The following is a 288,358-nucleotide window of genomic DNA, read 5'->3' as shown; positions in this document are numbered from 1 at the left end:
TCTGCCAAACCAATTCATGTGTTTTCGGATTGGTGTACCTTCTACAGAGCTTCCCTTGATACAGGAACATTTTGCCTCTCTCTTTCCAGAGTTGATACGTCTCTTCTGGGGCATCCTCATCGGGATATGCACTTTGCTCAGTTAACAGTTCCTTCACCAACTTCACAGCCGGATTGCTATCTTGGGTGTCAGCCCATCTATGGTGTGCTAACGGATTAAAATTCACCTCTTGTTGTTTCTGATAGGTACTTGACTGATGATGTTTTGCCTTGGGATGATGGAAGGCTGGTAGTTCAATTTCTTCAAGCTCCCCCGTTTCTTCTTCTACATCTCTCAAGTGTGGCATCCGGGATAGGGCATCGGCATTTCCATTCTTGTGACCTGCTCGATACTTGATCTTGAAGTTGTAATTAGATAACCGGGCTATCCATCGCTGTTCTAACGCACCTAATTTGGCTGTGTCCAGGTGGGTCAACGGATTGTTGTCAGTATAGACAATAAATTCTGCAGCGGCCAGATAGTGTTTGAAACGCTCCGTCACAGCCCAAACTACTGCCAGTAGTTCCAATTTGAAGGAGCTATAATTTTCTGGATTTCTTTCAGTAGGCCGGAGCTTTCTACTTGCAAAGGCGATGACTTTCTCCCGACCTTCTTACTTTTGTAACAGCACCGCTCCTAGTCCCACATTACTGGCATCGGTGTAGAGGATGAAAGGTTGATGGTAATCTGGGTATGCCAGAACCTCTTCCCCGGTTAGTGCCTTCTTTAGTTGTTCAAAGGAGTCTTCCCTTTCGTCGTTCCACTGGAAAGGAGGGTTTCGGTTTGAAGGTTTCTTCGTCTGCCCTACCAAGGCGTCTTGCAAGGGTGCTGCCAACTTGGTAAATCCTTTTATAAATCTGCGATAGTAACCCACCAATCCCAGGAATTGCCTCACTTCTTTTGCGCTGGTAGGTCTCGGCCAATCCCTTATGGCGGTTATTTTCTCGGGATCCGGTGCTACTCCCTCCGAACTCACGATGTGTCCCAGGTACTGTACCTTTGGCTTGAGAAGGTGACATTTGGATGGCTTGATTTTCATGCCATACCTGGATAAGGCTTCGAACACTTCTGCCAAGTCTTTTAAGTGTTGTTCGTAAGTCTTTGAGTAGACGATCACATCATCTAGGTACAGGAGGACGGTCTCGAAGTTCTTGTGTCCGAGGCAGCATTCCATCAGCCGCTGGAAGGTACCGGATGCATTGCAGAGTCCGAACGGCATGCGATTAAATTCACTTAGACCCATTGGTGTGGTGAATGCCGTCTTTTCCTTATCTCTCTCAGCCACAGGGACTTGCCAATACCCGCTTGTTAAGTCTAAGGTGGAAAAATAATTAGCAGATTTCAAAGCAGTCAAGGACTCTTCTATCCTAGGCAAGGGGTAGCATCTTTATGGGTGATGTTATTAATCTGCCGGTAGTCTACGCACATTCTCATAGTTCCATCTTTTTTTTGACAATCACTAGAGGGGCCGCCCAGGGGCTACAGCTGTCTCTTATTACCCCGGCCTGTTTCATTTCCCTCAGAATATCTTTTGCACATTGATAGTGAGCGGGCGGTATGGGTCTATATCTTTCTTTTATTGGGGGATGGTCACCTGTGGGGATTGTGTGTTCTACCCCTTCTATCTGTCCGAAGTCCAATGGGTGTTTACTGAAGACTTGTTCATATTCCGTCACTAGCCTATACACCCCTTGTTTTTGATGGGTAGGTGTTGAATTTATGCCCACGTGTAACTGTTGGCACCAATCCTCCATTTCTCCATCTGAGCCATTGCCTTCCACCTGACAGGTTGGTTCTAAGGGCTCAATGGTTGTGATGGCATTGTTGTCAACAGTATATAGCTTTGCCATTGTAGCATACCTTGGCAAAGTGACCTCTTCCTCTCCACAGTTCAAAAGTCGTACCGGCACTCATCCCCGGTGTACCTCGACTATCCCTCGTGCTGTGAGTATAGTGGGCCTGCTGTCGGTGTACACTGGTTCTATTAAGGCTTGATAATCTCGTCCCTTAGTACCAATGGCTGGTCTACACCATACCAGCATTTCTGTTTTTGGTGGGATTACAATAGACGTTGGATCACTTACCCTCACACTGCCGATTTCTCCACCTGCAACTTCTACCTGTTGCCTTAACATCAATACTTTTATTTCCCTCCGGAGAACTCTTTGCTGGCAGGATTGGGCAGTTTCAGCAATTTGCTGTAAGACAGAAATGACTTCGGAAAAGCAGTTCTCTAACACATTCATTCCTATCAATACAGTTGGTTCACAGTTCCGCCGGTCAACATCAACAACAATTATACCCTGTTTCTTCAATTCTACTTTACCAATCTTTATGGTCATCTCCCTGAATCCTAGTTTCGGTACCAACTTACCATTACTGGCCCATATATCTAGTTCAACATCAGAGGGCCCTTTATCAATATCTGCATCAGCCCAGTACCTCTTATAAAGGATATACGGTATAGATGAAATCTGGGAACCTGTGTCCAGCAAAGCATTGAGGGGCATTCCGTCCAGCACGATAGGGATAATGGGTCGTCCTCCGATGTACCTGTCGTGCCAGGGTGTTGGGCCTTGAAAGTTCATTCCTGCGAAGCGGCCCGCATTCCCAGGGGATTCCCATTTAAATTACAATCTCGTGCAAAGTGGCCTGGCTGCTGGCAACGGGGGCAAATGGGCTGTCCATCCGGTTGGTAGCGGTCGCGGGGTCGTCCTCTCCATGTCGGGTATCTCCGGGGTCTCATCCATGGAACATCTTCTCTACGGTTTGCCAACTCCATCTTGGGTCCTCTCATCTCCTGCATGGTTTTAGCCATTGAAGCAACAACATCAGTTAAAGAGTCAAGCTTTTGTTGAAGAGCCTCATTAGTACTGGGCCCCAGGGGCTTAGCAATGGCCCCGGACATAGGTGATGACACTGGTACTCCATGTTGTTGAGGAGCCTCTGCCATGAGTTGCGCAGGCTCCTGATCCCGAGGTGCTTCTGCCAGCTGGAGACGTATAACGCTCTCCTTTAATTGGGCAAATGTCAATTTAGGGTTCTTAAAAACAAGCATGCTCACATGCCCCCGGTGAGAAGGGGTGTAGAGTCCCTCAATAAATTGATCTCTTAGAAGTTTATCCGCTCCGGTGTTAAAAATGGGTTCAGCCAGTGTAAGTGATTTAAGGGCTTCCTGCAGGTTTAAGGCAAAGTCTCTCACGCACTCATTAACTTTTTGTTTGCAATTAAAGAATCGTACTTTAGCTTTGCTGCTGGCAGTGGTTTCAAATGTAGCTTTTAATCCAGCAAATATGCGTTCAACAGTGCCTTTTAGATCAGCTGCCCATGCTGTGACTTCTCGCTTAGCATGGCCACTTAACTGCATCATCAGGAGACTAACACGCTGAACTTCACCCACGGGGAACATGTCAAAATGGGCCAGCATCTTTTCTCTGAAATCGTCAAGGGTATTAGGCTCACCTTCATACATTGGAAGCCATGGGCCACCCGGGGTATATGGCATCAGCACCGACATGATGGGCGCCACTCCTTGCACCGCTGCGCTACCGGACTCTCTATCGACACTCTGTCTTTCAGCTGCATTAGCGTCGCCGGGTGCTGCGGCGTCTCCGTGCTGCGACATACTGTGCCCCCTTAGTTAATCCGGACCCTTCCGGTCCTCCGCTTCCGTCGGGATAGTGTAGATTCGTTCCGCTGTGCAGCAGGATCGATTTTCCCCTTGCTCTGATGTCAGAGCGCTCAGCTTGGTGCCGCCCACAATGACACCCACCCACCGCGCTCTGTAATGGCGGATTCTGAAGTTTTTCAGTTAGACTGGGGCTCAGGTGATGGCGTAGCTCAATTAACAGTCTCGTGCCTAACGGTTATGAAGTGATTACCTCAGGGGATGGCGGCCATCTTTACTCCATTATAACCAATGGGGAAAAGTCACTTTCAATAGTTTTAAATGGGAAATGGAATTTTCTTTAATAAAGTCAATTTTCAATATTGTTCATCCAAGTTTTCACAATTTTGGACTCCAATCATGGCACACAATACCCGGTATACGGGCTGGCTGAATCCTGTTCGTGACGCCAATTGTGACGCCCAGGAGACCGGGATACCCAGCACCGGACCAATGGAGTCTGTCTCTTGAGGGGGATGTCACGGGTGGCTTGACCCGGTGCTGTGGCCTCAGGCAATGCACAGTGTAAGGGGTATCGTGAGGGAACAGGCACTTACTTGATCAGCAGCAGGTTCTCCCAGCGGTGACGATCCCGATCCTGGATAGATGGCTATTGTCCAAATGAAAGACTGAGGCACTGAAACGTTTAACCAGTTTACTTTAACATAAAAGGATTTACAACCAGTCCTGTCACCGGAGTCTGTATGGGAACTCTGAGTTACTTTGACCCTGCCGGGGTCTTCGCCTCTTATTGTGCGCAATTTCTGTGTGGCCCTGCTGCTGTATGTGAACTGGCTACCGGCCCAATCTGTCCCCTCCGGGTCCTGGTTCGACGGGCAACCCGAGTCCTTTTATCGGTTTACCCCCTCTGGGAGTACCGCTGAACTCTGTATCTGTTGCTGCGTCCGGCCCTAGTGAAGCTGATATCACCTCACGTTTTTCCGGTTGCTGTATTATATATAATGAATACAGCCACGGATCCGGTATCCGTCTTTGCACCTGTTCTGGGTAGTGATTAATGCTACCCGGTTCTCACAATGTCCTTTTTCTCTATCCCTCTTCTCCTCAGGCCGGTGATTTAGGCCTGGTAACAGTCACAGGGCTGTTAGATATTCAACTGTATGACCTCTCACTTTCAGCTCCTTGGCCCAACTGCCATTTCTTCTCTCAGACCAGAATGGATCAAGGGGAGTCTCTGGAGCTCCCCCTTCTGGCCGGAGGTGGTAGTGCAGTCTTGCTATTTTAGTATTTGTATTTACTGTCAGTAACTATTTTTGTGGCAAATACCCCTAGGGGTGCCACATGTGTATGTGTGTATGTCCGGGATTGGCATCTGCACCGTCGCAGCTACAGCCACAAAATTTTGCAGAGCCACACGTCTGGACCCCGAGAGCGTGATAGGCTATGTTGTGAGGCAAAATTTTAACTCCGCGCATTCCAATTCACCAAACAATTTTGCCCCTATCTACATAATGGGGAAAAAGTGAAAGGAAAAGTGTAGGAGGTAAATTGACAGCTGCCAGATGTGAACAAGGGGGACTTAAAAAGTGAGAGCGATGGCGCCAAAGAGTATATACCGTACAGTTGCTAAGGTGGGGCCCTGACATGGGATACTCACCACACACGGGGATATGAACACACACACAAAATGCGCCACACACTACCACGTGCTTGAACACATATTCCACCCTCAGCACACATTTCACCACACATACACCAACCTTGCCACATAAAAGTCGCAACACAAAAGTCGCCTCTCAAAACTCGCCACGCGCAAAACTCGCCACATGCAAAACTAGGCTCACGCAAAACTCGCCACCCGTGCAAAACTCACCTCATGGAAAACTCGCCACACACAAAACTTGCACACGTGGAAAAATTGCCACATGCACAAAAGTTGCAACACATGCAAAAGTTGCCTCACACAAAACTTGCACATACTCAAAACGCACCACACATAAAACTCGCCACGCGCAAAACTCGCCATGCGCAAATGCACACAACTTGCTACACTAACCTGTCACATGCAACTCGACACACAAAAAGTTGCTACATACATGTCGCCACACAAAACTCATCTCACAAAAGTCGCTACATGCATGTCGCCACATGCAACTCAACACACACAACTTGACACATGAAACTCGCCCTAAAACACACACAAGTCTGGTATTATCCTTCAAAAATAAAAATCTGATTAATAATAATAATCTTTATTTTTATATAGCGCTAACATATTCCGCAGCGCTTTACAGTTTGGCACACATTATCATCACTGTCCCTGATGGGGCTCACAATCTAGAATCCCTATCAGTATGTCTTTGGAATGTGGGAGGAAACCGGAGTGCCCGGAGGAAACCCACGCAAACACGGAGAGAACATACAAACTCTTTGCAGATGTTGTCCTGGGTGGGATTAGAACCCAGGACCCCAGCGCTGCAAGGCTGCTGTGCTAACCACTGCGCCACCGTGCTACCCAATAAGCAGACAAACTACAAGAGCAACAAATGTACCATATAGGAAATTCGGCAGCTGTCAGTCACATGACCTGTCTATTATGTGTATGTGTGAGCTAATATATACTGCCAGGGGGGAGGGCTTCCTCTTGGCTGGGGATTTATCAGGCTGCCAATTTAGCTTACAAATACTGAGGTAAAAATACTGACCAAATAACGTGTGAACGCGGTCTAATAAAGGAGGAGATGACATACAGATATATACTATATACAGGGGAGATAACACACAGGTATATACTATATACAGGAGGAAATGACTTACAGGTATATACTATATACACGAGGAGATGACACACACATATATACTATATACAGGGGAGATGACATACAGGTATATACTATATACAGGAAGACATGACACACAGGTATATACTATATACAGGAAGAGATGACATACAGGTATATACTATATACAGGAGGAGATGACACACTGGTATATACTATATACAGGGGAGATGACATACAGGTACATACTATATACAGGGGAGATGACATACGGGTACATACTATATACAGGGGAGATGACACACAGGAAGATACTATATACAGGGGGAGATGACACACTGGTATATACTATATACAGGGGAGATGACATACAGGTACATACTATATACAGGGGAGATGACACACAGGTATATACTATATACAGGGGAGATGACACACAGGTTTATACTATATACAGGAGAGATGACACACAGGTATATACTATATACAGGAGGAGATGACACACAGGTATATACTATATACAGGAGGAGATGACACACAGGTATATACTATATACAGGGGAGATGACACACACATATATATTATATACAGGGGAGATGACACAGGTATATACTATATACAGGAGGAGATGACATACAGGTATATACTATATACAGGAGGAGATGACACACACATATATACTCTATACAGGGGAGATGACACAGGTATATACTATATACAGGAGGAGATGACACACAGGTATATACTATATACAGGAGGAGATGACATACAGGTACATACTATATACAAGAGGAGATGACACACAGATATATACTATATACAGGAGGAGATGAAACACAGGTATATACAATATACAAGGGAGATAACACACATATATACTATATACAGGAGGAGATGACACACAGATATATACTATATACAGGAGGAGATGACACACAGGTATATACTATATACAGGAGATGACATACAGGTACATACTATATACAGGAGGAGATAACACACAGGTGTATACTATATACAGGAGCAGATGACACACAGGTATATACTATATACAGGAGGAGATGACTTACAGGTATATACTATATACAGGAGGAGATGACACACGTATATACTATATACAGGAGGAGATGACATACAGGAATATACTATATAAAAGAGGAGATGACACATAGGTATATAGTGGAGGAGATGACATACAGCAGGTGTATACTATATACAGGGGAGATGACATACAGGTATATACTGTATACAGGAGATGACATACAGGTATATACTATATATAGGAGGAGATGACATACAGGTATATAGTATATACAAAAGAGATGACATACAGGTATATACTATATACAGAAGGAGATGACACATATGTATATACAATATACAGGAGGAGATGACATACAGCAGGTATATACTATTTACAGGGGAGATGACATACAGGTATATACTATATACAGGAGATGACACACATCTGTATATTATATATCAGGGAGACGACAAACATGTATATACTGAGGGGAAAATGAGAGGTGTGAGGTGAAAATGAGGGGCGTGAGGTGAAAATGAAAAGGTGTGAGTGCAAAATGAGAGGAGTGAGGGAAAATAGTGGAGTGATCGGAAAATGACAGATGTGAGGTCGAAATGACAAGTGTTAGGGGGGAATGAGAGAAGTGAGGGGCAAAATAAGAGGAGTGAGGGGGAAAATGAGAGGCGTGATGGGAAAATAAGAGAAGTGAGGTGCTATAACTAACCACAGATATTTACTATGCCCAGGCAACGCCGGGCTCTTCAGCTAGTTGTAAATATATTTGGATTTTATATTTATAGGAATCCATCTTCTCTTGATCATGGGCCCTATTCTATGGGGCACATATTCCATTTGGAAGCATGCTACATTTAGTGGTAGTATCATTATTACTTTCTATCCAACCATGAATCCAATTGAAAAACAGTTTTGTTCCTGAAAAGTGGTCCCCTTTTCCCATGTGAATGGCCTCTCATGTGGGACTATTGCACTGTCATTATAGACAAGAGCTTACTGTAACTGAGAAGCGGGAACATTTCTTATATGAGTATATTGTCCATAATTAATAATAACAATATTGTTAGGGACATTGAAGGGAATCTGTCAGAAGGATCACCCCTCCTAAGCCATCTATATGGGCATGCAAGTCCTAGAAAGCTTACGTGATGCGGTGACGCATGTGGCAGCTAGGGAGCACTGTGTGTGCTCCTTGGGATGTGCATGGAAGCATTTCTGTTTTTATATTGGTGGTGAAACAGTGATTGGCAGAATTGTGAGTGGCCGATATGTGTCGCAGAGGGAGTCTGTTGTGAATTCTGCTCTTGGGTTCCCTCCAGTGGTGGTAGGTGGGAATGCAGTTGTCTCTGAGTCACAGTCCTGGCCAGGTGTATCTGCTAATTGCTGTTCTGACTGGGATACTTAAGTGTGCAGGATTCATTAGCCCTTGCCAGTTAGCAATGTTTCTTTGGAAGTATTGGATCTCTGCCTGGCCTCACCTGTTTAGCTGCCAGTTCAGCAAAGATAAGTGTCTATTTAATTTTCTGAAGCACACTTGCTGTGTGCTTATTTTCAGTGCTGATCTTTTGTTTCTATTTGTCCAGCTTAGACTGTGTCAGTTGTTTTTCTCAGTCTGGTTGGATTCTCTGGAGTTGCAGTTATACTCTCCACATCTTTAGTTAGGTGGTGGAGTTTTGTATTTTCTGCTGTGGATATTTTTGTAGTATTTTTATGCTGACCGCTTAGTATCCTGTCCTGTCCTTTTCTATTTAGCTAGAAGTGGCCTCCTTTGCTAAGCCTGTTTTCTGCCTGCGTGTGTCTTTTCCTCTCCAACTCACAGTCATTATTTGTGGGGGGCTGCCTATCCTTTGGGGGTCTACTCTGAGGCAAGATAGTTTTCCTATTTCCATCTTTAGGGGTATTTAGTTCTCCGGCTGTGTCGAGGTGTCTAGGTTTTGTTAGGCACACCCCACGGCTACTTCTAGTTGCGGTGTTAAGATCAGGGTTTGCGGTCCGTATAGTTACCACCTACTCCAGAGAAAGTTTTCATGCTGCTCCAAGGCCACCTAATCATAACAGTACAACTGGCCAACAGTGAGTTAAATGCATCTCAGAAGAAGGGAGGAAAGGTCTTGAGCCATTTTTTTTTGTTCAGTCTGTTTTGTCTTCTCCTCCCTCTTTATCTCTGGGTGGCTGAAGAGCCTTGTTCTAGCATGAATGTTCAGGAATTAGCTTCTCGTGTAGACCAGCTTGCTGCTAGGGTACAGGATATTTCTGATTATATTGTTCAGACTCCTGCTTTAGAACCGAAGATTCCTACTCCTGATTTGTTTTTTGGTGACAGGTCCAAATTTTTGAGTTTTAAAAACAACTGTAAACTGTTTTTTGCATTGAAACCTTGATCCTCCGGTGATTCCATTCAACAAGTTAAAATCATCATCTCCCTGCTGCGTGGTGATCCACAGGTTGGGCATTTTCCCTGGAATCTGGGGATCCTGCTTTGCTTAATGTAGACTCCTTCTTTCAGGCATTAGGATTACTGTATGATGAACCTAATTCAGTGGATCAAGCTGAGAAGACCTTGTTGGCCCTGTCTCAGGGGCAAGAGGCGGCTGAATTGTATTGTCAGAAATTCAGAAAATGGTCTGTGTTGACTACATGGAATGATGATGCTTTGGCGGCAATTTTCAGAAAGGGTCTTTCTGAGTCTGTTAAAGATGTTATGGTGGGGTTTCCCACACCCTCCAATCTGAGTGATTCTATGTCTCTGGCCATTCAGATTGACCGGCGCTTGCGGGAGCGCAGAACTGTGCGTGCTATGGCGTTATCCTCAGAGTAAATTCCTGAGCCTATGCAGTGTGATAGGATTCTGTCTAAAACAGAACGACAAGGTTTCAGACGTCTCAATAGGTTGTGTTATTATTGTGGCGATGCTTCCCATGTCATTTCTGTCTGCCCTAAGTGGACAAAGAGGATCGCCAGTTCATTTACCATCAGTACTGTACAACCTAAATTTCTGTTATCTGTGTCCTTGATCTGTTCATTGTCATCATTTTCTGTCATGGCGTTTGTGGATTCAGGCGCTGCCTTGAACTTAATGGATTTTGACTTTGCTAGGCGTTGTGGTTTTCCCTTGCAGCCTTTGCAGAACCCTATTCCTTTAAGGGGCATTGATGCTACACCCTTGACTAAAAATAAGCCCCAGTTTTGGACACAGGTGACCATGCGCATGGCGCCCGCCCATCAGGAAGATTGTCGATTTCTGGTGTTGCATAATTTGCATGATGCTATCGTGCTGGGTTTTCCCTGGTTACAGGCACATAATCCTGTTTTGGATTGGAAGTCCATGTCTGTGACTAGTTGGGGTTGTCAGGGGGTTCATAATGATGTTCCTCTGATGTCTATCGCACCTTCTTTTTCTTCTGAAATTCCAGAGTTTTTGTCTGATTTTCAGGATGTATTCGATGAGCCCAAGTCCAGTTTCCTTCCACTGCACAGGGACTGCGATTGTGCTATTGACTTGATTCCAGGCTGTAAGTTTCCTAAGGGCCGACTTTTCAACCTGTCTGTACCTGAACATGCCGCCATGCGGAGCTATATTAAGGAGTCTTTGGAGAAAGGGCATATTCGGCAATCTTCTTCACCGTTGGGAGCGGGGTTCTTTTTTGTTGCTAAAAAAGATGGTTCCTTAAGACCCTGTATTGATTATCGCCTCTTGAATAAGATCACGGTCAAGTTTCAATATCCTTTACCTTTGCTTTCCGATTTGTTTGCTAGGATTAAGGGAGCTAGTTGGTTACTAAGATTGACCTTCGGGGGGCATATAATTTTGTTCGTATTAAACAGGGTGATGAATGGAAAACTGCGTTTAACACGCCCGAAGGCCATTTTGAATACCTTGTGATGCCATTCGGACTCTCTAATGCTCCATCTGTTTTTCAGTCCTTCATGCATGATATCTTCTGGGATTATCTTGATAATTTCCTGATTGTATATTTGGACGATATTTTGATTTTTTCCGATGATTGGGAGTCTCATGTGCAGCAGGTCAGGATGGTATTTCAGATCCTTTGTGACAATGCCTTGTTTGTGAAAGGGTCTAAGTGTCTTTTTGGGGTGCAGAAGGTTTCCTTTTTGGGCTTTATTTTTTGTCCCTCGTCTATAGAGATGGATCCGGTTAAGGTTCAGGCCATTCATGATTGGATTCAGCCCACATCCGTGAAGAGCCTTCAGAAATTTTTGGGTTTTGCTAATTTTTATCGCCGTTTCATTGCTAATTTTTCCAGTGTGGTTAAACCCTTGACTGATTTGAAGAAGAAGGGCGCTGATGTAACGACTTGGTCCCCTGCGGCTGTCTCTGCCTTTCAGGAACTTAAACGTCGTTTTACTTCTGCTCCAGTGTTGCGTCAACCGGATGTTTCTCTTCCGTTTCAGGTTGAGGTTGACGCTTCTGAGATTGGAGCAGGGGCTGTTTTGTCTCAGAGGGATCCTGTTGGTTCCTTAATGAAACCGTGTGCCTTCTTTTCCCGTAAGTTTTCGCCTGCTGAACTCAATTATGATGTCGGCAATCGGGAGTTGTTGGCTATGAAGTGGGCGTTTGAGGAGTGGTGACATTGGCTTGAGGGAGCTAAGCACCGTATTGTGGTCTTGACCGATCATAAGAATCTGATTTACCTCGAGTCTGCCAAACGGTTGAATCCTAGACAGGCTCGATGGTCCTTGTTTTTTTCTCGTTTTGATTTCGTGGTCTCGTACCTTCCGGGTTCTAAGAATATTAAGGCTGATGCCCTCTCTAGGAGTTTTTTGCCTGATTCTCCTGAGGTCTTAGAGCTGGTCGGTATTCTGAAAGAGGGGGTAGTCCTTTCTGCCATTTCCCCTGATTTACGACGGGTTCTTCAGGAATTTCAGGCTGACAAACCTGACCGCTGTCCTGTGGGGAAACTGTTTGTTCCTGACATATGGACTAGTAGAGTGATTTCTGAGGTTCACTGTTCCGTGTTGGCTGTTCATCCTGGCATTTTTGGTACCAGACATTTGGTTGGTAGGTCCTTTTGGTGGCCTTCATTGTCGCGTGATGTGCGTTCTTTTGTGCAGTCCTGTGGGACTTGTGCGCGGGCCAAGCCTTGTTGCTCCCATGCTAGTGGGTTGCTTTTGCCATTGCCGGTCCCTGAGAGGCCCTGGACGCATATTTCTATGGATTTTATTTCCGATCTTCCTGTTTCCCAGAGGATGTCGGTTATCTGGGTTGTTTGTGACCAATTCTCTAAGATGGTTCATTTGGTGCCTTTGCCTAAATTGCCTTCTTCTTCTGATTTGGTTCCGTTGTTTTTTCAGCATGTGGTCCGTTTGCATGGTATTCCGGAGAATATTGTGTCCGACAGAGGTTCCCAGTTTGTTTCTAGGTTTTGGCGGGCCTTTTGTGCCAAGCTGGGCATTGATTTGTCTTTTTCTTCTGCATTTCATCCTCAGACAAACGGCCAGACCGAGCGAACTAATCAGACTTTGGAGACTTATTTGAGATGCTTTGTGTCTGCTGATCAGGATGATTGGGTGGCTTTTTTGCCATTGGCCGAGTTTGCCCTTAATAATCGGGCTAGTTCGGCTACTTTGGTTTCGCCTTTCTTTTGTAATTTTGGTTTTCATCCTCGTTTTTCTTCTGGGCAGGTTGAGCCTTCTGACTGTCCTGGTGTGGATTCTGTGGTTGACAGGTTGCAGCAGATTTGGGCTCATGTGGTGGACAGTTTGGTGTTGTCTCAAGAGGAGGCTCAGCGTTTTGCTAACTGTCGTTGGTGTGTTGGTTCCCGGCTTCTGGTTGGGGATCTGGTCTGGTTGTCTTCCCATCACGTTCCTATGAAGGTTTCTTCTCCTAAGTTTAAGCCTCGGTTTATTGGTCCTTATAGGATTTCTGAGATTATTAATCCGGTGTCTTTTTGACTGGCGCTTCCGGCCTCTTTTGCTATCCATAATGTCTTCCATAGATCTTTGTTGCGGAAATATTTGGAGCCCGTTGTTCCCTCTGTTGATCCTCCGGCCCCTGTGTTGGTTGATGGGGAGTTGGAATATGTTGTTGAGAAGATTTTGGATTCCCGTTTTTCGAGGCGGAAGCTTCAGTACCTTGTCAAATGGAAGGGTTATGGCCAGGAGGATAATTCTTGGGTTTTTGCCTCTGATGTCCATGCTGCTGATTTGGTCCGTACCTTTCATCTGGCTCATCCTGATTGTCCTGGAGATCCTGGTGAGGGTTCGGTGACCCCTCCTCAAGGGGGGGGGGTACTGTTGTGAATTCTGCTTTTGGGTTCCCTCCAGTGGTGGTAGGTGGGAATGCAGTTGTCTGAGTCACAGTCCTGGCCAGGTGTATCTGCTAATTGCTGTTCTGACTGGGATATTTAAGTGTGCAGGATTCATTAGCCCTTGCCAGTTAGCAATGTTTCTTTGGAAGTATTGGATCTCTGCCTGGCCTCACCTGCTTAGCTGCCAGTTCAGCAAAGATAAGTGTCTATTTAATTTTCTGAAGCACACTTGCTGTGTGCTTATTTTCAGTGCTGATCTTTTGTTTCTATTTGTCCAGCTTAGACTGTGTCAGTTGTTTTTCTCAGTCTGGTTGGATTCTCTGGAGTTGCAGTTATACTCTCCACATCTTTAGTTAGGTGGTGGAGTTTTGTATTTTCTGCTGTGGATATTTTTGTAGTATTTTTATGCTGACCGCTTAGTATCCTGTCCTGTCCTTTTCTATTTAGCTAGAAGTGGCCTCCTTTGCTAAGCCTGTTTTCTGCCTGCGTGTGTCTTTTCCTCTCCAACTCACAGTCATTATTTGTGGGGGGCTGCCTATCCTTTGGGGGTCTACTTTGAGGCAAGATAGTTTTCCTATTTCCATCTTTAGGGGTATTTAGTTCTCCGGCTGTGTCGAGGTGTCTAGGTTTTGTTAGGCACACCCCACAGCTACTTCTAGTTGCGGTGTTAAGATCAGGGTTTGCGGTCCGTATAGTTACCACCTACTCCAGAGAAAGTTTTCATGCTGCTCCAAGGCCACCTGATCATAACAGGAGTCTGCGTGGTAAGTCTGATGCATTGTTGTTGTTCTGGACCTGTAGTCCCTCAAGAGTGTGTATATTTATGGAGTAGTTGTAAGGGAGACTTACTAGGCTAGTTATGTGAGATGAGTGGGACAAACTAGCCACACATCCACACTCCCACCCAGGGGAGTGGTTAAGGGTATATAATGTGACCAGGGTGTGGGTCACATGTTACTGTGTGGTTCCAGTGTTTGGACCTGAGTGGTGAGGGTCCTGGAAGTATGTGTTGGATTTCCTGGGAGTAGGAGTCCTGAAGAGCACATGCTGATGTGTTGGTTTTCATGGGAGTAGGAGTCCTGAAGAGCACATGGTGGGGCTCTGGACTTGCTGGTGGCCTGGGGTGTTGGACTGACATCCTGAATAGCACCTGGACAGGTCATATGCCTGGGGTGTTGGACAAGGTCCTGAATAGCACTTGGACAGGTCACATGTGCGGTTCATGTGTTGGAAGTCCTGGGAGTAGGAGTCCTGAAGAGCACATGCTGGTGAGTTGGGAGGTTCTGGGAGTAGGACCGGATCCCTGAATAGCGCACAGTGACTGTGGTTCTGGATGGTCTGTGTTGGGGAAGCTACCGTCCTTCGGTGGGTCTGGACTGACTAAGATATGCCGCCCAGGCAAGTTGGTGATCCCTGTGAGGCAGCTTTCCCGGAGGAGTGGACTGACAAGGAGTCAGCAGGTGCTCCAGTCAGGTACCTATACAGACTGTTGGTGCTTGTGATGTTGTATGAACTGTGTGGTCTCCCACGGTGACTGAACGGAATGAGGTTCGGCGTGTTTAGAGACGGCTACCCAGTGCCATATGTGCTGTATGTGACTTGGGACATTGATGAAATGTATGGCGTACGGACATCCATGGTAACTGGGCGAAGTGAGAGGTCGATTGCATAGCACCACCCGCAGCTCACAGCAAGGGAGACCTCATCTGTCCTTCTGAAACAGATCGTTTAAGCGAATCTCCAATTGCGCTATAGTGAAGCTCTGTGCCGATCATCTTTCTGTTTCTTGGTATAACGAAGTTGTTCATTCACTGTATTCTAAAGATCAGAGCACGAGTTTCGCAGCAAGCATCATCGTTCCAATATGGAAATAAACATGGAGAGTGCTACAGATCTAACTGAGGTTCGAGAGGCTCCAAGTGCATTATTAGCAGGCAGAGAGGGAGTGGTCGAGTTTTTTACAGAGTGTAACTACAAGGATGAACTAGAATTAATCAGCACTAAAACACTGGAATCCAAGATATACTCTTTGGCAGAAAGAGAAATTCGTTTATATTGGACAATAAAATCTTTAAAATCATATACTGAATGTAATCGAGTCCCACGAGGACTCAGAGTCTATAAAGACATCTCACAATTCAAAGATGACCCCACATTCTTAAAAGCTTGGGAAGAAATTCATCTAGAGTGCTCACAAAAATTACTGTTGCTGGTGGTGAAACAAAATGAAAAGGACTATGATTTGATATGCGAACAATTGAAAAAATCGAAACAGGAATTATCCTCCCGTATTAGTAAGGAAAATTTTAAAAACTTTGAAAAAAAAATTGGATAAAAAGCTAACTGTGATTCAAATGGAAACCAAAGAAAAGAAAAAAGAAAAATTCCTCCGGGATAAGAGGGACTTCGAAATGGGGCAGATTTTCTCATGGAATAGAAATGGTACTAAAAAACTGTTCAATAAAAATCGCTCCAGAAAATTCACCACAAAAAAATCGAAAATAGTGAAAGATGGCTGGATCACTGACTCTGATTCCAGTACAGCTGAGGACTTTAATGAAGAGTTACCATCTACCTCAAAGCCCACCCTGAATCCTATCATCCCTTTAGAAAGAAAAAAATCAGACGGGGAGGGAGAAAAAAGCGCGGTAAAAAAACGCAAACAAGTTTCGTGGAGACGATGAATGAACAAAGCGCCACAAAGGACAACGAAGAAGCCCTACAAATTATAAATCTAACTAAAAAATCACTGACAATACATCAGGAGAAAGTACTGTCAAGAGGCTTGAACTTCTGCCTTCCAGAATCCTTCGATTTTTGCGACTTCAAAGTGGACTTATTTAAAAGCATAAGAAAGTTACATTTATATAAATACTTTTGCAAAAACAGCTTCGAGAGAGCTTCTATGTCGGTCACCACAGACAGTCCTGCAGAGATTAGTTCCCTAGGTTTCATGGCTTATTCTACCATGGATCCGAGGGAAGTAGAAATGACACATTTATTAATGAATTTAAGTGGGAACGGTCAGGATTCAGATGAAGGAGCCCCAATACCCCCGACTAGTACAGAATTTGATCCATTCAAGGGAGGAGTTAGATCAAAATGGATGCCGCCAATCTCACCAGGGAATACAATAGATCTATTCCAAGACCTGGTAATCAAAGATATAGAGGCAATATTATACAAAAAACCACTAAAAAATTTAACAACACAGGAAGAAAAAGCCCTAAAAGAGATACAAATGTGGAATGATACCATCATTAGGAGGGCGGATAAAGGCGGAAACATTGTTCTATTAGAAAGATCTTATTATATAGAAGAAGCACTATCCCAACTAGATGACACAGAAACCTATATTAAATTAGACGGCAACCCCACAAATAGATTCAAAGAAAAATTGAGGAGCCTATTAAGAAAATATGTGGAAAAGGGGACTTTAACAAGAGGGAGAGCGGAAAAATTAATGCCAGAGCTTCCTAAATTCGCACAGTGGTACAGCATCCCCAAAATTCACAAAAATGCGGAAAAACCACCAGGATGCCCAATAATCTCGGGCAAAGAATCACTGACCGAACCTTTATCACAGTTTTTAGATTGGTTACTAAAACCTCTGCTGTTAAAAATTCCCTCTTTTGTAAAGGATTCAGGAGATTTTCTCCTGGCCCTTAAAGACTTCCAATGGCAACCTACATTTGCTCTGGCATCAATAGATATTGTAAACCTTTACACTAGAATCCCACAACAAAAAGGCTTGGAGGCAGTCCATCACATTCTAATGAATACAAATAAAGACGCCAATTTTATTTCTTTTGTGCTGGATAGTCTGGAGTTCGTTTTATCACACAATGCTTTCAAGTTCATGGAGAGATGGTATCTGCAAAAAGTTGGTACCGCGATGGGTACTCCGGTGGCGTGCGTCTTCGCAAATCTGTTTCTAGCAGCCTTTGAGGAGAGGTACGTCACCGGACCCCAGAACCCATACCTTCGGCACATACGGCTTTTTTTAAGATTTGCCGACGATATTTTTATGGTGTGGGATGGCGAAGAAATTAAATTTAACGAATTCGTTACTTTCCTGAACAATAATAATAAAGAAAACATGAAATTTACTTCAGTATTCAATAAAAAAGAATTGGAATTCCTAGATGTAAAAATAGAAATTGTAAATGAAAATATAGTAACGAAAGTCCACAGAAAAAGCACAGCGACGAACATAGTAACATAGTAACATAGTAACATAGTTAGTAAGGCCGAAAAAAGACATTTGTCCATCCAGTTTAGCCTATATTCCATCATAATAAATACCCAGATCTATGTCCTTCTACAGAACCTAATAATTGTATGATACAATATTGTTCTGCTCCAGGAAGACATCCAGGCCTCTCTTGAACCCCTCGACTGAGTTCGCCATCACCACCTCCTCAGGCAAGCAATTCCAGATTCTCACTGCCCTAACAGTAAAGAATCCTCTTCTATGTTGGTGGAAAAACCTTCTCTCCTCCAGACGCAAAGAATGCCCCCTTGTGCCCGTCACCTTCCTTGGTATAAACAGATCCTCAGCGAGATATTTGTATTGTCCCCTTATATACTTATACATGGTTATTAGATCGCCCCTCAGTCGTCTTTTTTCTAGACTAAATAATCCTAATTTCGCTAATCTATCTGGGTATTGTAGTTCTCCCATCCCCTTTATTAATTTTGTTGCCCTCCTTTGTACTCTCTCTAGTTCCATTATATCCTTCCTGAGCACCGGTGCCCAAAACTGGATACAGTACTCCATGTGCGGTCTAACTAGGGATTTGTACAGAGGCAGTATAATGCTCTCATCATGTGTATCCAGACCTCTTTTAATGCACCCCATGATCCTGTTTGCCTTGGCAGCTGCTGCCTGGCACTGGCTGCTCCAGGTAAGTTTATCATTAACTAGGATCCCCAAGTCCTTCTCCCTGTCAGATTTACCCAGTGGTTTCCCGTTCAGTGTGTAATGGTGATATTGATTCCCTCTTCCCATGTGTATAACCTTACAGTTATCATTGTTAAACCTCATCTGCCACCTTTCAGCCCAAGTTTCCAACTTATCCAGATCCATCTGTAGCAGAATACTATCTTCTCTTGTATTAACTGCTTTACATAGTTTTGTATCATCTGCAAATATCGATATTTTACTGTGTAAACCTTCTACCAGATCATTAATGAATATGTTGAAGAGAACAGGTCCCAATACTGACCCCTGCGGTACCCCACTGGTCACAGCGACCCAGTTAGAGACTATACCATTTATAACCACCCTCTGCTTTCTATCACTAAGCCAGTTACTAACCCATTTACACACATTTTCCCCCAGACCAAGCATTCTCATTTTGTGTACCAACCTCTTGTGCGGCACGGTATCAAACGCTTTGGAAAAATCGAGATATACCACGTCCAATGACTCACCGTGGTCCAGTCTATAGCTTACCTCTTCATAAAAACTGATTAGATTGGTTTGACAGGAGCGATTTCTCATAAACCCATGCTGATATGGAGTTAAACAGTTATTCTCATTGAGATAATCCAGAATAACATCCCTCAGAAACCCTTCAAATATTTTACCAACAATAGAGGTTAGACTTACTGGCCCATAATTTCCAGGTTCACTTTTAGAGCCCTTTTTGAATATTGGCACCACATTTGCTATGCGCCAGTCCTGCGGAACAGACCCTGTCGCTATAGAGTCACTAAAAATAAGAAATAATGGTTTATCTATTACATTACTTAGTTCTCTTAGTACTCGTGGGTGTATGCCATCCGGACCCGGAGATTTATCTATTTTAATCTTATTTAGCCGGTTTCGCACCTCTTCTTGGGTTAGATTGGTGACCCTTAATATAGGGTTTTCATTGTTTCTTGGGATTTCACCTAGCATTTCATTTTCCACCGTGAATACCGTGGAGAAGAAGGTGTTTAATATGTTAGCTTTTTCCTCGTCATCTACAACCATTCTTTCCTCACTATTTTTTAAGGGGCCTACATTTTCAGTTTTTATTCTTTTACTATTGATATAGTTGAAGAACAGTTTGGGATTAGTTTTACTCTCCTTAGCAATGTGCTTCTCTGTTTCCTTTTTGGCAGCTTTAATTAGTTTTTTAGATAAAGTATTTTTCTCCCTATAGTTTTTTAGAGCTTCAATGGTGCCATCCTGCTTTAGTAGTGCAAATGCTTTCTTTTTACTGTTAATTGCCTGTCTTACTTCTTTGTTTAGCCACATTGGGTTTTTCCTATTTCTAGTCCTTTTATTCCCACAAGGTATAAACCGCTTACACTGCCTATTTAGGATGTTCTTAAACATTTCCCATTTATTATCTGTATTCTCATTTCTGAGGATATTGTCCCAGTCTACCAGATTAAGGGCATCTCTAAGCTGTTCAAACTTTGCCTTCCTAAAGTTCAATGTTTTTGTGACTCCCTGACAAGTCCCCCTAGTGAAAGACAGGTGAAACTGCACAATATTGTGGTCGCTATTTCCTAAATGCCCAACCACCTGCAGATTTGTTATTCTGTCAGGTCTATTAGATAGTATTAGGTCTAAAAGTGCTGCTCCTCTGGTTGGATTCTGCACCAATTGTGAAAGATAATTTTTCTTGGTTATTAGCAAGAAACAACATTTTACATTTTAAAAGTGACCACCCGAATCACACGAAGCGCAGTATTCCATATAGTCAAATGGTGAGAATACGTAAAATCAACAATAATGAGGAAAATTATAAAACTCAGGTAGAAGAATTAAAAACACGCCTTTCAAACAGAGGATATCCAACAGATATTCTCCAACAAGCAGAAATTAGAGCAGCCAAATTATCTCAAGTTCAGCTGTTAGAAAAGGGCAAAAAAAGAAAAAACAATGGAAAAAAAAAAGATGCAAACGAATATCAAAATAAAAATCGCAGATTCACATTTACATTTAAACATAGCCCTTTAGATAGAGATATACAAACAGCAATACGAAAAAATTGGCATGTGCTGCAGAAAGACGTGGACTTTAGAAATCTCCCGGATACATGTCCTCTATTCTCATATAAAAGATCAATTAATATAGGAGACCTTGTTGTAAAAAATAAAGTATCACCACCAACAAATAATTGGTTAGCAAAAACCATACCGCAGGGTAACCACAGATGCGGCAATTGTAGCATATGCCATCTGCATAAAATTGAGAACCCCTTGCAAATAGGTATAATTGAGCATTTTGTGAAAGATTTCATAACCTGCAAGAGTAAATTTCTGGTTTATGTAATTTTCTGTCCGTGTCAACGGTTTTATATAGGTAAGACTATTAGACCTCTAACAGTCCGAATACGAGAGCATTATAACTCAATGCAGACAGGAAAGGGACGCGTGCGTTTTGTAGAACATATGGCAGAGACACATAATAGTGATCCAGATCAATTGCGGTTTGCAGGTTTGGAAATAGTTAAATGTTCACAAAACGGCGGTAATAATGACCGCCTACTGCTGCAGCGTGAAGCGAAATGGATCCTACAAACAAACGCACAGGGCCCAGGGGGTCTTAACGACAAACTTGACATGGCGGTGTTCTTATAATACATTTGTAAATGTTAATTTTGTAATATACTTGTAAATGTTCATTCTGTAATAAGAGATCTCATTGTTTTTAACTCGCACAATTGTAATTAATAGAATCAGGTGAGTCAAAAAAAAAACAAAAAAAAAAAAAAACCTTAAAAAGGAAACGACATCACCTGTTTTTAGCATGGACCTGTAGAAGCGCCGTAGCGCGAAACAGCTGTCGTCCGGTCTCTCCTCACTCCCGCTCCCTCACAGATCACTGCGTATGCCAGTTCATACTATGCATAGTATGTTTTGCTGAATAAAGAGCACACTTGGAAGAAGCGCAAGGGTGAGTGCTGCATCATTTTTCTTCTCATTATATGATATTATATTATATATTTCTTTATACAGGCTGTTTGGTAGGGGTGTTGTGCTTTGTTACATGTTTTTAATTGATTTTATATTCTGTATCTGTCTTTGCTATTTTAATAAAAATTTATACTATTTTCTGGGTATCATGTAGCAGGTGTGCACATTTATATGCATTGGCTTTCTTTTTCTTGGTCTCATTTGCTTTTGCCCATGCTTAGTGTAGCACCCTGTCTTATAATATATTCTTACTATTAGTATAGTGGTGCACCCGCTACCACTTTTGAGAAACCCCTTCACAACAGCCAACCAAGTAAACAACACTCTCCAGGGGGTAGGCGTATCAATATCCAAATCTACCATAAAGAGAAGACTGCATGAAAGTAAATACAGAAGGTTCACTGCACGGTGCAAGCCACTCATAAGCATCAAGAATAAAAAGGCTAGACTGGACTTTGCTAAAAAAAAATCTAAAAAAGCCAGCACAGTTCTGGAATAACATTCTTTGGACAGATGAAACCAAGATCAACCTCTACCAGAATGATGGAAAGAGAAAAGTATGGCGAAGTCTTGGTACTGCTCATGATCCAAAGCATACCACGTCATCTGTAAAACACGGCAGAGGCAGTGCGATGGCTTGGGCATGCACGGCTGCCAGTGGCACTGGGTCACTAGTGTTTATTGATGTGACACAGGACAGAAGCAGCCAAACTAATTTTGAGGTATTCAGAGACATACTGTGTGCTCAGATCCAGCCAAATGCAGCAAAACTGATTGGTCGTCGTTTCAGACTACAGATGGACAATTACCCAAAACATAAAGCCAGAGCAACCCAGGAGTTTATTAAAGCAAAGAAGTGGAATATTCTTGAATGGCCAAGTCAGTCACCTGATTTCAACCCAATTGTACATGCATTTCACTTGTTAAAGACTAAACCTCAGACAGAAAGGCCACAAACAAACAGCAACTGAAAACCACCACAGTGAAGGCCTGGCAGAGCATCAAAAAGGAGGAAACACAGTGTCTGGTGATGTCCATGACTTCAAGACTTCACGCAGTCTGTTGTGAATTCTGTGGCTGAATTCACTCCTGTGGTCACAAGTGGTACTGCAGCTTCTGAGCTTCCTCCCTCAGGTGTTCTGGTGAGCTCGTTAACTGCTTCATTACTTAACTCCGCCTGATGCTGCTATCCTTGCTCCTTGTCAATGTTTCAGTGTTGGATCTGAGCTTCTCCTGATTGTTCCTGTGACCTGCTGCTCTGTATAGCTAAGTGCTTTTTGCTTTTTTGTTGCTTTTTTTCTGTCCAGCTTGTCTTTTGTTTTGCTGGAAGCTCTGAGACGCAAAGGGTGTACCGCCGTGCCGTTAGTTCGGCACGGTGGTTTTTTTTTGCCCCTTTGCGTGGTTTTGCTTTAGGGTTTTTTGTAGACTGCAAAGTTCGCTTTACTGTCCTCGCTCTGTCCTAGAATATCGGGCCCCACTTTGCTGAATCTATTTCATCCCTACGTTTTGTCTTTTCATCTTACTCACAGTCATTATATGTGGGGGGCTGCCTTTTCCTTTGGGGAATTTCTCTGGGGCAAGTCAGGCCTATTTTTCTATCTTCAGGCTAGCTAGTTTCTTAGGCTGTGCCGAGTTGCCTAGGTAGTTGTTAGGCGCAATCCACAGCCGCTTTTAGTTGTGTTTAGGATAGGATCAGGTGTGCAGTCTACAGAGTTTCCACGTCTCAGAGCTCGTTCTTGTATTTTTGGGTATTTGTCAGATCACTGTGTGCGCTCTGATCGCTAAGCACACTGTGTTTCTGGATTGCCTTCATAACACCTGTCATTAGCAAACATAACAGTACAAGGAGCCAAACTAATGATTCTCAATAGAGGGAAAGAAAAAGTTCTGACATCATTTTTTTTTTTTTTTTCTGCTCTGTGTTCACTTTTTTTTTTTCCCCTAGACATTTGGGTGATTTTGGACACAGGTGTGGACATGGATATTCAGGGTCTGTGCTCTTCAATGGATAATCTCGTTATAAATGTACAAAAAATTCAAGATACTATTGATCAGAAATCTATGTTAGAACCAAGAATTCCTATTCCTGATTTGTTTTTTGGAGATAGAACTAAGTTTCTAAGTTTCAAAAATAATTGCAAGCTATTTCTGGCCTTGAAACCTCATTCTTCTGGTAATCCTATTCAACAGGTTTTGATTATTATTTCTTTTTTGCGCGGCGACCATCAAGACTGGGCATTTTCTTTTGCGACAGGAGACCCTGCATTGAGTAGTGTTGATGCGTTTTTCCTGGCGCTCGGATTGCTGTACGATGAGCCTAATTCAGTGGATCAGGCTGAGAAAAATTTGCTGGCTTTGTGCCAGGGTCAGGATGATATAGAAGTATATTGTCAGAAATTTAGGAAATGGTCAGTACTCACTCAGTGGAATGAATCTGCGCTGGCAGCTTTGTTCAGAAAGGGTCTCTCTGAGGCTCTTAAGGATGTCATGGTGGGATTTCCTATGCCTGCTGGTTTGAATGAGTCTTTGTCTTTGGCCATTCAGATCGGTCGACGCTTGCGCGAGCGTAAATCTGTGCACCATTTGGCGGTACTGCCTGAGGTTAAACCTGAGCCTATGCAGTGCGATAGGACTATGACTAGAGTTGAACGGCAGGAATACAGACGTCTGAATGGTCTGTGTTTCTACTGTGGTGATTCCACTCATGCTATTTCTGATTGTCCTAAGCGCACTAAGCGGTCCGCTAGGTCTGCCGTCATTGGTACTGTACAGTCCAAATTCCTTCTGTCCATTACCTTGATATGCTCTTTGTCGTCGTTTTCTGTCATGGCGTTTGTGGATTCAGGCGCTGCCTTGAATCTGATGGATTTGGATTATGCTAAACGTTGTGGGTTTTTCTTGGAGCCTTTGCGGTGTCCTATTCCATTGAGAGGAATTGATGCTACACCTTTGGCCAAGAATAAACCTCAATACTGGGCCCAGCTGACCATGTGCATGGCTCCTGCACATCAGGAAGTTATTCGCTTTCTGGTGTTGCATAATCTGCATGATGTGGTCGTGTTGGGGTTGCCATGGCTACAAACCCATAATCCAGTATTGGATTGGAATTCCATGTCGGTATCCAGCTGGGGTTGTCAGGGGGTACATGGTGATGTTCCATTTTTGTCGATTTCGTCATCCACCCCTTCTGAGGTCCCAGAGTTCTTGTCTGATTATCAGGATGTATTTGAAGAGCCCAAGTCCGATGCTCTACCTCCGCATAGGGATTGTGATTGTGCTATCAATTTGATTCCTGGTAGTAAATTCCCTAAAGGTCGATTATTTAATTTATCCGTGCCCGAACACGCCGCTATGCGCAGTTATGTGAAGGAATCCCTGGAGAAGGGACATATTCGCCCATCGTCATCACCACTGGGAGCAGGGTTCTTCTTTGTAGCCAAGAAGGATGGTTCGCTGAGACCGTGTATTGATTACCGCCTTCTTAATAAGATCACTGTTAAATTTCAGTATCCCTTGCCATTGTTATCTGACTTGTTTGCTCGGATTAAGGGGGCTAGTTGGTTCACTAAGATAGATCTTCGTGGTGCGTATAATCTGGTGAGAATCAGGCAAGGAGATGAATGGAAAACTGCATTCAATACGCCCGAGGGTCATTTTGAGTATCTAGTGATGCCGTTCGGACTTGCCAATGCTCCATCTGTGTTTCAGTCTTTTATGCATGACATCTTCCGTGAGTATCTGGATAAATTCCTGATTGTTTACTTGGATGACATTTTGATCTTCTCAGATGATTGGGAGTCTCATGTGAAGCAGGTCAGAATGGTTTTTCAGGTCCTGCGTGCTAACTCTTTGTTTGTGAAGGGATCAAAGTGTCTCTTCGGTGTGCAGAAAGTTTCATTTTTGGGGTTCATCTTTACCCCTTCTACTATCGAGATGGATCCAGTTAAGGTCCAAGCCATCCAGGATTGGATTCAGCCGACATCTCTGAAAAGTCTGCAAAAGTTCCTGGGCTTTGCTAATTTTTATCGTCGCTTCATCTGTAATTTTTCTAGCATTGCCAAACCATTGACCGATTTGACCAAGAAGGGTGCTGATTTGGTTAATTGGTCTTCTGCTGCTGTGGAAGCTTTTCAGGAGTTGAAGCGTCGTTTTTGTTTTGCCCCTGTGTTGTCAGCCAGATGTTTCTCTTCCGTTCCAGGTCGAGGTTGATGCTTCTGAGATTGGAGCAGGGGCGGTTTTGTCACAGAGAGGTTCTGATTGCTCAGTGATGAAACCATGTGCTTTCTTTTCCAGGAAGTTTTCGCCCGCTGAGCGTAATTATGATGTGGGCAATCGAGAGTTGCTGGCCATGAAGTGGGCATTCGAGGAGTGGCGTCATTGGCTTGAAGGAGCTAAGCATCGCGTGGTGGTATTGACTGATCATAAGAACTTGACTTATCTCGAGTCTGCCAAGCGCTTGAATCCTAGACAGGCCCGTTGGTCGTTATTTTTTGCCCGCTTCGACTTTGTGATTTCGTACCTTCCGGGCTCTAAAAATGTGAAGGCGGATGCTCTGTCTAGGAGTTTTGTGCCCGACTCTCCGGGTTTATCTGAGCCAGCGGGTATCCTCAAGGAAGGAGTCATTGTGTCTGCCATCTCCCCTGATTTGCGGCGGGTGTTGCAAAAATTTCAGGCGAATAAACCTGATCGTTGTCCAGCAGAGAAACTGTTCGTCCCTGATAGGTGGACTAATAAACTTATCTCTGAACTTCATTGTTCGGTGTTGGCTGGTCATCCTGGAATCTTTGGTACCAGAGAGTTAGTGGCTAGATCCTTCTGGTGGCCATCTCTGTCATGGGATGTACGTACTTTTGTGCAGTCCTGTGGGATTTGTGCTAGGGCTAAGCCCTGCTGTTCTCGTGCCAGTGGGTTGCTTTTGCCCTTGCCGGTCCCAAAGAGGCCTTGGACACATATTTCGATGGATTTCATTTCTGACCTTCCCGTTTCTCAAAAGATGTCAGTCATTTGGGTGGTCTGTGATCGCTTTTCTAAAATGGTCCATCTGGTGCCCTTGGCTAAATTGCCTTCCTCCTCTGATTTGGTACCTTTGTTCTTTCAGCATGTGGTTCGGTTGCATGGCATTCCTGAGAATATTGTTTCTGACAGAGGTTCCCAGTTTGTTTCAAGGTTTTGGCGAGCCTTTTGTGGTAGGATGGGCATTGACCTATCCTTTTCCTCGGCTTTCCATCCTCAGACTAATGGCCAGACCGAACGAACCAATCAGACCTTGGAAACATATCTGAGATGTTTTGTTTCTGCAGACCAGGATGATTGGGTGTCCTTTTTGCCGTTGGCTGAGTTCGCCCTTAATAATCGGGCCAGCTCGGCTACCTTGGTTTCTCCATTTTTTTTGCAATTCTGGGTTCCATCCTCGTTTCTCTTCAGGACAGGTTGAGTCTTCGGACTGTCCTGGTGTGGATTCTGTGGTGGATAGGTTGCAGCAGATCTGGACTCAGGTAGTGGACAATTTGATCTTGTCCCAGGAGAAAGCTCAACTTTTCGCTAATCGCAGACGCCGTGTGGGTCCCCGACTTCGTGTTGGGGATCTGGTTTGGTTATCTTCTCGTCATATTCCTATGAAGGTTTCCTCTCCTAAATTTAAACCTCGTTTTATTGGTCCGTATAGGATTTCTGAGGTTCTCAATCCTGTGTCTTTTCGTTTGACCCTCCCAGACTCCTTTTCCATACATAATGTATTCCATAGGTCGTTGTTGCGGAGATACGTGGCACCTATGGTTCCATCTGTTGAGCCTCCTGCCCCGGTTTTGGTGGAGGGGGAATTGGAGTATATTGTGGAGAAGATTTTGGATTCTCGTGTTTCTAGACGGAAACTCCAGTATCTGGTTAAATGGAAGGGTTATGGTCAGGAAGATAATTCCTGGGTTTTTGCCTCTGATGTTCATGCTTCCGATCTTGTTCGTGCCTTTCATGCGGCTCATCCTGGTCGGCCTGGGGGCTCTGGTGAGGGTTCGGTGACCCCTCCTCAAGGGGGGGGTACTGTTGTGAATTCTGTGGCTGAATTCACTCCTGTGGTCACAAGTGGTACTGCAGCTTCTGAGCTTCCTCCCTCAGGTGTTCTGGTGAGCTCGTTAACTGCTTCATTACTTAACTCCGCCTGATGCTGCTATCCTTGCTCCTTGTCAATGTTTCAGTGTTGGATCTGAGCTTCTCCTGATTGTTCCTGTGACCTGCTGCTCTGTATAGCTAAGTGCTTTTTGCTTTTTTGTTGCTTTTTTTCTGTCCAGCTTGTCTTTTGTTTTGCTGGAAGCTCTGAGACGCAAAGGGTGTACCGCCGTGCCGTTAGTTCGGCACGGTGGTTTTTTTTTGCCCCTTTGCGTGGTTTTGCTTTAGGGTTTTTTGTAGACTGCAAAGTTCGCTTTACTGTCCTCGCTCTGTCCTAGAATATCGGGCCCCACTTTGCTGAATCTATTTCATCCCTACGTTTTGTCTTTTCATCTTACTCACAGTCATTATATGTGGGGGGCTGCCTTTTCCTTTGGGGAATTTCTCTGGGGCAAGTCAGGCCTATTTTTCTATCTTCAGGCTAGCTAGTTTCTTAGGCTGTGCCGAGTTGCCTAGGTAGTTGTTAGGCGCAATCCACAGCCGCTTTTAGTTGTGTTTAGGATAGGATCAGGTGTGCAGTCTACAGAGTTTCCACGTCTCAGAGCTCGTTCTTGTATTTTTGGGTATTTGTCAGATCACTGTGTGCGCTCTGATCGCTAAGCACACTGTGTTTCTGGATTGCCTTCATAACACCTGTCATTAGCAAACATAACAGCAGTCATTGCCAACAAAGGGTTTTCAACCAAGTACTAAAAATGAACATTTTATTTAAAATTATTGAATCTGTTAAATTACTTTTGGTCCCTTTAAAAACAGGGTGGCACATGTTAAGAGGCTGAAACTCCTAAACCCTTAATCCAATTCTAATGTGGATACCCTCAAATGAAAGCTTAAAGTCTGAACTTCAACTGCATCTGAATTGTTTTGTTTAAAATTCATTGTGGTAATGTCTATAACCAAAATTAGAAAAAAATGTTATCTCTATCCAAATATATATGGACCTAACTGTATCCACTCAGTCAATGAAACATGGGTATTCTATTTGGTTTTGTGATTTCCAGTGCAAACGTGTGTTCTGTCCCCACATGAGGCGAATGGAGGTGTAGTTGACTAATAAGGGTTGTGAGAGAAAGAATTGTACCTTCAGTATTTTCCTCGATACGAGGCAGACAGGACCAATACTGCTCAGCGTCCGAAGAGATGATGTACACCAGGGATTGTGCAGTCCAGACTTGTTTATTTAGAAATCTGGACATACAGCGTATAACTGGTAATACAGTACTTTCTCCAGAAATGCAGGTGTAGACAAGGTACAGTAAGATGTAGCACCAAGTATGACTGCAAGTGTGAGCATCAAAAGGTCAAAAGACTGATGCCTTCCTACGCCCGTTTAAAGCGTGTCCTCTCACAACAGCATGAAACTGAAAATGAAATGGCTGCCAGAGGAAGAGAAGACTTGACCCCTGAACCAAAAGTGAAATACATGCCCATAAGAATAAATGAATAACAAGCTGCCAGACGGAAAAAGGCCATTGGGTGGCAGCAGAGTAAACTATAACAACATAATAAAATATAACAACATACATGGAACAGCACACTCCCCGTCTGAAATTCCATAAGGGATTTCACTATATTAATATCCTTGAGATAAAGTCCAACAACCTAGAAAATGAAACCAAACATGCATGCAATGCAATAACAAAAACTTTAAACAAGATAAGACATTAATTTAAGTCAGTTCCTGAGATAATCCAAAGGAAAACTCATCTTCGGATCAGAGAAGCCGCACTAGGCCAAGCTATCTTCGACCCAACTGTAATCCAATGGACAAATACTAGTGCAGTGTTCTGTTCATAGTTTATCCTACCGGAATGTCCTCAGTATAGAGTGGCTTTTGGCAGATGTGCCAACCATGACAGTCTTTGTCTCCATGTGAATTGTGATAAGATCTCGCAATGTCGACTAACCTTGCGATAGTCTTGAGGAGTTTCATCAAATTGGAGAAGCGTTTGAAGCGTTGGCAACCGAGGGTGGAGGTTGGTTTAGCGTTCGTGGCCAGAGCACTGACCTCAGAGCGGACTTCTGGATCATCGTCCGGATCCTGGATGCTGAAGACTTCCTGGAAACATTCACTTCCCTTCTGTTCCAGCAGAAACTTTGGACCTGAAAGCCAAGAAGAGTTAGCAAAGGAATTTATAGACATAGGTCTAGTGGCATGGTCGACTGGATTAAATTCAGATGGGATATAGTGCCACTGTTCAGGTTTGGTAGACCTTCTTATTCTCTCAATGCGGTTACAGACGTACACGTAGAAGCGCCTTGTTTGGTTGTAGATGTAACCTAAGACAACTTTACTGTCACTGTAGTATTGTACATCATCTATATGAGTGTCCAGCTCATGCTGAATAAAGTCTGCAAGTTCTACTGCAAGCACAGTCCCACAGAGTTGAAGCCTGGGAATAGTAATGTGGTCAGGCTTGGGAGCCAACTTAGCCTTGCCGAAAACAAACTCAAGATGATCTTGATTGTCGGATCCCGTTACCTTCAGGTAGGCAACAGCTGCAATGGCCTCCGTGAATGCATCCGAGAACACATGGTGTTCCGTCCTAGTGGTAGCAGCAAGTGAGATTCCAGCGTAGCATCTCGGTATGTGGATTTCATCCAAAGCACACAAAGACTGCTTCCAGGTTTCCCATTTTGGTTCCTTATCAGGAGGTAGAGGGGCATACCAGTCCTTGACGGTTTCGGAAAGCTGTCTCAGAAGAGATTTACCTTGTATGGTAATTGGTGGTACAAATCTCAGTGGGTCATATAGGCTATTTACCACTGACAGGACACCACGTTTAGTGAACGGTTTGTCTGCACAGTTGATTTGGAAACCGAAGGTGTCGGCTGACAGGTTCCACCCCAGGCCTAAGTGTTGTGAATTCCGCTCTTGGGCTCCCTCCGGTGGTTGTAAGTGGCACTTTTGTGAGTTCTGCTCTTGGGCTCCCTCCGGTGGTTTTAAGTGGAATGGCTGCTCCTTGGATTTAGCAGTCAGCAGCTGCTTCCACTGATTGTCTATTCTGCTCGGCTATTTAGCCTGGCTCTTTCCTTCAGCTTGTGCCACTTGTCAATGGTTCCTGGTAGGATTCACATCTCTTTGGATTTCCCTGTTATCCTGACCAGTTCAGCAAAGCTAAGTCCTTGCTTGCTCTTTTCTGTCCACAGGTTGTGGACTTATCCGTTCTGTGCTTTCTATGTTTGTCCAGCTTGTCAGTATGAATTCATTCTGTGTAGCTGGAAGCTCTGGGAAGCAGATTTACCCTCCACACCTTTAGTCAGGTGTGGAGATTTTTGTAAACTCTGTGTGGATTTTTTGTAGTGTTTTATACTGACCGCACAGTATTCCATCCTGTCCTATCTCTATCTAGCTAGACTGGCCTCCTGTGCTCATCCTGGTTTCATTCTGTGTATGTCTTTTCCCTCTCCACTCACAGTCATTACTTGTGGGGGGCTATCTATCCTTTGGGGATTTTCTCTGAGGCAAGATAGTTTTCCTGTTTCTATCTTTAGGGGTAGTTAGTTCTCAGGCTGTGACGAGGTGCCTAGGGAGTGTCAGGAGCATCCCACGGCTACTTCTAGTGATATGTTGAGCTTAGGGACTGCGGTCAGTACAGGTACCACTTCCTTCAGAGCTCGTCCCATGTTGCTCCTAAACCACCAGATCATAACACCTAAGCTTCTCTGCACAGGCAGACGGTCTGATCCTAGGTCTTTGTCCTTGAATCCAGGTGCATGGTCACTTGACTCAAAGGCTCTCATGACAGCCAGGCTGTTTGAAGCAATTTTGTGCAGTCTAAGCTTTGCTCGGTACAGCGTATGTTGGGTCCTTTTAAGTAGGTCAATTGCCACTTCTTCTGTGGGTAGAGATTTAAGTCCATCATCTACGTAGAAGTCTTTCTCTACAAAGTCTCTGGCATCTGTTCCATACTCGGACTCTCCTTCTAGTGCGGTTCTCCGCAGGCCATATGTTGCCACTGAGGGTGAAGGACTGTTCCCGAATACGTGCACCCGCATGCGATACTCCACCATCTCTTTGCTGGGGTCATTGCCCTTGTACCACAGGAACCTGAGGAAATTCCTGTGGTCCTCTCGGACTATGAAACAGTGGAACATCTGTTCAATGTCAGCGGTGATGGCAATGGGCTCTTTCCTGATCCTCATCAACACTCCTACTGTTTGTCAGATTAGGACCTGTGAGGAGGACATCGTTGAGAGATACGCCTTGATGTTTGGCGCTTGAATCAAAGACAACTCTAATTTGTTTAGGTTTCTTCGGGTGATATACTCCAAATGAGGGTAGGTACCAGCACTCCTCGTTTTCCCTTAAGGGAGGTGCTGGCTCCGCATGGTTGTTATGGAATATTTTGCCCATAAAGGTGACGATGTGTTCTTTCATCTCCGGTTTATTGCTTAGTGTGCGCTGGAGAGAGTTGAATCTGGACAAGGCTTGTTCACGATTGTTCGGGAGCCTTACCCTGGTAGCCCGGAAGGGTAGGGAAAAAACCCAATGATTAGTCTCGTCCTTAAGGAACTCATTATCCATTATCCTGATGAATTCCTTGTCTTCCATAGACGGGGCTACTTTGTTGTCATCCTTAGTTGTACGAAACACCAATCTTCCCAAGTCGTCTGCATAGGGAGAAGGGATAACATCAGGCTGCTGTACAGGATCTGGAAGCTTTTCCTTCACCTCATAGTGATGAGGACATGGTTTGCAGAAAGTTGTGCGCCCGTCTCGGCGTATGTAGGTCTTAAAGGAATGGACTCCTGTTTGGTCCAAGCATACATTTCCTATGAGTACCCACCCCAAGTCAAGTCTCTGGGCGTAGGGGGCATAGTCTGGACCATTACACTGTTGGCGGACCTTATGTATCCTCAAATTGTCTCTGCCGAGCAGAAGTAGGATTTCAGCATCTGTGTTCAAAGGTGGGATAACGCTGGCTAGGTGCCTTAAGTGTGGTTGGTGGAAAGCAGCTTCCGGGGTAGGGATCTCAACCCTTTGGTCTGGTATTTGATCGCATTCGATTAGCGTAGGTAGGGGTATTTCTACGTCTCCATTGACAGGAGAAGCAATGAAACCTTGTGCTCTTCTTCCGCTAGTCTCTATGCGCCCCGAGCAAGTATTCAGAGTGTAGGGCATTGCTGGTCCCTTGATTCTAAAGGCTTCAAAGAACTTAGGTCCAGCTAGGGATCGATTGCTCTGATCGTCAATGATGGCATACATTTTTACTGCCTTCTATGGTTGCCCTTCTGGATAGACTCTGATTAGGCATATCCTGGCACAGCATTTAGCACTTTGATTCTCCCCACATACCTCTGAACATAAGCAGGAAACAGCTGTGGTGGACTTGGCGTGATTCTGTGGCTCCCTGCCGTGGCTTGTAGTGGGACTAGAGGTAACTGCGACTGCTGGATCACTGGTGGCTGAGACTGGGTGCAAGGCTGATGGGTGTCTGTCACTGTGACACTCTTCACACTTAATGGCAGATTTACAGTCCTTGGCCATGTGTTCTGATGAAGCGCAGCACTTGAAACATACCCCAAGTTCGCTGAGGATTTTCTTGCGCTCCTGCATGGTTTTCGACCTGAAGCCTCTACATTTGTTCAGTGAGTGTGGTCTTTTGTGAATAGGACACTCACGATTGAAAGACTTATCCCTCGATGGAAGTGTTCTGCTTATCGGCAGGTACTGCAGGTACTGCAGGTGATGGCAGGTTAGTCTTTCTGACGCTTACACTGTTCCTCGCGTCTATGTGCGACGCTTTCATACCTTGATGAAGGTGTTGCTGGAGCTGCAGTGTTAGACTCCAGGAAGTCGAGGCTAGGGTCGTTGGCTTGTTCGTCAATGAACTTGCAGAACTGAATGAATGGAGGAAAGGTGACGTCATGTGACCTTTTATACCTGGAGATGCACACTGCCCACTTCTCTTGCAGACTATGTGGCAGCTTTGAGATGATTGGGTTCATCCCATGGGCAGTGTCCAGGTAGCACAGTCCAGACAGACCAGGGTCTCTTTTAGCAAGTTCCAGCTCCATAAGCAGATCACTTAAGTCCAGAAGTTTGTGGGCTTCCTTAAGGTTGATCCATGGAACGTTCTGCAGTCTCTTGAATAGGGACTTTTCTATGGCTTCAGCGCTGCCGTAGGTTCTTTCGAGTCTCTGCCAGGCCGCAGCGAGACCTGCTTCAGCTTGCCCCACATAGACGGTCCTAAGACTCTTGATACGGTTTGTGGATTCAAGACCCAACCATTTTACCATGAGGTTGAACTCCTGCTCCGCGGATAGGTTGAGATCAGCAATGGTGGCCTTGAAGGTTGCTTTCCAGGCTCTGTAGTTCTCCGCACGGTCGTCGAATTTTGAGAGGCTAGTGCTGATTAGCTCCCTGCTCACCATGAACCTGGCAAACTCGGACATGTCTGATCCTTCACTCCTTGTTACCATAGTAGCTTGTGGTGCCCCTTCGGTGTATAAGCTGTGTGGCGTGGAAGGGTGAATTGTTCCCGGGTAGAATGATGTTACTGCAGGGTTGAGCTGTGGTTTAACCTCTGGAGATTCTGATGACTGCTGCTTGAACTGTGGAGGCAGGCTGGAGTGTGCCTTGCGGTCGTCTTGCGGTGATGACTGCTCCAGAGGGGGTACATCACGGCATTGGTCTTGGGTCTCCGTAGGGGCTGTGGGTTATACTGGCACCATAGGTTGGACTGACTTGGACGTTTCTGCAATGTTGGGTTGAACGTCGCTGGAGAAGGTGTGCGCTGCAGGTATCTGTTTCTGCACATAGTCTCTGGTACAAACAGCTGGGTCGTCTTCTTCCTGTGGTTGCTGGCAAATTGGGTCGAGGTTTTGCTTTAATGCTTGCTCGAGTATTTTTACTTCAGCTAGTGCGATTTCTTCCTCCATCTCTGTTTGAAGAATCTTTGCTTGAGCCTCTCTTTCTGCTTTCCTGGCTTCTGCTTTTGCCTCTGCTTCTGCTTTTGCCTCTGCTTCAAGAATCTTTGCTCGGGCCTCTGCTTTCTTTTCTGTGTATGAACGTCTTAGTTTGGATCGTTCTGCGTTTAAACGGGCCTCTAGAATTCTGTCGCTGAGGGCTGAAGTTCTTGAGCAGGATGATTTGTATGACCGAACAGTGTTTAGATGAGGCTGACCTGTGCGATCTAGTTTTTTGCAGATGGGCGATACGAAGCTCCGCTTTATCTTTGGCATCTTGCACAGCGGCGTCCCTTTCTCTGTCTGTGGAAACTGCCTTGCTTAACTCTGATAGGGCTTCGTCGATTTTAAAGTCTTTTAGGAAGGCGGCGTACTTTGCGGACAGTCTCTTGTATCTGCCGTGGGCCGCGTCTAGCTGTCTTATAGTGTCCTGTAAACTCACTACATCATCTTTGTGGCGTTGGATGCTTGACATGAGGGAGGCAACTCGTTCCCATAGGTCATCCAGGTTGTCATTGATCTCATCCCTTGTGGAATGGTAATTCTCGAGGACCTTTAGTGTTGGCTAGATGGAGCGTACTGGTCGTGCATCTGGGTCTGCTGCGGAAGCAGTCACTGCTTCCCGGTCTTCATAATGGACCGTATCGGGTTGTATTTTCTCTGTTTCAGCATTGGGGAACTGCGTAAGGTCCTTTTCAGCCATTTTGATTAAAGGTGCTCTGTCTCTTTAAGAAACTGAACTTTTGAATTGGGGGCTGGAAATCTGTCATGATTCCAATGGCAGGGAATCACAAAAGGACAAGCACCAATGAGCTCTAGGGTGATGGAACCTGAGCTGACCGCGACCCTAAACCTGAACACACAAATAACAATAGCCGGGGAACGTGCCTATGTTGATCCTAGACGTCTCGCACCAGCCGAAGATCTAACTTCCCCTATTAGAAGAAACACAGACCTCTCTTGCCTCCAGAGAAATACCCCACAGAAATAGCAGCCCCCCACATATAATGACGGTGAAATGAGAGGAAGGCACATACACAGTATGAAATCAGATTCAGCAAAATCAGGCCCGCTAAAACTAGATAGCAGAGGATACAAACGTAAACTGCGCGGTCAGCAAAAAACCCTTCAAAAAACCATCCTGTAATTACTTGAACTCATGTTCCAACTCATGGAACATGAGGAGCAATTACAGCCCGCTAGAGCAACCAGCAGCAAAGAAACAATTATATGCAAGCTGGACAAGACAAAAATAAATCAAAACGTGGAACAAGAAAATCAAAAACTTAGCTTGTCCTGAAGATTACTGAAGCCAGAAGCTGAGGTAACAAAACACTCTGATAACCTTGATAGCCGGCGGGGAAATGACAAGAAAGCCCGGTTAAATAGGAAACTCCCAAATCCTAATAGAACAGGTGGACACCAGAGACAGCAGAACACAAATCACCCAGTACCATCAGTAACCACCAGAGGGAGCCCAAAAACAGAACTCACAACAGTACCCCCCCCTTGAGGAGGGGTCACCGAACCCTCACGAGAACCACCAGGGCGACCAGGATGAGCCCTATGAAAAGCGCGGACCAAATCATCAGCATGAACATCAGAGGCAACCACCCAAGAATTATCCTCCTGACCATAACCCTTCCACTTGACCAAATATTGGAGTTTCCGTCTGGAAACACGAGAATCCAAGATCTTCTCCACAACATACTCCAATTCTCCCTCCACCAGCACCGGAGCAGGAGGCTCAGGCGAAGGAACAACAGGTACCTCATACCTCCGCAACAACGACCGATGGAACACATTATGAATAGCAAACGATGCCGGGAGATCCAAACGAAACGACACAGGGTTAAGAATTTCCAAGATCCTATAAGGACCGATGAACCGAGGCTTGAACTTAGGAGAAGAGACCTTCATAGGAACAAAACGAGAAGACAACCACACCAAGTCCCCAACACGAAGTCGAGGACCCACGCGGCGACGGCGATTAGCAAACTGCTGAGCCTTCTCCTGGGACAACTTCAAATTGTCCACCACATGACTCCAAATCTGATGCAACCTATCCACCACCATGTCCACTCCAGGACAATCAGAAGGCTCCACCTGACCAGAGGAAAAACGAGGATGAAACCCCGAATTACAAAAGAAAGGAGAAACCAAGGTAGCAGAACTAGCCCGATTATTAAGGGCAAACTCGGCCAGCGGCAAAAAGGTAACCCAGTCATCCTGATCAGCAGAAACAAAACACCTCAAATAAGTTTCCAAGGTCTGATTAGTTCGCTCCGTCTGGCCATTCGTCTGAGGGTGGAATGCAGACGAAAAGGACAAATCAATGCCCATCTTAGCACAGAACGTCCGCCAAAATCTAGACACAAACTGGGATCCCCTGTCAGAAACGATGTTCTCCGGAATCCCATGCAAACGAACCACGTTCTGGAAAAACAGAGGGCCCAACTCAGAGGAGGAAGGCAACTTAGGCAAGGGTACAAGATGAACCATTTTAGAAAAGCGGTCACACACAACCCAGATGACGGACATTTTTTGAGAGACAGGGAGATCCGAAATAAAGTCCATGGAAATGTGCGTCCAAGGTCTCTTCGGGATAGGCAAAGGTGACAACAATCCACTGGCTCGAGAACAGCAAGGCTTAGCCCGAGCACAAACCTCACAAGACTGCACAAAAGAACGCACATCCCTAGACAAGGAAGGCCACCAAAAAGACCTGGCCACCAAGTCTCTAGTACCAAATATTCCAGGATGACCTGCCAACGCAGAAGAATGGACCTCAGAGATGACTCTACTGGTCCAGCTATCCGGAACAAACAGTCTCTCAGGCGGACAACGATCAGGTTTACCCGCCTGAAACTCCTGCAAAGCACGTCGCAAGTCTGGGAAGACGGCCGACAAAATCACCCCATCCCTAAGGATATCAGTGGGCTCAGAATTTCCAGGGGAGTCAGGCACAAAACTCCTAGAAAGAGCATCCGCCTTCACATTCTTTGAACCTGGCAGGTATGAAACCACAAAATTGAAACGAGAGAAAAACAGTGACCAACGAGCCTGTCTAGGTTTCAGACGCCTGGCAGACTCAAGGTAAATCAGATTTTTGTGATCAGTCAAGACCACCACACGATGTCTAGCACCCTCCAGCCAATGACGCCACTCCTCAAATGCCCACTTCATGGCCAAAAGTTCCCGATTACCCACATCATAATTCCGCTCAGCGGGCGAAAATTTTCTAGAAAAGAACGCACATGGCTTCATCACCGAGCAATCGGAGCTTCTCTGTGACAAAACCGCCCCCGCTCCAATCTCGGAAGCATCAACCTCAACTTGGAAAGGAAGCGAAACATCAGGCTGACGCAACACAGGAGCAGAAGAAAACCGGCGTTTAAGTTCCTGAAAGGCCTCCACAGCCGCAGGAGACCAATCAGCAACATCAGCACCCTTCTTAGTCAAATCCGTCAAAGGCTTAACAACACTAGAAAAATTAGTTATAAAACGACGATAGAAATTAGCAAAGCCCAAGAACTTCTGCAGACTCTTAAGAGATGCAGGCTGCGTCCAGTCACAAATAGCCCGAACCTTGACGGGATCCATCTCAATAGTAGAAGGGGAAAAAATATACCCCAAGAAAGAAATCTTCTGGACTCCAAAGAGACACTTTGAGCCCTTTACAAACAAGGAATTAGCCCGCAGGACCTGAAACACCTTCCTGACCTGCTGAACATGAGACTCCCAGTCATCAGAAAAAAACAAAATATCATCCAAATACACAATCATAAATTTATCCAGATATTCACGGAAAATATCGTGCATAAAGGACTGGAAGACTGAAGGAGCATTAGAAAGTCCGAAAGGCATTACCAAATACTCAAAATGGCCCTCAGGCGTATTAAATGCGGTTTTCCACTCATCACCTTGCTTTATTCGTATAAGATTATACGCACCCCGGAGATCAATCTTAGTGAACCATTTAGCCCCCCTAATGCAAGCAAACAAATCAGTCAACAAAGGCAAAGGATACTGATATTTTACGGTAATCTTATTCAAAAGACGATAATCTATACAAGGTCTCAAGGACCCATCTTTCTTGGCCACGAAAAAAAAACCTGCTCCCAAAGGGGACGAAGATGGACGGATATGTCCCTTTTCCAAGGACTCCTTAACATAATCCCGCATAGCAGTATGCTCTGGCACTGACAGATTGAACAAATGACCTTTAGGAAATTTACTACCAGGAATTAAATCTATAGCACAATCGCAATCCCTGTGAGGAGGAAGCGAACTGAGCTTAGGCTCCTCAAAAACATCCCGATAATCCGACAAAAATACAGGAACCTCAGAAGGAGTAGATGAAGCGATAGAAATCGGAGGTGCATCATCATGAACCCCCTGACATCCCCAGCTTAACACAGACATTGTTTTCCAGTCAAGGACTGGATTATGAGTTTGTAACCATGGCAGACCAAGTACTAGAACATCATGTAAATTATACAACACCAGGAAGCGAATCACCTCCTGATGAACGGGAGTCATACGCATGGTCACTTGTGTCCAGTACTGAGGTTTATTCATAGCTAAAGGTGTAGAGTCAATTCCCTTCAAAGGAATAGGGACTTCCAGAGGCTCAAGACTAAACCCACATCGCTTGGCAAATGACCAATCCATAAGACTCAGGGCAGCACCTGAATCTACATAGGCATCGACGGAAATGGATGATAATGAGCAAATCAGAGTCACAGACAGAATGAACTTAGACTGTAACGTACTAATGGCAACAGACTTATCAACCTTTTTTGTGCGTTTAGAGCATGCTGATATAACATGAGCTGAATCACCACAATAAAAGCACAACCCATTTTTCCGCCTATAGTTTTGCCGTTCACTTCTAGACTGAACTCTATCACATTGCATTGTCTCAAGTGCCTGTTCAGAAGACACCGCCAAATGGTGCACAGGTTTGCGCTCCCGTAAACGCCGATCAATCTGAATAGCCATAGTCATAGACTCATTCAGACCCGTAGGCGCAGGGAACCCCACCATAACATCTTTAATGGCCTCAGAAAGGCCATCTCTGAACTTTGCAGCCAGGGCGCACTCATTCCACTGAGTAAGCACTGACCATTTCCGAAATTTTTGACAATATATTTCTGCTTCATCTTGCCCCTGAGAGAGAGCTAATAAAGCTTTTTCAGCCTGAATCTCTTGGTTAGGTTCCTCATAGAGCAAACCCAATGCCAGAAAAAACGCATCCACATTAAGCAACGCAGGATCCCCTGGTGCCAATGCAAATGCCCAATTTTGAGGGTCACCCCGCAGGAAAGATATAATAATCTTAACCTGCTGAGCAGGGTCTCCAGAAGAGCGAGATTTCAAAGAAAGGAACAGCTTGCAATTGTTCCTAAAATTCAGAAAACTAGATCTATCTCCAGCCAAGAACTCTGGAATAGGAATTCTAGGTTCAGACATAGGAGCATGTACAACAAAATCTTGTATATTTTGAACCTTTGCAGCAAGATTATTCAAGCTGGAAGCTAAACTCTGGACGTCCATGATAAACAGCTAAGGTCAGAGCCATTCAAGGATTAAGAGGAGGAAAAAAAAAAAAAAAAAATCAGCCAGGCTGCAATTAGGGCTAGGCAGCAAAAAAAAAAAAAAACTTCCTCAGACTACTTTTCCTCCTACTTCAGCCCAAACATTTTGGGCCGGCTATACTGTCATGATTCCAATGGCAGGGAATCACAAAAGGACAAGCACCAACGAGCTCTAGGGTGATGGAACCTGAGCTGACCGCGACCCTAAACCTGAACACACAAATAACAATAGCCGGGGAACGTGCCTACGTTGATCCTAGACGTCTCGCACCAGCCGAAGATCTAACTTCCCCTATTAGAAGAAACACAGACCTCTCTTGCCTCCAGAGAAATACCCCACAGAAATAGCAGCCCCCCACATATAATGACGGTGAAATGAGAGGAAGGCACATACACAGTATGAAATCAGATTCAGCAAAATCAGGCCCGCTAAAACTAGATAGCAGAGGATACAAACGTAAACTGCGCGGTCAGCAAAAAACCCTTCAAAAAACCATCCTGTAATTACTTGAACTCATGTTCCAACTCATGGAACATGAGGAGCAATTACAGCCCGCTAGAGCAACCAGCAGCAAAGAAACAATTATATGCAAGCTGGACAAGACAAAAATAAATCAAAACGTGGAACAAGAAAATCAAAAACTTAGCTTGTCCTGAAGATTACTGAAGCCAGAAGCTGAGGTAACAAAACACTCTGATAACCTTGATAGCCGGCGGGGAAATGACAAGAAAGCCCGGTTAAATAGGAAACTCCCAAATCCTAATAGAACAGGTGGACACCAGAGACAGCAGAACACAAATCACCCAGTACCATCAGTAACCACCAGAGGGAGCCCAAAAACAGAACTCACAACAGAAATCACAGTGCAGCTTAGTTGCGACCCCCTGATAAGATTCCCAAGGTTTTTTTTGAGAATTGTGGGGTTCTGCAGTCCCACAATTTGCAGCAATGTGGTATAATACACAGAGAGTCTCTATGCACAATGCGGTCTGAGGTAATGCTGCAGGAGATTTCTTAGCAGAGCAGGGCTACAGTATGTGAGCAGGCAGAGCGTGTGCAGAGGCGTAGCTAGAGCTTTTGCCGCCCGGGGCTGTTCCTGAGTTTGGCGCCCCCCCCCCCCCCTCGGCTCAATACACACAAAGGTTACCAAAAATAGTTTTCCTGTTCTGTAGAACTTAAACTGGGCCTAATGGTGTCACCCCCACATGCCAAACCTGTGACTTTTAATTAATTAATATCAGAGAGAACAAATGACCACCATACACAACACAATCCACTATACCAAGACCAATAATATCACATACAGGAAGAAACACCACCACACCATGACCAGACCATATAGTGACTGAATAATACTATATACAAGGGACAAATACCGCCACACCATGACCAGATCACATATTACCACCACTTGGTGACCAAATAGCACATACAAGGGACAAATACCACAACACCATTTCCAGACCACATATTACCACCACATAGTGACTGAATACTACAATACTGATCAGTAATAAAAAAAACAAAAAACAAACAAACACAATACTATCACTATAAGTGCCAGTATTCACAGGAGATCTGTACTTAGTATGCAGTGTCTGTGTAGAGGTAATACAAAGATCACTGGTGGTATTATACACAGGAGCTCTGTATATAATGTATAGGTAATACAGTGATCACTGGTGACATTGTACACAGGACCGCTGTGTATAGTGTCAGTGTATAGGTAACACTGACTCACCAGTGACGTCTCTAGGTGAAGTCCTTCATCTTTCATCCAGCACAGACCGCCATCATTTCTTCCAGCCAGGACTCGTTTCTGCAGGAAATAACACAGTTATCTCGAGCTCCGCTTGCAGAACACATTACTTAATTTTTAACAACTTCTACATTACACCACATGAAGAAGGCGACATAGTATCACTCTACACAGTAACAGGACCGCCCCCCATTTAAAACAGTATACTAAAAAAATAAAATAAATACATCACTGCAGTAATAATATCCCTTAATTAGCCCCTATGGTAATAATATTCCCCACCCTGGCCCCGTTTATCTCATTCCTGGCTCCAGCCATATGTTCTCCCATCCTGCCCTCATGAGTATCCATTCTACCCCATATGATCTCCCCATCCTGCCCCATCAGTCTCCATCGTATCCATCCTGCCCCATGATCCAATCCTGCCCCATGTCTTTCATTCTGCCCCGTGTCTCCAATCATGCCCCGTATCTACATTCTGCCCATGCCTCAAGTCCTGCCCCCAGTGTGTCCAGCAATCTGCCCCAGTGTGTCCAGCATATTACCCCTAGTGTATCCAGCATATTACCCCCAGTGTGTCCAGCAACCTGCCGCAGTATGTCCAGCATATTGCCCCAGTGTCCAGCAATCTGCCCCAGTGTCCAGCATTGCCCCAGTGTGTCCAGCAATCTGCCCCAGGGTCTACAGCATTGCCCCAGTGTGTCCAGCATTGCCCCAGTGTGTCCAGCATTGCCCCCAGTGTGTCCAGCATTGCCCCCAGTGTGTCCAGCATTGCCCCCAGTGTGTCCAGCATTGCCCCCAGTGTGTCCAGCAGTGCCCCAGTGTCCAGAAATCTGCCCCAGGGTCTCCAGCCTTGCCCCAGTGTGTCCAGAAATCTGCCCCAGTGTGTCCAGATATCTGCCCCAGTGTGTCCAGAAATCTGCCCCAGTGTGTCCAGAAAACTGCCCCAGTGTGTCCAGAAAACTGCCCCAGGGTCTCTAGCATTGCCCCAGTGTGTCCAGCATTGCCCCCAGACAGACAGAGTCAGACATAAAGAAAAAAAAAGTGAAATCCTCACCTCTCCTGTTCCCAGCGCAGGTCCAGTGCACTAAGCGTCTCTCCGGCTCTGCAACGCTTAGGACAGAGGCTGAGCGCGCAGTGATGACGTCATCGCACCCTCTGCCCCGAGACGTCGCAGAGTCAGAGGGCGCTGAAGACGCTGCAGCTACCGCGCAGCCGCAGAAACCAGGAGAGGTGAGTATTAGCGCTGGCACCGGCGGGGAAGTGCCGCATTGTGCCGCCCGGGGCGGCCCGCGCCCCCCGCACCCCCCTTCCTACGCCACTGGGTATGATATATAATTATACCGATGCCCCTCCTGCTGCACGCTGTTGATTTGATCTGTGACTCAGTACTTGATTTTGGTCTGTGCTTGGATTACATGCTATGAACTCTTTGACAGGTATGAGAAGGCCTTGGCTGACTGCCACTTGGCGAGGGCTCAGCTCAGAAACAAGTGTTATAGATTACAAGCAGCACAGCCCCGCGTATACGGCAGAAGGCGCAGAGCCCAGTGTATACGGCAGAAGGTGCAGAGCCCAGTGTATACGGCAGAAGGTGCAGAGCCCAGTGTATACGGCAGAAGGTGCAGAGCCCAGTGTATACGGGAGAAGGTGCAGAGCCCAGTGTATACGGCAGAAGGTGCAGAGCCCAGTGTATACGGCAGAAGGCGCAGAGCCCAGTGTATACGGCAGATGGCGCAGAGCCCAGTGTATACGGCAGAAGGTGCAGAGCCCAGTGTATACGGCAGAAGGTGCAGAGCCCAGTGTATACGGCAGAAGGTGCAGAGCCCAGTGTATACGGTAGAAGGTGCAGAGCCCAGTGTATACGGCAGAAGGGGCAGAGCCCAGTGTATACGGCAGAAGGCGCAGAGCCCAGTGTATACGGCAGAAGGCGCAGAGCCCAGTGTATACGGCAGACGGCGCAGAGCCCAGTGTATACGGCAGAAGGTGCAGAGCCCAGTGTATATGGCAGAAGGTGCAGAGCCCAGTGTATACGGCAGAAGGTGCAGAGCCCATTGTATACGGCAGAAGGTGCAGAGCCCAGTGTATACGGCAGAAGGTGCAGAGCCCAGTGTATACGGCAGAAGGTGCAGAGCCCAGTGTATACGGCAGAAGGTGCAGAGCCCAGTGTATACGGCAGAAGGTGCAGAGCCCAGTGTATACGGCAGAAGGTGCAGAGCCCAGTGTATACGGCAGAAGGTGCAGAGCCCAGTGTATACGACTGACGGCGCAGAGCGAGGTTCCCCTATAACAAACACCTAGCCGATCTTCTTACCAGAACATTCTCATGTACACTGATACATCGGTACATATTGCACACTACATAACCCTCCTCGTACAGCACAGCACAGTAAAGTACATAGCACAGCGAGCACACTGAGCACACACAGCACAGCCTACAGTGTGACTCCTCCCACACACGTGACTGATCACAGGTATGAGTCAGGAAACGTCCTTTGGCTCAGTCCATCCTGACGGGGGGGAGGGTGTTACAGTGTCCTGGAGATGTGTGCGTGCACTGTGTTGCATGCACGCTGCGGCCACCCCCACAAGTCTTTCCACCACACTCCGCCCCTTTTCATCTGCAACTTCTCATTAATGCAGAAACGAGCACTAGTGGTGATGGAGTCAGAGCGTCACAGCTTTGGACTACGATACGCGGCGCCCCCCGCATTGTGCCGCCCGGGGCGGCCCGTCCCCCCCGCCCCACCCTTCCTACGCCACTGAGCGTGTGCACATGGATAGGGATATAAGGATGATTCTGGGGCCAGGCTTCAAGGCAGTCTTTCGAATGTTCTGCCCCCACATGAGGTGAATGGAGGTGTAGTTGATTAATAAGGGTTGTGAGGGGAAGAATCGTACCTTCAGTATTATCCTCAAAATGAGGCAGACAGGACCAATGCTGCTCAGCGTTCGAAGAGATGATGCACACCAGGGATTGTGCAGTCCAGACTTGTTTATCCAGAAATGCAGGTTTAGACAAGGTACAGTAAGATATGTATGCACACATGGATTTTTCCTCTCTGAACCCTGTTCACACAGGTTATATACAGATGATCAGGTTTTTAATACATCAGATAGGGATTGCATACATTAGTTAGGACTGCTCTGATAAGGGTATACCGTGAAGATTGGTAGAGCAGCTTAGTATACATTTTTTGCAAAAAACGTATCAACCAAATACCCTGTTTTTTACATCTTTTACTAGCACTTGCGGATTACTGCAACATTTTTTCAAACTGAGTGTTTTTGGTTTTACTATTCTCTTTTGTGTCTTCAGGTTTCTTGGTGGTGTGTGAACATGATCATACAGACTTGTTCACTGTGCAAGTAGCCCATGTGTTCCTGTTTCCATAATTGTTCTCTTGTGTCTACAAGACTGGGGAGTTCCACCACTCCTCTTGGGCTATCTGCACAAAAGCTGTTCTACCCTGTATGCACACATGGATTTTTCCTCTCTGAACCCTGTTCACACAGGTTATATACAGATGATCAGGTTTTTAATACATCAGATAGGGATTGCATACATTAGTTAGGACTGCTCTCATAAGGGTATACCGTGAAGATTGGTAGAGCAGCTTAGTATACATTTTTTGCAAAAAACGTATCAACCAAATACCCTGTTTTTTACATCTTTTACTAGCACTTGCGGATTACTGCAACATTTTTTCAAACTGAGTGTTTTTGGTTTTACTATTCTCTTTTGTGTCTTCAGGTTTCTTGGTGGTGTGTGAACATGATCATACAGACTTGTTCACTGTGCAAGTAGCCCATGTGTTCCTGTTTCCATAATTGTTCTCTTGTGTCTACAAGACTGGGGAGTTCCACCACTCCTCTTGGGCTATCTGCACAAAAGCTGTTCTACCCTGTATGCACACATGGATTTTTCCTCTCTGAACCCTGTTCACACAGGTTATATACAGATGATCAGGTTTTTAATACATCAGATAGGGATTGCATACATTAGTTAGGACTGCTCTGATAAGGGTATACCGTGAAGATTGGTAGAGCAGCTTAGTATACATTTTTTGCAAAAAACGTATCAACCAAATACCCTGTTTTTTACATCTTTTACTAGCACTTGCGGATTACTGCAACATTTTTTCAAACTGAGTGTTTTTGGTTTTACTATTCTCTTTTGTGTCTTCAGGTTTCTTGGTGGTGTGTGAACATGATCATACAGACTTGTTCACTGTGCAAGTAGCCCATGTGTTCCTGTTTCCATAATTGTTCTCTTGTGTCTACAAGACTGGGGAGTTCCACCACTCCTCTTGGGCTATCTGCACAAAAGCTGTTCTACCCTGTATGCACACATGGATGTTTCCTCTCTGAACCCTGTTCACACAGGTTATATACAGATGATCAGGTTTTTAATACATCAGATAGGGATTGCATACATTAGTTAGGACTGCTCTGATAAGGGTATACCGTGAAGATTGGTAGAGCAGCTTAGTATACATTTTTTGCAAAAAACGTATCAACCAAATACCCTGTTTTTTACATCTTTTACTAGCACTTGCGGATTACTGCAACATTTTTTCAAACTGAGTGTTTTTGGTTTTACTATTCTCTTTTGTGTCTTCAGGTTTCTTGGTGGTGTGTGAACATGATCATACAGACTTGTTCACTGTGCAAGTAGCCCATGTGTTCCTGTTTCCATAATTGTTCTCTTGTGTCTACAAGACTGGGGAGTTCCACCACTCCTCTTGGGCTATCTGCACAAAAGCTGTTCTACCCTGTATGCACACATGGATTTTTCCTCTCTGAACCCTGTTCACACAGGTTATATACAGATGATCAGGTTTTTAATACATCAGATAGGGATTGCATACATTAGTTAGGACTGCTCTGATAAGGGTATACCGTGAAGATTGGTAGAGCAGCTTAGTATACATTTTTTGCAAAAAACGTATCAACCAAATACCCTGTTTTTTACATCTTTTACTAGCACTTGCGGATTACTGCAACATTTTTTCAAACTGAGTGTTTTTGGTTTTACTATTCTCTTTTGTGTCTTCAGGTTTCTTGGTGGTGTGTGAACATGATCATACAGACTTGTTCACTGTGCAAGTAGCCCATGTGTTCCTGTTTCCATAAGGTACAGTAAGATGTAGCACCAAGTATGACTGCAAGTGTGAGCAACAAAAGGTCGAAGCACTGATGCCTTCCTGAGCCCGGTTCAAGCGTGTCCTCTCACAACAGCATGAAACTGAAAATGAAATGGCTGCCAGAAAAAGAGAAGACTTGATCCCTTAACCGAAAGTGAAAGACATGCCCATAAGAATAAATGAACAAGCTGCCATACGGAAAAAGGCCATTGGGTGGCAGCAGGGTAAACTATAACAACATACATGGAACAGCACAATGTGTCTGAAACTCACTGGGACTTTCACACAAACCTCTTCAAAGCCAAATTCAAATGATGTTTGACTCTGATATCTGACATTCTTCACATATCAGAATAAAAATCACAAAGACTTTCAGCCACCCTGAGTATTTGCATGGTTAACCTTCGTCAGGCTGCATAATTTTACAACGTTAACATGCTGCAGAGGTACAATTGTACCTTCATATATATTTTATTGAAATTTGGCCAATATATTCTGGACCAAAACTGCAGAGATGTCACGAAATTTCAGCCCTCTACGGCTTTTCAAAAAAAAAAGTTATTGCAATTTTAAAACGGAATAGTTACAATTGTATCTACTCAGCCGGACGAAGGTTAAGGTAATAAGCCAAGAAAAACTAGCACTCAGCATCACTTGAGCTTATGGCAAAATGGTAAAGCTCCTATCTCATTGAGTGGAGCTTCTGAATTTGAAATCCAGGAGAAGAAAAATTAAACTTTGCTTTTTAGAATCATACTGACTAGCACACAAACTCCAGTGATGTATGAGTTTGATATCTAACCACCTCCACACATCAGTATAAGAATCACAATGACTTTTAGACACACTGAGTATTTTCATGATTAATCTCAAATGCCAAGAAAAACTAAGCACTAGCATCAGTAGACCCTATGATTGAATGGTTAAAGCTTCAGCCTCACAGTGTGGAGTTTATGGGTTTAATTTCCAGGAGCAGAAGAATAAATTTTTTATTTGTTAAATTATGCTGGCTTGCACACAAACTATAGTGATGTTTTAGGCCGGTGTCACACTTGGCGTAAGACAATACGGAACGTATTATACGTCCGTACTACGCTGAAAAGTCCCCAAAAAAGTGGTCCGTAGCTCCTCCGTAGGCAGGGTGTGTCAGCGTATTTTGCGCATGGCATCCTCCGTATGTAATCCGTATGGCATCCGTACTGCGTGTTTTTCTCGCAGGCTTGCAAAACCAACACACGGCTATACAAGGGATCCATGTGTTAAAATTTTTTTTTTGTATATATATACTGTCTATATATATATGTGTCATTAGACACATATATGTATATATATTATTACTTCATACAGCGCTAGATAGCTTTAAAGCCGGTAATTCATTTACCAGCTTTTGCTATCTCCTTCCTAAACCCGACATGATATGAGACATGGTTTACATACAGTAAACCATCTCATATCACCTTTTTTTGGCATATTCCACACTACTAATGTTAGTACTGTGTATATGCAAAATTTGGCCGTTCTATCTACTAAATTAAAGGGTTAAATGACGGAAAAAATTGGCGTGGGCTCCCGCGCAATTTTCTCCGCCAGAGTAGTAAAGCCAGTGACTGAGGGCAGATATTAATAGCTGGGAGAGGGTCCACGGTTATTGCCCCCGGCCCCCCCCCCCCCACCCGGCTAAAAACATCTTCCCCCAGCCACCCCAGAAAAGGCACATCTGGAAGATGCGCCTATTCTGGCACTTGGCCACTCTCTTCCCATTTCCGTGTAGCGGTGGGATATGGGGTAATGAAGGGTTAATGCCACCTTGCTATTGTAAGGTGACATTAAGACAAATTAATAATGGAGAGGCGTCAATTATGACACCTATCCATTATTAATCTAATACTAGTAAAGGGTTAAAAAACCACACACATTATTAAAAATTATTTTAATGAAAAATCACAAAGGTTGTTGTAATAATTTATTCTACGCTCAATCCACTCACTGAAGACCCTCGATCTGTAACAAAGTCAAAATAATAAACCAACAATATCCTTACCTTCCGAAGATCTGTAATGTCCAACGATGTAAATCCATCTGAAGGGGTTAAAATATTTTGCAGCCACGAGCTTTGCTAATGCAACGTTGTTCATTGGCTGCAAAACCCCGGGTAATGAAGGTAAAGTAGGTCAATGACCTATATTTACCTTCATTTGCGGTGAGGCGCCCTCTGCTGGTTGTTCCTAGATCGTGGGAACTTTCCTAGAAAGCTCCCAGGCTCGAGTTCATAAGAGGCGCCCTCTGCTGGTTGTCCTCATATGAACTCGAGCCTGGGAGCTTTCTAGGAATGTTCCCACGATCTAGGAACAACCAGCAGAGGGCGCCTCACCACAAATTAAGGTAAATATAGGTCATTGACCTACTTTACCTTCATTCCCCGGGGTTTTGCAGCCACGAACAACGTTGCATTAGCAAAGCTCGTGGCTGCAAAATATTTTAACCCCTTCAGATGGATTTAGATCGTTGGACATTACAGATCTTCGGAAGGTAAGGATATTGTTGGTTTATTATTTCGACTTTGTTACAGATCGAGGGTCTTCAGTGAGTGGATTGAGCGTAGAATAAATTATTACAACAACCTTTGTGATTTTTTCATTAAAATAATTTTTAATAATGTGTGTGTTTTTTTAACCCTTTACTAGTATTGGATTAATAATGGATAGGTGTCATAATTGACGCCTCTCCATTATTAATTTGGCTTAATGTCACCTTACAATAGCAAGTTGGCATTAACCCTTCCTTACCCCATATCCCACCGCTACACGGGAATGGGAAGAGAGTGGCCAAGTGCCAGAATAGGCACATCTTCCAGATGTGCCTTTTCTGGGGTGGCTGGGGGCAGGTGTTTTTAGCCAGGGGGGGGGCCAATAACCGTGGACCCTCTCCAGGCTATTAATATCTGCCCTCAGTCACTGGCTTTACTACTCTGGCGGAGAAAATTGCGCGGGAGCCCACGCCAATTTTTTCCGTCATTTAACCCTTTAATTTAGTAGATAGAACGGCCAAATTTTGCATATACACAGTACTAACATTAGTAGTGTGGAATATGCAAAAAAAAAGGTGATATGAGATGGTTTACTGTATGTAAACCATGTCTCATATCATGTCGGGTTTAGGAAGGAGATAGCAAAAGCCGGTAATTGAATTACCGGCTTTAAAGCTATCTAGCGCTGTATGAAGTAATAATATATATACATATATGTGTCTCACTGACATATATATATATATATATATATATATAAAGAAAATGGAACAGCACAATGCTCACCAATGGTGGGTGCCTAGCCCCCTGGATAAAAATGGTCCAAACATTAATCCAACATGTATACCAAATAGCAAAAAGAAGGCAGCACTCCAAAAGTTTCAGATGAAAAAGAGGTGAAGTTTTAATCGACCCACATCACTGCGCTACGTTTCGGCTCACTGAGCCTTTTTCAAGCAATGGGTGTTAACAATGACTGTGCTTTTATAGAAACAATTTCAATAAATTTGCATATTACAATTGCCATCAATAAATATATAAACAAACAGTTGTACAGTGTTCTTATAACGTGCATATAGTATCTCTTTAGTGCAATATCTGTGTCTATTAAGGTGCTTTGTGCTATGTTTTTTATGAAATATTACACTTCCCCGTTATCTCCTCTGTTTCACAGACTATCTCATTAGCATATATTTATATTAATATTCATAGTGATCACACTTTATGACCCTCACCTTGCCGCTATCTGATGACTCCACATGGAGGACTCTGTATCGGCCGTTATCGGCGTTCATATAACTCCATTGCGCATGTCTACAAATCCAATTACTATGTCACACAATGTCGGCCAATAGGAGTTCCAATATGCTTTCATTTTACTAGCGCATGCGCACTAGCGTTATGTCCGCGCCGCGGCGCCATCTTGGTAGTGGCAGAACATTCCGTTATATCTATATGCGCCACTATTACGATCAGTCACCAGCGCTCATTTTACTATTATGTGGACCACTGATCTAATCTTGTATCAGCGCTCTAGACGAGCGGCTTTGTACGTTATATCAAATGAGTAGTACTAAGTGCATTTAGGCTGTATGTCTAAAGAACGGATAATATTCCTTAATTGGATACAAAATGGCTATGAGGATATGTAAATCACTCAGACATAACGGATGAAAGCCTTATTCAGGCTATCTCCCTTAGTCTATGTTGTTCCAAGAAGACGTACAGCCTCTCCAGGCCATAACATCGTACTTTAGAACTAACAAAAAAGTGAACATCTACTGTACCATATATCCAAATATCAGACAACAGCTATTGATATTTCATTTGCAGACATTTTTATTATGAATAAGGAACTTTTACCATAAGTCGACATTCGTGACAAGCAAAAATAGGCAGAGCATTTTATAAGAAATTAAATTTCATTATCCAAAAAGAACAGAGAAAAAAATTAAATGATTAATTTGATGCCTCCATATGGGTACTTCATCAAGCGGCTGGTGAGGAAATATAGAAACCCACCGGTCATACGGATATCTATGAAACAACAAAAAAATATTAAAATCATAATAAAATCAATGCACTCTTGAGAGTACAACCAGGAGCCTATATACATCCAATTCAGAATTACATCATAGGAGATTATCACATACTTGACTGGATTTGAAATTCTACATTAAGTCCTTTTGGTTTTAAAGTGTTCAACTCGTAAATCCATCTCAATTCTAATTTTTTTAGAAGGCGGTCACTGCTGTACTTTACGGCTGGCCGGCGCTCACCAGTCAGTGCGGGAAGCTGAAGGCGAGGGACATGACCAGACACCGGGAAGGTAAGTATGTAGTGTTTTTTTTTTTACATTTACACTGGTAACCAGGGTAAATATCGGGTTACTAAAAGCGCGGCCCTGCGCTTAATAACCCGATGTTTACCCTGGTTACCAGTGAAGACATCGCTGAATCGGCGTCACACACGCCGATTCAGCGATGTCAGCGGGAGATCCAGCGACGAAATAAAGTTTCAAACGATCTGCTACGACGTACGATTCTCAGCGGGGTCCATGATCGCAGTAGCGTGTCAGACACAGCAAGATCGTAAGGATATCGCTGGAACGTCACGGATCGTGCCGTCCTAGCGATCAAAGTGCCACTGTGTAACGGTACCCTTAGAGAAAAAAGCCTGGGAAGCTGCCAAACAAACTGGATGCAGTTTGGAGAAACCAAAGGTATAAACAAAAAAACAAAGTGTATAGGGGTGTTGCTTATTACAATACAGCACAGATTATCTAAAAAAAATCATTTAGATTTCGAGGGGTGGATAACCCCTTTAAGTGTGAATTCCACTGTTACCAGCTGTATAAGATTCTGAAGTAACAGTGTTCTGTCAATTGTAAACATTTGAAGGGGTCTTTCCAATCTAACTGTCCCGAATCCTAATTTCAGAAACAGTCCTGAATCGATAAAGTTGGCTAGAGACATGCAGCCAATGAAAGCTAACACTGATAACAACTGGTTCTGAAAAAGTAGTTCCACTTCTAGCAGTACTTTATCTGAGGACTTAAAAGGTATCTGGAAGTCTAGGAGACTCCCCTCGACAATCCCCCAAACTTAGGAGTTTCCCAACAATTTGCTTCCTTTGAAGGCGTATCGGGCAATACTCAGCGCGACCATAGTAGAGGCAAAGTCTGAGACTGCGCTGACATTTCCTATCAATGACGCGAGAACTGGCAGCTAAAACTTCCATTGGTTCAGGCTCAGGTAAGTGGATAGATTCGGGTGGAATGACCAAAACACACTTTGCAGTATATTTGATTAAGTGCCCATGCGGACTGTTGTATGTGGGTGAAACTACCCAACCAGTTAAATCTAGAATATCCAAACACAAATCGACCATCCGGTGTAAGAAGCTCCTGCTCCCCATACCGTCACATTTCATTGAAAAAGGCCACAATTTGTCTCAATTAAAATTTCAAATAATTGAACAAGTCACACCACCCCGGCGTGGCGGAGACCGCATCTCTATGCTCAAACGTAGAGAGGCATACTGGATTCACGAGCTTAACACTCTGAGCCCTAAAGGCCTTAATAGGGACTATGAGCTGATGTCCTTCATTTGAAACATTTATTTTTAGGATATGAGTCCAGTGGGTATATCACTCGCATGACTATTTCTTCATATTTCTTCACATCTCCCTCTACCATGTACAGGCTGTACTTAAAAATAGCCCGGTTATAGGGTCACCATTGCGCCATAGGAGTATATTTCGAATACCACGTCTGTCATTTTTTATTGTCATTTATATGTCATTACTGTTTTATAATTTTCAGTTCATTTTGACCTGGAGACCTATTAGGACTTATATGTGATGTCCGATTGCCAGGTTTCTATATGTAATATGTGCATTTCCTGTACCCCGTTATTTACATCATACAGTGGCACTATATCATTATCATATATCATTATCATTTACGCCTATGCTTATTTTGTGCCACATAATGTGTTCCTTATCCTGGTGTTATACAGAAACTGCATTGTTAGTGGATGATCACACTAATTTACTGTTTCCTCTTACAGAATCGTCTGCTCTGACTTCACTTCTCCGCAACCTGTGACACTCTCCAGCCACCAGTTTGTTTCGCTCACAGCAATTCACTGCTCTCTGTCCTGGAACTCACCTCCATCTTCCTCTTCAGCATCCGTGGAACGCACATTACGCCGCCTGTTATGAAAGGTAATTCAGTACCACAATGGACATAGAGGTCAGCGCACATACAGTGACCTGGCAATAACCCAAAAAACAAGAACGAGCTCTGAGACATGGGAACTCTGTTGATCGCAATCCCTAATCTTCTCCAACCACACTAAAGGCAGCCGTGGATTGCGCCTAACGCTCCCTATGCAACTCGGCACGGCCTGAGAAACTAGCTAGCCTGAAGATAGAAAATAAGCCTACCTTGCCTCAGAAAAATACCCCAAAGGAAAAGGCAGCCCCCACATATAATGACTGTGAGTTAAGATGAAAAGACAAACGTAGAGATGAAATAGATTTAGCAAAGTGAGGCCCAACTTTCTGAACAGAGCGAGGATAGGAAAGGTAACTTTGCGGTCAACACAAAACCCTACAAAAACCACGCAAAGGGGGCAAAAAGACCCTCCGTACCGAACTAACGGCACGGAGGTACACCCTCTGCGTCCCAGAGCTTCCAGCAAGCAGAAAAAAACAAATTGACAAGCTGGACAGAAAAAAACAGCAAACAAATAGCAAAGAGTAACTTAGCTATGCAGAGCAGCAGGCCACAGGAACGATCCAGGAGGAAACAGGTCCAATACTAGAACATTGCCAGGATCAAAGCACTAGGTGGAGTTAAATAGAGCAGCACCTAACGACTTCACCACATCACCTGAGGAAGGAAACTCAGAAGCCGCAGTACCACTTTCCTCCACCAACGGAAGCTCACAGAGAGAACCAGCCGAAGTACCACTTGTGACCACAGGAGGGAGCTCTGCCACAGAATTCACAACAGTACCCCCCCCTTGAGGAGGGGTCACCGAACCCTCACCAGAGCTCCCAGGACGACCAGGATGAGCCATATGAAAGGCACGAACAAGATCGGGAGCATGGACATCAGAGGCAAAGACCCAGGAATTATCTTCCTGAGCATAACCCTTCCACTTAACCAGATACTGGAGTTTCCGCCTTGAAACACGAGAATCCAAAATCTTCTTCACAATATACTCCAACTCCCCCTCCACCAAAACCGGGGCAGGAGGATCAACAGATGGAACCATAGGTGCCACGTATCTCCGCAACAATGACCTATGGAATACGTTATGTATGGAAAAAGAATCTGGAAGGGTCAGACGAAAAGACACAGGATTAAGAACCTCAGAAATCCTATACAGACCAATAAAACGAGGTTTAAACTTAGGAGAGGAAAAGTTCATAGGAATATGACGAGAAGATAACCAAGCCAAGTCCCCAACCCGAAGTCGGGGACCCACACAGCGTCTGCGATTAGTGAAACGTTGAGCCTTCTCCTGGGACAAATTCAAATTGTCCACTACATGAGTCCAAATCTGCTGCAACCTGTCCACCACAGTATCCACACCAGGACAGTTCGAAGACTCAACCTGCCCTGAAGAGAAATGAGGATGGAACCCAGAGTTGCAGAAAAACGGTGAAACCAAGGTAGCCGAGCTGGCCCGATTATTAAGGGCGAACTCAGCCAAAGGCAAAAAGGACACCCAGTCATCCTGATCAGCAGAAACAAAGCATCTCAGATATGTTTCCAAGGTCTGATTGGTTCGTTCGGTCTGGCCATTAGTCTGAGGATGGAAAGCCGAGGAAAAAGACAAGTCAATGCCCATCCTACCACAAAAGGCTCGCCAAAACCTCGAAACAAACTGGGAACCTCTGTCAGAAACGATATTCTCTGGAATGCCATGTAAACGAACCACATGCTGGAAAAACAATGGCACCAAATCAGAGGAGGAAGGCAATTTAGACAAGGGTACCAAATGGACCATCTTAGAGAAGCGATCACAGACCACCCAAATGACTGACATCTTTTGAGAGACGGGAAGATCTGAAATAAAATCCATAGAGATATGTGTCCAAGGCCTCTTCAGGACCGGCAAGGGCAAAAGCAACCCACTGGAACGAGAACAGCAGGGCTTAGCCCGAGCACAAATCCCACAGGACTGCACAAAAGTACGCACATCCCGCGACAGAGATGGCCACCAAAAGGATCTAGCCACTAACTCTCTGGTACCAAAGATTCCAGGATGACCAGCCAACACCGAACAATGAACCTCAGAGATAACTTTATTCGTCCACCTATCAGGGACAAACAGTTTCTCAGCTGGGCAACGATCAGGTTTATTAGCCTGAAATTTTTGCAGCACCCGCCGCAAATCAGGGGAGATGGCAGACACAATTACTCCCTCTTTGAGGATACCCGCCGGCTCAGATACACCCGGAGAGTCGGGCACAAAACTCCTAGACAGAGCATGCGCCTTCACATTTTTAGAGCCCGGAAGGTATGAAATCACAAAGTCAAAACGGGCAAAAAACAACGACCAACGAGCTTGTCTAGGATTCAACCGCTTGGCGGACTCGAGATAAGTCAAGTTCTTATGATCAGTCAAGACCACCACGCGATGCTTAGCTCCTTCAAGCCAATGACGCCACTCCTCGAATGCCCACTTCATGGCCAGCAACTCTCGATTGCCCACATCATAATTTCGCTCAGCAGGCGAAAACTTCCTGGAAAAGAAGGCGCATGGTTTCATCACCGAGCAATCAGAACTTCTCTGCGACAAAACAGCCCCTGCTCCAATCTCAGAAGCATCAACCTCGACCTGGAACGGAAGCGAAACATCTGGTTGACACAACACAGGGGCAGAAGAAAAACGACGCTTCAACTCTTGAAAAGCTTCCACCGCAGCAGAAGACCAATTGACCACATCAGCACCTTTCTTGGTCAAATCGGTCAATGGTTTAGCAATACTAGAAAAATTGCAGATGAAGCGACGATAAAAATTAGCAAAGCCCAGGAACTTTTGCAGACTTTTCAGAGATGTCGGCTGAGTCCAATTATGGATGGCTTGGACCTTAACAGGGTCCATCTCGATAGTAGAAGGGGAAAAGATGAACCCCAAAAATGAAACCTTCTGAACACCAAAGAGACACTTTGATCCCTTCACAAACAAAGAATTAGCACGCAGGACCTGAAACACCGTTCTGACCTGCTTCACATGAGACTCCCAATCATCCGAGAAGATCAAAATGTCATCTAAGTACACAATCAGGAATTTATCCAGGTACTCTCGGAAGATGTCATGCATAAAGGACTGAAACACTGATGGAGCATTGGCAAGTCCGAACGGCATTACTAGATACTCAAAATGGCCCTCGGGCGCATTAAATGCAGTTTTCCACTCATCGCCTCGCTTAATACGCACAAGATTATACGCACCACGAAGATCTATCTTGGTGAACCAACTAGCCCCCTTAATCCGAGCAAACAAATCAGATAACAATGGCAAGGGGTACTGAAATGTAACCGTGATCTTATTTAGAAGGCGATAATCTATACAAGGTCTCAGTGAACCATCCTTCTTGGCTACAAAAAAGAACCCTGCTCCTAATGGCGACGATGACGGGCGAATATGCCCCTTCTCTAAAGACTCCTTCACATAACTCAGCATAGCGGCATGCTCAGGCACAGATAAATTAAACAGTCGACCTTTTGGGAATTTACTACCAGGAATCAAATCGATAGCACAATCACAATCCCTATGCGGAGGTAGGGTATCAGACTTGGGCTCATCAAATAAATCCCGGTAATCAGACAAGAACTCAGGAACCTCAGAAGGGGTGGATGACGAAATAGTCAGAAATGGGACATCACCATGTACCCCCTGACAACCCCAGCTGGACACAGACATGGATTTCCAATCTAATACTGGATTATGGACTTGTAGCCATGGCAACCCCAACACGACCACATCATGCAGATTATGCAACACCAGAAAGCGAATAACCTCCTGATGTGCAGGAGCCATGCACATGGTCAGCTGGGTCCAGTACTGAGGCTTATTCTTGGCCAAAGGCGTAGCATCAATTCCTCTCAATGGAATAGGACACTGCAAGGGCTCCAAGAAAAACCCACAACGCCTAGCATACTCCAAGTCCATCAAATTCAGAGCAGCGCCTGAGTCCACAAATGCCATGACAGTATATGATGACAAAGAGCAGATCAAGGTAACAGACAGAAGAAATTTTGACTGTACCGTACCAATGGTGGCAGACCTAGCGAACCGCTTAGTGCGCTTAGGACAATCAGAGATAGCATGAGTGGAATCACCACAGTAGAAACACAGCCCATTCAGACGTCTGTGTTCTTGCCGTTCAGCTCTGGTCAAAGTCCTATCGCACTGCATAGGCTCAGGTTTAAGCTCAGGTAATACCGCCAAATGGTGCACAGATTTACGCTCGCGCAAGCGTCGACCGATCTGAATGGCCAAAGACATAGACTCATTCAGACCAGCAGGCATAGGAAATCCCACCATGACATCCTTAAGGGCTTCAGAGAGACCTTTTCTGAAAATAGCTGCGAGCGCACCTTCATTCCACTGAGTGAGTACGGACCACTTTCTAAATTTCTGACAATATACCTCTATTTCATCCTGACCCTGACACAGAGCCAGCAAATTCTTCTCTGCCTGATCCACAGAATTAGGCTCATCGTACAGCAATCCGAGCGCCAGGAAAAATGCATCGATATTACTTAATGCAGGATCTCCTGATGCAAGGGAAAATGCCCAGTCCTGAGGGTCGCCACGCAAAAAATAAATAACGATCCTAACTTGTTGAACTGGGTCACCAGAGGAGCGAGGTTTCAAAGCCAGAAATAGTTTACAATTATTTTTGAAACTAAGAAATTTAGTTCTATCTCCACAAAAAAAATTAGGAATAGGAATTCTCGGTTCTAACATAGAATTCTGAACCACAAAGTCTTGAATACTTTGTACTCTTGCCGTGAGCTGATCCACACATGAAGACAGACCTTTAATGTCCATTGCTACACCTGTGTCCTGAACCACCCAAATGTCTAGGGGAAAAAAAAGGCAAAACACAGTGCAAAGAAAAAAAAATGGTCTCAGAACTTCTTTTTTCCCTCTATTGAGAATCATTAGTACTTTCGGCCTCCAGTACTGTTATGAAAGTTCATTCAGTACCACAATGGACATAGAGGTCAGCGCACATACAGTGACCTGGCAATAACCCAAAAAACAAGAACGAGCTCTGAGACGTGGGAACTCTGTTGACCGCAATCCCTAATCCTCTCCAACCACACTAAAGGCAGCCGTGGATTGCGCCTAACGCTCCCTATGCAACTCGGCACGGCCTGAGAAACTAGCTAGCCTGAAGATAGAAAATAAGCCTACCTTGCCTCAGAGAAATACCCCAAAGGAAAAGGCAGCCCCCACATATAATGACTGTGAGTTAAGATGAAAAGACAAACGTAGAGATGAAATAGATTTAGCAAAGTGAGGCCCAACTTTCTGAACAGAGCGAGGATAGGAAAGGTAACTTTGCGGTCAACACAAAACCCTACAAAAACCACGCAAAGGGGGCAAAAAGACCCTCCGTACCGAACTAACGGCACGGAGATACACCCTCTGCGTCCCAGAGCTTCCAGCAAGCAGAAAAAAACAAATTGACAAGCTGGACAGAAAAAAACAGCAAACAAATAGCAAAGAGTAACTTAGCTATGCAGAGCAGCAGGCCACAGGAACGATCCAGGAGGAAACAGGTCCAATACTAGAACATTGACTGGAGGCCAGGATCAAAGCACTAGGTGGAGTTAAATAGAGCAGCACCTAACGACTTCACCACATCACCTGAGGAAGGAAACTCAGAAGCCGCAGTACCACTTTCCTCCACCAACGGAAGCTCACAGAGAGAACCAGCCGAAGTACCACTTGTGACCACAGGAGGGAGCTCTGCCACAGAATTCACAACAGCCGCCCCTAGCAGTCATCTGACACTCGCGTCATCACCGCCCCGCCCCTTCCGGTTTCACATGCCGGCATTGCAGCGCGCACACTGTGCCCCGTCTGTCCTATATATAGAGGATCACTACTCCCTCACCTTACTTGCGGTGGATACCACGTACACTCAGACTCCTTCCTTGCGAGATGGTAAGTCCATCATGCTGCATGCTCTTTCACTGGCGGTCGGCACTTGCTGTTCCCAGGCCAGCCCCATAATCTGTTATCCATTGTATTTCCCTCCACAGACGGCCTTTGCTGCCTTACACTTGCTCATAATTCCAGGTTTATTATATGGGTAGGTACCCCCTTATCCAGTTTACAAGCACGACATAGCGGCATCACTACCGTATATGTCATACCATACTTCTCTCACCTCTCTCACTTTAGATGCAAATTAAGTAACTACCTTTGGGGCTCCATCAAGCATACTACTGTGTCTAGGTATGTTCTCATCCATACACCTCTCCATCCCCCTATATACTTCTTATCTTCACAATCACCATAGTGGTCCTTTAGACCCCCCTCCCAAGTGATATGCAATCATTTCCAAAGGTCCATTTATGTAGATGTATATCTTGCTGCGCGTTTTATGAGCATACATGTTTGGTTGTACTCCACGGTTGTCCTATTATTTCTATTAATGACCTTGCTGCTCTGCGTGATGTACCGTATTTTTCCGACTATAAGACGCACTTTTCCCCAAAAAAATTGTGAGGAAAATGGGGGGTGCGACAGAGGTGCGGGGATGATGTGGCGCGGTGATCGGTATGGTGTGAGCAGGGTCCTGTCCACATTTGAGGTGAATCCGTGGCCCGGTATTGAAGGAGAGCAGCAGAGCTGGGTGAGTGTTGTGAATTCTGTGGCTGAATTCACTCCTGTGGTCACAAGTGGTACTGCAGCTTCTGGGCTTCCTCCCTCAGGTGTTCTGGTGAGCTCGTTGGCTGCCTTGTTATTTAACTCCACCTGATTCTGTCTTCCTTGCTCCTTGTCAATGTTCCAGTGTTGGATCTGAGCTTCTGGATCTTTCCTGTGGCCTGCTGCTCTGCTTAGATAAGTGCTTCTTTGCTTTTGTTGCTGTTTTTTCTGTCCAGCTTATCTATTCGTTTTTGCTGGAAGCTCTGAGACGCAAAGGGTGTACCGCCGTGCCGTTAGTTCGGCACGGTGGGTCTTTTTGCCCCCTTTGCGTGGTTTTTTGTTTTAGGGTTTTTTGTAGACTGCAAAGTTCTCTTTGCTATCCTCGCTCTATCTAGAATATCGGGCCTCACTTTGCTGAATCTATTTCATCCCTACGTTTTGTCTTTTCATCTTGCTAACAGTCATTATATGTGGGGGGCTGCCTTTTCCTTTGGGGTATTTCTCTGAGGCAAGTCAGGCTTGTATTTCTATCTTCAGGCTAGTCAGTTCCTCAGGCTGTGCCGAGTTGCATAGGTAGTGTCAGGCGCAATCCACAGCTGCCTTTAGTTGTGTTTAGGATAGGTTCAGGTATTGCGGTCTACAGAGATTCCACGTCTCAGAGCTCGTTCTATTGTTTTTGGGTTATTGTCAGATCACTGTATGTGCTCTGATTACTGGCACACTGTGTTACTGGATTGCCTTCATAACAGGTGAGTTACGGTTTTCCCGGAGGTGGCGGCCATCTTCCGTTTTTTGCCCATAATGACGGATTGCGACGGAGGACAAAAGACGGAAGTGTGAAAGTAGCCTTAGTTGCAAATTGTATGCGGAGTAACAAATTCTTTCTTACAAGGATTACAGAACAAATCTTACAAACCTTAACCCCTGGTTTAGGATCAAAGAGGTGCAAAAGAGGAACAATGAAATGGGAAATGTCAGAAATTCAAAGCAAATAGATAAGCTGAACATCGCAATTCTTAACCATTCTGCAGTCCGGGGAGGAGGTGGCGGACATTTCTTAAATGATGCTTGTATAATGTGGTTAGGATTGCAATGTAGCTCTGGAAGAATATCAAGAAAGGATGACACATTCTTAAAGGGAATCAGTCAGCAGAATTTCAACTCCCAAACTGTATGCAATCACGGCTGAAAGTGTTGGCACCCATGTAATTGTGCCAGAAAATGAAGTATTTGTCACAGAAAATTATTACAATTATATGTTTTAATATGCACATGTTTATTTCCTTTGTGTGTTTTCGAGCAACACAAAAACACAGAGAGAAAAAAAAGCAAATTGGAGATAATTTCAAACAAAACTACTAAAAAGGGCAGAACAAAATTATTGGCACCTTTCCAAAAATTGTGGGTAAACAACTTTGTTTCAAGCATGTGATTGTCTTTCAAATTCACCTGTGGCAAGTAACAGGTGTGGGTTATATGAAAATCTGAAGGAGGAACCAAGGACGCACATTCAGTTGAAATAGCTACTGGCGTTGACAGGCACCCCTGTCGCATGGGCCTGGACATGGTCGCACCCTCTGTGACTGTGATTGCATAATTCATGGAACAAAATCTGTCACTTTTAAAGGATCACCATTCTAATAGACCAAGAGAAAAACAACTCAATAATCCTGAGCTATGATTCTATGATTTTAGTAAAAGGAGCATATCGTTTCAAGATTTAAAGATAGCAGCAAAAATATTTAAATTGTCAGCGAGGAGGTATGATTCCTTTATAGTAATAACTCCTAAAATGGAACGGACTATCCAGACACAAATCATCAATTCTGTGTAATATCTGAACACTATGACATTTTAAAAGGAACCTGTTCCCCCCCCCCCCCCAAAACTGCGAGGCAGTTGAGTCAGGGGGAGAAAACATACCTCCCTGACTCAATAGAGGTATGGCGGGAAATTTATAAAACTCATTATTTCAGTGTTCCTAGGGATAATAAACATAAGAGCCACCTTCACAGAATGCAGCCTTAGTGCTGCTGAAGGTGGCTCTTTTGCTTTAATAGGCCCTGGGGGGGGGGGGGGGGGGGGGGAGGAGTGGGTGACAGGTTCCCCTTAAGTTGTGATCATATGCACATGAATATGAATACCATCGGCTATGGATAGCCATAAAATACCAGGCAAGATTATACAAATAAAATATATGCTTTTATTACGTACTAATAGCAACAGGAATACTGAATTAAAAACATGCGCATGACATACTACATATTAAACATATATATTTGGAAGATAACATGAATAAAATCAATGAAGAAGGTGGGCCAGAAAAATTATATAAAAATGATATATATTCAGGCCAGAGTAGCAATATGGACACTTACAAAGAACCTCCCACAAGAAAAAAATATTAATAATAATTATAAGGATCACATAGTGTAAAAAAAAACAATGTTATTAATGAATAGGAGAGAAAAAATGCTACAAATGTGAATACGGTGCAATAGTGTCACACTGAGAGGAAAAAGGAAAAAAGGTCTCCATGTAGGAACAAAGTGCATGGTGATATAATAACAAAAATATGGAAATAGGAGGTCTATACCTTTGAGGTCCACCAGGTCACTATGGCAGGCACACCCCAATTCTGTACCGTTTAGATGGAGACACACTGAATTTATTAAAATGTCTCAGGTTGCTTCCATTTGTTTGGAATGCAGTCTAAAGAATGGAATCAACCTTGCTACCCCCCAAAAAAATTCACATCTGTGCTGGCAGGTAAGTCATAGTGAACACTAGAGAAAATTAAAATATCAATTTGTATTTGAATACAACAAGTTAAACAAACAAACTAAATACAAAAATAACAGAGGTGCCTCAAATGGGAGGGACCGACTGACAAATCAGACCATATTATTATTATTATTTATATAGCACCATTAATTCCATGGTGCTGTACATGAGAAAGGGGTTACATACAGAGTTATAGATATCATTTACAGTAAACAAATTTACATTGACAGACTGGTACAGGGGAGAGGACCCTGTCCTTGCGGACTTGCATTCTACGGGATAATGGGGAAGACACAGAAGGTCGGAGATGCAGCAGCTCTGGTTGTGGTGAGGCGGCAGCTTGGGTGGTGGTGAGACAGCAGAATGGTTATTGCAGGCTGTAGGCTTTCCTGAAGAGATGGGTTTTCAGGTTTGGTCTGAAAAAATCCAAGGGTGGTGGAAAATTGGACGTGTTGAGGCGTGGAATTCCAGAGGATGGGGATATTCGGGAGAAATTTTGGAGGAGGTTATGTGAGGAACGAATAAGTATGGTGGAGAATAGGAGGTCTTGGGAGGATCGAAGATTGCGTGAGGGAAGATAATGGGAGATTAGTTCAGAGATATAGGGAGGGGACAGGTTGTGGATGGCTTTGTAGATCAGTGTTAGTAGTTTGAACTTGATTCGTTGGGGAATTGGGAGCCAGTGGAGGGATTTGCAGAGGGGAGAAGCAGGGGAATAGCGAGGAGAGAGGTGGATTAGGTGGGCAGCAGAGATAAGGACAGACTGGAGTGGTGCAAGAGAGTTAGCGGGGAGACCACAGAGGAGGGTGTTGCAGTAGTCAAGGCAGAAGATGATGAGGGCATGTACAAGAGTTTTAGTAGATTGAGGGATGAGGAAGTGATGGATTCTGGCAATATTTTTGAGTTGGAGGCAACAGGAGGTGGCAAGAGTTTGGACGTGCGGTTTGAAGGACAGGGCAGAGTCGAAAGTTACTCAGAGGCAGTGGATTGCAGGTGCGGGAGAGAGCGTGATACTGTTTACCATAATAGATAGATCGGGTAGGGGAGATACGCGAGATAGAGGAAAGATGATGAGTTCGGTTTTGTCCACATTGAGTTTGAGGAAGCGAGAGGTGAAGAAGGAGGATATGGCTGATAGGCACTCCGGGATTCTGGACAGCAGGGAGGTGACATCTGGGCCAAGAGTGTCGTCCACATACAGGTGATACTGGAAGCCATAGGACTTTATGAGTTGTCCTAGGCCAAGGGTGTAGGTGGAAAAAAGTAGGAACACCAACAGAGAGAGGGTGGGATGAGGAAGTAGTGTGGGCATGGGAAACGCTAAATGTGCGGTCGGAAAGGTATGAGCCAATCGAGAACAGGGCAAGGCCTTTGATGCCAAGGAAAGAAAGAATCTGTAGCAGTAGGCAGTGGGTCGACTGTGTCGAAGGCAGAGGACAGGTCGAGAAGGAGGAGGATGGAGAACTGTGTGTTGGCTTTGGCTGTAAGTCATTTGTAATTTTGGTCAGGGCAGTTTCGGTGGAGTGGTGGGGGCGGAAACCAGATTGGAGGTTGTAAAGGAGAAAGTTAGATGAGAGGTGGGAGGAAAGTTGAGCATGGACATGCTGCTCAAGGAGTTTTGAAGCAAACAGAAGCAATGATATGGGGAGATAGCTGGGCATAGCAGTTCGGTCAAGGTTTGTTTTTTTGAGGATGGGTGTGATGGTGGCATGTTTGAAGCCAGAGGGGAAGATACCAGAAGATAGCGATAGGTTGAAGAGATGGGTTAGGGCTGGAATGAGCATGTTAGTGAGGTTGGGGAGCAGGTGGGAAGGGATGGAGTCAAGTATACAGGTGGTGAGGTGTGATTTGGAAATTTTGGAAAGGAGGAGTGTAAGCTCTCCTTCAGTGATGTTGGAGAGGGAGGTTATTAGGGAAGGGCAGAGGTCTGGTATACAGAGCGGTTGAGGTGGTGGAACAGTAAAGGTTTGCCTTGTTTGGTCGATCTTATTTTTGCAGTAGGTGGCAAAATCCTTGGAAGAGATGAGGGGAGTTGGAGATGGCAGTGGTGGGCGGAGGAGAGTGTTGAATGTGCTGAACAGTTGTTTTGGGTTGTAGGATAATGAAGATACAAGGTTTGTGAAATAAGACCAGCCCATAATTTTAAGCACAATAATAGCTCAAATGTGGTATATGGAGAAGTATATATATTCAACATCAATTCACAGTCATGTTCTCACAATAAATAACATGGCAGACAAAGTGTCTGCCTCCAAAGGGAAGTGGGTAATACAATTACCGTAATCTATCCCACTATAATGTCCATATTGGGGCAGAAACCATAGAACAGGGGTCCCCAACTCCAGTCCTCAAGGCCCACCAACAGGTCATGTTTTCAGGATTTCCTTAGTTTTGCCCAGGCGATAATTGCATCACCTGCTTAATACAAAGGAAATCCCTCTACCCTAATTCCTGTTTCGAACACCTTCAGGGGGTGTGAATGGAATGAATGAAAGAATGGAGTATGATTGTGTGACATTGTCTTCTCAGGTACTATTTTATTTTCTCTTTTAAAAGTGTATCCTAATGGTTCTGTACCCTGAAAAATAAGTTTCATTTACTTTACTTTCAAATTTTACCAACTGAGAGAATTGCTTTTTTTATGCAAAAGTTGCCACTAAGCATAACGAGTGGAAAAAAAACTGGCACCTTTCCATCCACTATGAAGAAAATAAGAATGCATCATTCTCAGTTACTGCATATGACCTGAAATTTTTAGCGTTAACCTAAAAGCCAGTTAAATCGTTCTGTAATGGCAAAAAAACAACCAATTTATTGTTTCCTACTGTTAAAACCCATTCTTTAGCATATTATATATCAGTGCCCTTCCTAATTGTCATCATGACATGCATTTCTGGATTTGTCTAAAAGGTTTGAACCCTTTATAGAGTATCACTGTCCATTAGCAGTTATTATTAGACACAGTCTCACTGTACATGCACAGGCGGCATAACCTCTTCTTGCTGGCTTGCTACTGGCATACTGAATACACTCATCAATTATTCAGTTCTTGTCCTTGATTGCACTGATCTGTGAAACTAAATTAAAGAAAGGTTAGAGAAAAGATCAGTGCGCTACAAGAGGTTGCAGTGCAGTCACAGTTTAGACCCAAGGTCTTGCAAGCTATACGTCTCCATGGCACATAAGAATAATGTGACCATAAATAAGGTTGCCAGAGCTTCAATAACAGGCTATGTTCAATGTATAATGATGTACTCTTACTTGATGAATATGTAATATGGTTTTGTGTCTGGGAGGTGGTTTTCTCCTTTCAATATATATCCCTTGGTGGTGGAGTGGATTTCCCACTCAGGGATGGTCCAAAAGATCACGTTTTAGAATTTCCTTAGGATTCTTTCACACTCCGTTTTGGCACCCGTCCTGTTAGGGCTTGCATCCGAAACCCCCACAAAACGGGATTCAGGTGTATGCGCAAACAGGGCCATAGACTATAATGGTGCCTAGAGATTGAACGTGTGCTCTGTGAGTGAGGGGAGGCAACTATTACTGCAATGGAGGTGCCGATGGCTACACTCGTCACTGCCATGCACATCTATGGAGTTCATATGTCTCCATGCACAACCTAGGGAGAACACACAGCGACCCCTACCTGGGACATCGGTCACTGTTTCACCATTGTGATTACAGCTACACCTGAAACTGCCATACTCCCTCAAGGCCTCACTACGCCTCCGTGCGCATTCTGGGGCGCACAAACAGCGCCCACTAGCTGTAACAGGGGTCACTGCCTCACACCATATAAATGGCCCACCCTGTATATTAATGAAGGGTGCAGGTCTGTATTCAGATCTGTAGTGTAGAAGAAAGGGAAAAAGTGGGGAATGTGCTCTGGAAGTGTTATACTATATTGTTAGCACCACGCCAGAGATCTGCTCTGACACCTGTGCTACGGTCGGTACTTCCTTTCCCCATGCTCTACAATCTTCCATCAGAACTTCCAGCCGGGCCTCTAGCCATGTCCTTAGAGCACGCTCGAGCTCCCGCCCTCTTAAAGGGCCAGCATGTATACTTGCTATTTCCTCCCCATAGATTTCACAAGCCATTATGCTATTCACATTTCATGTATCGCACATTTCCTTGCTTTAGTACAGTTGAGTGCAGCCTTTGATCTATTTGCTATGCAAGTCTTTTTTGGTTATGCACCAGTTCAGACTAAATTGCTGTTCAGTCAGTTTAACTATACTCACTGCATTATCTGTACACTTGTACAACCCCTGGCAAAATTTATGTAATCACCGTCCTTGGAGGATGTTCATTCAGTTGTTTAATTTTGTAATAAAGCAGATCACAGATATGGCACAAAACTAAAGTAATTTCAAATGGCAACTTTCTGGCTTTAAGAAACACTAAAAGAAATCAAGAACTAAACATGTGGTAGTCAGTAATGGTTACTTTTTTTAACCAAGCATAGGGGAAAAATTATGGAGTCACTCAATTCTGAGGAAAAAAATATGGAATGACCTTGTAAAATTTCATTCCAAAAATTAACACCTGCATCAAATTAGATCTGTTCGTGCATCTAAAAAGGAGTGATCACACCTTGGAGAGCTGTTGCACCAAGTGGACTGACATGAATCATGGTTCCAACATGAGAGATGTCAATTGAAACAAAGGAGGGGATTATTAAACTATTAAAAGAGGGTAAATCATCATGCAATGTTGCAAAAGATGTTGGTTGTTCACAGTCAGGTGTGTCTAACATCTGCACAACTGAATGAACATCCTCCAAGGCCGGTGATGACATAATTTTAGCCAGAGGTTGTACATAGCTCCTGTATATGTCACCGGTAATCACTGTATTACCTGTAGACTGACACTCTATATGGAGCTTCTGTGTTTGTGGTATTATGTATAAGTTTATGTAGTATTATTCGGACGCTATGTGGTGGCAAATTTTGATCTGGTCATGGTGTGGCGGTATTTGTTCTTTCTATATAGAATTATTCAGCTACTATGTGGTGGTAATATATTATCTGGTCATGTTCCGGCAGTATTGTTCCGGCAGTATTTGATCTTGTATGTGGTATTATTCGGTCACTATGTGGTGGTAATGTGTGGTCCGGCAATGGTGTGACAGTATTTGTCCATTGCATGTGGTATTATTGGTCATTTTAAAAAAATTGTATGTGACACATTCCCGTAACCCCTTCCCGACCTGTGACGCCATGTAGGCGTCATGAAAGTCGGTGCCAATCCAACCTGTGACGCCTATATGTATGTGGTGTCATGGAGGGATCGCGTCCCTGCAGATCGGGTGAAAGGATTAACTTCAATTTCACCCGATCTGCAGGGACAGGGGGAGTGGTACTTCAGCCCAGGGGGGGGGGGGGGTGGCTTCACCCCCCCGTGGTTACGATCACTCTGATTGGCTGTTGAAAGTGAAACTGCCAATCAGAGCGATTTGTAATATTTCACCTATGAAAACTGGTGAAATATTACAATCTAGCCATGGCCGATGCTGCAATATCATCGGCCATGGCTGGAAACCCTGATCTGCCCCCCCCACACCGCCACCGATCTCCCCAGTCGTCCTGTCCGCTCCCCCCATTCTCCGATCCCACCCCCCGTGCTCCGATCCCCCCCGTGCTCCGATCTCCCCCCCTCTCATACTTAACGAGCCTCCCGGTGTCCGTCCGTCTTCTCCATGGGCGCCACCGTCTTCCAAAATGGCGGGCGCATGCGCAGTGCGCCCGCCGAATCTGCCGTCTGGCAGATTCGTTCCAGGTATATTTTGATCACTGTGATAAAACCTATCACGGTGATAAAAAAAATAAATAGTAAATGACCCCCGACCCCCCCCTTTATCACCCCCATAGGTAGGGACAATAATAAAATAAAGAAAATATATATATATATATTTTCCACTAGGGTTAGGGTTAGAACTGGGGTTAGGGTTTAGGGTTAGGGCTAGAATTAGGCTATGTGCACACGGTGCGGATTTGGCCGCGGATCCGCAGCGGATTGGCCGCTGTGGATTCGTAGCAGTTTTCCATCAGGTTTACAGTACCATGTAAACCTATGGAAAACCAAATCCACTGTGCCCATGGTGCGGAAAAAATTGCGCGGAAATGCTGCATTGTATTTTCCACAGCATGTCAATTCTTTGTGCGGATTCCGCAGCATTTTACACCTGTCCCTCAATAGGAATCCACAGGTGAAATCCGCACAAAAAAACACTGGAAATCCGCTGTAAATCCACATGTAAAACGCAGTGCCTTTAACCTGCGGATTTTTCAAAAACCGTGCTGAAAAATCTCACACTAATCCGCAACGTGGGCACAAAGCCTTAGGGTTAGGGTTGGAATTAGAGTTAGGGTTGGAATTAGGGCTAGGGTTGGAAATAGGGTTAAGATTAGGCTTGTGGTTAGGGTTATGGTTAGGGGTGTGTTGGGGGTAAAGTTGTGGTTAGGGTTGGGATTAGGGTTAGGAATAGGGTTGGGATTGGGGTTATGGGTGTGTTGGGGTTACGGGTGGTGTTGGGGTTAGCATTGTGGTTAGGGGTGTGTTGGGGTTAGGGTTGTGATTAGGGTTATGGCTACAGTTGGGATTAGGGTTAGGGGTGTGTTGAGGTTAGAATTGACAGGTTTCCACTGTTTAGGCACATCAGGGGTCTCCAAATGCAACATGGCGCCACCATTGATTCCAGCCACTCTTGCGTTCAAAAAGTCAAATGGTGCTCCCTCCCTTCCGAGCCCTGACGTGCGTGCAAACAGTGGTTTACCCCCACATATGGGGTACCAGCGTACTCAGGACAAAATGGGCAACAACTATTGGGGTCCAATTTCTCCTGTTACCCTTGCGAAAATAAAAAATTGCTTGCTAAAACATAAATTTTGAGGAAAGAAAAATTATTTTTTATTTTCACGGCTCTGCGTTATAAGCTTCTGTGAAGAACTTGGGAGTTCAAAGTGCTCACCACACATCTAGATAAGTTCCTTGGGGGTCTAGTTTCCAAAATGGGGTCACATGTGAGGGAGCTCCAATGTTTAGGTACACAGGGGCTCTCCAAACGCGACATGGTGTCCGCTAACGATTGGAGCTAATTTTTCATTCAAAAAGTCAAATGGCGCTCCTTCCCTTCCGAGCCCTGCCGTGTGCCCAAACAGTGGTTTACCCCCACATGTGAGGTATCAGTGCACTCAGGAGAAATTGCCCAATAAATTTTAGGATCCATTTTATCCTGTTGCCCATGTGGACATGAACAAACTGAGGCTAAATGAAATTTTTTGTGAAAAAAAGTACTTTGTCATTTTTTCGGATCAATTTGTGAAGCACCTGGGGGTTCAAATGGCTCACTATGCATCTAGGTAAGTTCCTTGTGGGGTCTAGTTTCGAAAATGGGGTCACATGTCGGGGAGCTCCAATGTTTAGGCATACAGGGGCTCTCCAAACGCGACATGGTGTCCGCTAAAGATTGGAACCAATTTTTCATTTTAAAAGTCAAATGGCGCTCCTTCCCTTCCGAGCCATGTCATGTGCGCCCAGACAGTGGTTCCCCCCCTCATATGAGGCATCGGCGTACTTAGGACAAATTGTACAATTATGTTTGGGTTCCAATTTCTCTTTTTACCCTTGGGAAAATAAAAAAATTGTTGCTAAAATATCATTTTTGTGACTAAAAAGGTAAATGTTCATTTTTTCCTTCCATGTTGCTTCTGCTGCTGTGAAGTACCTGAAGGGTTAATAAACTTCTTGAATGTGGTTTTGAGTACCTTGAGGGGTGCAGTTTTTAGAATGGTGTCACTTTTGGGTATTTTCAGCCATACAGATCCCTCAAACTGACTTCAAATGTGAGGTGGTCCTTAAAAAAAATGGTTTTGTAAATTTCGTTGTAAAAATGAGAAATCGCTGGTCAAATTTTAACCCTTATAACTTCCTAGCAAAAAAAAATTTTGTTTCCAAAATTGTGCTGATGTAAAGTAGACATGTGGGAAATGTTATTTATTAACTATTTTGTGTCACATAACTCTCTGGTTTAACAGAATAAAAATTCAAAATTTGAAAATTGCTAAATTTTCAAAATTTTAGCCAAATTTCCATTTTTTCACAAATAAACGCAAAAATTATTGACCTAAATTTATCACTAGCATGAAGCCCAATATGTCATGAAAAAACAGTCTCAGAACTGTTAGGATCCGTTGAAGCGTTCCCGAGTTATTACCTCATAAAGGGACACTGGTCAGAATTGCAAAATACGGCCAGGTCATTAGGGTCAAAATAGGCTGGGTCATGAAGGGGTTAAAGGAAATAAATAATATATACCTAAAAAGAGTATTGGATATTTTAAGACATTTTTAATAAGTTAGAATAAGGCCTGGCCAAAAAAGTCTACCTGGTCGTGGTGGCAGCTTAAAAAAATCTTTTGGATAAAACAAAAGCTGCTGGCTATGTATGTGATCTGTTGTTCTATGGGAACTGTTAAAGGGAACCTGTCACCCCCATAATCGAAGGTGAGCTAAGCCCACCAGCATCAGGGGCTTATCTACAGCCTTCTGTAATGCTGTAGATAAGCCCCCCCCCCCAATGTATCCTGAAAGATGATAAAAAGAGGTTAGATTATATTCACCCAGGGGCGCTTCCGGTCCGGTTCTGGTCCGATGGGTGTCTCAGTCCGGTACGTGGCCTCCCATCTTCTTACGATGACGTCCTCTTCTTGTATTCACGCTGCGACTCCGGTGTACTTTGTCTGCCCTGTTGAGGGCAGAGCAAAGTACTGCAGTGCGCTGGCGCCGGGGCTCTCTGACCTTTCCTGTTGCCTGCGCACTGCAGTACTTTGCTCTGTCCTCAACAGGGCAGACAAAGTACGCCTGTGCCGGAGCCGCAGCGTGAATACAAGAAGAGGACGTCATCGTAAGAAGATGGGAGGCCCCAGATCGGACCGCAACGCCCATCGGACCAGAACCGGACCGGGACCGCAATGAATGTTGCCAAGTGAAAATTGCAAACTGCCGTTTAGTGACCAGTACATTGTAGTGACCAGTATGTTATGCCCAGCTCAAGCTTGTGGGGACATGTACCCATAAAATAGGCTGGTTCTCATCGCTTCAGAAATGCCAAACATGTGGAAGCTATATGTGGCTTAGGCACTGTGGAGCTCAGAAGAGAGGACATATGGATTTGGGAGCGCAGAATTTGCTTTTTATTCGGACTCCCATGACAGCTCCACAAGAGAAGGGGGATCTGTACTTCAGGAACAGGAATGTTATGAACAGGTAATTCAGAACCACAATGGACCTTGAAGTTCAGAGCACACAAAGTGACCTGACAATTACCAAAAACATAGGACGAGCTCTGAGACGTGGGAACTCTGCTGACCGCAATCCCTAATCCTATCCAACCACACTAGAGGTAGCCGTGGAGCGCTCCTGACCAGACCTATGCGCCTCGAGCACAGCCTGAGAAACTAGCTAGCCCTAAGAAAGAAAAATAAGCCTAGCTTGCCTCAGAGAAATACCCCAAAGGAAAAGGCAGCCCCCCACATATAATGACTGTGAGTTGAGATGAAAATACAAACGCAGAGATGAAATAGATTTAGCAAAGTGAGGCCCAACTTACTGAACAGACCGAAGATAGGAAAGATTGCTTTGCGGTCAACACAAAACCCTACAAACAACCACGCAGAGGGGGCAAAAAGACCCTCCGCACCGACTAACGGTACGGAGGTGCTCCCTCTGCGTCCCAGAGCTTCCAGCAAGCAAGAAAAACCAATATAGCAAGCTGGACAGAAAAAATAGCAAACAAAAATAACACAAGCAAAACTTAGCTTATGCAGGAAGACAGGCCACAGGAACGATCCAGGAGAAAGCAAGACCAATACTAGAACATTGACTGGAGGCCAGGATCAAAGCACTAGGTGGAGTTAAATAGAGCAGCACCTAACGACTTAACCTCATCACCTGAGGAAGGAAACTCAGAAGCCGCAGTACCACTCTCATCCACCAAAGGAAGCTCATAGAACCAGCCGAAGTACCACCCACGACCACAGGAGGGAGCTTGGCCACAGAATTCACAACAGTACCCCCCCTTGAGGAGGGGTCACCGAACCCTCACCAGAGCCCCCAGGCCAACCAGGATGAGCCACATGAAAGGCACGAACCAGATCGGCAGCATGGACATCAGAGGCAAAGACCCAGGAATTATCTTCCTGACCATAACCTTTCCACTTAACCAGATACTGGAGTTTCCGTCTCGAAACACGAGAATCCAAAATCTTCTCCACTATATACTCCAACTCCCCTTCAACCAAAACCGGAGCAGGAGGATCAATAGATGGAACCACAGGTGCCACGTATCTCCGCAACAATGACCTATGGAACACGTTATGGATGGAAAAAGAAGCTGGAAGAGTCAAACGAAAAGACACAGGATTAAGAACCTCAGAAATCCTATATGGACCAATGAAACGAGGCTTAAACTTAGGAGAGGAAACCTTCATAGGAATATAACGAGATGACAACCAAACCAAATCCCCAACACGAAGTCGGGGACCCACACAGCGCCTGCGGATAGCGAAACGTTGAGCCTTCTCCTGGGACAGTGTCAAATTGTCCACTACATGAGTCCAAATCTGCTGCAACCTATCCACCACAGTATCCACACCAGGACGGTCCGAAGACTCAACCTGCCTTGAAGAGAAACGTGGGTGGAACCCAGAATTGCAGAAAAACGGCGAAACCAAAGTAGCCGAGCTGGCCCGATTATTAAGGGCGAACTCAGCCAAAGGCAAAAAGGACACCCAATCATCCTGATCAGCAGAAACAAAACATCTCAGATATGTTTCCAAGGTCTGATTGGTTCGTTCAGTCTGGCCATTTGTCTGAGGATGGAAAGCCGAGGAAAAAGACAAATCAATGCCCATCCTAGCACAAAAGGCTCGCCAAAACCTCGAAACAAACTGGGAACCTCTGTCAGAAACGATGTTCTCTGGAATGCCATGTAAACGAACCACATGCTGGAAAAACAATGGCACCAAATCAGAGGAGGAAGGCAACTTAGACAAGGGCACCAAATGGACCATCTTAGAGAAGCGATCACAAACCACCCAAATGACCGACATTCTTTGAGAGACGGGGAGATCCGAAATAAAATCCATAGAGATATGTGTCCAAGGCCTCTTCGGGACCGGCAAGGGCAAAAGCAACCCACTGGCACGAGAACAGCAGGGCTTAGCCCGAGCACAAATCCCACAGGACTGCACGAAAGAACGCACATCCCGCGACAGAGACGGCCACCAAAAGGATCTAGCCACCAAATCTCTGGTACCAAAGATTCCAGGATGACCAGCCAACACCGAACAATGAACCTCAGAGATAACTTTATTCGTCCACCTATCAGGGACAAACAGTTTCTCCGCTGGGCAACGATCAGGTTTATTAGCCTGAAATTTTTGCAGCACCCGCCGCAAATCAGGGGAGATGGCAGACAAAATTACCCCCTCTTTGAGAACACCCGCTGGCTCAGGCAAACCCGGAGAATCGGGCACAAAACTCCTAGACAGGGCATCCGCCTTCACATTTTTAGAGCCCGTAAGGTACGAAACCACAAAGTCAAAACGGGAGAAAAACAGCGACCAACGACCCTGTCTAGGATTCAACCGTTTGGCAGACTCGAGATAAGTCAAGTTCTTGTGATCAGTCAAGACCACCACGCGATGCTTAGCTCCTTCAAGCCAATGACGCCACTCCTCGAATGCCCACTTCATGGGCAGCAACTCTCGATTGCCAACATCATAATTTTGCTCAGCAGGCGAAAATTTCCTGGAAAAGAAGGCGCATGGTTTCATCACCGAGCAATCAGAACTTCTCTGCGACAAAACAGCCCCTGCTCCAATTTCAGAAGCATCAACCTCGACCTGGAACGGAATCAAAACATCTGGTTGGCACAACACAGGGGCAGAAGAAAAACGACGCTTCAACTCCTGAAAAGCTTCCACAGCAGCAGAAGACCAATTGACCACATCAGCACCCTTCTTGGTTAAATCAGTCAACGGTTTAGCAATACTAGAAAAATTATTGATGAAGCGACGATAAAAATTAGCAAAGCCCAGGAACTTCTGCAGACTCTTCAGAGATGTTGGCTGAGTCCAATCATAAACGGCCTGAACTTTAACAGGGTCCATCTCGATAGTAGAAGGAGAAAAAATGAACCCCAAAAATGAAACCTTCTGAACACCAAAGAGACACTTTGACCCCTTCACAAACAAAGAATTAGCACGCAAGACCTGGAACACCATTCTGACCTGCTTCACATGAGACTCCCAATCATCCGAGAAGACCAAAATATCATCCAAGTATACAATCAGGAATTTATCCAGGTACTCTCGGAAGATGTCATGCATAAAGGACTGAAACACTGATGGAGCATTAGAAAGCCCGAATGGCATAACCAGGTACTCAAAATGGCCTTCGGGCGTATTAAATGCTGTTTTCCATTCATCGCCCTGTTTAATACGCACAAGATTATATGCACCACGAAGATCTATCTTGGTGAACCAACTAGCCCCCTTAATCCGAGCAAACAAATCAGACAGCAGCGGCAAGGGGTACTGAAATTTGACCGTAATTTTATTTAGAAGGCGGTAATCAATACAAGGTCTCAGCGAACCATCCTTCTTGGCCACAAAAAAAGAACCCCGCTCCCAATGGCGACGATGACGGGCGAATATGACCCTTCTCCAAAGACTCCTTCACGTAACTCCGCATAGTGGCGTGCTCAGGTACAGATAAATTAAACAGTCGACCCTTAGGAAACTTACTACCAGGAATCAAATCGATAGCACAATCACAATCCCTATGCGGAGGTAGGGCATTGGACTTGGGCTCATCGACCCCAACCCCAGCTGGACACAGACATTGATTTCCAATCTAATACTGGGTTATGGACTTGTAGCCATGGCAACCCCAACACGACCACATCATGCAGATTATGCAACACCAGAAAGCGAATATCCTCCTGGTGCGCAGGAGCCATGCACATGGTCAGCTGGGTTCAATACTGAGGCTTATTCTTGGCCAAAGGCGTAGCATCAATTCCTCTCAATGGAATAGGACACTGCAAGGGCTCCAAGACAAACCCACAGCGCCTAGCAAACTCCAAGTCCATCAAATTCAGGGCAGCGCCTGAATCCACAAATGCCATGACAGAATAGGAAGACAAAGAGCAGATCAAAGTAACGGACAAAAGAAATTTCGACTGTACCGTACCAATGGTGGCAGACCTAGCGAACCGCTTAGTGCGCTTAGGACAATCGGAGATAGCATGAGTGGAATCACCACAGTAGAAACACAGCCCATTCTGACGTCTGTGTTCTTGCCTTTCAGCTCTGGTCAAAGTCCTATCGCACTGCATAGGCTCAGGTTTATGCTCAGATAATACAGCCAAATGGTGCACAGATTTACGCTCACGCAAGCGTCGACCGATCTGAATGGCCAAAGACATAGACTCATTCAGACCATAAGGCATAGGAAATCCCACCATGACATCCTTAAGGGCATCAGAGAGACCCTTTCTGAAAATAGCTGCCAGCGCACATTCATTCCATTGAGTGAGCATGGACCACTTTCTAAACTTCTGACAATAAATCTCTATCTCATCCTGACCCTGACACAGAGCCAGCAAATTTTTCTCTGCCTGATCCACTGAATTAGGTTCATCGTACAGCAATCCGAGCGCCAGAAAAAAACGCATCAATATTACATAATGCAGGATCTCCTGGCGCAAGGGAAAATGCCCAGTCTTGAGGGTCGCCACGTAATAAAGAAATAATGATCTTAACTTGTTGAACTGGGTCACCAGAGGAGCGGGGTTTCAAAGCCAGAAATAGTTTACAATTATTTTTAAAATTCAAAAACTTAGCTCTATCTCCAGAAAATAACTCAGGAATAGGAATTTTAGGTTCTAACATAGGATTCTGGACCACTAAATCTTGAATATTCTGTACATTTATAGCGAGATTATCCATCAAAGAGCACAGACCCTGAATGTCCATGTCCACACCTGTGTTCTGAACCACCCTGATGTAAAGGGGAAAAGAAAGACAGAACACAGTGCAAAGAAAAAAAAATGGTCTCAGAACTTCTCTTTTCCCTCTATTGAGAAGCATTAGTACTTTGGGCCTCCAGTACTGTTATGAACAGGTAATTCAGAACCACAATGGACCTTGAAGTTCAGAGCACACAAAGTGACCTGACAATTACCAAAAACATAGGACGAGCTCTGAGACGTGGGAACTCTGCTGACCGCAATCCCTAATCCTATCCAACCACACTAGAGGTAGCCGTGGAGCGCTCCTGACCAGACCTATGCGCCTCGAGCACAGCCTGAGAAACTAGCTAGCCCTAAAAAAGAAAAATAAGCCTAGCTTGCCTCAGAGAAATACCCCAAAGGAAAAGGCAGCCCCCCCACATATAATGACTGTGAGTTGAGATGAAAATACAAACGCAGAGATGAAATAGATTTAGCAAAGTGAGGCCCAACTTACTGAACAGACCGAAGATAGGAAAGATTGCTTTGCGGTCAACACAAAACCCTACAAACAACCACGCAGAGGGGGCAAAAAGACCCTCCGCACCGACTAACGGTACGGAGGTGCTCCCTCTGCGTCCCAGAGCTTCCAGCAAGCAAGAAAAACCAATATAGCAAGCTGGACAGAAAAAATAGCAAACAAAAATAACACAAGCAAAACTTAGCTTATGCAGGAAGACAGGCCACAGGAACGATCCAGGAGAAAGCAAGACCAATACTAGAACATTGACTGGAGGCCAGGATCAAAGCACCAGGTAGAGTTAAATAGAGCAGCACCTAACGACTTAACCTCATCACCTGAGGAAGCAAACTCAGAAGCCGCAGTACCACTCTCATCCACCAAAGGAAGCTCATAGACAGAACCAGCAGAAGTACCACTCACGACCACAGGAGGGAGCTTGGCCACAGAATTCACAACACAGGAAACCTACAGATACAACAGGGTGGCACCTCTCCCACTTATGAGTTGGTTTCCTGTTCCTGATGGGATTGGTTCCTACACATGCCTACAGGACGTCAGATCCCAGGCCCAACCGGTCAACACAGGTAGCCGGGGGTGGGGGGTGGGGGGGTGGGGGGTCTCCTACCTCAACCGGTATGGGGGTCCTGGAAGCACCATGGTGGTCCTTGATGGACAGAACGGCAGTGAGTGAGCAGCAGTGAGAGAGGTCCACAGGATCGCCATCGCCGGAAGTAGTTGGTGCCAGGGTGAGTATGCTCCCTAGGTCCCAGAGGCTCCTGCGGTATGGAGGTAGGCTCCAGCTGCATGTTCCGGGTCAGACGGGTGATGTTGGGGGGTGGAGCCGGCAGGTGCTTCCGGGTCACCGCTACCAGCATCCTTTCTGCGCATGTGCGGGATCTTCTGATGCTGGGAAAATGGCAGCCGCCATCGGTGGAGACCGGAGCCCTGATTTTGGGTCTCAGGTTGCTGAGACCTCGGCACCTGTGGGGGATGCAGGGGAGGAGCACCACTTCACCTGCTGGTCCGGATACGGGGGGGGGGGGGGGGAGTATATATGGCCGGCATACAGGAAGGATCATGCTTCTGGCCCTTTTGTCACAATGGAAGGTGAGCAGCAGCAGCTACCACAACAGGAGGAGGCTGCTAGCCAGCATGCTGCACAGAAGCCAGTTGAGTGACCGATCCAGCCGCAGGAGTTCTTCCAGACGGGAGTTGGTAGCAGCTGCTGAGAAATAGCCCCCCGGTACCTATTTCTTCAGACACGGGTAAGTGATCTTCATGAATATTCACTCAGCGATGCAGCCTTCCCTTTATGTTTTTAATTTTATGGGGAAGAAATGTACGAGTAAGGCAAAGCACACAGAATGCGCCCTCTGTGCATGCCTCCTACCAGCTCTTGTCCCCAAACATTATGCCACCCCTGTATCCAGCAGATGGTGAGGTCTCAGGAAGGGAGGGGGGGAGCAGCGCTAGCCTCTAGGTAGTCTATATTGCCCCTTACTATCCACCTCAGGTGGCAGAAGAGACTCCTAATTTCACCAAGAGTTTGAAGGACATCATCAGGACAGAAGTGAGGGAGTCCATAAAATCCCTGACTCAAGGAGAAAGTTTTGGGTGGATGGATCTTCCGGAATCAGATTCATTGGCTGGTCGGAAGGAAATTGAGGATTCCTCTAATTCTTCCCCCTCAGCTTCTTCATCAGAGGAAGACTCGGGTCGCTTCTGCCTGCCCCTAGACTGTGTGGACAAACTTGTAAAGGCGGTTAGGGGAACAGTACTGGGGATAGTAGAGCCCAGGCCAGAACTGTCCTTGCAGGACGTCATGTTCAAGGGATTGGATCAAAGGAAATGTAAATCCTTTCCCTTGAGTGAAAAAATTCAGGGACTGATTCTCCGTGAGTGTAAGAGGCCAGAAAAAAGGGGCTCCTTACCTCTGGCCTCAAGCGGAGATACTCCTTTGATAACCCGACCGTTAACACTTGGGATAAAGGTTAGATGCAGCGGTATCCAAAGCACCAAAGAAATCTTCCCTATCCTTTGAAGACATAGAGACCCTGAAAGATCCCCTAGACAGAAAGGCGGATGTCTTCCTTAAAGGAACTTGGGAGATGGCATCCAGATCCCTTAGACCAGCAGTTGCATCTACTTGCACGGCTAGATCAATGATGGTCTGGTTGGACCAGCTCGAGACTCAGCTAAAGGAGGGTACGCCTCGGAAGTTGATTCTGAGGGCCCTTCCAATAATTCAGGAGGCTGCGGCATTCCTATCAGATGCCTCAGTGGACTGTCAGGATGGTGGCAAGAGCAGCGGGTCTTTCCAATGTGGCCCACAGAGCTCTGTGGTTAAAATGCTGGCCAGGAGATATCCAGACAGGATCTAAGATCTGTGCGATTCCATGTGAAGGGGAATACCTTTTTGGCCCAATGTTGAACGAACTGCTGGATAAAGCGGGAGACGAGAGGAAGAGAATCCCCAACTTATCCTTTTCTTACCGACGTCCCTTCAGTAGGAGAGTTTGGTCAAGGAAGACCCACAAGGAACGTTCCAGATGGGATGACAGGAAGAAGTGAGGTACAGGCTTCATGTTCAGACGTTCTTCTCGGGAACGCAAAAAACATCCCAATGACTAGCGGTCCCCGTAGGGGGAAGATTGTCGGCCTTCTATCCAGCCTGCTCGCGAATTACCAACAGCGTCTGGGTTCAGGGCATGATCTCAAACTTGAATTCCGCTCTATTCCAGGGGATAAATTCAAGTTAACTTCCTTCCAATTTTCCCATCTAGAGCAGTCTCCCGGGAGGCAGAAGTAGTTAAATTGTGTCATAAAGGGGTCCTGGTGGAGGTTTCAGAATCCGAGAAGGGTAGAGGTGTTTACTCCCCTCTGTTTTTGGTCTGGAAACTGGATAACTCTTACAGGACCATCATCAATCTCAGGTCCCTCAATAAATTTCTGATCACTCGCCCCTTGAAAATGGAAACAATTAGCTCAGCAATAAAAATTTTATTTCAAAACTGTTTCATGGCGGTATTAGATTTAAAGGATGCATATTATCATGTGCCTATTCACACAAACTATCAGCATTTCCTGAGAGTGGCAGTATCCATAAGTGGCTCAGTCCATCATTTTTAGTTTGTAGTCCACCCCTTTGGCCTGTCGGTTGCTCCACAAGTCTTCTCGAAATTAATTGCAGAGGTCATGGCCCACCTTCGGGAGTCAGACATCTTAATTGTCCCCTATTTAGATGACTTCTTAATCATAGGCAGTTCGGCTGATCATTGCCTTTCACAAGTAACAAGATCTAGGTCCACTCTGGAACAATTAGGTTGGCTAAAACTCAGAAAAATGACGTTTACAACCCGTAAAGGTTCAACTATTCCTCGTTCTCGTGTTAGATTCGGGAAGTCAAGAATGTCACCTACAACCAGACAAAATTATTCGCCTTCATCACCAGGTTTTGCGGGCAGTAAATTGCCTTCTATGACCCTTAGGCAAGCCATGTCCCTGTTAGGTTCCCTAATATGTTGTATCCTTGCTGTCAAGTGGGCTCAGTTGCACACAAGAACCCTTCAAAGAAATATTTAACTTAATGAAAGAACCCTGGGGGTTCCCTGCAGGGCAGAGTAGCACTGAATCCATCAACCATGAGTTCCCTAAAATGGTGGCTTAACAGGGATAATGTGGCCTCAGGGGTTCCCTGGGAAAAATCGCATATCACGTATAATAACCACAGATGCCAGTCCTTCGGAGTGGGGGGCCCATATGAGGGATATTGTGGTCCAGGGTCAATGGGAGTCCCAGGTAGAAAGCTCATCTAACCTGAAAGAACTATCAGTGGTAAAACTGTCGGTTAAGAAACTCCATGTGTACCTACATGGTCACCATGTCAGAATTCTCTTGGACAACCAGGTGGCCTACATCAACTATCAAGGTGGGACCCGATCCGAGGCTCTGATGGAAGTAACAAAACACCTTTTCCAGATAGTGGAAAGACATTTACTATCTTTAACAGCGCTACACATAAGATGAAAAGACAATGCCAAGGCAGACTTTCTAAACCACAACATACTAAGGCACGGAGAAAGGTCTCTAAATGGAGCCACCTTCAACCATTGTCCACATGTGGGGTCTGATGGAGAAACAAAAAAGTAAGTCCGTTCTGTTCTCTAAATTCGGAGGAAAACCTATTATAGTGGACGCCTTCCTCAGGAAGTGGGACTTCTACCTGGCCTTCGTATTCCCTCCACTATCCCTGTTGCCTCTGGTAGTGAGAAATATTAGAGAAGACAGGGCAAGGATTATACTAATTGCGGTCTTTTGGCCCAAAAGGGCTTGGTTCTCGTGGCTAAGGACTATGTCGATCTGCGATCCCTGGATACTTCCAGATCTCCTTTCCCAGGGCCCAGTCAACCATCCACAAGTAGCAGGACTCCACTTGACGGTGTGGAGTTTGAAAGGGTTGCTAGGGAATCCCCACATGTACTTATGCTGGCTAACAGATGTAAATCATTCAGCTGCGGCAAGAAAAACTAAATCTTCGAGCAATAAAAAATACTCTGAGGACCCCCGAGCATGCTCAAGAAATCTCAAGTAACGAGTATATTCACTCATCACTATTCCTAGCCACTTCTCACTTTAAAATCGAAGAGGGGTACCTATAGGAGAGATTCTAGAATTTCTTCAGAAGGGTCTAGAATTAGGTCTTGCCACTAGTACCCTTAAAGTGCAAGTTTCGGCCCTTGGCGCCTTATTTAGCTGCGATATCGCAAGCAATTACTGGGTCTCCAGATTCGTTTAACCCCTTAGTGACGGAGCCAAATTTTTAAAATCTGACCAGTGTCACTTTATGTGTTAATAACTCTTGAATGCTTTAACAAATCCCAGTGATTTTGAGATTGTTTTTTGTGACACATACTTTATGATAATGGTTAATTTAGGTCGATATGTTTTGTGTTTATTTATAAAAAAATCAGAAATTTGAGAAAAATTAAAAAAAATTAGCAATTTTCAAACTTTGAATGATTATCCCTTTAATCCAGATAGTCATACCACAGCAAGACATTAATGAATAACATTTCCCACATGTCGGCTTTATATCAGCACCATTTATAAAATGTTCTTTTATTTTGTTTGTATTTTATGAGGTTTAAAAATGTAACATTAATTTTTCATTTTTTCAAGGAAATGTATAAACTGCAGTCAGGTAGTTTATTAACCCTTCAGGTGATTTTCAGGAATTAATGCAAAGTGGCATGACAAATGAAAATGTGCATTTTACCACCTAAATGCCTCTAACTTCTGAACAGGTTACAACAGCTGTCAGACTCTAAGGCCACTATTTGGTCATGAATTGCCATAGCAAACACCAGGACCACAAAATCATGATCTGAGGGCCCAATTGGGATAAAGACGAAGCCCCGGCACTCTGTTAACCATTTATATGATGTAGTCACTATTGACTGCAGCAGCTATAGGGTTAAACAGATTTGGACTGTGCAAACATTGATCGTGGCTGATGCAGCAAGTTGTCAGCTACAGCAGGGGTCCCCAACTCCAGTCCTCAAGGCCCACCAGCAGGTCATGTTTTCAGGATTTCCTTTGCATTGCACAGGTGATGCAATTATTACCTGGGCAAGACTAAGGAAATCCTGAAAACATGACATGTTGGTGGGCCTTGAGGACTGGAGTTGGGGACCCCTGTTGTGAATTCTGTGGCCAAGCTCCCTCCTGTGGTCGTGGGTGGTACTTCGGCTGGTTCTATGAGCTTCCTTTGGTGGATGAGAGTGGTACTGCGGCTTCTGAGTTTCCTTCCTCAGGTGATGAGGTTAAGTCGTTAGGTGCTGCTCTATTTAACTCCACCTAGTGCTTTGATCCTGGCCTCCAGTCAATGTTCCAGTATTGGTCTTGCTTTCTCCTGGATCGTTCCTGTGGCCTGTCTATCCTGCATAAGCTAAGTTTTGCTTGTGTTATTTTTGTTTGCTATTTTTTCTGTCCAGCTTGCTATATTGGTTTTTCTTGCTTGCTGGAAGCTCTGGGACGCAGAGGGAGCACCTCCGTACCGTTAGTCGGTGCGGAGGGTCTTTTTGCCCCCTCTGCGTGGTTGTTTGTAGGGTTTTGTGTTGACCGCAAAGCAATCTTTCCTATCTTCGGTCTGTTCAGTAAGTTGGGCCTCACTTTGCTAAATCTATTTCATCTCTGCGTTTGTATTTTCATCTCAACTCACAGTCATTATATGTGGGGGGCTGCCTTTTCCTTTGGGGTATTTCTCTGAGGCAAGGTAGGCTTATTTTTCTTTCTTAGGGCTAGCTAGTTTCTCAGGCTGTGCTCGAGGCGCATAGGACTGGTCAGGAGTGCTCCACGGCTACCTCTAGTGTGGTTGGATAGGATTAGGGATTGCGGTTAGCAGAGTTCCCACGTCACAGAGCTCGTCCTATGTTTTTGGTAATTGTCAGGTCACTTTGTGTGCTCTGAACTACAAGGTCCATTGTGATTCTGAATCACCTCTTCATAACAGTACTGGAGGCCCAAAGTACTAATGCTTCTCAATAGAGGGAAAAGAGAAGTTCTGAGACCATTTTTTTTCTTTGCACTGTGTTCTGTCTTTCTTTTCCCCTTTACATCAGGGTGGTTCAGAACACAGGTGTGGACATGGACATTCAGGGTCTGTTCTCTTTGATGGATAATCTCGCTATAAATGTACAGAACATTCAAGATTTAGTGGTTCAGAATCCTAGGTTAGAACCTAAAATTCCTATTCCTGAGTTATTTTCTGGAGATAGAGCTAAGTTTTTGAATTTTAAAAATAATTGTAAACTATTTCTGGCTTTGAAACCCCGCTCCTCTGGTGACCCAGTTCAACAAGTTAAGATCATTATTTCTTTATTACGTGGCGACCCTCAAGACTGGGCATTTTCCCTTGCGCCAGGAGATCCTGCATTATGTAATATTGATGCGTTTTTTCTGGCGCTCGGATTGCTGTACGATGAACCTAATTCAGTGGATCTGGCAGAGAAAAAATTGCTGGCTCTGTGACAGGGTCAGGATGAGATAGAGATTTATTGTCAGAAGTTCAGAAAGTGGTCCGTACTCACTCAATGGAATGAATGTGCGCTGGCAGCTATTTTCAGAAAGGGTCTCTCTGAAGCCCTTAAGGATGTCATGGTGGGATTTCCTATGCCTGCTGGTCTGAATGAGTCTATGTCTTTGGCCATTCAGATCGGTCGACGATTGCGTGAGCGTAAATCTGTGCACCATTTGGCGGTATTATCTGAGCATAAACCTGAGCTTATGCAGTGCGATAGGACTTTGACCAGAGCTGAAAGGCAGGAACACAGACATCAGAATGGGCTGTGTTTCTACTGTGGTGATTCCACTCATGCTATCTCCGATTGTCCTAAGCGCACTAAGCGGTTCGCTAGGTCTGCCACCATTGGTACGGTACAGTCGAAATTTCTTTTGTCCGTTACTTTGATCTGCTCTTTGTCTTCCTATTCGGTCATGGCATTTGTGGATTCAGGCGCTGCCCTGAATTTGATGGACTTGGAGTATGCTAGGCGCTGTGGGTTTGTCTTGGAGCCCTTGCAGTGTCCTATTCCATTGAGAGGAATTGATGCTACGCCTTTGGCCAAGAATAAGCCTCAGTATTGGACCCAGCTGACCATGTGCATGGCTCCTGTGCACCAGGAGGATATTCACTTTCTGGTGTTGCATAATCTGCATGATGTGGTCGTGTTGGGGTTGCCATGGCTACAAGTCCATAACCCAGTATTAGATTGGAAATCAATGTCTGTGTCCAGCTGGGGTTGTCAGGGGGTACATGGTGATGTTCCATTTCTGTCTATCTCATCATCCACCCCTTCTGAGGTCCCAGAGTTCTTGTCTGATTACCGGGATGTATTCGATAAGCCCAAGTCCAATGCCCTACCTCCGCATAGGGATTGTGATTGTGCTATCGATTTGATTCCTGGTAGTAAGTTTCCAAAGGGTAGACTGTTTAATTTATCTGTACCTGAGCACGCCGCTATGCGGAGTTACGTAAAGGAATCCTTGGAGAAGGGTCATATTCGCCCGTCATCGTCACCATTGGGAGCAGGGTTCTTTTTTGTGGCCAAGAAGGATGGTTCGCTGAGACCTTGTATTGATTACCGCCTTCTAAATAAAATTACGGTCAAATTTCAGTACCCCTTGACGCTGCTGTCTGATTTGTTTGCTCGGATTAAGGGGGCTAGTTGGTTCACCAAGATAGATCTTCGTGGTGCATATAATCTTGTGCGTATTAAACGGGGCGATGAATGGAAAACAGCATTTAATACGCCCGAAGGCCATTTTGAGTACCTGGTTATGCCATTCGGGCTTTCTAATGCTCCATCAGTGTTTTAGTCCTTTATGCATGACATCTTCCGAGAGTACCTGGATAAATTCCTGATTGTATACTTGGATGATATTTTGGTCTTCTCGGATGATTGGGAGTCTCATGTGAAGCAGGTCAGAATGGTGTTCCAGGTCCTGCGTGCGAATTCTTTGTTTGTGAAGGGGTCAAAGTGTCTCTTTGGTGTTCAGAAGGTTTCATTTTTGGGGTTCATTTTTTCTCCTTCTACTATCGAGATGGACCCTGTTAAAGTTCAGGCCATTTATGATTGGACTCAGCCAACATCTCTGAAGAGTCTGCAGAAGTTCCTGGGCTTTGCTAATTTTTATCGTCGCTTCATCAATAATTTTTCTAGTATTGCTAAACCGTTGACTGATTTAACCAAGAAGGGTGCTGATGTGGTCAATTGGTCTTCTGCTGCTGTGGAAGCTTTTCAGGAGTTGAAGCGTCGTTTTTCTTCTGCCCCTGTGTTGTGCCAACCACATGTTTCGCTTCCGTTCCAGGTCGAGGTTGATGCTTCTGAGATTGGAGCAGGGGCTGTTTTGTCGCAGAGAAGTTCTGATTGCTCGGTGATGAAACCATGCGCCTTCTTTTCCAGGAAATTTTCGCCTGCTGACCGAAATTATGATGTTCAGGCAGTACAAGAGATGTGGTGCACTCCGCATGGAAAAAAGGTGCAGGCTGAACACAAAGTCACAGTGTCTATAGAAAAAACAGCCGCACACTCAAGACTTGCAGGTTTTTACGTGAAAGTTGTATTTTTTATTATTAGTACAGGCATCACCAAATGCTTATTAGTGTTCAGAGAAAATGACGGATACTTTAAGTTACGGTTAACGTTTCGACCAAGGCTGGTCTTTGTCAAAACCACACTTCTAATGGAGGGTAAAAAAGGTGCAGAAGCAGTCTGGAGTAGGCGAAGTCTGCAAGGGTCCTGTAGCACTGAGTCCGTCACACTGGTGATTTTTGTTCTTCTGTTTATTCTGTTTTCTTGTTTTTTTGTTTGTTGATGTATCATACACCGCATGTATTCTCTGATGTATGTACAGATGTAGCCATGTATGTACTCACTATTTATTTTCTTTACAACACTGTAGTAACTGACGAAGGCCAGACTAGGCCGAAACGTTTTACGTACTACAAAATAAAAATCACAAGTTTGACTTAAAGTTGAGTGCCGGGTTCTTTTTATCTATATGCACACGGTTTGGGAACCTACCCGAGCACCTGAGTAGCAGTGCCCACGTCTTTTCACTCACTATATTATTCCCTTACGTGGAGGCACGCACACTTGGTCATGTCCACCAATACCTTCTCCTACAATCCAGAGGAGACCACTAGTATCCTATCCCACTCTATATATCCCTGTGACTTCTTGAAAACCGTACCCCGTGAGACGAGGGGACGAGATCTGGAACGGGAAGTAAGACATCATATTAACGTTGAACTTCACTGCGCAACATTATCCGAGTACCTGCGGGTACAACGCATCCCGAGAGGCTTAAGGGTTCCACTACGTCCCACACTCTTCCGGGATTCCCCGGAATACTGCACTAAATTTGAACAGATTCTCAATAAGTGCTCCCTAGACCTAATCACCCTCACTATAGAACACCTACAAAAAGAGATTACGGCCAGCTCAGAACGGGTCAAAGCTATTGAGATCCAGCTCTCATCCACAGGTACCCCAGAGGAGCTGAACCTACTGAAATCCGAAATTAAGACGAAAACTGAACAACACCGCAGAGACATTGAGAACAGGAAACGACTGAAATTCGCCCGGGACACCGAGGACTACGAGGCAAAGAGGGTATACAGATGGCAGGACAACTATTCCTCCTCTCGCCCCAGCGCAAGAACTGGACATCGTTCTTCCACGGACTACTCCACCTCGGGTTCGGAGCAAGACAGGAGTTCCTCCATTCCCAGCACATCCCATTTTTTAGGTCAACGCACCCAACGAGGCCGGAAAAGAGGACGCGGCGGAGCCAGAGATTTCGGCAGAGACACGGAGCTTACACGAATGACAAGATCTCAGGTACTGAATCTCTAATCGTGAACATTTCCTCCAGAACTCTGGGCGCATCAGACTGTAGTGTCCTTCAAAAAGGTCTTTCTTTTTGCCCCACCTATCGCTACCGGACCTTTGACCTGGACATGGACCTACAAAGGTTCTTTAGATCCCTAAGGCTTAAAGTGTATTTCTCTGATCCACAGAACCAAGTAGTAAATACCGTACGAGCCCCTACAGCACCTCAACTTCTTACAGCAGAAAGTTTAGGCTTACGTACTAAGAGCACATTTAGACCCCCACGGGGCTCTCACGCCCTTGAGACGTTTATACAATTCATTCAAAATTCTTTCCAGTCACTCCGGGGGGAAGTTGAAATGGGTCGCCTTTACTATCCTCCTAATTTAACGTTAAGTGAACGTCAATCACTACAATCACTCCAGTCTGACTCCAGCCTAATAATTAAACCAGCAGACAAAGGGGGTGCCATAGTGATCATGGACAAAAGTGATTACTTACGGGAAATTAGGAGACAGTTAGATAACACCACCGTGTACCAAAAACTGGATTCCAACCCCACCCAAGCCATTAGAAACAGAATTTCACGTATACTACAGAAATACACAGAATTAGGGGTCTTAGACCTTAAAACCTGCAACTACCTCACCAACGACCACCCGGTGACCCCGGTCTTTTACACACTCCCTAAGATTCACAAAAACGTGGAGCATCCCCCGGGACGACCAATAGTGGCAGCCACTAATTCTATACTGTCCCCTATAGCAATCTTTCTAGAAAAAATACTTACCCCCCATATCCAATCCACTAGATCATTTCTGTTGGACACAGGGTCCTTTCTGGGTACAATACGGGACCTAGGTAGTATACCGGTTGATGCGATACTGGCATCACTGGATGTTAAGGATCTATACACTTCCATCCCACATGCGGATGGCATTAATTCGATCAAGAAATTACTATCCACCACAGGGACCCACAAACAACAAATTGACTTAGTTGTGGATTTACTCACATTGGTTCTTGACTCTAATCATTTTCTGTTCCAGGACCAATACTACCTACAGATACGGGGGACCGCGATGGGCTCCAACGTAGCGCCCCCGTACGCTAACTGCTATATGGCAGATTTCGAAGAGACCATCATCTATTCCGACTCTCGCTTCCAGGATAATGTCCTACTCTGGAAGCGTTACATAGATGATATTTTTTGCGTATGGGGGGGCTCGTTGGAGTCCTTCCGGTCTTTTGTGGATTTCCTTAATACCGCATGGCCTGGTATCTCCTTCACAATGGCGCATGACCAACACAGAATGAATTTTCTGGACACTGTGGTCATTAAAGATAACACTGGCAAGTTGAGCACCGATATCCACATAAAGAACACCGACCGAAATAGCCTGCTGCATTTTGAAAGTCTACACCCCAGAGCCATCAAAAAAGCGATCCCTAGATCTCAAATTCAGCGGGTAACACGTATAGTCACGGATAACGAACTACGGACACTACGAGTGTCTGAGATGGAAGCCAAGTTTCTGGCACGCGGCTACCCCCACTCGGTCCTCCAAGAATCCCGGACACCTAGCCTTAATAGCAGACCAAAGTCCCATAAGCGTATACCATTTGTTCACTCTTTCCATCCGTTTTCGTATATTCTCCACAGTAACATTCGCAAACACTGGCATCTACTTACAACTGCCCACCCAAACATCCCGGAGTTTAGAGAACCCTTTCTCCCATGTTTTAGGAGACCCCGCAACCTAAGGGACACACTCGTAAGAGCTGATGTAGGTCCAGACAAAAAAGCACCCATCCAACGGTTCCTCCAGAACCCACGTCTCGGGACCTTCCCTTGTCTCCACTGCACCCAATGCAGCAATGTACTTAAGGGTAGCTCATTCCACCATCCACGATCTGGTAGATCGTTTCCCATTAAGAACTACTTCAATTGTGATTCATCATATGTGGTCTACCTCATTAAATGCCCCTGTGGCATGCTGTATGTTGGCGAGACAACCCGACCTATCCGGGAACGCATCTCTAAGCATAAATCCACGATCAGATGCGGCAACACACTCTTACCCATCCCACACCATTTTATATCGCAAGGTCATAACATTTCTCAACTTTTGTTTCAGGTAATAGAGCAGGTCTCAGCACCCAGACGGGGGGGAGACAGATTAGCCTCCCTAAAACACAGGGAGGCTTTCTGGATTCATACCCTCGATACCCTGCACCCTAAAGGTCTCAACAGGGATTATGACCTTGTCTCCTTCACCTAATTGACATGTGCCAATCTTAGAATTTATCTACGGGTCTCATCATTATGGGCTCCTACAACTTAGCACTCCGAGATGCTGATTATACACATTATGATCTAGTTACTAAATGTCTACTTGTACACATTATGATCTAGTTACTAAATGTCTACTTTTCATATTTATGTTCCAAGCAGATCTATGTCTCTAACATATTTATTTATCTTCCTAGAGTCGCCTTTATTGAATCACCAGGACTCTTCCACCTCTCCACGGGGTCACAAGTGGATATGTTATGAATAACCACCACCTTCACCTTCCCAGCGCTACTATCACTGTTTCCGTACCATCTGAGGCTGTCTATCGGCTCCATCTCACAGTGCACACTTGGCTTTTGTCCCGCCTCCCTACTAGAGAGCCACAGGATTGGCTGGTTTTCCTCTGTCAATCACGGGGAAACATACGCGGTCACTTCCGGTACATCACATCCGGTAGGACCAGCGCGCACATAAGGAACGCCGCACTGGCGTTTCCTCACTCGGGCATGCTCATCCGACAGCGGTGGACACCGCGTCCTGACCCATCTCCTATCCAGGTAACTCGCTCCCCACTACTACCGCTTGCAGGGACTCTGCCTCCTCCCAGCATGGCATACCACCGGGCGATTCAGCCTGCAGCCTCGTGCTCAGTATCCTGACATTCACCCTTGTTCCCTCCACAGCCTGCAGTATCGCCTGCAGTCGCGGCTCTGCCCAGGGACTTACATTGTTCAAGGTATTAGCACCGACAGGGACCGCACATAACACTGTCACTGTCCCACTTCAGCATATAGATGGTAGCTCCTATTATGGGCTTATTCTCCCTTTCTCCCTCCCCAGGGATCTCCCTGGAGCTCATTACGCTCATAGAAGCACTCCTCCATTTATCCAGACACCTCTCAATACGGTACGCATAGTAGCACCATGTTTCTCACATTTTTTCACCACTAGGGAGGGCCGGGATATACTAGTTGATTCCTCTTATGGTGGATTTCTAAGATTATCATACCAGGACCATAGGATACTCTGTATATACTTCTGTTTTTTGTTCTTCTGTTTATTCTGTTTTCTTGTTTTTTTGTTTGTTGATGTATCATACACCGCATGTATTCTCTGATGTATGTACAGATGTAGCCATGTATGTACTCACTATTTATTTTCTTTACAACACTGTAGTAACTGACGAAGGCCAGACTAGGCCGAAACGTTTTACGTACTACAAAATAAAAATCACAAGTTTGACTTAAAGTTGAGTGCCGGGTTCTTTTTATCTATATGAACGAACCAATCAGACCTTGGAAACATATCTGAGATGTTTTGTTTCTGCTGATCAGGATGATTGGGTGTCCTTTTTGCCTTTGGCTGAGTTCGCCCTTAATAATTGGGCCAGCTCAGCTACTTTGGTTTCGCCGTTTTTCTGCAATTCTGGTTTCCATCCTCGTTTCTCTTCAGGGCAGTTTGAGTCTTCAGACTGTCCTGGTGTGGATACTGTGGTGGATAGGTTGCAGCAGATTTGGACTCATGTGGTGGACAATTTGACTTTGTCCCAGGAGAAGGCTCAACGTTTCGCTAACTGCAGGCGCTGTGTGGGTCCCCGACTTCGTGTTGGGGATTTGGTTTGGTTGTCATCTCGTTATATTCCTATGAAGGTTTCCTCTCCTAAGTTTAAGCCTCGTTTCATTGGTCCGTATAGGATTTCTGAGGTTCTTAATCCTGTGTCTTTTCGTTTGACTCTTCCAGCTTTTTTCCATCCATAACGTGTTCCATAGGTCATTGTTGCGGAGATACGTGGCACCTGTGGTTCCATCTGTTGATCCTCCTGCTCCGGTTTTGGTTGAAGGGGAGTTGGAGTATATAGTGGAGAAGATTTTGGATTCTCGTGTTTCGAGACGGAAACTCCAGTATCTGGTTAAGTGGAAAGGTTATGGTCAGGAAGATAATTCCTGGGTCTTTGCCTCTGATGTCCATGCTGCCGATCTGGTTCGTGCCTTTCATGTGGCTCATCCTGGTCGGCCTGGGGGCTCTGGTGAGGGTTCGGTGACCCCTCCTCAAGGGGGGGGGGGTACTGTTGTGAATTCTGTGGCCAAGCTCCCTCCTGTGGTCGTGGGTGGTACTTCGGCTGGTTCTATGAGCTTCCTTTGGTGGATGAGAGTGGTACTGCGGCTTCTGAGTTTCCTTCCTCAGGTGATGAGGTTAAGTCGTTAGGTGCTGCTCTATTTAACTCCACCTAGTGCTTTGATCCTGGCCTCCAGTCAATGTTCCAGTATTGGTCTTGCTTTCTCCTGGATCGTTCCTGTGGCCTGTCTATCCTGCATAAGCTAAGTTTTGCTTGTGTTATTTTTGTTTGCTATTTTTTCTGTCCAGCTTGCTATATTGGTTTTTCTTGCTTGCTGGAAGCTCTGGGATGCAGAGGGAGCACCTCCGTACCGTTAGTCGGTGCGGAGGGTCTTTTTGCCCCCTCTGCGTGGTTGTTTGTAGGGTTTTGTGTTGACCGCAAAGCAATCTTTCCTATCTTCGGTCTGTTCAGTAAGTTGGGCCTCACTTTGCTAAATCTATTTCATCTCTGCGTTTGTATTTTCATCTCAACTCACAGTCATTATATGTGGGGGGCTGCCTTTTCCTTTGGGGTATTTATCTGAGGCAAGGTAGGCTTATTTTTCTTTCTTAGGGCTAGCTAGTTTCTCAGGCTGTGCTCGAGGCGCATAGGACTGGTCAGGAGCGCTCCACGGCTACCTCTAGTGTGGTTGGATAGGATTAGGGATTGCGGTCAGCAGAGTTCCCACGTCACAGAGCTCGTCCTATGTTTTTGGTAATTGTCAGGTCACTTTGTGTGCTCTGAACTACAAGGTCCATTGTGATTCTGAATCACCTGTTCATAACAGACCCCTGAGCTACAGTGTACAGCCGACAGCTGCTGGATTGTCACCTGTATGGGGAGGCTATTCTGTTATATCTCAGGTCAGTTAAAAGACATATTGGCTGTCATTAAGGGGTTAAGCAACTGGTAGATCTAGGCCCATACACAGGGTAAGGTGTGTACAATGGGACTTGAACTTAATCCTTACGGCTATCCATCACACATCCTCCATCTCATAGTCCCAAGCTGGGTGGCGCTGAGCAGGAAGTTCCTGGACACAATGCGGATGCCGCTGCCACTCTATAGGACACCACAAAAACTGCAGCTCTGAAATCTGTTGCCCCTCTCACACATGCCAAAGCTCACAAAATCAATAGACAGCCCTGGCACACCAGCGTGACCAAAGAACTGAGACGTTCTTCCAGGGTTGTTGAGCGGAGATGGAAAAGATCCCACTCTAACGAGGACTTAATCGCATTCAAACAGTCCCTCACTACTTTCAAGGCCACACTTGCCACAGCTAAACAAACCTATTTCTCATCTCTCACATCCTCCCTCTCACAACCCTAAACAACACCTTCTCCTCCATCCCCCAGCACCTCCTCCCTATCCACTCATCTCAGCTGAAGACTTTCCCTCATTTTTGAAGCAGAAGATTAATCACATCAGAGACAGTTTTGGTCGACAACCTCCAGAGCCCTTCCTCCTAACCGCCCAGCCCTCCACCCCCAAAACCCACTTCTCCACCATTACAGAAGATCAACTCTCCACTCTACTCTCAAGATCACATCTCATCACCTGTGCACTTGACCCAATCTCATCCCAAACCTCACCAGTCTTCATCCCAACCCTAATCCATCTATTCAACCTATCACTAACAACTGGTGTTTTCCCCTCAAGCTTTAGGCTGGGTTCACATTGCGTTAATGGCAATGCGCTGACGGCATCCGTTACATAGCGGCACTAACGCTATGTAACGGATGCGTTAGTGCACCCATTAACTGCCATTATGTAGCGCATCGCTAACGCATGTCATAATCGGCATGTGTTAGCGATGTGCCGTCATTCTGTGACGGACCCTCGGACGCAGTCTGCAGCGTATTTGGGTCAGTCACCGCTAGCACAGATAGAGCATCTGCGCTAGCGCGATCGCATAAACGCGATCTTTTTCAGCACTTGCGTTAACAGACTGCACTAACGCAATGTGAACCTAGCCTTAAACATGCCTCAATCACACTTATCCTCAAAAAGCCCTCCCTTGACCCATCCTCTGCATCTAGCTATCGCCTCATATCACTTCTCTCCTATGTCTCAAAACTACTCCCTCCCTCTTCGACCGCTTACAATCTGGCTTCTGGCCACACCACTCCACTGAAACTGCCCTAAGGTCACCAATGACCCATTAACCGCCAAGCGACACTACTCTGTCCTCCTCCTCCTGGACCTGTCCTCTGCCTTTGACACAGTAGACCATTCCCTATTACTACAGACCCGCTAATCTCTTGGCATCACAGACTTGGCCCTATCTTAGATCGCGTCATACCTAACAGACCGTATATTCAGCTTCTCCCACTTGCACACCACCTCCTCACCACGCCCCCTATCTGTGGGAGTCCCGCAAGGTTCAGTCTTAGGGCCCCTGCTCTTCTCCATCTACACCTTTGGCCTGGGACAGCTCATATAACCTCATGGCTTTCAGTATCACCTTTATGCTGATGACACACAGATCTACATCTTTGGACCAGATATCACTACCCTACTAACTAGAATCCCACAATGTCTGTCCGCTATTTCATCCTTCTTCTCTGCTAGATTTCTTAAACTTAATATGGATAAAACGGAACACCATCTTTTCCCCCATCTCACGTGACTCACCCCAACAGACCTATCCATTAAACAGCAGCCCTCTCTCCCCAGTCCCAGAGGCTTGCTGCCTCGGGGTTATCCTCGACACGGATCTCTCTTTCAAACTACATATACATGCCCTTTACACTTCCTGGCGACTTCAACTCAAAAATATTTCACTGATCCGTACATTCCTCAACAAAGAATCTGCAAAAATCGTAGTACATGCCCACATCTCCCACCTTGACTACTGCAACCTCCTACTCTGTGGCTTCCCCTCTAACACTCTCGCACCCCTCCAATCTATTCTAAACTCTGCTGCCTGACTAATCCACCTGTCCCCGGCTCTGTGAATTCCTGCACTGGCTCCCTATTACCCAAAGACTCCAGTTTAAAACCCTAACCATGACATACAAAGCCATCCACAACCTGTCTCCACCATACATCTGTGACCTCATCTCCCAGTAATTACCTGCAGGCCACCTCCGATCCTCACAAGATCTCCTTCTCTACTCCCCTCTGATCTCCTCTTCCCACAATCGCATACAAGATGTCTCCCGCACATCCCCCCCTACTCTGGAACTCTCTACCACAACATATTAGACTCTCGCCTACAATCGAAACCTTCAAAAAGAACCTGAAGACTCACCTCTTCCGACAAGCCTACAACCTGCAGTAACCACCGCTCGACCAACTCTACCCTCGCCTATTGTATCCTCACCCAACCCTTGTAAATTGTGAGCCCTCGTGGGCAGGATCCTCTCTCCTCCTGTACCATTGTGACTTGTATTGTACAGGTTTTTATTATGTATACCCCTCCGCACATGTAAAGCGCCATGGAATAAATAACGCTATAATAATAATGTGCTGTTATGTAACCTGGCTCTGTGTGCGGCCACTGATGATGCAATTTTCTACGCCAGTAATAATACGGCATGGCATTAATAGCGGAGGGGGTGATTCATTTCGGTCATGTCTGGGGGGCAGACAATGGCTGGGAGCTTATGCTAGATTTCTCCCACCCAATCAGTGTCTGCTGAGGTGTTGTGAACTGGGAAAACTGTTGCTCATAGCATGCAATCACAGCTCAGCTTCTTTTAAACAGTTCTGGTGAAATTAAAGATGCTTAGTGATTGGGTGGGGCTATGTGGAGCGGGCGTCGCTATATATATTTATATTAGTACAGACCAAAAGTTTGGACACCTTCTCATTTAAAGATTTTTCTGTATTTTCATGACTATGTACATTCACACTGAAGGCATCAAAACTATGAATTAACACATGTGGAATTATATACTTAAAAGTGTGAAACAACTGAATATATCTTATATTCTAGGTTCTTTAAAGTAGCCACCTTTTGCTTTGATGACTGCTTTGCACACTCTTGGCATTCTCTTGATGAGCTTCAAGAGGTAGTCACCGGAAATGGTCTTCCAACAATCTTGAAGGAGTTACCAGAGATGCTTAGCACTTGTTGGCCCTTTTGCCTTCACTCTGCGGCGGACATTTCCACAGCATTTCTGCAACATGGGCACATAGCCTAAGGGTATGTGTCCACGTTCAGGATTGCATCAGGATTTGGTCAGGATTTTCCATCAGTTTTTGTAAGCCAAAACCAGGAGTGGGTGATAAATACAGAAGTGGTGCATATGTTTCTATTATACTTTTCTGCTAATTGTTCCACTCCTGGTTTTGGCTTACAAAAACTGATGGAAAATCCTGACCAAATCCTGATGCAATCCTGAACGTGGACACATACCCTTAAAGGGACACTGGCACCTGAATTTGGAGGGAACAATCTTCAGCCATGGAGGCGGGGTTTTGGGGTTTTTGATTCACCCTTTCCTTACCCGCTGGCTGCAAAATTGGATTGAAGTTCATTCTCTGTCCTCCATAGTACACACCTGCGCAAGGCATTTTTACACCATTTTTTTTTGTTTAGGGACCACATCTCATTTGAAGTCATTTTGAGGGGTCTATATGATAGAAAATAACGAAGTGTGACACCATTCTAAAAACTGCACCCCTCAAGGTGCTCAAAACCACATTCAAGAAGTTTATTAACCCTTCAGGTGTTTCACAGGTATTTTTGGAATGTTTAAATAAAAATGAACATTTAACTTTTTTTTCACAAAAAATTTACTTCAGCTCCAATTTGTTTTATTTTACCAAGGGTAACAGGAGAAAATGGACCCCAAAAGTTGTACAATTTGTCCTGAGTACACCGATACCCCATATATGGGGGTAAACCACTGTTTGGGGCGCATGGCAGAGCTCGGAAGGGAAGGAGCGCCACTTGACTTTTCAATGCAAAATTTACTGAAATTGAGATGGGACGCCATGTTGTGTTTAGAGAGCCACTGATGTGCCCTAAACATTGAAACCCCCCCACAAGTGACAATTTTGGAAAGTAGACCCCCTAAGGAACTTATGTGTGGTGAGCACTTTGACCCACCTAGGGCTTCACAGAAGTATATAACGCAGAGCCGAAAAAAAAAAAAAATCATTTTTTCACAAAAATGATTTTTGCCCCCAATTTTTTATTTTCCCAAGGGTAACAGTTGAAATTGGACCCTAAAAGTTGTTGTCCAATTTGTCCCGAGTACGTTGATACCCGATATGTGGGGGGGGAACCACCGTTTGAGCGCATGGCAGAGCTCGGAAGGGAAGGATCATCATTTGGAATGCAGACAAATGGATTGGTCTGCAGGTGTCACATTGCGTTTGCAGAGCCCCTAATGTACCTAAACAGTAGAAACCCCCCACAAGTGACACCATTTTGGAAAATAGACCCCCTAAGGAACTCATCTAGATGTGTTGTGAGAGCTTTGAACCCCCAAGTGTTTCACTACAGTTTATAATGCAGAGCCGTGAAAATAAAAAAAATCTTTTTTTTTTTCCACAAAAATTATTTCTTAGCCCCCAGTTTTGTATTTTCCCAAGGGTAACAGGAGAAATTGGACCCAAAAAGTTGTCCAATTTGTATTGAGTATGCTGATAGCCCATATGTTGGGTAAACCCCTGTTTGTGTGCACGGGAGAGCTCGGAAGGGAAGGAGCACTGTTTTACATTTTCAACGCAGAATTAGCTGGAATTGAGATCGGACGCCATGTCGCGTTTGGAGAGCCCCTGATGTGCCTAAACAGTGTTAACCCCCCAATTATAACTGAAACCCTAATCCAAACACACCCCTAACCCTAATCCCAACGGTAACCCTAACAACATTTCTAACCCTGACACACCCCTAACCTTATTCCCAACGGTAAATGTAGCCCCAACCCTAACTTAAGCCCCAACCCTAACTGAAGCCTTAACCCTAGCCCCAACCCTAACCGGAAAATGGAAATAAATACATTTTTTTAAAATTTTTTAAATTTTTCCTTAACTAAAGGGGTGATGAAGGGGGGTTTGATTTACTATTTATAGCGGGTTTTTTATGATTGGCAGCCGTCACACACTGAAAGATGCTTTTTATTGCAAAAAATATTTTTTGTGTTACCACATTTTGAGAGCAATACATTTTTCCATATTTGGGTCCACAGAGTAATGTGATGTCTTGTTTTTTTGCGGGACGAGTTGACGTTATTGGTAACATTTTCGGGCACGTGACATTTTTTGATCGCTTTTTATTCCGATTTTTGTGAGGCAGAATGACCAAAAACCAGCTATTCATGAATTTCTTTTGGGGGAGGCGTTTATACCGTTCCGCGGTAAAATTGATAAAGCAGTTTTATTCTTCGGGTCAGTACGATACCTCATTTATATCATTTTTTATGTTTTGGCACTTTTAGGCCATGTTCACACTTTGCGGCGTCTCTCTGCGGGTTCTCCAGCAGCGGATTTGATAAATCTGCAGGACAAAACCGCTGCGGTTCTCCCTGCAGATTTATCGCGGTTTGTTCCGCGGTTTCCGCTGCGGGTTTCCGCCTATACTATTGATGCTGCATATGCAGCATCAATAGTAATGTTAAAAATAATAAAAATTAGTTATACTCACCCTCTGATGTCCGGATCTCCTCGGCGCTGCACCCGGCGGTCCGGTTCCAAAGATGCTATGCGAGAAGGACCCTTCGTGACAACACGGTCATGTGACTACGACGTCACCGCAGGTCCTGTTCGCACAGCAACTCTGACCGGACGGCCGCGTGCAGCGCTGAGAGGTGAGTATAACATGATTTTTTATTTTTATTTTTTTTACCCCAAATATGGTTCCCAGGGCCTGGAGGAGAGTCTCCTCTCCTCCACCCCGGGTAGGAACCGCACATTAGCCGCTTACTTCCCGCAACGTGGGCACAGCCCCATGCGGGAAGTAAGCGGTTCAATGCATTCCTATGGGTGCAGAATCGCAGCGATTCTGCACAAAGAAATGACATGCTGCGGGTTTTAAACCGCTGCGTTTCTGCGCGGTTTTTCCCGCAGCATGTGCACAGCGGTTTGCGGTTTCCATAGGGTTTACATGTAAATGGAAACGCTATGGAAACTGCTGCGGACCCGCAGCATCAAAATCGCGGCGGTTCCGCGGTAAAAACGGCAAAGTGTGAACCCAGCCTTATACGATAAAAACTTTTATAGAAAAAATTATTTTTGCATCGCTTTATTCTGAGGACTATACCTTTATTTTTTCGCTGATAATGCTGTATGGCGGCTCTTTTTTTGGCGGGTCAAGATGACGTTTTCAGCGGTACCATGGTTATTTATATCAGTCTTTTTGATTGCGTGTTATTCCACTTTTTGTTTGGCGGTATGAGAATAAAGCGTTTTTTGCCTGTTTTTTTTTTTTCGGTGTTCACTGAAGGGGTTAACATTGCCCCGGGGGGGGGGGGGGGGCATCATGTTATAGTGTAAGATCGCTGATCTGACACTTTGCTGTGCATGTTTGATCGCGGTGTGCCGGGGGTTAATGTGCCGGGGGCGGTCCGTGACGGCTCCTGGCAGATAGTGCCGGATGTCAGCTGCGGTAGTCAGCTGACACCTGGCCGCGATCGGCCGCGCTCTCCCCGTGAGCGCGGCCGATTGCGTATGACGTACTATCCCGTCGGTTGTCATACGGGCCCACTCCACCTCGACTGGATAGTACGTCATATGTCAGAAAGGGGTTAATAAAAGAACCTATACATATTTGTTATCTGCAAACTCAAATGACATGGAGAATCAAATGGCATGCCAGTTTTGGCATTTTGTGAACATGGCATAAAAAAATCCCCAAACAATTGTGGAATTGCACTTTTTTTTTTGCACATTTCACCACACTTAGATTTTTTCCCCCCCATTTTCCAGTACACTATATGGTAAAATCAAAAGCACAACTTGTCTCAACAAATAACCCCTCACATGACCTCATTCATGGAAAAACAACAAAAAGTTAATGGATCTCGGAAGAAGTGGAGCAAAAAATGAAATCTCAAAAACTTAAAAATCTCTAGGTTGTGAAGCAGTTTAAATTGCCAACCAGCCCATGTGTGCTTTTAGTCTTCTAAATATACAATGTGCATACATCTCATTAATAGTGGAATTTTCTTACAGGAATTTCTGCTGTTGTGAATGCTATATAATTGCTAAAAGCAATTGAATAACCAAGAAGCTTTAATATTTGAAAACTTTATTTTTTTTTTCAAATGAGCACCAACACATTGAAAATGACAGAAATAATGCACTTTCCTCTAATACTGAAAAACTATGTACATTTACACAAAACATGAAGACAAAACAATTACATTTATACAAACAAAAAATATATGACCTGAAACTCATAAAAAGCCAAAAATAAGAATGAGACATTTTGTAAACACAAAAGCAATACACACAGGTATTTAACTCTTATTTCTTGTAAGATAGAATATGGATTTCTCATTACTTCACAACTGAATTACATTTGTAAGGAAGTTTTACAGGGAAGATAGATTCCACATTGATTTGCTACATGCAATGCAGAGCCTCACAAATCCCCTTCATAGACTTTAGAAACCACACAATGCTTAAAGAAACGCATTCATTTTAACTTTCGTTGCTTCCTCAAATGTCCATTCATAGCAAACTTTACAATCTTCTTGATTATATTACAGAGGAGCAGTACAGATCTGAGAAAAGAGAATATATAGCAGAAAATGGACACATTGGAAATATTAATCCATTGACGGACATTTTTGGTTTCCAAGGCATCCTTTTGTGCCCGACATTAGAAAAGCCAAATAACATCCACCACTCTTGGTGCTATATAATGCTGGGTTTACATGCAGGATGGATTGAGTCATACAAAAGTTTAGTTGAAGTGGGAAAACATGGTTCCAATTTTTAAATCATATTTGTCTCCCTTGCCAAATCTTGTGTACAAATGAAGCATGACTTTCATAGCAGTCAACACAGGCGTATAAATGTCCATTCCCCAGCCACAAGAAAGGTGGTGATCAATTTGCTGAGAATTTGTATGATTCAAGACTACCCTATTGCAAGTAGATCTTTTCCCAGAGATAGAGGAAAAAAAATATTTTTTTTTATATATTATTCTGCTTCTCGTTTTAATGTAAATTACTCAGACTCCTTGAGTCTGCAGTCTTAAGGCCCCTTCACATTAAGCGACGCTGCAGCGATACCGACAACGATCCGGATCGCTGCAGCATCGCTGTTTGGTCGCTGGAGAGCTGTCACACAGACCGCTCTCCAGCGACCAACGATGCCGGTAACCAGGGTAAACATCGGGTAACTAAGTGCAGGGCCGCGCTTAGTAACCCGATGTTTACCCTGGTTACCATCCTAAAAGTAAAAAAAAAAAACCAAACACTACATACTTACCTTCCGCTGTCTGTCCCCGGCGCGGTGCTCTGCACTCCTCCTGTACTGGCTGTGAGCACAGCGGCCGGAAAGCAGAGCGGTGACGTCACCGCTCTGCTTTCCGGCTGACCGACGCTCACAGCCAGTACAGGAGGAGAGCAGAGCACAGCGCTGGAGGACAGACTGCTGTAGGTAAGTATGTAGTGTTTGTTTTTTTTACTTTTAGGATGGTAACCAGGGTAAACATCAGGTTACTAAGCGCGGCCCTGCGCTTAGTTACCCGATGTTTACCCTGGTTACCAGTGAAGACATCGCTGGATCGGTGTCACACACGCCGATCCAGCGATGTCAGCAGGAGTCCAGCGACGAAATAAAGTTCTGGACTTTATTCAGCGACCAACGATCTCCCAGCAGGGGCCTGATCATTGGTCGCTGTCACACATAACGATTTCATTAACGATATCGTTGCTACGTCACAAAAAGCAACGATATCGTTAACAATATCGTTATGTGTGAAGGTACCTTTAATGACAGCCTGCAACAGATCTGTAAATTGACTGCTGTCCTGCACATCTATGTCTGAATGCTCCCCTAACCAAAAGGTATTGCCTGAAATTATAACATTAGGAAACGGTTTCTGCAATTTACAAATATAGATTACATTTTTTTTACCCAACCAGATTATGTAAGCTCGTTTGTAGCCTTATGACTTTCAGAAAGGAAATTTCTCTCAATTCAGAGACATACACTTAAGCTTTGTCGAGTTAGAACAAGTGTGCAAGATAATTTATCCTACAAATATATGATCTATCCATAATTTACTACAATTTGGGTTGCAAGTTACACCTGTTGTGTGTAATATGTAGTCTTAGCAGCATTACATGGTAACACAGAAAATAAAGATCTGATCTCCTCTAAAGCTCAGTAAATTGACACAAATTTAACTTTGGTTAAGACACCCACAATTAGCAAAGAAAAAGTGGAAAAAAAAGTGGGCAAAAGAACTTCATAAAAAGAATGATGGAAAGAAAAAAAAAAACAATCATAATAACCAAGCAAAAATTTATTAGTAGTTCAGGAAGTCCAATCTGAGATACGAGGGAAAAGTCAAGGTCCTCATTTATTTTTTTAGAAATATTGGTTCTCGTTTCAGGCCTTGGAACCTTTGCGCGATATTACAACTGAAACTTATCTGAACACACTTTGTCCTACTGGTCCAATAAGTAATTGAAAGAAACCTGACAAAACATGAATTACAAATCAACGGCTCATTTACAACCAGCACCTAATCTACATACATCAGTCTACCCTCGTGACATTGTACCGTCTTTGGAAAAAGTTTGTACAGGTAACAAAAAAATGAATAAGGGATCTGTTTACTAAAAAGTGATGAGAAAAGGTTTTCAATCCAGCAAAGAAAATTAAAATCCATTTTTGTTTTAGCTTTTAATTCGCTTTGCTGTATTGGGGAAAAAAACAAAAAAAACACCCTTTTTCTCAAATATTTGTGAACAACGCTGCTCGATACTTCACAAGCCTGATCCATAATCAATGGACTGGATTGCCCAGGGACCAGATTGCACATGTAAGAAAGTTTGTGGATACAGCTCATTTCATCTCATATATGATCTGTCTACTTAGTCTAACATGCCATATGGGGAGTGGACATTTCATTGGTGCAACCTATGCAGCCGCGCAGTGGCCCCAATTGGTCAGGGGGCCCATTTCTACCTCCAAAGCCGGTGTAATTGTGCATTATTAAGAGCTCTTCGGCTGCAAAGGGTCCATATATTGTTCTTGCCCATGGGCCCTCTTTTCTGCATGTCTGCCATATGTAGGAGTCTGGGTTCCACCATGGCACTGTATCAGAAAATTTCCTTTTATATTGGTTACTTAGTTAAGAGATAGTAAGTAAAACATATCTAAGGTTCAGTTCACACAATGCACCTATGGTGCATTTTTGAAATCCGCAGCAAGTCAATTTGCACTTGCTTGTATGCTGGGTCAAGTGTGTGCGTGTATTTTCACTTGCATTATTTTCACGTATAATGTTTTTACTGCATTTCTGCTGCACATGGCTGTATTACATAAAGTTGTCAAAACCAAATACCAATAAGTATCACAAAACAAAAAACAGCTAAATTTAAAACATTAAATACAAAAAAGTAGATTATAAACTGCAGCATCAAAAACTTGATAACGCTTGTACAGAAAATAAACACAATGAAAATTAAAAAAAAGATTACAAGTAATCTAATTTATCCAGAAGTTGCAGAAATGCTGCAGAACATCTGCAATATCAAAAACTCACAATATACTCATGGTGGAAAGTAGCCTAAAACGCCCAAAGGAACAGGTAAAGAAAAAAAATGACCTTATTTAATGGTGTATGGTGATTTTTTTATGTGATTTTCCTCATTGTACATCTTCTGCAAAACGCTCACATTCTTGAGTTTCCTCTGCCCTTCTGCTACTGATTGACGGTTTTTGCTCTATACTAAGCATGCGGAGGGAGCCGACAACTCATGAACATTGAGGACTATAAAATGCGTGTACATAATTGAAAGGACTATAGAGCTCCGCTCAAAGCAGAAAGTGTGATTTTATGAAAACTACACCAATAAAATCCTACAAACTAAATGAATCAGGGTCAGTGTTATTCTATGTGTTACCCCCAGATTGGGCAGCCTAAACCTGGTGACAGATTTGCTTTAAAATGACACGGAATACCATAATAGAATGTGAAATAAACATAGAGATACTGTAATAGTACAAGAATGTAATAGTACTATAGAAGGAGGAGACTTGTAATCGTACTCTGGCAATCTCCGTATACTGCCTCAAATTTAGCTTCAGCCAAGATCTTTATTCAATCAGACCAGCTAGGTTGCAGCCTCATAGCAAAAGTGTAACCTGGATGCCAAAAAAAGTCAGCTGATTTTCAATCTCAGAAAGACCTTTATACATTTTTACAGTCAACATATAATTAAGTATTTTTATCCTTCCTGCTTTAATTATTGTGAACAACGAAGTTCCATATGTGCAGACGCATCCTACATTTTATACTGGGCATTATATTGTCATACTACTCAGAAGAAAAAAAAAGAAAGAAAGAAAACCACCACAAGTTTGTTAAGCAACTGGGGCAATTTAAGTGGGTAAATAAAAAAAAATGGAATGCATTTTGCCTACTAAATAGAATGATATCCTTACATGCATTGTCATTTACCATGAGACTGGAAGTGGGGCTAGTTATTGTACCCACTTGTTTAACAACTATTGGGCATCATGCTGATGTCCTGTTTCTATTTGACTGGTATAGTGAAACACTTCAGATCCCTTGTTTCTCTTCATACAGCATTCAGGATTTATGGCCAATATATTTGGGGGTCAGTACGTATGCATCATATGCAACTCTCTAGAAGTTGGCTTCAGGCAATTATTTATTGTTGAATGCAATAGGTATGTAACGGACTGGAGCTCTGCATCAGAATAAATTCTCTAAAGAAAATTACGGAAAAGGGTCAGTCCAATTAAATTTAAAAAAAAAGAGCTCAATTTCAAGTTTCTCCTACAGAGTTTCTAGGTTTGTCTGATCTATGTAATATGAAGGACTTGATACACAGTACTAATTACAAATAACCCTTCCTGGTCTCAATGTAACTATTAAACTGTCAAAACAATTTAAGTCAACTACTTTATAAAAATCCCTGAACTACACCGTATATGCGGGTCTTTGCATTATATTGATACGGCATAAAATTGAAGATATTGACATTTGCTCCTTTTGGAGTGCAGTGTGAAGTTGTTTTTTTAGTGCAGACGGGCATTTCTTTACAGCCGTCGGGGGTTTTGAGGGCTATATACACTGCCAATCATGACAGTCAGACTACTACAGGTCCTTCTCAAAAAATTAGCATATAGTGTTAAATTTCATTATTTACCATAATGTAATGATTACAATTAAACTTTCATATATTATAGATTCATTATCCACCAACTGAAATTTGTCAGGTCTTTTATTGTTTTAATACTGATGATTTTGGCATACAACTCCTGATAACCCAAAAAACCTGTCTCAATAAATTAGCATATCAAGAAAAGGTTCTCTAAACGACCTATTACCCTAATCTTCTGAATCAACTAATTAACTCTAAACACATGCAAAAGATACCTGAGGCTTTTATAAACTCCCTGCCTGGTTCATTACTCAAAACCCCCATCATGGGTAAGACTAGCGACCTGACAGATGTCAAGAAGGCCATCATTGACACCCTCAAGCAAGAGGGTAAGACCCAGAAAGAAATTTCTCAACAAATAGGCTGTTCCCAGAGTGCTGTATCAAGGCACCTCAATGGTAAGTCTGTTGGAAGGAAACAATGTGGCAGAAAACGCTGTACAACGAGAAGAGGAGACCGGACCCTGAGGAAGATTGTGGAGAAGGACCGATTCCAGACCTTGGGGAACCTGAGGAAGCAGTGGACTGAGTCTGGTGTGGAAACATCCAGAGCCACCGTGCACAGGCGTGTGCAGGAAATGGGCTACAGGTGCCGCATTCCCCAGGTAAAGCCACTTTTGAGCTACAGAGAAGCAGCACTGGACTGTTGCTAAGTGGTCCCAAGTACTTTTTTCTGATGAAAGCAAATTTTGCATGTCATTCGGAAATCAAGGTGCCAGAGTCTGGAGGAAGACTGGGGAGAAGGAAATGCCAAAATGCCTGAAGTCCAGTGTCAAGTACCCACAGTCAGTGATGGTGTGGGGTGCCATGTCAGCTGCTGGTGTTGGTCCACTGTGTTTCATCAAGGGCAGGGTCAATGCAGCTAGCTATCAGGAGATTTTGGAGCACTTCATGCTTCCATCGGCTGAAATGCTTTATGGAGATGAAGATTTCATTTTTCAGCACGACCTGGCACCTGCTCACAGTGCCAAAACCACTGGTAAATGGTTTACTGACCATGGTATTACTGTGCTCAATTGGCCTGCCAACTCTCCTGACCTGAACCCCATAGAGAATCTGTGGGATATTGTGAAGAGAAAGTTGAGAGACGCAAGACCCAACACTCTGGATGAGCTTAAGGCCGCTATTGAAGCATCCTGGGCCTCCATAACATCTCAGCAGTGTCACAGGCTGATTGCCTCCATGCCACGCCGCATTGAAGCAGTCATTTCTGCCAAAGGATTCCCGACCAAGTATTGAGTGCATAACTGAACATTATTATTTGATGGTTTTTTTGTTTGTTATTAAAAAACACTTTGATTGGATGGGTGAAATATGCTAATTTATTGAGACAGGTTTTTTGGGTTATCAGGAGTTGTATGCCAAAATCATCAGTATTAAAACAATAAAAGACCTGACAAATTTCAGTTGGTGGATAATGAATCTATAATATATGAAAGTTTAATTGTAATCATTACATTATGGTAAATAATGAAATTTAACACTATATGCTAATTTTTTGAGAAGGACCTGTAGAATGCTTGATCAACTGTTGAACTGTGATCGGCAGTGTCTGGGGGGTAGTGAGAGCACATACCCCCCAGAGAGGACTCTGAGGAAACAGCTAGTTGCACTACAAGCAAAGATTTCACATACTGCACTCCAAAAGATACAATGTGAATATCTCTAATGGAGCAATACAGCACATGACGAAAAAAAAAAAAAAAATAGACAAAAGCTCAGGAATTTTTACATTTTTTTTTTTTTTTATAGCAAACGACAGGTCCTCTTTAAAACAAGCCCTCCCATGAACTTTTTGGCGCTAAACCTGTGTATGTGTGTTAGTGTGCTAATATACTCTCCCACTGCAGTCTTCTCCTGCATTCAGTGCTGCTCTGTTCATTTTCTAAGTGAACTCACTCATGTCTATCTGGCTCGCTCTGACCTCTGTGTGCAAGACAGAAATCTATTTTACAAAGTTAGGGTACCGTCACACTATAACATTTCGATCGCTACGACGGTACGATTCGTGACGTTCCAGCGATATCATTACGATATCACTGTGTCTGACACGCAGCAGCGATCAGGGATCCTGCTGAGAATCGTACGTCGTAGCAGATCGTTTAGAACTTTCTTTCATCGCTGGATCTCCCGCTGTCATCGCTAGATCGGTGTGTGTGACACCGATCTAGCGATGCGATCCAGCGATGCGTTCGCTTGTAACCAGGGTAAACATCGGGTAACTAAGCGCAGGACCGCGCTTAGTAACCCGATGTTTACCCTGGTTACAAGCGTAAAACTAAAAAAAAAAAAAAACAGCACATACTTACATTCTGGTGTCCGTCAGGTCCCTTGCCGTCTGCTTCCCGCACTGTGACTGCTGGCCGTAAAGTGAAAGCAGAGCACAGCGGCTGTGCTTTCACTTTCACTTTACGGCCGGCAGTCACAGTGCGGGAAGCAGACGGCAAGGGACCTGACGGACACCAGAATGTAAGTATGTGCTGTTTGTTTTTTTTTAGTTTTACGCTTGTAACCAGGGTAAACATCGGGTTACTAAGCGCGGTCCTGCGCTTAGTTACCCGATGTTTACCCTGGTTACCCAGGGACCTCGGCATCGTTGGTCGCTGGAGAGCTGTCTGTGTGACAGCTCCCCAGCGACCACACTACGATTTACCTACGATCACGGCCAGGTCATATCGCTGGTCGTGATCGTAGATAAATCGTATAGTGTGACGGTACCATAAGTCTATGGAGCTTCGAGCTTTTGGGGGGGAAAGAGAGGGGGGGGAAAAAAAAAAAAAAAGGCAAATGCTTAAGGGTTAGGCGAGTATAAACACTGACTGTACACTAAATACACATGCACGTGATTAGGAAGAAAATTTCTTATTAAAAAGGGAGGGCTTTTGTAAAGGCATTCAGACTAATGAGCCAGTGACAGACAAACATATTGCTGTCTTGGCAGGTTTACTGCATGGGTGTCTGGTTCAGTGTTGACTCCATATTAGCTGACTTAGATGAGTGCCAGCCTGTGGTACTGTGCATATATTTCTGGCTCTTCAAAGAAGGTTCAGAAAAGAAGATTTTATACTCCCTATAAAAAAGCCCATTTATACAAACTGATAATCGGCTGAATCAGTGTTTGCAAAAATGCTTGTTTCGTACAACTGTCCCATGTAAACAAGGATAAAAAACTTTAAATAAAAAGTAAAAGGTAGCCAGCACATGTATGCAAACAAGAAATGTTTAATGACAACATGCAAATGGAAATAGGGACACAAAGACTGTGTGGACAATCATGATCGCCCATGTAAAAGACCCATAAAAACTAGAAATCAGCCCATGTAATATAACCCAAGTTCCAGCACAGTGTGGCAAGGTAAGCATTTCTTCTAATGTGACCCGGACCCATAGTTACACAGCTGAGATTTGCCGACAAAGGCGTTAGACCACTCCTCAGTAAATACAACGGGATAATCTTCCCATCGTCTACTGCCTAGCAACCAACAATGTCAATTTCACCAACATCAGTGTCATGTTTGAATTTTGCTTGCATCCAAAACCGCTTTAAACACAGTGGCAGGAAAGGAAAAAAATGTTCTTGACGAGAACCTGTCACTGATAAATACAGACATCAGTAGAGTACCTGAGTGTGATACTATCGGCTACAATTTAATTAAACAGTCACTCTGTCCGAAAAGAGGGCTGAAAATAAAAACACTACCTGGTTCTGCAGTCAAAAGAGCTCTGTCGCTGTGTAGTATCATGTGGCAGAAGAAAATCATATACATGTTCATCATCTTTAACAAACGATTAGCCACACTCAGCGCACATAGAGCAGTCAGATTTGCATTAACATCCACGTAATCAATAGGAAATTAATTCCAGCTCACTATTGGGCAATAATTGGTGGGCCATACTAGAAATCAATATAGCACAAATTATATATATATATATATATATATATATATATATCTCCACAAGATACAGGTAGCATTTAAATAAAATGTAAATCTAATAGTATATTAAAGGTAGTTAATTACACACAAGGTGGCGACAAACATGAGGAGATAAGTATTTGTGCTTATATAAGAATGTGTGTCATTTTAAATAACTACTAGTGATGAGTGAGTATACGCGTTGCTCAGCTTTTCCCAAGCACGCTCGGGTGGTCTCAGAGTATTTGTAAGTGCTCGGAGATTAAGTCTTTGTTTTTGTTGACGCAGCTGCATGATTTACGGCTGCTACCCAGCCTGAGTACATGTGGGGGTTGCCTGGTTGCTAGGGAATCCCCACATGTAATCAAGCTGTCCATCAGCTGTAAATCATGCAAACACTAAATCTCCAAGCAGTCACAAATACTCGGACACCACCCGAGCGTGCTCAGGAAAACCCGAGCAACGAGTATACTTGCTCATCACTAGTAAACTACATATGGGACCAATTAACAGTGCAAATAAGTGGATCAACAACAAAAATTATATATTAGTATTTCACATCATAAGCACCATAATAATTACATTATGTATATATACACACAGACTAGCAGAATAATTGTAAAATGCAATTATATAGTATCCATATATTTAAGCAGTGAAACTTGCTGGATTAGTAAAGCGATACTGAATAAAGGCTAACCTCTGAATGGCGCCAGGTCTTGACACGCGTTTCGGCATCTACCTTTGTCAGGGGAAAAAGGCAGACGTCGAAACGCGCTTGTATATATACTCATAATCAATTATTTTAGTGCATGGTGCGTATGTTGTGTAAAAAAACAAACAAAAAAAAACAACTATATATATATATATATATATATATATATATATATATATATATATATATATATATATATATATATATATATATATATATTAAATATAATATATACACACTGTTAATTGTTCTCATTTAGTTATTTAAAATGAATTGTGCATATATATATATATATATATATATATATATATATATATATATATATATATATATATATATATATATATATATATATACACTCCTACTGTTTGTCACCACCTTCAGTGACTTCATGTAATTACCTTAATACCATAAAGATTTAAATTTTATTGAAATTATACTTCTACCTTCTGTGATTATACTTTATGTGAAATGGTGCTATATGTCCTTCGTCTTACAGATTTGTCTTCGGACGGGATCCATACACAGCTATGCTGCGGGCAATCAGCTCATCACTGCAGCGTACACAGATACAAAGTGAACTCCTCGGTTAATCTCTGTAAATTAACATTGTCATTATGGCATATATTGTGACATGCAATCAGAATGCGAGCCAAACATCCCATATGTTCCAAAAACAGCCAGTCCAACTTCAGCAAACAATGGCGATCCTGCATCAGTGTGTGCCAGCTACGGCTAGGGTAAATATGGAGAACTTCTAGTGTATTGCTTGGACTTCTCAAATTTTTGGCAATAAACTATGCATGATCTAGAACTTTGGCAGTGATACTACAGATGGCATCCTAAAGTTTTGACAGAGTCAAAATAATAGACTAAAATCTATCACATGATGGTCCTGCTGGGATTAGGATTTTATGATGGAAGTAAACCTTAAGATGCAAAACTGCATAACAAAGCAAAAAACATTGGGTGTAACTGTATAATTACGGCCTTTGCTTTGCTGGCAAATATAACCCCCTAAGGACACCCTTTACCAAAGCTCATGAAGGTTGGATGCTGCTGAGAATTACTGTAGCTTCTAGAAACTATCCCTGCAACAAACAATTTTAATCATCTCAAGTATGCAGAAAAAACAAAACTTTTTAGATATAATTCCCTGTAAAGAGTATGTACATTTTTTTAAGCCATGTGATAAGTGCTTAAACACCTTGCAGATTGGTGTGGTCTCAGGACCCATATCCCCACCAATCACTCAAAACACTGATGTGTGCTGCCCATGAAGCAGTAGAGCTCTGTTTCTGCATAGGCTCAACAGAAGATCTATGAGCCTCTATTCCAGTGTGTTTTGAGTGATTAGTGGGATTCTCAGGGCATAGATCCCTATCGATCTTGCAGGGCATTTCAGTGCTCATCACATAGTTTAAAACAAATAACATGTACTTGCCCTTTAACTATATGGGTTGCACCAAAAGTCTAAGTAGTGAGAATGATAAAAACTGCTTAACTACTTAACCATTATTTATTGCTTAATTTGCATCAGGCCGTGTTAAAATGCACAATACCAATCCCCAATTTACCAAGACATTCAAACCACAAACACCACACCATATAATTCATGATGGGCAATGGCAGGTTCATCACTGTATATGAATGTTAAGAATTAATGGGTGGGAGATTTTTATGTGAAATGTGGTATATGAGGATTTGGATGGGCATTATTACAATTGCTTGGGAAGTCCATGTAGAGAAAGTGATAGGACAGTTATTGGTATTGGAAAAGAAAGTGCCAATGTGACATTACATTAAAGCTTATGATGTATACAACAGTGAAGTGTGTACATTCTACACAAGTATCTGCATGAAGGTATACAGATGTGACAATTCTGCTACAGCACTTTCCTAATACAAAGTCTATTTATGATACATGTCTAGTGCGATAACAGAATAAAAATATACCGTATATGCTTTGGTTTACCTTCTCATCTTAATCTCCACTGAAAAAGTGCATCTAACAAATAAAAAAGAGGGGATTTGTACCAAAAGAATTAACATTTATAGCCATAAAGTTTCAGGTAGACTGGAGAGAACATTCCTAAAGGCATGTGTATGTATGCAAGTCAGGGAGAATGCTGGCAGGAAAACCATATGGAGGGTTCAAAATGACCTCTGTGAGCAAACAATAAGGGAGGGGATCAATGATGTGTCTTCCTACAATACTCAGATACAGTTTCTATTCTGGTCTTGACGATCCTTCTCCGATTGTTAAATTAAAGTATAACAATGCAATGTATATGCCCAGTGGTTACAAGGCATCCTTAAGAACAAAAATTAACTTTTTCAGCCTAAAGAAAAAAGTGAAATCATTTCAAATGGGGGGCAGCTACGAAGTAAAAATATAATCCTAAAACATAAGGACAGAGAAGGATTCCCAATATTCCAATGACACATTTGGGCTCTAGATGGAAATGGGACATACAGGCTGTCGCTCCTCCTCTTTGTTGTCTTCACAGCAGAAGAGAATTTTTTTTTCAGTTTGTAAGGAACAATTGGTGGCAGTATGATGCGTTACCAAGCTATTCCCTGTTTCTGGTCAACACTTTCATGAGGCAGTGTTAGCACAGATGAAAACATTATCAGCAATTTCAAGTGCTGTACATAGGCTGTGATGTACAAAATTCATAGTGCAAAGAACAATGGGGAATCAGAGTGTAATAGATATATACCATTTGCTTGGTCAGTTAATTTTAAGTATTCAGGCCAAATAAACAGTCATCATAACGCATCGATATAGTAGATCAATTGATCAAATAAGGTTGCACCCACTGCCTGCTATAACAGGATAGCCACCAATTCTGTTTCATTCAGAACTCATCTGTTTTTGGGCCTTTTTGGTTTTGTTCAAGGTTTAAGCTACCAACATATTTTGCCTACAATAACCCTACACATTCTCTGAAAGAAACCAGTGAGGTATTTTCCTCTAGTCGGATCCAGGTTTTAGACCTTTAAACGCAGGACATTTTCATCTCCATCATATGTCCCTCCCTCTATTCATGAGTTACACCTCCTTCCTGCTCTACAACATGACCCCCGGTGTGCCACTTTTTGTACATCATGTTGCACACAGCTTTAAATCAACTCTAAGAGTAAAAGAAGTGACTGGGCTATGAGGCTCCTGATGCTTTCATTAGCCAACTCTACAAAAGAGCATGAGGCCGAGGGCAACTCACAAAGGGGATACAAAGCAAAGAGACAGAGTGTCAGAAATTTAGAGGCCATTCACCGAGAATGATGGATTAAGGGTGAGAGGATGCTCCATGCGGCACAGCCTCAGAATCATATGAAACCAAGCACTCAGTTACTCGCTCATTCTAAGGATAACATGGGCAGCTGGATGGTCTTCAGATTTATCACCATCTCTTCAATCCCAGCCATTATCCTTGATCATGTGAGCTAATTCAATGATGTATTTTCCTTCTTTATACTTCTGGCTGCTTTCAAAAGCATGTTCCTACAAAAGAAAGATAAAAGTGGAGTTAATGACCTGTATTGTAGAGCCTGCACTGTTCCATTTCATTTCCCCCCCCCCTCACACTTCTATAAAAAAGCCAAAATAATTTGTCACCAGGTTTTTGCCACTAAATATGAGAGCAACATAGCGTAGAAACAGAGACTTTGAGTCCAGAGATAGGTCACTTGCTGGGCTGCTTTCTGTAGTTTGTGAAAAAATTACTAATAAAGTACACTAGTGCCCATGGAGATAGTTGGAAGAGTTTTCTAAAAGCGGCTTGGTAGAGCTACGGGTCTTGTGTGATGCCCCTAAGCGAGAAGAGCTTAAACTAGGAGAAATATACTGTCAGGTTGACATAATTGCTCTCTTTTTTCTTCAATATAAGTGAAAGAACATACACAAATGAGAAGATAAATAATTCACTTCTATACGTGGTTAAAAAATATTGTAATTGTACAATGTAAATGTACTTGCTGCACATTCAGATAGCCAAAATGGTACACAGAAGTATTTGAACAATAGTTCTTCCGCATCCGCCCGCGTGGTTACCAGGATCGTTACCGGCCCGAGTGCCCTGGTTCAACACACAGCACTGGAGTCCCTAGCCTCACACTCCGAAACACCACTTCAAGACAGGACTGGGCAGTATAAAGCTGTGTGCTCCGGAACGTGTACAGTGGAATCGGCACCTTGCATCCTATTGCAAAGGACTTACTGTGGGAGCAAGTCAATCAGCCCTACTGTATGCACGCAATAACTATTGTTCACATACTGCCATATACAGTGTTAACTACATTTACATGGTCCAATTTCACAATTTTAAACCACATAAAAAGGGAGCTATTTATCTACTCATTTTTGTACAGTCATATGAAAAAGTTTGGTCACCCCTATTAATCTTAAGCTTAATGCTTTATAAAAATTGTTTTTCTTGCAACAGCTATTTCAGTTTCATATATCTAATAACTGTTGGACACAGTAATGTTTCTGCCTTGAAATGAGGTTTATTGTACTAACAGAAAACGTGCAATCTGCATTCAAACAAAATTTGACAGGTGCATAAGTATTTTTTTGTTTTAAATACTCCTACCTACTTTTTACTGACTTACTAAAGCACTTTTTTTGGTTTTCTAACCTCATTGAGCTTTGAACTTCATAGCCAGGTGTATGCAATCATGAGAAAAGCTACTTAAAGTGGCCACTTGCAAGTTGTTCTCCTGTTTGAATCTCCTCTGAAGATTGGCATCATGGGCTCCTCAAAACAACTGTCTAATGATCTGAAAACAAAGATTATTCAACATAGTTGTTCAGGGGAAGGATACAAAAAGCTGTCTCAGAGATTTAACCTGTCAATTTCCACTTTGAGGAACATAGTAAGGAAATGGAAGAACACAGGTACAGTTCTTGTTAAGGCCAGAAGTACACACTTAGATAGGAGAAAAAAGGATCATCCCCGCGCTGCCGCAAGAAGAATTTCAAAAATTGTAGAGGTTTTCAACGTGGTTTATTCTACGCGTTTCAGGGTTCAGGTGACCCCTTCATCAGGACATACCACAAATATTGTCAATATTTGTGGTATGTCCTGATGAAGGGGTCACCTGAACCCTGAAACGCGTAGAATAAACCACGTTGAAAACCTCTACAATTTTTGAAATTCTTCTTGCGGCAGCGCGGGGATGATCCTTTTTTCTCCTATCTAAGTGTGTGCTTCAATCAGGTCCTGCACTGACCTGTGGATCTGCAGCAGCCGCCATTAATATATGTCCTTCCTTTAATCTCACCAGGTGAGTAGTTTTCTTGGTGGGCAACTTTGTGTAACGTTTGATAAGACCCTATTTGCGCTTTTGTGTCTCCCTCTTTTTACTAAGGCCAGAAGTGGCAGGCCAAGAAAAACATCAGAAAGGCAGAGAAGAAGAATGGTGAGATCAGTCAAGGACAATCCTCAGACCACCTCCAGAGAGCTGCAGCTTCAACTTGCTGCAGATGGTGTCACTGTGCATCGGTCAACTATACAACGCATTTTGCACAAGGAGAAGCTGTATGGGAGAGTGATGCGAAAGAAGCAGTTTCTGCAAGCACGCCACAAACAGAGTCGGCTGAGGTATGCAAAAGCACATTTGGAGAAGCCAATTTCTTTTTGGAAGAAGGTCCTGTGGACTGATGAAACCAAGATTGAGTTGTTTGGTCATACAAAAAGGCGTTCTGCATGGCGGCGAAAAAACACAGCATTCCAAGAAAAACACTTGCCACCCACAGTAAAATTTGGTGGAGGTTCCATCATGCTTTGGGGCTGTGTGGCCAATGCCGGCACCGGGAATCTTGTTAAAGTTGAGGGACGCATGGATTCCTCTCAGTATCAGCAGATTCTTGACAATAATGTTCATGAATCAGTGACAAAGTTGAAGTTACGCAGGGGATGGATCTTCCAGCAAGACAATGATCCAAAACACCGCTCCAAATCTACTCAGGCATTCATGCAGAGGAACAATTACACTGTTCTGGAATGGCCATCCCAATCCCCAGACCTGAATATCATTGAACATCTGTGGGATCATTTGAAGAGGGCTGTCCATGCTCGGCGACCATCAAACTTAACTGAACTGGAATTGTTTTGTAAAGAGGAATGGTCAAAAATACCTTCATCCAGGAACTCATTAAAAGCTATAGGAAGCGACTAGAGGCTGTTATTTTTGCAAAAGGAGGATCTACTAAATATTAATGTCACTTTTCTGGTGGGGTGCCCATACTTATGCACCTGTGAAATTTTGTTTGAATGCAGATTGCACATTTTCTGTTAGTACAATAAATCTCATTTCAAGGCAGAAACATTACTGTGTCCAACAGTTATTAGATATATGAAACTGAAATAGCTGTTGCAAAAAAAACAATTTTTATAAAACATTAAGCTTAAGATTAATAGGGGTGCTCAAACTTTTTCATATAACTATGTTCCTTCACTAATTGTGCTCCGCTTTCCTCAATCAGCACAGCGGCATCATATACAAATCAGTGTTTTATCAGCAAGAAGATCAATTGAGGACTAGTACATGTGTCTCAATGTAGTTCTCCATATTCATGAGCTCCATATAACACCACCACTGTGCACATGTAGAAAGCTGCCAATCCACGATGGGGGCAGGGTTATACAGAGCTCATGAACCTGGAGGACTACATGACAGCTGGTGTACTGGTCACCAGTGACATTCGGTTGATAAAACTGCAATTTTATTAAAACTGCAGCAAATAGCCCAGGATACGACATCGCTGGAATCCGCATCTGTCAATACCACATGCTGATCTCCGATGGGATCGAAAATGGTCGTGACAGATTTCCTGTAATAGTGGGGTAACTGAGCCAGACATTTGTGGACTGCACTGATCAGACCGGTTTCATTGCATACAAATTCCTATAGAAAAACAACAAGCGCTAACAACTCATAACTAGCCCAGAAAGATACAGATAGTACAGAAGGTTTCAGTGCTGTGATGGGGATGAAGTGACTGATTTAACGGAATATTTTCGGTCTTCATATAGAGCAATGTTTGACTATAAAAACAGATTTAAAGGAATCTGGAATGCCAATCAGACAACAAAATGACCATTCAATTCTATCTTTTTAATTTATCATTTTAGAACAGTCCCAGCACACTTCACAAGACGACAAGTTCACCTTCATTCAGCTAATTAAGCCAAATGCAGTAGCCAGTCTTTGTTCATCTTTGTAAGTAGACAGCCAAAATTTACCACACGCCTAGACATCGCCTTGAATTAAACATCTGACATTTTGACAGACTAGTGAGGGTACATAGATAGCTATGGTCATTTGGCGGTTGTAGCAAATGAAAATTGTGTACATACTGTATATATTCTGTACCCAACTGTAGCACAATTCCTATATATTACACCACACCAACAGGCAGATCCTGAGAATTAACCCCGTATAAGGAGAACTTTTGTTTATTACTTTATAATTGGCTCAAGATGGTCAATGCAACAGATTAAAGCATTTGTCTACCACAGAGAGGGATCAACTTTCATCACTTGAAGGCCAATTAGGGATTCAAGAATATATTTTGGAATCAGTAGTGCAGAATGCGCATGATTAACAAATAATAAAATGTCCAGATCTTCTTGAAATTACACCTACAAAATATGTGGTGTGTGTGTGATGCTGCAGATTAATTCTGCTCAATTGGGACTATTAGGACTGAAAGGAGAGAAAAATAAAAGGGGGGGGGGGGCATTTATCAGATCTAAAAAATACAAAAAAGGAGCAATACAAATATTAGGCAAGGTACTGCAAACATGCGTAAAAATTTTAGGCTCATCACTTCTGTCTCACTGCAGAGTTCTCATTCAAAAATGATCAAATCAATAAAATTCAATACATTGCCAAGAAAGAAAAAAAAAAAAAAAGTCCTCCCACTGCTACCAAGGTTAAAGCTCAGAAGCCAAATGTGAAATTCTATTATCTCTAGAGAGTCATATGTAACTGGTGTACTGATAAAAACAATCTTCCAGGGAAGCTAAATATAGTGCAAGCATCCAGTATGCCCTACATGAATCAGTGCAAACAGGCCCTGCCTTTATCAGCAATAACAGACAGTTGCCACAGTGCAGGAAAAAGCTGGCAAAACACTTGGCCATGGCAAGTTCTTCAGCTCCGATTAGTATAGTACATATTTCCGGCTACCAAAGTATAGTCACACGGAGGAAGAGGACATGAATTCAGGATAAGGATTGTGTGACCGATAGTTTATAGATGTGGTTCAAATCCCTAGAATGGACTTCAAGGTACACAATAAGCATTTAATAGAAGGTTTATTAGAATCAGAGACAGATTATGCAAGTGATACTTGGATCAAACTTTGTCAGAGTTTCAGCCGAGTGTCAGTGCTTAGTGCTCCGATCCTCTTGCATGACAGAATCATAGCACAGGTGCGGAGGAGATGGAGAAAGTAATTTTTCCATCTCCTCTCATCTGCAGTAAATCGGACTGCACTAGGTTGACATCAGAATGCAGTCTGATGTTTCGCACACACCCATAGACTTGTATAGGCGAGTGTGATCAGATTTTCGGATGCAATCAAAGAATGCTGCGATGATTTTATCATGCAAAATAGACATCAGAAAAACAATCACAGATCTGTGCTGCCCCTTAGCACTCGGCCACTTTATATTCTTGTGTGAGTGAGCCATAAAGGGGTTGTTCAACTGAAACAAATTATCACCTGTCCATAGGATACGTAATAACGTACTGATCAATAGGTGTTCCACCACTGTGACCTGGACAGATTTAACATAATTATTAAGGTTGAAGGAAGACTTTAAGTCCATCTAGTTCAACCCATAGCCTAACCTAACATGCCCTAACATGTTGATCCAGAGGAAGGCTAAAAAAAAAAACCATGTGGCAAACCGTAAGCTCCACATTGGGGAAAAAAATTCCTTCCCGACTCCACATACGGCAATCAGACTAGTTTCCTGGATCAACGCCATATCAAGAAATCTACAGTAGTGTAAAATAACCTGTAACATTATACTTTTCCAGAAAGGCATCCAGTCCCCTCTTAAATTTAAGTAATGAATCACTCATTACAACATCATACGGCAGAAAGTTCCATAGTCTCACTGCTCTTACAGTAAAGAACCAGCGTCTGTTACTATGCTCCAGATGTAGAGGATGCCCCCTTGTCCCTGTCTCAGGTCTATGAGTAAAAAGGTCATTAGAAAGGTCTCCATACTGTCCCCTCATATAATTTATACATTAAAATAAGATCACCCCATAGCCTTTGTTTTTCCAAGCTAAATAACCCTAAGTGTAGTAACCTATCTTGGTATTGCAGACCCCCCAGTCCTCTAATAACCTTGGTCGCTCTTCTCTGCACCCGCTCTAGTTCAGCTATGTCTTTCTTATACACCGGAGACCAGAACTGTGCACAGTATTCTAAGTGTGGTCGAACTAGTGACTTGTATAGAGGTAAAATTATGTTCTCATGAGCATCTATGCCTCTTTTAATGCATCCCATTATTTTATTTGCCTTTGTAGCAGCTGCCAGACACTGGCCACTAAATGCGAGTTTGTTGTCCACCCATACACCCAGGTCTTTTTCATTGACTGTTTTGCAAAGTGTTTTACAATTATGCACATAATTATACATCTTATTTGCTCTACCCAAGTGCATGACCTTACATTTATCCACATTAAAGCTCATTTGCCATCAGCCCAAGCTTCTAGTTTACATAAATCATCCTGTAACATAAAATTGTCCTCCTCTGTATTTATTACCTTGCAGAGTTTAGTGTCATCTGCAAATATTGAAATTCTACTCTGTATGACCCTTACAAGGTCATTCATGAATAATTAAAAACAAAAATGAGGGCCCAATACTGACCCCTGTGGTACTCCACTGCTGTGATCCAGTCCGAGTGTGCTCCATTAATAACCTCCCTTTGTTTCCTATCCCCGAGCCAGCTCATAACCCACTTGCACATATTTTCCCCCTATCCCCATTGTTCTCATTTTATGTATCAACCTTTTGGCAGAAATGGGCACTTTTAGCCCCAGAAAAGAACTTTAATCTCCATTACAAGTTGCTGCGGCAGCTCGGACACCTTATAACTGCTGCATGCATTGTCTGTGGGGCTGCAGGCAGACTGGAGTATAGGTCAGTCATGCTCACTGCTGCTCCATGCTAATGGGAATAAGTTCCCCGATCTGTGCAGGTCAGACCCCCACCGATGAACAAGTTATTATGGATATTGATAATGTGAATCGGTGAGAACTTAAACTTTTTTTTTTTATTTAGTGGTCTTTAGCTCGATCTTGAGCCATGGCGATTTGAAGGAGGAACGATCTGTAGGAAGATTGATCTTGTTGAAGTCTAGATAGGTACACCAGGGTACTGTCCACCATTATCTTAAAATTATTGAGCCATCTAGTTGTTGGTTTTCCTCTTATCTTGTTCCTTCTGACCATAATGTCCTTTTCCATGGATTACTCTCTTTGTACGAGTTGTCCAAAGTAGGCAAGTCGTAGCTTGGTGATCCTTGCTTTTAGTGACATGTCTAGCTGGATTTGTTCCAAAATTGGTTTGTTCGTCTTGCCATCCATTGATTCCATGGTGCCGTACTTGTGAAAAGGGTTTGAATACAAAATACAAATATTACAGTGTGCAAAAATTAAAAAAAGTGACAGACATGTGCAGAGCAGAAAGGACCGTGCCATCATGAGGTTGGGGGGAGGAATTGCATCAGTGCCGATCCTGGTAAGGTGACAGCAGGTTGGTGCAAGCTCAGTTTTCTTAGAGATTGGTTTTCAGGCTCTGTCTTAAAGGTTCTGAATGTTGGATGCTCCCAAAAAGCCATGAAGGCGATTTGAGAAACGTATGGAGGGAAGGCGGTTTTGTGAATAACATAGGTTATGTATGGGATATCGGGAGATTAATTTGGAAATAAATGGAACAGACAGATTATGGACAGGTTTGTAGGTCAGTATTAATACTGACTGTATCCTTTGGGAAATTTGGAGCCAATGAAGAGATTTGCAGAGAGGTGGAGGAGTACAGTCATGGACAAAAATTTTGAGAATGAGACAAATATTAATTTTTCCAAAGTCTACTGCTTCATTTTTTTTAATGGCAATTTGCATATACTCCTGAATGTCAGAGTGATCAGCTTAACAGCAATTACTGTACTTGCAAAGTCAATATTTGACCAGAAAATGAACTTTAACCCCCAAAACACATTTCAACATCATTGCAGTCCTGCCTTAAAAGGAGCAGCTAACATCGTTTTAGTGATTGATCCATTAACACAGGTGTGGGTGTTGATGAGGACAGGGCTGGCGATCAGTCAGTCATGATTAAGTAAGAATGACATCACTGGACACTTTAAAAAGGAGGCTGGTGCTTTGTATCATTGTTTCTCTTCAGTTAACCATGGTTATCGCTAAAGAAACACGTGCAGCCATCATTGCACTGCACAAAAATGGCTTAACAGGGAAGAGTATCGCAGCTACAAAGATTGCACCTCAGTCAACAATCTATCGCATCATCAAGAACTTCAAGGAGAGAGCTTCCATTGTTGTCAAAAAGGCTTCAGGGCGCCCAAGAAAGACCAGCAAGGGCCAGGACCGTATCTTAAAACTGTTTCAGCTGCAGGATCGGACTACCAGCAGTGCCGAGCTTGCTCAGGAATGGCAGCAGGCTGGTGTGAGTGCTTCTGCACACACTGTGAGGCGGAGACTCTTTGAGCAAGGGCTGGTTTCAAGGCGGGCAGCAAAGAAGCCACTTCTCTCCAGAAAAAACATCAGGGACCGACTGATATTCTGCAAAAGGTACAGGGAGTGGACTGCTGAGGACTGGGGCAAAGTCATTTTCTCTGATGAATCCCCTTTTCGATTGTTTGGGACATCTGGAAAGCAGCTTATTTGGAGAAGAAGAGGTGAGCGCTACCACCAGTCTTGTCTCATGCCAACTGTAAAGCATCCTGAAACCATTCATGTGTGGGGTTGCTTCTCTGCCAAGGGAATCGGCACACTCACAGTCTTGCCTAAAAACACAGCCATGAATAAAGAATGGTACCAGAATGTCCTCCAAGAGCAACTTCTCCCAACCGTCCAAGAGCAGTTTGGCGCCCAACAATGCCTTTTCCAGCATGATGGAGCACCTTGCCATAAAGCAAAGGTGATAACTAAATGGCTCATGGAACAAAACAGAGATTTTGGGTCCATGGCCTGGAAACTCCCCAGATCTTAATCCCATTGAGAACTTGTGGTCAATCAAGAGACTGGTGGACAAACAAAAACCAACAAATTCTGGCAAAATGCAAGCATTGATTATGCAAGAATGGACTGCTATCAGTCAGGATTTGGTCCAGAAGTTGATTGAGAGCATGCCAGGGAGAATTGCAGAGGTCTTGAAGAAGAAGGGTCAACACTGCAAATATTGACTTGCTGCATTAACTCATTCTAACTGTCAATATAACCTATTGGTACTCATAATATGATTGCAATTATATCTCTGTATGTGATATAAACATCAGACAAACACTAACAAAAACCAGAGGGCAGCAGATCAAGTGAAAATATAATTTTGGTGTCATTCTCAAAAATTTTGGCCATGACTGTATTGAGGAGAGATGGATTAATAAGGCATCAGAGTTAAAAATGGACTAAATAGGTGTGAGAATGTTAGTTGGGAGGCCACAGTGGAGAAGGATGTTGCAGTAGTTAATGTGGGAGATGAGGACGTGCACTAACCTTTTAGTAGATTGGAGGAAGGGACATTCTGGAAATATTTTTGAGTTGGAATTGGCAGAAGGGGGCAAAGAGCTTGGATGTGCGGTTTGATGAACAAGGCAGAGTATCGGGTTGCTCAGGCATCAGACTTCTGGTTCAGGGGAAAGCGTGATATGGTTTATAATGACAGATTGGGTAGGGGAGTCAGGAGAGATGGAGGAAGGATAATTAATTATGTTTTGGCCAGTTTAAGGAAGCCTGATGAGAAGGATGATATGGTTTAAAGCCACTCTGGGATTCTGCACAGCAGAGAGGCGATGTCTGGGCCAGAGAGGTAGATTGGGGTGTCTGAGTATAGATCATACTGGAAGACATGGGACTTTAGTTGTCCTTGGCCAAAGGTATAGATTGAGAAGAGTAGGGAGTCACAGGACAGAGCCTTGATGTACATCGACCGAGTGTGGGATGACAAAGTAGCATAGGATGCGTGACTCAATGTGCAGCATGTGAGGTATGGGGTTATCCAGGAGTGGGCAAGACCTTTTTTTTGTCAAGAGAGGATCTGTAGTCGGAGAGAGTGGTCGAATGTGACAAAGGTCCACAGGTCTAAACATAGGAGAATAGAGAACTGTCTATTGGCTATGCAGGCAAGTAAGTCATTGACAACTTTGGTTAGAGCAGTTTCAGTGGAGTTATGGGGACAGATGCCGGATTGTAGACGGTCCAAGAGCAAGTTGGACGAGAGGTGTGAGAAAAGTTCAATGTGCACGTGCTGTTCTAGGAATTTATAAGCAAACAGGAGTAGCAAAATTGGTGCAACAGCTGGATGTAGAGGATGGGTCAAATGATTAGTTCTCCAGAATAGGTGTGATTGCTGCATATTTGAAAGAAAAAAGGAAAACACCAGAGGTTAATAAGTTGAAGAGATGGGATAGGGCTGGGATAAACTGAGTGGGGAGGTCAAGGAGGAGATGGGAAGGGATAGGGCAAAATGGAGATATGCGATTTGGAAAAACACAATTAAGCCTTCCTTCATTGATGGTGCAAAGAAAGGTTATGGGGGGGGGGGGGGGGGGTGTGGTGGTTGAACAGTAAAGACTTATTTTTGAAATGTGTGGCCATGTCTTCTGTAGAAATGAGGGAGGCTAAAGGGGACAACTGTGGATGGAGTTGGGAGTTAAAAGTGTTAAACTGTTTGGGATTATAGGTTAAGGAAAATGAGGGCTGTGAAATAGTCCTGTTTAGGAGAGGTGATGGCAGACTTGAATATGAGAATTGCTTAATTGAATTTGGTGAAGTCTACATGCGAGTTTGTTTTCTTCCAGTGATACTCTGCAACCCTTGACTCTTGCCAAAGCTATTTGAGTTTGGTTGTACCAGGGTTGTCTATTGATTCATTGCCCTTTGCAATGTACAAGATGGGAGAGCGAGTCAATAGCTGATGCCAGTGTGGCATTGTAGTAAACGGTGGCTGTGTTTGTGTCGTGAAGTCAGGATACGGTTGACAGTGGTAGAAGAGAGTCAGAATGCACATGAGCGGTTTCTCCGGGTGTCCGCTAGCTTAGGGTGCAGGTGTATAGGTCAGGGATGCAAATGTGATAGTGGTCAGACAGGGAACAGACTGGTGAAAATGAGGTCCAGTGTATGTCCGGCTGTGTGGGTGCATGTAGAGGACCATTGTGCAAAACCAAAGGATGAAGGAAGTGACAGGAGATTCGAGGCTGCCAATTGGTGGGTGTCAATGGGGATGATGAAGTCACCCATGATGATAGTGGGAAGGTCAGAAACATCAGAATGTTGGTGAAACCTGCTGATATCAGCTGATGTTGGAAGTGAATTTAGCAAGGCCGGACATATCTATTCGGTGGCCTGAAGTATGCAAATCACATAATTGTGATCACATGACAGCCGACTCCCAGCAACTGCCTTTGGAATACTGACCGTGCGCACACTGATTGATGTGAGGATCCATAAGTCTGCAGTCTCAGAATGACTGCAGACTTGATCCCCAAGCATGGACAACTCCCATTAGTGCTCCACAGAGTTGTTAAAATTTAAAAATTGCCACTGTCTAATATCAAAAACGCTTATCTAAATGGGAAAAAAAATTCACACAATTGCAAGGATTCCGAGAGAGTGAGAATTTTCTCCTCGTTTTGCAAACACTGGGGTAGTTTGAGACTACTTGTCATTATGGTGCCATAGCCTAAAAGCAAATAACTGCTAATATTAAGAAAAACGGAATTAACACGTAGATTCCGCAATACACAAGGGTCATTAGTAAGCTAATGTACAAGACTTCTTTCAGATAATAGCTGGGATCTATTCAGGAACTTGTTGCGGACGCCAACAATTACAGTGTTAAACACTATTTCTCATGGATGTCAATCAAATACTTACATATTTCCAACCCAATGTGGTTTTGCAATTTTCACAGTAGATATCTGCTACAGCATGAAGTCCTGTAAGCAACACGCGTTCTTCTGCAGGTCCGCAACCAACATTAACACTACAATAAAAAAAAAAAAAAAAAAATTCAAAACAGTGAATTGCAGAAATATCTAGACTGCTCATTAAATTACATAATGACATAAATTACATCATATACATAAATACACACACATCTCGTACACTTGTAATAACAGTAAAAAAAAAAAAAAAAAAAAAAAAAGAGACCAAATAACTGCCTATAGGCAGAATGCTTAGAGGCCAACACTGGTGTAAATTATTGACTACGCTCATATGATACCTCAATGACTGAGAATTTGTTACGTACACAATGCCTTTGGGGTGCAACACCTGTCGCATGACAAGAGTTTGCACGCAGTCGCTTATACATAACACAAGTAACTGGGGGTTACATTGCGCACTCAAGGGTAATACGACCAAAACACGCAAATAGAAGTCATCCAACAGCGTCTGATTTTTTTATTTTTTATTTTTTTTTTTTTAAGTTGACCATACACATTGGGTAACAGTCTGTTGGACAATCAAGCCATCTTTCCCGACCCCTCATACACAGGACGCATTGTCCGAGCGCTCCTGTGTACTCCACGGCATATCGGCTTCCAGAACAAAAGGATAGGGCGACTAAATTCCAATCAAATCCTTATGTCTTCCCACCTGTCTGTTGGGGGACAGGAGGCCCCTTATACTTGATTGTAATGATACCAAAATATCACATAAGAATTGATGCTAAAGAGCCAACATGGGTACAGTTCTTCCATGAGGGATCTACTGCATTGGTAATCTGACCTGGAGTTGGTAAGGCTGCTTTTTTTTTGTGATATTTCTTCAATTTATATCCTATGTGAGCAGTTTTTGAATTTAGTATAGGGACTTGGAAGTATGACAACCCTTGACGTGGGGGGTTGCTTGCGTATTTTGGCCAAACATTTTCACTGCAAATTTTTCAATTTTTATAAAGGATGCAGCTGGGCCCTTCTATGCTGGTTGGGTAAATTAGGGTGTCTGACCGTATGGGCTGCACTTATATAGTGCTGGGCATCCCGCCTGATCTAACAGTATGGAAGTCATCAATGTAAGCCTCAGTTGTGCATTTTTAATACTAGGCAACCACCCCCTCCATGAATTGGTAGGTTTGTGAGAGGTTGCCTCATCAGTATTTTGCAAACCCCACCTGTTATCATCATCTACTGCATCCTGCTAGTGCATTGGTAATCGGACCTGTGTTAAGGTACCTTCACACTGAACGATATCGCTAGCGATCCGTGACGTTGCAGCGTCCTGGCTAGCGATATCGTTCAGTGTGACAGCGACCAACGATCAGGCCCCTGCTGGGAGATTGTTGGTCGCTGCAGAAAGTCCAGGACTTTATTTCGTCGCTGGACTCCCTGCAGACATCGCTGAATCGGCGTGTGTGACGCCGATTCAGCGATGTCTTCACTGGTAACCAGGGTAAACATCGGGTTACTAAGCGCAGGGCCGCACTTAGTAACCCGATGTTTACCCTGGTTACCATCGTAAAAGTAAAAAAAACAAACACTACATACTTACCTTCAGCTGTCTGTCCCCAGCGCTGTGCTTCCTGCACTGGCTGTGAGCGCCGGCCAGCCGGAAAGCAGAGCGGTGACATCACCGCTGTGCTTTCCGGCCGCTGTGCTCACAGTCAGTGCAGGAAAGCAGAGCGCCGGGGACAGACAGCGGAAGGTAAGTATGTAGTGTTTGTTTTTTTTACTTTTACGATGGTAACCAGGGTAAACATCGGGTTACTAAGCGCAGCCCTGCGCTTAGTAACCCGATGTTTACCCTGGTTACCGGCATCGTTGGTCGCTGGAGAGCCGTCTGTGTGACAGCTCTCCAGAGACCAAACAGCGACGCTGCAGCAATCGACATCGTTGTCGGTATCGCTGCAGCGTCGCTGAGTGTGAAGGTACCTTTAGTAAGTTTCTTTATCTGGGATTTTTTTTTTTTCAATTTATCTCTTTCTGTGTGTTGTTCTCACAGTGCTGATCTACAAATATAATTTATCAACCATCATTATGTGGGTAATTATTACAGCACATAATAAGGTGCAGTTACAAGTGGACATTGATGGCGGTCTCTCAGAATACACTGCTCTGGCTGACCCGCATAATATATTTTATATATATATATATATATATATATATATATATATATATATATATATATATATATATATATATATATATATATATATATATATATATATATATCTCTCATTTATGGAGTTATTATTGGGCATTACATGCAATATCATTTTGTTTGAATACTCACACAGAATTGAATAGATAAGCTCGACCCTGGCTTCCTTGAAATGACTGCCAAGAGAGGGGGAAAAACAAAAACAACAATTACAATGTAAAATGGTTTCATTAGTATTTAGAACAACTGTGATTCAGGTGAATTTAAGGAGAATAGGAGCAATGAAGCACAAAAACAACATTTTTATAGAATAAGACTAAGAATATACAGGCAAAAATCAGATTGGAAAGAGACTGCTGTAAAAGTCACAGTAAGGGCTCATGCAAACGTCCGTGGATCTCTTTTTCCTCCTCTTCTTCCAAGAGCCATAACCTTTTTGTTTTCTTCCCAATTAGCCATACAAAATGGAAAACATTCCAAATACAGATGTGAAAAAGAAAAAGCAAAGTAAAAAAAATCTATTTTTGTTATTAGCAATCGTAGAGAGACCCGACAAGACTGGCATCAAACCAGCAAAGGAGCAAACACAGACACACTTGGAGCAAGCTGCCTCAGCTAAGCGAGCCTTAAATGGCCGGGATACTCTTCATTCCATTCCCAGTAAATGGGAACTTTGGCAGAGCCCTTCTCACGCCTGCTGTTGCGTATGGCAACGTGGTCAGAGCCTAGTCGAGATAGTGTAGATATCTCTGCAAGAGTGTAGCACCAAGAGAAAGGGAAACAAACCCCAAGTCCAACCCTGAAAGAGAGCAACCAAGACTGGAAGTGCCACAATACACAGGAACTTCAATAAACAGCAAAGATCAGAGCTGGGAACAGGGTTAAAAAGACCGCCTGATGCTGAAGGAAATGATCAGGTGTTGAATACCTCCCAATCACCCCAAACAACCACTCCTTGCCAACTTGCACAGCAGAATCGATACAAACCCACCACTGCCTAGCACCAGACTCCGCAGCATCCTGCGTTGCCTGCCAACCGGGGAACACAGTGTCCCATGTTCCCTGGGCAAAGAAATCCGTGGAGATACCGGCGTCCCGACACATCCTACTACTCCAGAATGCAATGTTCCTCAAGACTGGGACGGTTTCCGGTTCCCTGTGCGTGTGGTAGCACCGCCTCCAGAGTCACGACAATGGTGGCGCTTGCGCCCAGAGAGGCATAGCACTGGACCCAATCCATTCTCAGTTGGAACCACAATTCCAAACAAATTTTTGTTTATGCATGCTTGGAAAAAAAAAACCACACAAAAAAAAACAACAAAAAACTGCCTATCAGAATAGGTTTTATTTTTATTTTTTATTTATTTTAAATTTTTAGGGGGTGGGGGTGGGGAATTCATAAAGTAACCCCAAAGTAATTTTGTGTGCGCATATTTGGGAGACATTTGTACCTTGGCACCCCATTTGATGGCATCTGGTGCCTGTATACATGTTCATCTGTTTATACCTGCCTGTAACAGCCAAAGATGGAGTAGAGCTCTGACCAGGACTGTTGATCTGTTAAATGTCAGAGGTCTGTTGAGGGTCAAGATGGGACAGCCCATGTTGATCGGGGGCACCACATCGAACTCTTAGGGTGCCAACCTCTGCGGCCAGGAAGGGTTATTAAGGGTGAAGATTTTTCTGTATTCTCCTAGTTTATTTCCTGTATCTAAATAATTGTACGGAGCATACAGACCTAGATGTACATTTGAGAGTATTTTGGTATTTTTAGCTAATAAAAGCTATTTTTTAAAGGGTTTTTCTTGATTGTCGGAGATTGATACTCTTGTTCACATTGCTTAGGTTTTCAAATTACATTTAAAACACTAGCGGTGCAATGAAAAAACAAACAAACAAAAAAAAACAACACGCTGGAATGGTGCTTTAACAGATGACCATGTGTCATGATCCATTTTCCATATACCGTATATACTCGAGTATAAGTCAAGATTTTCAGCACATTTTTTTTAGGCTGAAAATGCCCCTCTCGGCTTATACTCGGGTCATTGTCCCTGGGTGGGGGGTGGGCTCGGTGGGGGAGCGTCAGTTGTCACATACTCACTTGCTCCTGGCGTGGTCCCTGCATCTCCGATGGTCTCCGGGAGCTGACATCTTCTTCCAGCGTTGAGCAGTCACATGGTACCGCTCATTACAGTAATGAAAATGGACACGACTCCACTCCTATAGGGGTGGAGCTGCATATTCATTACTGTAATGAGCGGTACCGGTAACCGCTTAACGCTGGAAGAAGCTGTCAGCGCCCAGAGAAGACCATCAGGGAAGCTGCCAGGGACTGCGCCGGGAGCAGGTGAGTATAAGGCCGGCCTCACACCAGCGAGTTTTACGGACGTAAGAGGTGCTGAAAATACGGATTGCATACTGGAAAGCTCCCAGGCTCGAGTTCATATGAGGACATCCAGCAGAGGGCGCATCACCGCGAATGAAGGTAACTACATTCCCCGAGTTTTACAGGCATGAGCACAGCTGCATTATAGCAGAGCTCCTGCCTGTAAAATATTTTAACCCCTTCAGATGGATTTACATCGTGGGACGTTACAGATCATCGGAAGGTATGTATATTGTTGGTTTATTATTTTTCCTTTGTTACAGAGCGAGGGTCTTCAGGTGGATTGAGAGAGCAATAAAATATTAAAACAAACTGTTTATTTCATTAAAATAATTTTTAATAATGTTTGTGTTTTTTTAACCATTTAATGCTATTAGATTAATAATGGATAGGTGTCATAATTGACGCCTCTCCATTATTAATCTGGCTTAATGTCACCTTACAATAGCAAGGTGACATTAACCCTTCATTACCCCTATCCCACCGCTACACGGGAATGGGAAGAGAGTGGCCAAGTGCCAGAATAGGCGCATCTTCCAGATGTGCCTTTTCTGGGGTGGCTGGGGGCAGATGTTTTTAGCCGGGGGGGGGGGGGGGCAAAAACCGTGGACCCTCTCCAGGCTATTAATATCTGCCCTCAGTCACTGGCTTTACTACTTTGGCGGAGAAAATTGCGCGGGAGCCCACGCCAATTTTTTCCGCCATTTAACCCTTAAATTTAATAGCTAGAGCGCCCAGATTTTGCACATACACACTACTAACATTAGTAGTGTGGAATATGCAAAAAAAAAAAAAAAATGGGGATATGAGATGATTTACTGTATGTAAACCATGTCTCATATCATGTCGGGTTTAGGAAGGAGATAGCAAAAGCCGGCAATTGAGTTACCGGCTTTCTGCTATATCGCAGAAAAAAAAAAATAAATATATATATATATATATATATATATATATATATATATATATACACATACAGTATATATGTTATGATTTTTTGAGAACATGGATCCATTGTATGTCCGTATGTCGGTTTTGCAAGCCTGTGAGAAAATCTCGCAGTACGGATGCCATACGGATTACATATGGAGGATGCCATGCGCAAAATACGCTGACACACCCTGCCTACGGAGGAGATACGGACCACTATTTTGGAGACTATTCTGCGTATTACGGCCGTAAATTACGGACCGTATTTTTATACGCCGAGTGTGACGCCGGCCTAATGGGGAGGGTGAGCAGCATTGCGCGATATTCACTTGTCCCCATTCCATCGCGCCGGTGTGTCTTCCGCGTCCTCTGCTGTGGCAAAGTTAGGGGTCTCGGCTTATACTCGAGTACATACGGTATGTCAATTAGAGGGAAAAAAAATGAAAAGAATCCAGTTGGCAACAGTTTATTTGGTGAGAAACATTCTGGTACTGGAATGTTTTAGGGCAGTTTTTCTGATCCCAAAATGCAACCTAATAACCAAAATAACTACTTGACATTTGAAAAGTGCCTAAAGTATAAAGAAATCACATGTCCAGCCATGTAGCTACCGTATTTAGTTTAATGTGAAGAGTGCCTACAAACTTTACTGACAATAACACTCAGTTATGTGCTGGTAAAACTACAACATAAGTAGATGTACCGTAGTTTGCATATTATTGGAGTGACAATGTATTTTACTTCCAACATAAAAGTTTACAGCACCTAAAAAAATGGTGTTACATCATTGAGGATGTGTTATTTGAGAAAGTAAATAAAGGAATGATGGCACATCAGAAAAAACATACAAACCAGGCTTGTGTCAATGAGCCTAGAGTGTAGTAAAAAGGGAAGCAAGCAGAGGGGGATATTGGGGAAGGGTCAGCTACACTTATGATGCAGGATAGCAGATCAATTCAAATTGTTGCAAATTTCATAAATAAATAATACAACTCCCACATCATCTGCCTTTTATTTTTTGTGTTACACCTTGGAGCGCTGATGCGCATGATATACCTAATGTTCTAGGTGCCTGAAGCTACCACTAAAGGAGGGGGAATCCATACTGTGTTATGAAGTTCAATTTTCAACTCCCTTTGTGACAGAGCCAACTTTGACCTTACAAAGAAATTCTTAAGTATGAACGTTCTTCCCTATACCTGAGATAGGGGATAATTTCCTGATCGCAGTTGTCCAATTGTTTGAGCCCCCACGATCCCGCGAGTGCTTAACCCCTTACCAACATTCGCTGTGTATAGTGTATATAGCACAAATCGGTAACGGATGTATGGAACAGGCTTCACTGGGTGAGCTTGCCCCATACGCAGCAGGTAATGGCAGCGTGTCTCAGCAAGGACCTGCCTGTAACAGCCGAGGGTGGAGTAGAGCTCTGGCCACGACTGTTGATCTGTTAAATGTCAGTATCAAACGCTGACAGCGGCATTAAAAGCACACCTGCATCGTGACCCAATCGCGGGGCACCGATGGGTTGCTATGACAGCAGGTGGTCTGTTGAAGACCTGTGTGCCTGTCATTATGGAGTTCCCTTGACAACCAGCCTGTGGCAGGGCTTCAGAAGAGACCATGATTTTTATTACATGAAGCATTACTATTGTATTACCATGTACATTACAAGTGATCAGACGATCGCAGATTCACATAAAACTTATGGGGGAGTAATAAATATAATGAGGGGGGAAAAAAAAGTTATAAAATTGAAAAAAAAAAAAAAAAAGAAGAAAAGAACCCCATTCGGTAGACACCATGGACAGAAAAAAAAAATATTTTTTTGTAAACTACCATGTTGCTTTAACCACAAAGTTTACATTTACATTTTCAGAAGGGGTAAATGGACCCAAAGTTTCTCCTGAAAGTAACAATCTCACAAATGTGGTCACAAACTTATGTTTTGGACACATGGCAGGGCTTGGATGTGAAGAAACAGTATTGGATATTTGGAATGTAAATTTGACTTTGAACAGATTATGTTGCATTTTCAGAGCCCTTGAGGTACCAAGATAAAAAATCTCCGCAGGCAAACCTATTTTAGAAACCAAACCCTCCTTTTAATCTAGCTGTATGCTGACCATTTGGCTTGAAAAATGAAAAAAAAAAATTTTCCCCAGTGAAATTTTTTTTTTTGCCCCAAATTTAAAATTTTCATAATGAGTAATATAAATCTTATAAAAGTGCATGTGTGTGTAAAAAAAAAAACAAAAAAACAAAATTATATATGTATATATATATATATATATATATATATATATATATATATATATATATATATATATATATATATATATATATATATATATATATATATATATATGTATGTATATATATATAGTGTGTGTGTACATACATACTCATCAAAAGCATAAAGGGTACACTAAAATCCCACATCCTAGATATCACTGAAAGAAATTTTCCAGTTGTAAATCTTTATTCATTACATAGTGGAATGTGTTGAGAACAATAAAACCTAAAAATGATCAGCGTAAATCAAAACTAATATCCCACGGAGGTCTGGAGTTGGAATGATGCTCAAAATCAAAGTGGAAAAAGAAGTTACAGGCTGATCCAACTTCAGTGGAAATGCCTCAAGACAAGGAAATGGAGGCCACAAACACTACTGAGCATCATGTGCCAGAATGACCTCCCTACAACGACTGGGCATACTCCTGATGAGGCGGCGGATGGTCTCCTGACGGATCTCCTCATAGACCTGGACTAAAGCATCCGCCAACTCCTGGACAGTGTGGTGCAATGTGAGGTTGGTGGATGGTGCGAGACATGAGGTCCCAGATGTGTTCAATCTGATTCAGGTCTGGGGAACGAGAGGGCCAGTCCACAGCTTCAATGTCTTCATCTTGCAGGAACTGCTGACACACTCCAGCCACACGAGGTCTGGTATTGTCCTGCATTAGGAGGAACCCAGGGCCAACCACACCAACATATGGTTTCACAAAGGGTCTGAGGATCTCATCTCTGTACCTAATGGCAGTCAGGCTACCTCTGGCCAGCACATGGAGGGCTGTGCGGCCCTTTAAAGAAATGCCACCCCACACCATTACTGACCCACTGCCAAAACGGTCATATTGACGGATGTTGCAGGCAGCAGATCGTTCTCCTCGGCATCTCCTGACTCTGTCACATGTGCTCAGTGTGAACCAGCTTTCATCTGTGAAGAGCACAGGGCGCCATTGGCGAATTTGCCAATCCTGGTGTTCTGTGGCAAATGCCAAGCGTCCTGCACGGTGTTGGGCTGTGAGCACAACCCCCATCTGTGGACGTCGGGCATTCAGTCCATCCTAATGGAGTCTGTTTCTAACGGTTTGTGCAGGGCTCTGGCAGTGCTCCTCCTGTTTCTCCTTGCACAAAGGCTGAGGTAGCAGTCCTGCTGCTGGGCTTTTGCCCTCCTACGGCCCCCTCCACGTCTCCTGGTGTACTGGCCTGTCTCCTGGTAGCGTCTCCAGCCTCTGGACACTACACCGATACACAGCAAACCTTCTTGCCACAGCTCGCATTGATGTGCCATCCTGGATGAGCTGCACTACCTGAGCCACTTGTGTGGGTTGTAGAGTCCACCTCATGCTACCACGAGTGTGAAAGCACAACCAACATTCAAAAGTGACCAAAACATCAGCCAGAAAGCATTGGTACTGAGAGGTTATCTGTGGTCCCCACCTGCAGAACCACTCCTTTATTGAGTGTGTCTTGATAATTGCCAATAATTTCCATCTGTTGTCTATTCCATTTCCACAACAGCATGTGAAATTGATTGTCAAACAGTGTTGCTTCCTAAATAGATAGTTTCATTTCACAGAAGTTTGATTTACTTGGAGTTATATTCTGTTTAAGTGTTCCCTTTATTTTTTGAGCAGTGCATTTGTTATGCAGTTTCTCTTGAACATGGTGATAACTAGTGATGAGCGAATATACTCGTTACTCGAGATTTACCGAGCATGCTCGGGTGTCAGTATTTTTTAGTGCTCGGAGATTTCGTTTTCATCGCCGCAGCTGAATGATTTACATCTGTTAGACAGCTTGATTACATCTGGGGATTACCTAGCAACCAGGCAACCCCCACATGTACTTATGCTGGCTAGCAGCTGTAAATCATGCAGCTGCGTCAACAAAAACTAAATCTCCGAGCACTTTAAAATACTCAGACCCCCCCAAGCATGCTCGGTAAATCTTGAGCAACGAGTATACTCGCTCATCACTAGTGATAACCCCACGCTTGCTCCACATGTGTCCAAACAGCGCTATTTGACCTTTAGAGTGCAAATTAGGATGCCATGTTGCATATGCAGAGCCTTGGAAATGCAAAAAAAAAAAAAAATGAGTATATATATATATTCTAATAGATATCTATATCTATAATATAACGGTGGGAGCGTCACTCTGTCCGAAGCCTTTATAGACTGCGCAAGCGCGACGCACCTGCGCAGTCTGGACCAGAGTGACGCAGCCGAACTTAATTATCCCCCCCATAATATATTGGCCGTGGGGGCTCCACTGCCCTCCCACCGCCTGTGCGCACCCCCCTCCCACCTCCTGTGGCCCCCCCCCCCCCGCTGTGATTAAAATACTCACCTAGCTTCCGGATCCCTCGCCGCAGCGTCCTCTTCTGGCCGCAGCCTCTCCTGTATGCGGTCACGTGGGGCCGCATACAGGAGGGGGGGGGGGGGGGCGCACCGGGGGTGGGAGGGGGGGGGGCCTGGATCTGCATTTTAAACACTAATATTCATATGTTCCCTGCAGCAAACGCGGCTGCAGGGAACATATGAATCGCGGCTTCAGCACCAGTGGGGGGGGACAGCGCTTAATGTAGCGCTGTCTCCTGCACGGCACACGGACTGCACACGGACAATGTCCGTGTGCGGTACGTGTTTTACACGTCCAGCACAGCCGCCCGCAGCACAGCCACCCCAGCACAGCCACAGCCATGCACAGCCGCCCCAGCACAGCCACGCACAGCCGCCCCCAGCACAGGCACGCACAGCCGCCCCCAGCACAGCCACGCACAGCCGCCCCCAGCACAGCCACGCACAGCCGCCCCCAGCACAGCCACGCACAGCCGCCCCCAGCACAGCCACGCACAGCCGCCCCCAGCACAGCCGCCCCCAGCACAGGCACGCACAGCCACCCCCAGCACAGGCACGCACAGCCACCCCCAGCACAGCCACGCACAGCCGCCCCCAGCACAGCTATGCACAGCCGCCCCCAGCACAGCCACGCACAGCCGCCCCAGCACAGCCACGCACAGCCGCCCCAGCACAGGCACGCACAGCCACCCCCAGCACAGGCACGCACAGCCACCCCCAGCACAGCTATGCACAGCCGCCCCCAGCACAGCCACAGCCACGCACAGCCGCCCCCAGCACAGCCACAGCCATGCACAGCCACAGCAACGCACAGCCGCCCCCAGCACAGCCACAGCCACGCACAGCCGCCCCCAGCACAGCCACAGCCACCCCAGCACAGCCACAGCCACGCACAGCCGCCCCCAGCACAGGCACGCACAGCCACCCCAGCACAGCCGCCCCCAGCACAGCCAGAGCCACGCACAGCCGCCCCCAGCACAGCCACCCGCACTCGGGCAGTAGAGCCGGAGAGAGAAAGATGGGAGCAACATATGGCAGAATGGAACCAGGAACAGGCAGAATGGGTGCAGCACATTACAACAGAATGGGGGCACAGGATGGCAACAGCACATGACAGAATGGTTGCGCACCATGGGAGCAGCACATGACAAAATGGGGGTGCACGATGGGAGCAGCATATGACAGAATGGGGGCGCACACATGACAGGATGGGGGTGCAGGATGGGAGCACATGACAGGATGAGGGTGCAGGATGGGAGCACATGACAGGATGAGGGTGCAGGATGGGAGCACATGACAGGATGAGGGTGCAGGATGGGAGCACATGACAGGATGGGGGTGCAGGATGGGAGCACATGACAGGATGAGGGTGCAGGATGGGAGCACATGACAGGATGAGGGTGCAGGATGGGAGCACATGACAGGATGGGGACGCAGGATGGAGCAGCACATGACAGGATGGAGACCATATACTAATATAGATGCTCGCCACCCGGGGGCGTAGAACAGGTTCAAAATATATATATATATATATATATATATATATATATATATATATATATATATATATATATATATATATATATATATGTATATATATATATATATATATATATATATATATATATATATATATATATATATATATATGACAAATGAGCACATTTTGGAAACAACCTCACAAGAAGTTCACAATTTACACAAGGTTAACAGGTAACAATGGCCCCCACAGTTTGTTATGCCATTTGACTTTTGGAGCACAGATTTTTGCTTCAATGGTTTGTAGCGTGCGTGCGCAAACTTAGTGCTCAGAAGGGTTGGGTCATTTGGATTTAGCAGCATAGATTTCACTGGATTTTATTGTGGTGTGGGGGACATGTTGCTTTTTCCAGAGCCTTTGTCCTACCAGTAATGTGGATACCCCCTATATTTTCATTGACAGATGATGGACCTCAGTGGAGACATTTTTTGATCGCTTTCGGTATAAGCCCAGGATGTATCACATTTATTCTGTGCTCTATGCTGGGCACTTATGTTGGGGCTTCTCTTTAGCTTCCGAAAAATGCAAATTTACGAAACCACTCACTATAGTAAGGCAGATTGAGTCACTTGAGACACCACTAAAACAGACTCAAAAATGGACTACAGTCATTTTAGATAAACACACAATTGTGGTCCTCCGCACTTCTTTGCAGAGGTCAGACAGTCTAAAGTTACTCCATCTACCTCAGTGAATAATTTCCTCTGGACCATGAATTTCAGAGGATATACACAGAAAACTCAAGGCAAGTGTTCAGCATAGGGTAAATTAAATTTATTTATTTTTTTATTTATACTGTGCTACTTTTGCACACAAAAAAAAATAAAATAAATTGATATATATTCTATATAAAATTTTACAAAAATTTGTTTGTTTTTTTTAAATTCTATTCCAAGAGATTTTTTTTTTTTTCTGTGCCAGCATGATTAAATTTACACTGTTTGCCGTAAGAATAAATTAAGTGAAAGTTTTGTAGTTTGGGTTATTTCACATGTAGGAATATTAAATTACATGTACGGTAGCTTGTTTACTTTTACATAAAGAAAAAGGCCATGAGTTTTGCTTTTTCTTCTCACTTAGTCCCTCTAAGGAACATGAATTTTTGCTTTGATCATCAGTCTCATACACCGCAATACTAGTGGATTGCAGTACATGACATCTGTCAGTTTTTCATTGGCACAGCCAGTCAGACACTAATGGCAGGTCCTAACAGGCTGCTGTAAACAGAGCTCAATAAAATGACATCAGGGTGCGATAGAAGCAATCGGTATCTGCATTTGTGGGGTACTGATATGGTTAAGAGGGAGCCATTGGCTGGTTTCACATTTGCGGTTGTGTCCGCAGCGTTTCTATCGCATATATCCGCATGCGTTGTGTATTCCTATATTTAACATTAGGGACGCATACGTTTTTAATTGTTCGCGTTTTGCCGCGTTTGACGTCGCATGTGTCGTTTCGTCGTTTGTGGCTTGGCGCGGAAATGCAACATGTAGTAATTTTTAGAGGCATCAATTTGCCGCCTGAAAACGCATGCGGTCAATTGTGCAAGGTTTGTGACAAAAAAACGCATTGCTGTCTATATGAATGCATGCGTTCACAAGCACATGCGTTTGGTTGCGTTCGTAAACGCATGCGTTTCAATTGAAAAAAAAAAAAAAACCCATGTCTAGACACTGATAAGCCACCCCCCACATAGTAGGTGATAAAGGGAGGTAGTGGACATTTGCAGGTCACTACTCAGCAGACACTGAAGCAGACGAGACACAGGCTACATCTTAGAGGAAAACAAGACACTGAACAATGAGTATATCCTAGCCAATGGCTTTATTTTCTATTTTCTGTCCCTACATGTCCTAATTTCTTGCATTTCTTTCTTTCTACATGCATCAGAATGTCTTCATCTTCTCATGAGGAGTTTCTTCCTGGGCCGTCGGAAGTCGAGCATGTCAGTTAGGCAAGTACTTGCCTCGTCAGATTGGTAAGTATTCACTGTCACATCCACACATGGGACAATTTTTGTTGTTCATTTTTTTTAGAGCTCTTCTTCATTTGCGGCAAAGACTGGGCAGGAGCAGCGGAGTCAAGGTCGGGTTGAAAGACGGCAGCGGGTACGTATACAAGGCTGACTGTTTTATGTATCCTCAGTGTAATATTCTTGAATCTTCCTTTCTCTCCATTCCTATTTCTTTACTTTTTTTCTTCTGGATTCCTTTTGTATGTTGACCTTCCTATCCATGCCATTTCTCAGCATCTTTTTTCTTTCTTTACCTTATGTTAATTGACCAAACTTTAATGACTGTAATTTTTAGGTTCCACAACGGGAGGATGATCTAATTGAGAATGACCTCCTCATCTCCCTGGTCCAGGAGCGAGTCCCGTTGTGGGACACCCGAGATCCACTGCACTCAAACAACGTCACGATGCGGCGCCTATGGAATGAGGTGGCCAAAGATGTGGGATGGCTGGGACAACGCCCCAGCTCGGGTCCGAAGTGCATTTGGTAAGTATTGCACTGCAGTGTGAAGCAGCAGAGACCTTGGCCGTGCTCACTCGACTGTGTGTGATGAAAGAAACTCTCTGGAGTTTGTCATCACACACAGTTGTGTGAGCACTGCCAAAAGTCATTTTTCTGAACAAATTTTTTTTATTTTTTAACAGTGTCCAAAGTCAAAACACGTTGGCGTTCGATGAAGGACCACTTCAACAAGGACCTGCGTCAAGAGCCGTGTTCCCAGTGGTTCAGGAGCAAGGATCCGAAGATATAAATACCATCGTGTTCTGGCATTTTTAAGACCGGTCTTTGCCCAGAGAACGTAAGTATTTATCACGTGCATTAGGTTGTATTGTATTGCCATAACCTGTATTTTTATATTCCACAGGATTTTGCGTCTGGTAATTTTTTGGTATTAATTTTGTTTTTCCTTTTTTCACAGCACATGGAGCACTATTGTTGGCCCAGGTTCTGGAGCGGTCCTTCATCCGACAGCCACGGACCCATCCCAGCCATCCAGCAGCGCAGCAGCAAGTGGGCCTTCCACACTAACTGGAGACCAGGGAGCTGGTCCATCAGGTCTTCCCCTTTCGCAGTCCTCTTCCACTGCCCCTTTTTTTTGGGCTCCTCCCGGCAGCGGGCTTCGGACAGGTCACTCATGCCCGAGTTTTTGCACTTGAGCTCGGTTTTACACTAAGCAATCAAGGCTTTGGGTGACCGAATGGATGTTTCACATAGCCTCTTGAATGCACGTATCCAGGAGGTCACCAAAAGCCTTGACCAAGTGAAAGCCGACCTCCAGAGGCCAGCGCATCATTTTTTTAACCAAATTGAACAGGGCATGTCGGAACACTTTACTCCTGATCTCCAGCTGAGTGTCATGCAGGCCTGCAATGCTGCTTACGTGCAGGCTATGCAGCAGAGTCGGTATTTCCAGCAGACAGTGTTGGCATATCCACCTGTGCCTTCACTGTCATGATTAACCTCAATGCCGACCTCTGCTGCGTACCACTACAGCGCCACCACCATGCCGAGTGCAGTTGGACATCCCACCGCCACCACTATGACAACCGCTGCTCCTGCTTGGACCTCCTCCACTGACACCACGATGCAGGCGGACCCTGGCATGGCTGCACGCTCTACGAGCGCTATGACCCTGGCATGGCTGCATGCTCTACGAGCGCTATGGACCCTGGCATGGCTGCACGTTCTACGAGCATTATGGACTCTGACACGGTGCAGCCGGACCCTGACAGGTCACCCACCACCATGCCATATGAGCCCACCAAGACCTCCCAGAACCCGGCAAAAAAAAAAAAAAAACAAAAAAAAAAAAAACAACAGAGGACTCTTAGCATTCCTCCCCCTTCACCTCCCAATGTGTCTGTAATGTTAGGTTTGTCTCACCCTTCCAGTGCGTCTCCAGCCTCTCATGTGTCAAGCCCCATCCCCGAACTACCAGACCCCACTAGTTTCATTGCCCCTTCTCCTGTCACCTCTGCGTCGTCCACGGTTAGCCAGGCCTCAGTGCTTAACACCCCCCGTTTACATCATTCTACCCCAAGCCGACGCAGTTAAATTTTTTTGGTTGTTAAAAAAATACATACAATTTGATTTGCCCCAATTATGTTTGGTTTATTGTGTCCATCGCCGCCGGCAACACACACCGTGCGCCAAATAAGAAACTTCGTCACACACTTAATTTTTGGGCCACATTATATCTCCAGTAGTTATAAAAAAAAAAAAAAAAAAAAAAAGACTGCAGCTTTGTGTGTCTGTAGTATAAAGATGTGAGGTGGCCCAAAAAATAATAGATGTATTATCTCCATAATCTCTTCTTTCTGCTTAGTCTGTGACTAGTGTTGCAGTCTGAAGAGAAAATGGCGGAAATATAGTGCAGAACTCTACTGAACAGGTCAGGTGTCAAAAAACCTCCATTTTCTCTTCTGTGTACATAATCTATTACACACAAATTGAAGGGACGATGGTAGTCACACACGGCATATCTATGCTCACCTGCACAGGTGTCAGAAATAGTGAATTCATGAGGCTGTTATATGTGCATCATGAATTAATTATCTCTGACACCTGACTTGATGAGTATAGATCTCTTTAATGTGACAGTCATTGTCTCTTCAGTCTGTGTCCAATGTATACTGCAGAACAGAATCAGGACGCAATGACGTCACCAAGCTTTAAGCAACATGGCTGCCGTCACATTAGCAGTATGTGGTCAGTGTTTTATATCAGTATTTGTATATTGCAAATTATGATATTAACATAATAACTAGCACCTCTGCCTTTATCACCCAATCCTGGTTTTGGATTACAAATACTAATATTAAATACAGACCAAATACTGCTAGTTTTAGGACAGCCTTGGTTTGTAGAGGAAAAACATAGGAGACACTGTCAACACAACCAAAACTAAAGTTTATTAATGAGAAATATTATCATTTCAGAAAATTACTGGTACAGATCTAATTACAACAGAACATTTACACAACATTGTCCTGCCATGACACACGTCCAATATCTGAATCAAAAAAGGCAGCAAATTGGTCCCGCATGTGACCAACGGCTGCAGTTGAGCGCAGAGGGTGATGCTGGAAATCGGGGAGTGGGTGTGCAACTGGCTCATCCAGTTCAATGTTGGGTTGCTCCTTAGTCATTATATAATTGTGCAGAACCACACAGGCTTTGACCACCTCGTCGACTGTTTCCACTTTTAGATTTATGGCTGATGCAAGAATGCGCCATTTAGAGACCAGAATGCCAAAGGAACACTCTGTTCTTCGGGCCCTGGTCAGTCTGTAGTTAAAGATCCTTCTAGTGTGGTTCAAGTCCCGACTGGAGTAGGGCTTCAGTAGGTTTTCACACATCTGAAAGGCCTCATCCCCAACCATAACAAATGGCAGCGGTGGACCTTCAGTGTTGGGGAGAGGCTGTGGCGGGGGAAAATGGAAATTTTTGCCATACACACGGCGGCCCATAGAGTTCTTGAAAGTCTGGGAATCGTTGCCACGGCCAAAAGCTCCAATGTCCACGGCGATGAAGCGACAGTTCGCATCAGTTATTGCCATGAGCACAACGAAAAATATTTTTTATAGTTGAAATACTCCGATCCTGTTCTGGCAGGTTTGATAATGCGGATATGCTTTCCATCCACCGCTCCTAAACAGTTGGGGAAATCACACACTCCAGAATTTTTCCGCAATTTCAAGCCACATGTCCAAGGTGGGTAGGGGTATAAACTCATCCCGGAGTACACTCCACAAAGCCCGGCAGGTGTCCGCAACTATTCCGGACAGGGTGGATATTCCAAGCCGGTATTGGAAGTGGAGGGATAAACTCTCTCCGGTTGCCAGAAATCTGGAAGAAAAAGAAACCCCCCAAAAATTACAAACTATTCTATTTATGGTGTGGTTAGGCTACAGAAAGAAAGGAACATACCCAAAACATACATGTCAGAAAACACAAAATTTGGAATGTCATTGGTTTAGTTTTGGAACGTACCTTAATGTAACCAGCAGATGTTCCTCTGGTGGAATCGCTCTACGGAGCTGGGTGTCCCGTCTCCGTATGGCTCCTTGGACACGCGCAAGCAATGCCGGAATGAGTCTTGCGACATCCTTGTATATTCATGGAATTTCTCCAGGTTGGCATTAAGCTCGCCATACAGCGTGTGATAGGCTCCCCGGCTCTCACGTAGTTCGATAATGGGGTGTCTCCAAAAACGCCTACATTGTCTCCTTCTCCATCTTTCGCGATTTCGGTCTTGCTCACAAGCAAAAGCACAGGCAAGAAACAGCTTGATGCTTAAATCCAGGTTGAAATAAAAGCTCCCCATGCGAAGATCCATCATGACACAGGAGCAAAATCTGAAGATTACAGCTGTTCAGGGGTCTATATAAAGAAATACCATAATACACGCCCTCTGTAGTCCCATTGGCGATGTCTGGTTATCTCGATTTTTCTCTTGTGAAATTTCTCATCATGCGCACCAAAAACGCAAACTCAGAAAAAACGCATATAAACAAGGCGTTTTTTAAACCGCATGCGTCTAAAAAACGCAGCGTTTGTATGCGCTTTTTCCACCACTTGCGGATAAAACGCTGCGGTTTTAAACGCAAATGTGAAACTAGCCTAAAACCGTTTTTAACCATCTAAAACAGTTTCCCAAACTCCCTTCCTCACAACCCCTAAACAAGTCATGTTTTCAGGATTTCCATAATGTTGCACAGGTGAGAGAATTACTGATATCTTGATGATACTTCCATCAATTGTGCAATACTAGGCAGATCCTGAAAACATGATGTGTTGGGGGCCGTGAGGACTGGAGGCTGAGAAACACAGATTTAGATACTGCCGTCACAATTGACAACAGCAAGCAAGTGGTGAAACTGCCACACTATTCACTTAACCCCTTAGTCAATTTGGTACTTAATGACCAGGCCAATTTTTGCAATTCTGACCACTGTCACTTTATGAGGTTATAACTCTGGAACGCTTCAACGGATCCCGCTGATTCTGAGATTGTTTTTTCGTGACATATTGTACTTCATGTTAGTGGTAACATTTCTTCGATATTACTTGCAATTCTTTATGAAAAAAACGGAAATATGGCAAATTTTTAAAATTTTGCAATTTTCAAACTTTGAATTTTTATGCCCTTAAATCAGAGAGATATGTCATGAAAAATAGTTAATAAATAACATTTCCCACATGTCTACTTTACATCAGCACAATTTTGGAAACAAAATTTTTTTTTGTTAGGGAGTTATAAGGGTTAAAAGTTGACCAGCAATTTCTCATTTTTACAACACCATTTTTTTTTTAGGGACCACATCACATTTGAAGTCGTTTTGAGGGGTCTATATGATAGAAAATAATGAAGTGTGACACCATTCTAAAAACTACACCCCTCAAGGTTCTCAAAACCACATTCAAGAAGTTTATTAACCCTTTACGTGCTTCACAGGAACTGAAACAATGTGGAAGGAAAAAATGAACATTTCACTTTTTTTTGCAAACATCTTAATTCAGAACCATTTTTTTTTATTTTCACAAGTGTAAAAACAGAAATGTAACCATAAATTTTGTTATGCAATTTCTCCTGAATACGCCAATACCCCATATGTGGGGGTAAACCACTGTTAGGGCGCACCGCAGAACTTAGAAGTGAAGGAGCGCCGTTTGACTTTTTCAATGCAGAATTGGCTGGAATTGAGATCGGACGCCATGTCACGTTTAGAGAGCCCCTGATGTGCCTAAACAGTGGAAACTCCCCACAAGTGACACCATTTTGGAAACTAGACCCCTTAAGGAACTTATCTAGATGTGTGGTGATCACTTTGAACCCCCAAGTGCTTCACAGAAGTTTATAACGTAGAGCCGTGAAAAAAATAAATTGCATTTTTTCTACAAAAATGATCTTTTTGCCCACAAATTTTTATTTTCACAAGGGTAACAGGAGAAATTAGACCACTAAAGTTGTTGTGCAGTTTCTCCTGAGTACGTCGATACCCAATATGTGGGGGTAAACCACTGTTTGGGCGCACCGCAGAGCTTGGAAGAGAAAGAGTGCCGTTTTACTTTTTCAATGTAGAATTGGCTGGAATTGAGATCGGACGCCATGTCGCGTTTGGAGAGCCCCTGATGTACCTAACCAGTAGAAACCCTCCACAAGTGACCCCATTTTGGAAACTAGACCCCCCAAGGAACTTATCTAGATGTGTGGTGAGAACTTTGAATGCCCAAGTGCTTCACAGAAGTTTAGAATGCAGAGTCGTGAAAATAAAAAATATTTTTTTTTCCACAAAAAAGATATTGCAGCCCCCAAGTTTTTATTTTCACAAGGGTAACAGGAGAAATTGGACTGCAATAGTTGTTGTCCAATTTAGCCCCGAGTACGCTGATGCGCCATATGTGGGGGTAACCCACTGTTTGGGCGCACGGCAGAGCTCAGAAGGGAGGGAGCACCATTTGACTTTTTGAGCGCAAAATTGGCTGTCGTGTTTGGAGACCCCCTGATGTACCTAAACAGTGGAAACCCCCCAATTCTAGCTCCAACCCTAACCCCAACACACCCCTAACCCCAACCTGATCCATAATCCTAATCACTAACCCTAACCATAATCACAACCCTTACCCCAAAACAACCCTAATGTCAACCCTAACCATAACCCTAATCAAAACCCTAAATCCAACACACCCCTAATCCTAATCTCAACCCTAACCTCAAACCTAACCCTAATCCCAATACACCCCTAATCACAACCCTAACCTTAACCCTAATCCCAAACCTAACCCTAATCCCAAGCGTAACCCTAATGCCAACCCTAACCCTAATACCAACCCTAATCCAAACCCTAACCCTAATCCCAGCTCTAACCCTAACTTTAGCCCCAACCCTAGCCCTAACTTTAGCCCCAACCCTAACCCTAGGGCTACTTTCACACTTGCGTCGTTTGGCATTCCGTCGCAATCCGTCGTTTTGGACAAGAAACGGATCCTGCAAATGTGCCCGCAGGATGCGTTTTTTGCCCATAGACTTGTATTGCCAACGGATCGTGACGGATGGCCACACGTCGCGTCCGTCGTGCACTGGATCAGTTGTGTTTTGGCGGAGCGTCGGCACAAAAAAACGTTGAATGAAACGTTTTTTTGTACGTCGCATCCGCCATTTCTGACCGCGCATGCGTGGCCGTAACTCCGCCCCCTCCTCCCCAGGACATAGATTGGGCAGCGGATGTGTTGAAAAACTACAGCTGCTGCCCACGTTGTGCACAATTTTCACAACGTGCGTTGGTATGTCGGGCCGACGCATTGCGACGGCCCCGTACCGACGTAAGTGTGAAAGAAGCCTAACCCTAAATTTAGCCCCAACCCTAAATTTAGCCCCAACCCTAACCCTAAATTTAGCCCTAACCCTAGCCCTAACCCTAGCCCTAACCCTAGCCCTACCCCTAATTTTAGCCCCAACTGCTGTTCTCCTGCCGGCCGGCAGATGGAGACAGATGGCGGGCGCACTGGGCATGCGTCCGCCATGTTCTTCTGCCGGCGGCCAGGAGGAGCAGCAAGAGGATCCAGGGACCTAGGTGAGTATGCTAGGGTCCCCGAATCCCCCTATTTCTCTGTCCTCTGATGTGCGATCACATCAGAGGACAGAGAATTACACTTTACTTTTTTTTTTTTTTTTGCGGTCGCCGGTAAACCGTTAATTACCGGCGATCGCAAAACAGGGGTCGGTAATACCGACCCCGATCATGCTCTTTGGGGTCTCGGCTACCCCCGGCAGCCGAGACCCCAAAGATTCTCCCGGTGCCGGCCGGCGGGCGCACTGCGCATGCGCCCGCCATTTTGAAGATGGCGGCGCCCACCGGGCGACACGAGGAGCATCGGGGGAGCTAGGTGAGTATTGGGGGGCCACCTGGGACCCCTTTTCTCTGTCCTCCGATGTGAGATCACATCGGAGGACAGAGAAATTAAAAAGAGATCGCTTTTTTTTTTTTTTTTTTGGCGATCGCCGGTAAACGGTTAATTACCGGCGATCGCAAATGCGGGGTGTGTTAAAAACCCCCCCGAATCATGTTCTCTGGGGTCTCGGCTACCCTCGGCAGCCGAGACCCCGGAGAAAATCGGCCTCTGGGGGGCGCTATGGACTTTTTCCACAGCGCCGTTAATTAATGGCGCTGTGGTTTAAGTACCCTTAGCGGCCGCCGTTAAAAGGCGTATCGGTGGTCGCCAAGGGGTTAATCCTCAGCTCTGTAAGGAGCAGCACTGAGGCTTAAAGGGAAGGTGCCACCAGTTTTCTTGTATTTTGTTTTTTTCTGAAATTAAGCTTAAAATAGTAATTAAAATGTATTAATGCAATGTTTGCAAACATTTCTATATGAAAAATATTATATATTTTTTATACAAATATACATATTTACCACTAGGGGGAGCATTTTCCGTTTTAGACCTCCAGCAGCTATAGTTAAGATTTAGCAGCTTTACTGTTAGCAGCAAAATTGGGGCAGTAACTGCTGACATCACCATTTCCCTCCCCTTTTGGGTGGTCTAATATCCCTGGGGCAGAATGAAGAGCAGAATCACAGGGCAGCACCATTTTGTATGCGACTGCCCTGTGACCTGCTATCATCAGCAGTTACTGCATCAGAGGCACAGCTTGTTTACAGAGGAGCAGAACACAGAGGACTCAGCAGCATTTTTTGTGAATAACATTCTTGCCATCCCCCTTCCCCCACCTTAATCCATGTCCTGTCAGCTGCCCTGCTCTCTCTCCAGGTGTCACCTCCCTCTCTGCAGGCTGTGACTGCAGCTTACCGAAGATCACAGGGACTGTGTGTGAGGGGGAGGCGGAGACACAGCAGGAGAAGCTTGTGAGGAGCAGAGGATGTCTGCCCAGGACTTGCCTGCCTGGAGTACAGAGGAGCAGGGAGGTAAATCACCTGCACTCCCCACTCTCCATCCTCCGGCTCCAGTGAGCGCTTCTTCTTTCCTGCGATAGAGAGTAAGTTGAGCTCGGCAGATAGCACAGGGCTATAATAAAATGGCAGCTAGTCACACCTACAGCAGTGAGTTGTGCAGCCCACAGAGGCGTGCCTAGCTCACTGCGAATGCGGCTACAATGTTAGAGATAGGGTCAGCGCCCGGTCTATTATCTCCTATGTCCATGGGGTGCCGTAATCTGACACGGATAGTGCCCTGCTACTGCTGCAAAACCAAGATGTCAGCCCCAAGTGCATTCTTTAAACTCATAACACATGAAATCTGTTTCACATGCATTTCAAACTTGCTAATAGCAGCATGTTATGTTACGTTACAGTGATTTATTAATGACCTACAAACGCGGTACCTTACCTTTAAGGCCTTAAAAAGGAGTATCAGCACTCGTTAAGGGAACCTGTCACGCCCCCAAAATCGAAGATGAGCTAAGCCCACCAGCATCAGGGGCTTATCTACAGCATTCTGGAATTCTGTAGAAAAGCCCCCGATGTATCCTGAAAGTTGAGAAAAAGAGGTTAGATTATACTCACCTGGGGGAGCGTGTCCGATCCGATGGGCGTCGCAGTCCGGTTCAGGGCCTCCCATCTTCTTACGATGACGTCCTCTTCTTGTATTCACGCTCCGAAGATAGGAGGCCCCGGACCGGACCGCAACGCTCATCGGACCGCAGCAGGGCCACCCCTGGGTGAGTATAATCTAACCTCTTTTTCTCATCTTTCAGGATACATCGGGGCTTATCTACAGCATTAACAGAATGCTGTAGATAAGCCCCTGATGCCGGTGGGCTTAGCTCATCTTTGATTTTGGGGGTGACAGGTTCTCTTTAATAGGTTAACAGTATGCCACAAGCTCCTATACAGGTATGTGGTCAAGATCAGAAATAGCTGTGGGTTTGACCCTGCATATTTATGCAGCATCCAACCCGCAGAGGCCAGATGTTACCGCATAGTGGATAGGATTTCTAGAATGCGGATCACCCGCAGACACCGACCTGCAGCGCATTTCAAGACTGCAGCATCTCAATGTCTCTTGTTCTCAGACGCTAGTCTCCGCAACAGAAGTTACATCAATAGAATGAATTCCATACGGTTCAGTGAACAAATGTGGATTTACCTGTGTTAAATAGAAAGCAGCACTTTGGACGCACCGAACATACGCTGCATCCCAAGCGCTGCTACTTTGGATCTGGGCACATACCCTACAGCTTCAAGCGGCAGCTACTGGTCCATAGTCCAGCACAAAGACTGCTGTCACTCAGTCCACAACCCAGCACAAAGATTGCCGCCAGTCAGTACACAGTTAGACTGGAGCGCCAACCTTACTAATGTAGTCGGGTTACCACAGTAGATCAGTCTTGTGGAGATACCCATAGAACAAAAGTTGTTTTTGCAGGTGTGAGCAACATATAAAAATATAATACATTCACAAAATGTCCTAGTGCTATGGCTTCCCTGCGGATACCAGTGCACAGTAGTTTTCAGGAACTTTCAGCAGCTGGGGAGTCATAGGCAGGAAAGCTTAGTGCACCACAAGGCTTCAAGCCACAAGAGAGAAAAGCACTAGGTGTAAAAGCCCGACATGGCCGCTTCCAGTTTTATGGTAACTGGCATGGAAGCAGCTGCAGTCTGGTTGTGATTGCTTCCTTGTTTCTAAGTAACTGATGTAGGAACTTTATTCAGTTCCCTTTCCCTGGCCCCTCCTACAAAGCCAGCGCCCTAGGACCCCTACAGTGGAGCGATCAGAAGCCCATGAATGTAGTAAAGAAATGTCAAATCATACTATGTGATAATAAAACAAACAGACAAGGTCTACTCTGTCTTACATAACTCATATCTCTACATACCAGTATGAAGCTAAGATTGTTACATAAACAGGTAATAAACCTGGAAAAAGTAATAAAAATGCCATCTAGGTTTTGCTTGCTGCAAAAAGGAAGATCAAAACAAAGATATGACAGTTTTGCATCAAGAATCCTTCAGTTTGCATTCAATTTTCTACTAACTTGTATCAGCTGCAAGGGAAACGTTGAGGTTCTACCACAATTCTGGACAAAAATGCACTGCACCATGGCCATAATATGTGAACCCAGCCAACATTGTACTTGACTGTACAAAATCCCATTTGTTTGGAGAGCAAATCATTCAGATGACTGTACAAATCGGTCCCATCTTAGACTCAAATGGCTGCGGGTCTCCCGACCAGAGCGTGACAGCCTCAGAGATGCAGGATTCTGTTATGCTCCAATTGGAAAACACGCGACAAGACCATGCATTATCCAGTCAGTGTTCAGACATCTGCATGAGCCCTTATAAGGGTCTATTGATAATTAGTAGATCACAATGTGACTCTTGTGAAGCCTACCAATCGCCAGTAGACCCTGGAGGAAACCTTGCAGACAAGGTTTTGTTCTCGCCGTGGTGGTGGTGCCGTAGGAAAATTGAAAATATTGCAGGGGGTTCATTCAAATCAATGGGTTACGGGTCAGCCAGTCTGAGAGGAGATTTCAAAAAACATTCTGGAATGTGACAAGGGAATCAAGTGTTATTTTTTTTTCCTTAGACTATTCTTTAAAAATGCAAGTCCACTCAGATGGCAAGAGTAATCAATTACCTGCCAGCAAATTCATATTTGATTAGACTGGATAAGCCAGCATAGAATACAGCCAAAAGTGCGTTGTAAGGCCAACTCAGCAGACAATGTGTGAAACTGGATGGCATAATGTTCCACAGAGCTAGTCCCTTGCCTGAGCTGCAGTATGGAATCAGTGATAGGCTGTGTGCACGTTGCGGGTTTTCTTGCGGATTTCTTGCAGAAAAGGTCCTGTTTTTCTCAGGAATTTTCTGCAAGAAATCCTGAATGTGTGCACATAGCCTTAGAGTGGACATGACCCAGTTAGTCAAACGTCTTAAAGAAAGCAGATAGGAAAGATGGCACGGAATGCATAACAGCGTCAGCTCACTCGCACAATGATGCAGCCCACGTCAAAGCATCTGCAGACAAAAGGTTTTTAAAAAAAGAAAACAAAAAAAAAAAAAAAACACTGAGCCACTTTTACATATGTCACCGGCAATTTTTTTCTGCCGGGTCCAAAATGTATAGTGCATTGCTTTACAAAGCTCCTTAAAAAGATCTCCATCAAAACGGGCAGGAGTAGGCAAATGTGGAGAAATTTTGCAGAGTGTCCCAAGTGATTAGGATGTGGCAGATGTTGAGAATCTGGCGGCGAAACTACAGATGTCAGATCTTACGCAGCCAGGACAAGCTCCCATTGACAAATAGTATGTTGCATTATCACTCCAAAAAGATAGTCTGCATCCCAACGGTGTTGTGGCTGCATCTTTGAATCCATGGTCTTGGGATTCTGTTAGGCTCACCACGTGAGGTGGAGCCTATGAGCCTCAAGTCTGGGTGGGTACATGAACCCTATACTCAAGAATCTCAAGAGCAGCAGGATGGATAATGAAGTGGTTCCCATTAGGAATGGAAGCAAATTAAACCACAGGATGCCCAGAAGATGGAGCACACCAAGTATAGAGGTCTAGACCCTCAATCCCAAGATACAGGTGTGATTCTCTAGGGAGATTAGGTTATTGATCCATGCCTGATAATTTGCAAAACCTGATGTGGAGAACAGAGGGTAGCGGACCCAGGGGAAAAGAACCAGAGACTAGGATGCCAGGGATAGGTGTGTTACGGTGTTAACCTTCCTTTCATGTTCTGAATTAAAAAAATATGTGCCATGAAACTCCATCTTGTCAAAATTTTGGAAATAGTTCCTATGTTCAGAGAGATACTGATTAAAATCTTACTTTTCAAATGGAGTATTCTTTTATGCTGAGCATTATATATTATGGTTGTGACAAAAAGACATGAAGTACAACAGCGCTAATGATATTGGCTTTTCCTGGTAATTTTAGACTCTTGCTCAGAAAACGATGAAAAGACAACTGATTTAGATCTGCATTTTAAACCTTCTGACCTAATATACTGCTCAGACTTGTACCTACTCAGACAGATTAGCAGCAGACAGACTAAAGGCTGTACGTCCTTGCTGTAAACCCTCTATGGTTTAATCTGCCTACACTGCTCAGTGGTATGTCCATTTTATTAATTATGAATGACGACAAGTGTGTCAGCAATTGTATTTTTAGGTTACATTGACGCCAAGGGAAAGGGGAAAAAAAAAAAAAAGTCTTCATTCTCCCGATCGCAGCTTAGGGACTTCCATTACCTGCAAACACATGCTGTAAGTACCAGGTTTTGCATATAAGATAATTACAGAATACACACAGACAGATTAAGGGTATGTTTCCACATTCAGGATTGCTTCAGGATTTTATGCAGGTAAAATCCTGACCAAATCTGCACCTGAGGTCACTGGCAGGTCACCTGCGTTGTCCTTGCATTCTTTCTGCAATGTAAGGACATGCTGCGTTCTTAAAAGACGTGCCGCATGGGCGTTTTTGCGGGTCTGCCGCATGCGGCTTTTACTGAATAGTGGAGATGGGATTTCATGAAATCCCCTCCACTATGTTGTAACATATGGACGCTGCGTTTTTGACGCTGCGGCTCAATGCAGCGTCAAAAACGCAGAGTTTCCTGAACGTGGAAGCATACCCTTAGTCTACATGAAACATCTTTATGATACAACTGAATATGGGACCATAGTGATGTTTTAAAGGGTTCTCTCAACATGTTCCTCATTATAGAGACAGACTGTTTGTGCTTTGAAGGCCTGTGGGCAGGTCTTTCCTTGGTTTCTCTGGCTTAGAGGAGGAAGATATGACTGCCTACAGCCCCGCCCCGGAGCATGGGCATATCATTAACTGAAAACTTCTAACACCGATTAAACAAGAACCACAGGACAGATTTCTTCACCCCAGGTATCATTTTAAAAATCAGTATAACGGCGCTAACCTGACAATGCCTGTAGTTTACTTCGTAAAATCCTGCTGACAGGTGTGCTTTAACTGCCCTAGACATCACCCGTTGGGAAATCCCTCTTACACATTAGGCTGTCGACTGTGGGTTTGGCCAACGATAGATTAATGTGTAAGCAGGCCTTAAGTGAAAATTTCATTTTGTTATACTATGTGTTGTTCAGAAGTAATATGGCATAGTTGTAAGGCCACCCATGCAGAGTAGACTAATGTTGGCCGAGCCCACCATTATTGAATGATTTTGCATACGGGGTGCCAGCCAACTGATCGTTGCAGGAGATGTTGATGGGAATGTCCAATTTCAGACTGCTTGTGACATATCTCCAGGAGAACAAAACAATTGGCAGAGATGTCGGTCAATGGCTTTCTCAGAGCACAGTAAACCTCAGCCAATCAAGAGCTCCACTGTATGGGAAAAATGTCAGATGGCCGCTGGCCAAACAATTGGTATAAGCCATTGAACAGCCAGCCATGTAATATTGACAGCTTTAGAATATGCCTCGAGAGTTCCACCAACGGGCCTACCATCAATTCACAGCAAGTAATAAAAAAATAAAAAAAATGCTGCGTAGATTTGTAGCCAAAGTTCCCCATTCAGGAACTAACAGAAAGCATCTGCAATAAGCATCTCCTGCTCTGAAGAACCTGCAATATCCAGGCTCATGGACAGTCCATTGATGTTAATGATATGCACCATGCAATGCTTCATTTTAACTGTGGTGGTGTTGTAGGGAATTTTAATACTTTGTACACTGTTAAATAGGTTCCACCACATATTATAACTAAAGACAGGGAGTCCCAACAGCTGGACAAATTGCTGAAGGTCTAAAATACTGGGACCCCCAGCATACTTAGAGCAAGATTTTGTAACCCCCATCTTAAATGGGGGTTACATTCAAGAGGGGTTCAAGAGAGGCCTGGATGTCTTCCTGGAGCAGAACAATATTGTATCATACAATTATTAGGTTCTGTAGAAGGACGTAGATCTGGGTATTTATTATGATGGAATATAGGCTGAACTGGATGGACAAATGTCTTTTTTTGGCCTTACTAACTATGTTACTATGTTACTATGTTAAAGGGAACCTGTCACCCCCAAAATCGAGAGTGAGGTAAGCCCACCGGCATCAGGGGCTCATCTACAGCATTCTGGAATGCTAGATGCATCCTAAAAGATGAGAAAAAGAGGTTAGATTATACTCACCTGGGCAGTCCCGCTGCAGTTGGGTCCGAGAGGAGGCACTGGACCGCGACGCCCATCTTCATACGATGACATACTCTTGTCTTCACGCTGCGGCTCCGGCATACTTAGTCTTCCCTGTTGAGGGCAGAGCAAAGTACTACAGTGCACAGGCGCCGGGCCTCTCTGACCTTTCCCGATGCCTGCGCACTGCAGTACTTTGCTCTGCCCTCAACAGGGCAGACGAAGTATGCCGGAGCCACAGCGTGAAGACCAGAAGAAGACGTCATCCTATGAAGATGGGAGGACCCGGACTGGACCGCGGCGCCCATGGCATCGGACCGCCCGCTCAGGTGAGTATAATCTAACCTCGTTTTCTCATCTTTTAGGTTACATCGGGGGCTTATCTACAGCATTCCAGAATGCTGTAGATAAGCCCCTGATGCTGTTGGGCTTAGCTCACCTTCGATTTTGGGGTGACAGGTTCCCTTTAAATTAAGCTTCATTCAAGTTGGGGCTTGGCATTCAGGATGGTCTCCCAGTAATCAGGACACCCCGTGAATAGCAAGTTATCCCTTTTTTTTTTTTTAGTTACAATAGGCTGGATCAGACATAGAATGGACTCGAAACGTGGTTGATGGACCCCCACCCCTCATTGATGAGCTGCCCTATTCGTACACAAAATTAGTGCCAAAAATGTATATACGTTTACGATTGACTATAGCTTTTGGTTAAAAAAAACAAAAAAAAAAAAAACGGACAAAACAATTTCAATTTTATCTGGGTCAGTGTTTGAGCATTTGCTCTCTTTGTAGGCAATTCTCATGTACACCCACACAGACATTTCTGCTGAAATTTACACATTATCCTAATAGAAGCTGGGCCTGTACTATTTTACTTCTGCCAGCAGATACATTAAATTTGCATCTTAGACCTTTTGCAGAACCAACAGGCAACTGTAAAATGTAACCATTGTCTATTTAGGCAGTTTCATAATCTGGGGGTGGAAAGTGGAGGATGGGGTTTCACAGTCGATCTAAAACAAGGACACACTTTGTGACTCCAACATAAACTGAAGTAATAGCACAGAGGCCTTAGAATGCTAACATTATAAGCCAGGAGCAGGCCTTGTTCAAATACAGACACAGAAATGCGAAACATTGTCTGGGATACAAAGCAATAAATAGGAGACGATGAATGCAACTTTTCTATACAGCCATTTCATTACAATTTTAGGCATTTTAGAATATCTACTATATAATTGTCTAAGGGTCACTTCAGTCTGTCTGTCCTTCTGTCACGGATATTCATTGGTCGCGGCCTCTGTCTGGTCATGGAATCAAGTCGTGGCAAAACGCCCACGACCAATCAGCGACGCCCACAGTCCGGCGGCAATATGGCTGCTCTTTCCTCCCCGCAGTCAGTGCCCGCTCCATACTCCCCTCCAGTCATCCAGTCAGCCCGCACACAGGGTTAATGCCAGCGTTACCGGAGCGCGGTGTAACGCACTTCAGTTACGCAGCTATTAACCCTGTGTGACCAACTCTTTACTATTGAAGATGCGTATGCAGAATCAATAGTAAAAAGATCTAATGTTACAAATAATAAAAAAAACCAAAAAAAAAAAAAAACACGTTATTCTCACCCTCAGACGTGTCGTCCTGTCCTCGGCAGTGCAATCGGAAGGTTCCAGTGCTAAGGATGCTATGCGAGAAGGACCTGCCATGACGTCACGGTCATGTGACCACAACGTCACCACAGTTCCTGCGCTCATCCAACCCTGGAACCGGAAGCTGCCGTGTGCACCGCACACAGGCGACAGGACTACAAGGGCTCCCTCGGAAGGTGAGAATATGTTTATTTTTTAACCTGTTACATACGTGGCCGGGCAATATACTACGTGGCCATGCATATTCTAGAATATCCGATTCGTTAGAATCGGGCCACCATCTAGTATCTCTATATTCGCCAGACAATATTACACTGCTAGCATTATAGAGATTGAGCTTATATCACACGTATACACACACCTAGAAGAAATATGAAATGGCTTTTTCCCAAAGGCTCAATACATTTTTTTCCCTATAAAACAAATGACAAAAAAGGCCACAGAGAGACTAGTTTTAACATGGCAGCCAGATGCTAACCATCTTAAATTCTACATAATTTTACCTAGGGTCTCAACATGGTCTATTTAGGAGCCTCCAGCTTTTTCGTGTCTTTGACATCTTTGCTTCTTCAATATTTTAGCCTCTTGCATAGGTCAGGGGGACTATCCATGACGCACTGTTCACACCAAGTATTTTACGTAAGTATTTGCAAGTCAAAAATGAGGAGTAGAACAAGTCAGAGAAAATGGAGAACAGAAACACATCACAACTTCTGCATTATTAATCCACTCCTGGTTTTGGTTTACAAATACTGAGTGTGTGAATGTAGCCTTACCCTCATTTATTAAAAAAAGACACAGAAGTGAAACACACAGTGATTTAAAAGGTGTAGGCTCCCAGTGTCTTGCTGATTCAGAACTGTACCGCCTACTAGTTTAGCATCATTGCACCTTGATTGCTCGGCATGTACTCATTTCAGTTTTGCAGCCATTATGCCGCACCCTCTCATTTTGCACCACTCGCCCATCTCTCTACACGCCTATGAGAGTCATGACCATCAGCTGATCAAAGATTACAATAGTAGTTGCAAGTAAAAATCTGACTCCACATTTCTGACTGATAGTTCCAAGTAAATGAAATGCAATTCTGATCACTACTAGTTTATCTGGTAGGTGACTTTTAAATATGAGCTAAACTCCTAAGCCAAGTCCACAAGCGCCAGATACTGTCCGCTGCTGATTTGCCGCAAATCCCCTGCATTCTCATTTCAAGGTTAATACTTCATGCAGACCTCTGACCTTACTCACAATGGTTTTAGAATTTAATATACAGTACAGACCAAAAGTTTGGACACCTTCTCATTTAAAGATTTTTCTGTATTTTCATGACTATGAAAATTGTGCATTCACACTGAAGGCATCAAAACTATGAATTAACACATGTGGAATTATATACTTAACAAAAAAGTGTGAAACAACTGAAAAGTCTTAGTTACTCACCGGTTACCGGTGTTTTTCGGAGTCCATGACAGCACTACGGAGAGAGGGGATCCGCCCTTCAGGAACAGGAAACCTACAGATACATAAGGGCGGCACCTCTTCCACGCATCAGTTGGTTTACAGAGCACAAGAGGACCACCAAGGTTAATAGCATACTTAATAAACAACGATACAATAACTAAACTATTCACTACCCGTGAATTATATAAACAAAGGAAGAGGTGTACACCCAGAACTTAAGAAGACGGGAGGGTATGTACAGGTGCTGTCATGGACTCCGAAAAACACCGTTAACCGGTGAGTAACTAAGACTTTATCGGTCGTCCACGACAGCACTACGGAGAGAATTACAGAGAGTAACTAACTAGGGAGGGACTTCGGCTTGCAGCACCCTTACACCAAAAGAGAGGTCAGAAGAGGCACCCAGGTTCAATCTATAGTGGTTATAGAATGTGTTTGGAGAAGACCAAGTAGCAGCCTTACAAACTTGGTCGATCGACGCCTCCAATCTTTCCGCCCACGAAGCCGCCATAGTTCTAGTGGAATGCGCTTTTAGATCTTCAGACCTGTGGCCAACAGATCTACCTCCGGTTGACCCCACCTTTCCACAATGAGGTTGAAGATGGAGCCGTTCAGGGACCACTCTCCCTGCCTCAATGTGTTGCGGCTTAAGAAATCCACCATAGTGTTTTCTGCTCCTCTTATGTGAAGAGCCGTCAATGAGAGAAGATGTTGCTCTGCTAGCTGGAACAGACGATCTGCTACGTACATTAGGGATTTGGAACGGGTCCCGCCTTGGTGGTTTATATATGCCACGGTGACCCGATTGTCCGAGAATACCCGCACGTGATGGCCCTGTAGATAGACAAGGAGTGTTTTAACTGCCTGTTCCACTGCCGTTAACTCTTTCAGGTTGGAGGACATTTCCATCCGACGCTGATCCCAAAGCCCCTGGACCAATATAACCCCCATGTGAGCCCCCCACCCAGAAGGGCTAGCGTCTGAGGTGACTATACGAGTTACATTATATTCCCAGGGGACCCCCGTGGACAGGTTCTCTCGGTCTAGCCACCATTCGAGTGATACAATAGCGTCTTGGGATAGGGTCAGCAGGCTCTCCAGACATCTCCCCAACCTTTTTTGTTGTAACAGCACCTCGCCCTGAAGTATCCTCGTATGATACTGGGCCCATCGGACCGCTGGAATACAGGGCGAGAGAGAGCCTAACAGACATGGCTCTTCTAAGGGACATGGTGGGGTTTTTAGAGGCGTTTAGCACCTGAAGGTGCAGGCGATCAAAAAAACAAAACAAAAACGCTGCACTGTCATGGGCTGTAACCGTTATTTTTGACATTTAGCATTCACCTCAGACGCTCTAGGGCAGACATTACTTTATGTAACTGTTCCAGACAGTGATCCGCCGTTTTACCTACAATAAGGAGGAGATCGTCCAGGTAGGGGATTATTAGAATTTCAGACTCATGTAGGTGGGCCATAACTTCAGCCATTACCTTAGTAAACACCCGAGGGGCGACCGATATACCAAAAGGGAGGGCCTTTATACTGGAAGTGTCTGACTACCCCATCCAACCGTACCGCCACCCTCAGGAATCGTTGGTGTCCTGCATAAATGGGGATATGGTAATAGGCGTCCTTTAAATCCATTACTACCATAAGGCAGTTTTTAAACAGTAGCTTTACTGCGGTGTTAATAGTCTCCATTTTAAATGATTGAACGGTCAGAAAATTGTTAAGAGCCCTAAGGTTGATAATAGTTCTGAAGGAGCCGTCAGGTTTACGTATCAGGAATAGAGGAGAGTAGAATCCTATACCCTGTTCTCCTTCCGGAACCTCTGATAGGACATTCTTATTGAGCAGGTCGTGAACTTCTGTTTCCAGGGCCGCCTGTTCTACTGGAGAGGACCTGAGTGGGGTAATTCTGAAGAAATTCTGAAGGATAGAGAACTCTAGCCGCAGACCTGTAGCTATTATTCCCAAAATCCAATCGCTACTGGAAATTTTGGACCAGGCCGGGTAGAAGGCAGATACTAGTTGCCCCGGTGGGAGGTAGACTAATTGGGGTGGGTTTTTTGACCTCACGGGATGGCTCCTGACGTCCCCCACCTCCAAACATAAATCCAGTACCTTTCTTCTTTTTATCGTCCCATCTGCTCTGGTCTCTAGCTGGTCTTCTTCGAAAGAACCTTTTCCCTGCGAAGGGACACCTGTAAGAAGTAGTCGGTAGACTGGGAAATTTCTTTTTCTCGTCTCCGGCTTTCTCCAGCAAGTTCGTCTAGGACTGGACCGAACAGGTATTCCCCTTTGCATGGGATAGAGCACAGACGGGATCTGGATTGAAGGTCACCCGGCCAACATTTCAGCCATAGGGCCCTGTGTGCCGCATTTGATAATCCTGCCGCTCTGGCCGCCATTCTTGCAGAATCTGCAGATGCGTCCGCGAGAAAGGCAGCAGCATTCTGAATTGTTGGCAGGAATTTTAACATGGAATCTCTGGAGACTCCCTCTTCCAATTTGGACCCTAGTTGATCCAGCCAGACCATCATTGATCTGGCTGCGCATGTTGCAGCTACCGCAGGTCTTAGGGCACCCGCCGACATCTCCCATGTCCCTTTAAGAAACGAGTCTGCCTTCTTATCGAGAGGATCCTTTAGGGAAGCCATGTCGTCAAAGGGAATAGATGATTTTTTAGACGCCTTAGCCACCGCTGCATCCAATTTTGGTGCCTTATCCCACGTGTTCACCAGGGAGTCCTCAAAGGGATATCTACATATAAAGGCCGGTGGAAAGGAGCTGGCCTTCTCTGGTTTTTTCCATTCCCTTTTGATAAGGTTCTGAACCTTGTCATTAAGCGGAAATGACCTACGCTTTTTCGGGTCTAGTCCGCCAAACATTCGGTCCTGCGCTGAAAGTTCTGGCCTTTCATCAGCCACCCCCAAGGTGGATCTAACTGATTTAATCAGCTTGTCCATCTGGTCCAGCGGGAAGCAGAAACGGATAGAATCCTCTTCTGAAGAGGACGCCGAGGAGACAGAGGTTTCTGAATCATTCTCCCTTCTAGGGCCAGCGGACGAATCTGAATCTGAGGCGCTAGGCTCCCTTCTTTTGGAAGGCTCCCCACGGGAGAGGGATTTCAGGGAATCCTTCACTTCCTTCCTGATAATCTCCCTAAGCTTTGACGTAAAATCAGGAGACTCTTCCACCACCGTCTGCCACACACACGACTGACAAAGTCTTTTAGGGTAAGCGTCTGGCAAAGGGCAAGCGCATAGTGCGCACTCCTTGTTTTTTACCTTACCAGCGCATTTTTTCCCCGGATTACTGGGGGGGGGGGGGGGGGGTCGGTCAAGATACTTCTGTTTAGATCTGCGACTGGGCTGATCACTGCGTCCGCGGGTCTTCGGCTGGAGGTTTGCATGGGACCTCTCCGAGGCTCTGTCCTGCTCCAGCAAACCGACGGTAGCTTCCGGCTCATGCATAGCTGGGCTCACAAGCACCCCTGCAGCGTTCTGTTCGGCTATATATAGCCCTTCCCCCGGATCATGTGCAGGTGTGGCCAGAATCCACCCCCCCACGTGCAGATCCCTGCTCCACCCCCCTCCGATCACTCCCCCCCCCCCCCACCGCAAGCAGGACAGCGGCGTTTCCAGCTAAAAGCCGGCCGGCGTTTGATTTCCGGTCCCGGCCCCGCCCCCTGCGCGTCACTTCTGGTATCGGGCAGTGCGCTCAGGGATGCGCCCGGAAGCCGGGGACGGCGCCACTGGACCACCCAGCTGCCCGCCGCTATACCACCGCCGCCCGCAGCACAGCGGCAGAAGCCAGAGTCCGACCCCCGACTCCGGCCCCGCGACCTCCGAACCGAAAGGAGCGCAGAGGGGAGCCCCCGGAAGCCTGCACCGCACCGACGAGGACCAGGAGAGTGGACGGACCCCCGGGGGGGACATACTTACCTCGCTGGCCTCTGGGGATGGACCTCCTCCGGACGCCGCTCCACTCTGCACCACTCACTGTCATGGAGTCCTACCCGGACCCACCGTGGTGCTTCCAGGGACCCGCACTGTCCGAGGTAGGAGACCCCCTCGCTACCTGGGTCGGACAGCCGGCATGGGTATTGATAGGTGAACGAAGTCGTATCTGAAGGGAATCCTGTCTTCCAGGAACAGGAAACCAACTGATGCGTGGGAGAGGTGCCGCCCTTATGTATCTGTAGGTTTCCTGTTCCTGAAGGGCGGATCCCCTCTCTCCGTAGTGCTGTCATGGACAACTGATAAATATGTCTTATATTCTAGGTTCTTCAAAGTAGGCACCTTTTTATTTGATGACTGCTTTGCACATTCTTGGCATTCTCTTGATGAGCTTCAAGAGGTAGTCACCGGGAATGGTCTTCCAACAATCTTGAAGGAGTTCCCAGAGATGCTTAGCACTTGTTGGCCCTTTTGCCTTCACTCTGCGGTCTAGCTCACCCCAAACCATCTCGATTGGGTTCAGGTCTGGTGACTGGAGGCCAGGTCATCTGGTGAAGCACCCCATCACTCTCCTTCTTGGTCAAATAGCCCTTACACAGCCTGGAGGTGTGTTTTGGGTCATTGTCTTGTTGAAAAATAAATGATGGTCCAACTAAACGCAAACCAGATGGAACAACATGCCGCTGCAAAATGCTGTGGTAGCCATGCTGGTTCAGTATGCCTTCAATTTTGAATAAATCCCCAGTGTCACCAGTAAAGCACACCCACACCATCACGCCACCTCCTCCATGCTTCACAGTGGGAACCAGGCATGTAGAGTCCATCCGTTCACCTTTTCTGCGTCGCACAAAGACACGGTGGTTGGAACCAAAGATCTCAAATTTGGACTCATTAGACCAAAGCACAGATTTCCACTGATCCAATGTTCATTCCTTGTGTTCTTTAACCCAAACAAGTCTCTTCTGCTTGTTGCCTGTTCTTAGCAGTGGTTTCCTAGCAGCTATTTTACCATGAAGGCCTACTGTACAAAGTCTCCTCTTAACTGTTGTTGTAGAGATGTGTCTGCTGCTAGAACACTGTGGCATTGACCTGGTCTCTAATCTGAGCTGCTGTTAACCTACGATTTCTGAGGCTGGTGACTCGGATAATGAGTCTTCCTTTCCTGGGGCGGTCCTCATGCGAGCCAGTTTCTTTGTAGCGCTTGATGGTTTTTGCAACTGCACTTGGGGACACTTTCAAAGTTTTCCCAATTTTTCGGACTGACTGACCTTCATTTCTTAAAGTAATGATGACCACTCGTTTTTCTTTACTTAGAATTTGTATTATGGCAAGAAAAAAGCACCTAACAGTCTATTCAGTAGGACTATCAGCTGTGTATCCACCAGACTTCTGCACAACACAACTGATGGTCCCAACCCCATTTATAAGGCAAGAAATCCCACTTATTAAACTTGACAGGGCACACCTGTGAAGTGAAAACCATTTCCGGTGACTACCTCTTGAAGCTCATCAAGAGAATGCCAAGAATGTGCAACGCTTTCATCAAAGCAAAAGGTGGCTACTTTGAAGAACCTAGAATATAAGACATAAAGGAGTGTGAAACAACTGAAATTAAGTATATAATTCCACATGTGTTAATTCATAGTTTTGATGCCTTCAGTGTGAATGTACAATTTTCATAGTCATGAAAATACAGAAAAATCTTTAAATGAGAAGGTGTGTCCAAACTTTTGGTTTGTACTGTACATCATGTAATTAACTATCCAACTTCTACTACGGTGTACTAGAAGCACACTATTGTGAGACTTTACATACGTAGATCGCATCTCCACTGATGAGCATGTAATAGTAGTCTTCAAGCAAGCTTCAAATGGCAATTCTTAAAATTGGGAATGGTCCACACAAAGTACAAAGCGATTCGCACCGCTGTAACACCTATGCCAAAACGTCCAGCGGCTGGGACCACATAGCAGTAGGCATAATTACTAGGATACTCTGGTGCCCCACCATGAAAAAAAAAAAAAAAATACAAAAACTATGTCCATGTGATGAAGAGAAAAGTGGAGGGCACTCATCGTAGAAGCGCAATCGCGCGAAACAGCAGTCATCCGATCGTTCCACTCTCTACCCCCCTTCTGAAGAGGTTTTAACTTTTGCAATAAACATTGGATTTTCTGGATCAGTGAGTGCCCTCCACTTTTCTCTTCATTACAGGGACTTAATATTGGGAATGGCCAAGCACAGGGCACAGTGATTATTAGGCAGAGTCATGAACACAGTGTCATCCATTACAGAGGGCAGGCAGAGCCATGGACAAAGTGTTATCCATTATTTAGCTGTGGCCTCATCCTATATATATTCCCTATAATATAAAATGATAAGATGGGTGAGGAATTGGTTAGCACAGGGCACGGTGATTAATGCACAAAGTCTAATGTTGTGGTGCACCAGACTCTGGAGGGTAATCATGGTCCAGTTCTTGGCCCGGTGTCTAAGCACATGCAGCTGGGACTGTATGAGGGAAATACTAGTCATTTATGTCACGTCTTCTTACTCATTGCTGGTCTATATCCAGATGAGCAGAGAGGGTCCTTGGCTAATCTTAGCGGACAGTAAATGCATACCTCCCAACTTTTGAAGCTGGGAAAGAGGGACAAAGTTTGCGGCACGCAACACGGCAAATTTTAGGCCACGCCTCTGACCACACCTATTCACTGGTCACACCCATATCCACGTCTCAACCACACCCATTTAGCACTGCTGATCACACTATTCATAAAGAATAATTATAAACAAAAAAAATATGGCCACACAGTGCTCCATACTGTGCAATGGCCACACATGATGCTCAATACTGTATAATGGCCCCACATGATGCTCCATACTGTATAATGGCCCCACATGATGCTCCATACTGTATAATGGCCCCACATGATGCTCCATACTGTATATTGTCCGCACATGATACTTTGTACCGTATAATAGCCACACAGCTACTCCTACACACGCAGCTGCGCTCCGTACACTTTGCACACACGACTCCACTCCATACATCTCATACACACACGGCTCCGCTCCGTACACATTCAGCTCCGCTCCATACACGGCACTACTCCGTACACCTTGTACACACACCGCTCCGCTCTATACACATTGCACACGCTGCTCCGCTCCATATACCTTGTACACACATGGCTCTGCTCCGCACACCTCGTACACACGTGGCTCCGCTCCATACACCTTTCACACTCTGCTCTGATCCTTACACCTCATACACACGTGGCTGTGCTCCGTACACCTGACTCCGCTCCGTACACCTTTCACATGCTGCTCCGCCCCGTACACCTCTTACACACGCGGCTGCACTCCGTACACCTCTTACACACACGACTCCGCTCTATAAACCTTTCACACGCTGCTCCGATCCATACACCTCGTACACACACGGCTCTGCTACATCCACACTGTAAACACCTCCTGACCTCACACATACGCGGCCTTACCCTCCTCCGGCACTATGGCAACCAGCAGAGTCCTGTACACGGAGGTCCTCCTCCCATCCTGTGACCTCATCACAGGTCCTGTGCGCACAGAGCAGCCATTATGTGGTGTGCTGCTGTGCGGGCCGGGTGCAGGCACTCAGGGAGCTCTCAGCTGACCGGGTGATATTTACACACCTCCCAACCAGTGCGGGACAATTAATGTCCCGCCCGGGATCGCGGGGCTGACTGTCAAAATCAGGACAGTCCCGCTGAATCCGGGACAGTTGGGAGGTATGGTAAATGTGTGTGCCTTTAATAAAGCTCAGCAGATGGCATATGGGTTCCTGGGGGTGAGCTCAGTGGATAGTGAAATGTAAGCCTGTGGGTGAGCTCAGCGTACTGTAAATGTGTCTGTGCCTTAAAAGGCAAATCGGTCACCTAATTTTGGCCCTATAAACTGCGGCCACCGCCATCAGGGGCTTATCTACAGCATTCCCATAATGCTGTAGATAAGCCCCCAATGAAACCTGAAAGATAGGACAAACAAGTTAGATTATACTCACCCAGGGGCAGTCCGATGGGCGTCGCAGGTCCGGCGCCTCCCATCTTCCTACGCTGTCGTCCTCTTTGCTTCCTGTCGTGGCTCCAGCACAGGTGTACTTTATCTGCCCTGTTGAGGGCAGAGCAAAGTACTGCAGTGGGCAGGGCCTCTGACCTTTCCTGGCACCTGTGCACTGCAGTACTTTGCTCTTTGCTATTATCACAACTTGAGATGGATCAACTGCACTGCAGATCCACCCTACATGAAGACCTGGAAAAACAACATGTGCAACCCCCCATGAAAATCCTGATCCAACCCTGCAACTAGAAAGCACTGCAGCCAATCTGAAACAGAAGATCTTAGATAAACTAAATATCATCAATACCAGAGATCGACTGCCAAGGCTAAGCAAAGAAACACCACCAGACAGTATGCTAGGCACTTGCATCAATACCTACCACCATAACTCAAACCAGGTACGGACTGGGGCTGAAATTCAGCCCTGGCATTTGAAATCATACAGGCCCATGTTGCCACTGCCCCCAAGAACCAGATGGGATATATTACTGATATAACCCTGGATGGAGGAAAGCAAGATTTACTACAAGACCAATATTTCTAATGGTACCCGTGGGCCTGCTGGGGTAAGTGACAAGAGTCAGCAACTATGTTCTTCAACACCCATACTGTTAACAGTTGTGCCTTGAGAACACCGATTATGTTAACAGCGTAGCAGACACATTTGCCAGGATTGCCACAATGGCCAGTCCAGCCCCGACTCAAACTAATAAACTGATCTATGCTACAGCCTCAGCAATCATGGAAATGCTTGGATAAACATCCAGCAAGAACAGAAATATGTGCCCCCTTGGAAAAGAAGACTTGAGACAAAGAAAGATGACAAGAAGGGAAGTCAGCCAACTAACAAATACAGAAGGGTGTAAAGATCAAGAATAAGACCAAGCTGGATGAGCACAAAGGCCTGACCCCAACTGAAGCTCTAGAGACTGCTAAACAGAGGCTCACAGCACTCGATGGAGACTAGGGAGATACAGTAGAGAAGCTGAAACCAAGAAGATAAATGCCGTTCTCCATCCAAGGTGTACTCCCAACTACAGAGTAATAGCACAAAGGCAGCAACTCCACCAATAGCACAGACTGAACAATGCTGGAGGAACACCTAGGAGAAGGTGTGTTATCAGATATGGATCCCTTAAGAATTTTTTTTTTGTCCAACATACTTAGAGAAAACATAGGAAAGAAAGGCTGTGTGCACACGTTTAGGAATTTGTGTTTTTTTTCGCTATAAGAATGCGAAAAAACGCATACATTAAGCATCCTATTTTTAGAATGCATTCCACATTTTTCGTGCACATGTTGTGTTTTTTTCCGCGGCGGAATTGCATTCCGGAAAGAAAAAAAAAAAAAACAAAAAACACAGCATGTTCATTAAAGTGAGGAATAGCGGCGATTCCGCACACCCAGGAATGCATTGATCCGCTGACATCCCGCATGGGGCTATGCCCACCATGTGGGAAATAAGCGGATCATGTGTGTTGGTACCCAGGGTGGAAGAGAGGAGACTCCTCCAGGCCCTGGGTACCATATAATTGTTAAAAAAAAAAAAAAAAAAGTGATATTCTTACCTTCCGGCGACCAGCACAGCTTTCCTGCGCCTCGCGACGCTCCCGTTCCCAAGGATGCCTTCTGAAAATGACCTGTGATGACGTGCGGTCTCACGAGACTGCTACATCATCTGGGGTCATGCTGCAAAGCATTACTGGGACCGGAGCATCGCGAGGAGCGGGAAAGGCTGCCGGGGGACGCCGGAAAGTGAGAATATCATGATTTATTTATTTATTTTTTTTAAGGCAGCATCAATAGTAAAAAGTTGGTCACACTTGTCAAATACTATGTTTGACAAGTGTGACCAACCTCTCAATAAGTTTTCCAAGCAATGCTACAGATTGCTTGGAAAACGCTAGCATTCTGCAAGCTAATTACGCTTGTAAAACGCTAGTTTTTAGCGGGAATACGCATGCCAATTCCGCATGCGATATACCTCTGGCAGGAGTTGCGAAATTGCCATGGAAATTTCCGTGGCAATTCTGCAACATGTGCACTTAGCCTAAAAGAATAGAGCAATGCCTAGACCAAAAGTTAGGTGTCACCGCTATTACCTTTAGCCAGTAAGATGTACGTATTCTAATATCAGCACATATTTAGACAACACCAAAAACCTGGTTTAACCCTTTAGCGACCGCCGATACGCCTTTTAACGGCGGCCGCTAAGGGTACTTAAACCACAGCGCCGTTAATTAACGGCGCTGTGGAAAAAGTCCATAGCGCCCCCCAGAGGCCGATTTTCTCCGGGGTCTCGGCTGCCGAGGGTAGCCGAGACCCCAGAGAACATGATTCGGGGGTTTTTTAACCCACCCCGCATTTGCGATTGCCGGTAATTAACCGTTTACCGGCGATCGCAAAAAAAAAAAAAAAAAGCGATCTCTTTCATTTCTCTGTCCTCCGATGTGATCGCACATCGGAGGACAGAGAAAAGGGGTCCCAGGTGGCCCCCCAATACTCACCTAGCTCCCCCGATGCTCCTCGTGTCTCCCGGTGGGCGCCGCCATCTTCAAAATGGCGGGCGCATGCGCAGTGCGCCCGCCGGCCGGCACCGGGAGAATCTTTGGGGTCTCGGCTGCCGGGGGTAGCCGAGACCCCAAAGAGCACGATCGGGGTCGGTATTACCGACCCCTGTTTTGCGATCGCCGGTAATTAACTGTTTACCGGCGACCGCAGAAAAAAAAAAAAAAAAAAGTAGTGTAATTCTCTGTCCTCTGATGTGATCGCACATCAGAGGACAGAGAAATAGGGGGATTCGGGGACCCTAGCATACTCACCTAGGTCCCTGGATCCTCTTGCTGCTCCTCCTGGCCGCCGGCAGCAGAACATGGCGGACGCATGCCCAGTGCGCCCGCCATCTGTCTCCATCTGCCGGCCGGCAGGAGAACAGCAGTTGGGGCTAAAATTAGGGTTAGGGGTAGGGTTAGGGGTAGGGTTAGGTTAGGGGTAGGGCTAGGGTTAGGGTTGGGGCTAAATTTAGGGTTAGGGTTGGGGCTAAATTTAGGGTTAGGGTTGGGGCTAAACTTAGGGTTAGGCTTCTTTCACACTTACGTCGGTACGGGGCCGTCGCAATGCGTCGGCCCGACATACCGACGCACGTTGTGAAAATTGTGCACAACGTGGGCAGCAGCTGTAGTTTTTCAACACATCCGCTGCCCAATCTATGTCCTGGGGAGGAGGGGGCGGAGTTACGGCCACGCATGCACGGTCAGAAATGGCGGATGCGACGTACAAAAAAACGTTTCATTGAACGTTTTTTTTGTGCCGACGCTCCGCCAAAACACAACTGATCCAGTGCACGACGGACGCGACGTGTGGCCATCCGTCACGATCCGTCGGCAATACAAGTCTATGGGCAAAAAACGCATCCTGCGGGCACATTTGCAGGATCCGTTTCTTGTCCAAAACGACGGATTGCGACGGAATGCCAAACGACGCAAGTGTGAAAGTAGCCCTAGGGCTAGGGTTAGGGTTGGGGCTAAAGTTAGGGCTAGGGTTGGGGCTAAAGTTAGGGTTAGAGCTGGGATTAGGGTTACGCTTGGGATTAGGGTTAGGTTTGGGATTAGGGTTAAGGTTAGGGTTGGGATTAGGGGTGTATTGGGATTAGGGTTAGGTTTGAGGTTAGGGTTGAGATTAGGATTAGGGGTGTGTTGGATTTAGGGTTTTGATTAGGGTTATGGTTAGGGTTGACATTAGGGTTGTTTTGGGGTAAGGGTTGTGATTATGGTTAGGGTTAGTGATTAGGATTATTGATGAGGTTGGGATTAGGGTTAGGAGTGTGTTGGGGTTAGGGTTGGAGCTAGAATTGGGGGGTTTCCACTTTAGGTACATCAGGGGGTCTCCAAACACGACAGCCAATTTTGCGCTCAAAAAGTCAAATGGTGCTCCCTCCCTTCTGAGCTCTGCCGTGCGCCCAAACAGTGGGTTACCCCCACATATGGGGCATCAGCGTACTCGGGATAAATTGGACAACAACTTCTGGGGTCCAATTTCTCTGGTTACCCTTGTGAAAATAAAAACTTGGGGGCTACAAAATCTTTTTTGTGAAAAAAAAAATATTTTTTATTTTCACGACTCTGCATTCTAAACTTCTGTGAAGCACTTGGGCATTCAAAGTTCTCACCACACATCTAGATAAGTTCCTTGGGGGGTCTAGTTTCCAAAATGGGGTCACTTGTGGAGGGTTTCTACTGGTTAGGTACATCAGGGGCTCTGCAAACGCAACATAATACCCGCAGACCATTCTATCAAAGTCTGCATTCCAAAACGGCGCTCCTTCCTTCCGAGCTCTGCCGTGCGCCCAAACAGTGGTTTACCCCCACATATGGGGTACCAGCATACTCAGGACAAATTGGACAACAACTTTTGGGGTCCAATTTCTCTTGTTACCCTTGTGAAAATAAAAATTTGGTGGCTAAAAAAATCTTTTTTGTGGAAAAAAAAAATATTTTTTATTTTCACGGCTCTGCATTATAAACTTCTGTGAAGCACTTGGGCATTCAAGGTTCTCACCACACATCTAGATAAGTTCCATGGGGGGTCTAGTTTCCAAAATGGGGTCACTTGTGGGGGATTTCTACTGTTTAGGCACATCAGGGGCTCTTCAAACGCGACATGGCGTCCGATCTCAATTCCAGCCAATTCTACATTGAAAAAGTAAAACGGCACTCTCTCTTCCAAGCTCTGCGGTGCGCCCAAACAGTGGTTTACCCCCACATATTGGGTATCGACGTACTCAGGAGAAATTGCACAACAACTTTAGTGGTCTAATTTCTCCTGTTACCCTTGTGAAAATAAAAATTTGTGGGCAAAAAGATCATTTTTGTAGAAAAAAATGCAATTTTTTTTTTTCACGGCTCTACGTTATAAACTTCTGTGAAGCACTTGGGGGTTCAAAGTGATCACCACACATCTAGATAAGTTCCTTAAGGGGTCTAGTTTCCAAAATGGTGTCACTTGTGGGGAGTTTCCACTGTTTAGGTACATCAGGGGCTCTCTAAATGTGACATGGTGTCCGATCTCAATTCCAGCCAATTCTGCATTGAAAAAGTCAAACGGCGCTCCTTCACTTCTAAGTTCTGCGGTGCGCCCTAACAGTGGTTTACCCCCACATATGGGGTATTGGCGTATTCAGGAGAAATTGCATAACAAAATTTATGGTTACATTTCTGTTTTTACACTTGTGAAAATAAAAAAAATGGTTCTGAATTAAGATGTTTGCAAAAAAAAGTTAAATGTTCATTTTTTCCTTTCACATTGTTTCAGTTCCTGTGATGCACGTAAAGGGTTAATAAACTTCTTGAATGTGGTTTTGAGAACCTTGAGGGGTGTAGTTTTTAGAATGGTGTCACACTTCATTATTTTCTATCATATAGACCCCTTAAAATGACTTCAAATGTGATGTGGTCCCTAAAAAAAAAAAAATGGTGTTGTAAAAATGAGAAATTGCTGGTCAACTTTTAACCCTTATAACTCCCTAACAAAAAAAAAAAATTTTGTTTCCAAAATTGTGCTGATGTAAAGTAGACATGTGGGAAATGTTATTTATTAACTATTTTTCATGACATATCTCTCTGATTTAAGGGCATAAAAATTCAAAGTTTGAAAATTGCAAAATTTTAAAAATTTGCCATATTTCCGTTTTTTTCATAAATAATCGCAAGTAATATCGAAGAAATGTTACCACTAACATGAAGTACAATATGTCACGAAAAAACAATCTGAGAATCAGCGGGATCCGTTGAGGCGTTCCAGAGTTATAACCTCATAAAGTGACAGTGGTCAGAATTGCAAAAATTGGCCTGGTCATTAAGTACCAAATTGGCTCTGTCACTAAGGGGTTAAAAACAACAGTATCACTGTGCTTGATTGGCCAGCAAACTCGCCTGACCTTATCCCCATAGAGAATCTATGGGGTATTGTCAAGAGGAAGATGAGACACCAGACCCAACAATGCAGAGAAGCTGAAGGCTGCTTTCAAAGCAATCTAGGCTTCCATAACATCTCAGCAGTGCCACAAGCTGATCGCCTCCATGCCACGTCGCATTGATGCAGTAATTGATGCAAAACGAGCCCGACCAAGTATTGAGTGCATTTATTAAACATACATTTCAGTAGGCCAACATTTTGGATTTTAAAATCTTTTTTTTTTCAAGCTGGTGTTATAAAGTATTCTAATTTACTGAGATGACTTTTGGGTTTTCATTGGCTGTAAGCCATAATCAGCAACATTAAAAGGGAACCTGTCACCCCCAAAATCGTATATGAGGTAAGCCCCCCGTCATCAGGTGCTTATCTACAGCATTCTGTAATGCTGTAGATAAGCCTCCGATGTATCCTGAAAGATGAGAAAAAGAGGTTAGATTATACTCACCCGGGGCGGTCCCGCTGCGATCTGGATCCGATGGGCGTCGCGGTCTGGTCCGGGGCCTCCTATCTTTATTCAATGACGTCCTCTTCTGGTCTTCTTGCTGCAGCTCCGGCGCAGGCGTACTTTGTCTGCCTTGATGAGAGCAGAGCAAAGTACTGCAGTGCGCAGGCGCTGGGGCTCTCTGACTCTTCCCGGCACCTGCGCATTGCAGTACTTAGCTCTGCCCTCAGACAAAGTATGCCTGCGCCGGAGCTGCGGCGTAAAGACAAGAAGAGGACGTCATCATAAGAAGATAGGAGGCGCTGGACCTGGATCGCGACTCCCATCAGACCTGCACCGCAGCAGGACCGCCCCTGAGTGAGTATAATATAACCTCTTTTTCTTATCTTTCAGGATACATCGGGGGTGGGGGGGGGTGTAGTTGAGTTTATCTACAACAGTACAGAATGCTGTAGATAAGCCCCTGATGCCGGTGGGCTTAGCTCATACGATTTTGGGGGCGAGTCCCTTTAACAGAAATAAACACTTGAAATACAGTTAGGTCCATATATATTTGGACAGAGACAACATTTTTCTAATTTTGGTTATAGACATTACCACAATGAATTTTAAACAAAACAATTCAGATGCAGTTGAAGTTCAGACTTTCAGCTTTCATTTGAGGGTATCCACATTAAAATTGGATGAAGGGTTTAGGAGTTTCAGCTCCTTAACATGTGCCACCCTGTTTTTAAAGGGACCAAAAGTAATTGGACAATTGACTCCAAGGCCATTTCATGGACAGGTGTGGGCAATCCCTTCGTTATGTCATTCTCAATTAAGCAGATAAAAGGCCTGGAGTTGATTTGAGGTGTGGTGCTTGCATTTGGAAGGTTTTGCTGTGAAGTAAACATGCGGTCAAAGGAGCTCTCCATGCAGATGAAACAAGCCATCCTTAAGCTGCAAAAACAGAAAAAACCTATCCGAGAAATTGCTACAATATTAGGAGTTGCAAAATCTACAATTTGGTACATCCTGAGAAAGAAAGAAAGCACTGGTGAACTCATCAATGCAAAAAGACTAGGGCAGCCACGGAAGACAACAGTGGTGGATGATGGCAGAATAATCTCCATGGTGAAGAGAAACCCCTTCACAGCAGCCAACCAAGTGAACAACACTCTCCAGGAGGTCGGCGTATCAATATCCAAATCTACCATAAAGAGAACACTGCATGAAAGTAAATACAGAGGGTTCACTGCACGGTGCAAGCCACTCATAAGCATCAAGAATAAAAAGGCTAGACTGGACTTTGCTAAAAAATATCTAAAAAAGCTAGCACAGTTCTGGAAGAACATTCTTTGGACAGATGAAACCAAGATCAACCTCTACCAGAATGATGGAAAGAGAAAAGTATGGCGAAGGCGTGGTACAGCTCATGATCCAAAGCATACCACATCATCTGTAAAACCTGGCGGAGGCAGTGTGATGGCTTGGGCATGCATGGCTGCCAGAGGCATTGGGTCACTAGTGTTTATTGATGATGTGACACAGGACAGAAGCAGCCGAATGAAATCTGAGGTATTCAGAGACATACTGTGTGCTCAGATCCAGCCAAATGCAGCAAAATGGATTGGTCATCATTTCATACTACAGATGGACAATTACCTAAAACATAAAGCCAAAGCAACCCAGGAGTTTATTAAAGCAAAGAAGTGGAATATTCTTGAATGGCCAAGTCAGTCACCTGATCTCAACCCAATTGAGCATGCATTTCACTTGTTATAGACTAAACTTCAGACAGAAAGGCCCACAAAAACAACAACTGAAAACCACCGCAGTGAAGGCCTGGTAGAGCATCAAAAAGGAGGAAACACGGCATCTGGTGATGTCCATGAGTTCAACACTTCAGGTAGTCATTGCCTACAAAGGGTTTTCAACCAAGCACTAAAAATGAATGTTTTATTTACAATTATTGAATCTGTCCAATTACTTTTGGTCCCTTTAAAAACAGGGTGGCACATGTTAAGGAGCTGAAACTCCTAAACCCTTCATCCAATTTTAATGTGGATACCCTCAAATGAAAGCTGAAAGTCTGAACTTCAACTGCATCTGAATTGTCTTGTTTACAATTCATTGTGGTAATGTCTATTACCAAAATTAGAAAAATGTTGTCTCTGTCCAAATATATATGGACCTAACTGTAGATCACTGTTTGTAATGACTATATACGAGTTTCACTTTTTGTATTGAAGAACTGAAAAATTAACTATTTGATGATATTCTAAGTTTTGAGAAGCACCTGTAATATACAAAGTTTCTAAAGTCTGAGATTGGATACATTTATATAGGTTTCATACAGTGGTGTTTGCCCTCTTTATTATTGTGCATTTCCGATACAGGTGTCTCTGGGGTCGCCACCATTATTATGGTGTATATTGCATTCAGCTTCTCTGGGGGTTGACCTTTTATTATGGTGAATTTCAGCATTTCCTATAGGATAGTGGCGGTTGAGCCCATTTAAAAAAAAAGTGTCAAATGGCCCCTCAGTGGTGGTTTAGGAGTTAGGTGGAAGTTGTAGGAAGTTATGGTGGACTAATCTGATCTAATAAAGGATGTAATATCTCATGGTGGTGGTGGTGGTGGTGATCAGGCTCGGCTATGGGAAGGGCCAGCCTGAAGTATGTGGTATGGTATTGCTTTTGATATCCCAGCTGTCCAACCTATTGTACCAGGCCAGATAGTCACGGTATCCGGGAATCCCTGCAACCAAGGACTCCACCTATCTACTATATAATTGTCTAAGGGTCACTTCCGTCTGTCTGTCCTTCTGTCACGGTTATTCATGCGCTGATTGGTCTCGCCAGCTGCCTGTCATGGCTGCCGCGACCAATCAGCGACGGGCACAGTCCGGAAGAAAATGGCCGCTCCTTACTCCCCACAGTCAGTGCCTGTCGCCCACATACTCCCCTCCGGTCACCACTAACACAGGGTTCATGCCGGCGGTAACGGACTGCGTTATGCCGCGGGTAACACACTCAGTTACCGCCGCTATTAACCCTGTGTGTCCAACTTTTTACTATTGATGCTGCCTATGCGGCATCAATAGTAAAAAATGTAATGTTACAAATAAAAAAAAAAACAAAAAAAACCCCTGCTGTACTCACCCTCCGTTGCAGCTCGCGCCAGCCGCCATCTTCCGTTGCAGGTTCCGGTGGCAGAAGGACCAGCCATGACATCACGGTCATGTGACCGCGGAGTCATCACAGGCCCTGCGCGCCAAGGACCTGCCATGACGTCACGGTCATGTGACCGCGGCGTCATCACAGGTCCTGCGCTAATACCAACCCTGGGACTGGAACCTGCTGTGGACTACAAGGGCTCCCTCGGAAAGGTGAGTATATGTTTATTTTTTCACCTGTTACAAACCTGGCTGGGCAATATACTACGTGGCTCTGTGCTGCATACTACTTCGCTGCGCAATATACTACGTGGGCTGCGCAATATACTAAGTGGGCATGCATATTCTATAATACTTGATGCGTTAGAATCGGGCCACCATCTAGTGGTTATATAATCCTGTGATTTACATAATGCTGTGGCCATTTTAGGACATCCAAACTCGTGTGTTTTGTGTACTTATTAGCGTTGAGGTTTACTGAAGTTATGGTTTGCTTTATGGGGAGTGAGGGTCCATCCAGTTCCATATCCTTCAGTCAAGAACACTGCTACAACTTTGTATTTCTTTTAAAGTTGTGAAGCAAACAACAAATGGAACACAATAACTGAAAACTTCAGTGTGCATAACTATCACCCCCTAAAGTTAGTACTTTGTGGAGCCTCCTTTTGTGACATTTACAGCTTCAAGTTGCTTTCGATAAGTTTCTATGAGCTTTCCACATCTTCCCACAGGGATTTTTGCTTATTCTTCAAAGCAAAACTGCTCCAGCTCCTTCAAGTTAAATGGTTTCCTCTGGTAAACTAATCTTCAAGTCTGACTACAGATTCTCAATTGGATCAAGGTCTGTGCTTTGACTATCCCTGTATTTCACACCATCAATATTACCCTCGAATGGGACCATTTTCCCTGTCTCAGCCAGAAAACAATCCACACATGATGCTCACAACACCATGTTTCACTGTAGAGATGGTGTTCTTGGGGTGATGAGCTGTGTTGGTTCGGCGCCAGACTTGGCTTTTACCTTGGTGGTCAAAAAGTTACTTTTTGGTTTCATCTGACCATATCACCTTCCTCCATACAATTGGGGTGTAAGGTTTATTGAGGTCGTATGAACACATACTCTGGTCTTTGCTTGGCAATCTTTGCAGCTCCTTTAGGGTTACCTTGGGTCTCAGTGCTATCTCTCTGATTAATGCCCTCCTTGTCCGGGCTGAGAGTTTTGGTGGATGGCCCTCTCTTGGCAGGTATGTTGTGGTACCATTTTCTTTCTATTTGATAATGGAATTGATGGTGCTTTGGGGATTTATCAGAGATTGGAATATTTTTTTTTTTTTATAATCATTTTAACCCAAACCTGACTTTTACTCTTCAACAACTTTGTCCCCAACTAGTTTACAGTTCTCCTTGGTCTTCATAATGTTTGGTTAGTGGTGCCTCTTGCTCAATGGTGTTGCAGCCTCTGTCACCTTTCAGAAAAGAGGTAAATATTGCACACAGGTGGATTTTTTTTCCACACCAAGTATGTGAATTATGAAGGTAATACATTGCACCAGAATATCTTTTTTTTTTTTTTTTTGGGGGGGGGGGCTTAATAGCAAAAGGGGTGAATACATAAGCACATGACAATTTTTAGTTATTTGATCCCGTAAATTTAATTTATGCCTTATTTTTCTCACTTTACTTCACCAACTTAGGCCATTTAGTGCTGTTGCATCACACACAAATCAGATTCTAAAAATATTTAAACAGGTTGTAATCTAACAAAATAGGTAAAAATATAGGGTGGGTAGAAGTGAATACTTTCGCAAACCACTGTATGTGACATTGAAAAGGTGGAAAAAGTTCAGAATTTATTTTTTTTCCTATTATTTTTTGCATGACAAGTCTGGCACTTTAACAGGGCTGTATACACTTTTTACATCCTCTATATTTGGAATAAAGGCTCTGTCAGGTGAATGGAGCCCTATGAATAAATTTAACATATGTTTTAGTAGCATCTCTAAATGTACATGCCAAAGTACTCAGGCACAACCAACACAAAGCCTCATTCTATGCATCAGTCTGTATACCAAGCCAAGAAATCTCATATACAAGAGAAAAATGGCTATACGATCTGCGTTTTGACCCTTATTTTCAGCTCTAAGCAGCAGTTATACAAGCCTTGTTATGAAAAGAATACTAAATTTAGACTGCAGAATGAGGTTTGTGTGTTGCGTCACCGCTATTGGATAAAGAAAATCATAAAACAATGTAACTCTTTAAATGCTTCCTTATGTGCCATTTTATGGGTCAGTGATTCCTGTTTACTTTTGCACTGTCGGCATTTATCATCAAGCTGTACTAGTTACACTGGCTGCATGTTCAGAAGTGAAACAGAAATAAAGAACTTATCCCAAGAACGTCAACAGTGCCATATAAGATTAATTATAACCCACTGACATACTAAACTATAGGGCAGATCACAGGTTTCAGACTTAAGTCAATTCTTGTCAAGTTTCTTAATATACAGTCCGTTGTTTAAGGTACCTTCACACTAAACGATATCGCTAGCGATCCGTGACGTGCAGCGTCCTCGCTAGCGATATCGTTCAGTGTGACACGCAGCAGCGATCAGAATCCTGCTGTGATGTCGTTGGTCGGGGCTAGAAGGCCAGAACTTTATTTGGTCGCTGGCTCTCCCGCTGACATCGCTGAATCGGCGTGTGACACTGATTCAGCGATGTCTTCGCTGGTAACCAGGGTAAACATCGGGTTACTAAGCGCAGGGCCGCGCTTAGTAACCCGATGTTTACCCTTGTTACCATCCTAAAAGTAAAAAAAACAAACTCTTTATACTTACCTTCCGCTGCCTGTCCCCGGCACTGTGCTTTCCTGCACTCACTGTGAGCACAGCGGCCGGAAAGCAGAGCGGTGACGTCACCGCTCTGCTTTCTGGCCGCTGTGCTCACAGCCAGTACAGAGAAGCACAGCGCCGAGGACAGACAGCGGAAGGTAAGTATGAAGCGTTTGTTTTTTTTACTTTTAGGATGGTAACCAGGGTAAACATCGGGTTACTAAGCGCGGCCCTGCGCTTAGTAACCCGATGTTTATCCTGGTTACCGGCATCGTTGGTCGCTGGAGAGCGGTCTGTGTGACAGCTCTCCAGCGACCAAACAGCGACGCTGCAGCGATCCGGATCGTTGTCGGTATCGCTGCAGCGTCGTTTAGTGTGAAGGTACCTTTAGAGAGTGAAAAAAGCCGAACCTACCAATATCAACGGGATTAGTCAACAGTCTAATGTGTACAGTGGGGGGCATTTGACTCAACTGATTGATGATGTCAGAAGACGACGTGGATGACAGTTTGAGTTTTAGTGGCTTACCCCTTTGACATTCAGGCGATAAGCCACTTCCAGAGAAGTTTGGAAGCAGCTTTTTCCCGCTCTCCCATTTGAAGATACATCAACATTTGGCTGGGCATTCCCATATACGAGGGAACTTAGTATAGATAACTGCAGGCCGAATCAACTTTTTGGCAGACAGCCATCTAATGTGTATGGGGGACCTTCAGTGTAGAGATTTAAGACTTAAACACCAGATTAAGGTAGCGCAAAACCTAAAACTGAATGAATACCAGAAGCAACAGAAAAAACAGAAAAAAAAAAAGAACGAAGCAACATTTTCCCCTCCACCCCAGTGCTCGTCCAGAACCATCATCACAAAGCCACATAGTATATAGCACAGGCCATGTAGTATATAGGAGCCATGTAGTATATAGACAAATACTACGTGGCCTGTGCTATATACTATGTGGCTGCTACATACATACATATTGTAGAATACCCGATGCGTTAATACAGGTCATGCAATATATAACAGTGGCCACGCAGTATATAACAGCTCAAACAGTATAGAACACTGCCCACATAGTATATAACACTGGCCACGTAATATATAGCACAGTCCACGCAGTATATAAAAGCCCACATAGTATCCAACACTGGCCAGGTAGTATATAGCAGCCACGCGGTATATAACACAGCCCACGTAGTATTTAGCAGTGTGGGCACCATATCCCTGTTAAAAAAAAATAATTAAAATTAAAAAGAGTTATATACTCACCCACTGGGATCCGGCAAAGCTGTGCTGATGCGCGCCACCTTCCGTTCCCAGGATGCATTGCGAAATAACCCAGATGACTTAGCGGTCTCGTGAGACCGCTAAGTCTTCTGGGTAATTTCACAATGCATCTCTGGGAACGGAAGGTGGCAGCAACCGCACGCGCCTGGGCGGACTACGGAAGGTGAGAATAGCAGGTTTTTTGTTTTTATTATTTTTAACCCCTTCCCGACCTGTGACAGCGTATGCGTCATGAAAGTCGGTGCCAATCCGACCTGTGACGCATATGCTGTGTCACAGAATGATCGCGTCCCTGCAGATCCGGTGAAAGGGTTAACTCCAATTTCACCCAATCTGCAGGGACAGGGGGAGTGGTAGTTTAGCCCAGGGGGGGTGGCTTCACCCCCCCGTGGCTACGATCGCTCTGATTGGCTGTTGACAGTGAAACTGCCAATCAGAGCGATTTGTAATATTTCACCTATTATAACTGGTGAAATATTACAATCCAGCCATGGCCAATGCTGCAATATCATTGGCCATGGCTGGAAACACTGATGTGCCCCCACCCCACCGATCTGTCTCTTACACTGCTCCGCTCCCCTCAGTCCTCCTGTCCGCTCCCCCTCGTGCTCTTATCCGCTCACCCCCGTGCTCCAATCCCACCCCCGTGCTCCAACCACCCCCCCTGTGCTCAGATCCACCCCCCAGTGCTCAGATCCACCCCCCCCCCAGTGCTCCGCCCACCCCATCATACTTAACGAGCCTCCCGTGGTCCGTCCGTCTTTCCTGGGCGCCGCCATCTTCCAAAATGGCGGGCGCATGCGCAATGCGCCCGCCGAATCTGCCGGCAGATTCGTTTCAAGTGCATGTTGATCACTGCGATAAAACCTATCGCAGTGATCAAAAAAAAAAAAAAATACTGAATGACCCCCCCTTGTTACCCCCATAGGTAGGGACAATAATAAAATAAAGATTTTTTTTTTCTTCCACTAAGGTTGGGGTAAGAACTAGGGTTAGGGTTTCGGTATGTGCACACGTATTCTGGTCCTCTGCGGATTTTTCCGCTGCGTATTTGATAAATCCGCAGTGCTAAACCGCTGCGGATTTATGGCAGATTTACCGCGGTTTTTCTGCGCATTTCGCTGCGGTTTTACAACTGCTATTTTCTATTGGAGCAGTTGTAAAACCGCTGCGGAATTCGCAGAAAGCGACATGCTGCGGAATGTAAACCGCTGCGTTTCCGTGCAGTTTTTCTGCAGCATGTGTACAGCGATTTTTGTTTCCCATAGGTTTACATTGAACTGTAAACTCATGGGAAACTGCTGCGTATCCGCAGCGTTTTCCGCAGTGTGCGCACATATCTTTAGAATTAGTCTATGTGCACACTGTGCGGATTTGGCTGCGGATCCGCAGCGGATTGGCTGCTGCGGATTCGCTGCAGTGTTCCATCAGGTTTACAGTACCATGTAAACCTATGGAAAACCAAATCCGCTGTGCCCATGGTGCGGAAAATACCACGCGGAAACGCTGCGTTGTATTTTCCGCAGCATGTCAATTTTTTGTGCGGATTCCGCAGCGTTTTACACCTGTTCCTCAATAGGAATCCGCAGGTGAAATCCGCACAAAAAACACTGGAAATCCACTGTAAATCCGCAGGTAAAACGCAGTGCCTTTTACCCGCGGATTTTTCAAAAATTATGCTGAAAAATCTCACGAATCCGCAACGTGGGCACATAGCCTTAGGGTTAGGGTTGGAATTAGGGTTGTGGTTAGGGTTATGGCTACAGTTGGGATTAGGGTTAGGGGTGTGGGGGGGTTAGTGTTGGAGGCAGAATTGAGGGGTTTCCACTGTTTAGGCACATCAGGGGTCTCCAAACGCAACATGGCGCCACCATTGATTCCAGCCAATCTTGTATTCAAAAAGTCAAATGGTGCTCCTCACTTCCGAGCCCCGACGTGTGCCCAAACAGTGGTTTACCCCCACATACGGGGTACCAGCATACTCAGGACAAACTGCGCAACAATTACTGGGATCCAATTTCTCCTGTTACCCTTGTGAAAATAAAAAAATGCTTGCTAAAACATCATTTTTGAGGAAAGAAAAATGATTTTTTTTATTTTCACGGCTCTGCGTTGTAAACGTCTGTGAAGCACTTGGGGGTTCAAAGTGCTCACCACATATCTAGATAAGTTCCTTTCGGGGTCTAGTTTCCAAAATGGGGTCACTTGTGGGGGGTTTCTACTGTTTAGCCACATCAGGGGCTCTGCAAACGCAACGTGACGCACGCAGAGCATTCCATCAAAGTCGGCATTTCAAAACGTCACTACTTCACTTCCGAGCCCCGGCATGTGCCCAAACAGTTTACCCCCACATATGGGGTATCACCGTACTCACGAGAAACTGGACAACAAATATTGGGGTCAAATTTCTCCTGTTACCCTTGGCAAAATAGGAAATTCCAGGCTAAAAAAAAACATTTTTGAGGAAAGAAAAGTTATTTTCTATTTTCATGGCTCTGCGTTATAAACTTCTGTGAAGCACTTGGGGGTTTAAAGTGCTCAATATGCATCTAGATAAGTTCCTTGGGGGGTCTAGTTTCCAAAATGGGGTCATTTGTGAGGGATCTCCTATGTTTAGGCACACAGGGGCTCTCCAAACGTGACATGGTGTCCGCTAATGATTGGAGCTAATTTTCCATTTAAAAAGCCAAATGGTGTGCCTTCCCTTCCGAGCCCTGCCATGCGCCCAAACAGTAGTTTACCCCCACATATGGGGTATCGGCATACTCAGGACAAACTGGACAACAACATTTGGGGTCCAATTTCTCCTATTACCCTTGGCAAAATAGGAAATTCCAGGCTAAAAAATCATTTTTGAGGAAAGAAAAGTTATTTTCTATTTTAATGGCTCTGCGTTATAAACTTCTGTAAAGCACTTGGGGGTTTAAAGTGCTAAATATGCATCTAGATAAGTTCCTTGGGGGGTCTAGTTTCCAAATTGGGGTCACTTGTGGGAGAGCTCCAATGTTTAGGCACATAGGGGCTCTCCAAACGCGACATGGTGTCCGCTAACGATGGAGATAATTTTTCATTCAAAAAGTCAAATGGCGCTCCTTCCCTTCCGAGCCTTACCATGTGCCCAAACAGTGGTTTACCTCCACATGTGAGGCATCGGTGTATCAGGAGAAATTGCCCAACAAATTTTAGGATCCATTTTACCCTGTTGCCCATGTGAAAATGAAAAAAATGAGGCTAAAAGAATTTTTTTGTGAAAAAAAAAAAGTACCTTTTCATTTTTACGGATCAATTTGTGAAGCACCTGGGGGTTCAAAGTGCTCACTATGCATCTAGATAAGTTCCATGGGGTGTCTAGTTTCCAAAATGGGGTCACTTGTGGGGGAGCTCCAATTTTTAGGCACACGGGGGCTCTCCAAACGTTACATGGTGTCCGCTAAAGAGTGGAGCCAATTTTTTATTCAAAAAGTCAAATGGCGCTCCTTCCCTTCCAAGCCGTGCGCCCAAACAGTGGTTTACCCCTACATATGAGGTATCAGCGTACTCACGACAAATTGGACAACAACTTTCGTGGTTCAGTTTCTCCTTTTACCATTGTGAAATCAAATTGTTGCTAAAACATCATTTTTGTGACTAAAAAGTTAAATGTTCATTTTTTCCTTCCATGTTGCTTCTGCTGCTGTGACGCACCTGAAGGGTTAATAAACTTCTTGAATGTGGTTTTGTGCACCTTGCGGGGTGCAGTTTTTAGAATGGTGTCACTTTTGGGTATTTTCAGCCATATAGACCCCTCAAACTGACTTCAAATGTGAGGTGGTCCCTAAAAAAAATGGTTTTGTAAATTTCGTTGTAAAAATGAGAAATCGCTGGTCAAATTTTAACCCTTATAACTTCCTAGCAAAAAAAAATTTTGTTTCCAAAATTGTGCTGATGTAAAGTATACATGTGGGAAATGTTATTTATTAACTATTTTGTGTCACATAACTCTCTGGTTTAACAGAATAAAAATTCAAATGGTGAAAATTGCGAAATTTTCAAAATTATCTCCAAATTTCCATTTTTATCACAAATAAACGCATAATTTATTGACCTAAATTTACCACTAACATGAAGCCCAATATGTCACGAAAAAAACAATCGCAGAACCGCTAGGATCCGTTGAAGCGTTCCTGAGTTATTACCTCATAAAGGGACACTGGTAAGAATTGCAAAAAACGGCCAGGTCATTAAGCTCAAAATAGGCTGGGTCATGAAGGGGTTAAACATGACATCTTTTTACCATTGATGCTGCATAGGCAGCATCAATAGCAAACAGTTGGGGACACACAGGTTTAATAGCAGCATTAACGGAGTGCGTTACCTGCGGCATAACGCGGTCCGTTAATAGTGGCATTAACCCTGTGTGAGCGCTGACTGGAGGGGAGTATGCGGGTGCCGGGCACTGACTGCAGAGGAGTAGGGAGGGACCAATTCTCGGCCGGACTGTGCCCGTCGCTGATTGGTCGCGGCAGCCAGTACAGGCAGCTGGCGAGACCAATCAGCGACGCAGGATTTCCTTGACGGAAGTTGCCGACAGAAAGACGGAAGTACCCTTTAGACAATTATATAGTAGATAACATTTAAAAAGTGGGAGTCACTTTTTCTGCATAAATTCCCAATAGGGTCCTAGAGAGCCATAGAGGTAGTTAGTACACATGAAAATAAACTCTGATATAGTACAAACCAAAAGGTCGGACACACCTCCTCATTTAAAGATTTTTCATTTCATCAAAGCAAAAGGTGGCTACTTTGAAAAACCTAGAATATAAGACATTTTCAGTTGTTTCACACTTTTTTGTTAAGTATATAATTCTACATGTGTTAATTCATAGTTTTGATGCCTTCAGTGTGAATGCACAATTTTCATGGTCATGAAAATACAGATAAATCTTTAACCCCTTAGCGACCGCCGATACGCCTTTTAACGGCGGCCGCTAAGGGTACTTAAACCACAGCGCCGTTAATTAACGGCGCTGTGGAAAAAGTCCATAGCGCCCCCCAGAGGCCGATTTTCTCCGGGGTCTCGGCTGCCGAGGGTAGCCGAGACCCCAGAGAACATGATTCGGGGGGTTTTTAACCCACCCCGCATTAATAATAATAATAATAATAATAATAATAATAATAATCTTTATTTTTATATAGCGCTAACATATTCCGCAGCGCTTTACATTTTTTCACACATTATCATCACTGTCCCCGATGGGGCTCACAATCTAAATTCCCTATCAGTATGTCTTTGGAATGTGGGAGGAAACCGGAGTGCCCGGAGGAAACCCACGCAAACACGGAGAGAACATACAAACTCTTTGCAGATGTTGTCCTTGGTGGGATTCGAACCCAGGACTCCAGCGCTGCAAGGCTGCAGTGCTAACCACTAAGCCACCGTGCCACCGTAACCGTTTACCGGCGATCGCTTTTTTTTTTTTTTGCGATCTCTTTAATTTCTCTGTCCTCCGATGTGATCGCACATCGGAGGACAGAGAAAAGGGGTCCCAGGTGGCCCCCCAATACTCACCTAGCTCCCCCGATGCTCCTCGTGTCTCCCGGTGGGCGCCGCCATCTTCAAAATGGCGGGCGCATGCGCAGTGCGCCCGCCGGCCGGCACCGGGAGAATCTTTGGGGTCTCGGCTGCCGGGGGTAGCCGAGACCCCAAAGAGCATGATCGGGGTCGGTATTACCGACCCCTGTTTTGCGATCGCCGGTATTTAACTGTTTACCGGTGACCGCAAAAAAAAAAAAAAAAAAAAGTAGTGTAATTCTCTGTCCTCTGATGTGATCGCACATCAGAGGACAGAGAAATAGGGGGATTCGGGGACCCTAGCATACTCACCTAGGTCCCTGGATCCTCTTGCTGCTCCTCCTGGCCGCCGGCAGAAGAACATGGCGGACGCATGCCCAGTGCGCCCGCCATCTGTCTCCATCTGCCGGCCGGCAGGAGAACAGCAGTTGGGGCTAGGGGTAGGGTTAGGGGTAGGGTTAGGGCTAAATTTAGGGGTAGGGTTGGGGCTAAATTTAGGGGTAGGGTTGGGGCTAAATTTAGGGTTAGGGTTGGGGCTAAATTTAGGGTTAGGGTTGGGGCTAAATTTAGGGTTAGGGTTGGGGCTAAATTTAGGGTTAGGGTTGGGGCTAAATTTAGGGTTAGGGTTGGGGCTAAATTTAGGGTTAGGGTTGGGGCTAAATTTAGGGTTAGGGTTGGGGCTAAATTTAGGGTTAGGGTTGGGGCTAAATTTAGGGTTAGGGTTGGGGCTAAATTTAGGGTTAGGCTTCTTTCACACTTACGTCGGTACGGGGCCGTCGCAATGCGTCGGCCCGACATACCGACGCACGTTGTGAAAATTGTGCACAACGTGGGCAGCAGCTGTAGTTTTTCAACGCATCCGCTGCCCAATCTATGTCCTGGGGAGGAGGGGGCGGAGTTACGGCCACGCATGCGCGGTCAGAAATGGCGGATGCGACGTACAAAAAAACGTTTCATTGAACGTTTTTTTGTGCCGACGCTCCACCAAAACACAACTGATCCAGTGCACGACGGACGCGACGTGTGGCCATCCGTCACGATCCGTCGGCAATACAAGTCTATGGGCAAAAAACGCATCCTGCGGGCACATTTGCAGGATCCGTTTCTTGTCCAAAACGACGGATTGCGACGGAATGCCAAACGACGCAAGTGTGAAAGTAGCCTTAGGGCTAGGGTTAGGGCTAAAGTTAGGGCTAGGGTTGGGGCTAAAGTTAGGGTTAGAGCTGGGATTAGGGTTAGGGTTTGGATTAGGGTTGGTATTAGGGTTAGGGTTGGCATTAGGGTTTCGCTTGGGATTAGGGTTAGGTTTGGGATTAGGGTTAAGGTTAGGGTTGTGATTAGGGGTGTATTGGGATTAGGGTTAGGTTTGAGGTTAGGGTTGAGATTAGGATTAGGGGTGTGTTGGATTTAGGGTTTTGATTAGGGTTGTTTTGGGGTAAGGGTTGTGATTATGGTTAGGGTTAGTGATTAGGATTATGGATCAGGTTGGGATTAGGGTTAGGGGTGTGTTGGGGTTAGGGTTGGAGCTAGAATTGGGGGGTTTCCACTGTTTAGGTACATCAGGGGGTCTCCAAACACGACAGCCAATTTTGCGCTCAAAAAGTCAAATGGTGCTCCCTCCTTTCTGAGCTCTGCCATGCGCCCAAACAGTGGGTTACCCCCACATATGGGGCATCAGCGTACTCGGGATAAATTGGACAACAACGTCTGGGGTCCAATTTCTCTTGTTACTCTTGTGAAAATAAAAACTTGGGGGCTACAAAATCTTTGTGAAAAAAAAAATATTTTTTATTTTCACGACTCTGCATTCTAAACTTCTGTGAAGCACTTGGGCATTCAAAGTTCTCACCACACATCTAGATAAGTTCCTTGGGGGGTCTAGTTTCCAAAATGGGGTCACTTGTGGGGGGTTACTACAGTTTAGGTACATCAGGGGCTCTGCAATCGCAAAATAATGCCCACAGACCATTCTATCAAAGTCTGCATTCCAAAAAGGCGCTCCTTCCCTTCAGAGCTCTGCGGTGCGCCCAAACAGTGGTTTACCCCCACATATTGGGTATCGACGTACTCAGGAGAAACTGCACAACAACTTTAGTGGTCTAATTTCTCCTGTTACCCTTGTGAAAATAAAAATTTGTGGGCAAAAAGATCATTTTTGTAGAAAAAAATGCAAATTTTTTTTTTCACGGCTCTACGTTATAAACTTCTGTGAAGCACATGGGGGTTCAAAGTGCTCACCACACATCTAGATATGTTCCTTAAGGGGTCTAGTTTCCAAAATGGTGTCACTTGTGGGGAGTTTCCACTGTTTAGGCACATCAGGTGCTCTCCAAACGCGACATGGCGTCCGATCTCAATTCCAGCCAATTCTACATTGAAAAAGTAAAACGGCACTCTTTCTCTTCCAAGCTCTGTGGTGCGCCCAAACAGTGGTTTACCCCCACATATTGGGTATCGACGTACTCAGGAGAAATTGCATAACAAAATTTATGGTTACATTTCTGTTTTTACACTTGTGAAAATAAAAAAAATGGTTCTGAATTAAGATGTTTGCAAAAAAAAAGTTAAATGTTCATTTTTTCCTTCCACATTGTTTCAGTTCCTGTGAAGCACGTAAAGGGTTAATAAACTTCTTGAATGTGGTTTTGAGAACCTTGAGGGGTGTAGTTTTTAGAATGGTGTCACACTTCATTATTTTCTATCATATAGACCCCGCAAAATGACTTCAAATGTGATGTGGTCCCTAAAAAAAAAAAAATGGTGTTGTAAAAATGAGAAATTGCTGGTCAACTTTTAACCCTTATAACTCCCTAACAAAAAAAAATTTTGTTTCCAAAATTGTGCTGATGTAAAGTAGACATGTGGGAAATGTTATTTATTAACTATTTTTCATGACATATCTCTCTGATTTAAGGGCATAAAAATACAAAGTTTGAAAATTGCAAAATTTTAAAAATTTTCGCCATATTTCCGTTTTTTTCATAAATAATCGCAAGTAATATCGAAGAAATGTTACCACTAACATGAAGTACAATATGTCACGAAAAAACAATCTCAGAATCAGCGGGATCCGTTGAAGCGTTCCAGAGTTATAACCTCATAAAGTGACAGTGGTCAGAATTGCAAAAATTGGCCTGGTCATTAAGTACCAAATTGGCTCTGTCACTAAGGGGTTAAATAAGAAGGTGTGTCCGAACTTTTGGTCTGTACTTTACATCATGTAATGACAGATGAGGCTTTAAAAATTCTATGGAGACATTCTTCTGCAAGTTCTATAGAACTTTATAAGCACCAACTACCATCTGTTTCTATGGGGAAAGTGGTCTGTATTCATTGAAGACAGATTTTTACTTATGAATTGAAAATGGAAACTTAATCAGTCCAGGAAAAGAAAGAAGCAGACTTGTAATAAAATGCGTAACAAATTAGAGAAAAACTTTTTCTTCTTCTCCTGGCCTGATCATTCATTCAGATTTTACTTGACTTTTCAGAATGAATGACCAGTCCAGGAGAAGAAAAGAAAAAAAAAAAAAAAAAAAAAGTTTATTTCTCTAATTTGTTACGTATTTTATTACAAGTCTGCTTCTTTCTTTTCCTGGACTGATTAAGTTTCCATTTTCAATTCATAGGTAAAAATCTGTCTTCAATGCATACAGATTTCCCCATTACGGAGACAGATAAGAGTTGGTACGTCCAAAAGTCTATGGAAATAACAGTAGAATATCTGCCTCCAGCTCCTCATCCCTCTATAGAATTTTAAAAGCACTGTCACCCCCTATATCAGTAATGGGAAACTGACTACAGATTTTACCCATGAATTGAGAAGGAAAGTTCAATAAAGAAGATGAAAAAAAAAAAAAGCGCCAATTTCTCTGCTGTATTAAAAAGTTTCTTATTTTCACAAGTACTATTAATCCCTTTCTGACAGACATAATATGTTCATACGCCCTGGGCCTATTTGACCAGGGACGGATTATTAAGTCATCATGATTGCACACAGGGGGTGCACGGGTGATCACCGCCAAGTGTCAGCTGATTCTGAGAGATGACACCCAGCACCAAGTGCACTTCAACCCCCGAAATGCGGCGATCGAACGCAAATCGGAGCATTCCGGGAGCGGGCAGAGGGCCGACAGCCTCTCTGCCTTTGGATTGGAGACCCCGCTGTGCAATCGTTGCCATGGTGACAAGATGCCATCTTGATGACATCCGGGTCACCAGAGGTAGGAAACTTGCTGATCATGCGCAGTGCATGATCAGCAAGTTTCTCGCATGATCAGCAAGTTTCTCTATCAGTGCAGAGCTGACAGTTTCTACAGCATGGGGATGCTTCTGCATCCCCACGCTGTAGAAGCAATCAGCCTGCAAAAAGTCCCATAGTGGGACAAAGTAAAAAAATAAATAAATTTTTAAATCATTGTAAAAAAAAATTTTTTGTATATTTGTTATACAAATATTTATCGATACAATATAAGTACACATTTGATATCGACGAGTTAACCCCTTTAGTGAACACCATAAAAATAAAAAAAAATTAAAATCAAGGTAAAAACAATGCTTTATCATCATACCGCTGAACAAAAAGTGGAATAAAGTGCGATCAAAAAGACAGAAATAAACATTGTACAGCAGAAAACAATCTTGCCCCGCAAAAAAAAAAGCTGACATACAGCTCCATTAGCGGAAAAAATAAGAAAGTTATAGCGCTCAGAATAAAGTAATGTTCATTCTGCCTCTCAAAAATTAATAGAAAGCAATGAAAAACTGGCATGTGCTGAAAATGGTACCAATAAAAAAAAAGTCAACTCGTCCTGCAAAAAATAAACATCCATCTAAAATATGGTGATCACATGACTGTGGGCCAAAAATGGAAACAATAGCTCAAAATATGGTGATGCAAAAATTACTTTTTGCAATAAAAAGCATCTTTTAGTGTGTGACAGCAGCCAAGCATAAAAACCCAATATAAATCTGGTATCGCTGTAATCGCACCGACCCGAAGAATAAAGTCACCTCATCACTTATACCGCATGAGGAATGGCATAAAAAAAAAAAAAAAAAAAAAATGGACCGCAGTTTGTTGTAAAAAAAAAATAAATAAAAGAAATGCGTATTAACCCTTAGAAAAATTAAAAACTTGGGGCTAAAAACATTTTAGTGGTAAAAGTAATTATTTCAAGGCTGAGTGGTATAAAATTCTGTGAGGCACTTGTGGTGTCAATGCGATCACTGCACACCTAGATGAATTCAGTGGGGAGTGTAGTTTGAAAAATGACTTCACACATAGGAGGTTTCTTCTGTTCTGGCACCTCAGGGGCTCTGCCAATGTGACATGGCACCCTCAATCCATTCCAGCAAAATCTGAACTCCAATATGGCGCCTCTTCCTCTGAGCTTTGCACTGTGCCTCAAAAGTAGTATTCCCCCACATATGGGGTATCGGCGTACTCAGGAGAAATTGCACAACAAATTGAATGGTGCAATTTCTCCTGTTATCCTTATGAAAATGCAAAATCTGGGGCCAAAATAACATTTTTGTGGGGAAAATGTTATTTTATTTTCACGGCTTAACGTTATAAACTTCTATGAAGCACCTGGGGGCTCAAGATGCTCATCATACATCTAAATACATTCTTTGAGGGGTCTAGTTTCCAAAATGGGGTCGTGTGTGTGTGTGTGTGTGTGTGTGTGTGTGTGTGTGTGTGTGTGTGTGTGTGTGTGTGTGTGTGTGTGTGTGGATGGGGGGGGGGGGTTGTGTCCACTGTTTAGGCACATCTAGGGCTCTCCAAATGGGACATGACATCCCCTAATGATTCCAGGAAATTTTACATTCAAAGAGTCAAATGGACCTCCTTCCCTTCCGAGCCCTGCACCCAAACAGTTTTCTCCCTCGTATGGGGTATCGACGTCCTCAGGAAAAATTGTACAACAAATTGTATGGTGCAATTTCTCCTGTTACCCTTATGAAAATGTAATATTCTGTGCTAAAAACATATGGGGAAAATTAGATTTTTTAATTTATTTATTTTTACAGCTCAACGTTATAAACTGAAGCACCTGAGCGTTTAATATGCTCACCACACATCTAGATCAGTTCCGTGAGGGGTCTAGCTTTCAAAATGGTGTCCATTGTCAGGGATTTTCATTGTTTAGGCATATCAGCAATTGTTGTAGCAAATTTTGCAAAAAGTCAAATACCGCACCTTCCCTTCAGACCTCTGCTGTGCGCCCAAACAGTGGTTTTCTCCCTCATATAGGGTATTCGCATGATCAGGAGAAATTACCCAACAAATTTTGGGATCAATTTTTTACTGTTACGCATCAAAATAAAAAAAATTTGGATCTGAAGTAAATTTTTTGTGAAGAAAAAAAAAAAAAAAAAAAAAAAAAGTTAAATGTTCATTTTTTCCCCCCACATTCCAAAAATTCTTGTGAAGCACCTGATGGGTTAGTAAACTTCTTGAATGTGGTTTTGAGCACCTTGACAGGTGCAGTTTTAGAATTTGAAGTGACTTCAAATGTGATGTGGTCCCTAAAAAAAAAAAATTTTTTTGTAAATTTTGTTGTAAAAAGGAGATGTCAAACAAAATCACTGGGATCAGTTGAAACATTCCAGAGTCATTACCATAAAAAAAGAGACAGGTCAGAATTGTAAAAATTGGCCGGGTCATTAACACGCAAACTACCTTCAGGGGTAAAGGAGTTAATTTAGGGCAGAAAAAAAAAAAATATATAATTTTTTTTTATTTCTAAGAAAAAAAAAAAAAAAGCTATCCGTCGGTACAATAAGATGTTGAAGAAAGATTACTTTACGAGTTTTAACCCCTTCATGACCAAGCCTATTTTGACCTTAAAGACCTTGCCGTTTTTTGCAATTCTTACCAGTGTCCCTTTATGAGGTAATAACTCAGGAACGCTTCAACGGATCCTAGCGGTTCGGAGATTGTTTTTTCGTGACATATTGGGCTTCATGTTAGTGGTAAATTTAGGTAAATAAATTCTGTGTTTGTGATAAAAACGGAAATTTGGCGAAAATTTCGCAATTTTCACATTTTGAATTTTTATTCTGTTAAACCAGAGAGTTCTGTGACACAAAATAGTTAATAAATAACATTTCCCACATGTATACTTTACATCAGCACAATTTTGGAAACAAAATTTTTTTTTGCTAGGAAGTTATAAGGGTTAAAATTTGACCAGCGATTTCTCATTTTTACAACAAAATTTACAAAACCATTTTTTTTTTTAGGGACCACCTCACATTTGAAGTCAGTTTGAGGGGTCTATATGGCTGAAAATACCCAAAAGTGACACCATTCTAAAAACTGCACCCCTCAGGGTACTCAAAACCACATTCAAGAAGTTTATTAACCCTTCAGGTGCTTCACAGCAGCAGAAGCAACATGGAAGGAAAAAAATGAACATTTAACTTTTTAGTCACAAAACACCAAGGTTACTTACTGGTAGCCGGTTTTTCCGGAGCCCATGACAGCACACCTGAGAGAGAGGGATCCACCCAGTCGGGACAGGAAACCTACCGAAACAAAAGGGCGGTACCTCTCCCTCGCTTCAGTTGGTTTTCAGAGCATGAGAGGCCTCCTTGGTTAGTACACATGGTAATCCATCACCACATTATAATAACAAAAAACACCCAACTAAAAGTGCGCATCAAAGGGTGACAAAAGAAGGGAGGGAATATACAGGTGCTGTCATGGGCTCCGGAAAAACCGGCTACCAGTAAGTAACCTTGGTGTTTTCCCGTCTCCCATGACAGCACACCTGAGAGATTTTTGGAGAAAGGAACACCTTAGGGAGGGACCACCGCTTGCAGCACCCTTCTACCAAAGGTAAGGTCAGTTGAGGAGGATAGATCTAGCCGGTAGTGTCTAAAGAAGGTAGACGGTGAGGACCAGGTAGCGGCCTTACAGATTTGATCAATCGATACCTCTGCTTTTTCTGCCCAGGAAGTAGCCACGGCTCTGGTGGGGTGAGCCTTGATGCCTTCAGGGATCGGGGCACCATGAGAAACATAGGATAAGGAAATGGCCTCCCTAATCCACCTAGCAATAGTACCCTTGGATACCCCATATCCCTTCCTGCTACCCTGGAAAGCTATAAATAGTGATTGATCCTTCCTCCACTGACTAGTCAGAGATATATACTGTAAAATAGCTCTTCTTACGTCAAGCGTATGAAATTTCTCTTCCCCTGGGTTCTTAGGATTATTACAGAAAGAGGGCAACACAATTTCTTGACTCCTATGGAATTTAAGAACTACTTTCGGCAGATATGCCGGATCCGGTCTGAGCACTACTCTGTCATCAAATATCTGTGTGTAAAAAGGGGAGATGGACAGGGCTTGCAAGTCACTCACCCTACGGGCTGATGTCAACGCTACCAGAAGTACTGTCTTAAGTGTAAGTATTTTTATTGATGACTCCTGCAAGGGTTCAAACGGAACACTAGTCAGAGCTTCTAACACCAGATTTAAATCCCATGGAGGAACCCTCTGAATTACCACTGGTCTAGACCTACTACACGATTTAATAAAGCGGGACACCCATCTATTGGAGGCCAGATTACAGTTATACAAGGCTCCTAATGCCGACACTTGTACCTTGAGCGTATTAGTTGCTAATCCCAACTGCAACCCCGCCTGTAAAAATTCTAAAATAGTACCCACAGGAGCTTTGTCCCCCAAAGGTTGCCCTGAAAAATCTAGAAACTTTTTCCATGTCCTGCCATATATCCTTGATGTAACTGGTTTTCTACTTTTCAACAAGGTGGAGACAAGCCCTGGTGAAAACCCCTGCCTACTCAGTAATGCCCTCTCAAATTCCAGGCTGCAAGATGGAAGCCCTTCACTTGAGAGTGGCATATTGGACCCTGAGTAAGCGGGTCCGGAATTTCTGGCAGGATCCATGGATCGGTCACTGACATTTGTCTCAGGAGGGAGAACCAAGGTCTTTTTGGCCAGAATGGAGCAATCAAAATTACTCTCGCCTGCTCCATTCTGATTTTTCTCACTACCGTCGGAATCATCGCTATTGGTGGAAACACATATGCGAGACTGAAATTCCATTGTATGTGGAGGGCATCTACTGCAAAGGGTTTTTTTCTTGGGTCTAGTGAACAGAAGTTCTCTACCTTCCTGTTGTTTAGGGTGGCAAACAAATCTATCACAGGTAGGCCCCAAGCCTGCACTATCTGTTGAAACACTCGGGGATTCAAAGACCACTCCTTGTTTCAGCGTTTTGCGACTTAGGAAGTCTGCTTTCGTATTCTCGACTCCCTTTATATGGAGAGCCGAGAGGGAGAGTAGGTGGCGCTCCGCTAGTTGTAGGAGGACAGATGCTGACTTCATCAGGGAAGGGGATCTCGTCCCCCCTTGGTGGTTGATATATGCGACTACAGCGCGATTGTCTGACATGACCCTGGTGTGATGACCCTGGAGGATGGGTAGGAAATGTTTCACAGCTTTTTCTACTGCCCATAACTCTTAGGTTTGACGCTTGTTGTGATTCTGATTGGGACCAAGATCCCTGAACTGAGAGAGTCCCCAAATGAGCTCCCCATCCTGAACCGCTTGCATCTGTGGTTATGATTTGATCTATCGGAGTTATCCACTGGACCCCTGATATCAAATGGTTTCTTACCGCCCACCATTTTAGGGAATCTGTTACCTCTAATGAAAGGCGTAGTTTCCCCTCTAAATGCCCTTTTAACCACCTCTGCGCTGACAGGACCTCCCATTGTAATTGTCTTAAATGGAACTGTGCCCATCTTACTGCCGGTATACATGAAGTCAGAGAACCCAACAGGGACATTGCCCTTCTCAATGTCATTACGGGGTGATGAATCGCTGACTCTACAAGATTTTGAATTTTGACCAGATTGTTTTCTGGCAAAAGACAAAGCTGACGCCTGGAATCCAGGACTAAACCCAGAAAAGATTGAACTAGCTCCGGCGTCAACCTTGACTTGGCAAGATTTATTTTCCACCCCAATCGCTGTAGTGTTGATAAGACTTGTTCCATTTGTGTCTGGCAATGTGTTGATGAGTTCCCTATCACAAGGAAGTCGTCCAGATACGGAACTATAACTACATTCTGGGAGCGGAGGAAGGACATGACCTCTGACACTAATTTTGTGAAAATTCTCGGTGCTATTGATAGGCCGAATGGTAGGGCAGCATATTGATAGTGCCTGAGACAACCTTGTATATAAACCGCCAGTCTTAGGAATTTTTGGTGGTCTTGATGAATTGGGACGTGGTAATAGGCGTCCTTTAGGTCTATGGCCGCCATGAAGCAACCTGGGAACAAGAGTTTTATGGCCGTATTCACCGACTCCATTTTGAAGGAGCAGTTTACTATTGACCGATTTAGATTCTTTAAATTGATAATAGTTCTCAGGGACCCATCTGGTTTTCGTATGAGAAAAAGAGGAGAGTAAAAACCTTTTCCCTGCTCTTCCCCCGGGACCTCCACTAGAACCAGTTTTGATACGAGCTCCAGTACCTCTGCCTCCAAGGTTAGCTGCTCCTCCGGGGTTTTTCTTTGGGGCGTTAAAACAAAAAAGTTTGTTGCGGTGGAAAAACAAAATCTATTCTTAAGCCGTGTTCAATGACCTTTAGAGCCCAACGACTGGGGGAGATATCTACCCAGGCTGGGAGAAAAGATGAAAGCCTTCCCCCCACCTCCGGCCTGGCGTCATTGGGAGGGCTTTTTTGCCGATGTTGAGGGACCTTTAAACATATATCCAGACCCCCTTCTGTCTCGAGAGTCCCAATTCCTTCTATCTCCCGGGGGGCGGCCCCTGCTAAATTTGCCCCTCCGAAAATAAGGTCTTCTAAAGTCCACAGGAAAACGAGGGAATCCCTTTTTTCTATCTCCAGCTTTCTCTAAAATGTCTTCCAACTTTTGACCGAGGAGAAAATGGCCATCACATGGTATAGAGCAAAGTCTATTTTTTGAAGGTAAATCCCCCGGGCATCCCTTCAACCAGAGAGCACGTCTAGCCGCATAAGATAAACTTACGGCCCTAGCTGCAAGTCTTACAGAGTCTGCTGAGGAATCCGCTACGAAGGCAGCTGCCCCTTTAGCCAAAGTTACATTTGTTAGAATTTCATCTCTCGGGGCCTTCGACTTCAGTTGCTCCTCTATCTGCTGCAACCAGACAATAAGGGAGCGAGAGACACAGGTTCCCGCGATTGCTGGTTTCAAGCCTCCTGCAGTTGCTTCCCAGGTGTGTCTTAGGAACCCATCTGCTTTTTTATCTAAGGGATCCCTTAATACACCAGAATCTTCTAAGGGAAGGGATAACTTTTTAGATGATCTAGCAACCGCACCATCGATTTTTGGAACCTTATCCCAAGTCTCTGAATCTTTATCCTCAAAGGGGTAACGTCTTTTAGAAGCCGAGGGGAGGTTAACCGATTTTTCTGGTTTCTTCCACTCTTTCTATAAGGGCTTTTATTCTAGAATTGACGGGAAAGGTACGTTTCCTCTTTTCCTCTAAACCACCAAACATTATGTCTTCCAGGGACTTGGCCGCTTTCTCATCCTTAAGGCCCATTGAAGCTCTAACGGCTTTTACTAACTTGTCCGTGTTCTCAGTAAGAAAGCACGGACGGCCTCCCACATCACTATCAGAAGAGGAGTCAGAGGACTTAGGAGAAGAGGAGCAGGGAGATAATGGTTCCACCTGACCTTCCTCATCAGAAGGAGACACTTCAGAAACCGAAACTGGTTCAGGGTGTTTACTACCCTTTTTTTTAAGGGCTGCTTTAACAGAGTCTTGTACTTCGGCTCTGATTATTGCTCTAAGACTAGAGGCAAATTCAGGGGTCTCTTCCTGGATAGTCTTTTGAATACAATCTATACAAAGACTTTTCTGCCATTGAACTGCCAATGGGACTTCACAAAGGGCACATTCTTTATTCTTTGTCTTGGAGCTAGCCTTCCTCGGCGCCTGCCAAGCAAACAGAAAATGTAGCCCATTACCACCAGGGTGACATTCACGTAGATCACTCACCACCCGCTGACCATAAAGGGTACCGGATTCCGAGGCGGACTGGGAGCACGGGGAACATTCCTCCTGGATGATGAAGAGTCCTGAGATGTCCGACTAGGACGATTGCTGCTCCTTCCACTTGAACGGCTATTTTTTTTCGCATGATGATGAGCAGATGTATCGCCCGATAAGGGCTCTTGCTGCTGCTGCTGTTGCTGCTGTAATAGCTTCTGCTGCTGCTCCATACCCTCCATCTCTGGAAACTGTATGGAAATGAGCAGCGATCTAGTGTAGCCACCCCCTTAATAAGGGGTCTTTCCACAGCGCTCCCCGCCTCTTCCGGTAACCATTGTCGCTCCTCTCCCCCTCAAAAAAACACCGCCGGAAAGCTTGCGTTATCACCGGCGTCTTACTCCATGGGCGCCGCCATCTTGGATCCGGCGTGCCTCTCTGACGTCAAGCAGGCACGCCCATTCCCAGCGTGCTCTGTTGCCGCACGCCAGCCGCGCACCGGAAGTCGCCCAGCAGAGGGGGAGAGAGCGGCGTGGCAGCCGCAGAATGGCTCCAGAGATCCGGACTGCGCTGGACCAACGCCCGCGCGTACGCAAGAGCCCGAGGGATCTGCGGACGGAGCTACCAGCAACCCGAAGGCCGACACACAGGCGTTCTGCCTGCGCTTCAAGTGACGGGACGGGAGTGGGTAAGAGGATCTTCAATCAAGCACGATAAAAATAAAAAAGTACCGCCGTGATTCAGCACAAGGGTTCCCATCAGGACAGGAAACCAACTGAAGCGAGGGAGAGGTACCGCCCTTTTGTTTCGGTAGGTTTCCTGTCCCGACTGGGCGGATCCCTCTCAGGTGTGCCGTCATGGGAGACGGGAAAAATTATCTTTTAGCAACAATTTTTTTATTTTCCCAATGGTAAAAGGAGAAATTGTCCTGAGTACGCTGATACCTCATATGTGGGGGTAAACCACTGTCTGGGCGCACGGCAGGGCTTGGAAGGGAAGGAGCGCCATTTGACTTTTTGAATGAAAAATTGGCTCCACTCTTTAGCGGACACCATGTCACGTTTGGAGAGCCCCCGTGTGCCTAAAAATTGGAGCTCTCCCACAAAGTGACCCCATTTTGGAAACTAGACGCCCCAAGGAACTTAACTAGATGCATAGTGAGCACATTGAACCCCCAGGTGCTTCACAAATTGATCCGTAAAAATGAATAAGTACTTTTTTTACAAAAAAATTCTTTTAGCCTCAATTTTTTCATTTTCACATGGGCAACAGGATAAAATGGATCCTAAAATTTGTTGGGCAATTTCTCCTGAGTACACCGATACCTCACATGTGAGGGTAAACCACTGTTTGGGCACATGGTAAGGCTCGGAAGGGAAGGAGCGCCATTTGACTTTTTGAATGGAAAATTGGCTCCAATTGTTAGCGGACACCATGTCGCGTTTGGAGAGCCCCTGTGTGCCTAAACATTGGAGCTCCCCCACAAGTGACCCCATCTTGGAAACTAGACCCCCCAAGGAACTTATCTAGATATGTGGTGAGCACTTTGAACCCCCAAGTGCTACACAGACGTTTACAACGCAGAGCCGTGAAAATAAAAAAAATCATTTTTCTTTCCTCAAAAATGATGTTTTAGCAAGCATTTTTTTATTTTCACAAGGGTAACAGGAGAAATTGGACCCCAGTAATTGTTGCGCAGTTTGTCCTGAGTATGATGGTACCCCATATGTGGGGGTAAACCACTGTTTGGGCACACGTCGGGGCTTGGAAGTGAGGGAGCACCATTTGACTTTTTGAATACAAGATTGGCTGGAATCAATGGTGGCGCCATGTTGCGTTTGGAGACCCCTGATGTGCCTAAGCAGTGGAAACCCCTCAATTCTACCTCCAACACTAACCCCAACACACCCCTAACCCTAATCCCAACTGTAGCCATAACCCTAATCACAACCCTAATTCCAACCCTAACCCTAAGGCTATGTGCCCACGTTGCGAATTCGTGTGAGATTTTTCAGCATCATTTTTGAAAAATCCGCGGGTAAAAGGCACTGCGTTTTACCTGCAGATTTACCGCGGATTTCCAGCGTTTTTTGTGCAGATTTCACCTGTGGATTCCTATTGAGGAACAGGTGTAAAACGCTGCGGAATCCGCACAAAGAATTGACATGCTGCGGAAAATACAACGCAGCGTTTCCTTGCGGTATTTTCCGCACCATGGGCACAGCGGATTTGGTTTTCCATAGGTTTACATGGTACTGTAAACCTGATGGAACACTGCTGCGAATCCGCAGCGGCCAATCCGCACCGTGTGCACATAGCCTAATTCTAAAGGTATGTGCACACACTGCGGAAAACGCTGCGGATCCGCAGCAGTTTCCCATGAGTTTACAGTTCAATGTAAACCTATGGGAAACAAAAATCGCTGTACACATGCTGCAGAAAAACTGCACGGAAACGCAGCGGTTTACATTCTGCAGCATGTCACTTGTTTCTGCGGATTCCGCAGCGGTTTTACAACTGCTCCAATAGAAAATCACAGTTGTAAAACCGCAGTGAAATGTGCAGAAAAACCGCGGTAAATCCGCCATAAATCTGCAGCGGTTTAGCACTGCGGATTTATCAAATCCGCAGAGGAACAGAATACGTGTGCACATACCGAAACCCTAACCCTAGCCCTAACCCTATTCTAACCTTAGTGGAAAAAAAAAAAAAAAAAATCTTTATTTTTTTATTGTCCCTACCTATGGGGGTGACAAGGGTGGGGGTCATTTATTATTTTGGCGGGCGCATGCACCCGCCATTTTGGAAGATGGCGGCGCCCAGGGAGAAGACGGATGGGGGGGGGGGGTGGATCAGAGTGCAGGGGGGTTGGATCGGAGCACCTTTTAATCTAAAGGTGGCCACAGATGTTACAGAAATAGGTTGATGGTCAGACAACTGATGAACAAACAATTGTTTGGTGAAGTATCGGTACACAGACACAGCCAAACTCCTATACATTATACACTGTATAAATACTAATTTATTTAATATCTATCTATATATTTTGCAGGGTCTTCAAATCCTGTTCCGTCCAGATGTGTCCGGATCCCAGAATTCCAAGCGGTGGAAGTTAATCGACCTCTATATTGGGACATGCAAGTGATGGGTGTCTCAATATGGAAACTGATGGTGGTACCAGCCTCTTGTGCGGTACCACTAGCGGGACACCGTTGCACCACACACACAGTATACGCAATACACAACACATACACACACACACACTATGTGCCGTATGCACTACACAGCTCCTGGGGAGGAAGCAAAAGACAATACTGACATCACAGCAGGAGATCGCAGAGGATACATTTTGTGAGGTAAAATATTGTTTAAGAACAGTCTGTGAAATATTTTACCTGACAAAAGAAATCCTCTGTGATCCCCTGCTATAATGTCAGCATTGTCTTTTGCTTCCTCCACTGACCAGGAGATGTGCTATGCTCCGTACACGGTCAGACACAGAAAATTCACAGGTCAAAGAAGAGATGACATGAGAGGAGAAGACAGCAGATGGGGGAGAGAGAAAGCGCACAGGGGTGAGTACAGGAGGGGGGGGGGGGGAGAGAGCTCAAACAGGACAGCACAGCACTGAAAGGAGAGAGACAGCAGACAAGGGAGATAGCACATGGGGTAGACAGGTTAAAGAAGAGCGCACAGACGGGAGAAGTCAGCACATGGGGAAAGAGTGGATAGGCGAGTGAGCACATGGGGGGACGCTGCAAAGCCTGCCCACACCGTGACATGAAGGCTAACGCATCGGGCCTCCATCTAGTATATATAAGAAACCACACACACTGGAGAATAGTGTGTAGCCAGCCCATAAATAATGAACATAGTGTGACAGCAACTCCAGAAAAATAAAATATTTCAGTGAAATTTACACTTCTACCAAGTCCCAACAACAACAAAAAAGAGCCCTTGAGGCCTACTGCCATCAGAAGAACTTTAGTCGTTTTTACAGAGGATATAGTACCATGGCCACAGTCAAAGAGGGAACGGCGTCTCCACTTGACAAGTATAACCACGACACAATGAGGATCCACTGTTAGCGCTGCATGGCTCAAGAGGCCATAGTATTCAAACTGAATACTGCATGAATAAGTAATAAACCCTTACACAACAGTGAAAGACCTCTATTCAGGGGTAATACAAGCATATTTAATGGGAGGACAACCCATGCAATTCAGAAGGCGGGTTCTACTGTCAGACAACAACATTACTGTTGGAGCATCATCTATCTCTATTTTTTGACAGTCATTATATGCACCTACTAACAATGACAAACGTGTCTGAAAGGTAGGATTGCCGCTTAAATATGTATAGGTTTAGATGTAGAACTATATAACTTCGTAATGTACCTGTGTGTCCTTGTTTTACAGTTGATCACAGCTCCATTTCCAGAGTTTCTCTGCGACACAGTATATATATATATATATATATATATATATATATATATATATATATATTCTATTAACTACTGACGTTTGCCAAGTAAGAGAAACGCGCAACTCGTAATTTTTTCTTTCATAAATCAATAGCATGCATAAAAATAAGTAACATTGCAATATATCATTCGAGCAATATGCTTCTTTTATATGGATTAAGCCTTCATTCTGAATATTCTCAGTTCACAGGAAAAATCTGTCTTTAGCGACTACAGATCTCATTACCAAGAGGACAGTTGGGGATTGTAAAGTTCTATAGAGAGCAGTAACAGCCTTTCAGGACAGCTTGTAGTAAAATGTCTGGGTCTGCCTCTAGCACCCTCCCCTTCTCCACAGAATCTTAGAAGCACCAACTCATATCCTCTCTATATGAACATCTGTCTTCACAGACTATAGACGTTACCCATGAATTGAGAGTAACAGATTAAACCAGGAGGAGAAAAACAAAATTCTGACATTTTATAAAGTTGCTCAATTGAAGGTGTACAATAAGTTGATGGAATAAAAATGACTGTTACCCTTTCAAGCAGCTCCCTTCTGTCTAGGCATTGGCAGTGATAAATAAGTATGGGTAGCCTTACCAGAAGTTAGCAGTCAGCCAGCCCCCATCATATCCAAGTGTCCACTTTATACATCTTTTGAAACCCTACATTTGTAAGTTTGCATGTATTTACATCGCGGAAAAATCAAATAGTTTATGTGGATAACCTCTTTCATTGTGCCGCTGTATATCAAAGTTGAGTATCTATTTATATAATTGCCTTGTAATGTTTTCATTTCCTGTTCTGTCCAGATGTCACGCATCCCAGAATTCCAAGAGGAGGAAGTTCACCGACCGCCATATTGGGACACTCAAGTGATGAGTGTCTTAATACGGAAACTGCTGCTGGTACCAACTTATTGTGCAGTACCACCAGCGGAACACCGTCGCACCACACACACACTATAAGCCGTATGCACCTCACACACACAGCCTCTTGCGCGGTACCACCAGAGTCACAAACACGCCAGTCAGCCAAATAATTCACTGACTGCTGCCATCTTTGTACAGGAGGAGTGCATGTGCAGTTTTAATGTGACCGCCGCCATCTGTCTGCACACAGATGGCGGCGGTCTGATTTACTGCGCCTGCGTGAATTAAGCGCAGGCGCAGTGAATCATTCGGCTGATCCCGGGGGCAGATGCGTGATGTGTCTATAGGCAGAGGAAGCCGGTCACATTAAAGGGGTTTTCCCACGAACGAAAGTTTATTTTAAAAATTGACTGAGTGTACGGAGCATACCACATCTAAGCGGAGGAAGCAAAAGATAATACTAACATTACAGCAGGGGATCACAGTGGATTCATTTTCTGAGGTAAAATATTTCAGACTGTTGCCAACATGGCTCCTCATAAAAAGTATGCCAAGGACAATGAAAGGAAAGCAGCAAAGGCACAACGTCGAAGTCAGCAACAGGCAAATGAGACTCTTGAAGAGCAACAGCATCGCTGGGACAAAAACAATGTATATAAGCGTAGGCGTCAAGCACATGAGTCCTCAGATGCAAAAGTCATTAGATTATCACAGGATGCCATTAGGCAACAACAGCGCTGCATGCCTGCCGCCATCGTGACATTAACACCCTCCCGATGAGATAGCATCAGGCCTCCATCTAGTATATTGATATCTCTAAATGCAAAGATATAGTAATGTATTTATAAAATAGAGTTGCACTTGAACACAGCCATCACCAATAATTGGGTCATAGAAGGGTTATGATTATTAGGTGTTAAAAACATATATTACACACACGTTGTAAATATAAGGTTCAGCTGTCCTACATCAGTGTAAAATGGAGTGATTCACTCTAAGCAGGACATAAATAGGTTATGAAACACTTGTTCTAGCATCCAAAATAATGTATTCTATGTATGTATGTATTGCTTGCCAAGTAAAAAAAAAAAAACACTTAAAAAGCTTTTCAAAAGCTGTAATTTAATGGGAAGCACATTTTCCTTTGATATGATGATGCCGTTCTGTGTCTTACTAACGCTTGGACTTGTGATCTCCATAGAAACTGCATAAATGCAGTAATCAACTATGAGGTAAGCAAATGTTAGAAGAGAACTGACAGGCAGACATGAAGTTCTCAGCTGGACACTTTTCTCCATAAACGCAATGTTAAAATAGAATATAAAATTTTTTGTGGATGAGGAACACAGAGCCACCGCTGGGTGCATCAATAAGTCAAAAAAATATAAAAAAAATAAAAATGTAATGCTGGATCCTTGAGAAAAATATCAGTGTCTTTATTTGAAAAAAATAAATAAAAAAATTCACATCAGGGTAGTCAGTTAAAGACTTTTTGGAATATATATATATATATATATATATATATATATATATATATATATATATATATATATATATATATATATATATATATATATACACATAATCTATCTACATATACACACACACTGCTCAAAAAAAAAATAAATAAAAGGGAACACAAACAACAAAATATAACTCCAAGTAAATCAAACTTCTGTGAAAATCAAACTGTCCACTTAGGAAGAAACTCTGACAATCAATTTCACATGCTGTTGTGCAAATGGAATAGACAACAGATGGAAATTATTGGCAATCAAGACACACTCAAATAGGAGTGGTTTTGCAGGTGGGGACCACAGATCACATCTCAGTACCAATGCTTTCTGGCTGATGTTTTGGTCACTTTTGAATGTTGGTTGTGCTTTTACACTCGTGGTAGCAGGAGACGGACTCTACAACCCACACAAGTGGCTCAGGTAGTGCAGCTCTTCCAGGATAGCACATCAATGCGAGCTGTGGAAAGAAGATTTGCTGTGTCTGTTAGCGTAGTGTCCAGAGGTGGGAGGCACTACCAGGAGACAGGCCAGTACACCAGGAAATGTGGAGGGGGCGTAGGAGGGCAACAACCAAGCAGCAGGACCGCTACCTCAGCCTTTGTGCAAGGAGGAACAGGAGGAGCACTGCCAGAGCCCTGCAAAATTACCTCCAGCAGGCCACAAATGTGCATGTGTCTGCACAAACGGTTAGAAACCGAATCCATGAGGATGGACTGAGTGCCTGACGTCCACAGATGGGGGATGTGCTCACAGCCCAACACCGTGCAGGACGCTTGGCATTTGCCACAGAACACCAGCATTGTCAAATTCGCCACTGGCGCCCTCTACTCTTCACAGATTAAAGCAGGTTCCTGACTGCCATTAGGTACCGAGAAGAGATTCTCATACCCCTTGTGAGACCATATGCTGGTGCGGTTGGCCCTGGGTTCCTCCTATTGCAGGACAATGCCAGACCTCATGTGGCTGGAGTGTCTCACCATTTCCTGCATTGAAGCTATGAACTGGCCCGCTCATTCCCCCAACCTGAATCCGACTGAACACATCTGGGACATCATGTCTCGCACCATACACCAATGTCACATTGCATCACAGACTGTCCAGGAGTTGAGGGATGCTTTAGTCCGGGTCTGGGAGGAGATCCCTCAGGAAACTATCCACCGCCTCATCAGGAGCATGCCCAGGCATTGTAGGGAGATAATACAGGCATGTCTTGAGGCATTTCCATTGAAGTTGGATCAGCCTGTAACTTCGTTTTCCACTTTGATTTTGAGCATCATTCCAACTCCAGACCTCAGTGGGATATTAGTTGTGATTTACGTTAATCATTTTTAGGTTTTATTGTTCTCAACACATTCCACTATGTAATGAATAAAGATTAACAACAGGATTATTTCATTCAGTGATATCTAAGATGTGGGATTCTGGTGGACCTCTACAATGACATCCCAAGTAAAGACCTGAACCTGGTACAAAAAGAGCTTGTGAAAAGACTGAAAGCTATTGGAGGAAAAGTTCAAAGATTTCCAAAATCCTGTGGATACACCAATCACACTGACAGAAATAGCAGAAAGGATCACACAGATAAAAAGGTAAAAAAAAGCCAGTGGTCCAGATGGGATCCTCCCAGAAATGCTGAAATACAGCCCTCCAAACATCCAGGCTGCGATAACAAAACTATTTAATATTGTACTGCAGGCCGGCTGCTTCCCCAAAAACTGGAACCAAGGCCTCATAACCCCTATACACAAAAATGGGGACAAGTACGACCCAGCAAACTACCGAGGGATATGTGTCAGCAGCAACATGGGTAAACTCTTCAACTGCATCCTGAACTAGAGGGTCCTCACCGAGCACAACGTCCTCAGCAAGAGCCAAGCAGGGTTCATGCCAAACCACCGCACCACTGACCACATCTACACTCTGCACAGCCTCATCAAGAGCCACGTCCACAATACAAAGAACGGGAAGATATACGCTTGTTTTGTGGACTTCAAGAAGGCCTTCGACTGGGTGTGGCACCCAGGACTATTCCTAAAATTGCTGGGGAGCGGAATAGGAGGCAAAACATATGACGTCATCCGAAGCTCCTACACTGAGAACAGTTGCAGTGTGAAGGTCAACGGAAGGAGGACGGCCTATTTCCAACAGAGTCGAGGAGTGAGACAGGGCTGCAGCCTCAGTCCAACGCTCTTTAACATCTACATCAATGAGCTGGCAGTGGCCCTAGAGTCCTCCTCAGCACCAGGACTCACCCTCCATGACACCCAGGTGAAATTTCTGCTGTATGCAGATGACCTCGTGCTGTTATCACCAACTGAGAAAGGCCTCCAAGACCATCTGAAAATCCTAGAGACCTTCAGTAGCACATGGGCACTGCCAATCAACGAGAAAAAAAAACTAATATCATGGTGTTCCAGAAAAGAAAGCCAAAACCCACCGGCCATCCTACCTTTATGATAGACAACCATCCACTTACAGAAACCAACAGGTACACCTACCTGGGCCTAGAACTCAGCCAGTCAGGGAGCTTCAAGTAAGCCATAGAGTTACTAAAAGACAAGGCATCCAAAGCCTTCTATGCCATCAGAAGGAGTCTGTACCACCTCAAGGCACCAGTAACTGTATGGCTAAATTTTTTTGACTCCATCATTGCCCCAATTCTTCTATATGGTAGTGAGGTCTGGGGCCCAGCCTCATACCCAAACTGGTCAAAGTGGGACGCTGGGCCGACAAATATTCCACTTAGAGTTCTGCAAGCATCTTCTCCAAGTCCATCGGAGCACATCAAATAGCGCCTGCCGAGCAGAGCTGGGTAGATTCCTACTACACATTGCAATAAAGAAGAAGGCACTGTCATTCAAGGCTCATCTACAAAGTAGCAGTCCCAGCTCCTACCATCACAAAGCCCTCCTACACCAGGAAGCCTCAGGAAGCCTCCCAAGAAAAAGTACCCAAAGCCAGTCTGACCAAGCCATCAGCCATGCATTCAGCCATGGCCTGACAAAAGGTGAAATCCAGAAGATGGTACACAAAGTCAAAGAGGAATATCTCAGCATCTGGAGGAACGACAAACAAATCCAAGAAACTGACAATATACCGGAATCTACAGAGGGAGTACAAACTGGCCCCATATCTAGAGAAACTAGAAAACCCCAAAGATCGACAGATCCTGAGCCAGTACAGACTGAGCGCCCACAGCCTACTCATCGAATCCGGGCGGCACCGACAGAACTACAAGCCCCGAGAGAGCTGACTCTGCCAGCAGTGCCCCCAGGAGGCTGTGGAGGATGAGGTCCACTTCCTGCTGAGGTGCCCCAAATACTCCGCAGTGAGGGTCACTCACTTCAAGAGACTGTCTGATCTCCTCCCAGACTTCACCTCCAAGGAGGAGGAAGAGAAACTGCCGATAATACTGGGGGAAGAGGAAAGTGCAGTGGCCGTAGCAGCGGAATATGTCAGTGCCTGCCACAGACTAAGAGGAGCCTGATATGTCATGGACTCCCGTACCCCAACACTGGACATATCCCTATCCCCCCGACCGAAGAGCCCGATATGTCATGGACTCCTATACCCCACCCTGGAAACCTCCCCTATCCTCTAAAAGGAATTTGATATACCCTGGACCTCTATATGCCTCCCTCCCCCACCCCCGTATTTTTACCATATGCTTTGGCAATGCTAACATGTACTTAGTCCTGCCAATAAAGCTCATTTGAATTGAATTGAGTTGAGAGACAGACAGACAGACTTGGATTCGTGTGTGTGTGTGTGTGTGTGTGTGTGTGTGTGTGTGTGTGTGTGTGTGTGTGTGTGTGTGTGTGTGTGTGTGTGTGTGTGTGTGTGGGTCAGCGACGGATCCTGCGTCCATAGGCTTCTATTGTAGCCGACGACGGGCAATGCAGGAGGAGCCGCTGACCGATTCTACAACGTGCACAAAAAAAAAGTTACAATGAACGTTTTCTCTGCATGGCGAGCCGCTATTTTCCGACGGATCCAGTGCACAACGGATGAAACGGATCAACGGATGGCCATCCATCACAATCCGTCGCTAATACAAGTATATGGGAAAATGCAGACTCCATTCTCAATAAAAAAAAACAAAAAACTGATTGTGACAGATCTGAAAAGACGGAAGTGTGAAAGGGGCCTTAATAATGAACTGCAAGTCACATCTTGAGGTAAAAAAAAAAATATCTTAGTCAAGAAAATAAAGTTTTATTTTCTTTTTGTAAGAACTGGACAAATAAATGCATTCCATTTAAGTGTGTCTATTCACAACATTCAATTCCATTAAAAACACTGGTTTCCACTTACACTATATGTATACAGTCAGGACACTGTCTGCACGACTTCCCCCAAAGTCAATATATCCTTTTTTGGAAGGAGTGCCTACAGTATGCCTTTTGTTAGGGTGTCCATTAGACCGTGGGAACTCCTCTATGGCTTAAAAGCGGCCATGTATAAAAAAAGACCACTTTCTTATACAATGTAGCACTTCAAGGATTCGCGTGGCATTTTAGAAATTCCATCTAACTATTTTCTTTAACAGATTGCAAATGTTAGCCAACTAAGCTGACAACTTTCTACATCCCAGCAAGTCAGAATTTCCAGAGAATAAGCCTAGACTTTATTTAGCAGAAGTCAAAGTTTCCGTTACTTTTTCTCCACATTTCTGCTGGCTCGGTTGTGCATTTTATTTCTGTCTATTTTTAGTTTCTATAAACCATGCTTGCACAGTAGATTTTGTTGCAGCAAGAACTGCAGAGACAAAACTGATATTAATCATGGTCTGTATGCGACAGGAGTACATTCCTGCTTATCTCTTATTCCGGTCCTCGGGGCTTATCTGAAACAACTAAATACACAAGAATAAAGGTACCGTCACACTAAGCGACGCTGCAGCGATACCGACAACAATGTCGATCGCTGCAGCGTCGCTGTTTGGTCACTGGAGAGCTGTCACACAGACCGCTCTCCAGCGACCAACGATGCCGGTAACCAGGGTAAACATCGGGTTACTAAGCGCAGGGCCGTGCTTAGTAACCCGATGTTTACCCTGGTTACTATCGTTAAAGTAAAAAAAACAACCACTACATACTTAACTACCGCTGTCTGTCCCCCGGCGCTGTGCTTTCCTGCACTGACTGTGAGCACAGCGGCCGGAAAGCAGAGCGGTGACGTCACCGCTCTGCTTTCCGGCTGCCCGGCGCTCACAGCCAGAGCAGAGAAGCAGAGCGCTGGGGACAGACAGCAGTAGGTAAGTATGTAGTGGTTGTTTTTTTTACTTTAACGATGGTAACCAGGGTAAACATCGGGTTACTAAGCGCGGCCCTGCGCTTAGTAACCCGATGTTTACCCTGGTTACCAGCGAAGACATCGCTGAATCGGCGTCACACACGCCGATTCAGCGATGTCAGCGGGAGAGCCAGCGACGAAACAAAGTTCTTGACTTTCTGCCCCGACCAGCGATATCACAGCAGGTGCCTGATCGCTGCTGCCTGTCACACTGGACGATATCGCTAGCCAGGACGCTGCAACGTCACGGATCGCTAGCGATATCGTCTAGTGTGACGGTACCTTAAATCCCAATATCAACCGGTTTAATAGAAGGTGTGTTTACACTGGTCAATCATGGCCATTAACCTACGCCAAACAGGCCAACCACACTTCAATGCGCACAAAATACCATTATACCATGGTTCTCAGCACCAGGTCCTGTTTACATGAGACAATGTGCTAATTAGAGCAATGATTTCTAAGCTTTAAGCGGTCAGGTTTTTGCTGCAAGATTTAGGGGCACAGCACACAATTATAGAGATACTAGATGGTAGCCCGATTCTAAAGAATCGGGAGTCTAGAATCCATATATACTTTATTTATTCAAATGTAAGAATAATACAATTAATAAATAATAGTAAGAAAGAACAAAAATAATAGGCAGTATATGGAGAAAACACCAAACAAAAGTTCAAAATTGGTGTGAAAATGTCACTGAACCACTTCACAACTAAATATATATAGTTTTGGTAAATGGTATTATCATTTTTTTGACGAAATTCGGCAGGAGCTTGAAGAGCAACGTCACTGGGCCCGCCTCCACGCGGTAGAAACTTGCTGTGAGGTAAAAATTAAAAAATCACACCAAAATGGCGGGCGGAGTGTGTCACAGTACGGCACGTTTCTGATTGGTTGCCGCCTGCTGCGAGCGACCAATCAGACACTGGACACTGTTGACGTCACTTATCTCCGGACATTAGCTCCGGACATTAGCTCCGGACAGGAAGTTGGCACAAATTGCAGGAAGTAGTATTCTAGGCAATTATATATTAGATGTCACTTACTGGGCTGTTGTCAGTTTAATAATAATCAGTATCTTAATCAGCAGGAGATCATCACTTGAGGACTAGTTGTCTTGTGCCATGTAGTCCTCCTGCTCTGTGTAAGGGCAGTCTCACACGTCCAGATAATTCCGGTAAAATCGGTACCGGAATTATCCGTGTCCGTGTGCCCGTGCGTTTCTGTGGCACATCAGTGTGGCACACGTGTGCCCACTGGGTACCACAAGCACCAGCATCTATTGCTGAAGCCACCATCCATATCTTCCCTGCAGCAGCGTTTGCCTCTCCTGGCAGAAAACGCACCTGCGGAGTAGTCGCGTTTTTTTATGCGGTTCCGCAGCGGGTTTTTTTCGTGCCTTTTTCCTGCGGTTTTCTTGCGGATTTGCTGCGTTTTTTTACCCTTCGGTTTTCTATAATGGAATGGGTACAAAAACGCTGCAGATTCACAAAAGAAGTGACATGCTTCTTTTAAACCGCAGTGTTTCCGCAGCGGATTTTTCCACACCATTAGCACAGCATTTTTTTTTCTCATTGATTTACATTGTACTATAAATCAATAACGGATCTGCAGCGTTTCTGCACTGCAAAAAACGCTGCGGATCCGCAAAGAATCCGCAACATGTGCACATACCCTAATAAATACAGCCCTGAGGCTATATTTGGCTTTATAATTCTGATGTATAGTCATCATACCTGGTCATACCTGGTTCCTCTGGCTGTGTAGCCCTTTATTTTTTTATGTCCACAATTGATGCTATACAGTAGTAGGATAGGGAGGGCTGTGGAAAGCCTGAAACAAGGCTCCACTGCTGCGGGATCAACACAGCAAGTAGTCATTTGTGCTAGTCCATTTAACTAAACATAGATATATAATCTGATTTAAAGTTATATGAACTAGCCCAAATCCCACGGCAGTAGAGCCTTGTTTCATGCTTTCCACAGCCCTGTCCATGCCAATGTAGCAGACGTTTTAAGACATTGTCACGTTAGCATGGAGGACTAGTTATGGTGACTATACATTAGAAATATACTGTCAGAGTGGAAGACTGCTTTATTATTTTAATGTTATGAATGTACTTAAGGCAGTAAATGGAGTTACATACTGTACAAGCCAAGTGGCCCAGTACGAAGGGTCCGCACAAAACCTGTCCACTCTAATTCATACATATATTCATGGCAAAAAAAAAAAAAAAAAGTACACAAATAACTGAAAAACACCAATACACTGCATATGAGTGAAATAGCAAAATAACCAACTCAAAACAGGTTGTCTACTACTAGGACAAACTCTTGAGCTAAAAGGTTTACTCCATGCAAAATAAAACTTATACGCACCACCAGTGCCATTCTAGCGGTGTCGGCACTTGCGGAAGTCCGGGCTGCTGCTGATACCAGGCTTCCTCTTCATGTTCAATCCAATCCATACTTAGGCCGGCACAGTGACAGTAGCACTGATTTGGCGCTGGGCACCACGTCACAAAACAGCACGAGAGTCCTGGGGAGAAAGTGCTGACACCGCAGAATTGGCGCCGGTAGTGGAGGAGAGTAAAGGTTGTTTTATTGGGAGCAAGCATTTAGTTCAATAAGGGGTTGTCCTAGTCCAACCTAGACCATCGCTTCATACAACTTCTCTACTTTAACCACCCATGGTGGGAGGAGTGGAGCATAAAGGGTCCTTTGCCTAACAAAATGCAAAAGTTATGGTTGAGGGTGACACGCCTCTAACAAGTCATATCTTGTGTATCTAGATACTATATTTTTTGATCAAGGTAACCAGTTATATCTGCCTTTTTTTAATACATGGCTGACATCTATGTATGGTACTTTAGCTTCCTACAAATCAACATGCAAGACCCATGACCAACTGTTGGTCATACCCATCACTAGAGCAGGATTCCTGTTCACCAATCCATCAGAGCTAGATGGAGGAGCATGGTTAATCTAGAGTCCCGCTCTATTCATGTCGGAGGGCCTCATTTAATTGGCCGATTGCTGCACGCAATGTTTATGGGGCCATCAGCCGTGTTTCTCTATGCTCAATCCATCACAGAAATAATGAGGAATCAAGTCCTCATCCTAGTAGGCAATGGGGTTTCCCAGTGAATTCCTTGCTATCAGACAGTTATCACTTATTATAAATCAAAAAGTAGGTTAGATCAGAATTGTCACCAATACAAAAAAAATAAAATCTTAATTTATTGTGAACTTGTCACACTGAGAACTGCCATTTCCCTGACAAGAGTAGTAATCTGCAGGTGAATAGCATTTAAACCCATCTGTAATTGGCTTACTTTATCATCAGCTTCAGGGAGAAACCGATATGTTACAGTCCCTGAACCAGAAACACATGGGCTACTTGCACAATGAACACGTCTGTAGGAACCTGTTCACACACCACCAAGAAACTTGAAGACAAGAGCATAGGGAGGTCAAAAATACTCTAAAAAAAACAACAAAAAAAACAGTAATAAGCTAGTGCTAGTCAAAAGATGGAAAAAACAGGGTATTTAGTGGATACGTTTTTCTTTGCAAAGAAAAACGTAAACTAAATACCCTGTTTTTTTCCCATCTTTTGACTAGCACTTGCTTATTAGTGTGATTTTTTTTTTTACAACAGTATTTTTGACCTCACTGTGCTCTTTTGTGTCTTCAAGTTTCTTGGTGGTGTGTGAACAGGTTCCTACGGACTTGTTCATTGTGCAAGTAGCCCATGTGTTTCTGGCTCTAATTGTTCTCTTGTTTCTACAAGACTAGGGAGTCCACCACTCCTTATGGGTCATTTGCATCAAAGCTGTTCCATCCAGCATGTCCACATGAAAATTCCCTCTCTGAACCCTGCTTATACAGGTACTATACAGATGATCAGGTTTTAAAATACATCAGATGGGGATTATATACATTAGGTAGTACTGCTCTATATGGGTATACCTTGACGATTGGTGGAGCAGCTTAGTATACTTTTTTTGCATAAAAATGTATCAACTAAATACCCTGTTTTTTTCCATCTTTTGACTAGCACTTGCTTATTACTGTGATTTTTTTTTTTTTTTTTTAAACAGTATTTTTGACCTCAATGTGCTCTTTTGTGTCTTCATGTTACAGTCCCTGTAGCCGCTCGCCTACAGTCATCAGTACACTGATGTAATCACTCCCAACACAATACCTGACAGCAGTTCTTCGCTGTCTAGGTGCAAAACAGGCGGTCAGTCAATGAGCTAGCAAGTGCTTACAGTGCACTCACTGTAGTGAGAGGTCACTATCTGATCCTTGCACTGTATTAATGTCAGGACGTGAAGGGATGCAAGGAGACTAACTTCAATTTTTTCTGTAGTCGTTCCACTAGCAATCTACCTATCTAGGGTTTAAATGCCATTTACTTGCAAAGCACATTTCTCGAGGTGACAGATTCCCTTTAAGCTTATAGGAGAGAGAGTGTGTGTGTGTGTGTGTGTGTGTGTGTGTGTGTGTGTGTGTGTGTGTGTGTGTGTGTGTGTGTGTGTGTGTGTGTGTGTGTGTGTGTGTGTTCCTACTTATGTTTGGAAAAGCCAGCATTGTAAACATGGTACACAACAGCACACAATGGCAGTAGCGCAAATTAAACTTCTGCAGTAAAGCACATCGATGGAAGTTCAAATCAGAAATCAGCTGGCACCCAAGTAGAAATTATATTCATTTATTTTTCATTACTTATGTAGTTAGGAAGCCATGCAAAGATCAATCATAACTGATGTGGCGGCAAAGCATACAGTAAGTGAGATGCATTTGTGAAGATTTAATCAGGTGAATGTAAGCATTCAATAAAGATCTAGTAAATATTCACCAACTATCAGCAAGGATGCTTTCACATTGCATTGTGTCCCCGTTCCGGAATATGTCTAAAATTCCCCACAAAACGACATGCGCCAATAGACAGGGCCACCGCGAGCTCTGACGTGCACCATATTTGGGAATGTACGCCTACAGGAGGCGGACACTCAGACCTAATAGACTGCGTCTGAGTATCCGCCTCCTGTAGGCGTTTCCTCACCAAAACAGTACACAGCAGAGCTCACATTTGCTCTGCCGTCATCATTACAGTCTATTGGCAAGTCAGCGCATAAGTCCGAACCACATTTTATGGGAGATTTCAGATGTATGCCAACGGGGAGACAGAACGCAATGTGAAATCACCCTAAGGCCACATTCACACATTCAGTATTTTACATCAGTATTTGTAAGCCAAAATCAAGACTGAAACAGTCCAGAGGAAAAAGTATAATAGAAACACATCACCACTGTATTTTTCACGCACTCCTAGTTTTGGCTTACAGATCCTGAACATGTGAACGTGGCCTTACAGTGACTTAAGCTCCCCTGCTGATCACTCCCAGAGTTATCAAAGTAGTAAAGCCATTTTACCTTTGAAATAAGCTCATCGTGATTTGCCAAGTGAGCTCTGCAATGAATGCAGCTGTACGTTCTATGGCAGGATGGCAGGTAGGCCTGAAACGTTTTGGACCTTGTCATTTTCACCATTGGAGCCACTGAGTGCTGAGTAAACTCTGGAGTGGCCCACGAGGCGCTCCCACAGGAAGGATCGCACGGGAAACACCGGAAGACACAGGTAAAGGCCGTGGTTTGGCAGGTTATGGGTGTGGGGGCAGGCTCCACACGCTGAAGGAAACACTAATTGTTTGTTACAGGCTGTCCAGAAACAGGCATCAATATCTCAACCACCTGGAAAAAAATAAAGACAACATATCAGAGGTACATTTTATTGGGACACAATGTACTTGCTACATTATAATAGAATCGTAAATACAGAAATCAAATTGGATTCAGCAATATAGAAGTAACAAAATCTGACAGAGGCCAATTGTTTCCTATATCATAGCTGTCAATTTAGAACTGATGAAACTGACTAAATTTAATGACCCCCAATTCAAAAAAAGAATTACAAACATGAAATATACATTCTATAAACCCAGCTATAGTCCATGTATATTCAAGCTGAGAGAGCTAAAAAGCAAAATCACCCATCAATACCCATGTAACAACTATGTGCTATTCCTGCTATTTCGCTTACTACATGCTCTATTTACCAGCAAGCGCCTGCTAGGATGATGGGGAAGTTCTCATTTTCAAGCTTTGCTCGAAGCCATAGACCACATATAGGCCATTATCAATTCCATTGTGCAGTACAAGAGATCTGTAGTACTATCTAAATCCACACAAAGCAAAGTGATGTTGTATGTAATTTATTCAATGCTCACTGGGACGTTTAATGAAATGGTCTGAAAACCCATCTATTGTCTTTAGGCTATTAATGTATATGCTTATTTATTCATCGTCCTTGCGGAGTTGCTGATAGCAGCTGTTAGAGCATTCTCCTTATCTTTCCATGGCTAAATGCAAGCCAACTGTGGTCAGGAGTCTGAAAGGCAGACACTGCGTGAAGGAACATGTGTACTGTGTAACATGTCTTCTGCACACAATGCTGCAACTCAGGACAGATTTCTCAGTCACAAAACTTTCTGTCCCACGTGACTCATCTGTTCTATTATTTGACGTGCTTCTCTAGTCAAAACCGATAAACACAAAATATTTGTTAGAGCCTGAACAGATTTTTGTCAGTCATTTGTTTTTGTATTGCACCCATGATTTGGAAATATAAAATGGAGCAACTTTTCAAATGGTCGATTAAATATTCCTCCATGCGCTTGGATAGAGAGAAGTGAGGGACAGAAGAAAGATGATGAGTGCGCAAGTCTGGAAAGAAGATGAAAGCGGTTGGACACATTCAGTCAGTCAACATTGTGAGCTGACAAAAGCAGTCACAAATACCCCACACATCGCTAAACCCTGAGATACACGTTCCATCCATGATTCCCGAGGATCACAGAGCTTCCCTGGCTATGTCCTCATCTGTACATGTGCGGAAAGCATACGCAAGGAGGGGGGGGGGGGGGTCCCACTGTCCAGGGTTTACACCAATGAACCGTGGGAAGCAGAGGTAAACAACGGCATCATTTATGGCAGATGAAGACATTAAACGTTAGGGCATTTTAGAGATTTGTCCAGAATGTGGTGAGCCCTTTCAGGAGTTACTAGGCCTTATTCAGACATCTGAGTTCCAAGTCTGTGTTACATCTGATTTTTACGGACAGAACATGTGTACCCATTATAATTTGTGGTCACACATTGTGTTTTTTTCTATGGATCATGCCTCCATGCAAAAATCACAGAGACTAGTCTTTGTTTTTCTGCCAGCTCATAAGAAAAGTGCCAATACAAGTCAATGGGTCTGTGAAAACACAGGACAGCAAACATGTGTGTGCTGTCCTTCAATACTGCTAACGATAGAAGACTGACATCTGAATGAAGTCTGAAAGGAAAGGGTTCATTTTTTTTTTAAAGGGAATCTGTGATTGGATTTTTGCTACCCCACCGGATAGCAGCATGATGTAGGGGCAGGGACACATTTCAGAGATTTATCAGCTGCTTGCTCACTTCCCCCCCCCCCCCCCCCCGCAGCTGCAGTAAATCTACCAGTTCCCTGAATGCTGCGCTCAGATTTCCACTAATTGACAGCTTTCAATGTTCACTGTGCATAGGCAGAAAGTTGACAATCAGCAGGGTTGTGCAAAGCTCTTGAATATGGAGGACTACCAGGCAGCAGATTTACAAGTTCTCTAATGATAAAATCACTGTTTTATCAGCAGGAGATTATCAAGAATACAGCAAGCAGCCCAGTAAGTGAATCATGGCTGGAATCAGGGTCTGTCTCTATATTTGTTGGCAAAAACCTGACAGTCCATTCCAAGGAATGCTTCAGGCAAATCTGAAATATTACAGGAAGCAACAAACCCCACATGAATTCTCACTGATTTTTTTAATCCCTCCATGTCATACACTTTTGTCAGTCCCTGCTATAGGTATAAGCACAGGGTAGTATTTTTTTTCCAGAACTGTTCCTTTAAGTTCACAACTGGATATTGCTTAAATGAAGAAACATCAATTCAATTATGGTAAGTTGCCGGCTTATGTTGTAGAGCAATAATTCCACTTCATACGAGTCAGTAAAATCTTCATGTGTCAAGATTAGCGACTTAAAATTATCCCTTAGGCTGTGTGCACACGTTGCGTTTTTTCCCCGATAAAAACGCTATAAAACCGCATACAATAAGCATCCCATCATTTAGAATGAATTCGGCATGTTTTGTGCACATGATGCGTTTTTTTCCGCGAAAAAAAAAACCGCAGCATGTTCATTAATTTTGCGTTTTTTTTGCGGATTTCCCACTACAAAATGCATTGGGAAGGGTCTGGAAAAACGCGTCAAAACCGCGGCAAAATCGCATGCGGTTTTCTTGCAGATTTCTTGCAGAAAATGTCTGGTTTTTCTCAGGAATTTTCTGCGAGAAATCCTGAACATGTGCACATAGCCTTAGAGTCTTACACCAAGTGAATAGGACTCGTGTCTCTGAAACCAATAACGCACCTTTGCATTATACATGGATTACACTTCACGAAAGACATCAGCAGTTTCATCCCTGAGCCACAAGCATCATGAAATTCTGACATGCTCCTTCATTACATATAATTATAAAAGAATACATAGTTACTAAAAGAGCCAAGCAATATGAAAGATGCCCATTGGTGGCTCATCAACAGGTCTCCCTCCATTTGTGTATGGAGAGGCTGGGGGAGGGAAGAGATAGATAGATAGATACACAACCACCACACAGGTCTCGCCAGAGCACAAGCATATCATTAACTCAAGACAGAAAACAAACATTAAACAACCACAAGATGGTTGTCATCAACAAAAGGTACCTGTGGAGACAGGGTGGGCCGGGTGTCCCCGATTAGGTGTATTCAGCCGTATAGCTTTTGACAGATCACTATTTTACATAATGAATAAAAAAAAATAAACACACACACACACACACACCCCCTTGAGAAGAGACGGAAAAAAAAAAATCCCTATCTGCAGGCAGGCACCTGCGCTGCAGCATGATTGCATCTAGAATGTGTATGTAATTCATTTGTTTTAGGCTATCCATGAATTCGTGACAAGAAAAAACAAACAAACCACCACAACAGTTTGAAACCGGAGAGAGATAGAATTATGTACAATAGGGGCAGGTCAGTGAGGGATCAGTGTCCTGTCAGAAGCCATACACATGAATACCTAATAAGAGTACCACATGAAGATCCCTCCTCCCTCCCAAGCATATCAAACTGAAAATAAAAGATTAAACAACAACCACAAGACAGATTTCATCAGCCCAGGTATCATTTTAATTAGTATAACGGCACCAACTGACACTGTGTGTAGGTTACTGAGCACAATCCTGCTGACAGGTTCCCTTTAACCCCTTAAGCCCCAAGGGTGGTTTGCACGTTAATGACCGGGCCAATTTTTACAATTCTGACCACTGTCCCTTTATGAGGTTATAACTCTGGAACGCTTCAATGGATCTTGGCGATTCTGACATTATGTCACGAGAAAACATTGTACTTCATGATAGTGAATAAAATTTCTTAGATAGAACTTGCGTTTATTTCTGAAAAAAAATAAATGGAAATTTGGCGAAAATTTTGAAAATGTTGCAATTTTCCAACTTTGAATTTTTTATGCCCTTAAATCACAGAGATATGTCATGTAAAATAATTAATAAGTAACATTTCCCACATGTCTACTTTACATCAGCACAATTTTGGAACCAACCTTTTTATTTTGTTAGGGAGTTAAGGGTTAAAAGTTGACCAGCAATTTCTCATTTTTACAACATCAATATTTTTTAGGGATAACATTTGAAGTCATTTTGAGGGGGTCTATATGACAGCAAATACCCAAGTGTGACACCATTCTAAAAACTGCACCCCTCAGGGTATGTGCACACGTCAGGATTTTTTCCTGGCAAAATCCTGAGAATTCTGCCAGAAATCCGCGTGCTTTTTTCGCACGGAATTTGCGCGTTTTTTGCGTGGATCTTTTGCATTTTTTATTTTATTTTCCGGAATGTCCTTTTTGATAGGAAATCCGCAGAAAATCCGCAAAAAGAGCATGTCCAGATTTTTTGCGGTATGCTTTTTTTTTTTTTTTTTCGGAAAAAAACGCTAACATATGCACAAAAAATGCGGAATGCATTCTAAAAGATAGGATGCATAATGTTAGCGGCTTTTACCGGATTTATAGCGTTTTTATTGCGAAATTCCGCAAAAAAAACAAACGCTAAAAATCCTGACGTGTGCACATACCCTCAAGGTGCTCAAAACCACATTCAAGAAGTTTATTAACCCTTCAGGTGTTTTACAGGAATTTTTGGAATGTTTAAATAAAAATGAACATTTAACTTTTTTTCTCTCCACAAAAAATTTACTTCAGCTCCAATTTGTTTTATTTTCCCAAGGGTAAGAGAAAAAATTAGACCCCTAAAGTTGTTGTGCCATTTGTTCTGAGTATGCCGATATCCCACATGTGGGGGTAAACCACTGTTTGGGCGCATGGCAGTGCTCGGAAGGGAAGGAGCGCCATTTGGAATGCAGACTTAGATGGATTGGCCTGCAGGCGTCACGTTGCATTTGCAGAGTCCCTGATGTAACTAAACAGTAGAAACCCTCTACAAGTGACACCATTTTGGAAACTAGACCCCCCCCAAGGAACTTATGTAGATGTGTTTTGACAGCTTTGAACCCCCAAATGTTTCACTACAGTTTATAAAGCAGAGTCGTGAAAATAAAAAATAATTTTTTTCCCCACAAAAATGTTTATAGGCCCCCCAAATTTTTATTTTCCCAAGGGTAACAAGAGAAATTGGACCCCAATAGTTGTTGTCCAATTTGTCCTGAGTATGCAGATACCCCATATGTTGGGGTCAACCCCTGTTTGGGCACACGGGAGAGCTCGGAAGGGAAGGAGCACTGTTTTACTTTTTCAACACAGAATTGGCTGGAATTGAGATCGGACGGCATGTCGCGTTTGGAGAGCCCTGATGTGCCTAAACAGTGGAAACCCCCAATTCTAACCCCAACACACCCCTAACTCTAACCATAACCACACCCCTAACCCTGACACACCCTTAACCCCAATCCCAACCGTAAATGTAACCCTAACTTTAGCCCCAACCCCAGTGGGAAAATGGAATTTAATTTTTTTTTTTTTTTTTTTTTTTTTATATGTTTCCCTAACTAAGGGGGTGATGAAGGGGGGGTTTGATTTACTTTTATAGCAGGTTTTCTAGCGGATTTTTATGATTGGCAGCCGTCACACACAAAGACTTTATTGCAAAAAATATTTTTTGCGTTACCACATTTTGAGAGCTATAATTTTTCCATATTTTTGCCCACAGAGTCATGTGAGGTCTTGTTTTTTGCGGGACGAGTTGACGTTTTTATTGGTAACATTTTTGAGCACGTGACATTTTTTGAATCGCTTCTTATTCTGATTTTTGTGAGGCAGAATGACCAAAAACCAGCTATTCATGAATTTCTTTTTTGGGGGGGGGGGGGGGGGGCAGGGGGGGGGAGGCGGACTTTATACCGTTCCACGTTTGGTAAAATGGATAAAGCAGTTTTATTCTTCGGGTCAGTAAGTTTACAGCGATACCTCATTTATATATCTTTTTTTTATGTTTTGCCGCTTTTTATAAAAACTATTTTTTAGAAAAAATAATTTTTGCATCGCTTTATTCTGAGGACTATAACTTTTTTATTTTTTCGCTGATGCTGTATGGTGGCTCGTTTTTTTGTGGGTCAAGATGACGTTTTCAGCGGTACCATGGTTATTTATAGCCATAATTTTGATCACGTGTTATTCCACTTTTTGTAAGGCGGTATGATAAAGCATTTTTTGCGGTGTTCACTGAAGGGGTTAACTAGTGGGACAGTTTTATAGGTGGGGTCGTTACGGACGCGGCAATACTAAATGTGTATTTTTATTGTTTTCTTTTATTTAGATAAATACATTTCTTTATGGGAACAATATATGTTTTTCTTTTAGGATTTTTTTATTTTTTTTTTACACATCTAAAAAAAATTTTTTTTTTACTGTGTCCCAGGGGGGACATCACTGTATAGTGACAGATCGCTGATCTGACACTTAGCTGATCTGACACAGTGCTCTGCAATCTGGCATGCCCTGCTGCTTGGTTACCAGAGCCTGCTCTGGACCCGGAAGTACTCCCTGTAGGACCCGGAAGTAGCCCCGTGGCCATTTTGGATCCGGGGTCTGCAGGGAGGAGACGCTCGGTACAAGGTGAGCACATCGCCTTGTACCGATAGTCTCAGGGAAGCCCGCAGGGAGCCCCCTCCCTGCACGTTGCTTCCCTATGCCCCCGGAACACTGCGATCATGTTTGATCGCGGTGTGCCGGGGGTTAATGTGCCGGGAGCGGTCCGTGACCGCTCCTGGCACATAGTGCCGAATGTCAGCTGCGATAGTCAGCTGACACCCGGCCGTGATCAGCCGCGCTCCCCCTGTGAGCGCGGCCGATCGCGTATGACGTACTATCTCGTCACTGGGAATTCAGTCTCAGGTCACCTTGACGGGATAGTACGTCATATGGGATTAAGGGGTTAATATAACAAATGTGGGACAGGGATCTTTGTAATGAGGCAACTAGCTTGTCAATACTGACAGCTTCCCTTTAAGGCACAGAGAACAAAACATGGACTATGATATTAGTTTGCAATTTAGGGATCGGCTGCAATGTGTCTATTCAAGTATTTATAGCTCTGACCTTTAACTAGTAAACAAAGATTTCAAGTAGCAACTTACATTTGGCCTTGAACACCTTTGTTATGTTCTCTGCTGAGTGTTAGCATTTAGTGGAAGAAGACACTAAGCATGAAAAATGGGCACTATTTCTGTGCTTGATAGTCTGCTTATGGTCATCCAGGTTTTATTTTACTTGTATCGGAAAAACAGGACAGACCAAATGCTACAATAACTTCTCTGGGGCAGGACACATAGTCATGTATATAGGACAAAAAAAAAAAAAAAAAAACACACCACACAAGACTAATAATGAGAACTTTTAAATGGTCAAAGAGTTTAGTTTTGGACAGCAAGATCCAACTCTCACCTTAAAAGTACTTGTGGGAGCAGCATGAATGTCTGCGTGTTACATTTGCCCAGAGAGAATGAAAAGCCGGATTACTTACCGGTAATGCTCATTAAAGAGTCCACGACAGCACCCCACGAGAGAGAGGGATCCATCCATAGGAACAGGAAACCTACAGAATAAAAGGAGGCGGTCCCCTCTCCTCAGTTTAGTTTTCAGAGTATAAAGGGAACCGCAAAGTTTTAGTATTAACTCATAATCAGCAATAAAAATGTCTTAAACTCTATACAACCATTATTTGTGAGCTTTAAAGAAGGAATTTGTGCATAATTAGGGAGGGTAGTAAATGGGTGCTGTCGTGGACTCATTAAAAGAGCATTACCGGTAAGTAATCCGGCTTTTTACCCTTTGCCACGACAGCACCCCACGAGAGATTTTCAGAGAGCCATTATCTGGGTGGGATTACTGTACTAAAGGACAGCTCTACCAAAGGCCAGGTCAGAAGATGTAGATAGATCAAGTCTATAATGGTTGTAAAAAGTAGAAGGTGTTAACCAGGTTGCGGCCTTACATATTAAATGGATTGGTACATCTGCTTGTTCCGCCCAGGAGGAAGCCATGGCTCGTGTTGAATGTGCTTTTAGACCCACTGGAGGAATTTCGCCTTTTGATGTATAGGCCAAGCAGATCGCTTCTCTGATCCGAGATACAATAGCTTTTGTGACCCCATGTCCTTCACTGCGGCCCTGAAAGGAGACAAACAGAGCCCTACTTTGCCTCCATGTCGGAGACCTTTCTATATAGGTCAGGATGGCTCTTCTGACATCTAAGGTGTGGAACTTATGTTGTTCTGGAGTTACAGGGGAATCAAAAGGAAGGGAGAAAAATTTCCTGTGATCTGTGGTAGGTGGATGCCACTTTAGGGAGGTATGAGGGGTCTGGCTTTAGGACTACCCGATCTTGGAATATTAGTAAGAAAGGTGGGTCTACTGAGAGGGGCCTGGATGTCGCTAACCCTTCTGGCTGAGGTTAGGGCTACTTTATATGTTAGAACATTTAAAGGTATGGAATCTAGTGGCTCAAATGGGGAGTCGGTTAAAGCCTCCAGTACTAGATTTAAATCCCACGGAGGTAGACGGGGAATATGGACCGGGTTACTACGTTCACAAGATTTTATAAATCTGGAGATCCACCTATTAGCTGCTATATTGCATCCATATAGGGCTCCCAATGTTGAGACTTGTACTCTTAAGGTGTTTATCGATAACCCTAATTCTCGGCCCTTTTGTAAGAATTCTAGAATAGGCGTCACCGGAACTTGCCTAGTGAACGGTACTGTATAAAAATCTAAGAATTTATTCCATACCCTACTATATATTAGGGTGGTAGATTTTTCTTCTACTTAGTAAAAGGCTGTTTACTAGTTCTACTGAAAACCCTCTTGAACTTAATAGCTGCCTCTCAAATTCCACGCCGTCAAGTGAAGACCTTTCACTTGCGGGTGGAAAAAGGGGCCCTGGAACAGTAGTTCCTTGTTTGATGGAAGAATCCACGGGTCGCATAGACACATGGTCTGGAGACAAGAAAACCATGGTCTTCTTGGCCAAAAGGGTGCAATGAGGATTACTCTTGCTCGTTCCCTCCTGATTTTTCTGATCACTAGTGGAATCAGACATTGGAGGAAAGGCATATGCTAGTTTTAACTTCCAAGGGTTGTGAAGAGAGTCCAACATGTCTGGATGATCCATGAAGTTCAGGGAAGCGAACCTTTTTACTTGTCTGTTGTCCCTGGTGGCTAACAGATCTATTTGTGGTATACCCCATGATCTTGTTATCATTCTGAATAAGGTTCTGTTGAGGGTCCATTACCCTTGGCGTAACATGTTTCGGCTGAGGTAGTCTGCTTTGATGTTTTCTATACCTCTGATGTGTAGGGCTGCTGGGGATGCGAGATGAGTCTCTGCTAGCTGGAAGCTGTCTGCTGCTATGGTCAGACTTCCTGACCGTGTACCACCTTGACGGTTCACATATGCCACTGTGGTTGAATTGTCCGAGAAGACCCTTACATGTGCTACTCGAATCTGTGGGAGAAAATGATTTAAAGGCATATCCTACCGCTCTCAAATCTTTCCAATTGTAAGAACATGTCAACTCTGTCTGATCCCAGATATCTTGGGCTAGACTATCCTCCATATGGGCACCCCAACCCTATGGGCACCCCAACCCGAAGGGCTGACGTCGGTGGTAATTATCCTAGAAGGGTCTATTATCCATGGTACTCCCTTTGAAAGGTGCTCCATATCTAGCCACCAGGATGGGGATTCTATAACATCCCTGGAAAGAGTTAGTTTACTTTCCAGACGTCCCTCTTTTTCCTGAACCGATAATACTTCATACTGTAATGGACGGGTATGAAATTGAGCCCACAGCACAGCTGGAATACATGAGGATAATGATCCCAGTAAGGACATAGCGTTCCTTAGTATCATGTGTGGGTTTTCCATTGCCCATGATACCTTTGATTGTATAATCAATCTTTTCGACTGTGGGAGGAAGCATTTCTGACTTACGGAGTTTAGCTGGATTCCTAGAAATGTTTGAACGGTTTCTGGATTCTTCGAAGTTGACGATCCATCCTAACTCCTGTAGGGACGAGATCATATTAGATAATCAAATCTTACATTGAGGTATAGAATTTCCTACTACTAGAAAATCATCTAGGTAGGGTATTATTAAAGTGTCCTGTTGGCGTAGATGTTATGATAAGGTAATTCAGTACCACAATGGACATAGAGGTCAGAGCACATACAGTGACCTGACAATAACCCAAAAACATAGAACGAGCTCTGAGACGTGGGAACTCTGCTGACCGCAATCCCTAATCCTCTCCAACCACACTAGAGGCAGCCGTGGATTGCGCCTAACGCTCCCTATGCAACTCGGCACAGCCTGAGAAACTAGCTAGCCTGAAGATAGAAAATAAGCCTACCTTGCCTCAGAGAAATACCCCAAAGGAAAAGGCAGCCCCCACATATGACTGAGTTAAGATGAAAAGACAAACGTAGAGATGAAATAGATTTAGCAAAGTGAGGCCCAACTTTCTGAACAGAGCGAGGATAGAAAAGGTAACTATGTGGTCAACACAAAACCCTACAAAAACCACGCAAAGGGGGCAAAAAGACCCTCCGTACCGAACTAACGGCACGGAAGTACACCCTCTGCGTCCCAGAGCTTCCAGCAAGCAGGAAAAAACAAAAAGACAAGCTGGACAGAAAAAACAGCAAACAAAATAGCAAAGCGGAACTTAGCTATGCAGAGCAGCAGGCCACAGGAACGATCCAGGAGGAAACAGGTCCAATACTAGAACATTGACTGGAGGCCAGGATCAAAGCACTAGGTGGAGTTAAATAGAGCAGCACCTAACGACTTCACCACATCACCTGAGGAAGGAAACTCAGAAGCCGCAGTACCACTTTCCTCCACCAACGGAAGCTCACAGAGAACCAGCCGAAGTACCACTTGTGACCACAGGAGGGAGCTCTGCCACAGAATTCACAACACGTAGATGAGCCATCACTTCTAATATCACTTTTGTGAAGATGCGGGGGAGCTATTGAAAGCCCATTGCTACATATTGAAAATGACGAACCTGTCCCGCCAGGATAACCGCTACCCTTAGGTACTGCTGGTGTTCGGCATGTATAGGAAGATTACAGTAGGCATCTTTTAGGTCTATCCCCGCCATGACACATCTAGGGAACAAAAGTTTGATGGTAGAACCAATGGATTCCATTTTAAAAGTATGATCATGCAAAAAAAAAAATTAATTTGAGATTTATGATGGTTCTAAATGAACCATCTGGTTTATTGATAAAAAATAAAGGGGAATAGAACCCCTTCCCTTCTTGATCCTGGGGAACTTCTATCAAGACTCTTTTAGATAGTAGGGATAGGATCTCTGATTCCAGAGCATTTTGTTGTTCTCGTCCTTTTGGTGATGTTACTACAAAAGAATCCCAAGGGATTCAATCAAATTCCAATCTTAAACCGTGTTGTATAATGTCCAGAATCCATTGGCTAGATGTTATTTGTTTCCATTTAGGAAAAAAAAATAAAAAATTTTAATCTGCCGCCCACTTCATGGTCAGCGGTATTTGTTACATTTCGTATTATACGATCCGCTAAACAAAGGATCCAGAACAAAAAGGTGCTCTGTCTCCCAGCGCTCCCTTTGAGTCTCAAACGGTTTGTTTCTGGTAAAGGGGCGTCTTCTAAAGGTTCTCCTGTAAGATGGAAGAGATTGATTAGGGAAGCCTTTCTTTCTCTCTCCCGCTTTATTTAGAAGATCATCCAATGTTTTCCCAAAAAGGAACTCACCCTGGCAAGGGATCGCACAAAGTTTTGCTTTTGCCTGTGTGTCCCCCTTCCAGTTTTTCAACCAGAGTGCTCACCAGGCTGTGTTTACTAGACCGGCTGATCTGGCTGCTAGGCGTAGCGAATCCACAGAAGCATCTGCCAGGAATGCTATCGCTTCTTTTATTAGAGGGATTTTCGGCAAGATTGATTCTCTCAAAGTTCTACCTCTAATTTGTTCCTCCAGCTGCTCCATTCCCACTAGTAGTGCTCTTGCGGTGCAGGTACTAGATATAGCTGTCCTGAATGCCCCCGTGTTAGCCTCCCACGATCTTTTTAATAAGGCTTCTGCTTTACGGTCTAAAGGGTCTGTCAGGACCCCCGAATCCTCTACTGGTTAGACCGATTGTTTAGAAGTGGAAGCAACTGCGGCATCAACTTTAGGCACCTTTGACCAGGCATTTAGTTCCTCATCGCTGAAGGGATAGCGTCTCTTAGAGGATGATGGTAGGAAACCTCTTGTATTCTGCTTATCCCATTCTTTTTTGATTAGGTCTTTAATATTGGGTATGACGGGGAAGGATCTACGTTTTTTCTGTCCTAACCCCACAAACATGATGTCCTGAGATGAATTTTTCCCTTTTTCATTTGGACACCCCATTGTGCTTCTGACGGATTTTACCAAGTTGTCTATACTGCTGTTAGGTTCGTTTTCAGATGAACTCAGCTGGGATCTAGATTCGTCCGAGGGTCTATGTACATCCTCTGATTCTGAGCTTGCTGGGAACAGGGACCTGCTTGGTTGGAGGGTACTGGTGCTACTTGTATGCGCCAAACCCTGCATCTCTTCCCGAATTATGGCTCTAACATCCGATGGAGTCATTATATTTTCTTGCCAAAGGTTAACATGATACATTCTGAGCATAACCTTTTAGCATAAGAATCCGGAAGGGGCTGCGTACATAAGGCGCATTCTTTGTGCTTGGACTTGTGTGTCCGTTTCTTAGTCTAGAGGAAGAGGGATACAGGAGGAACATATATCAGCATATAGGAAGAGGATTTAAAAAAAACTCACGCAGTGAAGCTGACAGGTACCGGTTCTGGAGGCGGATTTTTTTGGCAAATGATCCTTGGTATTCTGTTTGGTGGTGGATCGCTTCTCTGGGGGGCGACCACCATTCTTGGTGCTGCTCCTAGCGCTTCTCTCTTTACTGGGAGAACGTTGCTCTGCTGCAAGCAGGTGCGCTTCGTCGGCCGGTGAAGCCATACTCTCACACACCGGTCCGACCTCAGCGCTGCTTTTTGAATCTGGCGCCGATCTCCTGCCTCCCCGGACCCAACCCGGAAGTGCTCCAGTGACTTCCGGGTTAGACGCGCCGCTCTCTCTCACCATGCGGCAGCCGGAGATGTTAAAGCCGGCTGCTGCAACGCGTGCGCCCTCATGGAGACGGGCGGACCAGCGGTGACCAGACCCGGACCACAGATAGCTGATCAGACGAGGGGGGAGGCTGCAAGAAGTTGCTCCCCCGCCGCTGCTTCTGGAACTGCAGCCACAGCCGTTCCCCCAGAACCGACACAGGCGGATGCATGGCCCAGGAATCCTCTTCATCTGTAGGTAAGCTGGGATTCCTATAGGAACAGGAAACCTAAACTAAGGAGGAGAGGGGACCGCCTCCTTTTATTCTGTAGGTTTCCTGTTCCTATGGGCGGATCCCTCTCTCATGTAGGGTGCTGTCTTGGCAAAGGGTAAACATTTAAATAAATCATTTTTGTTAGCACAGAGAAATTAACACTTGTGTCATCAATGGAGGCATCTGACAGCATGATTCCCAGGTTTTCCAATAGTGATACACCCTGTGGTCACCTTAAAGGGATTCTGTCACCTAGTTTTTGTTACCTCCATCTGAAAGCAGAATGAAGTAGTGGAAGAGACCCAGATTCCAGAAATGTGTCACTTAGGCTACGTTCACACTAGCGTTGTGCGCCGCTGCGTCGGCGACGCAACGCACGCAAAAACGCTGCGTTTTGCGACGCATGCGTAGTTTTTTGCCGAAAATCGGACGCAAGAAAAATGCAACTTGTTGCGTTTTCTTGGTCCGACGCTTGCGACAAAAAAGACGCATGCGTCGCACAACGCAACAAACAAAAACGCATGCGTCCCCCATGTTAAATATAGGGGCGCATGACGCGTGTGTTGCCGCTGCGTCGCCCACTAGCATAACGCTAGTGTGAACGTTACCTTACTGTGTTGCTTGCTGTCATCTTGATAAAAAAAAAAACAAAAAAAAAAACAAAACACTTATTGGCAGCTTACTGCCCATATGCCAGGGGTGTCAAACTGCATTCCTCGAGGGCTGCAAACAGGTCATGTTTTCCTGGTACTGCACAGGTGATAATTTAATCACCAACTCATTATTTGTTTAGGTGATTAAATTATCACCTGTGCAGTACAAGGAAATCCTGAAAACATGACCTGTTTGCAGCCCTCGAGGAATGCAGTTTGACACCCCTGCCATATGCAGTGTGGCAGAAACACGGTGACATTCCCTTTAATTTAGAAAGGTTTGTCTAACAAAAGAGGAAGTGTTCAGCAGACAACTTTTAGCTTATGTGTAAAAAAAAAAAAAAAAACAACCTATCGACTACATGTTTATTCCATTATACCGAATAAACAACAAAAACCACCCGCACACAAATAGATCTGTGAATCTCCAGCTGACCTCTTTCAGATACTAGTTGCATGCAGTATACACTTATTTCTCAGAATATAATGGTACAAGCAGCTGACCACATTTTGAGACCTGTTGGGGGGAGGAGCACATTACAACATAGCACAGTGAGAAACCGCTTGTAACTACATATCCTCCTCCAGACGGCTCCAGTAATAGGTTGTATTCCTACCTAGGCGATGAATATTTACAGAACGTTACTGGATTTACTTTTAGAAGATACAGGCCTAATGTTTCACTAATCCAGAAAGCAACTATTAAGGTACCGTCACATTAAGCGACGCTGCAGCGATATAGGCAACGATGCCGATCGCTGCAGCGTCGCTGTGTGGTCGCTGGAGAGCTGTCACACAGACAGCTCTCCAGCGACCAACTATGCCGAAGTCCCCTGGTAACCAGGGTAAACATTGGGTTACTAAGCGCAGGGCCACGCTTAGTAACCCGATGTTTACCCTGGTTACCATTGTAAATGTAAAAAAAAAAAAAAAACTACATACTTACATTCCGGTGTCCGTCCCCCGGCCTCAGCTTCCCTGCACTGTCAGCGCCGGCCAGCCGTAAAGCAGAGCGGTGACGTCACCGCTGTGCTTTACGGCCGGCCGGCGCTCACAGTCAGTGCAGGAAGCTGACGGCGAGGGGACAGACACCGGAATGTAAGTATGTAGTGTTTGTTTTTTTTTACATTTACAATGGTAACCAGGGTAAACATCGGGTTACTAAGCGCGGCCCTGCGCTTAGTAACCCGATGTTTACCCTGGTTACCAGTGAAGACATCGCTGAATCGGCGTCACACACGCTGATTCAGTGATGTCTGCGGGAGATCCAGCGACGAAATAAAGTTCTGGCCTTTCTGCTCCGACCAACGACGTCACAGCAGGATCCAGATCGCTGCTGCGTGTCAAACACAGCGATATCGCTATCCAGGACGCTGCAACGTCACGGATCGCTAGCGATATCGTTGTTAAATTGTTCAGTGTGAAGGTACCTTTAGTCTTAAGGTACCGTCACACTCAGCAACGAGAACGACAACGATCCGTGACGTTGCAGCGTCCTGGATAGCCATCTCGTTGTGTTTGACACGCAGCAGCGATCTGGATCCCGCTGTGCCATCACTGGTCGGAGCTAGAAGTCCAGAACTTTATTTCGTCAGGTCGTCGTGTATCGTCATGTTTGACATCAAAAGCAACGATGTCAGCAACGTTTTACATGGAGCTAACAACCAGCGAGAACAATAAGTGAGTCGCCGTTACGTCACTGGATCGCTCCTGCATCGTTCTGCTGTTACAGTGTTTGACGTCTCTACAGCGACCTAAACAGCGACGCTGCAGCGATCGGCTCGTTGTCTATATCGCTGCAGCGTCACTGAGTGTGATGGTACCTTTAGGCTATGTTCTCACAATGAACTTTGTGGGGTTTATTTATTTGCATTTTTCGATCTTGTTGTTTGTTTTTGATACTTCCTGGTATTTGGCTTAGATAAAACTTTATTGATAAACGCATGTAATCCCCACATGACTGTATGATCGAGTTTTCGCTCCGGAAACATTTTTTAACACCGGATTTTCTGCATCTAATGCAAGTCTATGATGAAAATCTGCACATAAAACTTAGCATACCTGCAAGAGAAATTGAGAAGTTGATTGGAAACAATGCACGCAGGTCACTTTACAGATTCCTATAAATCCCATCCACTTCGCTTGAAATGTAAGAAGCTGCGTTTTTTGATGTAGCTTAAAAACACAGCATCAAAAATTCATTGGATTAGGTAGGACAACAATGACATCTGGAGGAAGCATCAAGCTGTAAGGTCTAACCGAAGTGTGTGAGTGTCTTTATTTAAAATGGTCGGCTGCACTGAGCAATCTACACATGAGCAGCCGCCATTTTCCTGAAGAGCTCAATCTGCACGAGCGCCATCTGCATGAAAACTGAAAAAAAAAAAAAAAACAGATACAGTGGAGGGGATACAACAAAGCTGAAGACAGAAGACCCTACCCACAGTTCCACCCCAATGAACAAAGATATAAACACGAGGAGACCGTAAAACACAGTTAAAGATCTACGAAAATCAGTTTTTTCACCTGAGGTATTTTAATCAGTATGACAGCGCCAATATGGCCCTTTCTGTACTTTACTTAGTAAAATGCTGCTGACAGGTATACATGCACGCTCAGCAAAACAGAGTGTATATGAATAGGAGGTGGAGTAGGGGGAATAAGTGTTCTCATTCATTGTGCGGCTGGTGGCATACTTACATGGGACGTTATTAGAGAACAAGTATTCCCACAGACATTTGCAGTTTACCTTGTCATCTAAAAGAGGAAATGGAAAAAAAAAATACCTCTAAAAGGATAAATAACAGTGTTGGTCTGATATGTTCAGGGGTCTGATAGCCCTATGCAAAGAATATAGATACTGTACTCTGAGACCTTTGACTGTTTGCACTCCTTTCTAGATCATAGTTTGTAATATGCCGCAGGCAATGGAAGGATTCTGCGATGCTGGATAAACGACAACCCATGATAGAGAATGAAATGTTGGTTTAATGTCAATGCGTTTCAGAGTCAGTATGACTCCCTGAGGACAACCACAAATGAAAAGAAGTGAATAACATACATGACATGGAGAAAAAAAAAAAAAGAAAAAAAAAAAAAAAAAAGGGCACCAAGGAGAGGGGAGGAGTACAAGCCGTCACATGTGATCGGGGGATAAAGCTCATACGTCATCCTATCACATGTGACTGTATATACACCGCTCCCCTCAGCACCTTTTTAAATGTTCTCATGTTTATGATCGCATTTACGCTATTAACTACGGTACTTTCATTTGTGGCTATCCTGAAGTAGGAGTCGGAGTGACTGACATTAAACCAACATTTCAATCTCCATCATGGGTTGTCATTTTGGACGTGCTCGTAGATCATGTTTGTGTCCCCGCAGCTGCATGATTTGTGGCTGTTAAACAGCCTGAACACATGCAGGGATTGCCTGCTTGTTAGGGAATCCCCACATGTATTCAGGCTGTCTAGCAGCCACAAAAACATGCAGCTGCGGGGACTCAAACATGATCTACGAGCACGGCCAAGATACTCTGAGAACACCTGAGCATGCTCAGAAAACTCAAGTAACGAGCACACTTGCTCATCACTAGTTGTCATTTATCCATCAGCAGAGGATACTTCATTGCCCGTGGCATATTTCATTACAAATCCTCTGAAAGCTGCAACAGCTTGAAGCTATGTATTTTTAGTGGTTGTGTCTTACACAACCTTATAAAAAAGGTGAGAATTATTACTAGTGATGATTGAATAACTCCAGATAAGGCTTCTTTCACACTAGCGTCAGAATCTCCCCGTCGCAATGCGTCGGGGAGAGATTCCGACGCTAGCGTTTGCTGCATTGCACAATGGGTGCAGCGGATGCATTTTTCCGTCGCATCCGCTGCCCCATTGTAAGGTGCGGGGAAGTGGGGGCGGAGTTCCAGCCGCGCATGCGCGGTCGGAAAAAGCGGTCCGTCAGGAGAAAAAAACGTTACATGTAGTGTTTTTTGCTCCCGACGGTCCGCCAAAGCACGACGTATCCGTCGCAAGACGGATGCGAAGTGTGGCAATCCGTCGCAAATGCGTCGTCAATACAAGTCTATGGGGAAAAAACGCATCCTGCAAGCACTTTTGCAGGATGCGTTTTTTCTGCAAAACGACGCATTGTGACGGATTAAAAAAACCGCTAGTGTGAAAGTACCCTAAGTGCTTATCCGAATAGCTGCATCGTTAACCCGGATAGGCTACGTTCACATTTGCGTTGTGCGCCGCTGCATCGGTGACGCAACGCACAACGCAAATAAAACGCACCAAAACGCACGCAAAAACGCTGCGTTTTGCGACGCATGCGTCTTTTTTGACGAAATTTGGACGCAAGAAAAATGCAACTTGTTGCGTTTTCTGCGCCCGACGCTTGCGGCAAAAAAAACAAAACGCATGCGTCACAACGCATGTCCATGCGTCCCCCATGTTAAATATAGGGGCGCATGACGCATGCGTCGCCCGACGCAAACACGCAAAACCTAATGTGAACATAGCCATACCTGGAGCGTTCCCGATAATTAGCTGTTCGGAGCGGCAGCTGCATGTGTCAGGGCCATTTCACTGTCACAACACATGCATGGAGATCCTGTGTGTTGTGACTGTCACACGGCCGTGACACATGCAGCAACGAACAGCTAATTATCGGGAACACTCCAGGTATCCGGGTTCCTGAAGCAGCTTTTCAGTAAGCGCTATAGCTATTCGCTCATCTCCACTTATAACCTATTGATCCTCTTTTACTACTTTGATAAGACTCTATTGCGCTTTTGCATCTTTCATATAGTTTGGCCTTATACAACTCAATGGTCCTGATCCCTTATTGCATATGTACCTGTATTAAGTCTAGATTTGAGTTTTGCAACTTTAAATTCACTATTGTGATAATAGTTTAGGGCTTAAAGGTTTTCTGCTTATTTATAATTTGAGAAAAGTCATGAATGGATTCCATAGCCCCCTACCCTTTCCTGATGTAGCTTTATGTACTCAAGATTTCAGTGGAAAAATCGTGCCATTGTGAACTGTATTAAAAGAGATTATATATTACATACTACATACCAATACTCTGCCAGAGCATTTCAGATAAAAGCCCTAGAAATCATCAGACTGCAAAACACAGCGGACAGCCCATAAGGATACATGCACATGATAACTTTTTCAGGCAAATATGCTCCATATCCAGCCTAAAAAAAGCGCTAGAGAAGTGTCAAAAAGATTGATCAATTGTACTGCAATGTAGAAACCACTTGCTGTGCACATGTTCTGTCTTTTAACCGATTCATGTTTGTAAAGCCGAGGAACAGTGAACAGAAATGACCTGAACATTAAAAGGAACCTGTCACCTGAATTTGGCGGGACTGGTTTTGGGTCATATGGGTGGAGTTTTCGGGTGTTTGATTCACCCTTTCCTTACCCGCTGGCTGCAATATTGGATTGAAGTTCATTCCATGTCCTCCGTAGTACACGCCTGCACAAGGCAAGATTGCTTTGCGCAGGCGTGTACTATGGAGGACAGAGAATGAACTTCAATCCAATATTGCAGCCAGCATGCAGCCAGCGGGTAAGGAAAGGGTGAATCAAACACCTGAAAACTCCGCCCATATGACCCAAAACCAGTCCCGCCAAATTCAGGTGACAGAGTCCCTTTAACCCCTTAATCCCATATGACGTACTATCCCGTCCAGGTGACCTGGGACTTAATTCCCATGGACGGGATAGTACGTCATATGCGATCGGCCGCGCTCACGGGGGGAGCGCGGCCGATCGCGGCCGGGTGTCAGCTGCCTATCGCAGCTGACATCCGGCACTATGTGCCAGGAGCGGTCACGGACCGCTCCCGGCACATTAACCCCCGGCACACCGCGATCAAAGATGATCGCGGTGTGCCGGCGGTGCAGGGAAGCATCGCGCAGGGAGGGGGCTCCCTGCGGGCTTCCCTGAGACGATCGGTACACGGTGATGTGCTCACCGTGTACCGAGCGTCTTCTCCCTGCAGTCCCCGGATCCAAAATGGCCGCCGGGCTGCATCCGGGTCCTGCAGGGAGCACTTCCGGGTCAGGATCAGGCTGCAGCTGCAGCTCTAATCCTGCCCGGCTGTATGTCAGATCACCGATCTAACAGAGTGCTGTGCACACTGTCAGATCGGTGATCTGTGATGTCCCCCCCTGGGACAAAGTGAAAAAGTAAAAAAAAAAATTTCCACACTTGTAAAAAAAAAAATAAAAAAAAAATTCCTAAATAAAGCAGAAAAAAAAAAATATTATTCCCATAAATACATTTCTTTACATAAAAAAAAAACAAAAAAACAATAAAAGTACACATATTTAGTATCGCCGCGTCCGTAACGACCCGACCTATAAAACTGGCCCACTAGTTAACCCCTTCAGTGAACACCGTAAGAAAAAAAAAAAAAAAAACGAGCCAAAAAACAACGCTTTATTATCATAACGCTGAACAAAGAGTGGAATAACACGCGATCAAAAAGACGGATATAAATAACCATGTTACCTCTGAAAACGTCATCTTGTCCCGCAAAAAACGAGCCGCCATATAGCATCATAACCAAAAAAATAAAAAAGTTATAGTCCTCTGAATAAAGCGATGCCAAAATAATTATTTTTTCTATAAAATAGCTTTTATCGTATAAAAGCGCCAAAACATAAAAAAAATGATATAAATGAGGTGTCGCTGTAATCGTACTGACCCGAAGAATAAAACTGCTTCATCAATTTTACCAAACGCGGAACGGTATAAACGCCTCCCCCAAAAGAAATTCATGAATAGCTGGTTTTTGGTCATTCTGCCTCACAAAAAAATCGGAATAAAAAGCGATCAAAAACTGTCACGTGTCCGAAAATGTAACCGATAAAAACGTCAACTCGTCCCGCAAAAAACAAGACCTCACATGACTCTGTGGACCAAAATATGGAAAAATTATAGGTCTCAAAATGTGGAGACGCAAAAACTTTTTTGCTATAAAAAGCGTCTTTTAGTGTGTGACGGCTGCCAATCATAAAAATCCGCTAAAAAACTCGCTATAAAAGTAAATCAAACCCCCCTTCATCACCCCCTTAGTTAGGCTAGGTTCACATTGCGTTAATGGGTTAACGCTAACGGACAGCGTTGCACGGCGAAAATGTCACAATTAACGCCGTGCAACGGGTCCGTTAGCACACCCATTGACAGCAATGTGATTTTCAGGTGTAGCGCATCGCTAGAGCGTGCCATTTTCGGCTCGCGCTAGCAAGGTGCCATTCTTTTGTGGCGCGCCTCAGACGCTGCTTGCAGCGTCCGCGGCGCGCCCGAGGTCCGATCCCCGATCTTCCAGAGCGGGGACGTTAACGCGACCACTAAACACGACACCTAAAAAGACATTGTGTTAGCGCAATCCGCTAGTGCTAAACGGATTTCCCTAACGCAATGTGAACCTAGCCTTAGGGAAAAATAATAAAATTAAAAAAAATGTATTTATTTCCATTTTCCGGTTAGGGTTAGGGTTAGGGCTAGGGTTGGGGCTAGGGTTAGGGTTTGGATTACATTTACGGTTGGGATTAGGGTTGGGATTAGAATTAGGGGTGTGTCTGGGTTAGGTGTGTGGTTAGGGTTACAGTTGGGATTAGGGTTAGGGGTGCGTTTGGATTAGGGTTTCATTTATAATTGGGGGGTTTCCACTGTTTAGACACATCAGGGGCTCTCCAAACGCGACATGGCGTCCGATCTCAATTCCAGCCAATTCTGCATTGAAAAAGTAAAACAGTGCTCCTTCACTTCCGAGCTCTCCCGTGCGCCCAAACAGGGGTTTACCCCAACATATGGGGTATCAGCGTACTCGAGACAAATTGGACAACAACTTTTTGGGTCCAAGTTCTCTTGTTATCCTTGGGAAAATAAAAATTTGGGGGGCTAAAAATCATTTTTGTGGGAAAAAAAAGGATTTTTATTTTCACGGCTCTGCGTTGTAAACTGTAGTGAAACACTTGGGGGTTCAAAGTTTTCACAACACATCTAGATAAGTTCCATGGGAGGTCTAGTTTCCAATATGGGGTCACTTGTGGGTGGTTTCTACTGTTTGGGTACATCAGGGGCTCTGCAAATGCAACGTGACGCCTGCAGACCAATCCATCTAAGTCTGCATTCCAAATGGCGCTCCTTCCCTTCCGAGCTCTGCCATGAGCCCAAACAGTGGTTTCCCCCCCACATATGGGGTATCAGCGTACTCAGGACAAATTGAACAACAACTTTTGGGGTCCAATTTATTCTGTTACCCTTGTAAAAATACAAAGCTGGGGGCTAAAAAATCATTTTTGTGAAAAAAAAAAAGAATTTTTATTTTCACGGGTCTGCGTTATAAACTGTAGTGAAACACTTAGGGGTTCAAAGTTCTCACAACACATCTAGATAAGTTCCATGGGAGGTCTAGTTTCTAATATGGGGTCACTTGTGGGGAATTTGTACTGTTTGGGTACATCAGGGGCTCTGCAAATGCAACGTGACTCCTGCAGACCAATCCATCTAAGTCTGCATTCCAAATGGCGCTCCTTCCCTTCCGAGCTCTGCCATGCGCCCAAACAGTGGTTCCCCCCCACATATGGGGTATCAGCGTACTCAGGACAAATTGGACAACAACTTTTGGGGTCCAATTTATTATGTTACCCTTGTGAAAATACAAAACTGGGGGCTAAAAAATTTTTGCGAAAAAAAAATAAATTTATTTTAACGGCTCTGCGTTATAAACTGTAGTGAAACACTTGGGGGTTCAAAGCTCTCAAAACACATCTAGATAAGTTCCTTAGAGGGTCTAGTTTCCAAAATGGTGTCACTTGTGGGGGTTGTTAATGTTTAGGCACATCAGGGGCTCTCCAAACCAACATGGCGTCCCATCTTAATTCCAGTCAATTTTGCATTGAAAAGTCAAATGGCGCTCCTTCCCTTCCGAGCTCTGCTATGCACCCAAAAAGTGGTTTACCCCCACATATGGGGTATCGTCGCACTCAGGACAAATTGCACAACAACTTTTGTGGTCTAATTTCTTCTCTTACCCTTGGGAAAATAAAAAATTGGGGGCGAAAAGATCATTTTTGTGAAAAAATAAGATTTTTTATTTTTACGGCTCTGCATTATAAACTTCTGTGAAGCACTTGTTGGGTCAAAGTGCTCACCACACATCTAGATAAGTTCCTTAAGGGGTCTACTTTTCAAAATGGTGTCACTTGTGAGGGGTTCCAATGTTTAGGCACATCAGGGGCTCTCCAAACGCAACATGGCGTCCCATCTCAATTCCAGTCAATTTTGCATTGAAAAGTCAAATGGCACTCCTTTCCTTCCGAGCTCTGCCATGCGCCCAAACAGTGGTTTACCCCCACATATGGGGTATCGTCGCACTCAGGACAAATTGCACAACAACTTTTGTGGTCTAATTTCTTCTCTTACCCTTGGGAAAATAAAAAATTGGTGGCGAAAAGATTATTTTTGTGAAAAAATATGATTTTTTATTTTTACGGCTCTGCATTATAAACTTCTGTGAAGCACTTGTTGGGTCAAAGTGCTCACCACACCTCTAGATAAGTTCCTTAAGGGGTCTACTTTCCAAAATGGTGTCACTTGTGGGGATTTCAATGTTTAGGCACATCAGGGGCTCTCCAAACGCAACATGGCATCCCATCTCAATTCCAGTCAATTTTGCATTGAAAAGTAAAATGGCGCTCCTTCCCTTCCGAGCTCTGCCATACGCCCAAACAATGGTTTACACCCATATACGGGGTATCAGCGTACTCAGGACAAATTGGCCAACAATTTTTGAGGTTCAATTTCTTCTCTTACTCTTGGGAAAATAAAAAATTGGGGGCGAAAAGATCATTTTTGTGAAAAAATATGATTTTTTATTTTTACGGCTCTGCATTATAAACTTCTGTGAAGCAATTGGTGGGTCAAAGTGGTCACCACACATCTAGATAAGTTCCTTAGGGTGTCTACTTTCCAAAATGGTGTCACTTGTGGGGGGTTTCAATGTTTAGGCACATCAGTGGCTCTCCAAACGCAACATGGTGTCCCATCTCAATTCCTGTCAATTTTGCATTTAAAAGTCAAATGGCGCTCCTTCCCTTCCGAGCTCTGCCATGCGCCCAAACAGTGGTTTACCCCCACATATGGGGTATCAGCGTACTCAGTACAGATTGTACAACAATGTTTGGCATCCATTTTATCCTGTTACCCTTGGTAAAATAAAACAAATTGGAGCTGAAATAAATTTTGTGTGAAAAAAAGTTAAATATTCATTTTTATTTAAACATTCCAAAAATTCCTGTGAAACCCCTGAAGGGTTAATAAACTTCTTGAATGTGGTTTTGAGCACCTTGAGGGGTGCAGTTTTTAGAATGGTGTCACACTTGGGTATTTTCTATCATATAGACCCCTCAAAATGACATCAAATGAGATGTGGTCCCTAAAAAAAAATGGTGTTGTAAAAATGAGAAATTGCTGGTCAACTTTTAACCCTTATAACTCCCTAACAAAAAAAAATTTTGGTTCCAAAATTGTGCTGATGTAAAGGAGACATGTGGGAAATGTTACTTATTAAGTATTTTGCGTGACATATCTCTGTGATTTAAGGGCATAAAAATTTAAAGTTGGAAAATTGCGAAATTTTCGAAATTTTCGCCAAATTTCCGTTTTTTTCACAAATAAACGCAAGTTATATCGAATAAATGTTACTACTAAAATGAAGTACAATATGTCACGAGAAAACAATGTCAGAATCGCCAAGATCCGTTGAAGCGTTCCAGAGTTATAACCTCATAAAGGGACAGTGGTCAGAATTGTAAAAATTGGCCCGGTCATTAACGTGCAAACCACCCTCGGGGCTTAAGGGGTTAAGGCTGGGTTTACACTGCGTCTGTTAGACGGACTACGTTACACCGCGGCGTAACGCCGTCCGTTAACGCTGCCATTATGCCAAGGTGTCTTATGCACTGGAAACCTCAAACAGTAGAAGACTAAGAACAAAACTGCCTCCTCTGCCCACAGCGAGCGATTCACACATCAATCATGGAAACATCTGCTGTGCCAGGCTAAACCGCAGTGCACACCTCTGGCCTGATCTGTCCATTCTGTTTCAGCACATGCCCTATCATCGCCCCCCCAAATATTGGACTCAGCAATGACGTTTACTAGGACTCAATTAAAAAACCCAAACAATGATTGTGACAGGGATCGATCACTTCCATCTAGCCCAAAGACACAACCTGACAATAGAATCTCCCACAAGCAGCAGGCCATGGGTACAACTTACAGGCACTTCCTAACCAATGGAAAAGGCCCAATATATCACACGGTTAATAAACGCACATTTCATAACACATGTACCACCTAGTTACTAAAAGTGGTGCAAGTGGCAGCGTTGTCATAGCAACCTAGCAAATGGCAGCTTTTCTAGCCACAGGTCCTAGTGACCCCACAGGCTGCTGCGGCCAGCTGGGGGCGCAGTCCTCCATGCCTGTGTGTTGGTAAATATGAGGGCACATGGACAGGCGCCACCGCAGGCTTCTCCCTCACCGCAGGCCCCGCTCCTATGTCCTGACAGGAATGTAAACAGCGCCGCACACGTCTGTCAGCAGCCGCCACCTGCAGGTGAGCGCGTGACATGTCGCGATAACTGGCTGCCGCCTGCAGTGCGCCCGGCGCTGGGAGCCGCACAGTGAGCCGGGCAGCCGGCAGGTGACATTGCCTCTGCAGAGGCCGGCTCACTCAGTGCTGGGACGCCTGCTCCTGCGCATGTTTGGCTGTCACTCTCCACCACGACCTGCGGGCAGCCGGTCACCGCTCCTGTGAGGGCACATCCACACAGACACGCACACAAGGCCAGCTCGTCCGCCACTTACTGGGCCCAGCGACACGTTATCTAGTGTCCCGAGTGGAACTGGTCACGCAGCTGTAGCCACTTTCCAGCCAGCTCTGCATTTGAGCTCTATGCAGCTCTCCACAAGCACAACTGAGGCAGCGCGCACATAAGTGACACCTGGAGCCACCTATACGTAGCTGCGAGCAGCTAGCAACACTGCGCCGATTGGCTGCTGCTTGTCGCTGCCCCCATTCGTGAAGAGCCAACCATACGTCAGAGGATGGAATGGGGCGGGACAAGGGCGTGGCTTAGGGGTTAACTGTATACAAACGACAGGGAACAGTCAGGCAGGTAGCAGCTGACCCTCGGCCTCCTCCTATGGGTCCTGGTTCTTTCTCCAGGGTTCTTGCTCCCAGTGTTCTGCCGAGCTGTATGTTTGGTCAATATAAGTGTGTTGTCTCCCTCCTCAGTGTTTGCTGCAGGAAGGGTTAACTGTTTCAGGAGACAGGCGCCGTGACTGACAGAGCATCAGCACTTCCGGTCCTCAGTCAGACTGTGACAGACGCAATCGACTTCGAGGTGCACGGCACAGTGGAGAGAACGTAAGGGTCTGTGTGGGGGGCGCTCTTCTTCCCCTGGGGATTGCGCTGTGCCCGTATAGTCTGAGCCACTCTCCCTTTCCATGGGTTGCCCAACTCTCCCCAGGGCTTGTTCTGGGTCCGTATAGTCAGTGTTCCCCTACCTTCCTCCCCCGGGGGTTGTTCTGGGTCCGTATAGTCAGTGTTCCCCTACCTTCCTCCCCCGGAGGTTGTTCTGGGTCCGTATAGTCAGTGTTCCCCTACCTTCCTCCCTCGGGGGTTGTTCTGGGTCCGTATAGTCAGAGTTCCCCTACCTTCCTCCCTCGGGGGTTGTTCTGGGTCCGTATAGTCAGAGTTCCCCTACCTTCCTCCCCCGGGACAGTCAGTGTTCCCCTACCTTCCTCCCCAGGGCTTGTTCTGGGTCCGTATAGTCAGTGTTCCCCTACCTTCCTCCCTCGGGGGTTGTTCTGGGTCCGTATAGTCAGAGTTCCCCTACCTTCCTCCCCCGGGACAGTCAGTGTTCCCCTACCTTCCTCCCCTGGGGGTTGTTCTGGGTCAGTATAGTCAGTGTTCCCCTACCTTCCTCCCCCGGGGGTTGTTCTGGGTCCGTACAGTCAGTGTTCCCCTACCTTCCTCCCCCGGGGGTTGTTCTGGGTCAGTATAGTCAGTGTTCCCCTACCTTCCTCCCCCGGGGGTTGTTCTGGGTCCGTACAGTCAGTGTTCCCCTACCTTCCTCCCCCGGGGGTTGTTCTGGGTCCGTATAGTCAGTGTTCCCCTACCTTCCTCCCCCGGGGGTTGTTCTGGGTCCGTATAGTCAGTGTTCTCCTACCTTCCTCCACCGGGGGTTGTTCTGGGTCAGTATAGTCAGTGTTCCCCTACCTTCCTCCCCCGGAGGTTGTTCTGGGTCCGTATAGTCAGTGTTCCCCTACCTTCCTCCCTCGGGGGTTGTTCTGGGTCCGTATAGTCAGTGTTCCCCTACCTTCCTCCCTCGGGGGTTGTTCTGGGTCCGTATAGTCAGAGTTCCCCTACCTTCCTCCCCCGGGACAGTCAGTGTTCCCCTACCTTCCTCCCCCGGGGGTTGTTCTGGGTCAGTATAGTCAGTGTTCCCCTACCTTCCTCCCCCGGGGGTTGTTCTGGGTCCGTATAGTCAGTGTTCCCCTACCTTCCTCCCTCGGGGGTTGTTCTGGGTCCGTATAGTCAGTGTTCCCCTACCTTCCTCCCTCGGGGGTTGTTCTGGGTCCGTATAGTCAGTGTTCCCCTACCTTCCTCCCTCGGGGGTTGTTCTGGGTCCGTATAGTCAGAGTTCCCCTACCTTCCTCCCCCGGGACAGTCAGTGTTCCCCTACCTTCCTCCCCTGGGGGTTGTTCTGGGTCAGTATAGTCAGTGTTCCCCTACCTTCCTCCCCCGGGGGTTGTTCTGGGTCCGTACAGTCAGTGTTCCCCTACCTTCCTCCCCCGGGGGTTGTTCTGGGTCAGTATAGTCAGTGTTCCCCTACCTTCCTCCCCCGGGGGTTATTCTGGGTCCGTACAGTCAGTGTTCCCCTACCTTCCTCCCCCGGGGGTTGTTCTGGGTCCGTATAGTCAGTGTTCCCCTACCTTCCTCCCCCGGGGGTTGTTCTGGGTCCGTATAGTCAGTGTTCCCCTACCTTCCTCCACCGGGGGTTGTTCTGGGTCAGTATAGTCAGTGTTCCCCTACCTTCCTCCCCCGGAGGTTGTTCTGGGTCCGTATAGTCAGTGTTCCCCTACCTTCCTCCCTCGGGGGTTGTTCTGGGTCCGTATAGTCAGTGTTCCCCTACCTTCCTCCCTCGGGGGTTGTTCTGGGTCCGTATAGTCAGTGTTCCCCTACCTTCCTCCCTCGGGGGTTGTTCTGGGTCCGTACAGTCAGTGTTCCCCTACCTTCCTCCCCTGGGGGTTGTTCTGGGTCCGTATAGTCAGTGTTCCCCTACCTTCCTCCCCAGGGGGTTGTTCTGGGTCCGTATAGTCAGTGTTCCCCTACCTTCCTCCACCGGGAGTTGTTCTGGGTCAGTATAGTCAGTGTTCCCCTACCTTCCTCCCCCGGAGGTTGTTCTGGGTCCGTATAGTCAGTGTTCCCCTACCTTCCTCCCCCGGAGGTTGTTCTGGGTCCGTATAGTCAGTGTTCCCCTACCTTCCTCCCTCGGGGGTTGTTCTGGGTCCGTATAGTCAGTGTTCCCCTACCTTCCTCCCTCGGGGGTTGTTCTGGGTCCGTATAGTCAGAGTTCCCCTACCTTCCTCCCCCGGGACAGTCAGTGTTCCCCTACCTTCCTCCCCCGGGGGTTGTTCTGGGTCAGTATAGTCAGTGTTCCCCTACCTTCCTCCCCCGGGGGTTGTTCTGGGTCCGTATAGTCAGTGTTCCCCTACCTTCCTCCCTCGGGGGTTGTTCTGGGTCCGTATAGTCAGAGTTCCCCTACCTTCCTCCCCCGGGACAGTCAGTGTTCCCCTACCTTCCTCCCCCGGGGGTTGTTCTGGGTCAGTATAGTCAGTGTTCCCCTACCTTCCTCCCCCGGGGGTTGTTCTGGGTCCGTATAGTCAGTGTTCCCCTACCTTCCTCCCCCGGAGGTTGTTCTGGGTCCGTATAGTCAGTGTTCCCCTACCTTCCTCCCTCGGGGGTTGTTCTGGGTCCGTATAGTCAGAGTTCCCCTACCTTCCTCCCTCGGGGGTTGTTCTGGGTCCGTATAGTCAGAGTTCCCCTACCTTCCTCCCCCGGGACAGTCAGTGTTCCCCTACCTTCCTCCCCAGGGCTTGTTCTGGGTCCGTATAGTCAGTGTTCCCCTACCTTCCTCCCTCGGGGGTTGTTCTGGGTCCGTATAGTCAGAGTTCCCCTACCTTCCTCCCCCGGGACAGTCAGTGTTCCCCTACCTTCCTCCCCTGGGGGTTGTTCTGGGTCAGTATAGTCAGTGTTCCCCTACCTTCCTCCCCCGGGGGTTGTTCTGGGTCCGTACAGTCAGTGTTCCCCTACCTTCCTCCCCCGGGGGTTGTTCTGGGTCAGTATAGTCAGTGTTCCCCTACCTTCCTCCCCCGGGGGTTGTTCTGGGTCCGTACAGTCAGTGTTCCCCTACCTTCCTCCCCCGGGGGTTGTTCTGGGTCCGTATAGTCAGTGTTCCCCTACCTTCCTCCCCCGGGGGTTGTTCTGGGTCCGTATAGTCAGTGTTCTCCTACCTTCCTCCACCGGGGGTTGTTCTGGGTCAGTATAGTCAGTGTTCCCCTACCTTCCTCCCCCGGAGGTTGTTCTGGGTCCGTATAGTCAGTGTTCCCCTACCTTCCTCCCTCGGGGGTTGTTCTGGGTCCGTATAGTCAGTGTTCCCCTACCTTCCTCCCTCGGGGGTTGTTCTGGGTCCGTATAGTCAGAGTTCCCCTACCTTCCTCCCCCGGGACAGTCAGTGTTCCCCTACCTTCCTCCCCCGGGGGTTGTTCTGGGTCAGTATAGTCAGTGTTCCCCTACCTTCCTCCCCCGGGGGTTGTTCTGGGTCCGTATAGTCAGTGTTCCCCTACCTTCCTCCCTCGGGGGTTGTTCTGGGTCCGTATAGTCAGTGTTCCCCTACCTTCCTCCCTCGGGGGTTGTTCTGGGTCCGTATAGTCAGTGTTCCCCTACCTTCCTCCCTCGGGGGTTGTTCTGGGTCCGTATAGTCAGAGTTCCCCTACCTTCCTCCCCCGGGACAGTCAGTGTTCCCCTACCTTCCTCCCCTGGGGGTTGTTCTGGGTCAGTATAGTCAGTGTTCCCCTACCTTCCTCCCCCGGGGGTTGTTCTGGGTCCGTACAGTCAGTGTTCCCCTACCTTCCTCCCCCGGGGGTTGTTCTGGGTCAGTATAGTCAGTGTTCCCCTACCTTCCTCCCCCGGGGGTTATTCTGGGTCCGTACAGTCAGTGTTCCCCTACCTTCCTCCCCCGGGGGTTGTTCTGGGTCCGTATAGTCAGTGTTCCCCTACCTTCCTCCCCCGGGGGTTGTTCTGGGTCCGTATAGTCAGTGTTCCCCTACCTTCCTCCACCGGGGGTTGTTCTGGGTCAGTATAGTCAGTGTTCCCCTACCTTCCTCCCCCGGAGGTTGTTCTGGGTCCGTATAGTCAGTGTTCCCCTACCTTCCTCCCTCGGGGGTTGTTCTGGGTCCGTATAGTCAGTGTTCCCCTACCTTCCTCCCTCGGGGGTTGTTCTGGGTCCGTATAGTCAGTGTTCCCCTACCTTCCTCCCTCGGGGGTTGTTCTGGGTCCGTACAGTCAGTGTTCCCCTACCTTCCTCCCCTGGGGGTTGTTCTGGGTCCGTATAGTCAGTGTTCCCCTACCTTCCTCCCCAGGGGGTTGTTCTGGGTCCGTATAGTCAGTGTTCCCCTACCTTCCTCCACCGGGAGTTGTTCTGGGTCAGTATAGTCAGTGTTCCCCTACCTTCCTCCCCCGGAGGTTGTTCTGGGTCCGTATAGTCAGTGTTCCCCTACCTTCCTCCCCCGGAGGTTGTTCTGGGTCCGTATAGTCAGTGTTCCCCTACCTTCCTCCCTCGGGGGTTGTTCTGGGTCCGTATAGTCAGTGTTCCCCTACCTTCCTCCCTCGGGGGTTGTTCTGGGTCCGTATAGTCAGAGTTCCCCTACCTTCCTCCCCCGGGACAGTCAGTGTTCCCCTACCTTCCTCCCCCGGGGGTTGTTCTGGGTCAGTATAGTCAGTGTTCCCCTACCTTCCTCCCCCGGGGGTTGTTCTGGGTCCGTATAGTCAGTGTTCCCCTACCTTCCTCCCTCGGGGGTTGTTCTGGGTCCGTATAGTCAGTGTTCCCCTACCTTCCTCCCTCGGGGGTTGTTCTGGGTCCGTATAGTCAGAGTTCCCCTACCTTCCTCCCCCGGGACAGTCAGTGTTCCCCTACCTTCCTCCCCCGGGGGTTGTTCTGGGTCAGTATAGTCAGTGTTCCCCTACCTTCCTCCCCCGGGGGTTGTTCTGGGTCCGTATAGTCAGTGTTCCCCTACCTTCCTCCCCCGGAGGTTGTTCTGGGTCCGTATAGTCAGTGTTCCCCTACCTTCCTCCCTCGGGGGTTGTTCTGGGTCCGTATAGTCAGTGTTCCCCTACCTTCCTCCCCCGGAGGTTGTTCTGGGTCCGTATAGTCAGTGTTCCCCTACCTTCCTCCCTCGGGGGTTGTTCTGGGTCCGTATAGTCAGTGTTCCCCTACCTTCCTCCCTCGGGGTTGTTCTGGGTCCGTATAGTCAGAGTTCCCCTACCTTCCTCCCCCGGGACAGTCAGTGTTCCCCTACCTTCCTCCCCTGGGGGTTGTTCTGGGTCAGTATAGTCAGTGTTCCCCTACCTTCCTCCCCCGGGGGTTGTTCTGGGTCCGTACAGTCAGTGTTCCCCTACCTTCCTCCCCCGGGGGTTGTTCTGGGTCCGTACAGTCAGTGTTCCCCTACCTTCCTCCCCCGGGGGTTGTTCTGGGTCCGTATAGTCAGTGTTCCCCTACCTTCCTCCCCCGGGGGTTGTTCTGGGTCCGTACAGTCAGTGTTCCCCTACCTTCCTCCCCCGGGGGTTGTTCTGGGTCCGTATAGTCAGTGTTCCCCTACCTTCCTCCCCCGGGGGTTGTTCTGGGTCCGTATAGTCAGTGTTCCCCTACCTTCCTCCACCGGGGGTTGTTCTGGGTCAGTATAGTCAGTGTTCCCCTACCTTCCTCCCCCGGAGGTTGTTCTGGGTCCGTATAGTCAGTGTTCCCCTACCTTCCTCCCTCGGGGGTTGTTCTGGGTCCGTATAGTCAGTGTTCCCCTACCTTCCTCCCTCGGGGGTTGTTCTGGGTCCGTATAGTCAGAGTTCCCCTACCTTCCTCCCCCGGGACAGTCAGTGTTCCCCTACCTTCCTCCCCCGGGGGTTGTTCTGGGTCAGTATAGTCAGTGTTCCCCTACCTTCCTCCCCCGGGGGTTGTTCTGGGTCCGTATAGTCAGTGTTCCCCTACCTTCCTCCCTCGGGGGTTGTTCTGGGTCCGTATAGTCAGTGTTCCCCTACCTTCCTCCCTCGGGGGTTGTTCTGGGTCCGTATAGTCAGTGTTCCCCTACCTTCCTCCCTCGGGGGTTGTTCTGGGTCCGTATAGTCAGAGTTCCCCTACCTTCCTCCCCCGGGACAGTCAGTGTTCCCCTACCTTCCTCCCCTGGGGGTTGTTCTGGGTCAGTATAGTCAGTGTTCCCCTACCTTCCTCCCCCGGGGGTTGTTCTGGGTCCGTACAGTCAGTGTTCCCCTACCTTCCTCCCCCGGGGGTTGTTCTGGGTCAGTATAGTCAGTGTTCCCCTACCTTCCTCCCCCGGGGGTTGTTCTGGGTCCGTACAGTCAGTGTTCCCCTACCTTCCTCCCCCGGGGGTTGTTCTGGGTCCGTATAGTCAGTGTTCCCCTACCTTCCTCCCCCGGGGGTTGTTCTGGGTCCGTATAGTCAGTGTTCCCCTACCTTCCTCCACCGGGGGTTGTTCTGGGTCAGTATAGTCAGTGTTCCCCTACCTTCCTCCCCCGGAGGTTGTTCTGGGTCCGTATAGTCAGTGTTCCCCTACCTTCCTCCCTCGGGGGTTGTTCTGGGTCCGTATAGTCAGTGTTCCCCTACCTTCCTCCCTCGGGGGTTGTTCTGGGTCCGTATAGTCAGTGTTCCCCTACCTTCCTCCCTCGGGGGTTGTTCTGGGTCCGTACAGTCAGTGTTCCCCTACCTTCCTCCCCTGGGGGTTGTTCTGGGTCCGTATAGTCAGTGTTCCCCTACCTTCCTCCCCCGGGGGTTGTTCTGGGTCCGTATAGTCAGTGTTCCCCTACCTTCCTCCACCGGGGGTTGTTCTGGGTCAGTATAGTCAGTGTTCCCCTACCTTCCTCCCCCGGAGGTTGTTCTGGGTCCGTATAGTCAGTGTTCCCCTACCTTCCTCCCTCGGGGGTTGTTCTGGGTCCGTATAGTCAGTGTTCCCCTACCTTCCTCCCTCGGGGGTTGTTCTGGGTCCGTATAGTCAGTGTTCCCCTACCTTCCTCCCTCGGGGGTTGTTCTGGGTCCGTATAGTCAGAGTTCCCCTACCTTCCTCCCCCGGGACAGTCAGTGTTCCCCTACCTTCCTCCCCCGGGGGTTGTTCTGGGTCCGTATAGTCAGTGTTCCCCTACCTTCCTCCCTCGGGGGTTGTTCTGGGTCCGTATAGTCAGAGTTCCCCTACCTTCCTCCCCCGGGACAGTCAGTGTTCCCCTACCTTCCTCCCCCGGGGGTTGTTCTGGGTCAGTATAGTCAGTGTTCCCCTACCTTCCTCCCCCGGGGGTTGTTCTGGGTCCGTACAGTCAGTGTTCCCCTACCTTCCTCCCCCGGGGGTTGTTCTGGGTCCGTATAGTCAGTGTTCCTCTACCTTCCTCCCCCGGAGGTTGTTCTGGGTCCGTATAGTCAGTGTTCCCCTACCTTCCTCCCTCGGGGGTTGTTCTGGGTCCGTATAGTCAGAGTTCCCCTACCTTCCTCCCCCGGGACAGTCAGTGTTCCCCTACCTTCCTCCCCTGGGGGTTGTTCTGGGTCAGTATAGTCAGTGTTCCCCTACCTTCCTCCCCCGGGGGTTGTTCTGGGTCCGTACAGTCAGTGTTCCCCTACCTTCCTCCCCCGGGGGTTGTTCTGGGTCAGTATAGTCAGTGTTCCCCTACCTTCCTCCCCCGGGGGTTGTTCTGGGTCCGTACAGTCAGTGTTCCCCTACCTTCCTCCCCCGGGGGTTGTTCTGGGTCCGTATAGTCAGTGTTCCCCTACCTTCCTCCCCCGGGGGTTGTTCTGGGTCCGTATAGTCAGTGTTCCCCTACCTTCCTCCACCGGGGGTTGTTCTGGGTCAGTATAGTCAGTGTTCCCCTACCTTCCTCCCCCGGAGGTTGTTCTGGGTCCGTATAGTCAGTGTTCCCCTACCTTCCTCCCTCGGGGGTTGTTCTGGGTCCGTATAGTCAGTGTTCCCCTACCTTCCTCCCTCGGGGGTTGTTCTGGGTCCGTATAGTCAGTGTTCCCCTACCTTCCTCCCTCGGGGGTTGTTCTGGGTCCGTACAGTCAGTGTTCCCCTACCTTCCTCCCCTGGGGGTTGTTCTGGGTCCGTATAGTCAGTGTTCCCCTACCTTCCTCCCCCGGGGGTTGTTCTGGGTCCGTATAGTCAGTGTTCCCCTACCTTCCTCCACCGGGGGTTGTTCTGGGTCAGTATAGTCAGTGTTCCCCTACCTTCCTCCCCCGGAGGTTGTTCTGGGTCCGTATAGTCAGTGTTCCCCTACCTTCCTCCCTCGGGGGTTGTTCTGGGTCCGTATAGTCAGTGTTCCCCTACCTTCCTCCCTCGGGGGTTGTTCTGGGTCCGTATAGTCAGTGTTCCCCTACCTTCCTCCCTCGGGGGTTGTTCTGGGTCCGTATAGTCAGAGTTCCCCTACCTTCCTCCCCCGGGACAGTCAGTGTTCCCCTACCTTCCTCCCCCGGGGGTTGTTCTGGGTCAGTATAGTCAGTGTTCCCCTACCTTCCTCCCCCGGGGGTTGTTCTGGGTCCGTATAGTCAGTGTTCCCCTACCTTCCTCCCTCGGGGGTTGTTCTGGGTCCGTATAGTCAGTGTTCCCCTACCTTCCTCCCTCGGGGGTTGTTCTGGGTCCGTATAGTCAGAGTTCCCCTACCTTCCTCCCCCGGGACAGTCAGTGTTCCCCTACCTTCCTCCCCCGGGGGTTGTTCTGGGTCAGTATAGTCAGTGTTCCCCTACCTTCCTCCCCCGGGGGTTGTTCTGGGTCCGTACAGTCAGTGTTCCCCTACCTTCCTCCCCCGGGGGTTGTTCTGGGTCCGTATAGTCAGTGTTCCTCTACCTTCCTCCCCCGGAGGTTGTTCTGGGTCCGTATAGTCAGTGTTCCCCTACCTTCCTCCCTCGGGGGTTGTTCTGGGTCCGTATAGTCAGTGTTCCCCTACCTTCCTCCCTCGGGGGTTGTTCTGGGTCCGTATAGTCAGTGTTCCCCTACCTTCCTCCCTCGGGGGTTGTTCTGGGTCCGTATAGTCAGTGTTCCCCTACCTTCCTCCCCCGGGACAGTCAGTGTTCCCCTACCTTCCTCCCCCGGGGGTTGTTCTGGGTCAGTATAGTCAGTGTTCCCCTACCTTCCTCCCCCGGGGGTTGTTCTGGGTCCGTATAGTCAGTGTTCCCCTACCTTCCTCCCTCGGGGGTTGTTCTGGGTCCGTATAGTCAGTGTTCCCCTACCTTCCTCCCTCGGGGGTTGTTCTGGGTCCGTATAGTCAGTGTTCCCCTACCTTCCTCCCCCGGGGGTTGTTCTGGGTCCGTATAGTCAGTGTTCCCCTACCTTCCTCCCCCGGGGGTTGTTCTGGGTCCGTATAGTCAGTGTTCCCCTACCTTCCTCCCCCGGAGGTTGTTCTGGGTCCGTATAGTCAGTGTTCCCCTACCTTCCTCCCTCGGGGGTTGTTCTGGGTCCGTATAGTCAGTGTTCCCCTACCTTCCTCCCTCGGGGGTTGTTCTGGGTCCGTATAGTCAGAGTTCCCCTACCTTCCTCCCCCGGGACAGTCAGTGTTCCCCTACCTTCCTCCCCCGGGGGTTGTTCTGGGTCAGTATAGTCAGTGTTCCCCTACCTTCCTCCCCCGGGGGTTGTTCTGGGTCCGTATAGTCAGTGTTCCCCTACCTTCCTCCCTCGGGGGTTGTTCTGGGTCCATATAGTCAGTGTTCCCCTACCTTCCTCCCTCGGGGGTTGTTCTGGGTCCGTATAGTCAGTGTTCCCCTACCTTCCTCCCTCGGGGGTTGTTCTGGGTCCGTATAGTCAGAGTTCCCCTACCTTCCTCCCCCGGGACAGTCAGTGTTCCCCTACCTTCGTCCCCTGGGGGTTGTTCTGGGTCAGTATAGTCAGTGTTCCCCTACCTTCCTCCCCCGGGGGTTGTTCTGGGTCCGTACAGTCAGTGTTCCCCTACCTTCCTCCCCCGGGGGTTGTTCTGGGTCAGTATAGTCAGTGTTCCCCTACCTTCCTCCCCCGGGGGTTGTTCTGGGTCCGTACAGTCAGTGTTCCCCTACCTTCCTCCCCCGGGGGTTGTTCTGGGTCCGTATAGTCAGTGTTCCCCTACCTTCCTCCCCCGGGGGTTGTTCTGGGTCCGTATAGTCAGTGTTCCCCTACCTTCCTCCACCGGGGGTTGTTCTGGGTCAGTATAGTCAGTGTTCCCCTACCTTCCTCCCCCGGAGGTTGTTCTGGGTCCGTATAGTCAGTGTTCCCCTACCTTCCTCCCTCGGGGGTTGTTCTGGGTCCGTATAGTCAGTGTTCCCCTACCTTCCTCCCTCGGGGGTTGTTCTGGGTCCGTATAGTCAGAGTTCCCCTACCTTCCTCCCCCGGGACAGTCAGTGTTCCCCTACCTTCCTCCACCGGGGGTTGTTCTGGGTCAGTATAGTCAGTGTTCCCCTACCTTCCTCCCCCGGGGGTTGTTCTGGGTCCGTATAGTCAGTGTTCCCCTACCTTCCTCCCTCGGGGGTTGTTCTGGGTCCGTATAGTCAGTGTTCCCCTACCTTCCTCCCTCGGGGGTTGTTCTGGGTCCGTATAGTCAGTGTTCCCCTACCTTCCTCCCTCGGGGGTTGTTCTGGGTCCGTATAGTCAGTGTTCCCCTACCTTCCTCCCCCGGGACAGTCAGTGTTCCCCTACCTTCCTCCCCTGGGGGTTGTTCTGGGTCAGTATAGTCAGTGTTCCCCTACCTTCCTCCCCTGGGGGTTGTTCTGGGTCCGTACAGTCAGTGTTCCCCTACCTTCCTCCCCCGGGGGTTGTTCTGGGTCAGTATAGTCAGTGTTCCCCTACCTTCCTCCCCCGGGGGTTGTTCTGGGTCCGTACAGTCAGTGTTCCCCTACCTTCCTCCCCCGGGGGTTGTTCTGGGTCCGTATAGTCAGTGTTCCCCTACCTTCCTCCCCCGGGGGTTGTTCTGGGTCCGTATAGTCAGTGTTCCCCTACCTTCCTCCACCGGGGGTTGTTCTGGGTCAGTATAGTCAGTGTTCCCCTACCTTCCTCCCCCGGAGGTTGTTCTGGGTCCGTATAGTCAGTGTTCCCCTACCTTCCTCCCTCGGGGGTTGTTCTGGGTCCGTATAGTCAGTGTTCCCCTACCTTCCTCCCTCGGGGGTTGTTCTGGGTCCGTATAGTCAGTGTTCCCCTACCTTCCTCCCTCGGGGGTTGTTCTGGGTCCGTATAGTCAGAGTTCCCCTACCTTCCTCCCCCGGGACAGTCAGTGTTCCCCTACCTTCCTCCCCCGGGGGTTGTTCTGGGTCAGTATAGTCAGTGTTCCCCTACCTTCCTCCCCCGGGGGTTGTTCTGGGTCCGTATAGTCAGTGTTCCCCTACCTTCCTCCCTCGGGGGTTGTTCTGGGTCCGTATAGTCAGTGTTCCCCTACCTTCCTCCCTCGGGGGTTGTTCTGGGTCCATATAGTCAGTGTTCCCCTACCTTCCTCCCTCGGGGGTTGTTCTGGGTCCGTATAGTCAGAGTTCCCCTACCTTCCTCCCCCGGGACAGTCAGTGTTCCCCTACCTTCCTCCACCGGGGGTTGTTCTGGGTCAGTATAGTCAGTGTTCCCCTACCTTCCTCCCCCGGGGGTTGTTCTGGGTCAGTATAGTCAGTGTTCCCCTTCCTTCCTCCCCCGGGGGTTGTTCTGGGTCCGTACAGTCAGTGTTCCCCTACCTTCCTCCCCCGGGGGTTGTTCTGGGTCAGTATAGTCAGTGTTCCCCTACCTTCCTCCCCCGGGGGTTGTTCTTGGTCAGTATAGTCAGTGTTCCCCTACCTTCCTCCCCCGGGGGTTGTTCTGGGTCTGTATAGTCAGTGTTCCCCTACCTTCCTCCCCCGGGGGTTGTTCTGGGTCCGTATAGTCAGTGTTCCCCTACCTTCCTCCCCCGGGGGTTGTTCTGGGTCCGTACAGTCAGTGTTCCCCTACCTTCCTCCCCCGGGGGTTGTTCTGGGTCCGTATAGTCAGTGTTCCCCTACCTTCCTCCCCCGGGGGTTGTTCTGGGTCCGTATAGTCAGTGTTCCCCTACCTTCCTCCCTCGGGGGTTGTTCTGGGTCCGTACAGTCAGTGTTCCCCTACCTTCCTCCCCCGGGGGTTGTTCTGGGTCCGTACAGTCAGTGTTCCCCTACCTTCCTCCCCCGGGGGTTGTTCTGGGTCCGTATAGTCAGTGTTCCCCTATCTTCCTCCCCCGGGGGTTGTTCTGGGTCTGTATAGTCAGTGTTCCCCTACCTTCCTCCCTCGGGGGTTGTTCTGGGTCCGTACAGTCAGTGTTCCCCTACCTTCCTCCCCCGGGGGTTGTTCTGGGTCCGTACAGTCAGTGTTCCCCTACCTTCCTCCCTCGGGGGTTGTTCTGGGTCCGTACAGTCAGTGTTCCCCTACCTTCCTCCCCCGGGGGTTGTTCTGGGTCCGTATAGTCAGAGTTCCCCTACCTTCCTCCCCCGGGACAGTCAGTGTTCCCCTACCTTCCTCCCCCGGGGGTTGTTCTGGGTCAGTATAGTCAGTGTTCCCCTACCTTCCTCCCCCGGGGGTTGTTCTGGGTCCGTACAGTCAGTGTTCCCCTACCTTCCTCCCCCGGGGGTTGTTCTGGGTTAGTATAGTCAGTGTTCCCCTACCTTCCTCCCCCGGGGGTTGTTCTGGGTCCGTACAGTCAGTGTTCCCCTACCTTCCTCCCCCGGGGGTTGTTCTGGGTCCGTATAGTCAGTGTTCCCCTACCTTCCTCCCCCGGGGGTTGTTCTGGGTCCGTATAGTCAGTGTTCCCCTACCTTCCTCCCCCGGGGGTTGTTCTGGGTCCGTACAGTCAGTGTTCCCCTACCTTCTTCCCCCGGGGGTTGTTCTGGGTCCGTACAGTCAGTGTTTCCCCTACCTTCCTCCCTCGGGGGTTGTCCTGGGTCTGTATAGTCAGTGTTCCCCTACCTTCCTCCCCCGGGGGTTGTTCTGGGTCTGTATAGTCAGTGTTTCCCCCAGGGGTTGTTCTGCACCCATGTTGCCCCTTTTCCCCCAGGGGTTGTTCTGCACCCATGTTGCCCCTTTTCCCCAAGCAGATGCATAGATAGGGATTTGGTTCAGGGGGGGCGACGCTTCTGAGTGGGCCCCTAACCAGGTAACCTTGATTACAACTCGGTGACATGATTAAACAGTGGAGGAGAACCTCAGCAGATGACCGCGCTATTACTAAAGATAATCTCTATATAATGACCAATATTGATATTACCGCCATATGGTCAGTGGTAGATTCCAGTCCTACAGAACATATATGAGATTACAGTACAGTTACAGATGGTGACTTACCGCTGACGTTCTTTCTGATGGAATCATTCATTTTTTCTCTTCTTTTCCATCTGGCCCAGACCGACATGACAATTTCTTCCACCCAGAACTTGTCTGCAGAGAATACAACATAGACACATTTCACTTCTCACATTCCAGTCCTCACCATCTATTCCCAGCGTGCACCAACTCCTCATCCTGCTGATATCCCAATATTGAGCCGCTGCTGCCGTATGTGTCCCTATTACTGCACCTGCTGTGTGGTTCTCTGTGCCCTCTAAATTCTAAAGCAACCCTCTAGAATATAGAGTAAGTGCCCTAGAAAACACTGCCCATATTTTGCCCCCTAGAAAGTAATAATGCCCTGTGTGTGCCCCTTTGACAGTCACAGTAACCTGAGTTCCCCTATAACAATAAGTGCCCACTTTACATTTAATGTCACGAGTCTCCCCCCTGTACAGCTCCCCTATACACAGTATAATGCCCCCTCACTGTATAGTACCACCCGCACAGTATACTGACCCCTTAGTAGCATCCAAACTGATGGCTCCAACACTGTATGATGGCCCCTTCATTGTAATCCCCACTCTGTATGATGGCCCCGTAGATAACCTCCATATAGTATAATGTGCCAGATAGTCCTCAATATAGCACAAGGCAGCACCCCCATAGGCAGACCCTGTAGTATAAGGCAGCACCCCCATAGGCAGACCCTGTAGTATAAGGCAGCACCCCCATAGGCAGACCCTGTAGTATAAGGCAGCCCCCATTAAAAAACACAATAAATACCTCCCGCTCATCTGACAGCGAGCGCCGGGCAGTGACGTCATCGCACCCGCTGTCAGGGAGATGATGGGAGAGGGAGCGCAACGCTCCTCTCATCAATGCGGTGAGCTGTATTGGCTAGATGCCGATACAGCTGACCTTGCGATGACAGGCAGGGGGCCCACTGCTGGCATCGGGCCCCATAGCGGCAGAGCAGGGAGATCGATCCTCCCTGCTCTGCCGCAGAATGTAACTGCATCGGCGCGTGCAGTTGCAGTATAATAGCTCCGGGTGGGCCCCCTCGGAACGCGGGGCCCTGGGCGACCGCCCCCCCGGTAGCTACGCTACTGCCCCCAGGGGTTGTTCTGCACCCATGTTGCCCCTTTCCCCCAGGGGTTGTTCTGCACCCATGTTGCCCCTTTTCCTTTAGGGTTTGTTCTGGTGTTAGTAACTGCTCTGCTGGGTTCCTTTTAACTCCCACCATGAAGGAAGTATCCCAGTCAAGCACAAGAAAACGTTCCAGGAAACATAAGAAATTCAGAGCAAATTCTTCTTCACCATCCACATCTGCTGAAATTGTATCTCTTCCGGATGACAATGGTTCGGATGCTTCTGATTTAATGGTCCCAGAGGTTTATTTTCTTTTCCTCCAGGACAGAACTAATCATCTTGCTAAATGAGTTAGATAATGATAGAAGGAGAGCAACAGTACTAAGACAAAGGCACCAATTCTTCAAGCAGATTTTGCCAGCTTTGTTGCGTAAAAATTGCTTGGTGTCACAAAATATTGAAAAGTGAGAGGAGCTCTGGTGAGGTACGCTCTGATTCGTCTTAAGTGTTTACGCCAGAATTCTAGTGTAAAACTCTCTGGAAAGTTGCACATTTTTGTATATAACACACCTATCCATTACTAATCCTATAGTTCTATGGTAAATAAAGACACAACCAGAATAAAGTCCTTTATTAGAAATAAAATAAAACACAGTTTTCCATTTTTTTATTTAAAAGTAACAAATACCATTATACTCGCTTAATGCCTAATTCCACTGAATCCCTCGTCCTCATCTCCTGTAAAAAAAAAAAAATAAAAAAAAAACAATATTAACTCTCTCCTCCACCCACCACTGCCACCTCCAACTCCCCTCATCTCTTCTGAGGAGTTTGCCACCTACTTCAAAAACAATATCGATCAAACAAGGTAAACCTTTACTGTTCCACCACCCCAACCACTCCATATACCAAATCTCTGTCCTTCCCTAATAACTTCCCTCTCCCAACATCACCGAAGGAGAGCTTACTCACCTCCTTTCCAAATCACACCTCAACACCTGTGCACTTGACCACATCTCTTCTCACCCTCTCCTCAACCTGACTAACATGCTCATTCCAGCCCTAACCCATCTCTTCAACTTATCACCACTATCCTCTGGTACCTTCCCCTCTGCCTTCAAACATGCCACCATCACACCCATCCTCAAAAAAGCTAACCTTGACCAAACTCCTATGCCCAGCTATCGACCCATATCACTGCTCCAGTTTGCTTCCAAACTCCTTGAGCAGCATGTCCATGCTCCACTTTCCTCCCACCTCTCATCTAACTCTCTTCTTGACAACCTCCAATCTGGCTAAAGCCCCCACCACTCCACCGAAACTGCTCTGACCAAAATTACTAATGACTTACAGCCAAAGCTAACAGACAGTTCTCCATCCTCCTCCTTCTCGACCTATCCTCTGATTTCGACACAGTCGACCACTGCCTACTGCTACAGATTCTTTCTTCCCTTGGCATCAAAGGCCTTGTCCTGTCCTGGATTGCTTCATACCTTTCCAACCGCACATTTAGCGTTTCCCACTCCCACGCTACCTCGTCATCCCGCCCTCTCTCTGTTGGAGTCCCTCAAGGCTCTGTCCTAGGGCCCCTACTTTTTTCCATGTATACCCTTGGCCTAGGACAACTCATAAAGACCCAGAGCTTCCAAGTACCACCTGTATGTGGACGGCACTGAGATCTACCTCTCTGGCCCAGATGTCACCTCTCTGCTGTCCAGAATCCTGGAGTGTCTATCAGCCATATCCTCCTTCAACTCTCGCTTCCTAAAATGCAATGTAGACAAAACCGAACTCATCATCTTTCCCCCATCTCGCGTATCCCCCCTACCTGATCTATCTATTACGGTAAACGGCATGACGCTCTCTCCTGCACCTGAAATCTGCTGCCTTGGGGTAACCCTCGACTCTATCCTGTCCTTCAAGCCGCACGTCTAAACTCTTGCCACCTCCTGTCGCCTCTAACTCAAAAATATTGCCAGAATCCGTCCCTTCCTCAACCCACAATCTACTAAAACTCTTGTGCATGCCTCCATCATCTCCTGCCTCGATTACTGCAACACCCTCCTCTGTGGCCTCCCTGCTAACTCTCTTGCATCGCTCCAGTCTGTCCTCAACTCTGCTGCCCGGATAATCCACCTCTCTCCTCGCTACTCCCCTGCTTCTCCCCTCTGCAAATCCTTCCACTGGTTCCCAATTCCCAACGAATGCAGTTCAGCCATCCACAACCTGTCCCCTCCCTATATCTCTGAACTAATCTCCCAATAGCTTCGATCCTCTCAAGACCTCCTACTCTCCTCCACACTTATTCGTTCCTCACACAACCGCCTCCAAGATTTCTTCCGAATATCCCCCATCCTCCGGAACTCCACACCTCAACACGTCCGATTATCCACCACCCTCGAATCCTTCAGACGGAACCTGAAAACCCATCTCTTCAGTAAAGCCTACAGCCTGCAATAACCATTCTGGTGCCTCACTATCACCTGAGCTGCTGCGTCACAAACCGCCAGAGCTGCCGCGTCACCAACCACCGGAGCTGCAGCGTCACCAACCGCCAGAGCTGCTGCCTCACCACCACCAGATCTGCCGCTCCCCCGACCCTCTGTCTCCTCCCCATTATCCCGTAGAATGTAAGTCCACAAGGGCAGCGTCCTCTTCCCTCTGCACCAGTCTGTCATTGTAAATTTGTTTACTGTAAACGTTATCTATAACCCTGTACGTAACTCCTTTTCTCATGTACAGCACCATGGAATTAATGGCGCTATATAAATAATAATAATCTTCACCTGTCCGTCCTTCTGTCCCATGTTGTAATCCATGTCTGGGGGATAAATAGTTTTTAATCTGGACGGTGCCAAGATGTGACCGTCCATGCTGAGAACCACTTGTAAATTAGCTGCTGCGAACACAGCCTCAGTGACTAGCGGTGACGTCAACGAGGTTACCGCCAGTTAGTGAGGCTGTTTACCCAGCCGGGCTGAACTGCGGTGACCTCAGCATCGTGGGAAAAAGTCAGTGATGAAGTCACCGCAGTTCAAGCTCAGTAACTTCACCGCCGATCACGGTGATAAATTTTATTTTTGTTTTATTACAGGAGATGAGGGATTCAGTAGAACTAGGTGTTGGGTGAATGTAACTATTGTTTTTAAATAAAAATCTGTTTTGTTTTGTTTCTAATTAAGGACTTTATACTTGCTGTGTCTTTACCATATAACTAGAGGATTAGTAATGGATAGGTGTCTTATAGACGCATACCTATCTTTAAGGCTGGTTTCACATTTGCGTTTAAAAATGCAGCGTTTTAAACGCAAAAGCATGTGGTGAAAAAAACGCATGTAAACGCATTAAAACGCCACGTTTTTGCATGTTTTAATACAAAGGCGGCGTTGTGACGCGTTTACATGCGTTTTTTCCTGCGTTTGCGTTTTTAAAACGCATGATGAGAAGTGTGTGACAGCTGCCAATCATCAAAATCAACAAGAAAACTCACTTTAAACAGAAATAGCTAGGGTTAGGGTTGGGATCCCTAGTAACCCTAGGGATCCTAACCCTAAGGGATCCTAACCCTATCCAAAACCCTAACCCTAAGGGATCCTAACCCTAACCCTAAGGCCGGCTTCACACTCAGCGTATGAAAATACGCCTGGCGGCCTCGACCAATCAGAGACGTGGGATTTCCAGGACAGACAGACAGACGGAAAAACCCTTAGGCAATTATATACATAGATAGATATATATATATATATACTAGATTGTGGCCCGATTCTAACGCATCGGGTATTCTAGAATATGCATGTCCCCGTAGTATATGGACAATGATGATTCCAGAATTCGCGGCAGACTGTGCCCGTCGCTGATTGGTCGAGGCAACCTTTAGGACATCATCGTCGCCATGGCAACCATTATGACATCTACGTCGATACTGTGCCCGTTGCTGATTGGTCGAGGCCTGGCAGCCTCGACCAATCAGACGCGGGATATCTACGTCATATGAGGACAACCAGCAGAGGGCGCCTCTTATGATCTCGAGCCAGGGAGCTTTCTAGGAAAGTTCCCACGATCTAGGAACAGCCAGCAGAGGGCGCCTCACCGCAAATGAAGGTAAATATAGGTCAATGACCTACTTTACCTACATTCTCCGGGGTTTTGCAGACATGAGCAACATTGTATTAGCAAAGCTCGTGGCTGCAAAATATTTTAACCCCTTCAGATGGATTTACATTGTTGGACTTTACAGATCTGCGGAAGTTAATGATATTGTTGGTTTATTATGTTTTTTTTGTTACAGAACGAGGGTCTTCAGTGATTGGATTGGGCATTCAATAAAATATTAACACAACCTTTGTTTTTATTTCATTAAATAATTTTTAATAATGTGTTTGTGTATTTTTTTAACCCTTTACTAGTATTGGATTAATAATGGATAGGTATCATAATTGACGCCTCTCCATTATTAATTTGGCTTAATGTCACCTTACAATAGCAAGGTGGCATTAACCCTTCATTACCCCATATCCCACCGCTACACGGGAATGGGAAGAGAGTGGCCAAGTGCCAGAATAGGCGCATCTTCCAGATGTGCCTTTTCTGGGGTGGACCCCAGTAACCATGGACCCTCTCCAGGCTATTAATATCTGCCCTCAGTCACTGGCTTTACTACTCTGGCGGAGAAAATTGTGCGGGAGCCCACGCCAATTTCTTCCGCCATTTTTAACCCCTTAATTTACTAGCTAGAACGGCCAAATTTTGCATAGAAACACTACTAACATTAGTAGTGTGGAATATGCAAAAAAATGGGGATATGAGATGGTTTACTGTATGTAAACCAGGTCTCATATCATGTCGGGTTTTAGGAAGGAGAAAGCAAAAGCCGGTAATTGAATTACCGGCTTTAAAGCTGTCTAGCGCTGGAAGAAATATTAATATATATACATATATGTGTCTCACTAACATAGAATAGGTATATATATATATATATATATATACAGTGGGGCAAAAAAGTATTTAGTCAGTCAGCAATAGTGCAAGTTCCACCACTTAAAAAGATGAGAGGCGTCTGTAATTTACATCATAGGTAGACCTCAACTATGGGAGACAAACTGAGAAAAAAAATCCAGAAAATCACATTGTCTGTTTTTTTTATCATTTTTTTTGCATATTCTGGTGGAAAATAAGTATTTGGTCAGAAACAAACAATCAAGATTTCTGGCTCTCACAGACCTGTAACTTCTTCTTTAAGAGTCTCCTCTTTCCTCCACTCATTACCTGTAGTAATGGCACCTGTTTAAACTTGTTATCAGTATAAAAAGACACCTGTGCACACCCTCAAACAGTCTGACTCTAAACTCCACTATGGTGAAGACCAAAGAGCTTTCAAAGGACACCAGAAACAAAATTGTAGCCCTGCACCAGGCTGGGAAGACTGAATCTGCAATAGCCAACCAGCTTGGAGTGAAGAAATCAACAGTGGGAGCAATAATTAGAAAATGGAAGACATACAAGACCACTGATAATCTCCCTTGATCTGGGGCTCCACCCAAAATCCCACCCCGTGGGGTCAGAATGATCACAAGAACGGTGAGCAAAAATCCCAGAACCACGCGGGGGGACCTAGTGAATGAACTGCAGAGAGCTGGGACCAATGTAACAAGGCCTACCATAAGTAACACACTACGCCACCATGGACTCAGATCCTGCAGTGCCAGACGTGTCCCACTGCTTAAGTCAGTACATGTCCGGGCCCGTCTGAAGTTTGCTAGAGAGCATTTGGATGATCCAGAGGAGTTTTGTGAGAATGTCCTATGGTCTGATGAAACCAAACTGGAACTGTTTGGTAGAAACACAACTTGTCGTATTTGGAGGAAAAAGAATACTGAGTTGCATCCATCAAACACCATACCTACTGTAAAGCATGGTGGTGGAAACATCATGCTTTGGGGCTGTTTCTCTGCAAAGGGGCCAGGACGACTGATCCGGGTACATGATACAATGAATGGGGCCATGTATCGTGAGATTTTGAGTGCAAACCTCCTTCCATCAGCAAGGGCATTGAAGATGAAACGTGGCTGGGTCTTTCAACATGACAATGATCCAAAGCACACCGCCAGGGCAACAAAGGAGTGGCTTCGTAAGAAGCATTTCAAGGTCCTGGAGTGGCCTAGCCAGTCTCCAGATCTCAACCCTATAGAAAACCTTTGGAGGGAGTTGAAAGTCCGTGTTGCCAAGCGAAAAGCCAAAAACATCACTGCTCTAGAGATCTGCATGGAGGAATGGGCCAACATACCAACAACAGTGTGTGGAAACCTTGTGAAGACTTACAGAAAACATTTGACCTCTGTCATTGCCAACAAAGGATATATTACAAAGTATTGAGATGAAATTTTGTTTCTGACCAAATACTTATTTTCCACCATAATATGCAAATAAAATGTTAAAAAAAACAGACAATGTGATTTTCTGGATTTTTTTTTCTCAGTTTGTCTCCCATAGTTGAGGTCTACCTATGATGTAAATTACAGACGCCTCTCATCTTTTTAAGTGGTGGAACTTGCACTATTGCTGACCGACTAAATACTTTTTTGCCCCACTGTATATATATATACAGTGGGGCAAAAAAGTATTTAGTCAGTCAGCAATAGTGCAAGTTCCACCACTTAAAAAGATGAGAGGCGTCTGTAATTTACATCATAGGTAGACCTCAACTATGGGAGACAAACTGAGAAAAAAAAATCCAGAAAATCACATTGTCTGTTTTTTTAACATTTTATTTGCATATTATGGTGGAAAATAGTTTGTCTCCCATAGTTGAGGTCTACCTATGATGTAAATTACAGACGCCTCTCATCTTTTTAAGTGGTGGAACTTGCACTATTGCTGACCGACTAAATACTTTTTTGCCCCACTGTATATATATATACAGTGGGGCAAAAAAGTATTTAGTCAGTCAGCAATAGTGCAAGTTCCACCACTTAAAAAGATGAGAGGCGTCTGTAATTTACATCATAGGTAGACCTCAACTATGGGAGACAAACTGAGAAAAAAAAATCCAGAAAATCACATTGTCTGTTTTTTTAACATTTTATTTGCATATTATGGTGGAAAATAAGTATTTGGTCAGAAACAAAATTTCATCTCAATACTTTGTAATATATCCTTTGTTGGCAATGACAGAGGTCAAACGTTTTCTGTAAGTCTTCACAAGGTTGCCACACACTGTTGTTGGTATGTTGGCCCATTCCTCCATGCAGATCTCCTCTAGAGCAGTGATGTTTTTGGCTTTTCGCTTGGCAACACGGACTTTCAACTCCCTCCAAAGGTTTTCTATAGGGTTGAGATCTGGAGACTGGCTAGGTCACTCCAGGACCTTGAAATGCTTCTTACGAAGCCACTCCTTCGTTGCCCTGGCGGTGTGCTTTGGATCATTGTCATGTTGAAAGACCCAGCCACGTTTCATCTTCAATGCCCTTGCTGATGGATGGAGGTTTGCACTCAAAATCTCACAATACATGGCCCCATTCATTCTTTCATGTACCCGGATCAGTCGTCCTGGCCCCTTTGCAGAGAAACAGCCCCAAAGCATGATGTTTCCACCACCATGCTTTACAGTAGGTATGGTGTTTGATGGATACAACTCAGTATTCTTTTTCCTCCAAACACGACAAGTTGTGTTTCTACCAAACAGTTCCAGTTTGGTTTCATCAGACCATAGGACATTCTCCCAAAACTCCTCTGGATCATCCAAATGCTCTCTAGCAAACTTCAGACGGGCCCGGACATGTACTGGCTTAAGCAGTGGGACACGTCTGGCACTGCAGGATCTGAGTCCATGGTGGCGTAGTGTGTTACTTATGGTAGGCCTTGTTACATTGGTCCCAGCTCTCTGCAGTATATTCACTAGGTCCCCCCGCATGGTTCTGGGATTTTTGCTCACCATTCTTGTGATCATTCTGACCCCACGGGGTGGGATTTTGTGTGGAGCCCCAGATCGAGGGAGATTATCAGTGGTCTTGTATGTCTTCTATTTTCTAATTATTGCTCCCACTGTTGATTTCTTCACTCCAAGCTGGTTGGCTATTGCAGATTCAGTCTTCCCAGCCTGGTGCAGGGCTACAATTTTGTTTCTGGTGTCCTTTGACAGCTCTTTGGTCTTCACCATAGTGGAGTTTGGAGTCAGACTGTTTGAGGGTGTGCACAGGTGTCTTTTTACACTGATAACAAGTTTAAACAGGTGCCATTACTACAGGTAATGAGTGGAGGAAAGAGGAGACTCTTAAAGAAGAAGTTACAGGTCTGTGAGAGCCAGAAATCTTGATTGTTTGTTTCTGACCAAATACTTATTTTCCACCATAATATGCAAATAAAATGTTAAAAAAACAGACAATGTGATTTTCTGGATTTTTTTTTCTCAGTTTGGCTCACATAGTTGAGGTCTACCTATGATGTAAATTACAGACGCCTCTCATCTTTTTAAGTGGTGGAACTTGCACTATTGCTGACTGACTAAATACTTTTTTGCCCCACTGTATATATACCTATTCTATGTGTACACATTTATTCTACCTATTCTACTGGAAGCTGTCAGTGTGATTTTACTGTACACCGCAATGAATTGCCGGCTTTTCTCGCTAACACCGCTGCGTATTTCTCGCAAGTCACACTGCTGGTCCGTGTGTGATCCGTATTTTTGGGGCTTCCATAGACTTTCATTGACGTTTTATTTGCGCAATACGGTGACAAACGCAGCATGCTGCGATTTTCTACGGCCGTAGAAAGCCGTATAATACTGATCAGTTTAATACGGCAGATAGGAGCAGGGGCATAGAGAATAATTGTGCCGTATGTTTTGCGAGTTATACGGACGTAGTTACTGCGCTCTTACGTCCGTAAAACTCGCAAGTGTGAAGCCGGCCTCAGGGATCCTAACCCTAAGGGATCCTAACTGTTAGAGTTAGGATCCCTTATGGTTAGGGTAAGGGTTTGGGGTTTGCATGTGCTTAAAAACGCATGTGTTTACATAGACAGCAATAGGTTTTTTTGCCGCAAAAAAACACCGCTAGAAATTACTACATGTTGCATTTCTACATCACAACGCATGCATAGAAAAGACGCATGCGGCGGCAAAACGCATGCAAAAAAAGCATGCGTTTTTAATGTAAAGTATAGGAAAAAAAATGCATGCTTTTTTGCGCTAAAACGCAGCGGCAAAAAACGCAAATGTGAAACCAGCCTAACATTGGATACGCAGGGACATGCGTTGTATGCGGCTGATTCCGCATGCGGCGATTTGAGGTGTGCAGCACCCGCACAGAAACACAACATTTTTCCGTGCGGGCGCCGCACACCTCAAATCGCCGCATGGGGACACATCCGCATACAACGCATGTCCCTGCATACCCAATGCTGAAGATAGGTACGCAGGGAGACGCAGTAGGCGGAGCTTCACGGAGGAAGCAAGGAGAAAGTACGCTGCCATCCACAGCGCGCACAGCAACGCAAATCTGAAACCAGCCTAAGCACTTACATGGTTTCCTATGCGGTGGACTCTGGGGAAAATGGCTGTCGGGGCCCAAGATCTCGGGAGGTCTTAACAAAGAGCGCATGTCGCTCGAAACACTTCAAAAGATGCCTGAATTCTCTTTTTTTGTGAACACACAATTTTAATCTTTGCTTCATGTACCTTGGATAACAAAATGCAGTTTTTTGGATTTCATCTGTGAGCTGGATTTTTCTGCTTTCTCCATTGGATGTTGCACCCTTCCCAGGTGCAATCTGTGCCCTAGAAGTGTGGAATCACAGGTGGTGAGCTGGATTTTCTTCTGTCATAATAAAAAAACCCTGCCTGATGGAAAAAATCTGAAGGCCTTTTTGAATTCATCTTGAAAATATATAGAGTTAAATCCAGTTTTTTGTTTGTTTTTCTTTGTCAACCAGTGTAATTGTATGCAGGAAAAAAAAAGATGACATTGATGGTAAAAATTGACATACCAACCAAATGCTGGGGAAAATCTAGAGGAACTGATGTCTGAATGATCCTTTAAGGGGCTTTCAGGCTGTCTAAATTGGCAGAGCTGTGGAGCCCAGTGATTGGCTACAGTCTGTCAACAATGAAGGGGCCAGAGATGGAGATGCTTCGCTGGAGCAGGGCATGGTGAGTAATTGCTAAGGTTATTTTAATTAATACTGGAGACCTGGAAAATGGAATATCAAGAGAAAGCTTGGCATCCAAAATCCTGCTGTCTGTGAATTGTTCAGATCTTACCCCCTCGCTAACTGTTCCACCAAAATGGTCTCTTAAAGTTAGAATGACTGATTTTTTTCTTTGTGTTGGTTGAGAAAATGTGGCATTATTAATACTATTTTTGTAGTTGCATTTTTCCGTAATGCTCAGGATTAAATTAGATGGCTGAAGTGGCAAGGGCCCAAAATTTGTCTTAGAACAATCTGTCTTCCTTCCAGGTTCTGCCCCATATGGATTATATACAAGTGCTTCTCACAAAATTAGAATATCATCAAAAAGTTAATTTATTTCAGTTCTTCAGTACAAAAAGCGATAATAGTTATTACAAACAGAGTGATCTATTTCAAGTCTTGTTCTGCTAATGATGACTATGGCTTACAGCCAATGAAAACCCAAAAGTCATTATCTCAGTAAATTAGAATACTTTATAACACCAGCTTGAACAAATTATTTGAACATCCGAAATGTTGAACTACTTAAACGTATGTTCAGTAAATGCACTCAATACTTGGTCGGGGCTCCTTTTGCATCCATTACTGCATGAATGTGGCGTGGCATGGAGGTGATCTGCATGTGGCAATGCTGAGGTGTTTTGGAAGCCTAGGTTACTTTGGTAGCAGCCTTCAGCTTGTTTGCATTGTGGGGTCTGGTGTCCATCATCTTCCTCTTGACAATGCCCCATAGATTCTCTGTGGGATTAAGGTATTGCTAGTTTGCTGGCAAATCAAGCACAGAGATACTGTTGTTTGAAAACCTGGTATTAGTACTTTTGGCAGCGTGGACAGGTGCCAAGTCCTGCTGGAGAATGAAATTTCCATCTCAAAAAAAGCTTGTCTACTGAGGGAAGCCTGAAGTGCTTTATAATTTCCTGGTAGGCGGGTACGCTGACTTTGGTTTTGATAAAACACAGTGGACCTACACCAGCAAATGCCATATCTCCCCAAACCATCACGGATTGTGGATACTTCACACTAGACCTCAAGCAGCTTGGATTGTGGCCTCTCCACTCTTCCTCTAGACTCTGGGACCTTGATTTCCAAATGAAATGCAAAATTTACTTTCAACTGAAATCAACACCTTGGACCACTGAGCAACAGTCCAGTTCTTTTCCTCCTTAGCCCAGGTAAGATGCTTCTGGCGTTGTCTATTGGTCATGAGTGGCTTGACACAAGGAATGCGACACTTGTAGCCCATGTCCTGGATATGTCTGTGGTGGCTCTTGAAGCAGTGACTCCACCAACAGTCCACTCCTTGTGAATCTCCACCAAATTTTTGAATGGCCTTTTCTTAACACTCCTTTTAAGGCTGCAGTTATCCGGGTTGCGACACAGTTTAGCTGTTATTAAAAAGTCTTCATTTATTATTTCCACAACGCGTTTCAATGGAATAGTTCCGTCTTCTTTGGGTGGCAGTTAACTATTCTGACTCTATTCATAATCATCAACATTAACAGAAATAAACACTTGAAATAGATCACTTTGTTTGTAATGACTCTATATAATTATATGCATTTCACTTTTTGTATTGAAGAAGCAAAATAAATTAAATTTTTGATATTCTAATTTTGTGAGAAGCACCTGTAGGTTTTTGCTAGAAGGCTAAATTCTTAGGAAGCTGGAGAAGTTCATTCTGCAAGATCTGCTGCCATCTCCTGGTTAGTTAGTAAATATCTCTTTGGCTGGATCACACATTTTTCTCACATGTTGATGGTTTCTTTTTGTTTGTTTTTTTTTCTTGGACAGACATGAAGTTTCATTGATCTATAATACACACATTAGTTTAAAAAAATGGATCTGTGTGTTTGATTCAAGAGACAGAACACGTTCTATTGTGATCCATTTTGAAAATCGGACTTACCCATTAAAATCTATGGGGCTCTGTATAAAATGGATTACATTCGGAACACTTCCTTTTGTACTTCAGTATTCTATTTGTTTTTCACTGGTCCAATATGTTTGAGTCCCAGCATCTGCATGTCTCACAGCTGTTGAGCAGCCGCAACACGTACATGGATTGCCTGTTTCTTAGGCAATACAAAGACAACGGTAGTACACGGTTATTGAAGGCAAGGATTGAGTTACTTTTGGCTGTCAGCAGTACTAACGCTCTGTCTGGTCAGGCCCAGGCCTGTGCAGACTCTGAGAAATGACAGGTTGTGACAATATATTATGCAACATTTGCCTGGCTAAGCCAAAAAGAGCCTAATTGGCGCACGCCAATACTCATATAATGTAAGCAGCATTCCTATGTGTCATATAAAGCACACTGGACAATGAGAGCTGCCCTCACTAGTGGCCACTGCAGCTTCGCTCTTAATCACTTTATTATTATGAGCTGAACAGCAGCACCATAAAATGGCTTCCATACAGGTTAGAGCCATGCTTTTCTGGCTCTGTATACTGTTTGCAAACAGTTGACTAATTAGATGTGTAGTGGGCAGGTGATGGACCTACCAAGCATATTTTGATCTATCCTAAGGTTAAGTCATCAGTATTGTAAGTCTTGAACTCCATTTTGCAAGTTTTGATATATGGTAAATCTGCATCTGCTCTTGGCAGGTGAAGAGCTCTTTTTTTTTTTTTTTTACTTTGGGGCACACTAAAGGTACTGTCACACTAGACGATATCGCTAGCGATCTGTGACGTTGCAGCGTCCTCGCTAGCGATATCGTCCAGTGTGACAGGCAGCAGCGATCAGGCCCCTGCTGTGCTGTCGCTGGTCGGGGAAGAAAGTCCAGAACTTTATTTGGTCGCTGGACTCCCCGCAGACATCGCTGAATCGGCGTGTGTGACACCGATTCAGCGATGTCTTCACTGGTAACCAGGGTAAACATCGGGTAACTAAGCGCAGGGCCGCGCTTAGTAACCCGATGTTTACCCTGGTTACCATCCTAAAAGTAAAAAAAACAAACACTACATACTTACCTACAGCCGTCTGTCCTCCAGCGCTGTGCTCTGCACTCCTCCTGTACTGTCTGTGAGCGTCGGTCAGCCGGAAAGCAGAGCGGTGACGTCACCGCTCTGCTTTCCGGCCGCTGTGCTCACAGACAGTACAGGAGGAGAGCAGAGCACAGCGCTGGAGGTCAGACGGCTGTAGGTAAGTATGTAGTGTTTGTTTTTTTTACTTTTAGGATGGTAACCAGGGTAAACATCGGGTTACTAAGCGCGGCCCTGCGCTTAGTTACCCGATGTTTACCCTGGTTACCTGCATCGTTGGTCGCTGGAGAGCGGTCTGTGTGACAGCTCTCCAGCGACCAAACAGCGACGCTGCAGCGATCCGGATCGTTGTCGGTATCGCTGCAGCGTCGCTAAGTGTGACGGTACCTTTAGTTTGCACCAGATAAATAAAGTGGTATGTGCATTTTTAGAAAGTTGGTGCAATTTATTCCAATTATCTTTTGATAAATCTGTCCCATACTGTTTACTTTACAGCAAAAGACAAGGTGCTGTATTATTACAAATATCTAATTGCGTAGACTCTGCTATTATTACTGTGTGATGAGGACTAGGGTAACTGCTAGAATTCCCAAATCGGCATTGATAGCCACATTGAAAAGTTGATTGATAGGTGATTAGATACTGTGATAGGACCACAGTAACCGAACTGGGGGCCCATACTTTGTATGGACAGGAACCCCAGAGTCTATTGAAGCTCCAAAGAAACTGGAATTCAGCTGAAGCTGTGCTTTTCACCACCCCATTCTCCTTCAAAACTAAGGGAATTTATTTACTCGTGCCTCGTTTGCCAGACCTAGGCTGCTTTCAGACGTCGTGTTTTTTTTTCCCCCTTGTGATTTAAAAAAAAAAAGTACCAATCTACAATAAATTGAGACATCACTAGGATGCCATCCATATCGTTGTCCTTTTTTTTTTTTTCACAGATTCATAAACTTGCGTTGATGAGTTCGATCCATAAATAAGGGCCAAAAATATGGTATGTTTTTTTCAAAAACTGCTAAGTCCACAGACATGTGAAGAGCCCCTTAGAGCAGGAGTCCCTAACCATCGGTCTGCGGACCAGCATTGGGCCCCGCTTTGTATTTTGCAAGTCTGCTCATAGCACACTGTGGGGTGGATGCTGGTTGACCCTGTCACACCCTGCAGCAGGACGGGGCAGGGAAGCGGGCTGGCCTCAGTAGACTCAGCTCCCTGCAGAGAACATTATGAAAGCGGCGGGCTGTTCTCAGTGACGTGGCTCCTGGCACAGCACATTATGTGGGGTGGGTTGGCGATCTGGCCAGTGTCGTGGCTCTTGGATAACTCCTGGTGGGGACCTAGTCTACAGTGCTGTACACCGAGGTCCTGCCTGCACCCCTCCAGTCTGCAGCGCTGTTTGGTGTATAGCGCTGCTAAGCAGCAGTGCCCATCGTCAGCAGTAGCCATCTTTCACCACTACGCCTCCACCTGAAACCCTTGTAAAAGGTGTAAAAAACAAACATTGCTGGAAAGCTTCTTTGAAAAGGGAGAAAAACCCAATGAAGAGACAGATGAAGACTCCTAAAAAAAGAAAGGTGTATTTAAAAGAAAATACAATGAGTCCTACTTAAATTATTAGTTCATCGCAACAGGCTAGTCAACAGGCCCCAAGCCTTCACTGTGTGATATGTGGTGACCAGCTATCCAAAGAGGCCATGAAGCCTTAAAACTGGTTTGCCACTTACAGACCAAGCACCCTGCATCAAAAGACAAGCATTTGGAGTTTTTTAAATAAAAAAACATGAAAACAAAGGAAAGAAGCAATTATTAAAGACCATGACATCAACAAATGTGTCTGCATTGAGAGCATCATTCTTAGTGGCTAACCGCATTGCCAAGGCTAAGAAGGCCTTCACTATTGTTGAAGAGTTGATCCTGCCTGCCGCTAAGGACATTTGCCACAAACTTTTTGTGAGGCTGCAGTTAAAAATATGGAACAGGTTCCTGTTTCAGCGAACACTGTCACTAGACAAATTAATGAAATAGCAAAATACATTGAGGCACAATTGTTAGAGAGGATTAATGTGTCACCATACTGCTCAATCCCGGTTGACAAGTCTAATGATGTTGAAAACAACGCAATGATGTATGTTTATGTGTGATATATTTTTCAGTAGGATGTGCATGAGGATATGTTATGTGCATTATTGTTGGCAGCCAACACCACAGATGCAGAACTATTCAAGTCTTTGGATGATTACATATCAGGAAATTTAAACTGGTCATTTTGTGTGGGTATATGCACGGACGGAGCAGCTACTATGACTGGACGGCTTTCTGGTTTAACTACTCTGGTCAAACAGGTTGCATCTGAATGTGAGTCTACACACTGTGTCATCCATAGAGAAATGCTGGCAAGCCAAAAAATGTCACCCGAACTGAAAGGGAACCTGTCACCCCGTTTTTTGAGATTGAGATATAAATACTGTTAAATAGGGCCTGCGCTGTGCGTTACTATAGTGTATGTAGTGTACCCCGATTCCCCACCTATACTGAGAAATAACTTACCAAAGTCGCCGTTTTCGCCTGTCAATCAGGCTGGTCAGGTCGGGAGGGCGTGTTCACAGCGCTGGTTCTTCCTCAGCTTTACGTTGGTGGCGTAGTGGTGTCCGCATGTTGAGGTGACTAATCCACTGTGGGCACGTGAACAAGCAGCGCGCGATCTGCGCTGTCATCCCTTTCGTCGGTGGGGGCGGCCATCTTCCTGGGGCCGTGCGTGCGCAGATCGAGTGCTCTGCTGCACGGGGCTTCAGGAAAATGGCCGCGGGATGCCGCGCGTGCGCATTAGAGATCGCGGCGGCCATTTTCCCAAAGCCGAGATGCAAACTCGGCTTTGGGAAAATGGCCGCCGCGATCTCTAATGCGCACGCGCGGCATCCCGCGGCCATTTTCCTGAAGCCCCGTGCAGCAGAGCACTCGATCTTCGCACGCGCGGCCCCAGGAAGATGGCCGCCCCCACCGACGAAAGGGATGACCACGCAGATCGCGCGCTGCTTGTTCACGTGCCCACAGTGGATTAGTCACTTCAACAGGCGCACACCACTACGCCACCAACGTAAAGCTGAGGAAGAACCAGCGCTGTGAACACGCCCTCCCGACCTGACCAGCCTGATTGACAGGCGAAAACGGCGACTTTGGTAAGTTATTTCTCAGCATAGGTGGGGAATCGGGGTACACTACATACACTATAGTAACACACAGCGCAGGCCCTATTTAACAGTATTTATATCTCAATCTCAAAAAACGGGGTGACAGGTTCCCTTTAACATTTTGCAAGATGTGATTAAAGTTATTAATCACATCAAATCACACACCCTAACCTCACGTCTCTGAGGAGATGGACGCGGAGCACAAAAGTCTTCTCTTACACTCAGAAGTCAGATGGCTTTCTAAAGGTAGAGCACTGGCCAGAGTTTTTGAATTACAAGAACCGCTTCATAGATTTTGTTTAGAAAAAGAAACACCACTTGCAGCACATTTCAGTAGTAAGGAATGGGTCACAAAACTTGCTTACTTGTGTGACATATTCAACTTGTTGAACAAACTTAATTTGCCTGGGGCCCCTGTATGCTGCCTGGGACCTCGTGTGTTGCCTGGGGCCCCGTGTGCTGCCTGGGGCCCTGTGTGCTGCCTGGGGCCCCGTGTTCTGCCTGGGGCCCCTGTGCGCTGCCTGGAGCCCCATGTGCTGCCTGGTGCGCTGCCTGGGGCCCCATGTGCTGCCTTGGGCCCCGTGCTCTGCCTGGGGCCATGTCTGCTGCCTGGGGCCCCGTGTGCTGCCTGTGGCCCCTGTGTGCTGCCTGGGAGCTGGTGTGTTGCCTGGGGCCCCGTGTGCTGCCTGGGGCACTGTGCGCTGCCTGGGGCCCCTGTGCTCTGCCTGGGGCCCCGTGTGCTGCCTGGGGCCTTGTGCGCTGCCTGGGGCCCCTGTGCGCTGTCTGGGCCCCCGTGCTCTGCCTGGAGCCCCGTGTGCTGCCTGGGGCCCCCTGCGCTGCCTGGGGCCCTGTGCACTGTCTGGGCCCCCGTGCTCTGCCTGGAGCCCCGTGTGCTGCCTGGGGCCCCCTGCGCTGCCTGGGGCCCCTGTGCGCTGTCTGGGCCCCCGTGCTCTGCCTGGAGCCCCGTGTGCTGCCTGGGGCCCTGTGCGCTGCCTGGGGCCCCTGTGCGCTGTCTGGGGCTCCTGTGTGCTGCCTGGGACCTGGTGTGTTGCCTGGGGTCCCATGTGCTGTCTGGGGCCCTGTGCACTGTCTGGGCCCCGTGATCTGCCTGGGGCCCCGTGCGCTGCCTAGAGCCCCCTGCACTGCCTGGGGCCATGTGCGCTGCCTGGGGCCCCTGTGTGCTGTCTGGGCCCCTGTGCTCTGCCTGGGGCCCCGTGCGCTGCCTGGAGCCCCCTGCGCTGCCTGGGGCCATGTCGCTGCCTGGGGCCCTGTGCACTGCCTGGGGCCCCTGTGCTCTGCCTGGGGCCACTGTGCTCTGCCTGGGGCCCCACGTGCTGCCTTGGGCCCTGTGCTCTGCCTGGGGCCCCATGTGCTGCCTTGGGCCCTGTGCTCTGCCTGGGGCCCTGTGTGCTGCCTGGGGCCCCGTGTGCTGCCTGGGGCCCCTGTGTGCTGCCTGGGACCTCGTGTGTTGCCTGGGGCCCTGTGCGCTGCCTGGGGCCCCTGTGCTCTGCCCAGGGCCCCATGTGCTGTCTGGGGCCCCGTGTGCTGCCTGGGGCCCCATGTGCTGCCTGGGACCCCTGTGTGCTGCCTGGGGCCCTGTGCGCTGCCTGGGGCCCCTGTGCTCTGCCTGGGGCCCCATGTGCTGCCCTGGGCCCCGTGCTCTGCCTGGGGCCCCGTCTGCTGCCTGGGGCCCGTGTGTTGCCTGGGGCCCCATGTGCTGCCTGGGGCCCCATGTGCTGCCTGGGGCACTGTGCGCTGCCTGGGGCCCCTGTGCTCTCCCTGGGGCCCCGTGTGCTGCCTGGGGCCTTGTGCGCTGCCTGGGGCCCCTGTGCGCTGTCTGGGCCCCCGTGCTCTGCCCGGGGCCCCGTGTGCTGCCTGGGGCCCCTGTGCGCTGTCTGGGCCCCCGTGCTCTGCCTGGGGCCCCGTGTGCTGCCTGGGGCCCCTGTGTGCTGTCTGTGCCCCCGTGTGCTGCCTGGGGCCCTGTGCGCTGCCTGGGGCCCTGTGCTCTGCCTGGGGCCCCATGTGTTGCCTGGGGCCCCATGGGCTGCCTGGGGCCCTGTGCGCTGCCTGGGGCCCCTGTGCGCTGTCTGGGCCCCCGTGCTCTGCATGGGGCCCCCTGCGCTGCCTGGGGCCCCTGTGCGCTGTCTGGGCCCCCGTGCTCTGCCTGGAGCCCCGTGTGCTGCCTGGGGCCCCGTGCGCTGCCTGGGGCCCCGTGCGCTGCCTGGGGCCCTGTGCGCTGCCTGGGGCCCCTGTGCGCTGTCTGGGGCTCCTGTGTGCTGCCTGGGACCTGGTGTGTTGCCTGGGGTCCCATGTGCTGTCTGGGGCCCTGTGCACTGTCTGGGCCCCGTGATCTGCCTGGGGCCCCGTGCGCTGCCTAGAGCCCCCTGCACTGCCTGGGGCCATGTGCACTGCCTGGTGCCCCTGTGCGCTGTCTGGGCCCCCGTGCTCTGCCTGGGGCCCCGTGCGCTGCCTGGAGCCCCCTGCGCTGCCTGGGGCCATGTCGCTGCCTGGGGCCCCTGTGCTCTGCCTGGGGCCCCTGTGCTCTGCCTGGGGCCCCACGTGCTGCCTTGGGCCCTGTGCTCTGCCTGGGGCCCCATGTGCTGCCTTGGGCCCTGTGCTCTGCCTGGGGCCCTGTGTGCTGCCTGGGGCCCCGTGTGCTGCCTGGGGCCCCTGTGTGCTGCCTGGGACCTCGTGTGTTGCCTGGGGCCCTGTGCGCTGCCTGGGGCCCCTGTGCTCTGCCCAGGGCCCCATGTGCTGTCTGGGGCCCCGTGTGCTGCCTGGGGCCCTGTGCGCTGCCTGGGGCCCTGTGCTCTGCCTGGGCCCCCGTGCTCTGCCTGGGGCCCTGTGTGCTGCCTGGGGCCCCCTGCGCTGCCTGGGGCCATGTGCACTGCCTGGGGCCCCTGTGCGCTGTCTGGGCCCCCGTGCTCTTCCTGGAGCCCCGTGTGCTGCCTGGGGCCCCTGTGTGCTGCCTGGAGCCCCATGTGCTGCCTGGGACCCCTGTGTGCTGCCTGGGGCCCTGTGCGCTGCCTGGGGCCCCTGTGCTCTGCCTGGGGCCCCATGTGCTGCCCTGGGCCCCGTGCTCTGCCTGGGGCCCCGTCTGCTGCCTGGGGCCCGTGTGTTGCCTGGGGCCCCATGTGCTGCCTGGGGCCCCATGTGCTGCCTGGGGCACTGTGCGCTGCCTGGGGCCCCTGTGCTCTCCCTGGGGCCCCGTGTGCTGCCTGGGGCCTTGTGCGCTGCCTGGGGCCCCTGTGCGCTGTCTGGGCCCCCGTGCTCTGCCTGGAGCCCCGTGCTCTGCCTGGGGCCCCGTGTGCTGCCTGGGGCCCTGTGTGCTGCCTGGGGCCCCGTGTTCTGCCTGGGGCCCCTGTGCGCTGCCTGGAGCCCCATGTGCTGCCTGGTGCGCTGCCTGGGGCCCCATGTGCTGCCTTGGGCCCCGTGCTCTGCCTGGGGCCATGTCTGCTGCCTGGGGCCCCGTGTGCTGCCTGTGGCCCCTGTGTGCTGCCTGGGAGCTGGTGTGTTGCCTGGGGCCCCGTGTGCTGCCTGGGGCACTGTGCGCTGCCTGGGGCCCCTGTGCTCTGCCTGGGGCCCCGTGTGCTGCCTGGGGCCTTGTGCGCTGCCTGGGGCCCCTGTGCGCTGTCTGGGCCCCCGTGCTCTGCCTGGAGCCCCGTGTGCTGCCTGGGGCCCCCTGCGCTGCCTGGGGCCCTGTGCACTGTCTGGGCCCCCGTGCTCTGCCTGGAGCCCCGTGTGCTGCCTGGGGCCCCCTGCGCTGCCTGGGGCCCCTGTGCGCTGTCTGGGCCCCCGTGCTCTGCCTGGAGCCCCGTGTGCTGCCTGGGGCCCTGTGCGCTGCCTGGGGCCCCTGTGCGCTGTCTGGGGCTCCTGTGTGCTGCCTGGGACCTGGTGTGTTGCCTGGGGTCCCATGTGCTGTCTGGGGCCCTGTGCACTGTCTGGGCCCCGTGATCTGCCTGGGGCCCCGTGCGCTGCCTAGAGCCCCCTGCACTGCCTGGGGCCATGTGCGCTGCCTGGGGCCCCTGTGTGCTGTCTGGGCCCCTGTGCTCTGCCTGGGGCCCCGTGCGCTGCCTGGAGCCCCCTGCGCTGCCTGGGGCCATGTCGCTGCCTGGGGCCCTGTGCACTGCCTGGGGCCCCTGTGCTCTGCCTGGGGCCACTGTGCTCTGCCTGGGGCCCCACGTGCTGCCTTGGGCCCTGTGCTCTGCCTGGGGCCCCATGTGCTGCCTTGGGCCCTGTGCTCTGCCTGGGGCCCTGTGTGCTGCCTGGGGCCCCGTGTGCTGCCTGGGGCCCCTGTGTGCTGCCTGGGACCTCGTGTGTTGCCTGGGGCCCTGTGCGCTGCCTGGGGCCCCTGTGCTCTGCCCAGGGCCCCATGTGCTGTCTGGGGCCCCGTGTGCTGCCTGGGGCCCCATGTGCTGCCTGGGACCCCTGTGTGCTGCCTGGGGCCCTGTGCGCTGCCTGGGGCCCCTGTGCTCTGCCTGGGGCCCCATGTGCTGCCCTGGGCCCCGTGCTCTGCCTGGGGCCCCGTCTGCTGCCTGGGGCCCGTGTGTTGCCTGGGGCCCCATGTGCTGCCTGGGGCCCCATGTGCTGCCTGGGGCACTGTGCGCTGCCTGGGGCCCCTGTGCTCTCCCTGGGGCCCCGTGTGCTGCCTGGGGCCTTGTGCGCTGCCTGGGGCCCCTGTGCGCTGTCTGGGCCCCCGTGCTCTGCCCGGGGCCCCGTGTGCTGCCTGGGGCCCCTGTGCGCTGTCTGGGCCCCCGTGCTCTGCCTGGGGCCCCGTGTGCTGCCTGGGGCCCCTGTGTGCTGTCTGGGCCCCCGTGTGCTGCCTGGGGCCCTGTGCGCTGCCTGGGGCCCTGTGCTCTGCCTGGGGCCCCATGTGTTGCCTGGGGCCCCATGGGCTGCCTGGGGCCCTGTGCGCTGCCTGGGGCCCCTGTGCGCTGTCTGGGCCCCCGTGCTCTGCATGGGGCCCCCTGCGCTGCCTGGGGCCCCTGTGCGCTGTCTGGGCCCCCGTGCTCTGCCTGGAGCCCCGTGTGCTGCCTGGGGCCCCGTGCGCTGCCTGGGGCCCCGTGCGCTGCCTGGGGCCCTGTGCGCTGCCTGGGGCCCCTGTGCGCTGTCTGGGGCTCCTGTGTGCTGCCTGGGACCTGGTGTGTTGCCTGGGGTCCCATGTGCTGTCTGGGGCCCTGTGCACTGTCTGGGCCCCGTGATCTGCCTGGGGCCCCGTGCGCTGCCTAGAGCCCCCTGCACTGCCTGGGGCCATGTGCACTGCCTGGTGCCCCTGTGCGCTGTCTGGGCCCCCGTGCTCTGCCTGGGGCCCCGTGCGCTGCCTGGAGCCCCCTGCGCTGCCTGGGGCCATGTCGCTGCCTGGGGCCCCTGTGCTCTGCCTGGGGCCCCTGTGCTCTGCCTGGGGCCCCACGTGCTGCCTTGGGCCCTGTGCTCTGCCTGGGGCCCCATGTGCTGCCTTGGGCCCTGTGCTCTGCCTGGGGCCCTGTGTGCTGCCTGGGGCCCCGTGTGCTGCCTGGGGCCCCTGTGTGCTGCCTGGGACCTCGTGTGTTGCCTGGGGCCCTGTGCGCTGCCTGGGGCCCCTGTGCTCTGCCCAGGGCCCCATGTGCTGTCTGGGGCCCCGTGTGCTGCCTGGGGCCCTGTGCGCTGCCTGGGGCCCTGTGCGCTGTCTGGGCCCCCGTGCTCTGCCTGGGGCCCTGTGTGCTGCCTGGGGCCCCCTGCGCTGCCTGGGGCCATGTGCACTGCCTGGGGCCCCTGTGCGCTGTCTGGGCCCCCGTGCTCTTCCTGGAGCCCCGTGTGCTGCCTGGGGCCCCTGTGTGCTGCCTGGAGCCCCATGTGCTGCCTGGGACCCCTGTGTGCTGCCTGGGGCCCTGTGCGCTGCCTGGGGCCCCTGTGCTCTGCCTGGGGCCCCATGTGCTGCCCTGGGCCCCGTGCTCTGCCTGGGGCCCCGTCTGCTGCCTGGGGCCCGTGTGTTGCCTGGGGCCCCATGTGCTGCCTGGGGCCCCATGTGCTGCCTGGGGCACTGTGCGCTGCCTGGGGCCCCTGTGCTCTCCCTGGGGCCCCGTGTGCTGCCTGGGGCCTTGTGCGCTGCCTGGGGCCCCTGTGCGCTGTCTGGGCCCCCGTGCTCTGCCCGGGGCCCCGTGTGCTGCCTGGGACCCCTGTGCGCTGTCTGGGCCCCCGTGCTCTGCCTGGGGCCCCGTGTGCTGCCTGGGGCCCCTGTGTGCTGTCTGGGCCCCCGTGTGCTGCCTGGGCCCCCGTGTGCTGCCTGGGGCCCTGTGCGCTGCCTGGGGCCCTGTGCTCTGCCTGGGGCCCCATGTGTTGCCTGGGGCCCCATGTGCTGCCTGGGGCCCTGTGCGCTGCCTGGGGCCCCTGTGCGCTGTCTGGGCCCCCGTGCTCTGCATGGGGCCCCCTGCGCTGCCTGGGGCCATGTGCGCTGCCTGGGACCCGTGTGCTGCCTGGGGCCCCGTGTGCTGCCTGGGGCCCTGTGCGCTGTCTGGGCCCCGGTGCTCTGCCTGGGGCCCTGTGCGCTGCCTGGAGCCCCCTGCGCTTCCTGGGGCCATGTGCGGTGCCTGAGGCCCCTGTGTGCTGTCTGGGCCCCCTGCTCTGCCTGGGGCCCCGTGCGCTGCCTGGGGCCCCGTGCGCTGCCTGGGGCCATGTGCGCTGCCTGGGGCCCGTGTGCTGCCTGGGGCCCTGTGCGCTGCCTGGTGCCCCTGTGCGCTGTCTGGGCCCCCGTGCTCTGCCTGGGGCCCAGTGCGCTGCATGATCTACAGTAGCTGGGGTATATTCTGACCTGGAGGGTATAATCTGGACTAGTCCAATTTATACCCCGGGGTATAGTTTGGGCTAGGCCAGAATATACCCGGGGTATATTCTGGCCCAGAGGGGTATAAACTGGACTAGAAGCCTCATTTGGAATGCAGACTTAGGTGGAATGGTCTGCAGGCATCACATTGCGTTTGCAGAGCCCCTAATGTACCTAAACAGTAGAAACCCCCCACAAGTGACACCATATTGGAAACTAGACCCCCCAAGGAACTTATCTAGATGTGTTGTGAGAACTTTAAAGCCCCAAGTGTTTTACTACAGTTTATAACGCAGAGCCGTGAAAATAAAAAATCTTTTTTTCCCACAAAAATTATTTTTTAGTCCCCAGTTTTGTATTTTCCCAAGGATAACAGTTGTCCAATTCCCAAAAGTTGTTGTCCAATTTGTCCTGAGTACGCTGATACCCCATATGTTGGGGTCAAACCCTGTTTGGGCACACGGGAGAGCTCGGAAGGGAAGGAGCACTGTTTTACTTTTTCAACGCAGAATTGGCTGGAATTGAGATCGGACGTCATGTCACCTTTGGAGAGCCCCTGATGTGCCTAAACAGTGGAAACCCCCCAATTATAACTGAAACCCTAATCCAAACACACCCCTAACCCTAATCCCAACGGTAACCCTAACCACACCTCTAACCCTGACACACACCTAACCCTAATCCCAACCTTATTCCCAACCGTAAATGTAGCTTCAACCCTAACCCTAACTTCAGCCCCAACCCTAACCCTAACTTTAGCCCCAACCCTAACTGTAGCCTTAAAGGGACTCTGTCACCTGAATTTGGCGGGACTGGTTTTGGGTCATATGGGCGGAGTTTTCGGGTGTTTAATTCACCCTTTCCTTACCCGCTGGCTGCATGCTGGCTGCAATATTGGATTGAAGTTCATTCTCTGTCCTCCATAGTACACACCTGCACAAAGCAATCTTGCCTTGTGCAGGCGTGTACTATGGAGGACAGAGAATGAACTTCAATCCAATATTGCAGCCAGCATGCAGCCAGCGGGTAAGGAAAGGGTGAATCAAACACCCGAAAACTCCGCCCATATGACCCAAAACCAGTCCCGCCAAATTCAGGTGACAGGTTCCCTTTAATCCTACCCCCAACCCTAACCACACACTGAAAGACGCTTTTTATTGCCAAAATTTTTTTTGCATTACCACATTTTGAGAGCTATAATTTTTCCATATTTGGGTCCACAGAGTCATGTGAGGTCTTGTTTTTTGCGGGACGAGTTGACGTTTTTATTGGTAACATTTTCGGGCACGTGCCTTTTTTTATCGCTTTTGATTCCGATTTTTGTGAGGCAGAGTGACCAAAAACCAGCTATTCATGAATTTCTTTTGGGGGAGGCGTTTATACCGTTCTGCGTTTGGTAAAATTGATAAAGCAGTTTTATTCTTCGGATCAGTATGATTACAGCGATAACTCATTTATATCTTTTTTTATGTTTTGGCGCTTTTATACGATAAAAACTATTTTATAGAAAAAATAATTATTTTTGCATCGCTTTATTCTGAGGACTATAACTGTTTTATTTTTTCGCTGATGATGCTGTTTGGCAGCTCGTTTTTTGTGGGACAAGATGACGTTTTCAGCGGTACCATGGTTATTTATATCAGTCTTTTTGATTGCGTGTTATTCCACTTTTTGTTTGGCGGTAAGAGAATAAAGCGTTGTTTTTGCCTCGTTTTTTTTTTTTACGGTGTTCACTGAAATAGTGATATAGTTTTATAGGTGGGGTCGTTATGGACGCGGTGATACTAAATATGTGTACTTTTATTGCTTTTTTTTTTTTTTTAATTTAGATAAAGAAATGTATTTATAGGAAGAATATACAGTACAGACCAAAAGTTTGGACACACCTTCTCATTTAAAGATTCTTCTGTATTTTCATGACTATGAAAATTGTAAATTCACACTGAAGGCATCAAAACTATGAATTAACACATGTGGAATTATATACTTAACAAAAAAGTGTGAAACAACTGAAAATATGTCTTATATTGTAGGTTCTTCAAAGTAGCCACCTTTTGCTTTGATGACTGCTTTGCACACTTTGGCATTCTCTTGATGAGCTTCAAGAGGTAGTCACTGGGAATGGTTTTCACTTCACAGGTGTGCCCTGTCAGGTGTAGTAAGTGGGATTTCTTGCCTTATAAATGGGGTGGGGATCATCAGTTGTGTTGAGCAGAAGTCGGGTGGATACACAGCTGATAGTCCTACTGAATAGACTGTTAGCTGCTTTTTTCTTGCCATAATACAAATTCTAAGTAAAGAAAAACGAGGGGGCATCATTACTTTAAGAAATGAAGGTCAGTCAGTCCAAAAAATTGGGAAAACTTTGTCCCCAAGTGCAGTTGCAAAAACCATCAAACGTTACAAAGAAACTGGATCACATGAGGATCGCCCCGGGAAAGGAAGACCAAGAGTCACCTCTGCTTCTGAGGATAAGTTTATCCGAGTCACCAGCCTCAGAAATCACAGGTTAACAGCAGCTCAGATTAGAGACCAGGTCAATGCCACACAGAGTTCTAGCAGCAGACACATCTCTACAACAACTGTTAAGAGGAGACTTTGTGCAGCAGGCCTTCTGTTATGATCTGGTGGTTTAGGAGCAACATGGAACGAGCTCTGAAGGAAGTGGTATCTGTACTGACCGCAGTCCCTAAGCTCAACACAACACTAGAAGTAGCCGTGGAATGCTCCTAACTCTCCCTAGGCACCTTTTCACAGCCTAAGAGCTAACTACCCCTAAAGATAGAAGCAGGAAAACTATCTTGCCTCAGAGAAAATCCCCAAAGGATAGATTAGCCCCCCACAAATAATGACTGTGAGTGGAGAGGGAAAGAACATACACAGAATGAAACCAGGATGAGCACAGGAGGCCAGTCTAGCTAGATAGATAGGACAGGATGGAATACTGTGCGGTCAGTATAAAACACTACAAAAATACACGCAGAGATTACAAAAATCTCCACACCTGACTAAAGGTGTGGAGGGTAAATCTGCTTCCCAGAGCTTCCAGCAACACAGAGTTAATTCATACTGATAAGCTGGACAAACATAGAAAGCACAGAACGGATAAGTCCACAATCTGTGGACAGAAATGAGCAAGCAAGAACTTAGCTTTGCTGAACTGGTCAGGATAACAGGGAAATCCAAAGAGATGTGAATCCAGCCAGGAACCATTTACAAGTGGCACTGGCTGAAGGAAAGAGCCAGGCATAAATAGCCGAGCAGAAAAGACAATCAGTAGAAGCAGCTGCTGACAGCTAAATCCAAGGAGCAGCCATACCACTTGAAACCACAAGAGGGAGCCCAAGAGCAGAACTCACAAAAGTGCCACTTACAACCACCGGAGGGAGCCCAAGAGCGGAATTCACAACAGTACCCCCCCTTGAGGAGGGGTCACCGAACCCTCACCAGAGCCCCCAGGCCGATCAGGACGAGCCAAGTGAAAAGCACGAACCAAATCGGTGGCATGGACATCGGAGGCAACAACCCAAGAATTATCCTCCTGGCCATAACCCTTCCACTTGACAAGATACTGAAGCCTCCGCCTCGAAAAACGAGAATCCAAAATCTTCTCAACCTCATATTCCAACTCTCCCTCAACCAACACCGGGGCAGGAGGGTCAACCGAGGGAACAACGGGCACCACATATCTCCGCAACAAAGATCTATGGAAAACATTATGAATGGCAAAAGAGGCTGGAAGAGCCAAACGAAAAGACACCGGATTAATAATTTCAGAAATTTTATAAGGACCAATAAACCGAGGCTTAAACTTAGGGGAAGAAACCTTCATAGGAACATGACGAGAAGACAACCAAACCAAATCCCCCACACGAAGCCGGGGGCCAACACACCGACGACGGTTAACAAAACGTTGAGCCCTTTCCTGAGACAACGTCAAATTGTCCACCACATGAGTCCAAATCTGCTGCAGCCTGTCCACCACAGAATCAACACCAGGACAATCAGAAGGCTCAACCTGCCCAGAAGAAAAACGAGGATGAAAACCAAAATTACAAAAGAAAGGTGAAACCAAAGTAGCCGAACTAGCCCGATTATTAAGGGCAAACTCGGCCAACGGCAAGAAAGACACCCAATCATCCTGATCAGCAGACACAAAGCATCTCAGATAGGTCTCCAAGGTCTGATTAGTTCGCTCAGTTTGGCCATTAGTCTGAGGATGAAACGCCGAAGAAAAAGACAAATCAATGCCCATCCTAGCACAAAAGGCCCGCCAAAACCTAGAGACAAACTGAGAACCTCTGTCAGACACAATATTCTCCGGAATGCCATGCAAACGAACCACATGCTGAAAAAACAATGGAAGCAGATCTGAGGAGGAAGGCAACTTAGGCAAAGGTACCAGATGGACCATTTTAGAGAACCGGTCACAAACAACCCAGATAACAGACATCTTCTGGGAAACAGGAAGATCCGAAATAAAATCCATGGAAATATGCGTCCAGGGCCTCCCAGGGACCGGCAAAGGCAAAAGCAACCCACTAGCGCGGGAACAGCAAGGCTTGGCTCGGGCGCAAGTCCCACAGGACTGCACAAAAGCACGGATATCGCGCGACAAGGAAGGCCACCAAAAGGACCTAGCAACCAAATCTCTGGTACCAAAAATCCCAGGATGACCAGCCAACACTGAACAATGAACCTCAGAAATCACCTTACTAGTCCATCCATCAGGAACAAACAGCTTCCCCACAGGACAGCGGTCAGGCCTATCGGCCTGAAATTCCTGAAGCACCCACCGCAAATCAGGGGAGATGGCAGAAAGAATCACCCCTTCCTTAAGATTGCCAACCGGCTCCAGGACTCCAGGAGAATCAGGCGAAAAACTCCTAGAGAGGGCATCAGCCTTAACATTTTTAGATCCCGGAAGATACGAGACCACAAAATCAAAACGGGAGAAAAACAGGGACCATCGAGCCTGTCTAGGATTCAGCCGCTTGGCCGACTCGAGGTAAATCAGATTCTTATGATCAGTCAGGACCACAACGCGGTGCTTAGCTCCCTCAAGCCAATGTCGCCACTCCTCAAACGCCCACTTCATAGCCAACAACTCCCGATTGCCGACATCATAATTGCGTTCCGCAGGCGAAAACTTTCTGGAAAAAAAAGCACACGGTTTCATCAAAGAACCATCAGATTCCCTCTGAGACAAAACGGCCCCTGCCCCAATCTCAGAAGCGTCGACCTCAACCTGAAAAGGAAGAGAAACATCCAGTTGACGCAACACAGGGGCAGAAGTAAATCGGCGTTTAAGCTCTTGAAAGGCCTCAACAGCCGCAGAGGACCAATTCGTCACATCAGCGCCTTTCTTTGTCAAATCAGTAAGGGGCTTAACCACACTGGAAAAGTTGGCAATGAAACGGCGATAAAAATTAGCAAAGCCCAAAAATTTTTGAAGGCCCTTCACAGATGTGGGTTGAATCCAGTCATGAATAGCTTGGACCTTAACAGGATCCATTTCTATAGACGAGGGAGAAAAAATAAAACCCAAAAAAGAGACCTTCTGAACTCCGAATAGGCACTTAGACCCTTTCACAAACAAAGCATTATCACGAAGGATCTGGAACACCATCCTGACCTGCTTCACATGAGACTCCCAATCATCGGAAAAAATCAAAATATCATCCAAATATACAACCATGAATTTATCAAGATAATTGCGGGAAATATCATGCATGAAGGACTGGAACACAGATGGAGCATTAGAGAGCCCAAATGGCATCACAAGGTATTCAAAATGGCCTTCGGGCGTATTAAATGCAGTTTTCCATTCGTCACCCTGTTTAATACGAACAAGACTATATGCCCCTCGGAGGTCAATCTTAGTAAACCAACTAGCCCCCTTAATCTGAGCAAACAAATCAGTAAGCAAAGGCAAGGGGTATTGGAATTTGACCGTGATCTTATTAAGAAGACGATAATCTATACAGGGTCTCAAGGAGCCATCCTTCTTAGCAACAAAAAAGAAACCCGCTCCTAATGGTGACGAAGACGGCCGAATATGCCCTTTCTCCAAAGATTCCTTAACATAGCTCCGCATGGCGGCATGCTCTGGCACAGACAGATTGAAAAGTCGGCCTTTAGGGAACTTACAACCTGGAATCATGTTAATAGCACAATCACAGTCCCTATGTGGAGGAAGGGAACTGGACTTGGGCTCATCAAATACATCCTGGAAATCCGACAAAAACTTAGGGACCTCAGAAGAGGGGGAAGAAGAAATTGACATCACAGGAATGTCACTATGTACCCCTTGACAACCCCAACTAGTCACAGACATAACACACAAACCTCTATTGTGTATAACTCAATGAGGTAAGGAGAATTTCTTACAAATATAAATATTTTTATTGTACAAAACACAAATAAATAACATACGGTAGGAGTACCACAAACCAAGCAGGTTCAAATGGGAATATAACCAGGTAAGTTAACAATAGCTATTTATGCCCTTGATATTATATAGGCAAAAGATGTCCACAAAAAAGGGGGTATCAAAACAAATACCATATATCTCCACATATTTTTATAAGCATATCTTGTGCAAAGTTGCAAAATAAAGGAGAAAAGGGTTTTGGCCCTTTAAGAACAAAAGAGAGTGAAGCCTAGCCTAGATCACTATATATACAGCTGGCTATACATGGCAGGGTTTTCTTTGGAAAGCGAGTTTTTATCTTTTATTTCCTTTATATATAACGGCATGTGCCATATATTGTATCCCTACCGCATAAATAGCTGCCCTGCTGCATAATAGACAGAAGTAGATCAGAGTATAAACGGTAGACTTACATCGAAACTAGTGAAGACCTGGAGCCCCAACCTGCCGCCTCGACGTGCGTTTCGCTACTTTCCTTCTTCAGGAGGCGTGGCTAAAGCAAAACTCATATCCGTATATATGGGGGAAGTGGGCCAATGGGAAGGTAACAATTAAACAAGTGTCAGCTAATATTCGGCGCATGCGTCAGTGCTTTCCGGCTCCATGGGGGTACCTCCTTCTGCGCTGTGGACATCTTTTGCCTATATAATATCAAGGGCATAAATAGCTATTGTTAACTTACCTGGTTATATTCCCATTTGAACCTGCTTGGTTTGTGGTACTCCTACCGTATGTTATTTATTTGTGTTTTGTACAATAAAAATATTTATATTTGTAAGAAATTCTCCTTACCTCATTGAGTTATACACAATAGAGGTTTATGTGTTATAGTGAACTTTGGAGTAAGATTGATTTATGAGATCCCTTGGTGTATAATTACTTGGCTTCTGTTTTACAACAGCTTTCTTGGATCTTGCAAAATGGATTTTAAGGCCAGAGAAAAAGCCTGGCAGGATAAAGCCGCTGATTTATTTAAACAGAGTACCACTACCAATTTTAATACTATCCATAATGACAATAAAGAGTTAATGAATAAATATAAAAATGTTTACAATAAAAAATTAAGAATTTGGTGGACTAAAACCACTTTGACTAATTATATACAACAAGGTATTGTCCCACGGGGACTAAGAATCCAGCTTTATCCAACATTTGGATTGGAGGATGTGGAATTAACTACCAAGTGGATTAGTGCGGCCTCCTTATGCTCTATATCCTTCATGGAGATCATTAATGCCAAAAATACTATTTTATTGGAAGAAATTTATATAGAACTTAATCAGTTATATAAAGATCTAACATCTAAATTAACAGCTGATGAGTTTACTAAATTTACCCAAGACTTGAACACACAAGTTGAGAAATGGGAACAGCAAATCAGCGCTGCCAAAGTGAAGAAATACATGTGTGATAAACAGGATTTCGAGCAGAAAAAAATTTTCCGCTGGCAAAATCAAACCACCGGTAGTGAAAAATCTGGGCTCCAGAATAGGAGCATGTCAGCCTCCTCAATATCATCAGTATCTAGCAGTGCCCCTTCCATTCAGGAACAGGATCACCATAATCAGAGACGGATGAAAACTCGTTTCGGCGGGAGAGGTGGCCACCAGGGGAGACGTGGTTCCAATTATGGCAACAGGAGAAACGATCAATTTAAGGTAATTAACCTATCATCCCATGTTCTCTCTGATGACCACCTCTCTCCTACAGAAAGGCTTAACCTTTTCTCCCCCTCAACCTATAGACCTCTTCACGACAGTGAAAGACATCCACTTATTCGCGAGGAAGTTGATTTTAAAAAGATACCATGAAAAAACCAGTATGGGATTGGCGTTGAACCCTATGGAAGAATCTGAAGTACTCACCATACTTGAATCGTTAGCCGAAGAGGGTGATTCTCAGGCAATGGTGAGCAAATTCCCCAATTTTTTGTTTAATAAATCCAAAAAATTTCCAAACATCAACACCTGCCCTGCAGTTGATGTTTTTGTTAAGATGGTCACCAACGATTTGGAAAATATGAATTCTAGATACTATGGCAAATCACCTGATGTTACAGAAAATAAAATCATCCAGGAATTACAAGGGTGGAAGGATGTAACCTTTAAAATGTCCGACAAAGGGGGTAATTTGGTCGTCTGGCCCAACCACCTTTATGAAAAGCAGGCTTTTAAGCTACTTCATGACACTAAATGCTATAAAAATATGCCATATACAGTGGGGCAAAAAAGTATTTAGTCAGTCAGCAATAGTGCAAGTTCCACCACTTAAAAAGATGAGAGGCGTCTGTAATTTACATCATAGGTAGACCTCAACTATGGGAGACAAACTGAGAAAAAAAAATCCAGAAAATCACATTGTTTTTTTTTTTAACATTTTATTTGCATATCATGGTGGAAAATAAGTATTTGGTCAGAAACAAACAATCAAGATTTCTGGCTCTCACAGACCTGTAAATTCTTCTTTAAGAGTCTCCTGTTTCCTCCACTCATTACCTGTAGTAATGGCACCTGTTTAAACTTGTTATCAGTATAAAAAGACACCTGTGCACACCCTCAAACAGTCTGACTCCAAACTCCACTATGGTGAAGACCAAAGAGCTGTCAAAGGACACCAGAAACAAAATTGTAGCCCTGCACCAGGCTGGGAAGACTGAATCTGCAATAGCCAACCAGCTTGGAGTGAAGAAATCAACAGTGGGAGCAATAATTAGAAAATGGAAGACATACAAGACCACTGATAATCTCCCTCGATCTGGGGCTCCACGCAAAATCCCACCCCGTGGGGTCAGAATGATCACAAGAACGGTGAGCAAAAATCCCAGAACCACGCGGGGGGACCTAGTGAATGAACTGCAGAGAGCTGGGACCAATGTAACAAGGCCTACCATAAGTAACACACTACGCCACCATGGACTCAGATCCTGCAG

At 45.6% G+C, this 288,358-nt stretch overlaps 2 protein-coding genes across 2 annotated transcripts; one reads left to right on the top strand and one right to left on the bottom strand.

Moving 5' to 3' along the window:
- Window positions 1–87,682: 87,682 nt before the first annotated feature.
- LOC138671645 (uncharacterized) lies at window positions 87,683–91,345 on the top strand. The gene is made up of 2 exons (XM_069759817.1): window positions 87,683–88,423; window positions 90,905–91,345. The coding sequence occupies exons 1-2, from the start codon at window positions 87,683–87,685 to the stop codon at window positions 90,917–90,919; spliced, it is 756 nt and encodes a 251-aa protein (XP_069615918.1). The 3' UTR covers window positions 90,920–91,345.
- Window positions 91,346–112,273: 20,928 nt separating this feature from the next.
- YPEL2 (yippee like 2) lies at window positions 112,274–241,151 on the bottom strand. Its single transcript, XM_069757181.1, has 5 exons — window positions 241,014–241,151; window positions 214,824–215,141; window positions 128,276–128,319; window positions 125,918–126,026; window positions 112,274–114,275 (listed from the first exon to the last, which is right to left on the bottom strand). Exons 2-5 carry the CDS (start codon window positions 214,938–214,940, stop codon window positions 114,186–114,188), a joined length of 360 nt encoding a protein of 119 aa, XP_069613282.1. The 5' UTR covers window positions 214,941–215,141; window positions 241,014–241,151; the 3' UTR covers window positions 112,274–114,185.
- Between the last annotated feature and the right edge of the window lie 47,207 nt (window positions 241,152–288,358).

The sequence above is a fragment of the Ranitomeya imitator genome, chromosome 3 (genome assembly GCF_032444005.1).
Source record: "Ranitomeya imitator isolate aRanImi1 chromosome 3, aRanImi1.pri, whole genome shotgun sequence".
NCBI lineage: Eukaryota > Metazoa > Chordata > Amphibia > Anura > Dendrobatidae > Ranitomeya > Ranitomeya imitator.
This window is presented reverse-complemented; position numbering and strand designations above follow the sequence as displayed.

Excerpts from the sequence above, each read along its gene's own strand:
- LOC138671645 (XM_069759817.1), top strand. The coding sequence starts at position 87,683 with ATGTCCACCAATACCTTCTCCTACAATCCAGAGGAGACCACTAGTATC.
- YPEL2 (XM_069757181.1), bottom strand. The coding sequence starts at position 214,940 with ATGGTGAAAATGACAAGGTCCAAAACGTTTCAGGCCTACCTGCCATCC. Across the intron at positions 128,320-214,823 it reads ACGATGAGCTTATTTCAAAG|TCATTTCAAGGAAGCCAGGG; the intron begins GTAAAATGGCTT and ends CTCTCTTGGCAG. Across the intron at positions 126,027-128,275 it reads GCTTATCTATTCAATTCTGT|TGTTAATGTTGGTTGCGGAC; the intron begins GTGAGTATTCAA and ends TTTTTATTGTAG.